The 243793-nt window shown below is 41.8% G+C and overlaps 2 protein-coding genes and 1 long non-coding RNA gene across 3 annotated transcripts; 1 reads left to right on the top strand and 2 right to left on the bottom strand.

Annotated features, from left to right (window-relative positions):
* Window positions 1-20087: 20087 nt before the first annotated feature.
* Window positions 20088-44633, bottom strand: LOC117507962. The gene is made up of 3 exons (XR_004559909.1): window positions 44507-44633; window positions 21444-21455; window positions 20088-20098 (listed from the first exon to the last, which is right to left on the bottom strand). It is a non-coding gene; the product is annotated as an uncharacterized LOC117507962 (long non-coding RNA).
* Window positions 44634-108255: 63622 nt separating this feature from the next.
* Window positions 108256-181680, top strand: vstm2l (V-set and transmembrane domain containing 2 like). Its single transcript, XM_034167024.1, has 4 exons — window positions 108256-108491; window positions 171522-171691; window positions 176920-176964; window positions 181449-181680. The coding sequence occupies exons 1-4, from the start codon at window positions 108374-108376 to the stop codon at window positions 181671-181673; spliced, it is 558 nt and encodes a 185-aa protein (XP_034022915.1). The 5' UTR covers window positions 108256-108373; the 3' UTR covers window positions 181674-181680.
* Window positions 181681-196898: 15218 nt separating this feature from the next.
* tgm2b (transglutaminase 2b) lies at window positions 196899-243420 on the bottom strand. Its single transcript, XM_034167025.1, has 13 exons — window positions 243310-243420; window positions 230434-230613; window positions 225285-225503; window positions 220613-220731; window positions 220088-220216; window positions 217543-217720; window positions 216692-216824; window positions 215627-215730; window positions 215299-215538; window positions 213279-213554; window positions 208624-208784; window positions 198459-198595; window positions 196899-197076 (listed from the first exon to the last, which is right to left on the bottom strand). The coding sequence occupies exons 1-13, from the start codon at window positions 243317-243319 to the stop codon at window positions 196926-196928; spliced, it is 2037 nt and encodes a 678-aa protein (XP_034022916.1). The 5' UTR covers window positions 243320-243420; the 3' UTR covers window positions 196899-196925.
* Between the last annotated feature and the right edge of the window lie 373 nt (window positions 243421-243793).

The raw sequence follows: 243793 nt of genomic DNA on the forward strand, positions 1-243793 counted from the left end.
CCTGTTTGTTCTTGCGGTATTTCGCTTTCAGCAAATGAAAACGCTGTTCAAATGGCTTCAACTCAGGTGATTAACATTGATACTGTCAGTGGCGTGCTGTGGGGTTTCAGTTAGGGCCTTCGGTAGACGTCAACTCTAACCTATGTAAACAAACCACACAATGCAACAACCACGCTTCACACCATGCCATAGACATTCAACAATATGCAAACAATTAAAATATGCCAAGTGAAGCAACAATGCATCCCAATGAGTATATCAATAAATTATTAATCAATATATCAATGCACAATTTGCCAAAATCCACAAGTGCACATAATTGAACAGCCATGAATACAATGCAGCAAAGCTTTTCAGTGCACGCCAGTTAAGCTCAACGTCAATCAATATGCTCAACGAGCACATCTGAACAATTAAAAGAAAAAATGCTCATTATAGCCTATGTGAGAATGTAACAGAAAAGTAACACTCACCCATTACTTGTAAATATGGCCATACAAAAATATGAAATGGAGTGAAATTGGGCCAAATGGGGACTCATAATCCCGAAATGGGGGTAAAATGTAACGAAATGCACTAAATAAGTACTTTTATTTAATGTTTGGCTTTTGTTTTTTGTGAGATGTGCTCAGTACATGTAGTAGGGGCAGGTCTACCATCTGGTGTTCAAGAGATGAAACTTCAGTCAATGGGTCAGTCTGCTCCATTTCGTAATGTTTTACCCCCATTTTCTTATTATCAGTCCCATTTTGCCCCATTTCGCTAAAAAAAATTAAATAAATGTACTTAAATCATATTTGGAGTCAGTCTGCTTCATTTTGTTACGTTTTACCCCCGTTTTGTTATTATCAGTCCCCATTTCGCTCCATTTCGCTTAAAAATAATTAAATAAAAGTACTTAATTGAATCATATTTAATCATATTTGGAGTCAGTCTGGGTCAGTCTGCTCCATTTCATTATATTTTACCCCCCTTTCATGATTATCAGGCTCCATTTTGTCCATTTCGTATTTTAGTATGGTCAAGCTGGCTGAGGAGTTCCTTCTCAATTGACATAGATGCCAAAGAAGATAGTCTTTCTTCTCCAGTTGTGTTCCTTGTTTTTATCCATTTAAGGGATGAAAATGAACACTCCACGGACACAGTAGACACTGGAATGGTCAGGATCAGACATGCAAGAGCACACTGTCATACTGTCCGAAAGGACCGTCCTCTTCAGAAAATCCAGGAGATTGCTGATACTTCTGCCGTGAAAGTTTGACATGTACATGATTCTGAGCTCAGCTTTCAGCCTATTCAGATACAAATGAGGACCATAACTGTCTGTGAAACTTCAGAGCTCTGCCTTGGGAAATGTCTGCTTAATGGCTGCGTTAATCCAAAAATCAGCAAACCTCATTTTATTGTGATCTTCAGATCTGTTCCTGATTTGTGTGAGAATGTTATTTATCACGGCCAAGTGAAGCGGTTTGTAGTGCACCCTCACATCAGGCTTCCCACTGGGCGCACTCAGCACACCTGCGGCTCACGTGATGTCCTCAAAAATGTCGCAGAATGTTGCTTTCTCTCTCTCGGCACTTTGGCAAAATTCATCAGTTCTGGCAAGAATGAACTGCACATGCAAAATTTTGTTTTGTAAAATGCCAACGTGTCTACGATGTCAAAAATCCCAATGAAGGCAAAAAGAAAAAAACAAAACTCAAAACTTTTAACTTTAAGTGTCCTGACACACAGTGAAATCCACAGCGTGTTCGAGGATGTGCTGAAAAAGATCAATGAGCTCTGCTCTCTTATTGTGGACACACCAGCCAGCTGTTGAAGTTCCACCTCACCTGTGCCACGTGCGGCAGCTTTCTTTGGCAAACTCACCCAGTAGTTTAGTGCGTTTTGGAGTGCGTGTAAAGAACGCAGACAATGCACCGAGATTTGCAAAAAATATTTTGCAATCTGTGATCTTTGATGTTCCCTGGGACATGACCAGATTTAAAGTGTCCGCATAACAGTGCAAGAAGAGCGCTTGGGCAAGTGCGTCTTTTACGCGTGCCTGCACTCCATTTAGCCCCGATGCATCACAGCTGCTCCATTGTAACATTGAGCCACTAACTTGGCTTTGCAGTTGTAGTTTTCCAGTAAATCAAGAACGAGTCCTGCTAGATCCTGTGCTCGTTTCTTCTCAGTAACGTCCTCAAACCCGAGAAATCTTTCTTTCACTCCTGTTTCAGTCACATAACTGAGAACATAGGAGAGCTGCACCACATTACTGAAATCAGTCCATCAATCATAGCAGTGACAAACTTTGAACACATCACAGAGGAGATTAAACAGCCACTCAGTACCTCGGCCATTGCACTGATAAGGTCATTCTGGATTTTCCCCAACGTGCCTGTAAAAACAGTGGCTGTGTCAAGATGTCCCAAGCCGCTATCATGGTCTGCCAGCAGTGTCAATAATTCCAAATCATTCCCGCGGTTTAGGGAATCTCTGGATTCATTGTGTCCCCGGAAAGACAGTTCTTGTTGCCCCAAAAACATGACACAGTCAGTAAGACACTTCAAGATGTAGCGGTTCTTCTTGACCTTCTCGTTGTGAACACTGGTCTCCCGTTTCCTCTGCTCATCCAGCTGCAAATCCACTCGATATTCAGCAAATTTTTTCAAATGCACTATACGTGATATGCCGTTCAGTGTTTTGCTGTTTAAGCGCTGCCTTTGTGAAGCTGTTCAAAACTGCTAAAACCAGTGTAGTTCCATGTCCCTCTGTTGGAGCTGAAAAGTAAACACGGCCAGCAGAACAGCTTATTGTGCTCCGTGCTAGCTGTTAGCCACTCGTAGCGCTCGTCTTTAAAATGCCTTACAAAGTTCTTACTGGCCTGTGTTAGCAAATCCAGGTTTGGTGTGGGTTTTCCATTTTAATTATTTCCTTTTTATCCGTGAAAGAACGCCTTGAAGAAGGCAATTTTAGTAGATCAGTTATGAGGTCAACTGAAGTTGCTGAAGCGGATGCGGCTGCCATTTTTTAAAATCAAGTTCACATGCAGCATCCTGGAAAAATACAACGGGGGAAGCTCTTGGCACCCAGCAGGGCCAGGGGGAGGTAGTGTCATTGTATGTCAAATTTTGATTGTCTGATAATTGTGTCATGCCAGCTGTCACTCATATGTGTGGCCTTTCAACAAAAGGGCAGCTGAATCAGTGCAGCAGGTCCTGAGGAGGAACAGCTTGACAGGGGTGTTCAAGGCACTTTTTAAAGTAGGAGATTACAGTTAAACCTCAGCAATACCAATATAAGCAACTCAACTGTAGATTACACAAATAAATTACAAACTAAATAGTTTATTCATAGATTTTACACTTTTTCCTTAGAAGGCCCTGCTGACCCTGCTGGCCCACCACTAGATATTGTGGATCATCCCGCTTCTTACAAATACAAAATACATGTGTGAAACCTTACCGCATTTCGGCATTGCATCACTGTCATATTCAGATGTTGTTACAACATCAGGGACAACAGTGATATCATGTTGATGGATGTCAAAATGTAATATAACCCAAAAACAATTCTGACACAATGTTACTGTGCCCGCTGTGATATGTCATGGTAACACTGAATTACAAAGAATTTGAATTAATTGAATTTAGAATTACTTTTTTTTGCCTCCACAAAGGAAAACACAAGTATGATCATATAAAATGCAGTAAAATATATACAAACATCAAAAATTATATTCAGCACCATTTGGCTATAAGGATTATTACTCAGCAAAAGCTGGACCATAAAACCATTATCATTTAGAATTATCTAGATTTTTCTCTGACTAGATTGTGCATAAGTATCATCCATACTATATAACATATAATCTATATCAGGGATCACCAACCCTGCTCCTGGAGACCACATGCCATGCATGCTTTCCACATTTACCTGCTGCAACAACAGCTGATTAGTAGCTTCCTGATGTTTAGTTGAGGCACATGGACTTCTAGTTTAGCTGGGAAACGCTTCGCCACTCATCTAAGTGGCTTCATAATAACATCCAAATATACTCCTCCAGGGTGGGGTCCTCCATTGTTAGCTGCAAATGTCCATAAGAGTGAACAATGTCCACAGTTTTGCTGGCCACAGCATCATTCAAAAACCACCACGGCACCATTTGATTGGAAGAGACAGATGACTTTACCTAATATATATATATATATATATATATATATATATATATATATATATATATATATATATATATATATATATATATATGAGGTCTGTTAGAAAAGTATCCGACCTTATTATTTTTTTCAAAAACCATATGGATTTGAATCACGTGTGATTACATCAGACATGCTTGAACCCTCGTGGGCATGCGAGAGTTTTTTCATGCCTGTCGGTTACGTCATTCGCCTGTGGGCAGTCTTTGAGTGAGGAGTAGCCCACCCTCTCGTCGATTTTTTCATTGTTTAGGCATGGCTCAGAGACTGCTGCTTTGTTTGATAAAAATTTTTTCAAAAACTGTAAGGCACAACCGAGTGGACACCATTCGATAAATTCAGCTGGTTTTCGTTGAAAATTTTAACGGCTGATGAGAGATTTTGGTCTGGTAGTGTCGCTTTAAGGACGGCCCACGGTGCCTGACGGCGATCTGCGCTCTGAGGCAGCGTCATCTCGCTGTTTCAAGTTGAAAACTTCCACATTTCAGGCTCTGTTCACCCAGTAAGTCGTCAGAGAACAGAGAAGTTTCAGAAGAAGTCGGCATGAGGAGTTTATGCAGAGTCGCATGTCGGGCCGCACCCGACCGCGGGGGGTCGCGACAGGAAAAACACCTCCGTTGGAAACCTTAACGGACAAGTTGGAACATGCCCAAGCTGTTAAACAATTTCTCAGTTACTCACTTGTTGAAAGCCATCAAAAGCCGCCTGAATTTTACAAATGCTTTTCAACACGGAGGTGTTTTTCCTGTCGCGGCACACACAGATTTGCGTCGTCGTCACGGAAACGACTCGGCGAATTTGCGCGCACGTTCTTTCATTAAAAAATGACCTTTAACAGTGGAATGTCTGCATAAACTCCTCATGCTGGCCTCTTCTGAATCTTCTCTGTTCTCTCACGACGTCCTGGGTCAACAGAACCTTAAATTAGGATGATTTCAGCTCGAAACAGCCAGACGACGTCGCCTGGGAGCGCTGTGCGACGTCCCGCTCCGTGGGAAGTCCTTAAAGCGACAGAAACACCCCATAATCTCTCATCAGCCATTAAACTTTTCACCGAGAACCAGCTGAATTTCTCGAATAGTGTCCACTTGGATATCCCTCACAGGTCCCAAAAAAAGTTTGATAAAGCAACGCGCCCTCTCGAGCAGCGTGTGAAACAAAGGAATTCAGCCGAGAGGGCTGGACCAGTGCTCACTCAAAGCCTGCCCACAGGGAAATGACGTCACCGACACGCGTGAAAAAACTCATGCATGCGCACGAGGGTTCAAGCATGATTGGTGTAATCGCATGTCATTCAAATCCATATAGTTTTTTTTTTTTTATAAAACTGCCGGTTAGTTTTATAAGATAGCTCGTATATATATATATACACAAGGTTGGGTAGGATTACTTTGAAATGCAATCCAAAAGTAATCAGATTACAAGTAATCCAAATGTACGAGGTCTATTAGAAAAGAAACCGACCTTTTTATTTTTTTCAAAAACTATATGGATTTGAATCACGTGCGATTACATCAGACAAGCTTGAACCCTCGTGCGCATGCGTGAGTTTTTTCACGCCTGTCGGTTGTGTCATTCGCCAGTGGGCAGGCTTTGAGTGAGGAGTGGTCCACCCCGCCCGTCGGAATTCCTTTGTCTGAAAACTTGCTGAGAGACTGGCGCTTTGCTTTATCAAAGTTTTTTCAGAAACTGTGAGGCAGATCCGAGTGGACACCATTTGAGAAATTCAGCTGGTTTTTGGTGAAAATTTTAAGGGCTGATGAGAGATTATGGAGTGTTACTGTCACTTTAACGACAACCCACGGAGCCGGACAGTGCGCCGAGCTCCGAGCCGCCGTCGTCAACCTGTTTCGAGCTGAAAACTTCCAAATTTAAGCCTCTGTTGACCCAGGACGTTGTGAGAGAACAGAGAAGTTTCAGAAGAGGTCAGGATCAGCAGTTTATCTGGACATTCCACTGTTAAAGGAGATTTTGTAATGAAAGACGTGCGGACGGATTTGCGCGTCGGCACCCAGCCGCTCATGGCCCGGCGCCACAGAGAAACACCTCCGTGTTGATAACCATTCGTAAAATTCAGGCGGCTTTCGATGGTTTTCAGTCGAGTGAGTATCCGAGAAATTGTTTAACAGCTGGGCATGTTCAAACTTGTCCCATAAGGCTTCCAACGGAGGGGTTTCTATGTAGCGCCGGGCCATGAGCGGCTGGGTGCCGATGCTTGAATCCGTCCGCACGTCTTTCATTACAAAATCTCCTTTAACAGTGGAATGTCCGGATAAACTGCTGTTCCCGACCTCTTCTGAAACTTCTCTGTTCTCTCACGACATCCTGGGTCAACAGAGGCTTAAATTTGGAAGTTTTCAGCTCAAAACAGTCTGACAATGGCGGCTCGGAGCGCGGCGCACCGTCCGGCTCCGTGGGTTGTCCTTAAAGCGACAGTAACACTCCATAATCTCTCATCAGCCCTTAAAATATTCAACGAAAACCAGCTGAATTTCTCGAATGGTGTCCACTCGGATGTGCCTTACACTTTCTGAAAAAATTTTGATCAAGCAAAGCACCAGTCTCTCAGCAAGTTTCAGACAAAGGAATTCCAACGGGAGGGATGGACCAGTGCTCACTCAAAGCCTGCCCACAGGCGAATGATGCAACCGACAGGTCTGAAAAAACTCTCGCATGCCCACGAGGGTTCAAGCTTGTCTGATGTAATCGCACGTGATTCAAATTTATATAGTTTTTGAAAAAAATAATAAGGTCAGATACTTTTCTAATAGACCTCGTATGTACATACATACATGTAATCCACATGTATTCTGTCAAAGTAATCCTACCCAACCTTTTATATATATATATATATATATATATATATATATATATATATATATATATATATATATAATGTGCCCATTGAAGGGCACAACAGGGGTTGAGAGGGCGGAGCCCCCCGTAGCTATAAGATTTTATACCTCTAAACCATGAGTGGCATATTTTAACTAATTTTGAGTGGTTTTAGATGCATTGAAACTTGAAAAGCAAGAATCATCGACAAAGGAACTCAAGTGTGTATCCACAAAACTGCATTGACTGGATCCAGGTGGTGGTGCCAGAGTTTCGATATAATCTTTCATATCTTCAGTTTCTGATGTAACCTTTTCAGGATCCAAGCCAAACTGAAGACTTAACTTGCTTGCTGATTACTTCAGTTGTGCTTCTTTCTCTGGGTTTGACATGTAGCTTGATTTGTCAGAAAATACAGAAAAGGCTGCCATGACCTCTGTGTGCTGGAACTTGTCAACTTTTTTCTTAAGTTTTGCAATGTACGACTTTTTAATAGCGGTGTCAAATGTCAGTAATTTGGCTTCTATATCTCCCATTTTAATTCTGATGTCCTTGTTTTTCAAATTGTTGATCATTGCTTTTAAGGTTTCATTGTTTGACAGTTTCTCCATCTTGCTGTCCAGTGCCTTCATCATCATAAGGTACAGTCCCGCAGCAACGATATCCCCTCTTTCTTCACTTTGTTTGGATAGACTAGTCAAGACGCTGGGGAGGATTTTTTTTTTTAATCCCAGCGCACAGTTTCCCAAAGCTAACCATCTGGTAGGACTTGGATTCTGAACTTTTCCCACTGCAGTATCGCCATCTACATCCAAAGATTCAGTGAGATGTTTTTGTACAGCTTTCAGTCCAGACGTTTTGACAGCACTCTTTGAATATAATTGGTGGAGTTTCTGTAATGTTTTCTTAAATCTGACAATAGCTGGGAAAGTGTTACCAGATTGCGAGGCTGCCAGATTTAGTTTGTGGGCCACAAGCTTTCACAATATTGTCATGACCACCTTCAGTTTGTTTCAAAATTTGAGTATCAACTATCTTCTTCATTGCACCATTGTCTTTTCCTGTCATAACTGCTGCCCCGTCTGTACCAAGTCCAACCAAGCCTTCATATGGCAAATTGGTTGCTATATTTTTTGTGACAAGATCATGAATCTTGCTTGCATTTAATGTTAAAGCCATTTCAGTGTCAATGACTTCACCATCTTCATCTTGAAGGGCATCATCAACAGCAAGACAATCTAAAATCTTCAGGAACTTTGTAACTACTTGACCATTGCATCCACATTCCGAGCATGTATGACAATCTGCTCAGTGGTACTAACATCGGTGGTCTCATTAAACAAGAGAGAGTAATATCTATTTTCACACAACTCTTTCAGGATTTCAACCTCAATTACTTCACAGAGGCACATCAGAAATTCTTGCATGGATGTTTCAGACGTGTAGTTAGGAATTGCTCCACTGTAAATTTTCCCTTTAATGTCTGGTCCAAGCTGGGTCAGAAGATCAATCAACTTCTCAAAGTTCGTTGTATTGGGGATGTTATTTTTGGCTAAGAAGTACAGGCACTGGACAGCTTTGGCCATGCTGTCTCTACTGATTTCCTTTGGTTTGGTTAACATTTCACCCACATGTTGAGACGTCTCACATTCCAAATGAAGGCAAACAGAGTCCATGTGTTGAAGCTGCATGATTGGTGATGCTGTCTAACCAAACTCGAACACATCCAGTTTTATTCTATGTGTCATGTCCGAAAGGCAACTTGTTGAAATCCTGGTGATATTTGCAGAACATGGAATCTGATGCACTGTCATAAATTAACTAAAGATGTCCAGTTTTCCATTTTAGATCAAAGTGAGATGCATGCTTCTGATTTTTTTTAGCCTTAGCTCCTGCTGCTGCATTAGCGCGGAAATGTGGTACTGCATCAGATGATTGCGTTGAACACTGCTGAACATCCCCACACATCTTCTTCTCCTCCTCACTTCTTTTCCATTTTGCATTTCCCCCACCAAAGTAGTCCTCAAGCTTCAGTTGTGCCATGATAAAGAACCTGCTGCTCCAGAATGTAAAATCCAAATAAACAAAAGTCCTCCGTTATCCCTCCAGTCCACGAGTCGCTTCGAGAAAGGCTAAAGGCTGCGCTATCCCATAATTTCACATCCAGGTCTCGTAGCAACGCTACGTTTTCAGCACTGAGCAGCCGCAGAGAAGTGCCGTACCAGCTTTTTCCAAGCGTGTTGCAGGCATCCATTTCAAAATGAGCAAATATTTGCACAAAAACAAAAAAGTCTATCAGTTTGAACATTAAATATCTTGTCTTTGTGGTGTATTCAATTGAATATAGGTTGAAGAGGATTTGCAAATCATTGTATTCTGTTTTAATTTACATTTCACACAACGTACCAATTTAATTGGAATTGCGGTTGAATTATATTTTTACACAATTATCCTTTACTGGCTGAGTTTCATTCATGAAGTCAGTGGTGTGGATGCACATCTCTGTGTGAGGCTGTGACTGTAAGTGGTAGAGCACGGGTCATTATAATCTCCGAGCAGTGGCTCGGTTATTCTAAAGTGCAAATTTAAAAAAAATGTTGGTCTTGTCGAACAATTTTAATCAAATTCAAATTTCAAATTTATTAATTTATATCACGCACTATCTCAAGGAGGTCAACTCAAGGCACTTCACAGACATCATTTAAAAAAGTGGAACAAATAAAAGTAAATAATAAATTAAAAGATTAAAAACACAATAAAAAATTAAAAGATAAATACACTCAACAAAAATATAAACGCAACACTTTTGGTTTTGCTCCCATTTTGTATGACATGAACTCAAAGATCTAAAACTTTTTCCACATATACAATATCACCATTTCTCTCAAATATTGTTCACAAACCAGTCTAAATCTGTGATAGTGAGCACTTCTCCTTTGCTGAGATAATCCATCCCACCTCACAGGTGTGCCATACCAAGATGCTGATTAGACACCATGATTAGTGCACAGGTGTGCCTTAGACTGCCCACAATAAAAGGCCACTCTGAAAGGTGCAGTTTTATCACACAGCACAATGCCACAGATGTCGCAAGATTTGAGGGAGCGTGCAGTTGGCATGCTGACAGCAGGAATGTCAACCAGAGCTGTTGCTCGTGTATTGAATGTTCATTTCTCTACCATAAGCCATCTCCAAAGGCGTTTCAGAGAATTTGGCAGTACATCCAACCAGCCTCACAACCGCAGACCACGTGTAACCACACCAGCCCAGGACCTCCACATCCAGCATGTTCACCTCCAAGATCGTCTGAGACCAGCCGCTCGGACAGCTGCTGGAACAATCGGTTTGCATAACCAAAGAATTTTTGCACAAACTGTCAGAAACCGTCTCAGGGAAGCTCATCTGCATGCTCGTCGTCCTCATCGGGGTCTTGACCTGACTCCAGTTCGTCGTCGTAACCGACTTGAGTGGGCAAATGCTCACATTCGCTGGCGTTTGGCACGTTGGAGAGGTGTTCTCTTCACGGATGATGCAAAGGAGATGTGTTGCACTGCATGAGGCAAATGGTGGTCACACCAGATACTGACTGGTATCCCCCCCCAATAAAACAAAACTGCACCTTTCAGAGTGGCCTTTTATTGTGGGCAGTCTAAGGCACACCTGTGCACTAATCATGGTGTCTAATCAGCATCTTGGTATGGCACACCTGTGAGGTGGGATGGATTATCTCAGCAAAGGAGAAGTGCTCACTATCACAGATTTAGACTGGTTTGTGAACAATATTTGAGGGAAATGGTGATATTGTGTATGTGGAAAAAGTTTTAGATCTTTGAGTTCATCTCATACAAAATGGGAGCAAAACCAAAAGTGTTGCGTTTATATTTTTGTTGAGTATAAGTAAAAATAATAAAAGAAGACACACAATAACATAAAATACTAAAATGTGTCTTCAGTCTTGACTTAAAAGTATCCACAGAGTCCGATTGACGGATCTGCACGGGCAGATGGTTCCAGAACTGGGGCACGGTGAGAAAATGCTCTGTAACCCACTGACTTTTTTTTGCCCTAGGGACACATGGTAGACCTGCACCCTGTGAACGCAGGGCCCGAGCTTTAAACTCAACCAGGTCGGCCAGGTAAGGAGGTGCCAGTCCATGAACAATTTTGTAGGCCAATAACAACACCTTAAAGTCCGATCTTAAAGAGACTGGAAGCCAGTGAAGGGATGCCAAAATGGGTGTAATGTGGTCAAACCGTCTGCTTTGTGTCAAAAGTCTGGCAGCAGCATGTTGAACCAGTGAAGACCCCTAATACTGGACTGTGGTAAACCAGAAAACAGAGCATTACAATAGTCCAATCTGGAAGAGATAAAAGCATGAATCAGAGTCCCAGCATCAGCCATAGACAGGATGGACAAATCTTCACTGTATTTCGCAGATGGAAGAAAGCAGTCCTCGTATAATCACTAATGACAAGTATTTTAACTAGACATCGGTCTAGCAGGGGATAATATCAACTAGACATAAGTGAAGAGTTAATGGTCCATGTCCTCGGTTGAAACACCTGTTTATCAGCCAAATGTCATGAACAAAGTGACAAGAATAACCAAAACCACTTACTTATGGAAGGAAATGTCTCCTTTCTTCCTCCGTTTGTGGCATTGCCAACATGCACAGCTTTCTCGCACTTTCCACCCGTTTCTTGATGAGACTAATTGGTGCTCACTAAATTGCTCGGAATTAAAATGGCGACCATGCCTCCTTGCCGGGACACAGGCTCAATGCAACTGCGGCATCTAGTTCTCAATTATAACCTCTTTGGGCAGACAGCAGAAGCACAACACTTTCTTTTTCACTTTCTTTTTCTTCAGTCAAATGGCACTCGTGGGAAATCGGAGCCGCACTCGAACACCTCAAACAGCAGTTGCCATATTCATTCAGGCATGGCACATGCACTCTATATTCATGTGACGCTTGATCCGGAAATCCATTCGAACAGTGGGCATGATGAAGTCACACTCGGCATGTCGTACGCAGCTGCACGAAATCATTGTCCATGTCAAACAATGGCTGAATGACGCAGTCAAGGCAGCCTTCACACCAGCGGCCTAATATCATGGAATGCCAGTGTCGCGGACTGAAGGGTCCCCCCTAAAAATCGGTCCACCCTGCGTTCACTGCACATGCGTCATCAGCCGCGGTTCACGGATTATCACCTCTTTTCTGCTTAAAACTACATCCCAGTCATCACTCAAGTCTCAGCAACAGATATCTGATGCTTTTGTACAGCAATCATTTCCACATAACTTCAGCATTATGTAATCATTAAAGTGAAAGGAGGAAGCGATCAGAGCACCGTGGCTACATGAGCTGAGCTGATGCGCTCACTGGGCATCCGTCATTTCACATCGTCACGGAATATCGCCTCGTTTCTGCTTAAAACTGACTGTTGAATGATTTAAGAGGTTTTACGTACCTTTATCATCTGATGGTTAATTAATCCATTTGATTGCTTTGGGTGAAGAGACTCCGTCTTACATGTGCTGCTGTGGTCCGAAATGATGCATGTGCAGTGGAGGCAGGGCGGACCAATTTTTAGGGGGGACCATTCGGTCTGCAACACCAAATGACCATTCAACCCACTCTCAGCTGGAGTCGGCTGGAGTCCAGGTGCTATCCATGAACATCCAACACCACTCACAGCGCACTTACAAAAGGCGGGCAACACATATGTCATGCAAGCCCCCCCCCGCAACACAGATGTTGGCTGCAGAAGAAGAAGTGGCTGCAGTGCGATCGCTGTCCAGTGCAGAGCGCATCTGGATGGCTGGAATGTCCAGCTGGAACAGCTGACCGCTGTGCAAACGCAACTCTGCTGGACTTCATATGTCGTGCCATCAACAACATGAACAACACGCCACTCAATGCACATGTGTGGGTGGGCTCTCATGCTGTCATCAGTTCCAGCTGCAGCTCAGTGTTAAATTAAAAACATAGAAAACAGAACAATTAAATAAATACATACAATAACTGCATACATAATTACATAACAAATACATAAAATAAATAATCACATAACAAAGGAACAGAGTGAGATCTTTTTTAATTTGAGCTGAGTCCGTTCCGTAAGTAGCGCTGGTACCTTTGCAGAAAGATGAAGGTGCAAGCCATTAGATTCCTGATACTGCACATTCAGGTTTACTGTATGGGTTCTGAGACCAAAATGCAAACCAGTAACCTTATGGATATTTTTGGTACCTGGCCTCTACAGAGAATGTTTCTTTATGGTTGTAATCATGGTAGGTGACAAACTAGATGAGGCATACTTATGCATGATAGGGAGTGGGACACGACAGCCTTGTGGTGTGCTTTCCAGAATGTAAGAGATCCAGAATTCATAATCAATTACTTAATGTCATTTTATGACCGAGTAGTTTATGTTACCACTATAGATGTCCTCTCATCTCACTTTCCAGACCATTTTTCTTCTCACAGAATAGAGAAACACATTTCATGGGTCACTTACATTTAATTAGTCCCATAACAGGCCAGAGAAGTTTAGTCAGATATGCAAGTAAAACATAAACTAAACTATAAACACACTCATAACTGCACAGACCAAAACAAAGCTAAGACTTACAAAAATAACTTTCAGTTCAGATTTGAGCAGATCAGTTATATAATGATAGCAGATGTTGTGTTTTGAACATCATGAACGTCCAAGCTTCATGACACCACTGCAATGATGGTGTCAAATTGAGGTTCCCTGTCAAACCTAATTATGCCGGTGAGTCAGAGTAAAGGTAATTTTGTGCTAACTAATTTAGATTAATGCTGTTCTCTCTGCTGAACATCTGTACACAGTGGACCCCTGCTTTACTGCTTCCAGTCCTCACTTCTTTGCATCTCAATGACGGCCACAGTGCTCACTCAATATTCACCCAACAGCAGTGTGATTGTAACGGCTCACAGGGTCAGTGGGCAGCTCAACTGAATGTGTCGGGGACCATTACTGGATTTTTATCTTGCCAAAACAAAGTTTTGCAAGATATGTTACTCAGTATGTCACAGGTACTGAGTAACAGATACTTTGTTTTTTAATCCGTGCATTTTTCACGTTTAACTCGCTCTGCAGCATACAGTTTACATTACAGACTCTTGCAACTTCACATATAACAGTCCTATGGAGATACCTTTCAGCACACAAAGGATTAAGATCAAGGTCAAAGGTCAAGGTCACAGGAAGGTCAAACACTAAATTGAACAAAACAACTTTCCTGGTCACAATTTTTGAAATTTTGCCTCCAAATTTGGCATGAATATAGCGATTGGCCTTGCTCATAACCGATTACCTGGCATAAGTGATTGACTTTGACCTTCAGGGTTTACCTTGAGGTCGAACATGAAATTTTGCCTCCAAACTTCACAGAATGATAGTAGATTAGACACTGAGCGTCAGCGTCACTTGTGGCAGTGTCACTCCAACAGCGATAGACAGCTCAGAGGCGGTTCATCCAGGCCCGCAGTATCGGCAGAGGTGGTTCATCCAGGCCCGCGGCATTGGCGGAGGTGGTTCATCCAGACCCGTGGCATCGGCGGAGGTGGTTTATCCAGGCCCGCGGCGTTGGTGGGGGTGGTACATCCAGGCCTGCGGTGTCGGCTACATCCGAGGCTAACGGCAGCTACATCCGCGGCTAGCAGCGGCTACATTCAGGCCCGCGGTATCGGCAGAGGTGGTTCATCCAGGCCCGCAGCATCGGCAGAGGCGGTTCATCCAGGCCCGCGGAATTGGCGGAGGTGGTTTATCCAGGCCCGCGGCATCAGTGGAGGCAGTTCATCCAGGCCCGCGGCGTCAGTGGGGGCGATATATCCAGGCCCGCGGCATCGGCTGCATCCGAGGCTAGCAGCAGCTATATCCGCGGCTAGCATCGGCTACATCCAGGGCTGGCGGCGGCGGCGACATCTGAGGCTGGAGGCGATTACATCTGAGGTTGCCTACGGCTACATCCGTGGCTAGCGGTAGCTACGACCGTGGCTGGGGGTGGCTGTGAAAGAGGTTAGCAACGGGGAGGGTTGGTGTGCGGCGACCGGACCTGTGGTGGTGGAGGCTACGGGTGAGAATTGTTTTTGTAATCAATAGTGGCCATACTGAGCCACAATAGTCGGCATGGCACCACCCAGGAAAACAGATAAACTCGAGGAAGATATAGAGGAGATAAAGACCTCATTAAACTGTATATCAAAAGACATGTCTAATTTAGACAAGCTGATGGTGGAGATTAAAGAACTCCAAAATCTGGTTAAAGAGAAGGACAAGATCATTAAGAAACTTGAGCAACGAGTAGATGAACTTGAACAATTCACTAGAAAAGATGATGTTATAATATCTGGACTAGAAACAAAACATCGGACATATGCAAGGGTGGTGGATTCTGGTGGAACTAGTGGGGAGGATGCACCACCTGAAGAACGACAATCATTGGAACAACAGGTTACAAATTTTTTATATCAAAAAGGTGTTGTCATCCATCAAGACACGATATCAGACTGTTATACTATTCCAACTAAAGATAGAAAAAATAAACTATCTAACATTGTTATACGATTTACAAGCAGAAAATATAAAAATGAGTTATTAAGACAGGCAAAGAATTTGAAAGGAACGAGTGTCTATATAAATGAGCATCTAACGAAAAAAAAATGTAGATATTGCTAGGGAAGCAAGACTATTAAGAAAACAGAAACACATTGTTGCTACATGGGTCTGGAATTGTAGGGTGTGGATTAGAGTAAAAGAAGGAACAAACGGTATACAAATCAAAAACATGGAGGACCTTACAAAGTACAGACCTGAATAGACAATCAAATATGACGTCCGTTGGTAATTGGACCAACAAAAAATCAGATCAAACATGGGAACAGATGATAAAATATATGACATAGACACGAATATTGATGAAAGTATATTTGACTTAAAAACAATTGGTTGTGAGTATTATACAGTAGAACAGCTGAATAGTGAAAAAATTGCAGAAGATACCCTGTCACTCATACATATAAACAGCCGAAGCTTGTATTGTAAAATGTCACAAATAAAAGATTATTTAAATCAGTTTAAAAATAGATTTAGTATTGTTGCAATCACTGAATCTTGGCTTAAAGATGATCTCATGGATGAAGTTCAAATGGAAGGATATGAGTTATATTCTGTAAACAGAAGATATAAAAAAAGGCGGTGGTATTGCTCTGTATATAAAAACAGATCTGATGTGTACAATTGTTGAAGAAATGACAATTATGAATGATGTCATAGAAATTATAACAGTGGAACTTGTACATGAAACATCTAAGAATGTTCTAATCAGTTGTGTATACAGAGCACCAGACTCTTGTGTTGTGAAATTTACAGATAAAATAGTAGGATTATTCCATCAAATTAAAAACAAAATGCTTTTTATGTGTGGGGACTTTAACATTAACATAGAAAGCTCCAGTTGCCAAAGATTAAGTGATTTTGTGAACTCAGTGTATAGTTTGGGGTTATTCCCCTTGATAACAAAACCAACCAGAATTACATCGCAAAGTGCAACGGTAATCGACAATATATTTACAAAAAGAACAGATGACATGATCAAGAATGGGATCTTCATGACAGATATTAGCGATCATTTACCTTCTTCTTCTTTGTCTTTCGGCTGTTCCCGTTAGGGGTCGCCACAGCAGATCAATCGTTTCCATCTCACCCTGTCCTCTGTATCTTCCTCTGTCACACCAACCACCTGCATGTCCTCTCTCAGCACATCCATGAACCTCCTCTTTGGTCTCCCTCTTCTCCTCCTGCCTGGTGGCTCCATCCTCAGCATCCTTCTCCCTATATACCATGGGTCCCTCCTCTGCACATGTCCAAACTATCTCAATCTCGCCTCTCTGACTTTATCTCCAAACCGTCCCACCTGAGCTGTCCCTGTTGTGTGGGCTGCTGAAGAGGAGGTACTGCTGGCCCACCACCACCAGATGGCGCCCTGCTTGAAGTGCGGGCTTCAAGCAGGAGAGGGCGTCATTGCAACCGGGAGTGACAGCTGTCACCCGTCATCAGCACCAGCTGTCACTCATTCACATCATACCACCACCACCATAAAGGCCGGACTGCAACTCCACCTCCCCGCCGAGAAATCAGCTACCTTGGAGGTACTTTTTCTGCTGTATTCCACTTTGACAAATAGTCTGAACTCTTTTTGCAGCTGTTTTCCTGTGGTGTTACCTTATCTGGGGAATTGGCGTTTGGTGTGATCAGCGACGGCTTCGCTTCACACCCCAACCAGATAAGTGGTTAGACAGGAGCTGCACGAGTGTGTGATTGGAGGTGAGGTGCTCCCTCCCAAAAGAACACAGACGGTGGAATTACTGAGTGTGCGAACTCACACTCATCTAAACTGTTTCTGTTCTCTGCCAGCAGTACCCGGTCTGACAGCTGGAGACGGTGGCCACCTGGGGCTCCAGGACTTGGCGGCTCCGGTGTTCTTCGGATCCGTTGGCGGTGAGGGCTGTGTGGGATCCGGCTCGGTTCTAGACGGACGTCTCCTATCCTCAAGCCTGCCCACACGTCACTCAACATTTAATTGTCTGTGGTACCAAAACTGTTTGTCTGTGTTCCGTTGTGCACTTCACAACATTAAATTGTTACTGTTTGGCTTATCCATTGTCCGTTCATTTAGCGCCCGCTGTTGTGGGTCCGTGTTCCTACACCTTCACAACAGGATTTCTCGGCCAGCGTCATGGATCCCGAGGGGCGTCAACCATCACTTGAACAGCCAATGGAAGAGCGAGGTGAAAAGGCGTCAGCAGGAGGCGTGTTAGGTGAGCTGCAGCAAATCTTAACCGCTTTCACTGCTCGGCTGAACTTAGTCACCAAGCAGAATGTGATTCTCAAACGGACGATGGAGGCTCTTACCGCCCGGGTGGAAGCGCAGGCTCAGGACGCTGGTGCAGCACCTCCTCCCACTGACCGGAGGCCTGAGACAGACATTCCGCTGGTCATTCAACGAACCCCCCCACCATCCCCTGAAGCTTACATAAGCCCTCCGGAGCCGTACGGAGGCTGTGTCGAGACGTGCGCGGACTTCTTAATGCAGTGCTCGCTCGTCTTTTCACAGCGTCCCGTAATGTACGAGTCAGACGCCAGCCGGGTGGCTTACGCAATAAATTTGCTTCGAGGAGAGGCACGCGCTTGGGCTACGGTGCTCTGGGAGCAGAATTCACGGCTCCTAACGACGTATACTGGGTTTGTGAGGGAGTTCAAGCAGGTTTTTGATCACCCCCATAGAGGCGAATCCGCATCAAACTTGCTGCTATCAATCAGACAGGGGCGTCGGAGTGCAGCGGAGTATGCAGTCGACTTCCGCATCGCGGCTGCGAGGTCCGGCTGGAACAAGGTTGCACTCCGCGTCGCCTTCGTAAATGGACTGTCTCCGGTCCTGAAGGAGCATTTACTGGCTAAGGATGAACCGCGGGATTTCGATGGGCTTGTTGATCTGGTTATACGATTAGATAACCGATTAGAGGAACACCATCGGGAGCTGGGCGGGGGGCGTGGCCGGGCACGAGCCGTCCCTCTTCCTTCCGGGTCCGAAAGGGTGCCGTCTTCCCCACGCTCCACAGCCCGTGACTCACGTGTGGCAACAGCTCCCCCTGCTGACGAAGCTATGGACACGAGCAGGGCTAAAGTCAATACAAAGCTCAGACAACGGAGGTTGGTCCGCGGGGAGTGTTTTTTCTGTGGCTCGAGTGAGCATCTACAGAGGAACTGCCCCAAACGGTTAAACGACAACGCCCGCCCTTAGAAGCTGGGCTAAGGGTGGGCCATAATACGCACGTGGGGAAACCCTGTAAATCTGCATGCATCCCAGTTACGATCCTGAGTGGGGATCTGAACCTTCACGCCCCAGCACTGGTAGACACGGGGTCGGAAGGGAATCTGCTGGACAGCAGACGGGCAAGGGAAGTCGGGCCCCCTCTAGTGGCTCTACCTTCGCCTTTGAAGGTATGGGCACTAGATGGCACCCTTCATCCATTAATCACACACCAGACACCACCAGTGACACTGGTGGTGTCTGGTAATCACAGGGAGGAGATTGTGTTTTATGTAACACCTTCTACCTCCCGTGTGATTTTGGGCTATCCTTGGATGATAAAGCACAATCCCCGGATTGATTGGCTGTCTGAGGTTGTGGCTAAGTGGAGCGAAACCTGCCACCGGGAATGTCTCGGATCCTCGGTTCCGCCTGGTGTGACAGCTAGTGAGGAGGTCAAAGTCCCTCCCAATCTGACGGCAGTGCCAAGTGAGTACCACTATCTTACTGACGTTTTCAGCAAGGATCTGGCGCTCACCCTTCCCCCGCACCGTCCGTACGATTGTGCCATTGATTTGATCCCGGGCGTTGAGTACCCGTCCAGTAGGCTGTACAACCTCTCACGTCCTGAACGCGAATCAATGGAGACCTACATCCGGGACTCATTAGCTGCCGGGCTGATCCGGAACTCCACCTCCCCGATGGGTGCTGGTTTCTTTTTTGTGGGCAAGAAAGACGGTGGACTACGTCCATGCATTGATTACAGGGGGCTGAACGAGATCACGGTTCGCAACCGATACCCTCTGCCCCTGTTAGATTCAGTGTTCATGCCCTTGCATGGAGCCCAAGTATTCACAAAACTGGATCATAGGAATGCGTACCACCTGGTTCGGATCCGGAAGGGAGACGAATGGAAGATAGCATTTAACACCCCGGTAGGTCACTTTGAGTACCTGGTCATGCCGTTCGGCCTCACAAATGCCCCCGCAACGTTCCAAGCATTGGTAAACGATGTCTTGCGGGACTTCCTGCATCAGTTTGTCTTCGTATATCTAGACGATATACTCATCTTTTCCCCGGATCCTGAGACTCATGTTACGCATGTACGTCAGGTCCTGCAGCGGTTGTTGGAGAACCGGCTGTTTGTGAAGGGCGAGAAGTGCGAGTTCCACCGTACTTCTCTGTCCTTCCTGGGGTTCATCATCTCCTCAAACTCCGTTGCACCCGATCCGGCCAAGGTAGCGGCGGTGAGAGACTGGCCCCAACCAACAAACTGTAGGAAACTGCAACAGTTCCTCGGTTTTGCTAATTTTTACCGGAGGTTCATCAAGGGCTATACTCAGGTGGTTAGTCCCCTGACAGCCCTGACCTCCACAAAAGTCCCCTTCACCTGGTTCGATCAGTGCAAAGCCGCGTTTAGGGAGTTGAAATGCCGGTTCTCGACTGCGCCAGTTCTGGTGCAGCCTGATCCAAGTCGCCAGTTTATAGTCGAAGTGGATGCCTCTGACTCAGGGATAGGAGCCGTGCTGTCCCAGAGCAGGGAGTCCGACAAGGTTCTCCACCCTTGTGCCTATTTTTCCCGCAGGTTGACCCCGGCTGAAAGGAACTATGACATCGGCAATCAGGAACTTCTTGTGGTGAAGGAGGCTCTGGAGGAGTGGAGACACCTGTTGGAAGGAGCTTCAGAGCCATTCACAGTTTTCATTGACCATCGGAACCTGGAGTACATCCGGACCGCCAAGCGTCTGAACCCCAGGCAAGCCCGCTGGTCACTGTTCTTCGGGCGTTTTGACTTTCAGATCACATACCACCCCGGGACGAAGAACCAACGGTCTGACGCCCTGTCCCGGGTGCACGAAGAGGAAGTCAGGATAGAGCTGTCAGACCCGACCGAAACCATCATCCCCGAGTCCACTGTCGTGGCCACCCTCACCTGGGACGTGGAGAAGACCGTCCGGGAGGCCCTGACATGGAGCCCGGACCCGGGGAGTGGCCCCAAGAACAGACTGTACGTCCCACCAGAGGCCAGAGCTGCAGTCCTGGACTTCTGTCACCTGGGGCTCCAGGACTTGGCGGCTCCGGTGTTCTTCAGATCCGTTGGCGGTGAGGGCTGTGTGGGATCCGGCTCGGTTCTAGACGGACGTCTCCTATCCTCAAGCCTGCCCACACGTCACTCAACAGTTAATTGTCTGTGGTACCAAAACTGTGTTTGTCTGTATTCCGTTGTGCACTTCACAACATTAAATTGTTACTGTTTGGCTTATCCATTGTCCGTTCATTTGACGCCCCCTGTTGTGGGTCAGTGTTCCTACACCTTCACAACAGTCCCTCTGATATGTTCATTCCTAATCTTGTCCATTCTTGTCACTCCCAAAGAGAATCTCAACATCTTCAGCTCTGCCACTTCCAGCTCTGCCTCCTGTCTTTTTGTTAGTGCCACTGTCTCTAAACCATACAACATAGCTGGTCTCACTATTGTTTTGTAAACTTTCCCCTTCACTCTTGCTGATATTCTTTGGTCACAAATCACTCCTGCCACCTTTCTCCACCCACTCCACCCTGCCTGCACTCTCGCTTTAACCTCTCTACCACACTCTCCATTACTTTGAACAGTTTACCCCAAATATTTAAACTCATCTACTTTCACCACTTCTACTCCTTGTAACTGCACTATTCCACTGGGCTCTCTCTCATTCACACACATGTACTTAGTCTTGCTTCTACTGACTTTCATTCCCCTTCTCTCCAAAGCATATCTCCACCTCTCCAGACTAGACTCAACTTGCTCTCTACTCTCACTACAGATCACAATGTCATCTGCAAACATCATAGTCCATGGGGACTCCTGTCTGATCTCATCTGTCAACCTGTCCATCACCACTGCAAACAAGAAAGGACTCAGAGCTGATCCTTGGTGTAATCCCACCTCCTCCTTGAATGAGTCTGTCATTCCGACTGCGCATCTCACCGCTGTCACACTATTTTTGTACATGTCCTGCACTACCCTAACATACTTCTCTGCCACTCCAGACTTCCTCATACAATGCCACAACTCTTCTCTTGGCACCCTTTCATAAGCTTTTTCTAAGTCCACAAACACACAATGTAACTCTTTCTGTCCTTCTCTGTACTTTTCCAACAGTATTCTCAGAGCAAACATTGCATCTGTAGTGCTCTTTCTCGGCATGAAACCATATTGCTGCTCACAGATCTTCACCTGTTTTCTAAGCCTAGCTTCTACTACTCTTTCCCATAACTTCATGCTGTGGCTGATCAGCTTTATGCCTCTGTAGTTACTGCAGCTCTGCACATCACCCTTGTTCTTGAAAATAGGAACCAGCACACTTCGTCTCCACTCCTCGGGAGTCCTCTCACTTTCCAAGATTTTATTAAACAATCTGGTTAGAAACTCTACTGCCATGTCTCCTAGACATTTCCATGCCTCCACTGGAATGTCATCTGGACCAACTGCTTTTCCACTCTTCATCCTCTTCATAGCAGCCCTCACTTCTTCCTTGCTAATCTCTTTTACTTCCTGATTTACTCTCACCACATCATCCAGCCTTTTCTCTCACTCATTTTCTTTATTCATCAACTCTTCAAAATATTCCCTCCACCTTCTCAGCACACACTCCTCACTTGTCAGCACATTACCATGTGCATCTTTTACCACCCTAACCTGCTGTACATCCTTTCCAGCTCTGTCCCTTTGTCTAGCCAGTCGGTACAAGTCCTTTTCTCCTTCCTTACTATTCAACTTCTTGTACAGCTCGCAATATGCCTTTTCCTTTGCTTTTGCCACTTCTCTTCTCGCCTTACGCCGCATCTCCTTGTACTCCTGTCTACTTTCTTCATCTCTCCGACTATCCCAAAACTTTTTCGCCAACCTCTTTCTCCTTATGCTTTCCTGGACCTCTTCATTCCAACACCAAGTCTCCTTGTCTTCCTTCCACTGTCCAGATGTCATACCCAGTACTGCCCTAGCTGTCTCCCTCACCACATCTGCAGTACTTTTCCAGTTGTCCAAAACTGCTTCCTCTCCAACTAGTGCTTCTCTCACCTGCTCGCTAAATTTCACACAACAGTCTTCCTCCTTCAGCTTCCACCATCTGATCCTTTGTTGAGCTCTCACTCTCTTCTTCTTCTTTACCTCTAAAGTCATCCTACAAACAACCATCCTATGCTGTCTAGTGACACTCTCTCCTGCTACCACCTTACAGTCTGTGATTTCTTTTAGCTTGCATCTCCTATGAAGAATGTAGTCCACCTGTGTGCACCTTCCTCCACTCTTATATGTTACCCTGTGCTCCTCCCTTTTCTTAAAGTAGGTATTCACCACAGCCATTTCCATCCTTTTTGCAAAATCAACTACCATCTGTCCTTCCCCATTCCTATCCTTGATACCATATCTACCCATTCCTTCCTCATCACCTCTGTTCCCTTCACCAACATGCCCATTGAAGTCTGCTCCTATCACCACTCTTTCATGCTTGGGCACACTCTCCACCACCTCATCTAACACACTCCAGAAATCTTCTTTCTCCTTCATCTCACAACCTACCTGTGGGGCATATGCACTGATGATATTCATCATCACCCCTTCAATTTCCAACTTCACACTCATCACCCTGTCAGACACTCGCTTAAACTCCAACACACTTTTAACATACTCTTCCTTTAAAATGACTCCAACACCATTTCTCTTCCTGTCCTCACCATGGTACAACAACTTGTACCCACCGCCGATGCTCCTGCTCTTACTTCCCTTCCACTTGGTCTCTTGCACACACAATATGTCTACCTTTCTCCTCTCCATCATATCAGCCAGCTCTCTCCCTTTACCAGTCATACTACCAACATTCAAAGTCCCCACTCTCATTTCCACCCTTCTAGTTTTCTTCTTCTCCCGCTTTTGTGGCAACATTTTCCTCCTCTTCTTCGTCGTCTTCGCCCAGCAGTAGACCAATTTCCACCGGCACCCTGTTGGGCAATAGCACCGGTGGCGGACGTTGTTAACCCTAAAACAAGATTTAGAACCAAAGTAAAGGAAAGGAGTATTGCAGGAAATGGTGTCAAATTATGAAACAATCTTAATAAAGAAATTAAAGAATTAAGGTTGCTTCAATTATTTTAAAAACATATTAAATTAGATGTATTAAGTAAGTATGAAACTGTGAAATAAGTCAGTGGGCTGCAAGGAAGTAAAAAAAAAAAGGTGATTTGTTAATAATGTTTGGAGTGTTTTGAGTTTGGAATGTAACCTGTCAGAGATGTAATCTATTAATTAATGGCCATAATTATGAAATGGGTCAGTGGTATGTGACAAGTTAAAGAAATGCAATCTGTTAAATAATGTTGACTATGATGCTGGATATTGAAAGATTGTATTGTTAAAAGGGGCAGAAATCATAAGACTTATTCTTCTTTCTGCTCCTTTTCATTCTGGTGTTGTGGTGCTTTGTTTCTGCTTTTCTTTTTCTTTTTTCTTTTAAATGAATGAAATAAATAAAGACAGTTTGCTGCATAAGCCATTACCAGGGATAAGCGATTGACCTTGACCTTCAGGGTTTACCTTGAGTTCAAAGATGACCTAAAAGTATGTCAAATGTAATATTTCAGGAAAGCATTTCGGGTAATACACCAAATTAAAGAGCTTGATGAGAGGATACAGAATATATCATCATTTGGTGATGTCATGATGAAAAAAAACTTATAATATTTAGATTTTTTTTTAAGGGTGTGAAAAAGAGTGCAAATCATCATCACAGTGTTATGTGTGGGACGCGGCTCGAGGAGCGGTCCAGCGTCTGACTGAACCCAGCGCTAAATAATCAGAAGCAGCTCCAAAAGAAACAATTTTATTTTCTAATCACCCATCGGTACTGTACAAGAAATACAAATTAAATAATACTGGTGGGATGAAGAGGCTGCGCGCTCTCTCAGCGCCTCAACGGACCGGAGCCCGAACGTTCTGGACTCAGGTTTTCCGCCGACACCCCCCAGGTGGCTTTTCCCAGAACTGTACTCTGTGGAGGGGGAACAGAGGTGAGATTATTCGATACTATTACCAGAAAGCTATTAAAGGCACACTTATCAGCAACACGTTCAGTTCAGGTTTCAGAGTTAATTCAGATGAACAGCTGCTCACGGCTTGTGTAGGTTTATTATTCCGCACACCACAGCCGCGAGGAGCAAACAAGACAATTTCTTCAATGTTCAAATTTAGCTGTGCAAAAAACACCACATTATATTCACAAATAAGCCTTTAAAGATAATCACCTCTGACGTGTGCTGACAGCTTTTGCCTCTCACCCTAGTCCTCCTTCACAGACGTAACGTCAAACTATGGAGCGGCCCTCAGCGTCCCCAACAGTCGATACAAGGTCGTAACAAGGTTGTATTCTCCGGCAAACAGCCCTCATCACTGCTGGCTTAAATGCAACTCCTCATTTCTTCATTGACGCCAGCTGAGAGTTCTTAGTCTGCACGTGAATGTCACAGGTGTTGCAGATCATCCTGATTAAGAGCCGCACGAGGATGCAACAGGTGCAACCAATCATCACAGAGATGAGAGACTCTTCTGCAGCACAATTTTCCCAGAGGTCAGTCCCAGACCACCTAGGAAGGAAAACAAACACAAACCCAACAAAACAGTGTCCAGCCAAGCCCCCCAACACACAACAGTACCCCCCCCGTTAACGGGAAGCCTCCCGGCGACCGCACAGACCTGACCCGAAAACCGCCCCTCTCGTCGGGGTCCAAACAGGAAACAGGCAGCAACGACGCCCACAGGGTCCACAGCAGGCAACAGGGCCAGGAAACGCGGCCGGAAGGCAGGCTGGCAACAAAACAAAAACACCCCCAAAACCCCCAAAAGAGTCCCAACACAACCCCACATAAAAAACAAAAATACAAAAAAAAAAAAAAACCAGCATCCCCCCCAGAGAACCTCACTAACACAGCCCAGGAAAGCACACCGGGGAAAAACAAAAGAAAAAACATAACACCCACCCCAACACCTCCCCAGGGGACCGTCCGATCAAACCCCGGGGAGAAACGAAAAACATACAACCCCAAAAACCCCAACAAAAACCCCCCAACACATTAGAACACAGGTCAAAAAAAAAAAACAACAACGCCCTCCCACAACATGTGGAGCCCGACTTCCCCCAGGGGACATCATCGTCAACCCCAGGAGCAACAACCACGGCAGGAGCCATCCAGGAATCCCCAGGCATACACGGGAGCCTTAACGTCCCCCAGAGGACCGTTCCATCAAACCCCAGGAGACACCCCCACAACCCAGGAACCCCACCCCAGCCTAACACGGCCAGTCGGTCCCACAGCCAACCTCCCCCCCAGAGGACCGTCCCATCAAACCCCGGGGGGAAACAGGAGGAAACAAAAACCCCAAACCCCCAGGGACTCCCAAAAACCACCCCAGGAGCAAACAAAAACAACAGGAAGCCCCGTTGACCTCCCCAGCACCCCGAAAGACCCCGGAACACCCCCAGAGTCTATCGGCAGACACGTCGTGGCAATCGGCTCAGGACTACTGATCCGGGGAAGACAACAGGAAAAACGCAACCCAGCTCCACCCCAAGGGCAGGGGAAAACAGGCAAGACGGCCAGAGTCGACCCCCCGACTATACTCCAGCCTACCGGGAGGGGTGGGCAGCGGAAAAGGCGTACGGCACTGATCGGCCCCACCGCTCCGACTGGAGTATATCCCCACAGCCCTACACCTCAGTGACGCCAATGGTGAACGGTCAGAGGCTCACTGAGGCTGGAGTGGAACTGGGAATTAACTAAATCCAAAAAAAAGCCCTGGACCCCCCCCAGGTGCAGAGGTCCTCATGGGAATGCCCAGTAACCAACCTGCACCACCCCACAACACTAAAGACGAACGGTCAGAAGTGTGTGAGGTTGGGGTTAGAGGACAGGGAAATAAAAACCAACAAACAAAACAATCCACCCCACTAAAAAAAAAAAAATTAAATACTATAAACAATAAAAAAAAACTCCTACTCACCTGAGTCCAAACGAACTCCGATCAGCCTGTTCACTCCACCAGGACTACATACAAATACTGTGCCCATAAATCAAAATACTGATTTTTCCCCATTTACATCCCAACCCCTCCAAAAAACACCTGGCGCAACATCACTGAGCTGTTTCCTGTCGCTCAGTCGACTGGGGCAATATAACAGTTCTATTCCTTCCAAGTTGCATCGGCTCCTCCACTAGAGGAGCTAGAAGTCCCGTCGGAGGAGTCTCAGTGGCACGAAGAAGAGGCGGTCCGGACTTGTGTCGAGGAGAACCCCGAGACCCAAAACTCTGCTCGGACACTCTCCCTCTCTCCCGTCCACGCTCCTTAATCCAATCGTCCAGACGGATAACCAAGGATATCAACTCATCTAATTCCTTCGGTTCGTCACGGACCGCTAGCTCGTCTTTCAGGAAATCGTTCAACCCGTCTATAAACACCCCCCTCAAAGCAGCAGCGTTCCACCCAGACTGTGCAGAAAAGATTCGAAAATCCACAGAATAGTCTGCTGTGCTATGTCGCCCCTGTCGGAGATTCAGCAATCGCTGAACCGATGTATCTGCCTTCACCGGATGATCAAAAACCAAACGAAATTCACGGGAAAATTCATCGAAGGTTTCCAACAGTGGTGATTTGCTGCTCCACAACGCAGTGGCCCGCGTCAGGGCATCACTCCGCAGCAGATTTATAACGTATGCAACGCGGCTACTCTCAGAAGAAAAAGATGCCGGTCGCTGAGAAAAAACTAAAGAACACTGCATTAAAAACGGAGCACAAGCCTCTACATTTCCCGAATAAGGCTCTGGGTGACAAATAACCGGTTCAACTGCCGAATCTCTAGACGGCGAACTTATCCGCCCCGGGCTTGATGGAACCGGAGCTGCAGCCGCAGGAAGCAAGCTCCGTCACTCGGGTGTCTGTCTGCTTAATTTGGATTGAAAGGTGCTGTACTTGCTCCCAAATCATCTCCAGGTGTTTCTCCTGAAATGGAGCTGCTTCTGCCGCTGGGTCCATACTGGTGTAGCCGGAGAATTCTGTTATGTGTGGGACGCGGCTCAAGGAGTGGTCCAGCGTCTGACTGAACCCAGCGCTAAATAACCAGAAGCAGCTCCAAAAGAAACAATTTTATTTTCTAATCACCCATCGGTACTGTACAAGAAATACAAATTAAATAATACTGGTGGGGTGAAGAGGCTGCGCGCTCTCTCAGCACCTCAATAGACCGGAGCCCGAACGTTCTGGACTCAGGTTTTCCGCCGACACCCCCCAGGTGGCTTTTCCCAGAACTGTACTCTGTGGAGGGGGAACAGAGGTGAGATTATTCGATACTATTACCAGAAAGCTATTAAAGGCACACTTATCAGCAACACGTTCAGTTCAGGTTTCAGAGTTAATTCAGATGAACAGCTGCTCACGGCTTGTGTAGGTTTATTATTCTGCAAACCACAGCCGCGAGGAGCAAACAAGACAATTTCTTCAATGTTCAAATTTAGCTGTGCAAAAAACACCACATTATATTCACAAATAAGCCTTTAAAGATAATCACCTCTGACGTGTGCTGACAGCTTTTGCCTCTCACCCTAGTCCTCCTTCACAGACGTAACGTCAAACTCTGGAGCGGCCCTCAGCGTCCCCAACGGTCGATACAAGGTCGTAACAAGGTTGTATTCTCCGGCAAACAGCCCTCATCATTGCTGGCTTAAATGCAACTCCTCATTTCTTCATTGACGCCAGCTGAGAGTCCTTAGTCTGCATGTGAATGTCACAGGTGTTGCAGATCATCCTGATAAAGAGCAGCACGAGGATGCAACAGGTGCAACCAATCATCACAGAGGTGAGAGACTCTTCTGCAGCACAATTTTCCCAGAGGTCAGTCCCAGACCACCTAGGAAGGTAAACAAACACAAACCCAACAAAACAGTGTCCAGCCAAGCCCCCCAACACACAACACACAGACTCTTGTAAGTTCACATGTAGCAGTCCTATGACAATACCTTTCAGTACACAAAAGGGTCAAGGTCAAAGATCAATGTCACAGGAATGTCAACAACTAAAACCCCCCAAAAACTTTGCTGGTCGCAATTTGTGCTTTTTTTGCCTCCAAATTTGGCATGAATATAGTGAATGGCCTTGCCTCGTCAGTCCCTCTTCACAGTGGTCGTTCCTCATGGTAGTCTCTCTTGTTCATTTTTTTGGCAAGATATCAGTCACCCATAGGGTGGCAGTTTTCATTTTGTGTGTATTTTTATGACTATCATTAAGTTTCACCTGGTGTCATTGAAAGTAATATTAACTTTCTGTTAGCTGTCTTAAAGCATTTAAATACAGCATATTCATACATATTGACGTATTAAAATATGTTGAAACACTTTGTAACATTTTCATACATGTGAAAGGATGAAGTCACTGGGTTAATTCATTTAATTTGATAAAGCCATAAGTCAAACATAAATTATGATTAAACTAGAAATGGCACAGAGGCAGTGCAACACCCTTGCTTTACAGATTTGACACCAATTCACATGAATTTATTTATTCATTTTGAGTCAGTGGTAACCTAATATATGGTTCTGTACAACCTTGATCATTTCAGTCCAAAATGAAACCAATTTATCTGTGACTCACGCGCAGCCTTTCCACTATCTTGGCATGTGGCACGGTGGCTTAGTGGTTAGCACTGATCCATCAGAGTAAGAAAATAATGGGATTGCTTCCGGCCTTTTCTGTGTGGAGTTTTTGCCTGTGTCTGTGTGGGTTTCTTCTGGCACTCTGGTTTCTTCCCATGAAAGAGGTCTGCTCCTGACAAAGGCAGTGTCTCTACATCTGGGGTTGGTCCCTGGATGCTGGACTGTGGCTGCCCACTGTTCCCAATGGCTGGATTGTGTCTAACTGTAATTAGGATGGGTGAAATGCAGAGGACAAATTTTGTTGTATCTTCAGTGACAATAAAGGCCCATTTTCTTCTCATGGTTGGGGGTGGACTGTTTTGCCCTTTTGTATGTTGAGCTGTTCCTGCAGCTGATCTGCTCTGTGTCAGGCTGATCCCGTCAGATCTCAGAAGCTAAGCAGTGTGGGGCCTGGTTAGTACTTGGATGGGAGACCCCTTTGGAACACCAGCGGCTGTGTGTGTTTCTCCAGGTTACACTGGAGTTGCGTCAGGAAGGGCATCCAACGTAAAACTTGTGCCAAATGCCAATGCGGATCTGGCTGTATCCGCTGTGGCGACCCCAAACAAAATGGGAGCAGCCAAATGGACAACAACAGTATGTTGAGCTGTTCCTGTTTGTTGCTTGGTCTTTTGTTTGTTTGTTTTTTAAATAATAATAATAAAAATATATGCTTGAAAAATAAAATTCAGAATGGCTGTTCACATATACAGTGCATCCGGAAAGTATTCACAGCTCCTCACTTTTTCCACATTTAATAAGTCACAGTCATATTTTAAAATGGATGAAATTCATTTTTATCCTCAGAATTCTACACACAACACCACAAAATGACAATGTGATTTTTTTTTTGTTTTGTTTTTTTGTTTTTTTTTTTAGATTTTTGCAAATTTATTGAAAACAAAGAAAACTAGGAAATTACATATACTAAGTATTCACAGCCTTTGTCATGAAGCTCAAAATTGAGATCAGGTGCATCCTGTTTCCACTGATCATCCTTGAGATGTTTCTACAGCTTTGAAGGCAGTGTTGCCAACTCCTCAGTAAGAAAAGTAGCTATTGGCTGTCCTAAAAGTCAAAAGAAGTCGCTAAATGGCGTCATTGCCTAATTTGCATATGATATGCATAATATGATGTCATAACAGATGCTGTAGGAAAAAAATAAGGTGGTGGGAGAGACAAAAAAAAAGTGAGTAAAAACACCATAATAATATTTAGAACTACAAATAAACTTGTTTGTTTGTTTATTTATTTTGTCACTAAAATTGGTCATCACCTCTCACAATAAAATAACTTCTCAAAGCCAGGGCTTCTCAAAGTCATGGAGAATAATTAGGCACCCAGCCTGACCGAGTCTGAGTGAGGTTTGCGATTCAATGATCAGATCATTGCAGCAGCATTTAGGTGAGAAACAAATTTTTTGTTTTAGATCCCTTCTGAAACAGGGCAGCATCAGCTGCGGTGGCATTGCACGTGCATGATTCATTTGCACTTTGAATGCAGAGGAGTGTGTATCTCTGTCTATAGTGTATAGTGACCGATTTTGACTGCTGTGGGGCAGTTAGCCCGACAACCGGCCATGAATTGGGACAGATACTGGCCTCTCTCTCCTAGCCTGTGATTAGTTGGTGACCGAGACACTGACATCAGCCCATGTGTCAGCCTCATGATGATGTGGCGCGAGCGCTGCTCTCCTATTGGTCGTTAAATCCAGCACTGCTCTCCTATCGGTTGTTTAGGAGTGGGAAATCTCACTGCAAAATAGGGGCCAGTATCGGCCCAATTCATAGCCTGGCCAGTTGTCGAGCTATGGGGCGGTGTGGACATGCTGCCACTCAGTGAGAACAGAGACTGACAGATCGCTTTTGAGTCACCAAACAGCCAAAAAGTCTCCAATGATGCCAGGAAAAGTAGCTAGAGTTGTCACTAGTCGCTTTTGAGAACAAAAGTCATTAAGAGGGTTTGGAAAGTGTAAAGAATAAATGAAAATATGTGCTATTTTACTCATAATTAGCTTTGCATGTTAACAATGCTAAAAGTTACCAAACTAAATAAAAGGTTTTGTGTTCATTATTTACAAAAAGTAACAAATGTTTAGAAGTATTTACACCATGCAGGTTTAAATGAACTAGATATTGTATTGAATGAATGAAGTTGAATAGAGTGTATACTTGTGCCATAATGTGTTTAAGGGTTTTATCATGATGTCAAATGAATGAAAATGTGTATGCCTATGCTTTGATAGGTGTTCAACTGATTTCTGATGGTTTTGAAATGATACAATATTATACGGTTTGATTAATGATTGAAATATGTGCTTATGATGAACTGTATTGAACATGTTGAACTGCTGACAGGTGTGTTAACTCTCAAATCAGTAAAGTGTTTTGGTTTAAGGTTTTCATAAATAACATATGCTTAAGTAGGGTGTAACATGTTGGTTTTAAAACATGTCAGACATTGACCATTTTTAATAAAGTCATGACGAATGCCTGACATGATGTTTCATGATATGTTCAAAGGTCATGAGGTCAAGAAGTGTACTGCAAATAATGTTGTTGCCTCTGTTTATAATCAAATGGTTTGTACATTTATGTTTGAACGACTGTATTGTTCAAAATTAATTGCTGCTTCTGCATTCTGTAAAATGTGAGTGATTTCATACTTTGACTATGAAAGAACTTTGCTTCTACAGGGAGAACAATGACTGGGTTATTTGTTATCGGGGAGGCAACCATGAAAGTGTCTGTAGAGACACAATAACGCCACTGAACTGAACACATGGACCTGTTCTCATACGGAGCTGAAAACAAGAAAACAGTGCACAACGTTGGACGATTAAGGATTAACAACAATGCCTGTTTTATTCCATGGAGTTACATGTTTTGTGCTTAGACTGAAGACGTGTGGGACTGGGCGCCCCTGAACTGCAAGCTTAAAAAACTGTTTTGGAAAAGAAGAGTGTTCTTTTTGCTGCACATGTTGTGGGTATCAGTTTTGTGGCATTATTAAAGATGTGTATGCATTCTGAACCCATTTTTGTGCAAAGATGAATGATTTTTGATGACTGATCTGCTCTGCTGTTTTAATAAACCTGGTAGGATTAACTTGAATTCAAATTATTGTTGTCTGTGTATTCTATTCGCACTGCCCACGGACTCACGAGGCAAAACCTGAGATTTTCTATGTTTTGAGTAAAGGTTATTTTTGTAGGGTTTTTCCACCAACAAAAGTCACCAGATTTAGCAAGAAAATTGCCAAGTTGGCAACACTGTTTGAAGGTCCACCTGTTGTGAAAGTGAAATGACACAGACCCACAACAGGGGGCGTAAATGAACAGACAATGGAAATGCCAAAATATAACAATTTAATGTTGTGAAATGTGCACAACAGAATACAGATGCTGCTTTTAGGTAACAGTCAATTATATCACAGATGGTGTGTGGGCAGGCTCGAGGATAGGAGACGCCTGTCCAGAGAAGAGCCGGGCCCCACACGACTTCCACCGCCAACGGAGACCTGCAACACAACGGAGCCACCAAGTCCTGAGTCGCCAGGTGGCCACTGCCTCCAGCTGTCAGATCTGGTACTGCTGGCAGGAAGAGCAAACAGGTTAGGCAGGAAGAGCAAACAGGTTAAGCAGTCAGCAAAAAGTCATAGTTCCTTCCTGAGGGAAAATCCACCAATCCCAGAAACAGGAACACTGAGAACGTGCAGTACCAATAGTATACTTAAATGATCAAGAAAGTGAGGAGTGAGGACATGAGAGGTTGTACAGCCTGCGGGGGCAGCGTGAGTGCCAGATCTTTGCTGAAAACGTCAGCAAGATCGTGGTACTCGGCTGGCACCGCCGCAAGATTGGGGGGGATTTGAACCTCCTCTTTAGCGGTCACACCGGGTGGAACCGAGGATCCTAAACACTCCCGGTGGCAGGTTTCGCTCCACTGAGCCACAACCCCAGATGGCCAATCTATCCAGGGATTGTGCTTAACCATCCATGGAAAGCCCAAAATCACTCAGGAGGTAGAAGGTGTTACAAAAAACACGATCTCCTCCCTGTGAGTCCCAGACACAACCAATGTCACGGGCTGTGTCTGGTGTGTGATTAGTGGAAGAAGGGTGCCATCTAGTGCCCGTACCTTCAATGGTGAAGGGAGGGCCACTAGAGGGAGCCCTACTTCCTTTGCCCATCTGCTGTCCAGCAGATTCCCTTCCGACCCCGTGTCCACCAATGCTGGGGCATGAAGGGTTAGATCCCCACTCAGGATCGTGACTGGGTTGCGTGCGGATTTGCATGGGTTCCCCGCGTGAGTATTGTGACGCACCCTTAGCCCAGTCTCTAAGGGTGAGTGTTGTTGTTTTGACCATTTGGGGCAGTTTTTCTGCGTGTGCTTGGTTGAGCTGCAGTGAAAACACTCCCCACGGGCCAGCCTCCTTTGTCTGTGATCTGACTTTCTTTTGGCTCTGCTCGATTCCATAGCAACGTCAGCAGGGGGAGCTGTTGTCATGTGGCGTGCTCTGGCTGTGGAGCGTGGGGAAGGCGGCGCATTTTCGGACCCGGAAGGAAGAGGGACGGCTTGTACCTGACCATGCCCTTCGTCTCGCTCCCGTCGACGTTCTGCTATTCGGTTGTCTAACCGTATTACCAGGTCGATAAGCCCGTCCAAATCCCACGGCTCGTCCTTTGCCAACAGGTGCTCCTTGAGGACCAGAGACAGTCCATTTACAAAGGCAGCGTGGAGCGCTACAGTATTCCAGCCGGCTCTCGCTGCCACGATGCGGAAGTCGACTGCATACTCGGCTGCGCTCCGGAGGGCTTTTGTATGCTTCAGGGGATGGGGGTGGGGGGGTTTCGTTGAACGACCACTGGAGGTTCTGTATTCTGCAACAGGTCAGCGGGAGGAGGTGCCGCAGCTGCACCCTGTGTGCGCGCTTCCACCTGCGCGGTGAGAGCCTCCATCCTACGATTGAGTATAATGTTCTGCTCGGTCACTAAATCCAACCGAGCAGTGAAGGCGGTTAAGAACTACTGCAGTTCACCCAATACACCTCCTGCTGGCGCCTGTGCACCTTGCGTCTCCATTGATTGTTCAATCGATGGTTTGTGCCCCTCGGGGTCCATGACGTTTGGCTGAGAAATCCTGTTGTGAAAGTGAAATGACACGGACCCACAACAGGGGGCGTAAATAAACGGACAATGGAAATGCCAAAATATAACAATTTAATGTTGTGAAATGTGCACAACGGAATACAGATGCTGCTTTTAGGTAACAGTCAATTATATCACAGATGGCGTGTGGGCAGGCTCGAGGATAGGAGACGCCTGTCCAGAGAAGAGCCGGGCCCCACACGACTTCCACCGCCAACGGAGACCTGCAACACACTGGAGCCGCCAAGTCCTGAGTCCCCAGGTGGCCACTGCCTCCAGCTGTCAGATCTGGTACTGCTGGCAGGAAGAGCAAACAGTTTATGGTGGGTGTGTGAACACCCAGTAAGCAGTCAGCAAAAAGTCACAGTTCCTTCCTGAGGGAAAATCCACCACTCCCAGAAACAGGAACACTGAGAACGTGCAGTACCAACAGTATACTTAAATGATCAAGAAAGTGAGGAGTGGGAAACGCCAACTCCTTCTAACCTCCACAAACCCAGCTCCAAGCTGCGAGCATACAAAGGTTACGACTGCAAAAAAACTCAGTAGCAAGTAATGTGCGACCGGCACAGAAACGGCCGAGAGGTTACCTGTCGGGTAAGCTGATTTCTCGGCAGAGATGTGGTGTCTCCTCCACAGGGCCTGCCCAAGCCTTTATGGGGCCTTAAGCAGAATTTCATTTGGGGGCCCCCCTACCATCACCTCAGCACCAGATGCCTCATTATTCCATAGGCTACACTGTTATGTGTGTAACGTACCCACAATCATTAGCATTATTTGTAATTATCTTACATCATACAGGTGTCATTCTTGTTTTTAACCTTAAAGGGGTAGCAAACTCATAAATATGTTTTAATTAGCTTCTACATACAGCGTGATGTATAAGTATGGCTCATTAATTTAACTATTTGAAAGTAACATCAGCAGGCAGGAGACTGCATTTATAGTAAACACGTTAAATAGTTTAATTTCTTTCAGATGTGCAATGGTGTGCAAAATGTTCAATATCCAAATACAAAATAGAATCAAATGACATTCACATTATCTTACAGAAAAATAAAGTTGTAATAAAAATTAAATATTTAAATAATAAATACAATACTTAAATAATCTCCAAAATGAACATATAAATCCACAACATAACAGCAATGTGTGTGCATAGCAATGCACCAACATTGCACTGGGGGCTATTGCTTTAACTTTGGCCTGCAAACCATTGAGAGCTGAGCTACTTTTCCCCACCTTTTGCACCAAATTAATCTGAGGAGTTGATCTGCCCTGCTGTTTAACTCTAAGTTTTTCTTCGTAAGGAAGACTATCAAATGGCTTCGCCAAAATCCGGTCCACAACATTCAAATTGTCTGCCATTATGTGCAGCTTGCGACCTAGCTAGCTCGCTAGCTGGGACTGGCGCGAGGCTAGTGTGAAGTGTATCCGTCTGTGAGTGCTTTGTGACGGTGGAGGAGCTCAGCAGCACCCGCTGCTCGGTAGGGACAGAAACTGCGATAGAAGTCAGAAAGAGTGATAGAAATCAGTCTCCAAACACAAGCAGCTACAAAAAACCCCCACCAGAAATAGAAGCTCGATTTGTCGCTAGTCGTTTTTAACAAAGAAAATGCCGCTAAGAGGATTAGGAAAGTCTCCGGTTCAACTCAGAACAGAATGAAAATGCTCCCACGGATGTTTACACCAAAAGATTGCTGATTCGCTCATTTCGCTGTTAATCAAAAAGGGATTCAGCCTCAGACAGATCATCCAATCATCATGCAGAATCTGAGCATATTTCTACACAATAATTATACCACTATCAGTCAGACACATTAGTCCATACAATATATGCCTGTTTGTTCAAAGCATTGCATCTGTGACATGTGCAAGATCAAATTCAGTCATCTTGGGGCCCTTGGCCGATATTCTCTGTATAGACAATGGGACAGTGGTTGCAAATGTAGATGTCTCACCTCAACCACAACACACTACAACTCAGTGACACACTCTTCAAACAAACCTCAAAACACAAGGGGGGCTGGAATGTATCCCAGTGGTCATTTGGCAAAAGGTGAGGTACATCGTGGACAAGCCAGTCTATTCCAGGACACTTCAATTTATGATATTGATCATTGATTACGCTGAGATTAAAAAAATAGATCATACTAAAGTTAAAGATGCTGTTTTGAAATATCTGGTTTAGTCTAAACCTTGACATAAATCATAAACTCACCAAAGTATTATGATAGAGGAACTGGACTTGGAGATTTATTTATTTGGAACTGTTTATTAGTCCAAGGGCAATATGGACAGACTTCCATGTGCAAGGTCTTTGAAAGGTGTAATCAACAGTAGCAAATTTCATCATAATCCATTAACTTCTTATATCATCATTGCAAACACTGGTTTTTCAGAAACTCTGCTCTCTGGAGTCCACAGCTAGAAGTGACGCACGTCCAGCACTTGTAAAAAGTCTTAGTGGTGTAACCTTGTGTACAATTTTCACGACATACAAAGTGTTTGTCACTTTAATAGGAGGCTGCAGTCTCGTTTGAACCCCCGTGATATTGCGGGATTTGATCACTTACCGGGACGTCCATTTAATACTCAACAAAAATATAAACGCAACACTTTTGGTTTTGCTCCCATTTTGTATGAGATGAACTCAAAGATCTAAAACTTTTTCCACATACACAATATCACCATTTCCCTCAAATATTGTTCACAAACCAGTCGAAATCTGTGATAGTGAGCACTTCTCCTTTGCTGAGATAATCCATCCCACCTCACAGGTGTGCCATATCAAGATGCTGATTAGACACCATGATTAGTGCACAGGTGTGCCTTAGACTGCCCACAATAAAAGGCCACTCTGAAAGGTGCAGTTTTGTTTTATTGGGGGGGGATACCAGTCAGTATCTGGTGTGACCACCATTTGCCTCATGCAGTGCAACACATCTCCTTCGCATCATCCGTGAAGAGAACACCTCACCAACGTGCCAAATGGCAGCGAATGTGAGCATTTGCCCACTCAAATCGGTTACGACGACGAACTGGAGTCAGGTCGAGACCCCGATGAGGACGGCGAGCATGCAGATGAGCTTTCCTGAGACGGTTTCTGACAGTTTGTGCAGAAATTCTTTGGTTATGCAAACCGATTGTTCCAGCAGCTGTCCGAGTGGCTGGTCTCAGACGATCTTGGAGGTGAACATGCTGGATGTGGAGGTCCTGGGCTGGTGTGGTTACACGTGGTCTGCGGTTGTGAGGCTGGTTGGATGTACTGCCAAATTCTCTGAAACGCCTTTGGAGACGGCTTATGGTAGAGAAATGAACATTCAATACACGAGCAACAGCTCTGGTTGACATTCCTGCTGTCAGCATGCCAATTGCACGCTCCCTCAAATCTTGCGACATCTGTGGCATTGTGCTGTGTGATAAAACTGCATCTTTCAGAGTGGCCTTTTATTGTGGGCAGTCTAAGGCACACTTGTGCACTAATCATGGTGTCTAATCAGCATCTTGATATGGCACACCTGTGAGGTGGGATGGATTATCTCAGCAAAGGAGAAGTGCTCACTATCACAGATTTAGACTGGTTTGTGAACAATATTTGAGAGAAATGGTGATATTGTATATGTGGAAAAAGTTTTAGATCTTTGAGTTCATCTCATACAAAATGGGAGCAAAACCAAAAGTGTTGCGTTTATATTTTTGTTGAGCATAACTTCACAGGGATAAATGGTGTACTGTTTTGTTTTCCGCTGCAATCACAGAAGCAATCGTGAAAAGTTTTTTTTTTTTTTTTTTTTCGGTTCCCAGTGGAAGAAAAGACGAAGTGAGTGGGAGATGTGTCGGTAAGTGTTAGCCTACACAGCTAACCAGAGTAGCTCCATTCTCTCACCTGCAAAACCACCTCAACACGTTTGAGCTCTGGATTATAAACAAACTGCAACACATGTCCATTTTCCCACCGCATCCTCACGTTTTCTTTGCATTGTCACTTTGTTTGCGTGTAATTTGTCCAAAAACCCATTCAAAATGCCATGGTTTGTACCACGGACATAGAGAAATTACGCCATATGCGTCATTTTTTACCCCTTTAGCACCCGCCCTCAAATGAGAGTACGGTCTTCTTTTGCAAACACATCAACCTCACACCACACACAGAAGCAAGCATGAAACAGTTAACCTGCTCTGCCTTCAACAACACAGTTAAAAATAGTTCAACAGACCAATGACTTGTCAAAAGAGTTGGCAATATTTTTGTTTTTTGTTCATAATCTTAAATGATATAATAATGGCTTCAGCTCTACAATCAGTTTTGCATAATGTTGCCAATGACAATCCAGATCTAGTACTGATATGACAACAAGTACACACAGATTGAAGCAAACTATCAGACTCAAAGGTTGTCATAAAATTCACTAAGGCAGCACTGTTCCATCACAAGACAGCATCAGTGACAATCAACTTTAATACCCCCGCCACGAAGTGAAAACTGTTATACTGGAATGGATTCCACTTGCGCTTCTATTCAAATGTTCCTTTTTCATATGTCCATCCATCAACATCATATAGTAGGAAAAACTACAATATAAACTAATGAACTGAATCACAAGAATGATGACTACTGTACATTTAAATGTTTCTAAAGGAGAGAAATCTCATATATGATTTATAAATTGCAGTTTTCAGACTCATCAATGTCTTGTTCTTGGAAGCAAATGTTAATTCTTCACCCAGTTCTTTCTGTAATACTGCCCCTTACAAAGTACAAACTCGAGCTATTCCGCACTTTTAAATCTAATCAAAGTCACAGCAAAAATAATCAGGCCTGGGCCCTGCAAGAATTTCCCTTACAGACAAGATCCGCTCTTACAGAACCCCAGACAATGGATACAAGCAGTCTTTATACAGGATTACATATGCATAACAGATATGGACCTTTTTTTCGCAAAATCCTTCTCTTATTGGCCCCCGTGGGCATTCAAGGGAGGTCCATCCCCCTGCCCCAAGCCCACACAATAACGGCAGACATATGATTTATAATTGTAACTTAACTCTGTTTATCCTAAGGACCCTGTCCCACTGGCGTTTAGGAGGATTTGTGCATGAAATGATGAGATAAAAGCTGAGCGTCCGCAACAAAGGTGGGCGGAAATGACAAATGTCCCGGGGTGGATCAGCGAATACATGAGGAAGAAAAGCGGATATAACAGGGAACAGAAGCGAAGGCGACCGCAGAGGCACCCCCATGAGGGGCACAGCGGCCGTGATGCACTCGCTTCATCCGTGCCCACTCTGTCTGCATGCGCGACATACCATCTGCGACTGTGATGTGGCCGTACTGGGCACGCGTCGTATCTGTTTTGCACGCTGTCCCGGTCTGCCGCCAAGCCGCGCCAACCCGTCAGTTGTGGATATCAGCGGATGACAGGGGATATGCGGCGTGTTGGTTGTGTATGTCCTGCATATGTCTTCAGTATGTGTTCAGGCAGTGATGCGGATCTCATCCACAGCAGGATTTTTGAGCCGCTCAAAAATCCTGCTGCGGACATGCGTGCCTCTGCGGATGATCACGGACGTGTTCGGATGGCGGCCGACTCATACAGGAATGTTACACGGTTATTGCAGTTGTTTGGTGGATGTGGGCCACTTTTGTGCGCATTCCATCCGCAAATCCTCCTAAACGCCAGTGGGACAGGGCCCTAAGTGGTACAAACTTGTTAAATCAAGTTCTACTTGCACATACCAAGAGAGAAGAAAGGAAAGTGAGAATAAGAATGAAACTAAAAGTATAACCCTAAATAAAATAACTACCTTAATACCAAAAGAAGTACAAAAAACAAATAAAGAAAACCATAACTGAACACAAATATATCTAACACAAACAAACCTTCAGATGTTTTTTTCTGTAGGGAGATCATTCCACAAAATAGGGGCATGATAAGAGAAGGCTCTATGGCCTGCAGACTTTTTATTCATCCTAGGGACACAAAGTAGTCCTGCACCCTGAGAACGCAGAGTCCAGGTCGATACGTAGGTTTTAAGTAGGTCAGCTAAGTAGGGAGGTGCCAGTCCGTAATTAATTTTATAAGTTAATAACAGGGCCTTAAAATCCGCCCTCACAGAGACAGGAAAGCAGTGAAGAGATGCTAAAATGGGTGTAATGTGGTCAAACTTTCTGCTTCCTGTCAGTAGTCTGGCAGCAACATTTCAAACTAATTGGAGACCCCTAATGCTGGACCGCAGTAAACCAGAAAACAGAATATTGCAATAGTCCAGTCTAGAAGAGACAAATGCATGGATCAGGGTCTCTGCATCAGTAATGGACAGGATGGGACGAATCTGTGCTATGTTTTGTAGCTGGAAGACAGCAGTCCTCATAATATCTCTAATGTGTAGGTCAAAGGACAGCATAGGATCAAAAATTACCCCAAGGTTCCTCACTTTGTCAGCGTCATGTATGACACATGAGCCTAGGTTAAGTGTTAGCTGGTCAAACTGATGCGGATGTCTCACTGGACCGAGAACCATAATTTCTGTCTTATCAGAGTTTAACAGTAAGAAATTGCTGGACATCCAGGTTTTCACTGATGCAAGGCAATCCTCTAAGGATTTTATGTTTACAAGATTACCAGCATATGTGATATGTGATATGTTTTATCCCAATGGGACTCATATGGATCGTTTCTCATTAACTTTTACAGTCTTTCATTTTTTAAAAGGATGGCGTGCTGGTAGTTTTATATTCAAAGTTTTCATTATTCAGAAGGCGTGTTCACTTGGGTCTGTTTCAGCTATATTTCCTGGGATGTATGAACAGGTGGAAGAGGTGGAAGGTGTTGTTGCTCCTTAAAGCCCCCGAGAGCTGCTTTTTTATCTGAAATGAGGTGATCAGAGGACTGCCTGATGGACTGCTGAGTAGCTGGGAGATATTTTAAGCTCTGCTGAAGATGCTCAAAATCATCTTTTGGATTTGCACTTGCATACAAATAGACCTATCTTATAAGTACGTGTCTTGTTGGTTCACTTTTTCCACACCAAACTGCAATATAAAGACTGCAGGAATGTTTTAGGACAGGGGTAGGCAACCTGTTCCAGAAAGAGCCATGAGGGTGCAGGTTTTCTTTGCAGCCACTGACTCCACCAGGTGATTTCACTGATTAACTGATTCCATCTGCTCAAAGTGATATTAATCAGTAAAATCACCTGGTGGAGTCAGTGGCTGCAAAGAAAACCTGCACCCTCATGGCTCTTTCTGGAACAGGTTGCCTACCCCTGTTTTAGGAACTCAGCTGTAACGGGATTCATTTATTTCTATTTTTTTTTTTTAATCATTCCTTCTGTCACCTGTACTTACAGTAAATATTAGCATATATGAAATTTGTTAGGGTTCTAGTCTAGTCAGGTGGTTTTTGGGTATATGCCTGTTTGGTGTTCCCATGTCTTTTTGATCTGTTCATCTGTCTGTCCTGTCTTGTCTTCTGTCCTTTAGTTTGGCATTGCTGTCATTCTCTATTGGTTAGGCTTCACCTTTAGTTTATGTTGCAGTTACTTGCCTTTTTCACTTACCCTCCAGTCTTGTCTCTCCTCTGGTGTTTGCTTCTGTGTTTTATTCCTGTATTGTCTTAAGTCTCAATAGTGTCTGTGTCCTTCAGGGCTGGTGCTAGCCATTTGGGTGCCCTAAGCCCAAATGCTTTGTGGTGTTCCCCCCCCAAAATGAACAATAATTCAGAATTTGTCGGTGCGGTTGTCTTTATTTCCAAAATAACTTCTCAATACTCAATATTAAATAAATATAGAGTGATTATTTTAATAATCATTTATTAGTGTTTTGAAAACCGCTGCAAATAAATAATTTTGCATTAACAATGGCACCAAGCATGATAAGAAATAATTTTAAAATTTTTAAATAAATAAAATAAATAAATACCACCACTATTATTTAAAAAAAAATGATTTGCGCAACCACAGTAGACTGAACATTGCCCTGAACTTTGTAAACACAGAACAAATTATTCAAGTATTTAGCCTTGTAAAGAAATTTGCATTTATTAATCTCAATCTCAACCTCGCACATCTGTCCAGAACATGGTGGAGAGTCCAGCAGGTGTGATGTTGGCGGGGGGAGCAAAGGGGAGAAGTCAGTGCTTTTTAGTGCTGGGTGTCCACGACAGGGAGAGGAACAGGTGAAAGCGTGCTCACGGTTAAGAGCAACTCCAGGCCACCTTGTTGAACCCCAGTGGGATACCTGGCCGCATGGACAGATGTGTAATCTTGTGCATAATTCAGTGCATAAAGTCTCCAAAATGAATTCTTATGAGGAAATGAACAGGGTTGCAGGTCTATCCTCACGCAGACAGGAGCAGGAGTAGGATTTAGTCCCCACAGGGCAGGGTCAGGCGCATTTGACGGTGAGCTCGCTGCATTGGCTGATGGAGGAAATTGCAACCTGGAGACGGGGGCTCTGCAGGCGCCACACAATGCAAGGCAGCGTGTGGTGAGGTTGATGGCTGGTGAGGCACTGACTTCATCACAATCACATTTACAAACATATTAACCCCACAGAGTAGCCTATTCACCATTGATTGGCAGCAGTTAACGGGCTAAGTTTAAAATCTCATATCAGCATTCTTTACACATACAAACTGTAGCACACAAAAAAGCACATTTAATAAAAAAAACATTATTATGGTCTTACCTTTACTTATAAATGAAGTCCATCCACCGCTCCTTCTGAACAAAAGCATTGATGACTTGTTTGTGGAAGTTTTCCTTATCTTTCTTCAGTTTTAAAAGTCTCTCAGTGGAGATCACTGCCAGGGAAGAAAGTTGTCCTTTATCAGTCCTGTTCCAACTGTATGTTTTCAGCCTTTTTTGTTTTTGAATGTGACCGCTTGTGTTTGATGAGACTTCTTTGCAAATTCTTCAGGTCACAATGTCCCATCTGAGTCAAGTTGAGAAAATAAGGCAGGAAAAGTAGAAAAGTCAGTTTCTTGCTGGATATCAACACAGCCAGACGTTTCATGTGTCCCACTCCATTTGAAAAGAGCGGGTCTTCTGTTGTCTGAAGCAAACCTTTTAGCTTCGGCGTTCGTCTTCCTTAAAGTATTACCTCCTGATTCAATTGAAAGTCCAGTTTAGAAAATTGGTTTGGATATGCAGCCCTCCATTCTGAAACTGAAGGTCAGGCGAGAGGAAAAAATAAATAAAAGGCTGCTCTTGTTTCTTGCTGTCACTTATTCTGCAGCTGAGGAGTTCCTGCAAGAAGAATCCCTGGGATTACTACTGCCCCCTACCATGAGGCTGGAGAACTGTGTGCCTCACTTGGTGCCTTTTTGCACACAAAACATGTTACACACACATCTGTTGACAAAAACACTGTACATTATGTACATCAGCTAAACTATAAAATTTAAGTTCATACAACCAAAGTGTTTGACCATTTTAATAGCGACATACAGTGAGCCAGTCTCACTGCACAGCATGCCAGCAGTCAGCCCAGTGATTGCACAATCCAAGGTGAGGCACGGCTGGCTGCTGCCTCACCGCACATCTCTTCTCAGTATTTGTACGGCAAATGTGAAAATTCAGTGATTTTGAATAAAAAAATAATCTAAACTGGTGAAGTTAAAAGGAAAATAACTTTAGAATTCTCCCCTGACCACACGTCACTGGGTAAGAAAGGCAAGGATGGAGGGGGGATGAGAACAGTTGTGACTGGCTGGCGAACTCAGCTACCTGCGACCCTGGGAGGAGATGACAGACTTTGCACCTGATTTTCTGGACTTCCCCACGATCCTCAGCCGCTGGTTACTGCCTGGCTGCTGCAGTTCTCCGTGTACCCCCCCAACATAATACCAGCCAAAACACAGCGCAATGACATCGCCTCCAAAATTTTTGAAGGGTCCGATCTTCTTTATTTTTTTAAATGTTAAAAGTTTAAGCAGTTTCCTTTAACACAGAGAAAAACATGAAAGTCTCTTCGATTTGTGCAAAAAAAAGAGAGAAGGAAAGAAGTCCAAAGTAGAAGAAACGCAGAGATTGCCACTTTGTGAAAAATAAAAGTTAAACAGGTGCACTGGAAAATGTGTTTACCTCAAATCACACTGACAGATCGAGTCCAGATAAAAAAAAAAAAAAAACTCTACTACTTCTCTGTTTCATTCACAGGAAAGAATGAGACAGGCATACCTTTTTATCCACTCCTCTGATTATGTCGAACCAGGAACTTTTTTTTTTTTGGTGCCCTCGGACACTTTGGTGCCCTACGCACAGTGCGTGATGAGTGTGTGCAGAATGATGGCACTGGTGTTCTGTGTCACTTTGTGTCTGCCCTCATATCATGCTCATGTATGTTCAGTTTCTCTGACACCCCCTGGTATCCTAGTTAATTATTACATCCCTGTGTCGCTTTCTGTTTGTCATCCACATTCATGTATGTTCTGTTTTCTGTTGCCCCTTGGTGTCTTAGTTTAATTATCACATCCCTTCATTTCGGGTTCCCAGCTGTGAGTAATTTACTCATCAGACAATCAGTATTTAGTCTCACCTGTGTTTGTGTTCCTTGGGGGTTCATTACTTGTCTTTGTCTGCTTAGTGGAGGTTCAGTGTTAATGTCTGCTGTCCAGAGCTTATGGTTTATGGCTCAACTTTTTGAAGTACTGGTTTCTCCACTGCCCCACTGTTTGTAAGTAATCCATTCTGTTTTTTGCACTTTCCTGAAGATTGATTGCCTTAGTTTTTCCTTGAAGTGTCACGCCCTGGATTCCCATCTCCCTTGAGTGGAGAAAGACTGTATTATTGTTGTTCCTACCCTTCACCAGTTTCTGTGTCCTGCACTCCTGATGTAAATAAATTCCACAATTTTGAAATCCATCCCATGTTTGGTCTGACCTGTATCTGGGACCCGTTATCACAACACAATGAATTCCCTAGCAAAGTACCCTGCAGGCTGATTTCCTAGTTCAGGCATTCAAGACATTTGGTGAACAATTGACCCACTGACCCTGCTACTGACTGCTTCACCATGGAGCAGCAAACCATCATGTCTGAGAAGGTTGACTGACAGAAGATAGTAAATCCTCAGAACAAGATCTTAGCGACTGTGTTGTGATTTGTGGCAGTAGCTTAGTCAGTTCTAATGATATTAGTGACAGTAGCTTAATCAGTTTTAATGATACCGAGTACAGGTACCCATTCTAAATTCTGTTCCCTGCAGTGCAACAACCTAGATCCATGCTTAGACAAACAGGCCCAAAATAACAGGTGTGATGCTTTTTTAGCTCTCACTGACACCAATCTCAGTCAATATATTGCTGTTCATGATGGAGAACCTAGTGTTCAAACTCACTTGGAATCCAGCTTGGAGCAAAGTAGCTTAGACACAAGTTTACATTTTTCTGTCGAAAAGGGTATGTCAATTTTCGTTTTGATACCCAACATAAGTCCTCCGAATTGTGTTTGTAGCAGTTCTGTTTTGATGCCTGGTGGTCTGTGTATGGATACTGGTGATTGTAATGTACAAGGTTTTTATGGTCAAGATGACACCTCCTTACTTACTTCCTCCAGCCCACCCTCATTCTTGTTTAGAAATCTAAGGTATTTCCTCAGCAGGAGGATTCAAGGTGATGCCTTCCCTTGATTCTGAGTATGCTAGCCCTGGTGTCGGTCCATGTATAACAGACAATAGTGACAATGAACAAAGTACTTGTACTCCTGAAAGTTACGTGTCTCCAAACTCTTTAGAAATAAACAGTCGTTCGTTGACTGCACTGGCAGTCCCCACTGTGGTCCCAGGAGGTTCGCACGGTAGGTGTTTCATCCCCACTATGGTCTTCACTGATGGATTCCTGCCAGCCCAAGAGCTGGCCTCCAGTATCTCCAGTGAACTTTAGCTGGGCTCCTGTATCACTTACCGTCCAGTCTTTCTCTCCTTTGGTGTTTGCTTCTGGGTTTTATTCCTATATTGTCTTAAGTCTCAATAGTGTCCTGTGTCACTTTGTGTCTGCCCTCCATGTCATGTTCATGGATGTCCGGTTTCTCTGCTGCTCCCTGGAGTCCTAGTTAATTATTACATCCCTGTGTCACTTTCTGTTTGTCATCCCCATTCATGTATGTTGTTTTTCTGCTGCCCCCCGGTGTCTTAGTTTATTTATTACATCCCTTCATTTAGTTCCCAGCTTTGAGTAATTTACTAATCAGACAATGATTACTTGTATTTAGTCTCACCTGTGTTTGTGTTCCTTGGGGGTTCATTGCTTGTCCTTGTCTGCTTAGTGGAGGTTCAGTGTTCATGTCTGCTGTCCAGAGCAGTTTGTAAGTAATCCACTCTGGTTTTTGCACTTCCCTGAAGATTGATTGCCTTAGTTTTTCCTTGAAGTCTTATGTCCTGGATTCCCATCTCCCTGAGTGGAGGACAGTTTTCTACAGTTTTGAAATTCATCTCATGCCTGGTCTGACCTGCATCTGGGGTATATCCTTGACCCTTTCCTGTCTCCCATTATCACAACAAAAGTTCTATAAAATTCAGACTCAAGGTATTCATTGATCATCACCTAATCAATAACAGCTGAAAATTCTAATAGGAAACAGTTTGTCACCCATTTAGTTATTAAATCCCGACCAACAGGAAACATGCACATATATTTAAAAATTTCAATTCTAACTCACCTTTCTACTGCTTGTATTTCACCAACTGTGATGCTGCCCTCTCCACCTCACCGCAGCCAGTTAATCACTGTCAGCTGCAGGGGGCTTCTGATGGCAGGATGTGAGATATGTGTACTCCTATGATATGTCTGTGACAGGGAACTCCACCAAAGAATGTTCTACTCATAGTGCTCTATGAATGCTCTAAACGTATTTCTTTTCATTATTACAACGGACGTTCATTTTTACTTGATTGAAATCATTAACTTTATTCTAGCTTTCTGAGTCTCACTGTAGACTACAGAATTATCTCCAAACCACATGGTCTGTATGATTATTAGTTTTATCTAAAATATAAAGCTGAGCCTGTCTATTGCACTGTGCTAAATTGCTCTAGTCAGAGCTACTGAAGCCTATAACGCCTTCAAATTTGTCATTGGAGTCTTGGTGGCTTCCTTCATTAGTATCCTTGTGCAATCATTAAGTTTTGGAGAAGTGCCTACCCCAGGCAGATTTACCATACAGTACCATACTGTTTGTACTTCATATGATTTGTGTAAATGAAGTCCAAAATATATTAATTCACTTGGAAATGTTCTTGTACCCATCCCATGGCTTATCTCAACAAAACTGTCTATAAAGGTGATGAATTGTATTCACAATAAGTGCTGTATGAACTTTGACCAATTACCTATGTCCTCTGAAAATAGATAGAATGTATAAACAAATAATTCATATACAGTGAGGAAAATAAGTATTTGAATACCCTGTGATTTTGCAAGTTCTCCCACTTAGAAATCATGGAGGGGTCTGAAATTTTCATCTTAGGTGCATGTCCACTGTGTGAGACACAATCTAAACAAACAAACAAAAAAAAAAAAATCCGGAAATTTTAAAAAATAATTTATTTGTGTGTTACTGCTGCAAATAAGTATTTCAACACGTGAAAATCAATCTTAATATTTGGTACAGTAGCCTTTGTCTGCAATTACAGAGGTCAAACGTTTCCTGTAGTTTTTCACCAGGTTTGCACACACTGCAGCAGGGATTTTGGTCCACTCCTCCATACAGATCTTCTCCAAATCTTTCAGGTTTGGAGTTTCAGCTCCTTCCAAAGATTTTCTATTGAGTTCAGGTCTGGAGACTGGCCAGGCCACTCCAGGACCTTGAAATGCTTCTTACGGAGCCCCTCCTTAGTTGCCCTGGCTGTGTGTTTGGGGTCATTGTCATGCTGGAAGACCCAGCCATAACCCATCTTCAATGCTCTTACTGTTCTCATCCTCTAAACATGGTAAGTGTAGTTGATTCCAAAAAGCTCTATTCTGGTCTCATCTGACCACATGACCTTCTCCCATGCCTCCTCTGGATCATCCAGATGGTCACTGGTGAACTTCAAACGGGCCTGGACATGTGCTGGCTTGAGCAGGGGGACCTTGCTGCCCTGCGGGATTTTAAACCATGACAGCATCATGTGTTACTAATGTAATCTTTGTGACTGTGGTCCCAGCTCTCCTCAGGTCATTGACCAGGTCCTCCTGTGTAGTTCTGAGCTTTCTCAGAATCATCCTTACCCCACAAGGTGAGATCTTGCATGGAATCCCAGACCGAGGGAGATTGACAGTCATCTTGTGTTTCTTCCACTTTCTAATAAATAATCATAACAGTTGTTGTCTTCTACCAAGCCGCTCACCTGTTGTCCTGTAGTTTATCCCAGCCTTGTGCAGGTCTACAGTTTTGACCCTGGTGTCCTTAGACAGCTCTTTGGTCTTGGCTATGGTGGACAGGTTGGAGTGTGATTGATTGAGTGTGTGAACAGGTGTCTTTTATACAGGTAACAAGTTCAAACAGGTGCAATTAATATAGGTAAAGAGTGCAGAATAAGAGGGCTTCTTAAAGAAAAATTATCAGGTCTGTGTGAGCCAGAATTCTTGCTGGTTGGTAGGTGTTCAAATACTTATTTGCAGCAGTAACATACAAATAAATCATTAAAAACATCATACATTGTGATTTCCAGATTTTTTTTTTTTTTTTTAGATTATGTCTCTCACAGTGGACATGCACCTAAGATGAAAATTTCAGACCCCTCCATGATTTCTAAGTGGGAAAACTTGCAAAACCGCAGGGTGTTCAAATACTTATTTTCCTCACTGTATGTGATCTTTTTGTTAAACCCCTTTTAATAAAGTTGAAAGTTTACACTCCAACCACATCTTGACTGGTTACTTTCAGCAACACTGTGGAGTTATACAGAGCTAAAATTACAAAAATTGTGTCCCTGTCCAAATATTTATTGACCTGATTGTAAGCAACGGCAAAAATTTTGACTGTCGCCTGTGATGTTGACTTTTTATAGAATTTTCTCAAAATCAAATGAATTTGTCCTTGACTAAGTTTGGGTCAAACTGGATCAAAACCCTTTCACCAATTCTGTCTTCACCCAGATGGATGGACACACAAACGACAGGAAACAATATTCCTGCATTCACATGCAAATACCCACTGCTATGACACATAACAATGCCAGTTAATAATAATAACAAAAATTATAATTAATAATGAATGATAATAATAATAATAATAATAATAATAATAATAACTTGCCAAGAAAGGCAGACATGACTGTTAACATAATTTTGTGTTGCAAAAAGATCACAGTGTCCAAAACATAACTCAAGAATTTCTTAAATGTCTCTCTTACCTGCCATTTCTAAAAGTTCACTCTGTATGGGACATTTGTGGTGATAACTGCAGGTCAGCCTGAGACTGAAGTTTGTATCACACACTGTTTCACATGCAGAAGGATGCACCGCACCCTCGCTGAGATAAGACAGTGAGATCCTGAGCCCCTAATCCCTATTGTTCATGGTCACGGCAGCACAAGAATGTGTCCCTCAGAGCACCCAAACGATTAGTGTTTTTCAAACATCTTGTATTCCATGTCACGGACAGACAAGCTCTCCATTTTAATTACACCACGACTCACTGCTTTTCTCACATTTGACAAGTTCTCTGTTGACACCGCTCGTGTCATTGAGCATTTCATTTGCTGATTATCTATTCATTTCGTTTGTGCTCCATCTTCGGCTGCAGGCTGTTGTTCCTTTGATGACAAGAAAAGCAAGATCGTGCAAATCCTTTTTTTTCAAAACAAAAAATGCTTGACAGCACATCCTCAGGAAACAGCTACAGTGTCTATTGTCCTATAGGAACATGAACCTGTTCACACTGAGATGCATTAAGAAGAGCAAGTATTTGCTTTACAGTTCGTCAGACTTGCAAAATGGATGCAGATAGCAAGCACAGGGAGGTTAAGGCCTGGTGGTTGGAGAGTGTTGTGACCCAAGGATTTAATCCCTGTCACACAGAAAAATCACAGTGATGCCCTTGAGCAAGGTCCTTAATCCTCAAGATGCTTCCTGTTTGCAGCTGAGAGCAATGCATGGCACCTTGATGTGTGTGTGTGTGTGTGTGTGTGTGGTATCACTGCAAAGTGCTTTGAGTGTCTGCACTGCATCAGATAGAAAGCACTGTAAAAATGGGATTGATTGAATCAGTCAGTCAATAAGTAACCCTGTAAAATCCACAGCATATTCAACTCTGAAAATCTGAGTTCTCATAGATATCAATCAATCAATCAATTTTTTTTTTTATATAGCGCCAAATCACAGCAAACAGTTGCCCCAAGGCGCTTTATATTGTAAGGCAAGGCCATACAATAATTATGTAAAACCCCAACAGTCAAAACGACCCCCTGTGAGCAAGCACTTGGCTACAGTGGGAAGGAAAAACTCCCTTTTAACAGGAAGAAACCTCCAGCAGAACCAGGCTCAGGGAGGGGCAGTCTTCTGCTGGGACTGGTTGGGGCTGAGGGAGAGAACCAGGAAAAAGACATGCTGTGGAGGGGAGCAAAGATCGATCACTAATGATTAAATGCAGAGTGGTGCATACAGAGCAAAAAGAGAAAGAAACAGTGCATCATGGGAACCCCCCAGCAGTCTACGTCTATAGCAGCATAACTAAGGGATGGTTCAGGGTCACCTGATCCAGCCCTAACTATAAGCTTTAGCAAAAAGGAAAGTTTTAAGCCTAATCTTAAAAGTAGAGAGGGTGTCTGTCTCCCTGATCTGAATTGGGAGCTGGTTCCACAGGAGAGGAGCCTGAAAGCTGAAGGCTCTGCCTCCCATTCTACTCTTACAAACCCTAGGAACTACAAGTAAGCCTGCAGTCTGAGAGCGAAGCGCTCTATTGGGGTGATATGGTACTACAAGGTCCCTAAGATAAGATGGGACCTGATTATTCAAAACCTTATAAGTAAGAAGAAGAATTTTAAATTCTATTCTAGAATTAACAGGAAGCCAATGAACAGAGGCCAATATGGGTGAGATATGCTCTCTCCTTCTAGTCCCCGTTAGTACTCTAGCTGCAGCATTTTGAATTAACTGAAGGCTTTTTAGGGAACTTTTAGGACAACCTGATAATAATGAATTACAGTAGTCCAGCCTAGAGGAAATAAATGCATGAATTAGTTTTTCAGCATCACTCTGAGACAAGACCTTTCTGATTTTAGAGATATTGCGTAAATGCAAAAAAGCAGTCCTACATATTTGTTTAATATGCCCTTTGAATGACATATCCTGATCAAAAATGACTCCAAGATTTCTCACAGTATTACTAGAGGTCAGGGTAATGCCATCCAGAGTAAGGATCTGGTTAGACACCATGTTTCTAAGATTTGTGGGGCCAAGTACAATAACTTCAGTTTTATCTGAGTTTAAAAGCAGGAAATTAGAGGTCATCCATGTCTTTATGTCTGTAAGACAATCCTGCAGTTTAGCTAATTGGTGTGTGTCCTCTGGCTTCATGGATAGATAAAGCTGGGTATCATCTGCGTAACAATGAAAATTTAAGCAACACCGTCTAATAATACTGCCTAAGGGAAGCATGTATAAAGTGAATAAAATTGGTCCTAGCACAGAACCTTGTGGAACTCCATAATTAACTTTAGTCTGTGAAGAAGATTCCCCATTTACATGAACAAATTGTAATCTATTAGACAAATATGATTCAAACCACCGCAGCGCAGTGCCTTTAATACCTATGGCATGCTCTAATCTCTGTAATAAAATTTTATGGTCAACAGTATCAAAAGCAGCACTGAGGTCTAACAGAACAAGCACAGAGATGAGTCCACTGTCCAAGGCCATAAGAAGATCATTTGCAACCTTCACTAATGCTGTTTCTGTACTATGATGAATTCTAAAACCTGACTGAAACTCTTCAAATAGACCATTCCTCTGCAGATGATCAGTTAGCTGTTTTACAACTACCCTTTCAAGAGTTTTTGAGAGAAAAGGAAGGTTGGAGATTGGCCTATAATTAGCTAAGATAGCTGGGTCAAGTGATGGCTTTTTAAGTAATGGTTTAATTACTGCCACCTTAAAAGCCTGTGGTACATAGCCAACTAGCAAAGATAGATTGATCATATTTAAGATCGAAGCATTAAATAATGGTAGGGCTTCTGTTGGGAAAGTGTCAGTACACGGACCCACAACAGGGGGCGCAAATGAACGGACAATGAAGAAAGTCAAATAACAAGGCTTTACTGTTGTGAACACGCACAACAAATACAACAAATCACAATTTCGGTCTCAAGTTAAATTCCAACGGTGTCGTGTGGGCAGGCTCGACGATAGGAGACGTCTGTCCAAGACGAACCGGAACCACCCGATTTCCTCTGCCACCGAACCCCGGGAATACTGGAATCGCCAAGTCCCGAACTCCCAGGTGGTCTCTGCCTCCGCTCGTCGGATCCGGTACTGCTGGCGAGGAACAGACACAGTCAGACGTGGGTGCGGCTGCACCCAACAACACGTGGGGTGGAAAACACCACCTCCACCTCTAATCAGAAAACAACACTGTCTAGTAACTAGGATACTTATCCAATACGTTCCTTTCACAAATGATGAAGGGCTGGCTGAGTTTGTTACCTCCTTGGTAGAGCGATATCTCGGCAAATGAGGTGGAGATGCCGTCCTGCTGATATACCTCCTCAGTGATTGGGATCAGCTGTCTCCAGTGATAGATGACAGCTGTCATCCTGGCTGCTCCCGTAAGGCGGCAGCGCCCTCCGGTGCCTGGAGCCCGCACTCCAGGCAGGGCGCCCTCTAGTGGTGGTGGGCCAGCAGTACCTCCTCTTCAGCGGCCCACACAACAGCTTCCTTGAGCAGCCTGGTAGGAATGGGGTCTAATAAACATGTTGATGGTTTGGATGAAGTAACTAATGAAAATAACTCAGACAGGACAATCGGAGAGAAAGAGTCTAACCAAATACCGGCATCACTGAAAGCAGCCAAAGATAACGATACGTCTTTGGGATGGTTATGAGTAATTTTTTCTCTAATAGTTAAAATTTTGTTAGCAAAGAAAGTCATGAAGTCATTACTAGTTAAAGTTAATGGAATACTCAGCTCAATAGAGCTCTGACTTTGTCAGCCTGGCTACAGTGCTGAAAAGAAACCTGGGGTTGTTCTTATTTTCTTCAATTAGTGATGAGTAGAAAGATGTCCTAGCTTTACGGAGGGCTTTTTTATAGAGCAACAGACTCTTTTTCCAGGCTAAGTGAAGATCTTCTAAATTAGTGAGACGCCATTTCCTCTCCAATTTACGGGTTATCTGCTTTAAGCTACGAGTTTGTGAGTTATACCATGGAGTCAGGCACTTCTGATTTAAAGCTCTCTTTTTCAGAGGAGCTACAGCATCCAAAGTTGTCTTCAATGAGGATGTAAAACTACTGACGAGATACTCTATCTCATTTACAGAGTTTAGGTAGCTACTCTGCACTGTGTTGGTATATGGCATTAGAGAACATAAAGAAGGAATCATATCCTTAAACCTAGTTACAGCGCTTTCTGAAAGACTTCTAGTGTAATGAAACTTATTCCCCACTGCTGGGTAGTCCATCAGAGTAAATGTAAATGTTATTAAGAAATGATCAGACAGAAGGGAGTTTTCAGGGAATACTGTTAAGTCTTCTATTTCCATACCATAAGTCAGAACAAGATCTAAGATATGATTAAAGTGGTGGGTGGACTCATTTACATTTTGAGCAAAGCCAATAGAGTCTAATAATAGATTAAATGCAGTGTTGAGGCTGTCATTCTCAGCATCTGTGTGGATGTTAAAATCGCCCACTATAATTATCTTATCTGAGCTAAGCACTAAGTCAGACAAAAGGTCTGAAAATTCACAGAGAAACTCACAGTAACGACCAGGTGGACGATAGATAATAACAAATAAAACTGATTTTTGGGACTTCCAATTTGGATGGACAAGACTAAGAGTCAAGCTTTCAAATGAATTAAAGCTCTGTCTGGGTTTTTTGATTAATTAATAAGCTGGAATGGAAGATTGCTGCTAATCCTCCGCCTCGGCCCGTGCTACGAGCATTCTGACAGTTAGTGTGACTCGGGGGTGTTGACTCATTTAAACTAACACATTCATCCTGCTGTAACCAGGTTTCTGTTAGGCAGAATAAATCAATATGTTGATCAATTATTATATCATTTACCAACAGGGACTTAAAAGAGAGAGACCTAATGTTTAACAGACCACATTTAACTGTTTTAGTCTAAGGTGGAGTTGAAGGTGCTATATTATTTTTTCTTTTTGAATTTTTATGCTTAAATAGATTTTTGCTGGTTATTGGTGGTCTGGGAGCAGACACCGTCTCTACGGGGATGGGGTAATGAGGGGATGGCAGGGGGAGAGAAGCTGCAGAGAGGTGTGTAAGACTACAACTCTGCTTCTTGGTCCCAACCCTGGATAGTCACGGTTTGGAGGATTTAAGAAAATTGGCCAGATTTCTAGAAATGAGAGCTGCTCCATCCAAAGTGGGATGGATGCCGTCTCTCCTAACAAGACCAGGTTTTCCCCAGAAGCTTTGCCAATTATCTATGAAGCCCACCTCATTTTTTGGACACCACTCAGACAGCCAGTAATTCAAGGAGAACATGCGGCTAAACATGTCACTCCCGGTCCGATTGGGACCAGATAGAACGGATATAAGCGAGGATCCGTGAATCTCCCAGTTTGGGCCACACTGACATCATTTATCATACACAGTGACCAGAATGTACAATTGTAACGGAGGCCTGCAGGTGAGCTGTGCATATGTAGTTAGTAAACCATAATCCCAACAGCTCAAAAGGATTCTCTGGTCACAAGGCCAGAGCCATGGGTTTTAGCCTTCTGGTTAGAGAGTCCAACTCCCAAGCCAGAGATTGTGAGCTTGCGTTGCGAGGGGAGCAAATGGGCGGAATCATAACAACACAACGCAGAGTGCAGCCGCTACACAATGTCAACTAACAGGTCTATCTAGGAGTGTGTCAGAATTTGCTGGCAATCACAGGGTTCTGGTGCCCATTAAAACCGACCTGGTCTAATGGCAAGTCGTGATTCAGCAGCATGAAATATACATTAATCTATGGGTTTGTGATATTGTGACGAAAAGCGCCTCATTTTTGTCATGGCAGCACAAACTCATTTTAATTCATTCCGTGATGGCTGCACGAAATTAAAAGTGAAGCGGCGGGGTGGTGGTGGTGGGGGGGTCGGGGATGGTTATGGTTAGGGTTGGGGGAAGGAGTAGGGTTAGTAATAGTGAGTTTAAAAAAAAAAAAAACCTGGCACGAAAATTTTACTCATTTCGTGACAGGAGCACGAAAAAAACAAACAAACAAACAAAAAAAAACATGAGACTGGGCTGATTAAAACAATGAAAATCTGGTTTTCAAGTCACCTGAAATAATACTCTGGCTTTTTGTAAATGTGACTAAAGGAGGTCACACGACAGAGACTCAGGTTAACTAACAGACTGTGATCACTGGTGAGCTGGCAGCTGTTCGACCCTCATCTGAAAAATTTGCATTCAATCACAATGGAAAGATGACAGCAGACACCTAGCATGTGAGGTGTGCTCATGTGCAAACCTTCTAGGCCAGTAGGTCGCCATGGTCTTCACTGACAACTTTGATGGTCACTGACAGCTTTAGTTGCAGACGTGCTGACATTACGAGACACAGTAAGTCGACTTGGGTCATCGACCAAGGCCAGTTGGCTGACTGGCGACTCAGTGTGTACCCACCTTAAGATAGATGATCTTTTACGATCGAAGCACAAAACCAACTTGCACAAAGTGGTGCAAATACTTTTTGCCAACCTGTCAGAGTCCACTAGCAGACAGCAGCCACCAAAGCTCCCTGAAGCAGTGAAGCAATAAAGTGAAGTTTTCAGTTTTTCAGTGTTTACTTTTTATTGAATGATTATTTTTAAATCACCTTTGTTGCGTATAATACAATAAATACTGTTTCCATGAATGCAGCTGTTGTGCTCTGTGTATGCCTGATCCTATCTGATCTCAGAAGCTTAGCAGAGTAGGTCCTGATCTACGGAAGTACGAGTATATTGCATTCACTGGATTAAAAAAAATACACCCCTGATCTCATAATCATGAGATCTTGATTTCGTAATTATGTGATCAGAAATGTCCTGATCTCGTAATTATGAGATCAGGCTATAGTTCTGTACAATGGGCTTCCATACTTACAGTCCCTCAGTAAAGACAAGCGTGAGAATTCCTGGGTCATAATTGAAAATCAGCCAATTTGTAACCACCAACATATACTGTGATCTCACACAAAGTGTGTATTTTCCCCTAAGGTGTTCCTGGATGAATGAAACTCCTCCAGCAAGGTGGGGCACAGGGCACCCAGACTGACATGTGCCCGGCTGGGAGTCAGCCCCTCCTTGTCCCTCAGTGGTTGGTGGGGTTGTGTGAGTGTGTCTCATTTTGTTGAGATGCCCCGTGCCCCTCCCAGAACATTCATCCAGGGGCACCTTAGCACTTTGTGTCTGATCACAGTGTGCTGCCATTGGTAACTTTAGCCCGCTTCTTTACTGAGGGATTGGAAGTATGGAAGCTATATGAGACATGCTGTGACATGCCCACCTCTTCCACAATTTCTTGGCTAGTCACATGACTGAAAAGCCATCGAAAGCTGTCTGAATCTTCCGAATGGTGGAAGAGGTGGGCATCATTTTTCGGAGTCCAGCATGTCCTGTGAGACTTCAACACGGAGTTGCTTTTGCTCCGTCGGCAGCTTCACGCCGAAGCCATCAGCATGAATTTCGCTGCAACTCTTTTCATGGCCAAATCTTCTGTCACAGTGGAATGTACTGAAAAAGTGCTGATGTCCACCTCTTCCAACGATTTCTCGGATAGTCACACGACGGTCCCGCAACACCACAGCGTTCACTTTGGAAATGATCTGGTCATTTCAGCATGTTGATGGCCAACCGGAGCGTGGCTCGCTCTCCACCATTGTGCGGACGTCTTTAAACCGGTTGTACTGCTCCTTAATCTGTATGATGCCCATAGGATCGTCACCAAAAGCTGTCTGAATCTTCCAAATGGTTTCCACCTGGCTGTCGCCCAGTTTCTGGCAAAATTTGATGCAGTAGCGCTGTTCCAGTCGTTCCACCATTTTCCTTGCAATGAAAATCCGACGAGAGACAACACCTGTCCTCACACAAAGGCTGCTTACCAGCAAATGACCCAATCGACAGGCGTGAAAAAATTCACGCATGCGCACAAAGGTTCAAGGTTGGCTGATGCAAGCACACGTGATTCAAATCCATCAGGTTTTTGCAAAAAATAAAAAGGTCCGGTACTTTTCTAACAGACCTCGTATATAATAAAACAAGGTGTGACCATTCTCCATTATGAATCGATGTCTCTGCTGTGGAGATCGTCAAAGGCACCAAGTTCCTTGGAGTTCACCTGGCGGAAGATCTCACCTGGTCTCTCAACACCAACACCATAACCAAGAAAGTGCCTCTACTTTCTACGAAGGCTGAGGAAGGCACTTCTTCCAATTCTTACCACATTCTACAGAGGAACCATTGAGAGCATCTTGAGCAGCTGCATCACTGCCTGGTTTGGGAACTGCACCGTTTCAAATCATAAGACCCTGCAGCGGGTTAGTGAGGACGGCTGAGAAGATTATCAGCGTCTCTCTCCCCACATCACAGATGTTTACACTACACGTTGTATCCGCAAAGCAACTAGCATTGTGGATGATCACACACACCCCTCATACACACACTCTTCACTCTTCTACCGTCTGGAAAAAGGTACCAAAGTATTCGGCCCTCACATCCAGACCATGTAACAGTTTCTTTCCTCAAGCTATTAGACTCCTCAGTAATCATAGTCTGGTCTGAATAACTGTATACATTATGACTTTTTAGTGATTTTAAATCTGTTTGCGTATGGCAGTTGGTTGTAGTGGTCTTGTGTGCTGGTGTATTTGGTGATTGTACTTGTGTCTGTTGTGGGTTGCCTTGCGTCAGCGTGTATGCTGCTGCAGGCATGCTCTTGTTGGAATTTCTGTTGTTTATGTGGCACCTTGGTCCTGGAGAAATGGTGTTTTACTTCGCTGTGTACTATATATTGCTGTGCATGGTCGACAAATAAACTACTACTACTACTACTACTACTACTACAAATGAGACACCTGATCTCATTTATTTTTTTATCCAGTGAATGCAATACATTCTGTACTGATCGGTACTTGAGTGGGAGACATGTTAAGAAGCCCAGGGGCTTTCTGTTTCTCCAGGTAAAACTGGAGATGTGTCAGGAAGGGCATCTGACATAAAACGTGCTAAGTCTCAATTCTGACCTGCACTGGATCCACTGTGGTGACCCTGACCAGAATGAGTGAAGCCAAAAGACAACAACCATACAGTTGTCCTGCATATTATCATCTTTGTCTGTGATAGACAGTGTTTTTTCATGATGAACAACTTCGTTTCACTTTGCAACTTCACATGATAGACACTGATGCCAAATATGTACATCAGGGAGGTGAACAACTTTGATCACGGCTGCATATCAATCCTGTCATATTATTTATATGTGTTACATGAACAGTGAGTTATATGTGCGCTTCCGAGAGATAGAGAGAGCGAGAGAGATCTTGCACAAATGCAAAAGTGCTGCACTAAAGGTCTGTTGGACTTACATGATTTGAAGAAGGACCTTTATTGTCATTGTACAAACATACAATTAAATATGTCTTCTGCATTTAATCCATCCTAACTATAGTTGGACACAATCCAACCGCTAGGAGCAGTGGGCAGCCACAGTCCAGCGCCTCAGGGACCAACTCCAGATGTAGAGACGCTGCCTTGGTCAGGGGCAGAGAAAGGAGCCGACCCTAAATGAGCAAGATTTTTGGTTGTGGGAGGAAACCGGAGCACCAAAAGGAAACCCACGCTGACACGGGGAGAACATGCAAACTCCACACAGAAAGGACCAGGCATGAAGTGATCACATGACCTTCATGCTGTGAGACAACTGTGTTAACTACTAAGCCACCATCAAATACGTATGTATCAGTTGCACATGCTCAGAATGTCTAAATAATTTTCTTATGTATCTAATTGAGACACATAAAAATGATGTTATTTGGAGATGATGTACTTCTTTCCCTTCCGTTTCATAATACGACCAGTAATATGAGCAGTAATAAAACATCAACATCATTTTACATTTGCCTGAAAATTCTATTTGAGTGGACTTGAAGCAAAACGCTTAGAAATACTGCAGTCTGATGCTTTTGCAGAAGAACGAGATGAACTATATTTTAAAAATAGCCTCTTACTTTCATGGTTAAAGTTGTAGTGCCTTTACAATCTTCACAAAATTAACAAATTGTACTGAGCTGAAATTTGCAGCCGATCTACTCTGTGTCAGGCTGATCCCGTCAGATCTCAGAAGCTATGCAGTGTGGGGCCTGGTTAGTACTTGGATGGGAGACCTCTTTGGAACACCAGCAGCTGTGTGTGTTTCTCCAGGTAACACTGGAGTTGCGTCAGGAAGGGCATCCGGCGTAAAAAAAAAACTTGTGCCAAATACCAATGCTAATCTGGCTGTATCTGTTGTGGCGACCCCAAATGGAACGGGAGCAGCCAAATGGACAACAACAACAATTGAGCTGAAATCTGGTTATGTTAAAGTACCTTTATGTCTGTGGTGTGCACTGTTTCTGTGTAGGCTCTCAGTTGTCCAGGTGGTTTCCATAGTAGAGAAGCTTGAATCTTCGACTGGACTGGGTTGCTTGACGCAAGGACGTTTCGCTTCAAATCGCAGAAGCTTCCTCAGCTAAAATTCTTGCTCTGGTGGTCTGACTTCTGTCTTGACTCTTGTAGAGAAGAATAATCAGAAGTCACAAATGCTGGAGTTTTAAACCTAACCAGACCCCTCCTACCGAGAGAGCAACCCAGTCCAGTCGAAGATTCAAGCTTCTGTACTGTGGTGTGCACTGTTTTATATGTGGTTGAATCAGTCCAGTCTCACATTTTTTTTCATCCACTCATCAAGAAATGATTCAAATTTTCATGACGCAGATGTTTTTTAACTCACTATTAGTAATCATACTCCTACCCCCAACCCTAACCCTAACCATAACCCCCCCAGCGCTGCACTTTTAATTACGTGCAGCCGTCACGGATTGAATTAGAATGAATTTGTGCTTCCATGATGAAAATTTTGCACTTTTCGTGACAATATGACAAACCAATAGATTAATGTATATTTCATGCTGCTGAATCATGTCAATCTGTGAGACTGGAGTGGTTGAATCTTTCTGACCTGCATTAATGGTACCTTCTGCTGGTTGGCTTTAGTATCACATGGTTTCACACTTGTTCTGTATAACCTTTAAAACAACACTTTCCTACATTGTGATGCATCTTTCAATGAGCTGCAGAATTTTCCTCTTATTTGGTGTGTGTTTGCACAAAGCTGTCATTTAACATTGTCTGTACATCTGCCTCTTTCTACCCCCGTCCAGGATCTCATCAATCTCTATTCTGCAGCACAACAGTGCTCAATCCGTTACAAAGCTTTGCCATCTCGTCCTCCAGCCTCGTCACTTCGCCACAGTTCTGTTTGTTCCCTTGAGGAAACCACTTAAAGTGATGCTTTATTACAGCATTCAGCAGGCAGCTGCCTCGCACCTTGTTTCCTGAAGACACTCCTTCCAATAATTGTGTTTACATGGACCCTAATAATCCATTTTTAATAAGAATGATTGAGAATATGAATGGAAATATCGCGTAAACTCTTGAATCAGAATGAAATCAGTCAATCTGATCAGAAATCCAATCAAACTGACGAGGGTGGGTCAATCCTTTGCAAAATATTAGCCATGTAAACACCTAATGAGATGAACAATGAGGCTGAATTGTCTATGTTTCTATTCATGCTTTCCATGCATCAAGGGCAATGACATACTGTGAAGATGAAACATGCAAAAAAAAAGTCCTCAGATATCAAGGACAAGGGAAGCAACTGCATAGATTTTAAAAGAGATTAAAAAAATCTTTGAATTATTTCCATGTCCAGAAACAAACCGAATGAGTTGTTCTGTCATGTGCATGAACCACCATACAGATGTAAAAAGCGAACAACGATGTATGATATTGCTGCAGTCTGAGCAGCAAAAATAGAGCAATGTAGGCCCATTGTGAAATAAAATCACTGTGGCCAACTAGAGCTGCTTTGTACACATGCCAGAACAACCACTCTGATTGTTTTGGGAAATATATACATCTGATTATTTTTACTACGGCCATACAAACAAAACCTGTGGATTTACTGATCAGTTTTATTCCATTCAGATTTAAATCCTTTATATAAATGTAGCTACTAACCGCATGATTGCATGTTTTCTCTTAATGTGGCGGAAAGGATGAAAACAATATTGCTGAAATGGTGCAAACTGAAACTCACATGACTGGAATAATGTTTTTTCATATCTTTTTATTTAACTCTCTTCAGGAAGGTTTGGTTTAATAAACCAACAAAGACAAAGTTTAAAGCACATGTGAGCTTCTTTTATTTGTTACTGTGTATCTGACCATCCTTCTGTCTGTGTGTAAACAAAATACCTCAAGAGTTTTGATCAGATTTAGATTAAATTTCAGTTGGTCAAAGACAAAGGGCCTGATTTACTAACAGTTTTCATGTGTAAAAAAAGTGCAAACACCATAGTTCCAGTAAAGAAAGGTGCATACTGATTAATTGTCAGGGTTTGGGTTTTTGCATTTTGTTCTGTTTCGCCCTGTTCTGTGTAGTTAGTTTTGTTGTTTGATTTTGTTGTATGTGATTTCTCTTGCTGAGCTTTTCCTGTTTGGGCTTTTTCTGTCCCTATCGCTCTTGTCTGTCTCTCTTGGTGTTTGGTGGTGCACTCTGTTTAGCCACACCCTTATTCTGGTGTTTTCCTCACGCCTGTTCCTAATCAGTAGCTCATCACCACAGTGTATATAAGCTTCACTGGTTGCAGTGTTTCCTCACCAGATTGTTGTGCCCTTGCTTCCAGCTCTTTAGCTTGTGTCTCCTCACTGTGCCTGCTTCCTAGTGTTTTTTGACCTACTGCCTGTTTTTTCAACCACGCCTTCTCGCCTGATGTTCCTGATTTGTTTGCTGATTTTTGACCGCCTTTCTGTGTACCAGACCCAGCATATGCCTCAAGTAAACTGTCTTAAAGTTCAGAGCTGTGAGTTTGAGTCTTGCATTTGTGTCCAGATGTCTCTCATTACTAAGCCTGATATTAATAACTGTGCACCCTGAGGACTGCATCTTTCCAGTGTACAAAGTAATGGGTATTATCGATTGAACATGTTTACCTTCATGACTGTGCTCAAAATTGTGAGTGGTGAATATGCAAACAGGTAAAGTTTGCACATGCGATAAAACTTATCAAGATCAAATGGAAATTAAGCAGGTTTGAATTGTCTGTGTATTGGGCATTTGAAACCTGGGTGTTAACTTACTGCACTTGACAGACTGCTGTTTCAGCAGCTCAGACTCCGCTGACTCCTAAGAAATGGAACATAATAATTTGTTAACATTGGGCATAATTAGAGAGATAATTTATGCTGTGCTTGTTTCATGAAGCACCAATGTCACCAGGAGTAACAGGTGGGTCATAGCTTTGTGCTGAGCACCATTTTGTGCAACTCCTGATTACTTTAAAGTTATGTTTGCATGAAGGCTGCAATATATTTCATGAAAACTAGCATAAAACTTTGTTTTTCCAACATGAACTGTGTTATAATCTTGCAGTGCATGGAACAAAAAAGAAACAAGAAAATTACTATTTGTTAAACTGAATCCATGTTACACTTTGTCCACAACACAGAAACACACATCTCAGTCTGTGGAGATGATTGGCTGATTAGAATTACATACTGCATGTTGGTGATCAGAGAATTAAAATAACCAAGAACACTTTCAGCATCATAAATAAAATTCTGATATCTTGAAAAGGTTTCTGTGTGCATAAACTAGATATTATTAGAAGATATCTTTAAAAGGGAACTTCACAATTTTTAAATGTTTGTGGTTTAAAATATTCACTGGGGACAAAAACAATACTGACCTGAGTACACATTTCGTTAAAAAATTATTCTAAATTGTAAGGACAAGCTGGCTTCTTCACATACAGTGAGGAAAATAAGTATTTGAACACCCTGTGGTTTTGCAAGTTCTCCCACTTAGAAATCATGGAGGGGTCTGAAATTTTCATCTTAGGTGCATGTCCGCTGTGAGAGACATAATCTAAAAAAAAAAAAATCCGTAAATCACAATGTATGATTTTTTAATAATTTATTTGTATGTTACTGCTGCAAATAAGTATTTGAACACCTGTGAAAATCAATCTTAATATTTGGTACAGTAGCCTTTGTTTGCAGTTAGAGTTTTTTCTGTAGTTTTTCACCAGGTTTGCACACACTGCAGCAGGGATTTTGGTCCACTCCTCCATTCAGATCTTCTCCAGATCTTTCAGGTTTGGAGTTTCAGCTCCCTCCAAAGATTTTCTATTGAGTTCAGGTCTGGAGACTGGCCAGGCCACTCCAGGACCTTGAAATGATTCTTCTCTCCTTAGTTGCCCTGGTTGTGTTTTTGGGGTGACCTACAGAGAAAATTCCATCTCATTCAATGGAGTAATTTTCTTCCTTTTTTATTTTTTGAAGAGTGACTGTCACCAGACTGAAAGTTTTGTTGTGAGTGGAGAACTTCTTCCCCACAAAATGTGCAACCGCACAAACGTATGGCCATAGACAACTGAAACATTTGCGTCTCAGACTGTCGTTCCCACCCTGTCACATCTCACTTGTTTACTCATTGTTCTTCACACATGTAAGAATTGTTGTTACTTGCTTCCTAGGATGAACACAAAATATTACCCGTAAGTTACTTACTGCCATCAGTCCGCCTAACAAATCAAAACATTTTCCCTGTGCACTTAAACTTTCCAATCTGGGGTGGCCATGTATCAGCACTATTCAATGAGTAGCCACTCCCATCTTTGTCATTTATCCCATGTAAACTGGCTATAAACATTAGACATTCTGTGGAGAAAATTACATTACTGCACCTCCCCATTATCCCCAATATAATATTACACAGTCTGAATAGGGCTTTAAGCAGTGTCAAGGCCTAAACAGCTAAAGGACAAGCTTAATGTAAACAACTTCTTGTCATCACTGAATTGGCAAAAATGTCATTAGGCATGTCTGGTAGCATGGAGAGGATCCCTGTGGAGGCACACGTGTGCATGTTTGTATTAGTAAATATAAAGAAACTTATTAAATTACTGATTATGCAGGTAGCGAATTACCTTAAGCCCCTTTCACATTGGCATATTCGTAGAGCTGCGTATTGCAGCGTTGTGTTTCATTTAAATACGCCCGAAATGTGCGCGTACTCAGCCTTTTTCAGTGTTCATTTCATACTTGCAGCTGCGTGTGTTCGCGTGTACCATGCCGCTATTAAACCAATTCAGTGCTATTTTCTGCTTCTGTGGAAGTGCACTCTGTTCTCTACTGCAGGTGTGGTGCGGCTCAAAAACAGAGTCATTTAACATTATTATTATTATTTTTTTTGTCTTGGTGGATCACTTTCATTGTGTACAGATGCTGTTGAGTCTGGCTGTAGTAAAGGCTGCCCTGAACGAAACGCTGTGACTCGTTAAATTTTTAAACCTCCGGTTGCGCCAGTCAGGTCCGCTGATTTGATCAGACCTGATTGATCAGGTCGTCTGATGATCGCACCGACATGCAGCGAGTGCGCTTTTATTTTAAAGTCACATGTTCGATCAGACACAGAGAGAGAGAGAGAGAGAGGGAGAGACAGAGTGAGAGTGAGGGAGAGCGCGCGCGTGCGAGAGAGAGTGAGCGACCGACCTGTTGTTTCTGGATTTCTGAGTTGAGGTTCGATTCCCTGTTCTGACCACACACAGGTGCTGTGGGCTGTGTGATCATGTTCTCAGCTGATTCCTCTGGATTCACGCACTGGATTCAGCACAGTGTTGCACAGACTTGCATGCAGTAATGCTGTGCTGCGCAGACCTGATTCAAACTGTGTCCAGCGCCCCATGCCAAAGAAAATTAACATGTTTAATTTCTTCCGTCCTATGCGTGTAGCCCTCAACATACTCCTGTGTAGAGAGCAAAAACTCGACGTAGAACTGCTAAAAGTGGGCATAGAGCTGCTCAACTCAGCGTAGACAATACACTGCAATGAGCAGCTCTACAAATACGCCAATGTGAAAGGGGCTTTAGCCTTTTCCCATTTGGTGTTGCTGTTTTCCACTCAGTCCATATAAAATGATTGTCAATGAGGGGCTTCTTCCTGTGGTTAAACAATCAAGTAGAAGTTGTGAAGTCTATTTTCCTGTCGATGAATATTTATCTGATTTTGAATGTATGGGTGAGCCATTTGAATAAAGTACCTCAAAGTGATACTTCAGTGAAAGTACAAGTATCTTACCATGAAATTACTTTGGTAAAAGTTGAAGTCTCCTTTAAAAATATTACTTGAGTAAAAGTCTTAAAGTATTTTACATTTACTGTACTTAAGTATCATAAGTAAATTTCTCATATAAAATGTACTTTAAGTAAAAGTGCGTAAAAGTAAAATCCAAAACGAGTGAAGAGTGAAACAGTGCCACAAAAAGAAAGCCAGTGTGGTGTTTGGAGAAACCAGGAGGGGGCCTCAGCCAATTTTAAAAGGCTGGATCTGCGTCTGACAAAGCAGTTGGTGTCAGGACGAGTGCCATTCTTTTGTGAAGACCCACAGACACTTTTCTGTTAAACACAACAGCCAGGCTCTTGTGAAACAGAACAGCCATTGATAGCTACACAGTTGTGCCAAATATAAGGAAAAAAAAAAAAAAAAACTAGCATCAAGCATCACCACCACTAACCACTGCAAAGCAATCAATGCAGCGCTCTGTGCATTCTCGAATCCAAAAGGTGGCAGCGCTTTTACGCAGGGCTTCTCTGCAAACATTTATAATAAAATGAAACAGACATGCTGGCTCATTTTGTGGGTAGTTTTCCCCTTATGTGTGTGCGTGTTAACTCCGATCGTGCGCTGCAATCCAGTGTATGTGTGTGTGTGCTTTTGGTGTCCAAAGCGTGGATGGTTTTCACTCTCCACAGTCTGCTGTTCCTTAGCGAGGGCACAGATTCAACCTGTCATTTTTTTTTTTTTTTTTTTGCCTTTTAAACATGTTTTATGTCAAACACAGCACTTGCTGCAAGGATAAAAGGTGCTGCGCTCCGGCTTATACTTTCACCTCTGCAAACAGACATTACCTATTCAAATTTCTTCTACTTTTATATTAAAGCGCCTTGGGGCAACTGTTTGTTGTGATTTGGCGCTATATAAAAAATTGATTGATTGATTGATTGATATTGTCGTCATGAGTTAATGAAAATGTTTAAGAGAAATATATCGGAGTAAAAGTATACATTTTACTGAGGAAATGTAGTGGAGTAAAAGTGAAAATGGTCAGAAATGTAAATAACGAAGTAAAGTACAGATACATCATTATCGGATCGGTTGCAACCTTAATATAAATATAAATACCATAAATACTTGTTGACTGGCTGCTACTGGTCCTCTTCTTCCCGTCCTCTGGCTTCCTGTTAGAGGTGGGCGGATCAATCCTAATATTGATACCAATGCTGGTATTGATATTGAATGATCCTCGTGTAAAAAGATCGATACTCAAGCTTTTTTTCTTTCCCACACGCACTGACTGCTGCGCACGCAGATTCATCAAAGTCTACTCTCTGTCTGTAAGAGCAGCGTTGTGCTGTGTCACACAACATGGAGCAGCGCACCCTTGTATTGTGGTTTGTCAGCTCTCTACCTCAGGAGATTTTGTTTTAAGTTGTGTTGAGTGATATTTTTTAAACAAAAATGTTGATTGTGATAATAAAGTATGATGTTGTCATGTACAATAATTGGCGAAATTCTGTCCTAGGTCTTTTGAATCCTTTGGATCTATGAAGCTTAAATATGAAAAAGTATCAGTATCAATATCTGTGATACTGGGCCTGTATTTACTTGGTATTGGATCAATACCAAAATTCCCGGTATCACCCACCTCTACTTCCTGCTACTCCTCCTCCCCCCGAGTGAGGAGTTGTAATGTAATTTTCTCCAATTTTTTTAAAACCTAAATATTCAGATACACTTTACCTCAATGCAAAGGGAAAGACCACCTTTAATATAAACAAGAGATATTTTCCCAGAATTTTGTTATCCATTCTTAGGCTTGCACATTCCATACCATTGTGTACTTTTTTCTGGTTCAAATAAATGTGGACAGTCGCCAAATTCAAATGGATCATCTGTCCATTCAAATTCAGAAAAATATTGGCCAGGAGTTGGTAAAAAGCCTTCACATTTGTTTTGTTGGCAAACAACAGAAGTCAACCCTTCATCAACAATTAACTTGAACGACTTTATAAACAGCAGCATCAAGAAACCAGTTGACAAATGGAAGTCACTGTCCAAATAAGTATTTTAAAAAGTTTTTTTTTTTTTTGCATTTAGTGAGGTAAACATGTGCACACCTCCACAAGGATCCTCTCCATGTGTACCAGACACTTCCAGTGACATTTTCAGATGTTCAGTGGTGTGGCAACCCTAAATGAAAAAAGGGGGAAGCTGAAGGAACTTTTTAGTCGTGTCAAGAAGTGGATGACTCTTTAGTTTGTTCCACAGGCTTCTGTTGTGTAGTTGTTTAACCCTTCATTAAGTTGGCGTTCCAACTCAATACTGGACTGATTATCAACATTGTTGTCCCTAGTGAAAACCTTAACACAAAAACATCAAAAATTAGGGCCCAGGTTGAAAAATCCCAATAGCATACGAGTAAAGAGAAGCATTACAGCCAACACATGACCTCTGATATGTAACAGCTTTGATTCACAGTGTTTTTGTTTAAATCCAAAGGGTCACAACCCTGTGTTTAATCCAAACAGAGGTCTTCTCATGGTCAGGGAGGGAGAGGAGGGTGAACTCTGCCTCTGCTGTGTAATGTATTAGCGGCGGTGGCAGGTTATTACATACCTGAAGCTGTGGCTAATCAGAATGTCAGCCGAGCAGCAGACCTCTCCAAATGATCGCCTCTGTTTTACCTTTCAACACACAACTCTACTAATGGTGTTGTCACAGCGCTGGCATTTTTACGACCAGCTATATAATTTTCTATGCAACTATTGTCAGAGCGTGACCATAATTCAGGAGTTATATAATGTCTGCAGCAAGAAGGCCATAAAATTAAGCATAAGCAAGGAAATGAAGGAGCACATCTTTTGAGAAAAGCATATTTTTGTTACAGCAGGAAAATCACATTTACATATTATAGGGAGCACATTTTTATTAATGCTGCAGTTTAAAGAAAAAGTATTAATTAATTAATTAATTGTGTCCCCGTACCTGTATACACAGCTCTGTCATTAAGTTTGTTCTGACACTCGCTCTCCATAATAAGTGTGAATTTTTACAAGTTTAAACATTCAGACATTATGTTTCTGCACTTTTCACACATTTTATTTTGCCCTTTTCATCTAGGTGTTGCTTTTAAAGGTTTATACTTATTTGTGTGAAGTTTTGCAATGGGTTTTACTTAAAAACGTAACCTAATCTATGTGGAATGATATAAAGTAACATAAAGACTATATACCCAGTCTAGAGCCCATGGATCACCACACGCTAGTTTAACTTGAAATACCTATACATTGTTCTTTGGGGACTGGTGTTTGTGTGTGTGTGTGTGCACTTGTTATGACAATTCAGGACATTTTTTATAACACACCTTCAATATATCAGGACACTGGTAAAAATAAGCACATTTTCCACGTCCTCATTTTTCCGAGCACTCTAAAGCATTCTCGACTCCCTCCCCCCACCAACATGCTCCCAGACCAAAAATCTCAGATGTCCTAAAATATCACAATTTCAGGAAAATAAGTGTGTGTTTATCGTTTTTGCCCATCTTCAATTTAACTGCCAAGTGGCCATTTTGGAAGATAACACACTTGCCACACACTTTCACTGTGATGTTATTATACTCATAAGTCACATTTCAATTTCAATTCAATTTTTTATTTATTTTGATTTATATAGCGCCATATCACAACAGAGTTGCCTCAAGGCACTTCACACAAATAAGGTCTAACCTTACTAACCCCAGAGCAGCAGTGCTAAGGAAAAACTACCTCTGAGGAAGAAACCTCAAGCAGACCAGACTCAAAGGGGTGACCCTCTGCTTGGGCCATGATACAGACACAAATTACAGAACAATAAATGTGACAGTGTCCTCATATGTAGCACACAAATCAGGTTTTACCAACATACAGCCCTAGCCAAACACAATAGCTGTTTGTGGACAAGGTCAAAGTCAAAAATGGCTGGATGGATTTTCTTCAAATTGGGAATATTAGACAATATTACTTAGAGGTGTTTAGGTTTTGGAGTAGTTTGGTCAAAAGTCAAGGAAAACATGGTCTGACAAAACTTTTTTTAGCTTCTTCAGTCCACTGATCTGATGAGCTAATGTGAAGAGAAGCATCCGTCTATCTGTCATCTGTCCAAAATTCATAGAAAGCGGTTCTTCTTCAGTTCTCCATGAATTTTAATTCTGATGGCTTTGTTTGAGAAATCAAAATAAGGGCAGCAGTCTTGTGTAGCCATTCAACACAGTTTTCAAGGCATGCACCTAAAAATGTTTAACCCTTCTCCTGAAAATGTTAACCCTTCAACCTTTCATAATTGTGTTCATCATTATTACAATTCCAGCCAGAAATCTTTTCAACTTTGAACAAATTTCTTTACACAGTCTACATGTACTGTTTGCCTGCAGCTCCCCACTTTATTCCTAAATCAACAATACAAAAACCCACGAGAATTTGAGATAATTAGTCCTTATTTTGTAATTATGTGTATTATGTAAATTTTAAGATACAGCTTTCATTAATTTCACTGCTGTTGTCTGATTCAGTTTGTGTGACAGAGGATTATGGGGAAAATTAAAGCTATTGAGACTTTTTGGTTATGTTTTCGAAACTGTGAATCCTGAGACAGCAGTTGCCTTATGGTATTATAGAAGAGAGACAAATTTTTTTTCGTTTGTGTCTACAAATGAAAATGAAGATAAAGACACACTATTTCTACAGCTTTACTGCTTGAAATTCTGGCCCATGTTCTCCTTCTCTCTCCAGTCCCCACTTAGCACATACTGCACCATTTATTTTCATTATACTCTGAAACAGTGACTAGATCATAAAACCAGCATCTCATCATTTCGGTGCTTTCTTTGTTTAAGGCCCACAAAGCTTTTGTAATTTTATTTCATTCTCCACTTATTTATTGTACAATAGCTTTTTCCTTATTGAAGCTTTCATTCCCAAATTCAGAAAATGACATTTTCTTTCACACCAAGTAAATAAAAGCTTTAGAATGTCAGAGGAACAATAACAGTGACAAAGCTTTAAATGTGAAAATCTTTATTAGTTGCATTTTTTTTCCCTACAGCCAGATAGCAGAGGTAAACAATAAACAAGATCAACTTGCTCTTTCTGCTTCAAAGTTTTAATATGTTGTCATTTCTGATCAGTGTCTGCGTGAAATGAGCCGACTGTCAAACAAATCTTACTTCTCACAATGCATAATTCATATCTCCCTGAGGCGTACATGTAATCCTACGTGTGTGTGATTTCTGGCTCAGTGTGAATGCAGCTTAAGCTTTTCCATAAATGCACTCAGCAGTCTGCTGCTTTCATCATGGAGAGCCCAAATCCACACTACCTCTGAAGGACCAATTACAGGACCACAGATGTGCCAACTGTCGTACTCCTGTCAGGCACCGCGGCCAGATATGGAAAAAGTGTCCTGTGTGGGGTTATTTTATGCCAGTCTGGCGATGACTGTGAGCGTGCCACATGATGTGTGCAAAGACACATCAACACGGTTTCAAACAAAGCCCACTGTTCTCTCATCTCTGCACGCTGCCCAGCTGTTTCTGTGCACTACATGAGCTGAAGAAAGGTGTGATAAAGGTCAGTAGAGAAAATGGGGACACTTCACTGCTCAGAGTTTGATCTATAAATGCATGAATGTTAAAAACTGTAATCTAACAAAATGTAGGAAAATAATTTTGTAAATTCAAGACAAGACAAACCTTGAGAGCAAACCAGTGCTGGCAGCTCAAGAAGCATATTTTCTGAGAGAAAACAAAACTCTATTAAGTTTCAGATTTGGAAAAAAAACAGCTTGGCTGCCAACAACTCTCATACATATTCTGCGTTTTATCATCGCTATAAAGTTGGAACTGCAGTGATGGCCTCTCTGCCCTGGTGTTAAGATTATTTCCCCCCCCCTACAACTTGCCACAACACAACATAAATTCACCACAGGGGTAGTTTGCAGTACATGCCAATTTATTGGGTGAGCTTGGCATCACTGCACATGAAACAGTAATAAAAACCCATCTGCTCGGGGATGATGCCGAGCCAGTGGAACTGAAGCTCGTATACAGGTAAGTGTGTGTATGTGAGGAACTGACTCACAGTATCAACAGCAAGATTTGGAACAGCAGACTACCCCAGTTCTAGGAACTATGCTGTAGTCCCAACTACATACTCCACTTTGTCTCAAGAGGGTCTTCATTAGGGCCCCTTCACACATAACATGATTTAAGACAACTAGCGCACAAAGGAGAAATTGCATGCCATTCGTGGAAAATCGATGCTGCCTCCAACGCCTCGTACAGGTGTCATATAACTATTTGTGCACACCAGTGGCTGAAAGACAGAGAGTGCCCTGTGAGAGTCCACTTCACTCTCGTGGCAGGTGTTGGCCAAATTCCAGGTGACACACATGTACATCCAACACTGCTCACTTGACACTTTCGCGCTGTTAGCACAAAAACAGTGAGAATTATTATTGCTGTTAACAGCTCTCCCTGCATCCCACAACCAAGTTTTATGTCTCTTTTTTTTTCAGGACAACCTGTACTTTCAAAATATATATGCTATAGTTGTGTTTTATAAGTGTAATAAAGGTTTACAATCAGAAATAAGAAAGGAAAAAGTAAAGCAGAAAATAATTTTCCACACACATTTATTCAAAACACACTGCAAACTACAATAAAGTAGTAACACATCACTTCTAAAAACAATCTTTGGTGTGTCACGTGAGGTGAATCTGCCCTACGATTGGATTTTGGAAAACCATGTGATGGTGAACCAATTACGATTGGACACTCACATTGCTCACGTCATCACACAGCTTCTATGAGGAGTACAAAGATGGCTCGAAAGTCCGCGGAGTTAACTTTTCAGTAAAAAAGAAGTAAGTTTCTATCTCATATTATTAAAAAGTTATTTATAATTTAGTAAAGCTTGGTCTCAGCCGTCGTATACAATGCCGTCGGCCCCAGAGGGTTAAATCCTTAGATCTTCAGCAAATGTATTTATAAAGAGAAACTGCATGAACTACACACGTTTTTTTTATTTTCTAATAACAAGTTTATTCAATGAGGAGAAACAAATGCTAAATTATTGTTGTGTAGTAACTTGATTTTTGTTCAGCCTTTGTGACCCGTCTTCATGAAGTTAGATGCAAAAATGTTGAAATTGGAATTGGAATTGGAAGAATCCTTAAAAAATTTACTGGATCTGGCTCATGTTCCAGATCATTGCCAAAATTTAATGACTGCTACGTTAGGCCAAGATACACCCCTGGTAAAAATTTCATTGAAATCTGTTGAGGATTTTTTGAGTAATCCTGCTAACAAACCAACCAACCAACAAACAAACGGACGCGACTGAAAACATAACCTCCTTGGCGGAGGTAATAATTAAAAAATAATGGTCATGTAACAGAAAGTGACACGTTAGTGTGTGTGCTGAACTTACAGGGGGCGTGTCCGCCAACAGCAGCTGCTGTTGAGAACTCTGGTTCTGGACTTTCCAGCTGGACATGAACTTACAACTGTCCACTGTGACGTGCGTGTGTCTGCTTGCTGTCCTCACGTGGACATACATAAAAACATATATTGCTGTTGCGATGGGCTGCAGCAATGGGTTGTTGCGACGGGCTGCAGTGCATGGCACACACATTGACAGGCTGCCCCAGGTGAAACGGACTGTCAGATCATAACATGCAGCGGGCGATCTGAATGTCACATCACCCACATGAGCTGTGTTTCACATGATCCAGTGTCAGGACACGTGTGCCGGGCCAGACACGCGCACGGGACCGGCTGGACACAACGGGCCAGCAGATGTGGACATGATAAGGGTGCACTGCTTCATTCATGTCATTTCATGACTGTACGTCTGTGACCGTGAGTGATCTACAGAGGAAGAGATGGTTCATACTTGTATTGTTCGCTCGATAACAGGGATTCAACACAATGTGGTGTTTTGTTATGGTGTGTGGTTTTAATTTTTTTAATATGTTTATCTCCTTGTTGATTTCAGGCATTTTACGCACCTCTTATAGGACAGCAATGGTAGTGCAGTGGTAAAGTTTCTGTCTGTCAATCAGAGCTTTTGTAAATTGCAGGTTCGAATCCTGCGGGTGGCATGCATTTTTTTTTTCCACAGCAGCTGCATGATGTGGTTACACATACTCCAGCTGCTCACACTGTGTTCCCGCTGCAACAGTTTCGTGCACACTTGTGCACATGCATGAAACATTGCGGCGGGATCGTTCACGCCTGCCCGACCGTGTGTCCCTCCTGACATCGGCTCAGTGTTTTCCTGCGGGCTGTTTCGCCCTGATTCCTACTTATTCGTGCTATGTGTGACGGAGCCCTTAAAGATGTACAATAAAACCCCAAATCAATCAACAAAACCAAAGGTTGGTTTTAGTAATATTGTGTGTCTAGGGGTGTAGGCATCCAAAATTCACAGCTGAGATATTTGACATGTACTAGTTTTATAGCTCCAGTAATAAAACCTTTGCTCACCCTCAAACTCATGAAGCACATAAACTTTATACGGTGCATCCAGAAAGTATTCACAGCGCTTCACTTCTTCCACATTTTATATTACAGCCTTATTCCAAAATGGGGTAAATTCATTTTTTTCCCCTCAAAATTCTACTCACAACACCCCATAATGACAGCATGATTTTTATTTTTGCAAAAGATATTAAAAACAAACAAACTAAGAAATCACATGTACATAAGTATTCACAACCTTTGCTCAATACTTTGGTGATGCACCTTTATTAGCAATTACAGCCTCAGGTCTTCTGGAATATGATGCCAAAGCTTGGTGCACCTATCTTTGGGCAGTTTTGCCCATTCTTCTTTGCAGCACCTCTCAAACTCCATTCGATTGGATGGGAAGCACTGGTGCACAAACCATTTCCAGATCTCTCCAGAGATGTTGAATCAGATTCAGGTCTGGGCTCTGGCTGGACCACTCTGCTGAAAGATGAACCATCGCCCCAGTCTGAGGTCAAGAGCACTCTGGAGCAGATTTTCATCAAGGATGTCTCTTTACACTCCTGCATTCATCTTTCCCTCAATCCTGACTAGTCTCCAGTTCCTGCCACTGAAAAACATCCCCACAGCATGATGTTGCCACCACCATGCTTCACTGTGGGGATGGTGCCTAGTTCCCACCAAACAAGATGCCTGGCATTCGTCTCATCAGACCAGAGAATTTTGTCTGATAGTCCTTTTAGCAAACTCCAGGCGGGTTGCCATGTGGCTTTTACTAAGGAGTGGCTTCTAAATGACCACTCTACCATGCAGGCCTGATGGGTGGATTGCTGCAGAGATGCTTGTCCTTCTGGAAAGTACTAAAACAAAAAGACAGGAGGCAGAGCTGGAGGTGGCAGAGCTGAAAATGTTGCAATTGTCTTTAGGAGTGCCGAGAATGGACAGGATTAGGAATGAACATATCAGAGGGACAGCTCAGGTGGGACAGTTTGGAGACATATTCAGAGAGGTGAGACTGAGATGGTTTGGACATGTGCAGAGGAGAGATGCTGAGCATGGAGCCACCAGGCAGGTGGAGAAGAGGGAGGCCAAAGAGAAGGTTTATGGATGTGCTGAGGGAGGACATGCAGGTGGTTGGTGTGACAGAGGAAGACACAGAGGACAGGGTGAGATGGAAACAATTGATCTGCTGTGGCGACCCCTGACGGAAGCAGCCAAAAGAAGAAAAAGAAGAAGACCACAGTCTGGGATGAGCTGATCAACCTGCACAGTGAGGCCATAGAGAGATGACTTCTTCAACCAGTCCACGCCCCCCACCCTCTCCCTCAATGCAGCCATCTCTCCTTCTTCCATCAGCACACCTCAACCCAGACATTACAGCAGCAGCCCCCTCCTCCTCCTTCTCCTCCCCCACCTTAACATAACCTCCTCCATACATTAAAGTGGACCAGGTCAGAGAACAGCTGAGGAAGCTTCATTCCAGGAAAACAGCAGGCCCGGACAAGGTGTGTGCCCGACAACTGAACTGGGAGAACTGCTACAAAGTATCTGCAACCTTAGCCTTCAGCTAGGGAGAGTGCCCTCCCTCTGGAAGACATCATGCATAGTTCCAATTCCTAAGAAGAATGGCCCAGCGAGCTGAATAATTTCCGACCAGTGGCACTCACTTCACACCTGATGAAGACGTTGAAGCAGCTCTTCCTCAGCCACCGCAAACCCCAGGTGCAACACGCCCGGGACTGTCTGCAGTTGCATACCAGGCAAGTGTTGGTGTGGAGGATGCCATCCTGCTACACTGAGCCCACTTGCATCTGGATAAGGGAAGCGGTGCAGTGAGGATTCCTGGACTTCTCAAGTGCCTTTAACACCATCTAGCCCTTTGTGCTTCAGGACAAACTGAACAGGATGCATGTGGACCCCTGCCTGGTCACTTTGTCTCCAGCAGCACTGGAGCACCCCAGGGCACGGTGGTGGCCCTCTTCACTCTGTACACCTTGGACTTCTGCTACATCTCTGAGCTGTGTCACATCCAGAAATTTGCAGATGACACAGCCAGTGTTTGATGCATCAAGGATGATACAGGAGCCTAGTGAAGGACTTTTGCTGTCTGGTGCCACACAAATCATCTAAAGCTCAACACCTCGAAAACAAAGGAGCTGTTCATTGACTTTGGGTAGTCCAGACAAAGACAACCAGTCTGATCGAGGGAGTTGAGGTGGAGGCTGTGGATGCCTAAAAGTACCCCGGGCTGTGGCTGGGCAGCAAACTGGACTGGACAACCCATACCAGCCACTTGTACAACATCTGCAAGAAGCTCCTGTGGATGTTCTGCCATCATCTGAACTAACCAACTCATCAAGGTTAAAAGTAGTAGAATATACATCTGCAGTAAGATTATTAAAAATGCGAGAGCAAATTACATAACAGACATTCCACATTAAGAGACAAATTTAAAAGAACACAAACATGATCAGAAATAAAAATGTCCTCAGAATAAATAGAGTCAATATTATGACCGAGAGTAAAAACAAGATCTAAAACATGACCTTTAGTGTGTGTGGGGCCAGGCACATGTTGGATCAGATTAAAAGATTCCATCAAACTGATGAACTTCGTTGCACGTTTATCTGAAGTATCACAACACGGAAATTAAAATCACCAACAATTAAAAGCCTTGATGGCTTGAGAGTCATAGACAAAAGATTACTAAGCCCCTTGAGGAAGGAGGTGCATTGATTGGGTGGAGGATATATTAAGACACAATTAAACGGGCTAATTCTTCCAACTTTTAAAATCTGTGATTCAAATGATGGGAAGGCCTCTGAGCTCACCCGTCAGCACACAAAGCTGCTCTTATAAACCACAGCAAGTCCTCTCCCACTTCCTGATGAACTTGTCGAGCTGAGAAATCGATAATTTTTGGGACAGAGTTCAATGAGGAGGTGGAACTCTATTTCCCTCCGCCAGGTTTCAGTCAGAAACAAGAGGTCCAGTTCTTTGGATTGAATATAATCGTTCAAGATAAAAGTCTTATTTTAACAGTGTGTGCATTTAACAGCACCATCCAGAGAGGAGCTGTATCTGAATTCTCCGCAGTGGACTGCTGGGGGACGACACGCAACAGCCGTGGAGACAAACCACTGCGCCCGTAGGGTTCACACACCAGCAGGGGGAGGAGCCATCACAGCCGCGGGAAGGTCAGGAAACACCTGACGGAGACAGCAGGGTGTCATCCCGTGATGGTCCAGTGAGGGAGACGAGCCATACGTCCACACGTGACAAGTTTTGACAAAGTGACAAAGTTTTTTTAATTCGGCACACAAAATATTCAAATAGAAAAAAATGAACAATTCCACAAACAAACACAGATAAAACTAGTGAGTCCGAAAGGGTGTGGGCTGAAGCAAAGCTTATTAGCGCCCACCCCTGCTAGTACAAGTCCAACAATTCTAATCAGTCATATTTACATAAATATAAATTCACTACTACATGTCGACACACAGACATACACATCAATATACTATTCACTTATAATTATATTTATATAGTACCAGATCATAAGAAAGTCGAATCAAGGCACTTTACGCCAGTAAGGACTAACCTTACCAACCCCCAGAGCAAGCACTAGGCAACTGTGGTGAGGAAAAACTCCCTATAAGGAAGAAACCTCAAGCAGACCACGCTCTTGGGGGTGACCCTCTGCTTGGGCTGTGCCACATATATCTATATACATACGTATATACTTTACAAACATAAATATATACATACATATACACAGTCACTTATATACATATATATATACACCTACCCATATCTATATATCTACATACGCATATACATACCCACACATTCAAATATACAATAAGTCCCACTTATAAATTGAACATTCCATATAAATCAAATTATATTTGCTTCTTTATGGTACTTAGACATAATGTTCTTTTTGAGTAGTTTCTTAAATCTCACTAAGGTACTACTCATTCTAACCTCTGTTGAACATTTGTTCCATTTCCTCACCCCAACCACAGACACACAAAAACCCTTTACATTTGTTCTTACTGGTGGTTTCATAAAAATTGCACAACCTCTTAAACTATATCTGGATTCCCTCAATCGGAACAGACTCTGGACATGTCTCGGTAAGGCTTGGCTTTTCGCTCGAAATAAAGTTTGAATTGTAATGTAATCGACCAAATCAATGAATTTAATAAATTTAAAGACACAAATAGAGAATGAGTTGGTTCACGATATTGTTTATTGCAGATGATTCGTATGGCTCGTTTTTGCAAAAGGAATATTGGATTGGTATTTGATTTGTAAGTGTTTCCCCATGACTCAACACAATATGTCATATAAGGTACCATCAGAGAATGATATAAAGTAAGTAACCCTTCTTGCGGCAGTAGGTCTTTGGCTTTATACAAAATGGCTATAGTTTTTGACAATTTTGATTTCACATAATTTATATGTGGTTTCCAGCTAAGTTTATTATCAATTATAACACCTAAAAATTTATTCTCTGTTACTAACTCAATTTCCTTATTGTTTATAGTTAAATTTTTACATTTGGGTGCCTGTTTATTTCCAAATATAATACATTTAGTTTTCCCAAGGTTGAGTGACAACTTATTAGCGTCAAACCAAACCTTAAATTTTTCCAGTTCTTTCTCCACTATGTCCAGAAGCTGTTCAAGATTTTCACCGCTACAGAACATAGTTGTATCATCCGCAAAAAGGACACATCTCAGTGAACTCAACACCCAACTTATATCATTTATATAGATTATAAACAACAAAGGACCCAGCACTGAGCCCTGCGGCACCCCACATGTGACATCCCTGAGTTCAGAATTTGTATTATTGAACTGAACATACTGAAATCTGCCTTGTAAATAACTAGCTATCCATTCATATGCCAGACCTCTGATTCCATATTTCTGCAGTTTACTTAATAGTATTCCATGGTTAATTGTGTCAAACGTTTCTGTAAATAAAAAAAACACCTATTGTGTATTGTTTATTATCAATTGCAGTTGCTATACTTTCCACAAAGTCCATCAAAGCATGTGATGTAGTTCGAGACCTTCTGAATCCATATTGTTCTTCACAAATGATGTTATGCTTCAGTAAATAATCATTTAATCTTTTAGCAAATATTTTTTCCAAAATTTTGGAAAATTGTGGCAGGAGTGATATAGGTCTATAATTAGAAAATGTGTGTTTGTCACCAGTTTTAAACAGAGGAATTACTTTGGCTATTTTCATTTGAGAAGGAAATTTACCAGTACTTAGTGACATATTGCAAATATAATTGAACGGTTTTACTATACAATCAATAACTTTTTTTAATAAAGCCATATCCAAATTATTAAAATCAGTCGATTTCTTACTTTTTGAACCATGAACCAGATCAAGTATTTCCCTTTCATGAGTACCACCAATGAACATTGTAACAGATTTGTTAAACGTTGAATTATTTACCCAGAAGTTATTAGTTGATGAGTCAATCTTACTGGCAAGATTTTTACCCACATTAACGAAGTATTCATTAAAGTGTTCAGCAATAGACTCGTCGTTATCAATCATGATGTAGTTGTTACTCTGAAAAAATGAAGGATAATCTCTAGTTACTCTATTCTTTTTTACTATTTCATTTAATATGTTCCATGTGTTTTTGATGTTATTTCTATTTTTGACAAGTAACTCATTATAATATGTTTTTTTACTGAGTCTCATGATATTGATTAACTTATTCTTATATGTTTTATACTTACTTTCAGCTTCCTTAGTTCGTAGTTTTATGAATTGTTTATATAGTACATTTTTCTTTTTACATGCCCTCTGAAGTCCCTTAGTTATCCATGGTTTGTTGCTCTATTGATTTCTATATATTTTGTCAACAAATGGACAGTGTTTATTATACAAACTGGAAAAAATGGAAATGAAAGCATCATATGACCTGTCAACATCATCAACAAAAACATCTGACCAATTCTGACTTGATAAATCCTCCCTTAAATTATCAATTGTTTCAGGTGTTACTTTTCTACTCATGAATTTGATATTGCTTCAATACTTACAACAACCCTCCAATGCAAAGACTGAGAAAACTGGCAAGTGATCACTGATATCACTGACCAGTAGTCCCCCACTAAGATTACCGGATATAACGTTAGTTAAAATATTGTCAATGAGAGTTGTTGAGTCCATAGTTATTCTGCTAGGATGAATGATGGTTGGAAACAGTCCTAAACAGTACAAGGTGTTTATAAATGAGGTAATTTGTGGATGATTGTGAGGGTTTAAAAAATCTATATTGAAATCTCCACAGACAAATAAATGCTTATTTCTGTTGATTTTGTTGTACATTCCTAACATAATGTCTTCAAGGTGTCAATATTTGTCCCAGGAGCTCTGTAAATGCAACTAACAACTATGTTTTTGGAGTTTATAGATGTAATTTCTATGGTAACACATTCCATGATGTTGTCCACTGTAAATGACATGTTGTTAATGAGTTTACAGTTATAATCTGACCTTACAAACAATGCAACGCCTCCGCCCCTTCTCGTCTGCCTATTAACCAGGAACAATTCATAACCATCAAGATATACCAGATCTTTATTATCCTCATTTAACCATGTTTCTGAAATTGCAATAACTGAAAAACGTTTTTTGGATGTTTTCAAACAATCATTAATAGTGGACAGATTACGAGAAAGACTTCTGCTGTTGAAATGTATAATTGAAAAATTTTCATCATTGATTTTATAATTTTTGAATTGTTCTTCTGTAAAATATTTGCACTGTCTCACAATATTCTCACTGAAAAAGGTATCAGGATCATTTTCAGATTTGAAGGGGTCCGGAGAAAGTAGGTTGATCAAATGGGAATGACGAAGTTTTCCCACAACTCTGCATTTCCAGAACAGCCTCAGCCTCACCTGGACACCAGGTCTTGTCCCCCTCCTCCGTCTGCGTCTGCAGGGGGTCCTGTAACACTAATTGGTGCAAGTGTAACCGGCAAACAGCACAAATGGAGGCCACCAAAAGGGCACATCACCAAATGGCAACACTGGAGCCCCATGATTATCCATAGAAGCTAAGATTTAAGCAGAGTCTGACAATCGTACACCCAGTGAGCAACACGACCATCATAGCCCAGCAGGATGACTAATAAAACACATAAAACAGGTACATGGATGGCAAGGCCAAACACAGGCACCATCTTGCTACTCCAACATTCAAGTGGGAATTAGCGCTATCTTGTGACGGAAATAATGGATTCTGAATTTCAATTTTGAGGGAAATCCATCACATGATGGTAGAGCAGCACCAATGTGTGTGTGTGTGTGTGTGTGTGTGTGTGTGTGTGGTGTGTGTGTGTGTGTGTGTGTGTGTGTGTGTGTGTGTGTGTGTGTGTGTGTGTGTGTGTTGTTCAATGCCCAAAGCATTTGAAAAAGCTGGAATCGTCTCTGCCTCCAGTGACTACCAGGACTCTGAGATTAGCAGCTAGGCCTCACAAGCAAATTGGCAGGTTTGTCTGCCTTTATTTTATTGTGCATGTTAAAAGATGCCAACATGGCCCAGAACAGGACATTCACCCAAGGGCGTAGGTTTGGTCTCAGCTTTGGTAGGGACAATACCACACACCCCACCCGGCCCCCCTGCTCACCACCATCACCCCCTAACCCACTCATACCATTAGCACAAGTACAGCATAATACATAACATATGACGACATAATGCTGAATAATTTAACACTTTATTTACAATATTAAGTGTGTAGGCAAACAAACAAATAGCTTAAATAACAAAATTGCACCCAAAATCACGAATCTATTCTATAGGCCTACACCTGAGAGAACAGACAACAACAAAAAAAATACTTGTGGAGCTAACAAAAAAAAAAAAAAAAAGTTTTTGCAAACAAGATGTATAGTCTATTCTCTTCATCAATAATGCAGTTGTAGGTATCTGGCAACCTAATTTGCCAAAAAAAAAAGGGATTTCCAATGATATATGGTGTATTACGGTAAACGTAAGCCTGTGATGTCATAACACAGAGGAAAAACACGGAAGTTTCACACTAGTGCGCCGCTGATTCTCATTACCGTAAGTTCTCATGTAAGCCCTCACTCTGAAAAATTTCAACACTGACAGCAAGCCAAGAACCCGTGCTTTCCAACAGTGTGCTATATGTTGCATATATTACGGTAAAGTGCGTTCGGTGACTTTTGAAACGAGGGAAAGTATGAAAAAGAGCGCAAAAGTGACAGAAAAGTACAGAGACAGACAGCAAACATAAATGTATTTTTTGAGGAAAAGGCAGGATGTTAGTGTCATTTGTGAAGGTGTGTGTGCGTGTTTGTGTGGGTGTGCAGTTTATTTTAAATGTGGCGCACAGCATTGTTCGCAAGCCCCCCCCGCCCTTCTTGTTTTTCTGCACCGGAGCAGTGTTGCCAGATATGAAATATGAAACTATCGTACCAAAACCTCAAAATTATCGTATTTTGGGAGAAATTATCATACACAAACAAAACGCATACAACGTAGCTATTTTAGCGTTGTTTTTTTAATTTACAAAGAATTTTATGTCACATTTTTAAACAGTAATTATATTAATGGGGAAACTATGGCACAAAAAGAACGCAAATGCACAAGCAAGACTGTGAAGTAACACAAACATGTGTTAATTACCAGACTAGAAAGAGTCGAATTCAACCTCGAGGTCGCTGTCGTCATCCGATGCCATGGCCACTTGTGCAGATTTTGTTGAACACAGAAAAAATGTTGACACCTCCATAAGGAACTTGAACTTTTATTTTTCTTGTATATCTCTTTGCTCTTGTGTTTTGTTCGTTTGTTATTGCATTTGTTGAAATACAGTTTCGAAAAAAAAAAAAAAAAAAAGATGTTGGTTGGGGAATCTTCCTGTCCTGTCCTGCAGAGATTGGATGGGAACTCATTACTTTGTATAGAGAGGGGGCGGGCTTTCAAATGACTTTGTCCCGGCAGCCCAAAGCCAGCAGCAGCCCTGTGTGTGTTGTGTCTTTGATGCCGCCTGAGTGCAACGCCTGCAAAATGATTCTTGGGTGTCAGAGAGAGATGCGTGTTTGGGCAACCAACTGAAATTATCATACATATTTGGGTTTTTTCCCATTATTGATCGTACATCGTACAGAGGGCAAAACTATCGTACAAATACGATAATTATCGTACATCTGGCAACACTGCACCGGAGCCACCCATCCTCTGCGCTCCGGGACCTCCCACTTTACAAATGAAGCACTGCCTGCCACGAGATGCGCTTTGTTTACGTCCATGTGAGAAGAACGTGAGCCAATGAAATTGCAACATGAGTAACCCTGTCATTCTGGCACGTCGAAAACACAAAACGTGACGACTAAAATTATAGTATCGAGTTCGCAAAAAAATAGTGAATGATTTTGTTATATAAACAAAAATGCTAAATATTGGTAGGGACTATTTTGCCATCCCAAAATATTGGTTGTGACTTGTCCCTATGGTCCATATGCAAACCTACGCCCCTGCATTCACCGATCCTCCCCTGTATCTATCAGAACCCAAATACTTTTAATAGAGCTGCTTATGGAAATTTTGAGAAACCACTCACTCATTGTTTGGTCACTGATGATCTCCATTAATCTTTTGCATGCCTGCTAATTACAGGGAAAAGGAACACTCAAGATGCCCCACAGATGAAGCCACATGGTTTATCTAGTAAGAGAACATTTGTAACTTACTTCACTGGCCATTAGCTGAAGTAGACTTGAGAGAGACTCTTCTATACTGATGAAAATTGGTAGAAGATTAAAAAGCAGCTGACTGCAATCTGCGCCCACTGTGTTGAAATGCCAAGGGCTGCTGAGAGCACGAGCACAGAAGATTGCATCACCTCCTGTGCAAAAAGCTTTCTGTAATGAGGGCATATTAACACTGCACAGTTTAATAGCCAGAATAGATCTTATTCGTTCACCCCCTCATTGAATAGTGGGCACTTTGAGCAGTGTCAGCAATTGCAGTAAGTGATTACATTGCACCATTGACTGCTGAGGCATTTTGCTATATAAAGCACTAATCAAACTGAATAACAAGGAAAATTCTTATTAATCTAATCATGATTTGCAAGTCACACAATAACATTTTACAGTAATAATTATATTTCATTATTAATTTCACTAGGATGTTTACCCGTTGGAAATCATGGGTTCAAGATGTGGTTACTGGTACTATATACAGAAGACAGCTGACTTTGGGGTAAAATCTGTTTACAGTTATGCTACATTTTTAAGTATTAGTAGTAAAAAGTTGTTTTGTGAATAATAATATTTATTATTTTACAAATTATCTGTTGTTATGGCTGACAGCTATTATGTTGGGATTTTTCATTTGGTATGTTATTCACAGTACTTGAGGATAACAGCTATTATTATTGAGAAGTATTTGGTATGCTTTTTTTACAGTACTTGAGGATAGACAATGATCTGTATAACTAATGTGTTATCAAAAATGTCTTGGTGTTTTTGAAAGTCTTTATTGAAGGTTTCATCTGTTTTCAGTTGTCATGAATTTTCTAATATGAATTTTTGTGGTCAAGAAGTTTTTTATGAAGCTGCTTAACCAGTACAATATTCTATGTAAAGAAATTGGGAATAACTGAAGGTTTATATTTGCTCTGTGGCAGTGCTCACCTTAGGTCAGTTTTTTTCCCCTCTCTTTTTTAGGCCTGTGTGAGACCAGCCCAATCTCACTTTTTTTTTTTTGTCCTCCCATCACGAAATTATTTAAATTTTTGTGACAGTTTTTTTTAACTCACTATTACTAACCCTACTGCTACCCCCAACCCTAACCTTAACCATAACCTAATCCTACTCCTTCCCTGAACCCTAATCATAACCACCCTGACACCCCCCCCCCCCCCACTGCACTTTAATTATGTGCAGCCCTCACAGAATGAATTAGAATAAATTTGTTCTCCCATGATGAAAATTTTGCAGTTTTCGTGACAATAAGACGAACCAGTACATTAATGTATATTTAGTGCTGCAGAAACACAACAATCCGTGAGACTGGGTTGGTTGAGACACAATTCTGCTGTTTTTGTCTGGAGTGTTACAATGTATAGGGCAGCACAGTCTCATTTGAACCTCTGTGCGATATTGCAGGATTTGACCACATTCCGGGGACAACTGGCACCAACACAGCAGAGACAATCCCAGGTGGAGTGTGGGAGTTTCAGCACAAACCATTCAGCCTGGCTCGGTAAACTTAAAAGCATACTCGCTGTCACCTTGTGGTGTGCCGGTTTAAGACATGCTGGTTTAAAATGGTTTCCACTGAAACCCCCATCCTCCATACAGTTTGTGCTGACACTCCCACACTCTGCCCGGAGATTAGTCTCTCCCCACAAACAGCATCACTTCTAATGGAAAATGGTTTTGTTTTTGGCTGCAATCACCGAAGCAGTTGCAAAAAGTGCAGGGTTTTTTCCCCAGTGGAGAAGAGAAGACGAGGCAAATAGGAGTGGTTGTGTCTATAAGTGTTAGCCTACACAACCAGAGCAGCTGTGTTTTCTTGCCTGCACAACTGCCTCAACACATTTGAGCTCCAGGTGATAAAGAAATCGTAACACATGTCCACTTTCCCCCACATCGTAACTTTTTTTTTTTTTTTTTTTTTTTTTTGTATTTCCTCTTTGTTTGCCGTGTAATTTGCCAAAAAACTCAGCAAAAGAGCTTTGTTTCTGCTGGGGACAGACAAGGGCTGTCCCCGGATGTAGAACAATTGCATCATATTTTACCCCTGTAGTGCCCACCCTCAAACGAGACTGCGCTGCCCAATTCTGGGTTTGGCATCACATGCAGAAAATGTCCAGATTTGAATCAGCTGTCTGCAACCTCACAGGCTTTAATTTTGAAATGCAGGCTCTTATTGTGGAAGTGCAACATAAACAGGCTTGTTTTCAAAAATGACTGATTTCGCAAAAAATAGTGGGCCAATCACGTTGCTGTTTCCACGACTTGAAACCTCATGAATAAATACGTAAGCATGCCCAAAGGTGAAAGTCTGCTCTTTCTGGATTTCAATTGATGCTCCGGCTACACAGACACACAGAGACCACAGAGGCAGATTGAATTCCCTTGATACTATTCAGTAAGCACTCGTGTGATGCCGTAGAACACAGTCATCACTAACACAATTGCTCTTTGTAATTCTTTGCATGTCTCATCAAGCCACATTGACTCCAGGAGGAAGATGGTTAATGTGCCGCACCTGCTGCTACACCTGACATCTCCGCTTCACAGCAGAAGCCAGTTAAAATGGTACCAAAAATGAATAGTAAAGCTTTCCTGAAGTATGACACCATAATGACAAGCAAATGGAGGCAAAGATATCACATAATATGTAATGTTATATCATTTTTCTTCAACAGTCAGTGAGATGATAGGTGGCACCGGAGGAGAGTGCGACATGCACGGCTGAGGAGTGATGAGTTCTATGGCGTGTGAAAACATTTTCCTTCTGTTTAGAACTTGTGTCATGGTTTATTGTTCATGAATGGCCACCTCACATATACCATCACTTTACTTGGTGTTTTACAAAAGATGGGATGACAGTTTCTGGTTTGGAGGCTCAGCAGTTATAAATGAGCTATATACCAGTAGATTACAGAGATACATAAATACCAGGGGCATAATATTACCCAACATGAATCGGAAATCAATCTTACAGTAATACATATGACTACATCAATACATGGACCCCTGAATTTATTTAAATGTACTATGAACTGATCAATACTTCTTGCATGTGATTCTGGCAAACATGTTGTTTTGGTTTTGCTTGATTTAACTCCTGCTTTCGATACAGTGGACCATAACATGTTGTTATCTCAATTATATCAATTAGTGGGCATTGGTGGCATTGCACTTGAATGATTCAGGTCTTACTTGGTAGACAGAACCTTTTCTGTGCATATTCATGGTTTGGAATCATCTGCAGCTACAGTGTTATGTGGAGTCCCACAGGGTTTGATTCTAGGGCCACTGCTTTTTTCATTGTATTTACTGCCTCTGGGTTCCAGCCTTAGACGGCATGTGATTTCATTTCATTGCTATGCTGATGATTGCCAAATTTATCTCCCGTTAGGGCAGAAGGATGTTAGTTCTATAAAACAGCTCTTGGTATACGCAAATTATACAGTATTTTTTGTCTTTCTGATGCCTGATTCTGTTTTTTCTCTGTTTAAGGTGCAGCTCCATCCAGAGATGGGAGTTGTATTTGTGTTGGCGACCCTCCTGTCCTGTGCACCAACAGCAATTCTTGTATATTTGTCAGTGAATTATTCTGTGAATTGTTTCTGTAATTTATGTTTGTAGCATGGCCCAAGCAGAGGGTCACCCCTTTGAGTCTGGTCTGCTTGAGGTTTCTTCCTCAGAGGGAGTTTTTCCTTACCACTGTTGCTCTGGGGGTTGGTAAGGTTAGACCTTACTTGTGTGAAGCACCTTGAGGCAACTCTGTTGTGATTTGGCACTATATAAAAGAAAATAAATTGAAAAAATTGAAAATTGGTATGCCTATTACATTAAAGTTTGGTTGGCCTTGAACTTTTAAAATTTCAGTGAAAAGAAAACAGAGGTGGTGTTTGGATACAGTGGCCCCTGTGAGTCCTCCTTTGTTGCCTTAGGACCTTTGGAGGTTTATTTTAGACCTGTTATTAATGGTCTTGATTTTAAGGTGGACAGTGATTTGAAATTGGACATCCAAATTAAAGCTGTGGTTAAGTCTGGTTTTTATCATCTATAGTGGTTAGCAACTGTGAAATCTTTCTTGTTGAGACAGCACTTTGAGACAGTGATCCATACTTTTATTTAATCTTGGCTGGATTATTGCAATTCACTTTATGTGGGAGTCAATCAGTTGTTACATTCGTGTCTACAGTTGGTTCAAAATGCTGCTGCATGACTTCTGACAGGAACCCAAAAGCAAGATCATGTATCTCCTGTACTGGCCTCACTTCATTGGCTGCCTGTATGTTTTAGGGTACATTTTAAATTCTTAAATTCGTTTTTAAATCTCTTCACAGTATTGCCTCACCTTACTTCTTTGAGCTTCTTCATGTTTATGTACCATGTCGGTCTCTCAGGTCAGCTGACCAGTTGCTCCTAGAAGTACCGAGATCCAGAAGGAAGCTCAGAGGGGACAGGGCCTTCTCTATTGCTGCTCTTAAATTATAGAACAGCTTGCCCTTGTTTGTTAGCCCCTTCACTGCTCATTTTTAAAGTTAATTTTAAAACCTATTTTTTTCTCCTTGGCTTTTGGCCCCAGCAACACTTAGTTTTTAAATTGTACTTTTTATTTTGTACTCATTTATTTAAATGTGTTTTAATGGATGTTTTAGTGTACAGCAGTTTGTCATTTTAATGTGGTTACATACTGTCTGTTTATTCTACAGAGGGTTTGTGTAAGAATGCTTTCTTAAATGTCCTAAATATGAAAGCTTGCTCTTCCTTATCTTCTTGGTTCATAGGCTGATTCTGCTCAGCTAAGCTGTCTCCTCTACTTAATCCCCGTGAGGGACACCTTTTTTTTCAAACTGTCAGCCCTACAGGTCTTCATGAAGAATATTGCAAACATTTGACTTACCGAACAGCGGTGGTTTGAAGGTGATACCTGCATCGTTGACATATTTGGCATAAAACGTGTCGATTTAACATGCAGATCCACCTCAAATTTGCTGTTGGGCGACCCTGAGTGAAAACAAGGGAGCAGCTCGAAGGACTCATTTTGTCTCTTCTCTCATAGCTCCCAGAATCACAGAGAAATTATCTACAGCAACAGCTGCAGGTGGTCTCATGCACGTGGTGTGATGGAGAACACATTTGAACTCTTGTCTCAAAGGTAATTATTTATAATATTTATGTAAGGATTAAACAATGAGAAGCCGTGCATTGTACGGTTTGAATGTCCGACGCAGAGTCTAAAGTATTTGGGACTATTTTATGCCAGTCTCAAGACATTTGACCTCCGATGCGCTTACCGTGTCTGCGGGCTCGGTAAGCGCCGCAGCTGGCCACTCACACCGCCCCCTCTCTGCTTTGTGAAGCTGCGGCCAACTCTGGCACTGCGCCCCCTTCTGGTGTATGGAACTGCTGGCCAACTCTGGCAACAGGGTCCAGAAACTACGCTTACTGTTTTGATGCAGAGCGACTCCGGCAGCCCGCAAGGATAGAACTGTTCTCTTCTTCTTCCCGCTTTCAATCTTGTCCAGTTCGTCCAACGTTAAAACTTTACGCAGTTGCTTTTGCTGTTCTTCTCGTTTGCTGTCCTCCTCTTTCCATTCCTCAAACATTTTATTTTGGTAAAAAATATTCAAATTCACTTGGAAATCCATGTTTTATCGCATTTCTGTCATTCACCTGTGAAAACACAGCTGATCTCCGCCATCTGATTTGCACGTTGCTATGGTGATGACCAGAGCGAAGTGATTATAACAGTGACTTAACTCGCCGAACTACGTGTGCATATACACGAAAATAATGCACGCCAGTTAGACATGGAATTCTCACTGACCATGGTATTAATTGTATTATCTTTTAGTGAAGATTAGGGCTAGTGGCCGGTGATCACCTTAGTATTTCTTCTGTTTTTCTTGTTGATTCATGCTGGCAAATTATACTGTATTTCTTGTCTTTCTGATGCCTGATTCTGTTTTTGCTCTCTGTTTAAGGTGCAGCTCCATCCAGAGATGTATTTGTGCTGGTGATCCTCCTGTCCTGTGCACCAACAGCATTTCCTGTATATTCGTTTTGTGAATTGTTCTGTAATTATGTCTGTAGCATGGCCCAAGCAGAGGGTCACCCATTTGAGTCTGGTCTGCTTGAGGTTTCTTCCTCGAGGGGTTTTTCATTACCACTGTTACTCTTGGGGTAGTAAGGTTAGACCTTACTTGTGTGAAGTGCCTTGATGGCAACTGTTGTGATTTGGCGCTATATAAATGAATCTAAAAAAAAATATTGTAATGACTGGTAGAACAGTTGCATTTCATTCCTTCTTATTAGTTAGATCATATATATCTGTAAAGTTATGTTTATTACAGATGTAACAACTCTTATAATGTAATTCAGGTTCAGATGCCCTGCATGCAGTGACGCGCAGTGTTTTTGAACAATGCGCAATGTTCAGACTAGTTCATAGAATTGGCACAAATTTATGTGCCAGAAATTTTGAACATTTTAATATTTTCGTACGCACTGGCACACAGCCGCACACAGTTCACGCACAGTTACAACAGTTACAAGTTTACTAAATGGCACACAATGATTGCATGCCAGTGCGTGGATCAAATTTGTGTCAAGTGCCTTTACTTTTACTTACATCACTGACATGCTAAAAGAGCTTGGCCACTGCAAAAGGAGGGGGATGAAAGAGGAGATTCCAAAGGTGTGACTTTGGAGCAAATCCCTAAGGATCATGTTAAATTCAAAACAGCCTGAACACACAGAATTGATTGGGCATGCAAGAGACTGTGGCCAAGCCCCTCGCCTTGTGCATGAAAGCAACAGTTATGGGGCTTCTCCAAAGCTTGAGCTCAGTTTCATATTCATGAAGAGCAACACAGCCTAAGAACTCTGTGCACCCAAAAAAGCAAATAAAATAGTTCCCATTTTCACACACATACACACACTTTAGAAATCCTACACACACTGCCCCAGACTCAGAACTCAGACGATCAAGAGCTAATGTAAATTTTTAAAAAGGAAAGCAGGGAAACAGTTTAAGCCCCCCCCCAATACTTTGAAATTCTGAAAGATTTACTAATTTACACTACACTGTATTGGATTAGGGCCATCTAGTGGTGAGGTTGCAGATTGCAATATTCAGTTCAATTTATTTATTTATAGACAATTCACAGGAGTATGGTCTAACCCAGGACTCCAGGGCGTTCAAGAAGGCCGCAAGACAAACTTGATTAGATAAACTGAAACTTCCAGAAATGGATGGAGGGGTTGTAAAAATAGTTGAACAATTTTTTTTTTCAAGCAGAGGAAAACAACCCTTTAATAATTAAGTTGTTATTGTTTGTCTATTAATTGATGTATTTATTCATGGAACCTTTTACTTTACTTTTTACTTCACAGTAGCACCTCAGACCAGGTAAAGTGCCTGTAAAACAGTACTCACCCCCTCTGGCTTTTACACATTTAATTTCTTATGCCATTTCCAGAAAATAAAGGAAATATCAACAATTATCCTTTAAACTAATCAATCTCTCCATATGCCCCTTCATATAAAGCCCCAAGGGATGTGAATAGTTTTATAGGCACTGTAGGTCAGTGGATAAGGACCTGGCCATGTCAATATATAGACATGGGTTTGAATCTCGTTCACTTGGTATTCTGTCTGTGTTCTTGGACAGGACACTTAATCTGCATTGTCTAAGTCAATCCAGCTTTATTGGCCTTGGCTGGGGAAGTAACCTGCATGATCCTATCTGCAACATGTTCATGTTTGTTTTGAGTAAATCCTTGTTCCCACCAAAATGTCACTCCGTTGTGGGGGGGAGGATTTACTCAAACCAAACATGAACATGCTCATGTCACTCAGTTCTGGCAGGGATGGTGGGCAAGCGGTTTAAGGATGCTTGTTTCCAGAGCAGAAGGTTGCTGGTTGAAGGTCACCCCCTGCCCAATCTCCGTGTAATACGGAGTTGCGTCAGGAAGGGCGATCACCTTAAAATGTGCTAAATCAACATGTGGATCCACCTCAGATCTACAGCAGTGACCCCGAGTGAAAACAAGGGAGGACAAGAAGGGACTTAATAATGTCCCTCAGTTCTGACCTCGCTCATCTGGTATTTTATTGCAGTAAAATGTTTAAATTGATCTTGTACATGAACAATACTATGTTTGGTCTTAATATCTGAAATATTTATAGGATACAAGATGTAACCATTGATATTTAATTTAAAATATCCTTCCTTCATATTACTTTTACAGTAATATGATATGCAATAACTTTGCTCAAACACTGGAACATATCCCTCCTATGTTCTGATGAGTAGAAGTTGCTGGTAAAAGAGAAGCTGACTGTGCCAAAGAGAACAGTTTTCATGACAGTTTTGGAAGCTGTCAGCTTTGAAGTTCACTCCCAACTGTGTCACGAGCCACCTGGCGGTTCAATCCCTTCATTTTACTTTCAGCCAGGCAGCGTGCTGTATAACTATCATCTCCATAAACACACACACATACACAACCCACCCACCTCATTTCTGGCTGGGGTGTCTAAAGCAGTAACACTGGAGAGATGTTGAGCTCTGAGCTACCGGGCAGGTGTTGTGTTCGTCTTAGGGCATTGTGTCTGCATAGATCAGCTTCAATTTCAGACTCACTTCTCCTAGCTTGAGCGTACTGTTGACACTCCCAGAAGAGAGTAGACGGGTGCACGAGTCCACAGGAAAATAAACCTGGCAGACACAGAAAAATATATACAGTACGTACAGCTTTGAAAAGATGTACTCATAAGGTTACTGATTTTCTCTTGGATCTGGGAATTGAATTCTGAACTTTTTAGAAGATGCTGTGTAGTCCATTTTTCTTCGTATCTTGAGAAAGTAACCTTTTAGCCATAGATGTGAGATCTCATTTTGTTTCCCTCTCAATCTGAAACATGACAAATCCTAAACACCCAAGTTGCTCCCAGTGTGCAGACTGAGCACTTTATATTTCAGCATGGTGTGTGATTGTGTGTGAATGGGTGAATGTGAGGCATCACTGTAAAACACTGTGAGCGTGTGCATCAGATGGAAAAAACCACTAAAAGAAATACAGTCCATTTACTTAATGTGTAAACCCAAAACAAGTCATGTTCCGTTTTTCAATGGCACCGACAGAAAGTAAGAACAGACGGATGCTGTATGTCCCTCGCACACATAACACATCAGTAATTAACACAGACAACACAACAACACCATAAATAAGATCAAAAATTGCGTTAACAGACCAAAAATGTCTCCTACAGACCCCGAGCAAAGTTTTCATTATTTACAGTTATTAAAGTCAAATGACCACATGATGTGGTCTATAAATATAGTCATTCTTTATTAAAATCTGGCAATATTATTATTGTTTTAGAAAATCTTTTTCTTTTAAAATGTGTACACTACACATCATCCCATAACCCGATCAGTGCTTCATGCAGAACATGGGGCTTGAGCTCAAAAGTTTAACCCCTTCGTTCAGTGAATGAAGGCAGTAGTAAAGTCACTGTGACTTGAGTGTAATATATTACACTCAAACTTTATTGTTTTTGTGCAAATATTTGCTCATTTTGAAATGGATGCCTGCAATATGTTTCAAAAAAGCTGGGACAGTGGTATGTTTAACACTGTGTTACATCACCTTTCCTTCTAACAACACTCAATAAGCATTTGGGAACTGAGTACACTAATTGTTGAAGCTTTGTAGGTGGAATTCTTTCCCATTCTTGACTGATGTACGACTTCAGTTGTTCAACAGTCTGGGGTCTCCGTTGTTGTATTTTGTGCTTCATAATACGCCACATATTTTCAATGGGCAACAGGTCTGGACTGCAGACAGGCCAGTCTAGTACCAGCACTCTTTTACTATGAAGCCGCACTGTTGTAAGATGTGCAGAATGTGGCTTGGCATTGTCTTGCTGAAATAAGTAGGGATGTCCATGAAAAAGATGCTACTTGGATGGCAACATGTGTTGCACCAAAACCTGGATGTATCTTTCAGCATTGATGGTGCCATCACAGATGTGTAAGTTGTCCATGCCATGGGCACTAACACACCCCCATACCATCACAGATGCTGGCTTTGAACTTTGTGCTGGTACAATCTGGATGGTCCCTTTTCCTCTTTTGTCCAAAACACAATTTGAAATGTGGACTCATCAGACCACAGCACACTTTTCACCTTTGCGTCTGGCCATTTTCAAATGAGCTTGGGCCCAGAGAAGGCGGTGGCGTTCTGGAGGTTGCGGATGTATGGCTTTTGCTTTGCCTGGTAGAGTTTAACTTGCACTGTAGATTGTAGCGACTGTGTTACACTGACAATAGTTTCTGAAGTGTCCCTGAGCCCACGCAGTAGATCCTTTCACAATGATGTTGGTTTTAATGCAGCGCCGTCCGAGGGATTGAAGGTCACGGCCATTCAATGTTGGTTTTCGGCCTTCGCCGATTACATGTAGAAAGTTCTCCAGATTCGCTGAATCTTCTGATTATATTATGGGACTGTAGATGATGAAATCCCTAATTCCTTGCAATTGAACGCTGAGAAACATTGTTCTTAAAGTGTTGGACTATTTTTTTATGCAGTTGTTCACAAAGTGGTGATCCTCGCCCCATCATTCCTTGTGAATGGCTGAGCCTTTTGGGGATACTCCTTTTATACCCAATCATGACACTCACCTGTTTCCAATTAAGTGTTTTTGAGCATTCATCAGCTTTCCCAGTCTTTTGTTGCCCCGTCCCAACTGATGTAACACAGTGGTAAACATACCACTGTCCCAGCTTTTTTGAAACGTGTTGCAGGCATCCATTTCAAAATGAGCAAATATTTGTCCAAAAACAATAAAGTTTATCAGTTTGAACATTAAATATCTTGTCTTCATGGTGTATTCAGTTGAATATAGGTTGAAGAGGATTTGCAATCACTTTATCGTTTTATTTACATTTTAACACAACGTCACAACCCTCATTGGAATTGGGGTTGTGTGTTCACACGGATTAGGGATTGGGGTCAAGTACTTCTTTTCTTTTTTTAAACACGTGAGTCTGACCACATGCCAAAACTCGCTGGACTGTTCACATTCTGAATTAGGCATGTCCCCGTGACTCAAGTCAAAATCAAAGTTCTCACTGGAAAAATAAGGCCAATTTTGCCTGTGCTGCTGTCGCTCTGTGACGCTGCCTCACACTGAGACTCAGGCTTCTTACATCAGTCAGTGAGCTGTCTGGATCAACAGAGAAAGCAATAATTCTGTTGCCTGTGGTCCATATATAGATGTTTGTTTTTCTTTTTTGAATACCTGAGCACAATTTTGAATGTCCTGGGAAAATAAATGTCATCTCACTTACACTGAATACATTGATATATTCTATCAGCATGTAGTTTGTGGGATAAGGGGTCAGACTACCAATTGTAGATTCTCCATCAGACTCCCTGTCCAGTGTCCTTCTGGACTAGAGACTTTAACTGCATCATTCCAGTCCACCTGTCAGTTATCTGTAACTCAGTACTGACCTTGGACGCTGCCCCATTAATGTTTAAATTTTCACTTATTGTCCTTTTTTTAACTCCTTCAATAAAGATGAGAAATCTACACTATAAGCACATTTTGATTGTTTTATTTCAACTACCAGTTGTGGCCCATGTATAGATGCTAAATTACAAAACTCCGTGAGACTACTTATGGACCTGGCTATATCATGAAATATCATGTACTTCTATTTCTTCAATGATAAATGCATAAAGACTTGGAAATGCTCATGCACCTATTACCTTACTTGTCTAAAAAAAAAAAAACTGAAAGTGATGCATCTAAGATTATAAATTCATCAGTTACAGTGCCAAATGTAGTATGAAAGCTACATGTTGTCATTGCTGTTCAATAACTTTCTACATTACATTAAACATTTTGATTGAATAAATTATTTCAGTTGCATTTATTTCTGCACATATTTTAAATTGTATGATGAAAATATAGAGTTGCTAATCATTCTGACCAGGACCGTCAATCTATTATTATAAACTATTTCATATTGTATAGCTCACAAAAATCACCAAATTGACAGCTGCTCTTCATGGAATTTTCATGTGATCTGGTTGGATTTGGACCACTGTGAGGTATTTCTTCATATTTCTGTTTCACCAAATCCATGTGATGTATTATTAATGTTTGCTATATCCAAGTGTCCATCAAATTCTCAGCAGCTATCCCAAGAAAACAATTCATTTCAATGCAAAACCCATCTGTGAACATCAGCCAGCTGCAACATGCCTGACAACGGGCCCCGAGATCAAACATCTGGACCATTCACATCAGGGTTGACAGCTGACAGTTATGACCTACAGGACTGGAAACTACTGCATGGAGATCGTCTGACTTTACACACCTAATTGAAATTTTAACGACCATTATATTGCCCACCTACACCACGGGCCATCTGAAGTCATGAAAATGTGGTTGAAAAACTGTGAATATTTGCACTCTTTTCCAACATATATTCCAATGGATGTGAAATACATGTTTCAGATCAGGTCACATCTGGGAAAATACATTGGTGACACACACGCAGCACATAATGGAACTATCCTGTCCTGGATGGCAACCACCCAGGTGGAGAATCAGCCCATCTCCACTGCTCAAAAGTAGCCATCTATGTACCACAACCAGCTGAAACATGTTCGCCCCTGGGCTTTCTTCAATCACTGGGGTCCTCAGTAAAGAGTCACTTGAAAGCTGGGTCGTGCCCAGAGAAAGACAGCAAATGGCTAAAATCAACATTCCTTCACAATGTAAATGGTACTCCTCATATAATTTTCCATCAGTAACCATTAGTGGCCACTAGTAGTATAGCCGCTATAAGCTTTGCAGGCGGCTGTTCAAATCACATTATAATTACATAAATGTTTTAATGGAGACTATATTCTTTGGAGGCCAGGCTGGGCGAATTGGAGACTCGGCTCCGCACCGTGGAAAATTCTACAGCTAGCCAGGCCCCTGTAGTCGGTGCGGACCAAGGTAGCTTAGCCGGCGTTAGTTTCCATCTGGCAGATCCCGAGCAGCCGGGAAAGCAGGCCGACTGGGTGACTGTGAGGAGGAAGCGTAGCCCTAAACAGAAGCCCCGTGTACACCGCCAACCCGTTCACATTTCTAACCGTTTTTCCCCACTCGACGACACACCCGCCGAGGATCAAACTCTGGTTATTGGCGACTCTGTTTTGAGAAATGTGAAGTTAGCGACACCAGCAACCATAGTCAATTGTCTTCCGGGGGCCAGAGCAGGCGACATTGAAGGAAATTTGAAACTGCTGGCTAAGGCTAAGCGTAAATTTGGTAAGATTGTAATTCACGTCGGCAGTAATGACACCCGGTTACGCCAATCGGAGGTCACTAAAATTAACATTGAATCGGTGTGTAACTTTGCAAAAACAATGTCGGACTCTGTAGTTTTCTCTGGGCCCCTCCCCAATCGGACCGGGAGTGACATGTTTAGCCGCATGTTCTCCTTGAATTGCTGGCTGTCTGAGTGGTGTCCAAAAAATGAGGTGGGCTTCATAGATAATTGGCAAAGCTTCTGGGGAAAACCTGGTCTTGTTAGGAGAGACAGCATCCATCCCACTTTGGATGGAGCAGCTCTCATTTCTAGAAATCTGGCCAATTTTATTAAACCCTCCAAACCGTGACTATCCAGGGTTGGGACCAGGAAGCAGAGTTGTAGTCTTACACACCTCTCTGCAGCTTCTCTCCCCCTTCCATCCCCTCATTACCCCATCCCCGTAGAGACGGTGCCTGCTCCCAGACCACCAATAACCAGCAAAAATCTATTTAAGCATAAAATTCAAAAAGAAAAAATAATATAGCACCTTCAACTGCACCACAGACTAAAACAGTTAAATGTGGTCTCTTAAACATTAGGTCTCTCTCTTCTAAGTCCCTGTTAGTAAATGATATAATAACTGATCAACATATTGATTTATTCTGCTTTACAGAAACCTGGTTACAGCAGGATGAATATGTTAATTTAAATGAGTCAACACTCCCGAGTCACACTAACTGCCAGAATGCTCGTAGCACGGGCCGAGGCGGAGGATTAGCAGCAATCTTCCATTCCAGCTTATTAATTAATCAAAAACCCAGACAGAGCTTTAATTCATTTGAAAGCTTGACTCTTAGTCTTGTCCATCCAAATTGGAAGTCCCAAAAAACAGTTTTATTTGTTATTATCTATTGTCCACCTGGTCGTTACTGTGAGTTTCTCTGTGAATTTTCAGACCTTTTTGTTGGGAAAGTGTAGGAACACGGACCCACAACAGGGGGCGCAAATGAACGGACAATGGAGTAAGTCGAATAACAACGCTTTACTGTTGTGAATGTGCACAACGAATACAACCAATCACAGAAATGGACAACAGTCAATTTACAAAAGTGTCGTGTGGGCAGGCTCGAAGATAGGAGACGCCTCTCCAAGGTAAGACCGGTACCACACGGCTTCCTCCGCCACAGGACACCGGGTATACTGGAGCCGCCAAGTCCCGAACTCCCAGGTGGCCACTGCCTCCGCGTGTCGGACCTGGTACTGCTGGCGAGGAACAAAAACACAATTAAAGGTGGGCGCGTTTGCACCCAGTAATCCACACGGCAGGAAAGCTACCTCCACCTCTCGTTGGAAAAAAAGGTCTGTTATCACTCACAAAAGTCACAAAAGGTTACTGTCAAGCAGTCAGCTGAGAATATTACCTTCCAGGTAGAACGATATCTCGGCAATGAGGTGGAGATGCCGTCCTGCTGATATACCCCACTGATGATTGCCGTCAGCTGTCTCAGGTGATGGGTGACAGCTGTCACCGAGGCTGCTCCCGTGAGGCGGCGGCGCCCTCTGGTGCCTGGAGCCCGCACTCCAGGCAGGGCGCCCTCTGGTGGTGGTGGGCCAGCAGTACCTCCTCTTCAGCGGCCCACACAACACTTTTGTCTGATTTAGTGCTTAGCTCAGATAAGATAATTATAGTGGGCGATTTTAACATCAATCAATCAATTCAATCAATTTTATTTATATAGCGCCAAATCACAACAAACAGTTGCCCCAAGGTGCTTTATATTGTAAGGCAAGGCCATACAATAATTACGTAAAAACCCCAACGGTCAAAACGACCCCCTGTGAGCAAGCACTTGGCGACAGTAGGAAGGAAAAACTCCCTTTTAACAGGAAGAAACCTCCAGCAGAACCAGGCTCAGGGAGGGGCAGTCTTCTGCTGGGACTGGTTGGGGCTGAGGGAGAGAACCAGGAAAAAGACATGCTGTGGAGGGGAGCAGAGATCAATCACTAATGATTAAATGCAGAGTGGTGCATACAGAGCAAAAAGAGAAAGAAACACTCAGTGCATCATGGGAACCCCCCAGCAGTCTAAGTCTATAGCAGCATAACTAAGGGATGGTTCAGGGTCACCTGATCCAGCCCTAACTATAAGCTTTAGCAAAAAGGAAACTTTTAAGCCTAATCTTAAAAGTAGAGAGGGTGTCTGTCTCCCTGATCCGAATTGGGAGCTGGATCCAGAGGAGAGGAGCCTGAAAGCTGAAGGCTCTGCCTCCCATTCTACTCTTACAAACCCTAGGAACTACAAGTAAACCTGCAGTCTGAGAGCGAAGCGCTCTATTGGGGTGATATGGTACTATGAGGTCCCTAAGATAAGATGGGACCTGATTATTCAAAACCTTATAAGTAAGAAGAAGAATTTTAAATTCTATTCTAGAATTAACAGGAAGCCAATGAAGAGAGGCCAATATGGGTGAGATATGCTCTCTCCTTCTAGCCCCCGTTAGTACTCTAGCTGCAGCATTTTGAATTAACTGAAGGCTTTTCAGGGAACTTTTAGGACAACCTGATAATAATGAATTACAATAGTCCAGCCTAGAGGAAATAAATGCATGAATTAGTTTTTCAGCATCACTCTGAGACAAGACCTTTCTAATTTTAGAGATATTGCGTAAATGCAAAAAAGCAGTCCTACATATTTGTTTAATATGCGCTTTGAATGACATATCCTGATCAAAAATGACTCCAAGATTTCTCACAGTATTACTAGAGGTCAGGGTAATGCCATCCAGAGTAAGGATCTGGTTAGACACTATGTTTCTAAGATTTGTGGGGCCAAGTACAATAACTTCAGTTTTATCTGAGTTTAAAAGCAGGAAATTAGAGGTCATCCATGTCTTTATGTCTGTAAGACAATCCTGCAGTTTAGCTAATTGGTGTGTGTCCTCTGGCTTCATGGACAGATAAAGCTGGGTATCATCTGCGTAACAATGAAAATTTAAGCAATGCTGTCTAATAATACTGCCTAAGGGAAGCATGTATAAAGTGAATAAAATTGGTCCTAGCACAGAACCTTGTGGAACTCCATAATTAACCTTAGTCTGTGAAGAAGATTCCCCATTTACATTAACAAATTGTAATCTATTAGATAAATATGATTCAAACCACCGCAGCACAGTGCCTTTAATACCTATGGCATGCTCTATCTCTGTAATAAAATTTTATGGTCAACAGTATCAAAAGCAGCACTGAGGTCTAACAGAACAAGCACAGAGATGAGTCCACTGTCTGAGGCCATAAGAAGATCATTTGTAACCTTCACTAATGCTGTTTCTGTACTATGATGAATTCTAAAACCTGACTGAAACTCTTCAAATAGACCATTCCTCTGCAGATGATCAGTTAGCTGTTTTACAACTACCCTTTCAAGAATTTTTGAGAGAAAAGGAAGGTTGGAGATTGGCCTATAATTAGCTAAGATAGCTGGGTCAAGTGCACTAATCATGGTGTCTAATCAGCATCTTGATATGGCACACCTGTGAGGTGGGATGGATTATCTCAGCAAAGGAGAAGTGCTCACTATCATAGATTTAGACTGGTTTGTGAACAATATTTGAGGGAAATGGTGATATTGTGTATGTGGAAAAAGTTTTAGATCTTTGAGTTCATCTCATACAAAATGGGAGCAAAACCAAAAGTGTTGCGTTTATATTTTTGTTGAGTGTAATAAAGACAGATTGATCATATTTAAGATCGAAGCATTAAATAATGGTAGGGCTTCCTTGAGCAGCCTGGTAGGAATGGGGTCTAATAGACATGTTGATGGTTTGGATGAAGTAACTAATGAAAATAACTCAGAACAATCTGAGAGAAAGAGTCAGAAGTGCCTGACTCCGTGGTATAACTCACAAACTCGCAGCTTAAAGCAGATAACACGTAAGTTGGAGAGGAAATGGCGTCTCACTAATTTAGAAGATCTTCACTTAGCCTGGAAAAAGAGTCTGTTGCTCTATAAAAAAGCCCTCCGTAAAGCTAGGACATCTTTCTACTCATCACTAATTGAAGAAAATAAGAACAACCCCAGGCTTCTTTTCAGCACTGTAGCCAGGCTGACAAAGAGTCAGAGCTCTATTGAGCTGAGTATTCCTTTAACTTTAACTAGTAATGACTTCATGACTTTCTTTGCTAATAAAATTTTAACTATTAGAGAAAAAATTACTCATAACCATCCCAAAGACGTATCGTTATCTTTGGCTGCTTTCAGTGATGCCGGTATTTGGTTAGACTCTTTCTCTCAGATTGTTCTGTCTGAGTTATTTTCATTAGTTACTTCATCCAAACCATCAACATGTCTATTAGACCCCATTCCTACCAGGCTGCTCAAGGAAGCCCTACCATTATTTAATGCTTCGATCTTAAATATGATCAGTTTATCTTTATTAGTTGGCTATGTACCACAGGCTTTTAAGGTGGCAGTAATTAAACCATTACTTAAAAAGCCATCACTTGACCCAGCTATCTTAGCTAATTATAGGTCAATCTCCAACCTTCCTTTTCTCTCAGAAATTCTTGAAAGGGTAGTTGTAAAACAGCTAACTGATCATCTGCAGAGGAATGGTCTATTTGAAGAGTTTCAGTCAGGTTTTAGAATTCATCATAGTATAGAAACAGCATTAGTGAAGGTTACAAATGATCTTCTTATGGCCTCAGCCAGTGGACTCATCTCTGTGCTTGTTCTGTTAGACCTCAGTGCTGCTTTTGATACTGTTGACCATAAAATTTTATTACGGAGATTAGAGCATGCCATAGGTATTAAAGGCACTGCGCTGCGGTGGTTTGAATCATATTTATCTAATAGATTACAATTTGTTCATGTAAATGGGGAATCTTCTTCACAGACTAAGGTTAATTATGGAGTTCCACAAGGTTCTGTGCTAGGACCAATTTTATTCACTTTATACATGCTTCCCTTAGGCAGTATTATTAGACGGCATTGCTTAAATTTTCATTGTTACGCAGATGATACCCAGCTTTATCTGTCCATGAAGCCAGAGGACACACACCAATTAGCTAAACTGCAGGATTGTCTTACAGACATAAAGACATGGATGACCTCTAATTTCCTGCTTTTAAACTCAGATAAAACTGAAGTTATTGTACTTGGCCCCACAAATCTTAGAAACATGGTGTCTAACCAGATCCTTACTCTGGATGGCATTACCCTGACCTCTAGTAATACTGTGAGAAATCTTGGAGTCATTTTTGATCAGGATATGTAATTCAAAGCGCATATTAAACAAATATGTAGGACTGCTTTTTTGCATTTACGCAATATCTCTAAAATTAGAAAGGTCTTGTCTCAGAGTGATGCTGAAAAACTAATTCATGCATTTATTTCCTCTAGGCTGGACTATTGTAATTCATTATTATCAGGTTGGCCTAAATGTTCCCTGAAAAGCCTTCAGTTAATTCAAAATGCTGCAGCTAGAGTACTAACGGGGACTAGAAGGAGAGAGCATATCTCACCCATATTGGCCTCTCTTCATTGGCTTCCTGTTAATTCTAGAATAGAATTTAAAATTCTTCTTCTTACTTATAAGGTTTTGAATAATCAGGTCCCATCTTATCTTAGGGACCTCATAGTACCATATCACCCCAATAGAGCGCTTCGCTCTCAGACTGCAGGCTTACTTGTAGTTCTTAGGGTTTTTAAGAGTAGAATGGGAGGCAGAGCCTTCAGCTTTCAGGCTCCTCTCCTGTGGAACCAGCTCCCAATTCGGATCAGGGAGACAGACACCCTCTCTACTTTTAAGATTAGGCTTAAAACTTTCCTTTTTGCTAAAGCTTATAGTTAGGGCTGGATCAGGTGACCCTGAACCATCCTTTAGTTATGCTGCTATAGACTTAGACTGCTGGGGGGTTCCCATGATGCACTGAGTGTTTCTTTCTCTTTTTGCTCTGTATGCACCACTCTGCATTTAATCATTAGTGATTGATCTCTGCTCCCATCCACAGCATGTCTTTTTCCTGGTTCTCTCCCTCAGCCTCAACCAGTCCCAGCAGAAGACTGCCCCTCCCTGAGCCTGGTTCTGCTGGAGGTTTCTTCCTGTTAAAAGGGAGTTTTTCCTTCCCACTGTCGCCAAGTGCTTGCTCACAGGGGGTCGTTTTGACCGTTGGGGTTTTTCCGTAATTATTGTATGGCCTTGCCTAACAATATAAGGCGCCTTGGGGCAACTGTTTGTTGTGATTTGGCGCTATATAAATAAAACTGATTGATTGATTATATTCTATGGTCAGGCCTACAGATTCAATTTAAATATTAATTCTATACCCAGTATCACCAAAAGTGCCATTTTATTTAAATTATTTATTTATTTTTGGATCAGCCAATGGCAGCACAGTAGCGTAGTGGTTCACACCGTTGCCTCATGGTGAAAAGGTCCAGTGTTCACGTCTAACCTGGTCCTTCTGTGTACACTTTGCATGTTCTCTCTGTATTTGCCTTGGCTGCTTCCAGGCGCTATAGTTTACACCCACATCCAAAGATATCAGGTTCGGTAAAATGGTGACGCTAAGGCCGCGTCCACACAGAGATGAGTTTAGGCATATCTGCAAAGTTTTGTATTATATCAGTGTCTCGTCAACACTGTTTTCTGCCAAAAACACTACTTTCTGAATGTAGGTCCCAGAGGGGAGACATCTGAAAACGTTGCCTTTGCGTTTTTGTGTGGACAAGCAATATCGAAGTTTTCTGAAACAATGATGTCATAGCCCCACCTCTCTAACCTCATGTAATAACAAGAAAAAATATTTTAATGAGTTTTCTCACTGAGTGTACCAGTATCTACGGCTCCTATTGGATGATTTGTTGTTGTTAAAAAGGGTAATTTAGCCCTTTTTTTTTGTCTTGGTGAATCCTTAATGGGATTTGTTTTGATCGCTAGCAGAATACTGAAGAGACAATGGTTGGCTGTGGTAAACCCCGGTGTGAATAAAGGAACTGCTGTCACTCTAATAAAATAACTTCAGAAATTACTTTCTGCTTTTTAAAATAAGTTTTTTTTTTCCTTGGTGGCATGACAGTCAGTGGTGTCCTCCAGCTTGGGATGCACCTGGAGCAGAATGCTCGTCTGTCGGGCTCCAGTCCACGAGCATCGATGGCAAAAATTGAGTCAGCAGATCAGATTAAAAGACTTTATCACTTCTGCTGCTATACTGCAACTTTGTAGGTTTGTTTATAGCATGTATGTTTTAGGAGCTTGCTCCATGTCTTTTTCCCTGATTTTTTTTTTTTTTGGGGGGGGGGGGGGCATTACAGCGCCACATACAGGCCTGGGATATGTACTACAGTGTTTTCAGTCATTTTCAGAGGTTTAGTGGAGATGCAGGTATTTCTTGAAACGGTGCTGTTTACAGAACACTTTTTGAAAATGACAAAGAAAAAAATCATATAGGGAAAGTTCAGTTTCCATGTGGACAAGGCCTAAATTGATCGTAGCAGAGAGTCAGCATGTGAATACGTTTGTCTGTTTAAGTTTGTTGGGCCTATGACGGACTGGAGGCCTACACAGAGTGTACTCTACCTCTCTCCCTATGTATTGCCATTGCCATCATTGCCAATCACATCCATACAATGATCATACAGCTCTATAAGTTCATCCCATCTCTCGATCTCAAAGGTCAAGGCCCCACAGACGTCACTGTCACTGCTGAAATAAGTGAATGTCTTTACAAGTCTGACACTTTCACTACACACAGAGAGACGTCTGATGGCTGAGTCCAGGAAGTCAGTGAAAGCTTAGAGGACAGCAATCACAAACCCAGACACTCTGATACCTCACTCAGCTTTTCAAGTGCCGGAATTAGGTGCAGCAGCCATTGACTTTGCAGTGATCAAAGCAATCGTGCATGAGGTGAAGGTCAGCATTTCCTTGCCAACAAAGACACCATAGCCACTGGTTTCCACCACCGTACCCAACACCAAATCCATGATAGCACTGAACAGAGTAGGAACATTTCAGATGAATGAGAGAAATCAGTGAAAAAGACTTTGCCCTGTACTACGCAGTACTCACAGTACATGTGTATAGAATAACTATCCTTTTTTTCCAGTAACTCAAGCAATTAATTACTCTTTCATTCAGTTAAAAGAATGTTTAACTGTAAATTTAATATTAATAACAATAATGACTGAAATCACCAGTTATATTGATGATGAAGTTGCTTGAAATATATCCAGGTCTCCAGCAGAAAAGACTTTAGAATCAAATAATCTGGTCTTTAAAACTGCTAATCACATTCAGTCTGTCCTCTTGTAACCTGCTCTCTGTTAGTATTAGGATGGGAGATCTTATTATTGTATCAGGAAGGAGCAAGAAAAGATTACCCTGTTATCTAGCTTTCTGTCTATTTTGACTGTTTTGCAATGTTTTTGATGTACATGTTATTTACTGTTGAATTAATTGTGATTTAATGTGTTGTGATAATCAAACTGTGAGGGCGAAGAAAAATTTGAAAAGAAGATCCAGCAAGAACATCACTGAAGCTGCAGAAAAGGCATTAAAGTTGCTATGGATCAAAGGGGGTAACCCATGGCCTAGCATGCTACTTGGACACAAGTCAGGGACTGATCACCCTAACTTGGGTCATCTTGATCATCTACAGTAAGTCCTGAAGCATCTTTGTATCATAATTTATGCTTCCAAGTCTAGGTTTCACCACATTTGGTCATATGCAAAAATAATGCCTACACTTTTTCCCCACACATGTTCAGGTATTTGTAAATAAATAAATAAAGGTTTACCATGCATACATATATTTTTCAGATCAGGTCAAACCTGGTATGGTAATGTGGTTTTGAAAAACAAGGTGAGACAAATTTGGAGGATCTGCATCTTGAATTGACAAGTTTTACACCGGATGCCTTTCCTGACACAACTAACTCCACATTACATAGAGAAATGTGGCAGGGGTGGGGTTTGAACCGAGAATTTTCTGCACAGAAACCAAGTGCACTAACCACTTCACCACCACCCCTGCGAAAGTGCTCATTAAGTCAACTCAAATATTTTCATATTTACATAAACGTGTGCTTTCATATCATCCCTCATCATGCCCACCATAGCAATAGAATAGAAATAATAGAATAGAAATAGAAATAAGTGGAATTAATATATAAGTACTTAATTCTTTCATGTTGTGCTTAAGTTATGCTTTGAAGTTTTAATTACTTAATATACAATTAGTTCAGGTCAATAAAAATTCTGAGTTTAATTTCCTACAAAAGCAAGACCATGTTACACAAACGTGAAATATTTAAGTAAGTAGGACATTTTTTTTTTACTTTGAGTTTGTACTACTTAATCTATTTAATTAATTTGAGCATTCGGGTTTACAGTGTATGTTATGTAACCTGTAGGGAATCCTGTGTATTTTCAGGATATTCCAGAGAGTGGATAATCAAATGAATCAAAAATACCTTGCAAAAACCAACAAAATCAATAATAATAATAGTAATAATAATAATAATGAAAACAGTTTATTTGTGCTTGCCTTCAAAGAGTACTTGCAGAACTAAAAAAAACCCCCCAAAAAAAACAATCATTTGTTGACTTCTTGGGTGTGAAGCCATATTGCTCAATCCTTAGTTACACATTATCCTTAATTCTGATTTTACTTTCACATTCTGTTTGTATGCAGACATTGATCTCTATATGCCCACGTGGTGGGCATCGCAATTGTCCCTCACCGACCAATGGTGTCCTGCAAAGAAAGTCTGCACCTTCGTGGCCCTTTCTGGAATGTCTTTGGAGATCACTGGCATAATATATATTCAGCAACCAAACAAGCTACAAGTGAGTTTCAAGTGAGCTGTTTGCAATTTCTGATAATTTACCCAACATCCAATAAACATCCAGCAGGTGGCAGACAAACGAGTCATTACATTGACAAAACAAAGTTGCTTTTTTGATCAAACTCATGCATCAGAGCTCACCAGGTGGAATTGGGTTTGTCCTCGTACGTTCTTTTAGTTCAGTAAGTTCAAAGATGAGGGCGTTTTTTGTTTTTGGGTTATTTTCTGCAGAAGCTGTCTGGGATGAACTAACTCACTCGCTCACTCACTCATTTACATTTTTGCTGCCCAGTCCCTGTGTTGTTACGTTTATTCTCCTTTCCAATTTTACACAAGTAATAGTCCTTATGATGTAGCCTCTTCAGGTGTGAAACTAAACATTAAAAGCATTTTGTAAAGTCTAGAAGTAAATCTCAGCTCAGCGTGCAAAACGACTCCAGTAATTAAAGTGACTGTGAGATCCTTCCGCGTAATTGCTCCTCTGTGACAGCCGCAGCACGCATGGTAACGCGGTCTGCTTCCGCTGGCTGCATGATCTCACGCAGAGCCGAGAGGAGCAACAACGACTCCTCCGCAGCTCAACGTGGACAATTTTTTTTTTAATTTAAAATCAATGTGACACTTCGAAACAACGTCTCCACATCACGGCTGAAGCAATGGGAGCGTTTGGAGGCATAATAAGGATTTTACAATATGCGGGACTTTACATTCAACTTCACGCAGCGTTCAGCGTCGCTGTCGGCGGGGACGTGGACAACCACGTCTCTGGGAATGGTAAGTTTATTTTCGCATTTTTACGTAAAAAAAACAAAACAAAATGTTTTTAACATGTATTCCTGTGGAGGATGTCAGACTGGAGTGTACACTATTGCTATTTTGGAGGTCATTTATTCCAACTTTGGCTTATTTATTTTTATTCATACTGTGATAAATGTATTTTTTGTAGCTTTAGTGCTTCTTCGGTGTTCAGTTCTACCGTACTGAGGAAATACACATTATTTTTTTTTTTGAGGTAATGTTTATGTTATTATGCCACAAGTTGTTGAAGCATTTCTGACTTTTACATTCTAAAAATGAAATGTATTTACTTACCGCTTCCTCAAAACGTCATGGTTTAAACGGGAAACATATTACACAGTTCATTGGAACAATGTTATGTTTTGCTTCGTTGTTTTAAACAACCAAGTTTTCCGGTTCAAACCCCCACCTCTGCCATATTACCCATGTAATGTGGAGTTGCATCAGGAAGGGCATCCAGTGTAAACTTGTGCCAAAATTAAACATGCAGATCCTCATTGGATCTGCTGTGACGATCCTGAGTGGAAAAAAGGGGGGCAGTCAAAGCCATATTATTTTTTTGTGGATTTCTCAATGCTTTTCTGTTGACGAATACACATAATATTTGAATACTTTCCATCACTGAGGTATGAATAAGAAGTAGTTAAGGATGCTAGCAATGGCAATAACAATTTGTTTTATGCAGATTTCTTGCAGACATCAAATTATGTCTTCATATCTTTGTCACAAATACACACACATTGTGGTGTTCGAGCTACTTTTTACCTTTGACAGTTTCAGAGCACAGTTTTGTACCTACTTTACTTTGGCTGTCTTGTTGTAAAATCTGTCAATACCACTGACTTCTCCTTTGCTGTTATCATGTTAACATAAGATCTCAATTCGTCTTTTTGACTTAAAATTTAAACGTAAGTACTTCTGAAGTGGTAAAGTATTGTATGGAACTGCATCACAGCTATGACTCTACCCTCAGTTGTATTACTGTAACATATTTCAAACTGCAGCTGTACGTCTATTTAAAACATTTGCTGTGTGGAAGTGCAACCAAAAGAGGAAAAACAAAACATTTCTCCAGTAACTTGGGTCTTTGAGAGGACATGTTCATGAAATACGTATAATAAAATCAAGCTGCATAACATAAAATAAAAATTTATGTGATGTTGAGTTAGCTTTTTTCTTACGGACGGATTCGCGCGTCGGCAGGCAGCCACTCCATGGCCCGGCGCCACAGAGAAACCACCTCCGTTGGAAGCGTACGGGACAAGTTTGAACATGCCCAGCTGTTAAACAGTTTCTCGGATACTCACTCGGACTGAAAACCATCGAAAGCCGCCTGAATTTTACGAAGGTTATCAAACACGGAGGTATTTCTCTGTGGCGCTGGGCCATGAGCGGTTGCCTGCTGACGGCAAATCCGTCTGCATGTCTTTCATTACAAAATCTCCTTAACAGTGGAATGTCAGGATAAACTGCTGATCCCGACCTCTTCTGAAACTTCTCTGTTCTCTCACGACGTCCTGGGTCAACAGGAGGCTTAAATTTGGAATTTTTCAGCTCGAACAGGGTGGCGACGGCGGCTCGGAGCGTGGCGCGCCCTCCGGCTCCGTGGGTTGTCCTTAAAGTGACAGTTAATACTCCATAATCTCTCATCAGCCTTAAAATTTTCACCGAAAACCAGCTGAATTTCTCGAATGGTGTCCACTCGGATGTGCCTTACAGTTTCTGAAAAAATTTTGATCAAGCAAAGCGGCAGTCTCTGAGCCATTCATAAACAATGAAAAAAATAGACGGGAGGGGTGACCACTCCTCACTCAAAGCCTGCCCACAGGCGAATGACGCAACCGACAGGCATGAAAAAACTCACGCATGCACACGAGGTTCAAGCTTGTTGATGTAAACGCACATGATTCAAATCCATATAGTTTTTGAAAAAAATTAAAAGGTCGGTTTCTTTTCTAATAGACCACGTATGTATACACTGTGTATTTGTGTGTATATGTATCTTTATATATATATATATATATATATATATATATATATATCTAATATATATAGTGAGGAAAATAAGTATTTGAACACCCTGCAATTTTGCAAGTTCTCCCATTTAGAAATCATGGAGGGGTCTGAAATTTTCATCTTAGGTGCATGTACCCTGTGAGAGACATAATCTAAAAAAAAAAAAAAAAAATCTGGAAATCACGATGTATGATTTTTTTTAAATAATTTATTTGTATGTTACTGCTGCAAATAGGTATTTGAACACCTGTGAAAATCAATGTTAATATTTGGTACAGTAGCCTTTGTTTGTAATTACAGAGGTCAAACGTTTCCTGTAGTTTTTCACCAGGTTTGCACACACTGCAGCAGGGATAATGGTCCACTTCTCTATACAGATCTTCTCCAAATCTTTCAGGTTTGGAGTTTCAGCTCCCTCCATAGATTTTCTATTGAGTTCAGGTCTGGAGACTGGCCAGGCCACTCCAGGACCTTGAAATGCTTCTTACGGAGCCCCTCCTTAGTTGTCCTGGCTGTGTGTTTGGGGTCATTGTCATGCTGGAAGACCCAGCCATGACCCATCTTTAATGCTCTTACTGAGGGAAAGAGGTTGTTTGCCAAAATCTCGTAATACATGACCCCATCCATCCTTCCATCAATATGGTGCAGTTGTCCTGTCCCCTTTGCAGAAGAGCACCCCCAGAGTATGATGTTTCCACCCCCATGCTTCACGGTTGGGATGGTTTTCTTGGGGTTGTTCTCATCCTCTAAACATGGTAAGTGGAGTTGATTCCAAAAAGCTCTATTCTGGTCTCATCTGACCACATGACCTTCTCCCATACCATCCAGATGGTCACTGGTGAACTTCAAATGGGCCTGGACATGTGCTGGCTTGAGCAGGGGGACCTTGCTGCCCTGCAGGATTTTAAACCATGACAGCATCATGTGTTACTAATGTAATCATTGTGAATGTGGTCCCAGCTCTCTTCAGGTCATTGACCAGGTCCTCCTGTGTAGTTCTGAGCTTTCTCAGAATCATCCTTACCCCACAAAGTGAGATCTTGCATGGAATCCCAAACCGAGGGAGATTGACAGTCATCTTGTGTTTCTTCTACTTTCTAATAAATAATCATAACAGTTGTTGTCTTCTACCAAGCTGCTTGCCTGTTGTCCTGTCGTCCATCCCAGCCTTGTGCAGGTCTACAGTTTTGTCCCTGGTGTCCTTAGACAGCTCTTTGGTCTTGGCTATGGTGGAAGGGTTGGAGTGTGATTGATTGAGTGTGTGAACAGGTGTCTTTTATACAGGTAACAAGTTCAAACAGGTGCAATTAATACAGGTAAAGAGTGCAGAATAAGAGGGCTTCTTAAAGAAAAATTAACAGGTCTGTGTGAGCCAGAATTCTTGCTGGTTGGTAGGGGATCAAATACTTATTTTGCAGCAGTAACATACAAATAAATTATTTAAAAAAATCATACATTGTGATTTCCAGATTTTTTTTTTTTTTTTTTTTTTTGCTTATACTCACAGTGGACATACACTAAGAGGAAAATTTCAGACCCCTCCATGATTTCTAATGGGAGAACTTGCAAAATCGCAGGGTGTTCAAATACTATTTTCCTCACTGTAATGCCCATGACCTTCAATCCCTCAGGTGGCACTGCATTAAAAATCGACATCATTGTGTAAAGGATCTTACCGCGTGGGCTCAGGAACACTTAGGAAAACTATTGTCAGTTAACATAGTTCGTCACTATGTCTACAAGTGCAAGTTAAAGGGTCCTTGCCACGCTATGACGTTTTTACATATTCTTGAAGAATAAAAAATTTTTTTCCACATGTTGTCTTTGTTTTTTGCCATAAAATTATACTGAATAAGTATTTAAATGTTTCGTTATCCATCTGAGAATTTGAATTTTCCGCCTCTGAGTTGACCTGCTTTTTCGCTGCGACGAATGTGACGTCATTCGAGTAGATGTCTCGCAGCGCGGCTCTGTTTACCAACACGAGACACGGACAGCGAAGGCATAGTGCGCGATTATAACAAAGATTTAAGTGACATATCGATTGTTTTGAAGATGAGGACGTTTCTGATGAAAGGAAGCCACGGTAAAAATAATGGGCGGCTCCAAACCGTGTATGTTCCAGCCGAATGCAACAGAAAGAGGATGAAGCGCAGCTGACAGCAGCAGCACTGAGGAGGACGATATAAGCTGCTGAATGGTTTGTTCACTCACTCACCACTTTCTTATAAACGATCATTTATTCCTGAAACGGTGTGTTTGTGTATGAAAAAAAAATATTTGAGCAGCACAGCATGCTTAAACTCAGGAGTTTGTTCTAAAATCACTGAAAATAAAGTTTCTGTACATTCTGTATATATTACTCATTTATAAGTCAGTTTCTTGTGATTGCTAATTCTTTTTATTCATTGCAAATGATTGCAATCTTTATCTGAAAAGCTATAGACCCACATGGGATGGGGGAAAAAGATTTCTAAAAAAAAAAAAAAAAAAATTACTTCTATATCTGTTGTCAAATTTTATCAGGCATAATATTGTAGAAAACTTTATGCTAAATGGAGACTTTCCTGTCTAAAATACACATACAGAATATCTGTAATCATAAATTGTATCACATCTAATCTACTTTGAATGAACAGAAGTCTGAACAAAAAACAGGCTGTTCAGTTTACATGCATACAGTAGTGTTCGGAATAATAGTAGTAACTAAAAAGATTAATCCAGGTTTTGAGTATATTTCTTATTACATGGGAAACAAGGTACCAGTAGATTCATTAGAGTCTCACAAATCCAACAAGACCAAGAATTCATGATATGCACACTCTTAGGCTATGAAATTGGGCTATTAGTAAAAAAAAAGTAGAAAAGGGGGTGTTCACAATAATAGTAGCATCTGCTGTTGACGCTGCAAACTCAAAACTATTATGTTCAAACTGCTTTTTTAGCAATCCTGTGAATCACTAAACTAGTATTTAGTTGTATAACCAAACCACAGTTTTTCATGATTTCTTCACATCTGCGAGGCATTAATTTTGTTGGTTTGGAACCAAGATTTTGCTCATTTACTAGTGGGCTTGGGGTCATTGTCTTGTTGAAACACCCATTTCAAGGGCATGTCCTCTTCAGCATAAGGCAACATGACCTCTTCAAGTATTTTGACATATCCAAACTGATCCATGATACCTGGTATGCGATATATAGGCCCAACACCATAGTAGGAGTAACATGCCCATATCATGATGCTTGCACCACCATGCTTCACTGTCTTCACTGTGAACTGTGGCTTGAATTCAGAGTTTGGGGGTCGTCTCACAAACTGTCTGCAGCCCTTGGACCCAAAAAAAACAATTTTACTCTCATCAGTCCACAAAATATTACTCCATTTCTCTTGAGGCCAGTTGATGTGTTCTTTGGCAAATTGTAACCTCTTCTGCACGTCTTTTATTTAACAGAGAGACTTTGCGGGGGATTCTTGCAAATAAATTAGCTTAACACAGGTGTCTTCTAACTGTCACAGCACTTACAGGTAACTCCAGACTGTCTTTGATCATTCTGGAGCTGATCAATGGGTGAGCCTCTGCCATTCTGGTTATTCTTCTATTTTCATTTTGATGGTTGTTTTCCATTTTCCACGCATCTCAGTTTTTTTTTTTTGTCCATTTTAAAGCATTGGAGATCATTGTAGATGAACAGCCTATAATGTTTTGCACCTGCATATAAGTTTTCCCTCTCCAATCAACTTTTTAATCAAACTACGCTGTTCTTCTGAACAATGTCTTGAACATCCCATTTTCCTCAGGCTTTCAAAGAGAAACGCATGTTCAACAGGTGCTGGCTTCATCCTTAAATAGGGGACACCTGATTCACACCTGTTTGTTCCACAAAATTGACAAACTCACTGACTGAATGCCACACTACTATTATTGTGAACACCCCCTTTTCTACTTTTTTTTTTTACTAATAGCTCAATTTCATAGCCTTAAGAGTGTGCATATCATGAATGCTTGGTCTTGTTGGATTTGTGAGAATCTACTGGTACCTTGTTTCCCATGTAACAATAAGAAATATACTCAAAACCTGGATTAATCTTTTTAGTCACATAGCACTATTATTCTGAACACTACTGTATGTATATTTGGAAAACACAAAAATGTCAATCTTCTGTTTTTTTTTTCAGGTGCTCATGTGAACACAGTCAGCCGAAGCCACTTGTGATCGAGTCTCCTTCTCATATCAGGGTCAGCTTTGCAGGTAAGTTGTCTCAATAACACCCTAACTTTCAAAGAGCATTTTTTAATGTATATAAGCAATGTTTTTATTAATGTTGTTTTAACTTCTGTTTTAGGACTTTGGTGGCAACCCTTCATTTTAATGAAAATGCAGGGGGACAACAAAAGCAGACAAAGCAAGAGAGACCAAGGTTCAGAATATACTTTCCTTAGTGGAAAAGAGGAGGATTCACAGTGAGAAAGTTAGCCACATATCCAACATGTGGTATGTGGAAAATGGAAAAAAACAAAACAGATTATTTGTATATTTTGATATAGCATGATAAAATGAATAAAAATACAATTTCACATAAGTTTCACATTGTTTCATTCAAATGAGAAGTGTTTTACAATTTGTTAAAAATCATTTTCTTCAGTCTGTATGAGTGACAGCAAAACAGGTTCTTCAGATCTGCAAAACACCAAACCGATCAGAAATCCCCACCAGTGATCCTCCTCCACTGAGCATCCAACGTGAACAGACAAAGCTGAGGCTGATGCTGCCAAGCGGACCAGGTACCACAATGAGCCCAACCCCTCACTCCACGGGAGGAAACTGGAAGCCAGTGTAATCGGATGATGGTGATGGAAAAGTACTCCTTATTTTGAATATAACACAAGCTGGTAGTGGCACCCTTCTGTGCCTTCCCAAGTGTCCCCAGCACAACCGCACAAATTGCCGATATGCGATATGATGATTTCTGCAACAAAAAAAATAGCATGGATTTTATGTTCAAAACAACAGTTCATTCTTTTTGTATTAGAATATTTTTTACTTTTTTCTATAAACCATGTAAATGAAACTTTCTAACTATTTCATGTGCTGACTCGTACTGTGGAGCATCATGTAGGCATAGTGTGCCACTCTGAGGACATCTGCATCCAAACACACAATCGAGAAACTAGCCAGCTGTGTGACACATTGAGGATTTTCGCCACCATGTTGCATCTCCACCAAGACTGCAGAAATTTCCCTGCAACAGTGAGACTTGATCACGAGTGGCATCAGCTGACTGTGTTCACATGAGCACCTGAAAAAAACAGAAGATTGATATTTTTGTGTTTTCCAAATATACATATGCATGTAAACTGAACAGCCTGTTTTTTTGTTCAGACGTCTGTTCATTCAAAGTAGATTAGATGTGATACAATTTATGATTACAGATATTCTGTATGTGTATTTTAGGAAAGTCTCCATTTAGCATAAACATTTTTCTACAGTATTATGCCTGATAAATTTGACAACAGATATAGAAGTAAAATTTTCTTTTATTTAGAAATCTTTTCCCCCCATCCCATGTGGGTCTACAGCTTTTCAGATAAAGATTTGCAATCATTTGCTTGAATAAAAGGTGAAGAATTAGCAATTGACCCTATGTGTCTTTTTGCAAGGAATGTTTTTGCAGTTTTTGCTCTATGGCAAGATGCATTATCATCTTGAAAAATGAGTTCATCATCCCCAAACATCCTTTCAATTGTCCAAAATATCAACATAAACTTGTGCATTTATTGATGATGTAATGACAGCCATCTCCCCAGTGCCTTTACCTGACATGCAGCCCCATATCATCAATGACTGTGGAAATTTACATGTTCTCTTCAGGCAGTCATCTTTATAAATCTCATTGGAAAGGCACCAAACAAAAGTTCCAGCATCATCACCTTGCCCAATGCAGATTCGAGATTCATCACTGAATATGACTTTCATCCAGTCATCCACAGTCCACAATTGCTTTTCCTTAGCCCATTGTAACCTTGTTTTTTTCTGTTTAGGTGTTAATGATGCCTTTTGTTTAGCTTTTCTGTATGTAAATCCCATTTCCTTTAGGCGGTTTCTTACAGTTCGGTCACAGACGTTGACTCCAGTTTCCTCCCATTCGTTCCTCATTTGTTTTGTTGTACATTTTTCGATTTTTGAGACATATTGCTTTAAGTTTTCTGTCTTGACGCTTTGATGTCTTCCTTGGTCTACCAGTATGTTTGCCTTTAACAACCTTCCCATGTTGTTTGTATTTGGTCCAGAGTTTAGACACAGCTGACTGTGAACAACCAACATCTTTTGCAACATTGCGTGATGATTTACTCTCTTTTAAGAGTTTGATAATCCTCTCCTTGTTTCAATTGACATCTCTCGTGTTGGAGCCATGATTCATGTCAGTCCACTTGGTGCAACAGCTCTCCAAGGTGTGTTCACTCCTTTTTAGATGCAGACTAACGAGCAGATCTGATATTATGCAGGTGTTAGTTTTGGGGATGAAAATTTACAGGGTGATTCCATAATTTTTTTCCTCAGAATTGAGTGATTCCATATTTTTTCCTCTGCTTGGTCTAAAAAAAAGTAACCGTTACTGACTGCCACAATCTTTTTTTTTTTTCTGCCAGGAATAAATGATCATTTATAGAAAGTGGTGATGTGAACAAACCTTTCTGTGTCGTCCTCCTCAATGCTGCTGCTGTCAGCTGACAGCTGCGCTTCATCCTCTTTCCGTCGTGTCCGGCTGGAACATACACGGTTTGGAGCCGCCCATTATTTTTACCGTGGCTTCCTTTCATCAGAAACTTCCTCATCTTCTTCAAAAACAATCGATATGTCACTTAAATCTTCTCTATAATCGTGCACTATGCCTTCGCTGTCCGTGTTGGTAAACAGAGCAGCGCTGCGAGACATCTACTCGAATGACGTCACATCCGTCGCAGCGAAAAAGTAGGTCAACTCAGAGGCGGTAAATTCAAATTCTCAGATGAGTAACGAAACATCTAAATACTTGTTCAGTATAATTTATGGTAAAAAACAAAGACAACATGTAGAAAAAGCTTTTTTTATTCTTCAAGAATATGTAAATACATCATAGTGTGGCAGGGATACTTTAAAACTCTACCATGCAAAGCGAAAGCCATACATCAACAACATCCAGAAACGCCTCTGCCTTCTCTAGGCCTGAGCTCATTTTGAAATGGACAGACGCAAAGTGGGGAAGTATGCTGTGGTCTGATGAGTCCATGTTTCAAATTGTTTTTGTAGATCATGGACATTGGGTCCTCCGTACAAAAGAGGAAAAAGACCTTCCAGATTGTTACCAGCGCAAAGTTCCAAAGCCAGCATCTGTGATGGTATGGGGTTGTGTTAGTCTGTGATGGCACCATCAATGCTGAAAAGTACATCCAGGTTTTGGAGCAACACATCCAAGCATCCATCCAAGCAACATCTTTTTCAGGGGCGTCCCTGCTTATTTCAGCAAGACAATGCCAAGCCACATTCTGCATGTGTTACAACAGCGTGGCTTTGTAGTAAAATAGTGCGGGTACTAGATTGGCCTGCCTGCAGTTCAGACCTGTCCTCCATTGAAAATGTGTGGTGCTTGAGCTGCTACCCCCGCGACCCAATGTAGGATAAGCGTAAGAAAATGGATGGATGGATGGATGGATGGATGGAAGCTTCAACAATTAGTGTCCTCACTTCCCAAACGCTTACACTTGAGTGTTGTTAGAAGGAAAGTAGGGGTGAAACGATTAGTTGAGTAACTCGAATAATTCGATTACAAAAAATGTTTGAGGCAAATTCTGTGCCTCGAAGCTTCGTTTAACGTTGCAGTACATATGCCAGGCCTGTATGTGGCGCTGTAACATCCCCAGAAAAACAAACAGAAGAAGACTAGAGCATGTATGACCCATGTAAGCGCTAATCAAATTAGCACAAAAGCTACAGCTTTCCAACGTGACTCAGAGTAAAATAAAGCCCTTTAAGAGAAAACTGGTCCAGGCTGATCATCTGAAATAGTTTACTGCGCATTTAAAATGAAGCAGTGTGTTTGTTTATAAAACAAAACATCGTTTCGTCCGCTGCCTGCTCTCCGCTCTATGTGGGGAGTGCTATACCGGCCTCTCTCTCTGCCCGGTGTGAGCGGCTCAGCTCTGCCCTCACAGCTCCGTCCCGGCCACACTGACAAACATTCTCTGGAAGAATTACACTCTTCCTTCTGTGTTTTGTTCAGACTTGCAGTGAGCGTTTTACTTTTTAATTTTCACTTTTTTGGGCAGCACACAACGCTTCACAAACATGGTAACTCAAATACGAGGTCTGTTGGAAAAGTAGCTGACCAATTTTATTTTTTTCAAAAACCTGATGGATTTGAATCACGCGTGCTTGCATGAACCACAAAGAAAAAAACGACAAGAGACTCCACCCATCCTCACACAAAGGCTGCTTACAAGCAAATGACGCAATCGACAGGCGTGAAAAAACTCACGCATGTGCGCGAAGGTTCAAGGTTGGCTCATGCAAGCACACGTGATTCAAATCCGTCAGGTTTTTGAAAAAATAAAAAGGTCAGATACTTTTCTAACAGACCTTGTAAAATAGTAATAATAATTTTAAAACACTTGACTGCGAGGCTGCATGTTCAACCTCCAGCTGAAATGCATTGACTGAATCACAGAGGAGGGATTAAAAAAAAAAGTCACGCAGGGACCCAGTTCACCAACCTTAAAAAAAAAAAAAAACACTTTAAAATGGTTGAATTTTACAAGTTAGTGTAAACAAAAAACAGAAAGCCACATCCCATCGCCATTTCAGCAAAATGTCAAGACTTTGGCTGAGCTCCTGACTCCAAGAAAGATCCAAAACTTGTAAAGATGTGAAAAAATAAATGATTACCCAAGAAAACAGAAAGGGATACACTAAATTTGACAATCTCCGTGATGACACAGCGACATTGTGCCATTGCTTAGGGAGAGCCCTGGATTGTTGATTTTGTTAAAAACGCAAAAGTACTTTTTATCCGATTACTCGATTAATCGAGAGAATACTCGATTACTAAAATAATCGATAGCTGCAGCCCTAAAGAAAAGGTGATGTAACACAGTGGTAAACATACCACTGTCCCAGCTTTTTTGAAATGTGTTACAGGCATCCATTTCAAAATGAGCAAATATTTGCACAAAAACAATAAAGAATGTGGATAGCAGCAGCAGGAGTGTGTGTGATTAGATGTGTATCGCATGCTTCTGCTACATCCTGAGTGGTGACAGGTAGCGATTTGAAGCCATATTGTTTCCTGGCTCAATCCATTGCATGCTGCATTTCTTGTGTTTATGCATGACAGCAGCTCTATAGTCATACGTGTCTTATTGTCATCCAATAGAGTTAAATTAGTTATAAAACACATTTGAAATCTTATTTACATAATTTGACTTTTAAAGTGGGAAAGTTTGACATTTTAAGTTTATTTCATTTTTGCACAAATGATGTCATCTCATAACACTCACTGTACAGATTTCAACCATTTTACGTAGTGTCGCCCATCTCATTGATGAAATTTTACACTAATTCATATAAAATGTCAACTTTTGGTCATGGAGGTTCTGAACTGCCCTTAGTCTGACCCATCACCTAGGACCTGTTTGCCTTGGGAGACCCTACAGGGAGCACAAAGCCCACAACAACATACCTCCTAGGATCATCCGGGTACGCAAACTCCCCCACCATGATAAGGTGGCAGCTAGAGGGGGAGGGGGTTCAGAACCTCCATGACCAGTAAAAGATCAAGGGCCAAGACGTCGCCCGGTATGGCGGAGCCGGGGTCCCACCCTGGAGCCAGGTCTGGGGTGGTGGTCGGGCCTTAGCCCATGGGGCCCGGCCGGGCTCAGCCCGAAAGAGTGACGTGGGCCCGCCCTCCTGTGGGTTCACCACCTGCAGAGGGGGCCATGGGGGTCGGGTGCAGAGAGGATTGGGTGGCGGTCGAGGGCGGATGGCCGACGACCCGGTCCATGCTCACAGCCCCTGGCTGTTGGGACGTGGAATGTCACCTCGCTAGGGGGGAAGGAGCCTGAGCTTGTGCGGGAGGTTGAGAGATATCGACTAGAGATAGTCGGGCTCACCTCCACGCACAGCTTGGGCTGTGGTACCCAACTCCTGGAGAGGGGCTGGACGCTTCATTTTTCTGGCGTCGCCCACGGGGAGAGGTGGCGAGCCGGGGTCGCATTGTTTATTGTTCCCCAGCTCAGTCACCAAGTGTTGGAGTTCACTCCACTGAACGAGAGGGTCGCGTCCCTACGCCTTCGGGTCGGGGACAGGTCTCTCACCGTTGTCTCGGCCTAAGGGCCGAGCGGCAGTGCAGAGTACCTGACCTTCCTGGAGTCCCTGGGAGGGGTACTAGATAACGCTCCGAATGGGGACTCCATTGTTCTCCTTGGGGATTTCAACGCCCACGTGGGCAGTGACAGTGAGACCTGGAGGGGTGTGATCGGGAAGCATGGCCTCCCCGATCTGAACCCGAGTGGTGTTCAGTTGTTGGACTTCTGTGCTAGTCACAGTTTGTCCATCACGAACACCATGTTCGAGCACAAGGGTGTCCATAAGTGCACATGGCACCAGGACACCCTGAGCCGGAGGTCGATGATTGACTTTGTAGTCGTATCATCTGACCTTCGGCCACATGTCTCGGACACTCGAGTGAAGAGAGGGGCAGAGCTGTCGACTGATCACCACCTGGTGGTGAGTTGGATCCGCTGGGAGGGTAGGAAGCCAGTCAGACCTGGCAGGCCCAAACGTATCGTGAGGGTCTGCTGGGAACGACTGGCGGAACCCTCTGTCAGCGAGGCCTTCAACTCCCACCTCCGGGAGAGCTTCTCCCAGATCCCGGGGGAGGTTGGAGACATGGAGTCCGAGTGGACCATGTTCTCCACCTCCATTGTCGATGCGGCTGCTCATAGCTGTGGTCGCAAGGTCTCTGGTGCCTGTCGCGGTGGCAATCTCCGAACCCGGTGGTGGACACCGGAAGTAAGGGATGCCGTCAAGCTGAAGAAGGAGTCCTACTTATCTTTGTTGGTAGGTGGGACCCCAGAGGCAGCTGACAGGTACTGGCAGACCAAGCGTGCCGCAGCCCGTGCGGTTGCAGAGGCAAAAACACGGGTCTGGGAGGAGTTCGGGGAGGCTATGGAGGAGGACTATCGGTCGGCCTCGAAGAGATTCTGGCAAACCGTCCGACGCCTCAGGAGGCGGAAGCAGCTCTCCACCCGCACTGTTTACGGTGCGGGTGGGGAGCTGTTGACCCTGACTGGGGATGTTGTCAGGCGGTGGAAGGAGTACTTCGAGGATCTCCTCAATCCCATCGTCACGTCTTCCAAAGAGGAAGCAGAGACTTTGGGCTCAGAGGCGGACTCATCCATTACCCAGGCCGAAGTCACCGAGGTGGTTAGAAAGCTCCTCGGTGGCAAGGCCCCTGGGGTGGATGAAATCCATCCTGAGTACCTTAAGTCTCTGGATGTTGTGGGGCTGTCTTGGCTGACACGCCTCTGCAACATCGCGTGGCGATCAGGGACAGTGCCTCTGGATTGGCAGACCGGGGTGGTAGTCCCTCGGTTTAAGAAGGGGAACCGGAGGGTGTGTTCCAACTATAGGGGATCACACTCCTCAGCCTCCCCGGTAAGGTCTATTCCAGAGTACTGGAGAGGAGAATTCAACCGATGGTCGAACCTCAGATTCAGGAGGAGCAGTGTGGTTTTCATCCTGGTCACGGCACACTTGACCAGCTCTACATGCTCCATCGGATGCTCGAGGGTTCACGGGAGTTCGCCCAACCAGTCCACATGTGTTTTGTGGATCTGGAGAAGGCGTTCGACCGTGTCCCTCGGGGTGCCCTGTGGGGAGTGCTCCACGAGTACGGGGTCCGGGGTCCTTTGTTAAGGCCTATCCGGTCCCTGTACGACCGCAGCAGGAGCTTGGTTCGCATTGCCGGTAGTAAGTCAAACCTGTTTCCAGTGCACGTTGTTCTCCGCCAGGGCTGCCCTTTTCACCGGTTCTGTTCATTATTTTTATGGACAGAATTTCTAGGCAGCCAGGGTGTAGAGGGGGTCTGGTTTGGGAACCACAGAATCTCGTCTCTGCTGTTTGCGGACAATGTGGTTCTGTTGGCTTCGTCAAATCAGGACCTTCAGCGTGCACTGGGGCGGTTTGCAGCCAAGTGTGATGCGTCCGGGATGAAAATCAGCACTTCCAAATCCGAGGCCATGGTTCATGACCGGAAAAAGGTGCTTTGCCCTCTTCAGGTCGGTGGAGTGTCCTTGCCTCAAGTGGAGGAGTTTAAGTATCTCGGGGTCTTGTTCACGAGTGAGGGACGGATGGAGCGTGAGATCGATAGACGGATCGGTGCAGCATCTGCAGTGATGCGGTCGCTGTATCGGACCGTCGTGGTGAAGAGAGAGCTGAGTAGGGGGGCAAAGCTCTCAATTTACCGACCGATCTACGTTCAGATCCTCACCTATGGTCATGAGATTTGGCTCATGACCGAAAGAACGAGATCGCGAGTACAAGCGGCCGAGATGAGTTTCCTCTGCAGGGTGGCTGGGCGCTCCCTTAGAGATGGGGTGAGGAGCTCGGTCACTCGGGAGGAGCTCGGAGTCCAGCCGCTGCTCCTCCATCTCGAAAGGATTCAGTTGAAGTGGCTCGCGCATCTTTTCCGGATGCCCCCTGGACGCCTCGCTGGAGAGGTGTTCCGGGCACGTCCCACTGGGAGGAGGCCCCGGGGAAGACCCAGGACACGCTGGAGGGATTACATCTCTCGGCTGGCTTGGGAACGCCTTGGGGTTCCCCCGGAGGAGCTGGGGGAGGTGTGTGTGGTTCGGGAGGTCTGGGCGGCGTTGCTTGAGCTGCTGCCCCCGCGACCCGACTCCGGATAAAGCGGAAGAAAATGGATGGATGGATGGACGTCAACTTTTGTCTTAAGTTGGAGTGGTGGGATGTATGGCATTGAAGGGGTGTTCTGCAAATTCCTGCTGCATTTTGCTGGCATTGTGGGGTTTTGTGCTTTGTTGTTTTTATTCCTTGTCTTTTTTTTTTTTCGTACATTCGTACAGGGCTGTACGAATGTCTGTCCCCTATGAATGCAACTTGAATTCAGTTTGTTTTTCCAATTTGTGTGATTCATATGGCTTTCGTGCTCCAGTCTGACAGGGCCTTACTTATTTCTGGTCAAGATATTGCTGGCACACCTAGGGGAGTGGTCGTTGCTTTGGTGAAGTGCATCCTTCTAATGGTGTTGGATATCAAGTATTTTCTGAAACTCAGATTTAGGCACTCTTGTGTTAAGGATGCGACCGATCAAATCCAGTATCGTGATCGGCTTTCGATACTGACGTAAATCAAGTCTTGAAAAATACCGATACAACCTGCAACGTTTTCAGATACCAGAGAGGACCCACTGTGAAACCTCAACTGCTGCTGCATGCTTTCTGTTTTGTTTACTGCTGAGGAGGGAGTGGGGGGGGGGGGGTTCTGACACTGAGCTGTTTGACAGAACTCTCTTCCGCTGTACGAGGTCTGTTAGAAAAGTATCGGACCTTTTTATTTTTTGCAAAAACCATATGGATTTGAATCACGTGTGATTGCATCAGCCAAGCGTGAACCTTCATGCGCATGCGTGAGTTTTTTTCACGCCTGTCGGTTGCATCATTCGCCTGTGAGCAGGCTTTGTGTGAGCAGTGGTCCACCCCTCTCGTCAGATTTCTATTGCGAATAAATGTCTGAACGATTTGGAGCTTTGCTGCATCAATTTTTTCCAGAAATTGTGAGAGACCTACAGGTGGACACCATTTGGAAAATTCAGATGGCTTTCAGCGACCATTTTATGGGGATTACACAGATTAAGGAGTGCTCCAGCCGGTTTAAAGACCGCCTACAGCGTCTGAGAGCACGCCGAGCTCCGAGCGCCGATTGACAGGCTGAATCAACCAGATCATTTTCAACGTGAAGGCTTTGTTGATCCGGGACATCGTCTGACTTACACAAAAATGGCAGGAGACGTGGACATCAGTACTTTTTTGGCACATTCCACTGTTACAGGAGTTTTTTTCATGGAAAGAAAAGCGGAGGGACGCGCCACTGTGCCACTCATGGCGCTGGACAAAACCACCTCCGTGTTGGTCTCACAGGACGGCTTTCAGATGGCTGTCGGTGGGTTTTCAGTTGTGTGACTAACTGAGAAATTGTGGATGAGCCTGGACATGCCAGAACATGTCCTGTGAGGCTTCATCACGGCATTGCTTTGCGCCATGCGGCTCCACCGCGACACGCGGAATTCCTCCGCACATCTGTCTCAATGTGCCGAAAAAGTGCTGATGTCCACGTCTTCCACAATTTCTGTGCTAGTCAGATGATGTCCCGGATCAACACAGCATCCAGTTTAGAAATGAACAGGGCATTTTACTGTTACCGGAGTTTTTGTCATGGAAAGAGGAGTGGAGGAATTCCGCGCGTCGCGGTGGAGCCGTATGGCGCAAAGCAACGCCGTGATGAAGCCTCACAGGACATGTTCTGGCATGTCCAGCTCATCCACAATTTCTCGGTTTGTCACACGATTGAAAACCCACCGACAGCCGTCTGAAAGCCATCTCAAAGCCGTCCTGTGAGACCAACACGGAGGTGGTTTTGTCCCGCGCCATGAGCGGCACGGTGGCGCATCCATCCGCTTTTCTTTCCATGAAAAAAACTCCTGTAACAGTGGAATGTGCTGAAAAAGTACTGATGTCCACGTCTGCAATCAACTGCCTGTGCAGCAGCTCTGCTTGAAGCTTGAACCAATGAAGCAGTGCTCTGACCTGCTGCTTTGTTGGTTCTCTGTGTCACTGCTTTTCAGAAGCAGCAAATCCACTTCTTAACCCCTCTCAAAGCCATTTAAGGATGTCGATCTTGAGTCACCTTTGCGCAGATTAAAGTCACTAATTGGGACTCCTGTCTTGTTGAGAGCAAGAAATGAAAATCGTCCTCTGTTCTTTTCGCACAGCTCCAAATGCTGCGCCACTCACTGCCAAGTGAAGTTAGAAAGATAGAGTCCGGTTGGAATGAGTAACTTCAAAGTAAATTGCTGTTTTAAATCAAATGACACCTCTTTCCAAACATTATAATACAGACAACAAACTACAACAGATCAAAACATTTTTTTTCCTCCCAAAGTAAGACGTCCTCCGTTCTTTATGAATTGCATTGATGTTGACTTGTCGGCTGTAAGAGCTCAGCCCAGGGGCTATGGGGTTACATTTGTCTCATTAATATCTGAATGGAAATATTTTTGACAAAAACTACAGATTTTATTTCTATTTATGTCCAGAGATCAAGGATCCAGTGACCAGTTTCATATTTATTTACTTTAAGACTTGATAAAATGTTGTTGACATAGAAAACCTGTAAAACCTACTTTTACACAGAAAATTCATAGGCGGTATTGATAAGGGAATCGATAAGGAATTGGATCGATATGCAGAATTGATAATGGCATCGATATCGCTAAAATCTTATCCATACCCATCCCGTGTCTTAACACTTGCTTTGACAATGTAAACATGTCTCCCATGTCAATAAAGCTCCACTGAAATAGAAAAATAAGGAGAGACAGACAGACAGACAGAGCACTGTCTTTAAAAATAAAGCTATAAAAATAAGGCTATAAAAAAATAAAAGTACTTATTTCTTTCACCAAAACATCAAATCTAGGCTTGCATCTTTGATACACCATCTGGCAAATTGCAGCTGAACTTTCAGGTCTTCTTTTTAAGAAAATCCTCATAAAATCAACAATAATAATGATAATAATATTAAAGCAAACAGAGCTCTGGTATTGGAATAGTATTGGGTAAAGAATTGGGTCGATAAGCGGAATCGATAATGGCATCGATATAGATAAAATCTGATCAATACCCATCACTAATCGTATCGCACCAAATCGCTTCGTATCGCATTGTGAGGAATTGAATCGACATCAAATACATATCAAATCACATGGAATTGGGAACAGGGGTGAATGGTATTGCATCATATTGTCGGTATCGTCATGTATCGCAATTTGTATCATATCACTGGTAGTGTACTGAGATGCGTATCGAATCGTCATTGATGAGATTCACATGCCTCTTCCTGAAGCAGTGGTGCAAAACACAGCATAAGGGATTCTTTATGTTATTGTGATAAGTGTAAAGTGATTTGGGTCATTATGAAACTTTTGTGGCAAATTAGATTTGTGGGCCACCACAAACTATGTAGTTCATAGAGCACTGCCTAATTCATTGTTGTATGTGCTTGTAGAGTGCTGTAAACGGGCATTTCTTATAGAATGTTGTTTTCCTGTAGTTTCCCCCTGCACATGCCAAGTGCCTGTTGCTGTAAGTGATTATTCATTGATTTGAACCAGATATGAAATATGAGTAGTCCTTTTAGGCACACACACACACACACACACACGCACGCATAGCCAAAACAGTCATCAGTCTTTGTATAATTATTATGAGTGTGATCAACTTTTTAAAGTAGACCTGCATTGAAATAAATGTGGTCAGATCTCAGAAAGAAATAGCTGATATGTATTTATAAGACCCTTATGAATGCAGTAAAGTAAATCTGCAAGCCCAAATTTGTAATTCAGTGGAGAAATCTTCATTTAAAAATGACAAATTTGCAGCTAAAATTTGGCCCTCAGCGAAAACTGTTTGTACATCCGGGTCATTGCAGTGACGTCCGGCAGAAGACGGAGCGCTCGCGCCTTCAGTCCGATCCCGCATTGAAATTGATTTTATCTGTTAGTAATGTTACTGTTATACACATCCTGGTTTCAGCATCCAAAAGTAAGCTGCAATGAATGTGAGATACAGCTCTGCATGTTCAGATCAGTGGCGACATCGACAGCGGGTGACGTTCTTCCCCGACGCCTCGCGCTCTGCCTCCGCTGCGCTTACTGAGTCTGCAGGCTCAGTAAACGCCGAAACGGGCCACTCACATTGCCCCCGTGTCTGCTGTGCAGCCGGCATCACGTCCCTGTCTACTGAATGGAGGTGCAGCCAACTTGGCAAAGGTCCAGATACTACGCTCGCTGTTTTGATGCAGAGCGGCCGGTGACACCTGTTGCTGCAAGGACAGACTTTCCGCAGCGCCGCACGTCTCGGTAATCGGAGCCGCAGAGCTCCATGGTCACTGAGAGAGGTTTATATCTTTTTAATGACATGGATTCTTTGCGGGTCCCACCTCCGTACCCCGCGACGGTAACACCGGAGGCGAAAGATAGTAGATTGAAAAAGTCCCCCAAAATAATTTTCAAGCACCAATAAAAGAAATGTGTACTCACCAAACGTGCCGCAAGACAATATGAAGTTTTAAAAAAAGTAGATCCTTCCGTATAAGACAAGAAAAAGGTGCAGATACAAACTGACGTAAATCCACAAATTACAGTTGGCGCACGCAATGCATGCTGGGATAGGGTCTTTTCCCTGACGTCTCGGCAGCGTCCCGGATGTGATGACAGTTTTGCAGAGGGCTAAATTTTAGCTGTAAATTTGTAATTTTTAAATTAAGATTTCTCCGTTGAATGACAGATCTGGGCTTGCAGATTTACTTTACTACATTCAGAAGGATCTTATGTGTAAATATGTCATTTTTTGGTCCAAAGATCTGACTGCATTTATTTCAGTGCAGGTCTACTTTAACAGTGCAGTTATTTCTCTGCAAAGCCAAGTGTCATGGTATGCCTTTCACATGCAATAGGCACTGAAGCAGGAGTTAGGAAGCGTGACTTATTGCTGATTAGACTGATGTTAGCTTTTGTCTTCCACTAAGAACTAATGTTTGATGGCACACATTTGTTTGGAATAGAACCTATTACAGTGCTGGTTCATCCGGTTATCCATTGTGGTCCTACCACACAGTGTGGGGACATGTACAAATTCATTAGGTCTCCAGACTGTCTGGGGTCCTCTGCTTGGTGTCATCTTAATGAGGACGACCAGCCCAGGCAGTTTGCATTGGCTTTCCGTTTATTAGAGCTCTAGCTGTGGAAGGGGCAACAGATTTCACAGTCATGCTGTCACAGTGGAGCAGACCAGTGAAGGCTCCATTTGAGAGCAGGACAGTGAAAAAGCACTCACCTCAAGAGAACACAGGAAGAAATTTCAAGTAATTTTTTTATTATCATATTAGAGTCATATTAAAACATTGGCAATCAAACCTCATAGTGCTGTACTCACCTTTGTCGAATGTGTCATAAGTGTGAAAATCCACCATAGAAATCAAGTGCTTAAAATAGCAATGAAATAATGTGGACATTCTTTAACACAAGGACATATGGCCAACTTAGACTGTATTTATATCAACCTGATGTAATCTGCATTGTGTCTGCCCTGCTCACATCATCAGGTATGGGAGGGTGTCCACTCTAACAAGGATGCTAGAACATCTTTCGGTGTCACAGAGTGTAGGTCACTCACTGACTACAGTTCATTCACCTACCACTCTGAGGCCTCACTCCAGTCCACATTGTGGCACCAGTGTATAACCTGCATTGCTCCTGCTTATCATAATGTTGCAAAAATAAACTCTGTAATGCAGGACATGAGCATGCAGAAAAGTAGTTGAGAGAAAGCAATTTCAATCAGTAGTGTATCCAGAAATCAGGATCCACATAAGTGATTAGGGCTGAGCAAACAAAATTCGCTGAGTCGTTTCCGTGACGACTCGGCGAATCTGTGTGCGCCGCGACAGGAAAAACACCTCCGTGTTGAAAACCATTTGTAAAATTCAGGCGGCTTTTGATGGCTTTCAACAAGTGAGTAACTGAGAAATTGTTTAACAGCTTGGGCATGTTCCAACTTGTCCGTTAAGGTTTCCAACGGAGGTGTTTTTCCTGTCGCGACCCCCCGCGGTCGGGTCCGGCCCGACATGCGACTCTGCCCGCACGTTCTTTCATTACAAAATGTCCGTTAACAATGGAATGTCCAAATAAACTCCTCATGCCGACTTCTTCTGAAAGTTCTCTGTTCTCTGACGACTTCCTGGGTCCACAGAGCCTGAAATGTGGAAGTTTTCAACTTGAAACGGCGAGACGCTGCCGCCTCGAAGCGCAGATCGCCGTCAGGCACCGTGGGCCGTCCTTACGGTGACACTACCAGACCAAAATCTGTCATCAGCCGTTAAAATTTTTACCAAAAACCAGCTGAATTTATCAAGGGTTCAAGCGTGTCTGATGTAATCACATGTGATTCAAATCCATATGGTTTTTGAAAAAAATAATAAGGTCGGATACTTTTCTAATAGACCTCGTATATATAAGTAAAATGGTTGAGTGGATCGTTGTCATTTGACTGGTGCTTTGTATGTCATGTGATTATTTTTCCCATTTGGTTGCGTTGCATTTAGAGTGCAATTTAGTTCAATTTAGAGTGCAAATTTGGTTCCATGCGTTTGGTACCATTGCACTCTGCGCGCACACACAAACACACACACACACACACACACACACACACACACACACACACACACACACACACACACACACACACACACACAAAACAAATCCACTGTGCTGTAAGCTGTCTGACATGATTTTTTTCGCTGCACTGACAAAGTACACAGTCTTTTTTTTTTTTTTTTTTTTTTTGGTAGTACACACGTGCACAAGTGCTGTCCGGCCTGTGTGAGTGCGCACCACGCGCATGCTTACACAAGCCGGACGGCGCTTAGCTTTAAAACAAACCAGCTTTCATCTCTTGAAATATTTGTACCATTGAACTCATAAATATTCATTATTCGTATAACATATATTGTCAGAATCAACATGTAGGCCCACCTTCGATCTGCTGTGGCGACCCCGAGTGCAAACAAGGGAGCAGCTGAAGGGACTATATATATATATATATAATATATATATATATATATATATATACAAAACCACCGACAGCTGTCTGAACGCCATCTCAAAGCCGTCCTGTGAGACCAAAATGGAGGTGGTTTTGTCTCACTCCAGAAGCGAATCCATCGTGATGCACGAAGCCTCCGCTCGGCTTTCCATGACAAAATCTCTTGTTAAAAGTGAAATCTGCCAGAAAAAAATGTCCAGCTCTTGTGATAACCAGAGAAATGGCACACGATGGTCACGGATCCAGACAGCCATCCGTTTAGAAATGAAATGGTCGTTCAGCCTGTCGATGGCAGCTTCAGAGTGCGGCGCGCCCCACAGCCGCTGGGGACCGTCCTTAAAGTGACAGTAACACTCCTTATTCTCAAGCTTGTCTGACGCAATCACACGTGATTCAAATCCATATGGTTTTTGAAAAAAATAATAAGGTCAGATACTTTTCTAATAGACCTCGTATATATATATATATATATAGGCCACCGGTCTTACTCCACTGGCCGTCTCTTGGAAGAGAACAGCTCCCAGTCCACTATAACTAGCGTCCACTTCCAAAATAAACGGCTTAGAAAAATCTGCAAAAGCTAGAACGGGCGCAGACACTAGCTTGGAGTTTAGTGCCTGAAACGCCTGCTCACACTGCGGAGTCCATACCGCCTCTAAAGCTTTGCCCAAACCCTTTTTGGACTTTGTACCTGCCAGTTCAGCCACCAACCGGTGTAGAGGGACCACCAACCTGGCAAATCCCTCCACAAACCGGCGGTAGTAGCTGGCAAAGCCCAGGAACGACCGCAGCTCTGACGCTCCCACTGAGACACAGCTTTAATCTTTTCAGGGTCCGTCGACACCCCTTGGTCTGAGATGACATGGCCCAAGTACCCCACCTTACGCTGGAAAAATTAGCACTTTTCAAGCCGCGCCTTCAGGCCTTCTGTGTTAAGCCACCCAAGCACCATCTCCAGATGCTGAAGATGTTGTTCAACAGAGGAGGAGTAGACCACAATATCATCAAGGTACAGCAAAAGAGACTGACCTTGCTGGTCACCAAACATCCTCTGCATCAGCCGCTGGAAGGTGCTTGGGGCATTACACAAGCCAAAAGGCATGCGGTTAAACTCAAAAAGGCCAAAAGGGGTACAAAAGGCCGTTTTAGGACGATCTGCCTCAGTCACAGGAACCTGGTTGTAACCACTGGCTAGATCGAGTGTAGAGAACCAGACAGCACCTGACAGTGAATCCAGTGTCTCCTCAATCCGAGGCAAGGGGAAAGCATCCTTCCGCGTTTTACTATTAAGCAAACGGTAATCCACACAAAGGCGTAGGCCACCATCCTTCTTTCTCACCAATACAATTGGTGAAGCGTACGGACTGCTGCTTTCCCGAATGACTTGAGACTCCAGCAGCTGATTTATATGCACCTTAACTGCCTCATATTCAGAAGGCGGGATACGGCGATACCTCTGGCGAATTGGAACATCATCCACCAGGGGTATATCATGTGATAGGAGAGTCGTACATCCCAAGTCATTTTCATGCTGGACAAAGACTGACTCATAACGTTGCAACAATGACTTCACCTTCTCCTGATCCTGAACTCCTAAAGCAGGTAGTTCCAGAGATGCTATTCTATCAGGCACAGACGGTGAAACAACATGAGAATTTGTAGACGCCAACAGGGTTCTATTCTCAGTCACCCCAGCTGGCAAGCTCACAATCTGCGCCACACCCAAACTACCAAGTGTGGTCTGTGGGTAAAGCAGGACGGCCTTCATCCCCACATTAAACACAGGGATATATGCAGTCCCTTGAACCACTCTCACTAGGCATGGGGAGACAAGTAAGCCCGCGGCTAACCCAGTCTCTGGTGGCTCTAACAAAACACTCTCTCCATCAAACTCCTCTGAACAAGTGCAAGCCACCAACTTCATGGTACCTCCAGGCACCCGCACCTTTACCGTACTAGTCATCAAATCCTCAACTGGACCTGCCTCATGGCATTTCTGTAACGCAATGAGGACCAGTTTAGGGGCCTCTAAAACAGCCGGTGTATCAAAAAGAGATGAGCCAAGTGCAGTAAAAAGCAAACCATAACAACGCTTGATGACATTCATCCCCAAAACATCAGGAACTGAAGAAACAGCACCGGGGGGTCCCTAACCACTAAAATGCCACAATGTGGAATAACCTTACCACACAGCTCAACATCAAGTTCTAAATAGCCAATGTAAGGAATTGCCAGCCCATTTGCTGCTCTAAGCTGAAGCCAATTACAGAAACGGAGGCGGTCCTGACCCCATGCTGCAAAATGCTTCATGAACAACCTTTCTGTAATGGTAGAAACCATAGAACCAGTGTCCACTAAACACGAGACCACAACACCCCTGATTGACACATCTATATTTGGACATTGCGCTGGCGGTATCCAACTGTGAGCCTAAGGGTTCCCCACCTGAGCCCAGATTATCATGCCTGGATTGATGCTGATTAAAGACCCGAGAACGGGTACAGTTCCTAGCATAGTGTCCTGTTTGCCGACACCTACAACAAATTAATGGAACTGAACCTGAGCTACTCTCTAAGGAATAAGGGGCCTGCAATGATACAACAGTTCGAGTAAGTTTATTCAGCTGTTCTTGCTGCTGCTTTAATATGTCCATAAGCTCTCTTAAACCAGGCTCTGGTGGCTCACGCTGCTTATTTGACTGGACACTGCCTTGCACGCCACACTGAAGGCCAAAAGCCGAGGGAACAGAATAACTACGGCCTCTAGCACCACCTAGTAGGCCCTCGCGCTCCCATCTCATCGCCTCAGCCCGGAGCTCCATCAGTCTAATGTCTGGCTGCCTACGAACAAGTTGTTTTAGTTCACGACGCAAGGCACTATCACTCAATCAATCACACTTCAACCTGTCCACCATACCCAAGACCACAGAGCTGTCTAAGGACACCAGGGACAAAACTGTAGACCTGCACAAGGCTGGGATGGACAACAGGACAACAGGCAAGCAGCTTGGTAGAAGACAACTGTTAAGATTATTTATTAGAAAGTGGAATAAACACAAGATGACTGTTAATCTCCCTCGGTCTGGGATTCCATGCAAGATCGCACTTTGTGGGGTAAGGATGATTCTGAGAAAGCTCATAACTACACAGGAGGACCTAATCAATGACCTGAAGAGAGCTGGGACCACAGTCACAAAGATTACATTAGTAACACATGATGCTGTCATGGTTTAAAATCCTGCAGGGCAGCAAGGTCCCCCTGCTCAAGCCACCACACATCCAGGCCCATTTGAAGTTCACCAGTGACCATCTGGATGGTATGGGAGAAGGCCATGTGGTCAGATGAGACCAGAATAAAGCTTTTTGGAATCAACTCCACTTACCATGTTTAGAGGATGAGAACAACTCCAAGAAAACCATCCCAACCGTGAAGCATGGGAGTGGAAACATCATACTCTGGGGGTGCTCTTCTGCAAAGGGGACAGGACGACTGCACCGTATTGAAGGGAGGATGGACGGAGTCATGTATTGCGAGATTTTGGCAAACAACCTCCTTCCCTCAGTAAGAGCATTGAAGATGGGTCATGGCTTGGTCTTCCAGCATGACAATGACCCCAAACACACAGCCAGGGCAACTAAGGAGGGGCTCCGTAAGAAGCATTTCAAGGTCCTGGAGTGGCCTGGCCAGTCTCCAGAACTGAACTCAATAGAAAATCTTTGGAGGGAGCTGAAACTCCAAACCTGAAAGATCTAGAGAAGATCTGTATGGAGGAGTGGACCAAAATCCCTGCTGTAGTGTGTGCAAACCTGGTGAAAAACTACAGGAAATATTTGACCTCTGTAATTGCAAACAAAGGCTACTGTACCAAATATTAACATTGATTTTCACAGGTGTTCAAATACTTATTTGCAGCAGTAACACACAAATAAATTATTTTTAAAAATTTCCGGATTTTTTTTTTTGTTTGTTTAGATTGTGTCTCTCACAGTGGACATGCACCTAAGATGAAAATTTCAGACCCCTCCATGATTTCTAAGTGGGAGAACTTGCAAAATCGCAGGGTGTTCAAATATTTATTTTCCTCACTGTGTGTGTGTGTGTGTGTGTGTGTGTGTGTATATATATATATATATATATATATATGCATATATATATGTATATATATATGCATATATATATGCATATATATATGCATATATATGCATATATATGCATATATGCATATGTATATATGTATTTCTAGAAATCTGGCCAATTTTCTTAAATCCTCCAAACCGTGACTATCCAGGGTTGGGACCAGGAAGCAGAGTTGTAGTCTTACACACCTCTCTGCAGCTTCTCTCCCCCTGCCATCCCCTCATTACCCCATCCCCGTAGAGACGGTGCCTGCTCCCAGACTACCAATAACCAGCAAAAATCTATTTAAGCATAAAAATTCAAAAATGCATATATATATGCATATATATATGTATATATATATGCATATATATATGTATATATATATGCATATATATATGTATATATATATGCATATATATGTATATATATATGCATATATATGTATATATATGCATATATATGTATATATATATGCATATATATGCGTATATATGCATATATATGCATATATGCATATGTATATATGTATTTCTAGAAATCTGGCCAATTTTCTTAAATCCTCCAAACCGTGACTATCCAGGGTTGGGACCAGGAAGCAGAGTTGTAGTCTTACACACCTCTCTGCAGCTTCTCTCCCCCTGCCATCCCCTCATTACCCCATCCCCGTAGAGACGGTGCCTGCTCCCAGACTACCAATAACCAGCAAAAATCTATTTAAGCATAAAAATTCAAAAAGAAAAAATAATATAGCACCTTCAACTGCACCACAGACTAAAACAGTTAAATGTGGTCTATTAAACATTAGGTCTCTCTCTTCTAAGTCCCTGTTGGTAAATTATATAATAATTGATCAACATATTGATTTATTCTGCCTTACAGAAACCTGGTTACAGCAGGATGAATATGTTAGTTTAAATGAGTCAACACCCCCGAGTCACACTAACTGTCAGAATGCTCGTAGCACGGGCCGGGGCGGAGGATTAGCAGCAATCTTCCATTCCAGCTTATTAATTAATCAAAAACCCAGACAGAGCTTTAATTCATTTGAAAACTTGACTCTTAGTCTTGTCCATCCAAATTGGAAGTCCCAAAAACCAGTTTTATTTATTATCTATCGTCCACCTGGTCATTACTGTGTTGTTGTCTGACTTAGTGCTTAGCTCAGATAAGATAATTATAGTGGGCGATTTTAACATCCACACAGATGCTGAGAATGACAGCCTCAACACTGCATTTAATCTATTATTAGACTCTATTGGCTTTGCTCAAAAAGTAAATGAGTCCACCCACCACTTTAATCATATCTTAGATCTTGTTCTGACTTATGGTATGGAAATAGAAGACTTAACAGTATTCCCTGAAAACTCCCTTCTGTCTGATCATTTCTTAATAACATTTACATTTACTCTGATGGACTACCCAGCAGTGGGGAATAAGTTTCATTACACTAGAAGTCTTTCAGAAAGCGCTGTAACTAGGTTTAAGGATATGATTCCTTCTTTATGTTCTCTAATGCCATATACCAACACAGTGCAGAGTAGCTACCTAAACTCTGTAAGTGAGATAGAGTATCTCGTCAGTAGTTTTACATCCTCATTGAAGACAACTTTGGATGCTGTAGCTCCTCTAAAAAAGAGAGCTTTAAATCAGAAGTGCCTGACTCCGTGGTATAACTCACAAACTCGTAGCTTAAAGCAGATAACCCGTAAGTTGGAGAGGAAATGGTGTCTCACTAATTTAGAAGTTCTTCACTTAGCCTGGAAAAAGAGTCTGTTGCTCTATAAAAAAGCCCTCCGTAAAGCTAGGACATCTTTCTACTCATCACTAATTGAAGAAAATAAGAACAACCCCAGGTTTCTTTTCAGCACTGTAGCCAGGCTGACAAAGAGTCAGAGCTCTATTGAGCTGAGTATTCCATTAACTTTAACTAGTAATGACTTCATGACTTTCTTTGCTAACAAAATTTTAACTATTAGAGAAAAAATTACTCATAACCATCCCAAAGACGTATCGTTATCTTTGGCTGCTTTCAGTGATGCCGGTATTTGGTTAGACTCTTTCTCTCCGATTGTTCTGTCTGAGTTATTTTCATTAGTTACTTCATCCAAACCATCAACATGTTTATTAGACCCCATTCCTACCAGGCTGCTCAAGGAAGCTCTACCATTATTTAATGCTTCGATCTTAAATATGATCAATCTATCTTTGTTAGTTGGCTATGTACCACAGGCTTTTAAGGTGGCAGTAATTAAACCATTACTTAAAAAGCCATCACTTGACCCAGCTATCTTAGCTAATTATAGGCCAATCTCCAACCTTCCTTTTCTCTCAAAAATTCTTGAAAGGGTAGTTGTAAAACAGCTAACTGATCATCTGCAGAGGAATGGTCTATTTGAAGAGTTTCAGTCAGGTTTTAGAATTCATCATAGTACAGAAACAGAATTAGTGAAGGTTACAAATGATCTTCTTATGTCCTCGGACAGTGGACTCATCTCTGTGCTTGTTCTGTTAGACCTCAGTGCTGCTTTTGATACAGTTGACCATAAAATTTTATTACAGAGATTAGAGCATGCCATAGGTATTAAAGGCACTGTGCTGCGGTGGTTTGAATCATATTTGTCTAATAGATTACAATTTGTTCATGTAAATGGGGAATCTTCTTCACAGACTAAAGTTAATTATGGAGTTCCACAAGGTTCTGTGCTAGGACCAATTTTATTCACTTTATACATGCTTCCCTTAGGCAGTATTATTAGACGGTATTGCTTAAATTTTCATTGTTACGCAGATGATACCCAGCTTTATCTATCCATGAAGCCAGAGGACACACACCAATTAGCTAAACTGCAGGATTGTCTTACAGACATAAAGACATGGATGACCTCTAATTTCCTGCTTTTAAACTCAGATAAAACTGAAGTTATTGTACTTGGCCCCACAAATCTTAGAAACATGGTGTCTAACCAGATCCTTACTCTGGATGGCATTGCCCTGACCTCTAGTAATACTGTGAGAAATCTTGGAGTCATTTTTGATCAGGATATGTCATTCAAAGCGCATACTAAACAAATATGTAGGACTGCTTTTTTGCATTTACGCAATATCTCTAAAATCAGAAAGGTCTTGTCTCAGAGTGATGCTGAAAAACTAATTCATGCATTTATTTCCTCTAGGCTGGACTATTGTAATTCATTATTATCAGGTTGTCCTAAAAGTTCCCTAAAAAGCCTTCAGTTAATTCAAAATGCTGCAGCTAGAGTACTGACGGGGACTAGAAGGAGAGAGCATATCTCACCCATATTGGCCTCTCTTCATTGGCTTCTTGTTAATTCTAGAATAGAATTTAAAATTCTTCTTCTTACTTATAAGGTTTTGAATAATCAGGTCCCATCTTATCTTAGGGACCTCGTAGTACCATATCACCCCAATAGAGCGCTTCGCTCTCAGACTGCAGGCTTACTTGTAGTTCCTAGGGTTTGTAAGAGTAGAATGGGAGGCAGAGCCTTCAGCTTTCAGGCTCCTCTCCTGTGGAACCAGCTCCCAATTCAGATCAGGGAGACAGACACCCTCTCTACTTTTAAGATTAGGCTTAAAACTTTCCTTTTTGCTAAAGCTTATAGTTAGGGCTGGATCAGGTGACCCTGAACCATCCCTTAGTTATGCTGCTATAGACGTAGACTGCTGGGGGGTTCCCATGATGCACTGTTTCTTTCTCTTTTTGCTCTGTATGCACCACTCTGCATTTAATCATTAGTGATCGATCTCTGCTCCCCTCCACAGCATGTCTTTTTCCTGGTTCTCTCCCTCAGCCCCAACCAGTCCCAGCAGAAGACTGCCCCTCCCTGAGCCTGGTTCTGCTGGAGGTTTCTTCCTGTTAAAAGGGAGTTTTTCCTTCCCACTGTAGCCAAGTGCTTGCTCACAGGGGGTCGTTTTGACCGTTGGGGTTTTACATAATTATTGTATGGCCTTGCCTTACAATATAAAGCGCCTTGGGGCAACTGTTTGTTGTGATTTGGCGCTATATAAAAAAATTGATTGATTGATATATATATATATATATATATATATATATATATATATATATATATATATACATACAGTTATTACCGGCTCAAAGCCATAACAAAAATGGAGACGATGCTGGAGTAGCGTGCTCAAAATAAGAATTTATTTAACAGAAACAAAGATGAGGTGTGAGTGTCAGCATCAGTGGTGAAGGCAGGTGTTTGGATGTATTGTGTGTGTATGTGTGCGAAAATGTATGGTATGTGAAATTAAAAAAACAAACTCAAAAGTGCATGATGAAGGACCCGGAACCCAGCAGCAGCACGTCAGGACCCAAAGCAGCAGAGAGGGAGGAATAAGCGGAAGAACAGGCGGAGTTTTATAGTGCGTCTTCCAGAAATGAGCACCCTGCAGACAAAGAAGAGGGCAGATACAAGCACAACCAAATACCCAGCCCACAAGGCCCAGGGGCAGTAACTATATATATACTCAACAAAAATATAAACGCAACACTTTTGGTTTTGCTCCCATTTTGTATGAGATGAACTCAAAGATCTAAAACTTTTTCCACATACACAATATCACCATTTCCCTCAAATATTGTTCACAAACCAGTCAAAATCTGTGATAATGAGCACTTCTCCTTTGCTGAGATAATCCATCCCACCTCACAGGTGTGCCATATCAGGATGCTGATTAGACACCATGATTAGTGCACAGGTGTGCCTTAGACTGTCCACAATAAAAGGCCACTCTGAAAGGTGCAGTTTTGTTTTATTGGGGGGGGATACCAGTCAGTATCTGGTGTGACCACCATTTGCCTCATGCAGTGCAACACATCTCCTTCGCATCATCCGTGAAGAGAACACCTCTCCAACGTGCCGAACGCCAGCGAATGTGAGCATTTGCCCACTCAAGTCAGTTACGACGACAAACTGGAGTCAGGTCGAGACCCCGATGAGGACGACGAGCATGCAGATGAGCTTCCCTGAGACGGTTTCTGACAGTTTGTGCAAAAATTCTTTGGTTATGCAAAGCGATTGTTCCAGCAGCTGTCGGAGTGGCTGGTCTCAGACGATCTTGGAGGTGAACATGCTGGATGTGGAGGTCCTGGGCTGGTGTGGTTACACGTGGTCTGCGGTTGTGAGGCTGGTTGGATGTACTGCCAAATTCTCTGAAACGACTTTGGAGACGGCTTATGGTAGAGGAATGAACATTCAATACACGAGCAACAGCTCTGGTTGACATTCCTGCTGTCAGCATGCCAATTGCACGCTCCCTCACATCTTGTGACATCTGTGGCATTGTGCTGTGTGATAAAACTGCACCTTTCAGAGTGGCCTTTTATTGTGGGCAGTCTAAGGCACACCTGTGCACTAATCATGGTGTCTAATCAGCATCTTGGTATGGCACACCTGTGAGGTGGGATGGATTATCTCAGCAAGTGCTCACTATCACAGATTTAGACTGGTTTGTGAACAATATTTGAGAGAAATGGTGATATTGTGTATGTGGAAAAAGTTTTAGATCTTTGAGTTCATCTCATACAAAATGGGAGCAAAACCAAAAGTGTTGCGTTTATATTTTTACACACACACACAGTGGTGGGCACAGATAACCAAAAAATTTACTTTGATAACAGATAATCAGATAACTGAAAAGTTATCTTCGATAAAGCTAAAACGATAAACCACCCAAAAATGTATCAGAAGTTACAGATAACCAATGAATTCCAGTATTGTCTCCGGTACACTTGCAACTACTTACAAGCTGATTTTGAGTTTTAACACCACGATCGCTTTTGGAGGCATCAAAACCGACAACAGACCCATACAATAAGTCAGCACTTCTGTCTTTGCCATGATCTACTGGTGCCAGTGCCAGAGTTTTGGCCCTTTTTTGTGCGAGAATTTTTTGGATCGCACCGAGTTTCAGTTTAATCGCACGTCCGGCATTGTTTAGAATACATGGAGTAATGAGCTTTGTTTAACATCTCACGATCACCTCCTGATCGGCGATCGTATGGTCAGATGAAAATCAAACCTGTTTGATATTGTGGTCGGCCGTCGTGAGGGTATCCCACTGCTGAAGGGCTACAAGCTTCCAAACTCTCACACTGTGCCTGTGCAAACACAGCAGACCTGTCTTGTAATGTGTTTTTTGTTTTTTTTTAACTTTGATGTCTCCCATCGAGGGTTTTTGAAAATTAAGTTTGAAAAAAAAGCTTCTGTTTACGTTTTGCTTCTGGAAACACGAGTCCGACATGTGGTGTTTGAACGTAGAATGTGTGTGAGAACATAAATCGTGCACTCTGAACTTTTGCACCGTGCAGTTCTGTGGTACAGTTTGAGCTGGAACCGAGTACATTACTGAAAATACCATAGTGTCTGCCCAGCTTCAGTTTGAATACTGCCATGAACACTACTGGCCAGTAGATGGCAGTAGAGAACTTGAAAACTTGCCAAAACAAAATTCCAGACAATCTGTGTTGCGACTTGTTACGTTTAAGATGTGTGGAATTTAATGAATGCAAACACAATAACAATAACCCAGAGAATATATTCAAGAGAGTTTTAGGCACAAGAGATTAATGCTGTTGTCCGTGGAGCCTGATCAGAGTGTCTCAAATGCATTTCTCATGTCATGAACGTACTGAAATGACCCTATCACCCATAATGCACCTGGACACAGCATGTCCTCACTAAAAAAAATTAAAAATTAGCGCATTACTTTAATACTAAAACATATATATGATATTTTCACTTTATAAAACTTCAGACGTGACGTTAATTTAAATAACTTTTCCGAAATAAGTTTGGTTAAAATTTGAACCATAAGTTAAAAATGTATGCCTCTGGATGACTTGGGTGATATAGGCCATGTATGAGTATGGGGTTAAAAGAAATGAGTTGTGTTTTTTTTTTTGGTACAGTTCTCCTTTGCCTGCAGAGGATAGAGCAGTGTCCTCTAGAAGCAGTTCTCCTCTGCACATCTGTTCGCCTTTGTTTACCACATTAACGGTCTAAAAATTATTGGACAAAAATTTATTGGAAGATAATTAGTCCGATAATGGTTTTCACAGTTATCCCAAAAGATAATCCGATAATGAAAACTTTATCTTCGATAATTGTCGGACATTGATTATCGGAACTGTGCCCACCACTGTATATGTGTGTGTGTGTGTGTGTGTGTATATATATATATATATATATATATATATATATATATATATATATATATATGTATATGTATGTATATGTATGTATATGTATATATGTATATATGTATATATGTATATATGTATATGTATGTATATGTATATATGTATATATATGTATATGTATATGTATGTATATATATGTATGTATATGTATATGTATGTATATATATATGTATGTACGAGGTCTGTTAGAAAAGAATCCGACCTTTTTATTTTTTGCACAAACTATATGGATTTGAATCATGTGTGCTTGCATCAGCCAAGCTTGAACCTTTGTGCGCATGCGTGAGTTTTTTCATGCCTGTCGGTTGCGTCATTCTCCTGTGAGCACGCCTTGTGGGAGGAGTGGTCCAGCCTCCTCGGCGGATTTTCAGCCTGTCGATGGCCGCTCGGAGCGCGGTGCGCCCTCTGCCACTGTGGGCCATCTTTAATCCGGTTGTAATCCTCCTTAATCTATGTGATCCCCATAAGATCTTCACCAAAAGCCATCTGAATTTTCCAAATGGTTTCCACCTGGCTGTCTCTCTCAGTTTCTGAAAAAACTTTGATGCAGTAAAGCGGCAGTCGCTCAGCCAATTTCCTGACAATGAAAATCCGCCGAGGAGGCTGTACCACTCCTCCCACAAGGCGTGCTCACAGGCGAATGACGCAACCGACAGGCGTGAAAAAACTCACGCATGCGCACGAAGGTTCAAGCTTGGCTGATGCAAGCACACATGATTCAAATCCATGTAGTTTTTGCAAAAAATAAAAAGGTCGGATTCTTTTCTAACAGACCTCGTATGTATGTATATGTGTGTGTGTGTGTGTCTTTTTTCTGTGAAACTATGATATATATATGTATATGTATATATACTCAACAAAAATATAAATGCAACACTTTTGGTTTTGCTCCCATTTTGTATGAGATGAACTCAAAGATCTAAAACTTTTTCCACATACACAATATCACCATTTCCCTCAAATATTGTTCACAAACCAGTCGAAATCTGTGATAGTGAGCACTTTTCCTTTGCTGAGATAATCCATCCCACCTCACAGGTGTGCCATACCAAGATGCTGATTAGACACATGATTAGTGCACAGGTGTGCCTTAGACTGCCCACAATAAAAGGCCACTCTGAAAGGTGCAGTTTTGTTTTATTGGGGGGGATACCAGTCAGTATCTGGTGTGACCACCATTTGCCTCATGCAGTGCAACACATCTCCTTCGCATCATCCGCGAAGAGAACACCTCTCCAACGTGCCAAACGCCAGCGAATGTGAGCATTTGCCCACTCAAGTCGGTTACGATGATGAACTGGAGTCAGGTCGAGACCCCGAGGAGGATGACGAGCATGCAGATGAGCTTCCTTGAGACGGTTTCTGACAGTTTGTGCAGAAATTCTTTGGTTATGCTGAAACAATCGGTTTGATTGTTTCAGCAGCTGTCCGAGTGGCTGGTCTCAGACGATCTTGGAGGTGAACATGCTGGATGTGGAGGTCCTGGGCTGGTGTGGTTACATGTGGTCTGCGGTTGTGAGGCTGGTTGGATGTACTGCCAAATTCTCTGAAACGACTTTGGAGACGGCTTATGGTAGAGAAATGAACATTCAATACACGAGCAACAGCTCTGGTTGACATTCCTGCTGTCTGCATGCCAATTGCACGCTCCCTCAAATCTTGCGACATCTGTGGCATTGTGCTGTGTGATAAAACTGCACCTTTCAGAGTGGCCTTTTATTGTGGGCAGTCTAAGGCACACCTGTGCACTAATCATGGTGTCTAATCAGCATCTTGGTATGGCACACCTGTGAGGTGGGATGGATTAACTCAGCAAAGGAGAAGTGCTCACTATCACAGATTTAGACTGGTTTGTGAACAATATTTGAAAGAAATGGTGATATTGTGTATGTGGAAAAAGTTTTAGATCTTTGAGTTCATCTTATACAAAATGGGAGCAAAACCAAAAGTGTTGCGTTTATATTTTTGTTGTGTATATATGTAAGTATGATTTTTCTACTTCTCTAACTCGCATAGCTTTGCATGAATTTATATGTTCAGTTAGCTGTTTTTCAGTTAGCTTTATATACATTTAACTGTTTTCATAGTGATAAATACATTTTTAGATTCATATAGTGTTATTTTAAGTAAATTTTTAGATTGCTAGCTTTATATTCATTTAGCTAGTCACATAGCTTTACATTAACTTATGTTCAGTTAGCTATTTTTCAGTTAGCTTTATATACACTTAACTGTTTTCATAGTAATAAATACATTTTTAGATTGAATTTATATGTTCAGTTAGCTGTTTTTCAGTTAGCTTTATATACATTTAACTGTTTTCATAGTGATAAATACATTTTTAGATTCATATAGTGTTATTTTAAGTAAATTTTTATATTGCTAGCTTTATATTCATTTAGCTAGTCACATAGCTTTACATGAACTTATGTTCAGTTAGCTATTTTTCAGTTAGCTTTATATACACTTAACTGTTTTCATAGTAATAAATACATTTTTAGATTGAATTTATATGTTGTTAGCTGTTTTTCAGTTAGCTTTATATACATTTAACTGTTTTCATAGTGATAAATACATTTTTAGATTCATATAGTGTTATTTTAAGTAAATTTTTAGATTGCTAGCTTTATATTCATTTAGCTAGTCACATAGCTTTGCATGAATTTATGTTCAGTTAGCTGTTTTTCAGTTAGCTTTATATACATTTAACTGTTTTCATAGTAATACATTTTTAGATTCAGATAGTGTTATTTTACGTCAATTTTACAATTTTACTTTGTTAGCTTTATATCCATTTAGCTATTGCTTTGCATGAAATTATGTTCATAGTGATAAATACATTTTTAGATTCAGATAGTGTGATTTTAAGTACATTTTAGATTGCTAGCTTTATATTCATTTAACAGTTTGTATTCATTTATGTTCAGTTACCTGTTTTTCAGTTACTTTCAGATTCAGTTAGCTTTATACACACTTATCTGTTTTCATAGTGATAAAGGTTTCAACTGTGATTGTTTTAAATGCATTTAAATTTGGTTAGCTTTATATTCCCTCAGCCCCAACCAGTCCCAGCAGAAGACTGCCCCTCCCTGAGCCTGGTTCTGCTGGAGGTTTCTTCCTGTTAAAAGGGCATTTTTCCTTCCCACTGTCGCCAAGTGCTTGCTCACAGGGGGGTCATTTTGACCATTGGGGTTTTTCTGTAATTGTTGTATGGCTCTTGCCTTACAATATAAAGCGCCTTGGGGCGACTGTTTGTTGTGACTTGGTGCTATATAAATAAATAAATAAATTTGATTTGATTTGATATTCCGTTTGTTAGCTTACAAGCTATAGTTACGTTGCGCTAGATGAATTGTTTTCGGTTTAGATTGAGTCAGATTTATTTTCAGTCAGTTTTAGATTGTTTCAGGTAGGTTTTCCTGGAGCTGCACTCACTTTGGTTTTGACTAGGTTGGCTTTGTGTTTTTGTTGTTGTTGTTTTACAACACAGATATTGTTTATTCAAGTATGGCGGTGGTAGGTCCATGACCTATACGGGATCTAGGCGCTCCCGCCATCATGAGCCTCCTGGCTGACTGGGTTATAGCAGTGGGTAGATGGGACTCATTAGCCCTATTAAGGCGGTCCACCTAGGGGAAGGAAAACCCTGATGTTAAACCCCCAGCCTGGGTTACTGCCCCCGTGCCTCCGAGGAAGGTTCTTTAGCCAGAGGCTAGGAGAAGGTCACTCTGATGTAAAACCTACAGCCTGGTGTTCGCCACAGCCGTCTCAGCTTGTCTGTGCCACTGTGGAGTGCCACCTTGCCTAAAGAGTGGAATTTGTGTGCGCGAGTTGATCCCCACTTTAAGCAACGAGCGCAGGCAGGAAGGAAAGCCCTGCAGCGATGGGGAGAGGTGAAAACAGCAGGGGCATGATGGCACTGGGAGCTGCAGTCTCGATCCTGCATGCAGGCGGCTCAGGAGCTATGGTCGTTTGATTGCTGACCCGAGACAACAGCATCATCCGGCAGGGCCCTGGGTGACCAAGCAGCCCTGTTTAGGGATAGCCCTGCTTGCGCCACATGGAGACAGACCTAGAAAAGGTGGTCTAAACATGGCTTGTCTCACTAGACCCGGTTGGCTCACCGCTGCCAACGGGCATCACTACACGCGGTGCGAAAAGAAAAACAAAGAACCTGAAAATTGCGTGCTGGAATGTACGCACAATGATGGACTCAGACAATAGCGATCGTCCTCGAAGATGCTCAGCCTTAGTCGCCAAAGAGCTAGCAAGGCTTGACATAGACATTGCTGCACTCAGCGAGGTGCGCTTTGCAGACCAAGGGTCACTCACTGAGGAAGGCACAGGCTACACACTGTTCTGGTCAGGGAAGGCTAAAGAAGATCGTCGACTCTCAGGGGTCTGGTTCATGATTAAGAGCGCCATAGCACATAGGTTACACAGTTTGCCAGTTGGACATTCTGACCGACTCGTCACTCCGGCTCCCCATCAACAACAAGGATTTTGCAACTATTGTTAGTGTGTATGCCCCAACCATGCAGAACGACATCGGAGTTAAGGAGGCTTTCTATAGTGATCTGCACAACCTTCTACAGCGTGTCGACACCCAGGACAAGCTCCTCATCATGGGAGATTTCAGCGCCAGAGTGGGCCGCGACTCTGATGTATGGAAGGACGTGCTAGGGAAATATGGCATAGGCAACTGTAACGACAATGGCCGCCTGCTGCTGGAGTTCTGCTCTGAACATGACTTGACGATCACCAACAGCCTGTTCCAACAGAAAGAAAGATTCAAAGCAACCTGGAAACACCCACGCTCCAAACACTGGCACCTTCTGGACTGCGTTCTGATGCGACAGCGTGATAGAAGAGACGTACTACATACCAGGGTGATGCCTAGCGTGGATTGCTATACGGATCATCGCTTGGTCCGTTCCAAGATTGCTTTCACTTTCAAGCCCCCTCCTAAGAAGAAAGGCCCACAGTTTAAGAAGCTACAAGTCCACAAGCTGCAAGACATAGACACAAAAATGGAGTTCCAGGCCAAACTAGAGGAGAGACTGGGTGGAGAAGAAGGCCTGCCTGACAACCCTGAACAACAGTGGATGAGATTAAAGACCATCCTTCAGGAGACGGCAGCAGAAGTAGTGGGCTTCTCAGCCAGGAAAAATAAAGACTGGTTTGATGAGTCTGATGCACAGATCCAGGAACAGGAAAAGAAACGTGCATGCCACAAGACTCTTTTAGCTAAACCTGATGACCACTCTGCCAAGACAGCTTACAGAAATTCCTGCTCCACACAGCAAAGCAAGCTCCACATACTGCAGAACGACTGGTGGCTAGCTTTTGCGGAGAAGACACAACGACATTCCGATGCCGGAGACATGTGCTCCTTTTATGAAGCCCTTAAGACCATCCATGGGCCAGCACATCAAGTGCAAGCACCCCTGCACTCCTCAGACGGCTCCACCCTTCTGACGGACAAGGAAACCATTATGCAGCGTTGGTCAGAACACTTTGAAAACCTCTTCAGTGACAAGCGCACTGTGCAAGAGTCATCAATCGAGAAGATTCCCCAGGTGGAGGTGAAATGGGAACTTGATGACCCCCAACACTTGAAGAGATCCGAAAGGCCACCACTCAGCTGAATACAGGGAAGTCTCCTGGCATAGATGGCATCCCAGCAGAGGTGTACCAAAATGGAGGTGAGGCAGTGCTTGACAAGCTTCAGATTCTGTTCTCCAGTTGCTGGGAAAAGGAAATGGTTCCACATGACCTGCGGGATGCGGTCATTGTCTCCCTGTACAAGAACAAGGGTGACAAGTCCGACTGTTCTAATTACCGGTGCATCACTGTCCTCTCAATAGTAGGTAAGATTTTGGCTCGAGTGCTGCTCAACAGGCTTACCCCTACCATAGCGCATGAAAATACTCCAGAGAGTCAGTGCAGATTTCAGGCAAACAGGGGAACCACTGACATGATATTCGTCCTGAGACAGATCCAAGAGAAGTGCAGAGAACAGAACTTGGCCCTTTATGCAGCCTTCATAGACCTAACCAAGGCTTTTGACACGGTCAGTCGTGAGGGTTTGTGGAAGATTCTTGCACGCCTTGGCTGCCCTCCAAAGCTCCTCACCATCATCCGCCAGCTGCATGAAGGCCAGATGGGACAAGTGAAGTACAATGGGACTCTGTCCGGCAGCTTCCCCATCTCAAATGGCGTCAAACAAGGTTGCATCCTTGCGCCCACTCTGTTCTCTATCTTCTTCAGCATGATGCATCGTGAGGCCAAAGAAGACTTGACAGACAGCATCTATATCCGCTTCAGAACCGACGGAAGTCTGTTTAACTTGCGGCGCCTTCTGTCCCACACTAAGATCACAGAACAGCTAATCATGGAGCTGCTCTTCGCAGATGACTGCACCCTCGTCGCCCATACGGAGCAAGCCTTGCAGCACATTGTCAACTGTTTTGCTGAAGCAGCAAGAGCCTTCGGCCTCACCATCAGCCTGAGAAAGACAGAAGTGCTATATCAACCGGTCCCCCATACAGCATATACCCCACCCCAAATCAACATTGAGGGTACCAGCCTGAATGCAGTAGAGCACTTCATGTATCTCGGTAGTGTTATCTCAAATGACGCATCTGTTGCCAAGGACCTAGACAGTCGCCTTGCCAAGGCCAGCAGTTCTTTTGGTCGACGAAAGTCGAAAAAGTCTGGCAGAATCATGCACTGCGCCTTTCCACAAAAGTGCAGGTCTACAGAGCCATTGTGGTCCCTACTCTCCTGTATGGAGCTGAAACCTGGGTTCTGTATCGCCAGCAGATCAGATTACTGGAACGCTTTCATCAGCGTTGTCTCCGAAACATCTTCGGGATCAAGTGGCAGGACTACGTCTCAAATGAGGACATCCTTACCAGAGCCAAATTGCCCAGCATGGAGTCTATTATACTCAAACAACAGCTTCGTTGGGCAGGTCACGTAGCCAGGATGGATGATACAGCATGCCGAAATTAATTCTCTTTGGCGAGCTCAAGGAAGGGAGACGAAACCAAGGGGCCCCTAAAAAGCGCTATAAGGACCAGCTGAAGAAACAGCTCTCCCTTGCAGGCATTCAGCATCAGTCATGGCAGCATCTAGCTACAGATAGACTCAGCTGGCGTTCCAGCATCAAATCCGCCAGCCTGAAGTTTGAGGCAGAAAGAAGTGAGGCCTCACGCCAGAAGCGTCAAAGACAGAAAGAGCGGGCAGCAGCACAAGCCCAGCCTACTCAAGTGTTCATTTGCCCCAAGTGTAACAGGTCTTGTGCATCCCGCATCGGACTTTTCAGCCACCAGACGGCTTGTAGAAAATAAACTAAAAAAAAAAAGGCCTTCCCACTATCCTCACAAGCGAGGAAACTGCCAACAATATGTATGTATATATGTGTGTGTGTGTGTGTGTGTGTGTATATATGTATGTACAACCCCAATTCCAATGAAGTTTGGATGTTGTGTCAAATGTAAATAAAGACAGAATACAATGATTTGCAAATCCTCTTCAACCTATATTCAATTAAATACACCACAAAGACAAGGTATTTAATGTTCAAACTGCCAAACCTTTTGTTTTTATGCAAATTTTTGTTCATTTTGAAATGGATGCCTGCAACATGTTTCAAAAAAGATGGGACGGGGCAACAAAAGACTGGGAAAGTTGATGAATGCTCAAAGAACACCTGTTTGGAAACAGGTGAGTGTCGTGATTGGGTATAAAAGGAGCATCCCCAAAAGGCTCAGCCATTGACAAGCAAAGATGGGGTGAGGATCACCACTTTGTGAACAACTGCATGAAAAAAAAAAATAGTCCAACAGTTTAAGGACAATGTTTCTCAACATTCAGTTGCAAGGAATTTAGGGTTTCCATCATCTACAGTCCATAATATAATCAGAAGATTCAGAGAATCTGGAGAACTTTATTCACGTGAGCAGCAAGGCTGAAAGTCAACATTGAATGCCCGTGACCTTCGATACCGGCACTGGTATCGGCAGGCGGCACTGCATTAAAAACCGACATCATTGTGTAAAGGATCTTATCGCGTGGGCTCAGGAACACTTCAGAAAACAACTGTCAGTTAACAGAGTTCGTTACTATATCTACAAGTGCAAGTTAAAACTCTACCATGCAAAGCGAAAGTCATACATCAACAACGTCCAGAAACGTCGCCGCCTTCTCTGGTCCTGAGCTCATTTGAAATGTACAGACACAATGTGGAAAAGTGCGCTGTGGTCTGAGTCCACATTTTAAATTGTTTTTGGAAATCATGGATGTTGTGTCCTCTGGACAAAAGAGAAAAAAGACCATCCAGATTGTTACCAGTGCAAAATTCAAAAGCCAGCATCTGTGATGTATGGGGGTGTGTTAGTGCCCATGGCATGGACAACTTACACATCTGTGATTGCACCATCAATGCTGAAAGGTACATCTAGGTTTTGGAGCAACATATGCTGCCATCCAAGCAACATCTTTTTCAGGGATGTCCCTGCTTATTTCAGCAAGACAATGCCAAGCCACATTTTGCACGTGTTACAACAGCGTGGCTTCAAGTAAAAGAGTGCAGGTACTAGACTGGCCTGCCTGCAGTCCAGACCTGTCGCCCATTGAAAATGTGTGGCGCATTATGAAGCACAAAATACAACAATGGAGACCCCGGACTGTTGAACAACTGATGTCGTACATCAAGCAAGATGGGAAAGAATTCCACCAACAAAGCTTCAACAATTAGTGTCCTCAGTTCCCAAATGCTTATTGAGTTTTGCTAGAAGGAAAGGTGATGTAAAGCAGTGGTAAACATACCACTGTCCCAGCTTTTTTGAAACATGTTTCTGGCATCCATTTCAAAATGAGCAAATACTTGCACAAAAACAACAAAGTTTATCAGTTTGAACATTAAATACGCGTATCTAGTCTTTGTGGTGTATTCAGTTGAATATAGGTTGAAGAGGATTTGCAAATCATTGTATTCTGTTTTTATTTACATTTTACACAATGTCCCAACTTCATTGGAATTGGGGTTGTGTGTGTGTATATACAGTGAGGAAAATAAGTATTTGAACACCCTGTGATTTTGCAAGTTCTCCCACTTAGAAATCATGGAGTGGTGTGAAATTTCCATCTTAGGTGCATGTCCACTGTGAGAGACATAATCTTAAAAAAAAAAAAAAATCCTGAAATTGCAATGTCTGATTTTTTTTTTTTTTTTTTTTTTTTTTATAGTTTATTTGTATGTTACTGCTGCAAATAAGTATTTGAACACCTGTGAAAATCAATGTTAATATTTGGTACAGTAGCCTTTGTTTGCAATTACAGAGGTCAAACATTTCCTGTAGTTTTTCACCAGGTTTGCACACACTGCAGCAGGGATTTTGGTCCACTCCTCCATACAGATCTTCTCTAGGTCTTTCAGGTTTGGAGTTTCAGCTCCCTCCAAAGATTTTCTATTGAGTTCAGGTCTGGAGACTGGCCAGGCCACTCCAGGACCTTGAAATGCTTCTTACGGAGCCCCTCCTTAGTTGCCCTGGCTGTGTGTTTGGGGTCATTGTCATGCTGGAAGACCCAGCCATGACCCATCTTCAATGCTCTTACTGAGGGAAGGAGGTTGTTTGCCAAAATCTCGCAATACATGACTCCACCCATCCTTCCTTCAATACGGTGCAGTCGTCCTGTCCCCTTTGCAGAAGAGCACCCCCAGAGTATGATGTTTCCATCCCCATGCTTCACGGTTTGGATGGTTTTCTTGGGGTTGTTCTCATCCTCTAAACATGGTAAGTGGAGTTGATTCCAAAAAGCTCTATTCTGGTCTCATCTGACCACATGACCTTCTCCCATGCCTTCTCTGGATCATCCAGATTAGGGTGTCCAAAAAAATGCCAACTTTAAAAAATTTCGAGTCTCACCCACCAAAAAGTTTCCTTTTGGTGAGTCATTCTCATATGTAAAATTGTTTGCCAATCAGAAATTATTTAGAGGTGGCTCAAGGTCACCAAACATTGAAAATCTAACCACAACAATCGACATCGGTGCAATAATTGAAATGTCATATCTTTGCCACTTTTAAAACTATTAGATCACTATTTTTCAGATGTGTACAGTTTATTTTGGTAATTTAGAAATTATAGCAGCAGATTGGGTGCTAGATGTTTACTGCAGTGACTATACAGGTCCAAACGTGGCTCCAAACCCAATTTGTGCAGAAGCTGGGCTTCATTAGTCAGCCTATGATATTGGTCAGTTCGACAATTTATTTACATGTTATATTTACAATACTGTGTTTACTTACTTTTTATTTTGCCTTTATGGCTTTGTTTAATATTTTTTGGTACTTTGTTGATAAGTGTCTGCATTCTGCAAGTGCTTACAGAATCATAAATGTTGAAAAAAAAAACACCCTGTTAGGGCCGTTTTTATCATTTCTGTATAATTAATGCAATGAAAATACTTATATGAATACTGAAAATCAGCTGCTGGTTAAAGGTATGTAATATGTTACTGTGATGCTTTCATATGGAATATATCAATGTTTCTAGTGTTTAGAGAGACCAAAACTAGTGAGTGTCCATATAGTGCTATAGTTTTTTCACTTCCTAGTCTTCCAGGTTTCAGATCTGCAAAAAACTGGCAAAACTAGCCAAGTTTGGAATTGTATATTCACTGCAGTAAACATCAGGCACCAAATCTGCTGCTAATTTCTAAATTACCAAAGGAACACAATTGTTGCTCAGAAAAGCAACCGCAGTGACAGATTCCTCTCCATGAGCTGCAGGACTGAGAGGAATAGATGATCATTTGTCCCAGCCGCCATGAGACTGTTTAACGCTTCTTGTTAATGTAGTTTTATTTCCATGTGGTTTTTATACGAGGTCTGTTAGAAAAGTATCCGACCTTATTATTTTTTTTTTCAAAAACCATATGGATTTGAATCACGTGTGATTACATCAGACATGAACCCCGTGGGCATGCGAGAGTTTTTTCACGCCTGTCGGTTACGTCATTCGCCTGTGGGCAATCTTTGAGTGAGGAGTTGCCCACCCTTTCGTCGTTTTTTTCATTGTTTAGGAATGGCTCAGACTGCTGCTTTGTTTGATAAAAATTTTTTCAAAAACTATAAGGCACAACTGAGTGGACACCATTCGATAAATTCAGATTCGATTTTCTGCAAAAAGAGGATCGACAAAATATTGATGTATATTTTTCTGTTGGGATGCCCAAATTTATGCACCTGCCTAATTTTGTTTAAAGAATTATTGCACATTCTGTAAATCCTATAAACTTCATTTTACTTCTCAAATATCAATGTGTTTGTCTGCTATATGATATATTTAACTCGGGCTGCCACAAACGACTATTTTGATAGTCGACTAGTCAACGATTATTTTTGCGATTAGTCGACTAGTCGGATCATACATAATTTCCTAAATTAAGGCATACAACTTTTTCTGAGAAACATCAGGATGAAAACATGAACATTTCCAAATCAGTGACTATTTCTTAGACTTCATTTACATCAATCATTCAGAAATACAAACTTTATGGTAAATCTGTGTCAGGTAGGCAGTTCTCAAAAACTAAATGTCCATGCTGGAAGGAGACAAGTGAGGGAAGCCACCAAGACACAACTCTGGAAGAACTTTTGACATCTGTGAGTAGAGAAACTGGGAATAGTGCATCATTTTTATTTTTATCTTCATTTTACATATAGTCCCAACTTTTTCTGATTTGTGGTTCTGTTGCATTTCTGAAATTACAGAACTGCTATAAAGAAAAGTGTGAACATTTTATTGTGTTTTAAAACTTTGTGGAGCAAATGCAAACACCAAACTCTTATAAAGAAGGAAAAAAATACACAAACGTGCAGATAAACTTTGATATAAACTGAACAGAACAATGCAGGCTGATTTGACTCCCCATATTTTTTGTATAAATAAATCAGAATAAAATAATTGGTAACTCACTTTCAAATGAATAAAACATATAGCTGCAGCTTAGAATAATTTTGAAAAATAACAAAAATCAGCAGCTTGTATTTTTATTCTGACTCCAGTTCGTTTTAGTGTGAAGTCATTTTTTTCTTCTCATCAGTCACGTTTTGTGCTTGAACACTACATTAAGCTTAAGATTGAACAAATATATACCTTTGGAAAATAACAGTTGTTAAAGTTCAGTGTTCTTTGCTTTTTGTGATCTGTGCCTCTGAATATCACTGCAGCTTCTCCACAGCAGGGTTTTTTAACCCATGTATGTGTAATTTTTGCTCAGTTCATTTATATATTCTTATTTTTTAAGGATGTTTGACCATTTATTTCATCTCATGATCTCATAAATTCAGTATACGACGCGCATATGGTGTGAACAGGTTGGTGCCATCAGAAAAACACCGGTAGAGAAAGAGCAGAGAAAAGTAAAGGCAGTTCCACGTTTTTTTTTTTTTAACATGTTCACTCGGGTTAAAATCCCCTCTCTCGCCCGCGCTCGCTGTGTCACATGCACTGATGGTTCTCAGCAGAATGTAATGTCTCGTGCCTCCGTTCAAGAATCTCCCTCCCTCCCTCACAGTCTGCAGCAAGTTGACTCCGTGCGTGCACACACACCAACAGCTCCTCCGGTAAACTGCGCATTTTAGACAGCTTTGACGGAACAAGACGGCCATTGTTTTAATCGGCTGTCTTATCCAAGTTTGAACATTCAAATGACGGCAGGATGGCTCGCTGCCTAAAACTATGAATTGAGAGAAAACCAAAGACTTAAATAAAATAAACGACTCGTCGACTACTAAATTAGTTGTCGACGGTTTCATTAGTCAGCGTTGTCATGACTAGTTGTGGCAGCCCTATATTTAACTGAAACTGCTGATCCAAACAGCAATTGACTTCACTTTCACTTTCACGTTCACTTTATTTGTGTCCCCCATGGGGCAACCAGTTCTGCAGCCTGAGAATACATCAAAAGCACATGACACACAGAACACACACCAGTACCATTACCATGGTGCAGCATCTCAAACAATTACAGTCACACATTTATAAGGGAAACATTTATAAGGGAAAATCATGGAAATCATCAGGCGTGTCCAAACTTTTACATACAACTGTACAGTAGTGTTCAGAATAATAGTAGTGCTATGTGACTAAAAAGATTAATCCAGGATTTGAGTATATTTCTTATTGTTACATGGGAAACAAGGTACCAGTAGATTCAGTAGATTCTCACAAATCCAACAAGACCAAGCATTCATGCACACTCTTAAGGCTATGAAATTGGGCTATTAGTTTAAAAAAGTAGAAAAGGGGGTGTTCACAATAATAGTAGTTTGGCATTCAGTCAGTGAGTTTGTCAGTTTTGTGGAACAAACAGGTGTGAATCAGGTGTCCCCTATTTAAGGATGAAGCCAGCACCTGTTGAACATGCTTTTCTCTTTGAAAGCCTGAGGAAAATGGGACATTCGAGACATTGTTCAGAAGAACAGCATAGTTTGATTTAAAAGCTGATTGGAGAGGGGAAAACTTATACGCAGGTGCAAAAAATTATAGGCTGTTCATCTACAATGATCTCCAGTGCTTTAAAATGGACAAAAAAAAAAACAGAGACCATGGAAGAAAATGGAAAACAACCATCAAAATGGATAGAAGAATAACCAGGATGGCAACGGCTCACCCATTGATCAGCTCCAGGATGATCAAAGACAGTCTGGAGTTACCTGTAAGTGCTGTGACAGTTAGATGCCTGTGTGAAGCTAATTTATTTGCAAGAATCCCCCGCAAAGTCCCTCTGTTAAATAAAAGACGTGCAGAAGAGGTTACAATTTGCCAAAGAACACATCAACTGGCCTAAAGAGAAATGGAGGAATATTTTGTGGACTGATGAGAGTAAAATTGTTCTTTTTGGGTCCAAGGGCTGCAGACAGTTTGTGAGACGACCCCCAAACTCTGAATTCAAGCCACAGTTCACAGTGAAGACAGTGAAGCATGGTGGTGCAAGCATCATGATATGGGCATGTTTCTCCTACTATGGTGTTGGGCCTATATATCGCAGTTTGGATATGTCAAAATAATTGAAGAGGTCATGTTTCCTTATGCTGAAGAGGATATGCCCTTGAAATGGGTGTTTCAACAAGACAATGACCCCAAGCACACTAGTAAACGAGCAAAATCTTGGTTCCAAACCAACAAAATGAATGCCTCGCAGATGTGAAGAAATCATGAAAAACTGTGGTTATACAACTAGATACTTGTTTAGTGATGCACAGGATTGCTAAAAAAGCAGTTTGAACATAATAGTTTTGAGTTTGTAGCATCAACAGCAGATGCTACTATTATTGTGAACACCCCCTTTTCTACTTTTTTTTACGAATAGCCCAGTTTCATAGCCTTCAGAGTGTGCATATCATGAATGCTTGGTCTTGATGGATTTGTGAGAATCTAATGAATCTACTGGTACCTTGTTTCCCATGTAACAATAAGAAATATACTCAAAACCTGGATTAATCTTTTTAGTCACATAGCACTACTATTATTCTGAACACCACTGTATGTATTTGCAAGTTTTACATTTACTACTACCACATCTGAATTAGCATTCTGACCTGGATATAGAACCAGTAAAATTAATTTACATTAAATTATTGAAGGAAAGTATTAAACTTACCCTGACACCCATACATTCCCAAATATTAGTGTTGATACACACATAACACGACTGAGGCCGCCTAGCACACGAAGGAGAAATTGTGTGCCATCTCACCAAAATAAGAAACGGAGTCTCCTCTAACACCTCATACACCTGTCGCTACAACATTCACGCACACACGTATCTGAAAGACAGCGAATGCCCTGCGTGTGCTCATTCGAGCCCACTCTCAGCAGGTGTCAGATAAATTCCAGATGTCATACACGAACATCTAACACGGCTCGCTGCACACTTAGAAAAGGTGGGGCTATTTGTGCACCTTGTATGATAGTACAACCCCAATTCCAATGAAGTTGGGATGTTGTCACAATATCACGAACCAATACATTAATGTATATTTCGTGCTGCTGAATCACGACTTGCCATGAGACTGGGTTGAGTTTAACAGTGTTGTTGTGTTATTGATTTATTGTGTTTTTGTAGTTCACTCGGTTTTTGTCAGTTTAATTAAGTGCTATGCTGCCAATTGCCATGATTGACAAGTGTGCAATTGATGTCTTTTGGCACCATCTCTGTTTGTGGGTGTGTAAAAATAAAAGCATTTGCTGGATGCAGAATGCAGAAAGCTCTGGCTTGGTTTTCGTACCACAACATATTAAAATAAAAGTGGAGTCTGTGTACACATATGCGTGCGTGCATGTGTATAACTTCGATCACTTGCAAACTGGGGAGAGCTAACATTTGCTGTATGGTATGCTTATGTGATATGTGTCAAGAATGAACACCGCCAAAATGGAAGATTGATGGAACTAATATTTTACAGATATTAACTGACAACACTGAACAATGGCCATTCATAATTACATTCTGGACTCATACACCATTGCAGCAGGGGGCGGTAAATCATCTATATATTAAAAACGTGCATGCATTATCTTATTTCAGAAGAATTATAAATTCTTTTGTATAATTGACATTTTGTAACATTTTGTAAAAATCTTTATAATTGTAAATACATTAAAAATACATGATGACACAAGAAAGGGAAATCACTTTTTCCATTGTGGTCCATTTAAAACTGAAATGACAAAACAGAAAAAATAAATAAATAAATAATAACAATAATAATAACAACAATAATCATAATAATAACAATAATAGTGTCAGGGCTCGAAATAGTACGTGCATGTGCTAGCATGTGCTAGTTTGTGCACGTATTTTATACTGCACTTGCACTGGTGCAAGCAACTTTATCCAAGTTTTATCAACTATAAGCACCAGTAAAATGAACCAATGAAGGAATAAATAAGGAAAAAACAATTTCCAGTGTGTTGTCTTCGTCTTCCCTGCGTTTTATGACTCAGACACATGGAGCGAGTTGCTATGCTCTATTTGTTGTGTTCGCGCGCGCACATGTAAACAAAGAAAAGAAAAAAAACTGGCTGGCTCTGGTTTCTCTCTCTCCCCCCCCTCCAACTCTGTCATCATTGTGTTATAAACCAGTCACCATTTGTTTTATTATACATCTCTATAGTTAATAAATAAAATAATCGTCACAGACGATTCGTTCGCATGCACACATGGAAAAAAAAAACTGAGGGGAGAGCAGCAGCGGCAAACTCTCCCCAGAGAGGAAATAAGAGTCTGACACATCAGAGAAGGAGTTTTAAGGTTGATATAAGACTGACTTTTGATTGTGCAACACTTTTTTGGTGCAAGTAATTTTTTGTTACTAGCACCAGTGCAAGTAGGTTAAAAATGTATTTCGACCTCCGCGCGGCTTTCCATGACAAAATCTCTTGTTAAAAGTGAAATCTTCCGGAAAATGGCTGATGTCCAGGTCTTGTGATAACCAGAGAAAGAGCACACGACGGTCTCGTATCCACAGAGCCATCAGCTTAGAAATGATCCAGTGGTTTGTGCCGCATCGTCGCAGCTCGCAGCACGGCGCACCGACCGTCCTTTAAAGGGGTCCTTAAACCTGTAGTTAAAGTCCTTATTCTCTGTGAAGCCCGTAAAATTTTCACTGAAAGCCAGATAAATTTTTCAAATGGTTTCCAGGTGCCAGTCTCTAACAGCTTCTGAAAAAATTCTGATGGAAAGAAAGTCCTTTTCATTCCGCCATTTCCAGACAATGAAAATCCGACGAGGGGGCGGGACCACTCCTTCCACAAGGCATGCTCACAGGCGAATGACGTCACCGACAGGCGTGGAAAAACTCATGCATGCGCACGAGGGTTCAAGCATGTCTGACGTAAAAACATATGAATGAAATCCATATAGTTTTTGAAAAAAATAAAAAGGTACGATACTTTATGGACAGACCTCGTATATGATAACAATAACCTAAACAATTTATAAATACATTACGACAGTAAATTAACCCTCTGGAGTTGTCTGACTCGGAGATGTGTCAAAGTCACATAACCGAATTAAGCAGTCACCCCATCAAATCCACCACACTCTGAGTCTCTCTTTGAATGTGTGTTGAAAGTATGGACTTCAAACTATCTACCAGTTTTTAAATGTTGATAGGGCCAGTAAAAATGGAATCATGATTAATAATTTTCACCATGTTTTTTCCTTAATATTATTATGGTAATGTGTGGAGCACATTTCGTACAGCACCCGTGTGAATGGGAGTTTGTCTGCCTCTTTTTCTCCTCTCCGGCCGGAGCAATTTCAAGGGGAAAAAAACACAAATTTCCCTTTATCATTGGTGGAAAATGCATGACCTAAACCATTCAAAAATGATCACCAACCCACGTATTTGGTTGTGGAGTGGAATTTTGTGCAGGATGCATGCAAACAGGGGTTTGCTTGTCTTCCTCTTTTTCTCCTCTCTGGCCAGAGCAATTACAAGGAACTAAAACATGACTTCCCCATTATCATTGGTGAAAAAACGCACACCCTAAACCAGTGGTGTCCAAAGACTTTCCAGAAAGGGCCAAAAGGGGGTAGGTTTTCTTTGCTGTCACTGCCTCCACCAGGTGATTTCTCTGATTAACAGCACTTTGAGCAGATGGAATGAGTTCATCAGTGAAACCACCTGGTGGAGACAGTGGTTGCAAAGAAAACCTGCACCCTCTTGGCCCTTTTCTGGAATGTCTTTGGATACCACTGGCCTAAACCAATCAAAATCACCAACCCACATGGTTTGGTCACTGAGGAGATCTTGCCATAAGGCCACCAAAGACAGATTAAAGTGTCAGCACAGCATCTAGGTGGACAACAAGGTCAGGACTATGTCCCCTCTGTCTTGTGTTGAACAGGAATTGTTTTTTGAGTGGCACACACAATTTGTGTGGCATTTTATTGTTTTGTAAATAGCTGAACAAAAAACACCTGAAGCATTTCTTGCATTTTAATGTAAACAGTTATATATAACTTTGCTGTTTGCAACATTTGTACGTTTTTGAAATTTACAATTTACATTTGCAGTTATAATAATGTTATAAAAATGGTTTGTTAAACATGTTTGTGGTTTTCACAGTAAAAAACTTTTTCTATTCTGATTCTATGTTTTTGTGTGAATTTAGGTTCATTGTGTTAATACAGTATGTCAGAATGAAAGAAAAACTGTAAACTCATACAGGTGAGGTTGTGCTGAAAAAAGTAACACCAAACAAGGCAAAATAAACTGTTTCTTTAAGGTAAATTATGAAAGTAAAACCAAAAATGGTCACTTATACCCTGGACCCCTGAGGATATACATTAAAAAAATATGTAATTAACAGGAAATTAAAGGGTTGAGTTCTTCCTCTAAAACCTTAAAGCCCCTTTCAGACAAACATAGAGCTGCGTATTGTGGCGTACCATCTATGCCAAGTTGAGCAACTCTACATCCACTTTAAGCAGCTCTGTCGTGTTTTTTCTCCCTACGCAGCAGCATGCTGAGTGCTATGTGCGTAGGATGGAAAAAATTAAACATGTTTCATTTTTTCACCGTAGAGCACTGGAAGCAGAATGTACGCAGTTTTAAGCACGTCCACGCAGCACGGCGTTACTGCATGCAAGTCTGTGCAACCTGTACACATCCAAAAACTGAGTGCGTGCATCCAGAGTGAATCAGCTGGAGAACATAATCTCGCAGCCGCAGCGCCTCTGTGTTCTCAGAACAGCTGATCTAACTGATGGACGTGTGTGTGTGCTCAGAACAGGTAATCGAACCTCAGCTCATAAATTCAGAAACAGAGGGTCAGTCGGTCTCTCTCTCTCTCTCTCTCTCTCTCTCTCTCTCTCTCTCTCTCTCTCTCTCTCTCAAGGAATTCAGTACGTTTAAAGAACAGGTCGACCAGACGTTGTCGTAAAACACGAAAGAACTTTTAGAGCAGAAACAAGCTTTGGAAGAGGCGCAAAAGCGAATAGAAGAACTGGAAGAATTGAGTATTGAGTCAAAATGAGCCCTCTGCTTTGGAAGTGCAACGGGATATGAAAGAGAAGTTAACTGACTTGGAAGGAAGATCAAGGAGAAATAATATCCGAATCTTCGGGGTACCGGAGGGAGCGGAGGGGGACTCAGTCCCCCCTACAATTTACAGTCCCCCCTACAATTCTCATGCTGCGGAGCGAATTGGAGCTACCAGCAGAGACCCGTCTCTCAATTCAACGAGCACACAGGGCAATAGCTGGATGCCCTGGACCTGAAGCAACACCTAAGTCGATCATTGTGACCTTTTTGGAATTTGATACTAAAGAGTCCCTTCTTAAGAAAGCATGGAAGAAAAGAATACAAGTGAACGATAAGCCACTGTTTTTTGACCACGACTACCCCAGCGAGGTAGTTAAAAAAGGTAAAGCATACAGTGGCATCAAAAAGGTATTGAAGACACACGGTATTAAATTCCAAACACCACTGACAAGAATCAGAATCCATTGGCAAGACGGGCCAAAAATCTATGGCAGCCCACAGGAGGCAGCAAAAAAGATGCGGGAGAGAGGGCTTGACGTGGAGATGGGAGAAGAACAAGAGGAGGCATTCAACAACAGGATCAAAGAAGTGTTTCCATGGGAGAGGAACCAGGAGTCATCTGCGAGGAGAGGAGCCAGTCAGAGAGCAAAGGAGAGGCTTCAGGAGTTTCGAAGATGAGGCGAAACAAATAAAGGGAGGTAGTTATAAGCAGACATTGTCAGGACAGGTATCACTGACTAAAAATAAAAATATATTTTTAATATGAGGTTACAGTATAAGTAGAGTTCTATGTTTGGGAGTAAACATTACTATTATTACTCTACATCAATTTTGATTTTTTTTTTCCCTTTTTTTTTCGTCTTTACTTGATAATCATTAACTCCATACAAATTGTCATATGGATAAACAAACCTATTTTTATTTATATTGGATAGATATTTTGGATAAGCTACAACCTACCTCCCTAGCCAAACTGTCGTCTTTAAAGCACAATTTTGGCGAGACTATCGAAAACTGTTGGACTAGTGTAGAATGAAGGGGAGACTCATTCGTGAGTCCATCTCCACCACTACAGAGGGGCCCTCCTTCTCCAGGAGGCTTTACCTCTCCACCACCAACAGGACACTGGGACCAGATAAAGGTCCTCGGATTGACCGGATACAGGTCCACAACTGTTCTTTTCACGTTATAGTTCATATTGATAAATGTGTTCTTCATGGCAATGTGACAAATAAGAATCTTTTTTTGTTAAAGATGCAACTTAATCCTTTGAATATAATATCACTCAACGTAAATGGATTGAATAATCCAATAAAAAGAAAAGAGGCTCTCGGTAAGTTTAAAAAAGAAAAAGCTGATGTAATCTTCTTATAAGAAACACATCTCACAGACAAGGAACATGGAAAATTAAAAACTATGGGCTATAAAAATACTTTTTATAGTTAATTTGAAGGAAGTAGTAAAAGGGGAGTCACAATCCTAATCTCTAATATCAAATTTGAATGTATAAAAGAAGTAAAAGATAAGGAAGGCAGATATATTATGATTAAAGGGAAGTTAGAGGAAGAACTGGTTACATTATTTAACATATATGCCCCCCCAGAGTCAGATAAATCTTTTTATAAATTAGTATTCGATATCATTACCCAGGCGTCAGATGGGATATTAATTAGTGGAGGTGATTTAAATATTGTTTTGAACCACTTTATGGACACTACTAGCAAGACAAGAGGCAGTAAAACCAATATAAATACAACACTACATAAATACAACCTTGAAAGAATTGGGAATAATGGATGTCTGGAGAGAGTCCCATCCCTTGAAAAAGGACTACACATTTTATTCAGCCCCACATTCGACCTACACGAGAATAGACTATTTCTTAATGAATAATGAAGATAGATTCCGAATAGTAGAATGCAAGATAGGCACAGGTGACCTGTCTGACCATTGCTCACTATACCTGACTGTAAATTTAAATAGGAGAATCAAGATTACAAACTGTCGATTGAACATTGGATTGCTAAACGATAAACTAGTGGAAAAAATAAGAAAAGACATTGAAATATATAGAAACAAAAATGACCAGGGAGGAATAGATCCCACAATATTGTGGGATGCTATTAAGGCAGTAATACATGGTAAACTAATATCAATAGCTTCATATAATAAAAAAACAAAAACTGAAGGAGTACCAGGAAACTGCAAAGGAGCTACAAAAACTCGAAGAACTGCATAAGAAGACAAACGACACAAATACATTGTTAAAAATCAAAGTAGTAAGAACTAAGATTGATAATATACTAACAATGGAAGTGGAAAAAAAAAAATCTGATTTCTAAAACAGACTTATTATGAAGGAGGCCTGAAAGCAACTAAATCACTGGCGAGGCAATTAAGAAACAAACAACAGCTCAATACAATTTTAAAAATTAGAGACCCTATATCAAAATCACTAAAGTTTAAACCACAAGAGATTGAGAGGGCATTTGAAGAATACTATACAAATCTATATAAACAACCCAGAGCTGCCGATGACGAGACAATTAAAACATTTCTAAATTCATTAGATCTTCCAAATATAGGAAATTCACAAAATACTAAAATTTGTTCTGAGATTACAGAGAAAGAATTAGAAGATGCAGTTAAAAGAATAAAACCTAATAAGACTCCGGGGACCGACGGATTTCCCATAGAATGGTATAAGACCTTCAAAAAAGAACTTAATCCAATGTTGATAGCATCATTAGTCAGACACTAAAGAATGGAAAACTTCCTCCATCATGGAACAAGGCCATAATCACAGTCATACCCAAGAGAATACTGTGAAAACTATAGACCAATATCAATACTAAATTGCGATTCTAAAATATATTCATCAATCATATCTAATAGATTCCAAACCTTTATATCAGACATAATAGACGAACATCAATCTGGCTTTATTAAAGGGTGGCAGACCCATGACAATATTAGGAGGACCCTACATGTAATTGAAGAAATCCAGAAAAAAGAGGAAAGTGCAATATTAAGTTTAGACGCCGAAAAGGCTTTTGACAGTGTTAGTTGGAGATTTCTGTATCTTTGTCAGGAGAAATTTGGTTTAAATTCACAATCCGTCACATGCATAAAAACACTTTACCAGGATCCTAAGGCAAGAATTAAGATAAACGGTAGGGTTTCGAATTGGTTCAAACTTGAAAGGTCCACAAGACAAGGCTGTTGCCTCTCCCCTACTCTATTCGCAATATTCATTGAATCCTTGGCCCAAGCAATAAGACAGGCCGAGGAAATCGAGGGAGTTAAAATCAGAGAAACTGAACATAAAATTGGGTTATTCGCAGATGATATCTTAATATATTTAAAATGACCAGAAACATGTCTCCCTAAATTGATGAACATTTTAGACTTTTATGGTCACCTGTCAGGGTACAAATTGAATATAATGAAGACTCAAGTTTTGTCTCTTAATTATAGTCCATCAACAGTCATGATTAAACAATACAACTTTAAGTGGGTGAAAGACTCAATCAGCTATCTGGGTATAATGATTACAAGCAACCTAATCAATCTGTATAAAACAAATTACATTCCTCTTAATCAGGAAATATACAAAGATATGGAGAAGTCAGGAATATTACTACTTGATATGAATGCAAGAATCGATATAATTAAGATGAATGTATTACCTAGAATTTTGTATCTGTTTCAGTGTTTGCCAGTGCCAATACCTATCACACAGTTTGTAGAGTGGGATAAAAAAATCTCAAGATTTATTTGGAATGGGAGGAAACCAAGAATCAAATATTCAACACTTCAAATACCCAAGAAAGGAGGAGGACTGGCACTGCCAAACCTACAAAATTATTATTATGCCGCAGTTGAAACCCTTGAGTTGCTGGTGTACCACTGACTGTTCTACTAAATGGAAGGAAATGGAATTGGATACTGAAGGGGGCCGTATAAGAGCCATGATAACCAATAAGAAAATGTTTAAAGAAAATGAGAAAAAATTAGACTCACTTACCAAATTCACATTGGAGACCTGGTTCTAAGTAATTAAAAAATATAAGATGGAGAACGAAATTAAGATCTTTAGTTGGATGGCATATGATACAAACTTCAAACCAGGAATTATGAACTCAAAATTTAAGGAATGGTCAAACAGAGGACTGACTATGTTTAGTAAATTAATCAAAAGAGGCGAAATTAAGACCTTTCAGACTCTACAAAGAGAATTTGACTTGGATAAACAAGATTTTTATATGTATCTTCAGACTCAGGACTATTATCACAAGGAAATAAAACCAGGTCTCACAGGGGAAATAAATACAATTACAGAAGTATTAAGTAACGCATACAAGAATATGTCTGGAAAACTAATTTCAAAATTGTATCAAGGCTTGGTAGGTAACAGCAAAACTTCAACATTATACATCAGAGATCAATGGAAAAAAGAACTAAAGATGGAAATAAGTGATGAAATGTGGTATGACATCTGTGAAATGCAACAGGACACATCGAGTTCTAAAATGTGGAAAATGTTCTGCTGGAAAAATATTGTACGTTTTTTCATTACTCCAAAGATGAAGAGTTTATTGTCTGCACATCAACCTTCCTGGAGATTGTGTGGAGAGCAGGATGTTAATCACACACATATATTTTGGCATTGTATTAAGTTGACAAGCTACTGGAATAATGTTTGGAAAGAATTAAAAGACATACTTGGATATGAGCTACCCAAAACATGTACAGTATTGTACAGGGTCGGACTGGGAACAAATTTCGGCCCTGGCATTTTTCCTCTGGACCAGCCCACTATTGGCCGGACGAATCCATCCCCAAACACGCACACACACCCGTCCATACCGAACCCCCAATGAACAAATACTATACACCTAAACACCATGAACACACACCTAAACACACACTTTCACTGTCATTTCACCTTGATCATAGTACAAAACGCGGACCTGGCGCCACTAGGGGGCGTCCTGATAACATTAAAGGCAGTTACATATTTTGACGAAATTACAAGTTTAAATGACTATATATATATATATATATATATATATATATATAAACATCATGAGGTTTATGTCACAGAAATCCTACTTTACAATCACACTGCAGTCATTGTTAAATTATTTCCTTTTGCATTTATAATAAACATTTGTATTCATTTAGTGTTTGTTTTTCTGGTTGAAATAAGATATAAATAATCTACCAGACTTCAAAAAATATACATGTTTCCATGTTATTTTATTTGTCTAAAAATAAATGTCTGAGGTTCCTTATGTTAAACAAGAAATGATCTAATCTGAAATAACAGGTGGTTTTAATACAGATGAAAGGTTTCTAAAGAACCATTTATTGATTTATTTACCTGTTTTAAAGTGTTCTAAACTTTTTTTTAACAGTAATCAGAAATTTAGGTAACAACAAAAAAACATTTCCAATGATTTTTCTTCAGAAAACTGCTCTGTAAATGAGCAGTCCTGTCACACGTTAATGTTTTGTACAGATCAGTGGTTTCTGCACCAGTCGGATTGGTCCAATCCATTTTGTAGAGATCAGTGGTTTCTGCCACGAGTCTTCCATGTTTTAGCCCGACGCGTCATTCCTATTGGACAATGCGAAGGTACGTCACAGCTCAGAGTGTCGAAAGTTGGCACACCTCATCTCGACAGAACACCGGCTCTGTGTGGTATGTAGGAGATCACTTGACCGAGGGTCTATACGTTCAAATAATAATTTAAAAAAATACTGTCATCACTCTTCACTCTTAGTCAGTCTCTTACAACGGTGCAGCGTAAATACACGAGCTTTCCAGGAGCACACGTCTCCTCCGGTGCGCACTTTTTTTGGGGGGGGGGGGCGGGGGGGCGACCCCGCCCCGTGATATATATATATATATATATATATATATATATATATATATATATATATATATATATATATATATATATATATTTTTTTTTTTTTTTTTTTTCTGGCGCCGGGTCTGACAAAACGGAAGCAAAAGCACACAAGCGGAAAAAAGTTTTTGTGTCTCCAAAGTGTGTGTGAGAGAGAGAGAGAGAGAGAGAGAGAGAGAGGGAGAGAGGTAATGTGTAACCACTGCTAGGATTCACACAGCAGCAAATTAAGGAGCTGAAGTCCGTAGCTGTTGCATTTAAAGATTAACAAAAGTAAAGCACAGTTAATTAAGATAAAAGAAACGATTCCAGCCTTGTATCAGTAGAAGAGCGTAGAGAAGTCCAGGCACCGAGGACTCAATGCATTCACAGGGGCGGGAGCGGCCGCCTGCTCTTCCTGCAGTCTGATTGGTCACCCTCTATGCTTCTCCATTGTCATTGGCTGTTGGTCATGTCAATCATTGTGCTCGATGTAAGTCTCCGTTGTGTGATCAAACGGAAACAAAACTGAAACCTAGAATAAGACTGCACCGTGTATGAAACACTACAGAACTTTTATTTTGACACAAATCCAGGAAGTGGCTCTGCAGCTGCACCGATTAAATGCTGTAGCTTCACCGATCACGGATTTTCCTCGTGTTGACAGCAGCACGCGGTTCGAGAACACTGTATATTTCCATAATCTCTATAAATCTCTATAATAAATCTCTATAAATATGGGACGGCCAGCCCACGCACGTCTAAACGTGCAGCGGCCCACCGGGCAAATGCCAAAAATCACAGATTACCAGTCCGAGCCTGGTATTGTATTTAGGATATTTAACAGACATTGCAATCCCAATTAAAGATCAATACTTGGTGAAGATTCTTTTGGCGGCTATAAAAAAGTAATTACACGAAAGTGGTACAAGGCCACCACTCCCACCTCAGACAATTGGAGAGAAATAGTGGATGACATTTATAATATGGAAACATATCATAAGACTACAGATACCAAAATGTGAAGAGCTGTGGAAAAAATAGAATTCAAACTTCGGAGATGAAATCTACGATCTATGCCTATGTGAATAAGTAATATGTTGTCACATGCCACTTTGTTTTGTTGTGATATTGTTCCTCTAAAATGTGATTTGTTATGTTATAATGAAAAATAAAAACGATGAGTATTAAAAAAAAAAAAAGAAAAAGATTTTAATTGGTTTTAAATAGCGGCAAGGGCTACACGCGACTGTGTGCACATTAAAAAGCAAACATATGCAGCTGCAAGCAAATCTACGAACACAACAAACACGGAAAAAGGTCGAGTACGCACACATTTCGGGCGTACTTAAACGAAACACCATGCCACAATACGCAGCTCTACATTTGTGCCGGTGTGAAAGGGGCTTAAGGTCCTAAAAACATTCTGGACTCACGCACCATTCCAACTCATTATAAAAACTTTGCATAATTGATTACCACCCTTAAAAATGTCAGCTACCTATTTAATAAACACTACCCAATCTCAAGCCTGTGGATCCCCACGGGCAATGCGCTAGTGTACATTTAAAAATACCTGTTTATTCTCATCATTGTTTAATAGCAAGATTTATGTGTAGTGAACTAATGAGTTTACCTCATAAAGGCATTCAGGCTAGATTTACTCGTATTGCTCTTATTTTTTCTGGAACCATAACTGAGAAAATATTTGAGGTGCTTCTTTGAGCTTGGCCAGTATGTATTAATTTGTTTATATATTTATGCTTGCTATCTCATTGCTTTCTTTAGTTTTCTCCCTGTTTTATTTTTAATGAGTCTGCAGTGAAAAGAAAGCAGCTGCTGCTGTGCACTCATGGCATCATTGCTCTCTTAGTGATAGCCTGAAAAATACCAAGGAGGACTATTTTAAAAAATGCATGCACTATGGTTGCATTTTCCAGTCCCATGCCACTCTAAATCACAGTGCCGACATTACTGTCTTGATAAAAATCTGTACTTTGGAAAAGTATTCTGTGACAGAGATATATCTTCAGAAAAGAGACAGTCAGTGGTTCAGATTTCCTATTAAATGTCAGTATTCCCTTCAAAGGTAGATGTTTATATTCTTTTTAGCAGCAAGCTCACAGCCATGAAAATTTGTCAGTAAAGTCAGCTTTTGTGTTGATTTGGCATTCTGTCAGGGTTAGAGGGTTGAATTCTGGTGAAGCAACTGTGATTAAAGTCAGGAAATAGTTGGATGTCTGCTGAGCAGGCTTGTCAGAGCCTGGTGATGGTACAACATTCATTCAGAGATTCATTGTAACTTTAACTTGTGTGTGTTTGTTTGTGTGTGTGTGTGTGTGTGTGTATATATATATATATATATATATACACACACACACGGTGGGCACAGCTAACTAAAAAGTTGGCTTTGATAACCACTAATCCGTTAACTGAAAAGTTAACTTTTATAATGCTAAACCGATAAACTCCTAAAAAAAAAAATTAACAGAAGTTACAGTTAACCGCTAACTTTTACTATTGACTTTGCACACTGTCGACAACTGATAGGTTCAACTTTTAGCACTGCAGAGGCTTCTGAGTAAATTCACTGCAGCACTTGTGTCTTTAAGCATCCTGCCGGCTGCTGCAAAGACATCTCACTTACCTTTCACGGTGGCAGTTTAGATTAAATGCAAGGCACTTTCACTCATATTTTCATTTATAAACAGACGAATTCCGGACAGTTTATCAACACATTAACAGCAACTCTCATTTTTACGAAGTGAAAATATTGCACGAATTCTGAAGGTTTGAGCATTAAACCGTCACAAGCGTCAAAAGGCGTTATGGGAAATCGCATTCATCTGTGAAAAGTGTGAAAAGTGGCCACACTTCACAAACAGAATTTTCAGTTTTGCAAATGCTTTTTTTTAACAAATGGAAAAGATGACTCATTTCCGAAATACACATCTATTAATACACATATCTATTAAAAACCAACACACAAGTTACAAATCAGGTATTAATGAGACAAATTTAACTCCATAAATAAGTGTCTTTTCAATTTGAAAAAGTAAAGGTTTGCATGTGCACACTGTCTTATAAAGCACAGACACTGTCGATCATAATGCATTGCAGCAATGCATTATGGGAGTTCAGGGTTTGTTTTTTATCAGTATTGTAGTACACATTAGTTTAGGGGTTTTGTTGTGTTTTTATAGTTCAAGGACTGTCGTTAGTTTGGTGAAGAGTTATGTTGTGACCATGAGTGAAAACAACATTGCGATTTGCCTCTTCTGCCACTGTCTGAGCTGCTGCATGTTGAAAGTAAATTACTTTTTTTCCAGCTGCACTGGCAGCTGGCCTGCCCACTTCTGTTGGGGGAGGGCGAGGGGCTGAGTTCCTTATGGCAGCCTGGCTGTTACAAAACACCCAACAGGCAGGAATTAATGTTTGGTTTTAGGGTTTACAAATATTTTTGACCATTCGGTCTTACTCACTATGCCAGCAAAGAAATGTTAGTGGAACTAAGGGCCCCATCACACATAGTATGAATAAGTACAAATCAGGGCAAATCACGGCAGAACAGCTTGTATAAGTGAACTACAAAAACATCGAGCCGACGGGTAGGCGTGACCGATTCTGCTGTGACGGTTTCTTGCACGTCAGAACACAGTGCGAGCAGCTGTGGTTACACATCACACAGCAGCTGTGAAAATAACAAAAAAAAAAAATTAAAATACATGCCATCCACGAGATTCAAACCTGCAATTTCCAAAAGCTCTGATTGCCAGCCAGAAACTTTACCACTGAGCTGCCATTGCTGTCCTGTAAAAGGTGTGGGAAAATGGCTGATATCAAGAAGGACATGGACGTATTTTTAAAAAATAAATAAATAAAACCACACACCATATTAAAACACTGTATTTTATTGAATCCTTTTCAAGTGGACAATACAAGTATGAACTGTCTGTTCCTCTGTAGATGACCCATGGTCACAGACGTACAGTCATGAAATGACATGAATGCTGAAGCAGGGTGCTCTTTTCATGTCCACATCTGCTGGCGGCGTGTCTTGTGGATGGCGTGACGCAGGACAGATACCGCGTCATGTGGAACAGAGCTCGCGTGGGTGACGTGACATTCAAATCACCCGCTGCATATTATGATCTGACGGTCCATTTCACCAGGGGTAGCCTGTCAGTGTGCGCCATGCACTCACTTGCTGCAGCCCATTGCAATGACGATATATGTTTTTATGTATGTCCGCATGAGGACAGCAAGCAGACACGCGCATCACAGTGGGCAGTTCATGTTCATGTCCATGTTCATGTAGTTCATGTCCATCCAAACACGGTACATGTTCTCCAGCTTTTCCAGTTTTTCCACATTTTATACTACAGCCTTATTCCAAAATGGATGAAATTATTTTTTTTTCCTCAAAATTCTACACAGAACACCCCATAATGACAATGTACCTCTGTGACACAGTCTGTTCCCGTAGTGTGATACTTCTCCATATGTTCTTTGCAAGCTCAAATTAGTATGTATCTTGCGTATTTCTTTGTGGTTTTGCAGGTGTCTTAAAAAATAATTTTCTTTGACTTGTGTTATAATTAGACCAGTTGTCTGTCTGGGTGGTTAATATGTAGGACCCAGGGCGCTTCTGTGGTGTGGTGACTGCAGTAATGCAAGAAATTAGTACATGCTCCCAGGACTGACGTGACCTTATATTTCAATTTGCTCTTCTTGCAGCCCTCTTTACCGAGGTGCCACATGACATCACAACGCAGAGTGGCGAGGATGTAGAAATGGCTTGTTCCTTCCGTGGGGCAGGTTCATCCTCTTTCTCCTTGGAGATCCAATGGTGGTACATCAAGAACCACATTCACTGGCAGGAGACGTCAGAGCAGACCACTAATCATGTAAGCCATGTGGCAATATGGTGTCTAATTTTGTTTTTATGTTTGTCAAATATATTTCCTTTATTGGTAATATGGTATGGTAATATGTCCCACAGGTAATGCTTTCTGTGTAAAACCCCTGAAACTAAGCATATACTGGAATGTTATCATTATTTTACATGTGCCTACGTCAAACCATGAATGAGAAGGGTTTATAGTCATTTTCATTTCCATTGACCGTCTTCTTTAAATAAGAAGTGTACTTGCATACAAGTGGTGCATTAATGGCGTGAGATGGTAGAAAGCACTTGCACCAAAAAAACTGGGCCCGTATCCTCGGTGCATCTCAAAGCCCTCTCAAAGAGCTCCTAACTTGGCCTAAAATATTCTGGCAAGGACTCCCAGCCTCAGAGAGACCCAAGAGGTGTCTGAGAGCAACTCTGGGTAAGGAGTTGACAGAAACTCCTATCTTAGTGAGGAGGTGGGGTTGACCCCGTTGCTAGGTATGACGTGGTCCTGTAAGAGCTGTGATTGAATGTCACAGAAAGGGAAGGCAAAATAAAATAATAAATGTGCTCTGCGCTCCAACCGATCATATAACCTGAACTGCATAAAGAAATGTGTAATCATGAAAATAATTTAGTGTCATGATGATGTTACTCAGCAAAATTAAATTGGCTTGATCACCGGGCCGGTCGCTAAACCTGTAAATTGTGCTGCAATGCATTATGGGAGCTCTGGGTTTTGGGGTTTTAAATGTTGTCATTGTGATTCATGTTAGTTTAACAGTGCTCTGAGTGTTATTGATTTATTGTGTTTTTGTAGTTCAATTGGTTTAGTGAGTTAAGTGTCACCATGTTGTCACCATAAGTGAAAAGTGTATCGTGTTTGATGCCGTCCCTGTGTTGTTTTATCTGAAAAATAAGAGCGCCTCCTAGCAGCAGAGTGCCAAAAAGACAAAAACTCTTGCTTGTCTTTCATTATTTCACGCAATTCACCACAAAATGAATTGTTAAACAGCTTGAAGCTTGAAGATGTTTGAACATATCTCATTTACATGCCGATTATCTACATAGTAAAAGTGTGCGTGGGTGCGTGAGTTTATTAATAAGTTCAATGTAAGTACATAATGTAATTGTGAATAAGTTAAAATTACATGCATAACACAAGAAAAACACTTACTTCCATTGTGGTCCTTTCAAATCAAATGACAAAATAGAAGTAATAATAAAATAAAATAATATTACTAATACTCATAATAGTAATAAAAATAATGATAATATGTCACAGGCCAGCTCATAGCCCACAACAAGAAAGAGGGGGGATGAAGTTTAGGCCAATCAACAGGATTTTATTGTAAGTAATAATTAACTATAAACAAAGATAAAGGCAATATTGTGTGACGTGTCAATATGTAAGAGGTATGGAATGCATGGATGCGTGAGCATGTATGTGTAAATATGACTGAGTGTAAAACAAAACAACAAGAACTGAACAAAAAAGGTGGTACCTGTAGGAGCCAGCAGAGAGAGAGAATGATGCTGGCGCCCTGCTTTTATAATGAGGCCCAAGTGACTCCAATTAGACATGGCCTGCCTCTGCCTGCAGGAGGAACCGCCCCTGCAGGACAGAGGAGAGGCCATGACAAATATTAATGTGTGAATATGTTAACAACAACCTAAACAATTTATAAATACATTAAGACAGTAAATTACTATAAAATAATTACATAGATCAAGCCAATAGCATGTTTCTGACTCACTGTCATCCTATATACGGAGAATATCTCTGCTTCTTCTGTGTCTTTTCTACCATCTTGTTTGCTTAAAGCTGTGCAAACACTGTACTCGTACTTGGCTCCAGCTCAAACTGTGCGACAAAACCGCAGGGTGTAAAAGTTCAGAGCGTACGATTTATGTTCTCCCACTATACGGCCCAATGCTCTTATGTGATCTCACTACTCACATTGTACGTTCAAAAACCACACATCGGACTTGTGTTTCCAGAAGCAAAACATAAACAGAAGCTTTTTTTTTCTTTTTGTTTTTTCAAACTTTATTTACATTTACATTTATAAAAACTCTCGATGTGAGACATCAAAGTTTTAACAGAAAAAAAAAAAAAAATATATATATATATATATATATATATATATATATATATATATATATATATAAAGACTTTAAATGAGTTGAAGATTAAGGGAGAAAAAAGAAACAGAAACTGCTCTCCCAAAGAGATGATCACTGGTTATGCTCTCTCCGGTGTTTGCACATGCACAGTGCGATAGACACTTGTAGCGCTGCTTCAGCAGAGGGATACCCTCACAACGGCCAACCAGAATATCAAACAGGTTTAATTTTTATCCAACCATATGATTACCGATCAGGAGGTGGTCGTGAGAGGTTAAACGCAGCTCGTTACTCCATGTATATTACACGATGCAGGACGAACGATTCAGCTGAAACTCGGTGCGATGCAAAAAATTCTGGCATGAGTGAAAAATCGGCTGAAAAAGGGCCAAAACTCGCACAGTGTAAGCCCAGCTTAAGACACTCTTAGGGTTCTTAAGTCCTCCTCACTACTCTTAACAGTTTGCCATCTTAGGAGCCCTCTCAAGGCCTAAAATGCTTTGCAGACAACTTTCATCTTACCAGGGGAAAATTCTAAGAGATGTCTAAGAATTTGAGGAATTCTAAGATTTTTCTTAGAATAATATCACTAGGAGCTATTTTTAGCCTTAGGCTGCTTTGTGCTTATGGGCCCTGGTCTAAAGTCAATTACAACTTTTTTCAGTTAAGCTCAATATCCTTAAAATAGCTTTTATTTCCAGAAATACAAATGCATTGGGAACACTGCACATTCTATTCCAAATCAAAACATGAATTAAAATTTTTACGTCAGCCAGGGACGTACTAATACCATCTGCATTTATTTATTTGTTTGTTTGTCTGTCTGTCTGCCTGCCTGCTAGCAAGATTACGTCAAAACTGCTGTACAGATTTTGACGAAATTTTACCACAGATATGTATTAGGCCAAGGAAGACTCCATTAAATTTTGGAGGTGATCCGGATTCTGGATCAAGTTTCACTTTATAGCCTTTAAAGGATTACATCAAAACTACTTCACAGATTCTCACCAAATTTGTACCACAGATACATATTAGGACATGAAAGACTCCACTGAGTTTTGGAGGTGATCCGGATCCAGATTGGTGGATGTCAGTAAAGGGAAAAAAAAGGAATATTAGGCTGATCAAAAATGTTGACTGGAGAGGGAAAACACATAAAGAAGTGCAGAAAATGATAGGCTGCTCAGATAAAATGATCTCTAATGCTTTAAAATGGCAATTGCTCTTTTGGAACAACAGGTCATAGGTTCAAACCCTGGTCAAACACACATCCAGCATGGGTCCCCAGGCTAGAGCCCCCCCCCATGCTACTCCCCCAGCCTACCTTGAAAACATGAGCGAGTGGCAAATGAATAAAGCCATAGCAGCTCAGATGTCAATTGTTGAGCAACCAGGACACTGATGGGAAGTGGGCAAGTTTAACAAGATGTACATGGATAACATGGACTGACAACATGAAACTGATGGAATTACAGCAGACCCAATGAGAGAAGTTACATGCAACACATGTGGGAACTATGGATGAACAGAAAATGAACCTTCACATTGACCAAGAAGCACCTGGTAGCTCAGTGTTCTAACATCAGTTGTGTGAAGCGCCTTGGGCGATATTGTCATGATTTGGCACTTTTATATATTGAATAAATAAATTGAATAAATCAATTGAAGGAAGCTATAAGAAGAAAGCTTCCTTCTAACATCAAAAGAAGGAAGCTACTATTGAAACTGGAGATCAAGCGGATGATACCCAGATACCTCCTATGATATATAATAGATGAATCTACTGAGCTGAGGATGAGGATTCTGGCCAGACTAACTTCAGTGGAGCTAAATAGAAAGCAAAAATGAAAAGTAAACATAAATGTAAAAACCACAAAGCGTTCATAACTTTGCTTTCTGCCATATTTTTGCATGTTATAATCCTCCCTGTGTTCATAGGTAGTGAGCACCAAAGCAGGACTGGCTATAATGTTCATGTGCACTAGGAAGTTGGGAAGTTGGGAGAGTGATCAAGGGAGGAGGAGGTGCTGCAGGAGGGTGCTCAAATGCTTCACCTCAGGGAGCTGTGGTGGACGCCTGCTGCTTCTGTATTTTCACACTTTCAAGCCCTTTCCTCAGCAGTATACCTCTCACTTTGGAGTTTACAGTCTTAACAGCCATGCACCAGTTGCTAGTGCTCCTGTCTCTTAAAAGCAGTGACAACTGACACTCCAGTGGGTTTATTTTATGTTATGCCATGAACAGACCTGTAACTGAGAGGTCAAATGCAACCCGTCTCCACCAGTTCTCCAGCTCTGCATAAATAGCAAAGTGAAGCTGGACATGCCCCAAATGCAGTTGTGCCATGCACTTCAGACCATTGTAAAGATGGGGCCATATTATTTCACCATGTTCCTGTACAGCTATAATTTATATTTTAAAATGTATGAAACAGAATAAAATCATTTTTTTTTTATTTTTTTTTTGTGCTTACTGTTGAATGTATTTGTAGAGAATTGCATTGACTAGACCTAAAGCATACTGTATATGAGAAAAAAGAAAATGTAGAATTTGCCACAGCACAAACCCTCTGGCATGGAAACGAAGGGGTAATTGCTGATTACCATTTGCCAACTCTGAGGGAACGAGTTGACTCTCCCATCACGGGGGAACTCAGGCACCCCTATTGTGCCTCTAGACACTATAATTGGCACTGAGGAAGAAATAGATTTTCAAAATCTGTCAGCTCCATGCATAATTCATACCTATGCCCAACAGACTACCTTGGTGCCTCTTCATGCTCGTTCACACTTTTTTTGCTTTTCAGAGGTGTACCTGCTTGGTAATGTTGAGTGTGTACTCATACAAACCCTCCATATATACACAAATATTGTCCATGCAGCTCAAACACCAGAGAATACAATACCAATACGTCATTATTTTAAGAAATTAGAACAAAGCTATGATGCAGGCGTGTGTGTGTGTGGGGGGGGGGGCTACTGCTGCATGCTGAAGACATCAAACATTTCCACCCACATCGCTGTTTGCAGTCATTGAGATATTTTAGTGATGAGATATTTTTGGATGTACAGACAACATACCGTCCATTGATAATCTGTCATCTATATTTCTGTGCAGGTTGTACCCCCACAGGAGACATCCAAAGAAGGTACCAAAATTAGTGTAAGTTTGATTATCTTTAAGCACAAATCAAAGACATTGACAAAGAAATTTGGGTGTTGTTTTTTTTTTTTTTTGTCTGGGCACTGTATTTACCATCTCTATTTTTTATGGGCTTAACATAGTAATTCCAAAAAACATTTGATTTGTTAATATGAAGATAAAGTGATTACAGTTCAGTGTATCTGGTCATACTCAATTGTGGCATGTACATCACTAATTATTATTTTTGTTTTTTTTACTATTGAGCAGGTTGTCACTCAGGTTTATGATCCAATGCTGCCTCCTAGAGGGGACAGGATAAAATGTCAACAGTACTGCAGTATTATAAGAGGAAATCCTGGTGACTTATCACATTGTGATCACAGGTTACAAATGTGGTAATATGTTTCATGTCACTGACATTAATGAGCAAAGCTCCTCACTATCTCACTATGTCATTTAGGTCCTTCAGAGGTTTTTTTTTTCAGTATATTAGTGTTGTAAAATTAAATGTTAAAAAAAATGATATTGCTGAAGAAGCAAGAAGGTCATATAAGTCCATCAGACTTTTTCTAGTATAATTTAGAGTTAGAAAGCTTAGCTTTAGAATTTTGTTTATGCCTTTGATTTGATTTGAAAATAATAGAAAATTAACAATCACAGCTATGTGGATGATGACAGCTTTTCTTCAATAGATAATGCAAGAGTCATTAATTTTGATTAATCAGGGTTTAGAAATTTATTTTCAAAGATTCAGTTTTTTCTTTTACATGTAAGTTACACGCTAGATAGTCACTGATGGACCTCAAGGGCTATCAAGGTGTGCGCCGCCTCTCAGGTTAGCGCTTCCAGTTTTAGTGTCGACTGTCCACTGAATTTACACGAGATCTCTTCTGTTGTCGCTCCAGGAAGAGTTCAACATTTGGCATCTCCAGTTTCAGTGTTAACTCAACATTTGGAATTTCCAATTTCAGCATTGCTCTACCATAGACAAGCTCATATCAACAATTCTGACATTATTCACGTGTGCAACAGTGGTTTATCACAGATATTGCTGTTAGCACAGATTTGTGTACTACTTCCATTATTACAATGGCTGGGACAGTTTATGCTGTTGTATGTGGAAAACCACCAATTGGGTTTTAAAATAAATTGATCATCCTTTTTATTATATGGACACATTCTTGTGAACACAATAACTCATTAACTATGCACAGTGCATATGCGAAGGTATAGGTGTAAGAATCACACCTACTCCCACTTTAGGAATAGATTATACAACAGAGTTCTTTGGCACATGATATAGTTACAAATGCTGCTTCTTCATTTCTTGATAGATTTTGATTGAGATGAATTTGTTCACTTCATCTAAGTGCTGTTAACAGTTCTTACTTGTGGAATTTTGAACTTTTAAGTTTTAGGGAAAATATGGAGTTTTTGAATGATGAAAACTGTGAAATACACACAAAATGCTTTGCTTTCACTTTACTTATTTGACCTCATTACTCCTTTGCAATGCATTCTAAACACTTGAAATTTACACAGGTACCCTACCATAGATACCCCTAGGGCTGGGATCTCCATGTCTGCTCCTGGAGATCACCTACTCTGCATAGTTTCCATGTCTGCCTGCTACAGTATACAAATAATGAATGTTTATGAGTGTAGTGGTAAAAATATTTGATGAGGTGAAAGATAAAATGTTGCGCCTCATTGAATGGAGCATTTCATCTTTCACTGAATGAAATACGTATTCTTCAAATGAAAAAAAACATTATTTTTTTTATATAACATCTAAAATAGATCCTTGTCATTTGATATTAATTTGTAAACAAGAGAAAAGGGACTTACATTTTGTTGTGCATCACTGGTCATTTGAGGTCAACAGGTTCCAAAAAGTCCATAGTGAACTATAAATAACAATCCTATTCTAAATTGTTCCCAGCCAATTTGCAAAAACAGTCAGATAATTCCAAAACAATCCAACCCAAAATTGTTCATTGTAATACTAAACTCCTCAGTCCAGTGAAAAATTGACAGAAATTTGTCATCTGTCACCAAAACAAACCACGCCATGTTTGTTTTTAAACTAAGCAGTGTCGCCATGTCAAAGGTTGCCAAAGTGCTAGTGTGAGCGCGCGATGGATGCAGAAAAGCAATATGTTGTGTTTTTATGTTAAGGTGGTCATGGCATGCAATGGTGCAAAACGGATGGAATGAAATTGCACGGTAAACAGAGCAAAATTGCAAACTGGACAAATGATCAATATCATGTGACCTACACCAATCAAATGACAAGGATCTGTTTAGGTGTTATATAATCTCAGCTGATATGGTCTTGATAGGCTGAGCATACCTGACTTGATTAATTACCTGTGCAGGGAGGAGTAGGGCAAGTTTGAAAACATCCAGAGCAGATGATCTCCAGGAGCAAGGTTTATGACCCCTGTCCTAGGGAGTAGTAGGTGCAGTGATTATATTTTAGTTAAGGTTGTTTGGTGCAACTATTTGCATGTTAATGTGGATGATGTGCCCCCCGGCCAGCAACAGCCACGACTCATGATTGTTTATGATAGTGTTTGTCTGTGGAATATGCATGTGTTATGCTGACACTGTTAGGATAACGGATACATGTACTAATTATACTAATTACAGATACACATGTACTAATTAGGGTACACATTTGCACAAATTAGTTCAGCAGTTCCCAGACCAGTCAGTGTGACTTAATATTTGAATGTATGTGTGTTGTCTTGACAGTCATATGATCCGATACCATGTTGGCCCAAATATAACACAACCCCAATTATAAGATGCCCCCCTTTCCTGTTTTTTAAGACATTTTTATAAAAATACTTGGTGAAGGCCAGTCATGTTTTGTTGTTGTTGTTTTTTTGTTGTTGTTGTTGTTTTTTTTTTTTTTTGAGAAATGCTTTTATTTGAAAATAATGCCAAAATATACACATTGAGAGACAAAACAAAAGACTGACGAGACTGCATAAAGCAGTAGTGCAGAAAAATATAGTGCAATAAGTGGTGTAAACTGGCCCACTTTGTCTCCTCACATATTCATGTCAGTCAGTTCTCCACAGACAGACCTTTCAGTGCATCCTCACCACATGCGTAATGACAAAAAAAATCAGCATTGTAATTCTGAGGACTTTTTGGATGGGTAAATGTCCAAAAGGTCCCCAGAGAGTCCTGTGAAGGGATGAGGAAAGTGATTATACATATTTTAAAATAGTTTAAAAAAAAATCTTTGTGTTTTGTTAACCCAAAGTAGAGAACAAGGTTTGAAACATGAATGAATCAATCTGTTAGCAGAATCTGGTGAGAAGTGTCTGCCTGCACAGCGTGAGGAAACTAGAGCTCCACTTTTTCCCTGAGATGAACAAAGGAGGAAGTAGAGAGTGCACAGCCAGCTGTGATTCTGCTCATCTCTTTATAAACCTCTCCTGATGCAGTTTGAGCAGTGAACATAATGTGAATCCATTGTTGAACTGAAATTGCGGTGTGAAAATAGGTTATGCTTTGTGCTCATGGGAGTACTTCACTCTGACGCTGGAACAGGACCAGAACAGCACCTGGGAGAACTGAATAATTGTGATTTATTGTGCTATTTGTGAATGTGATATGTTAGTTCTTGTGGTAAGCTTGTTAAAGTTTTGTTAATAAATGTTTGTCAGAATGCAGAGAAGTGCACTTTGGTCCCACGAATGTTAATTGTACCTGACAGAGTAATGTTCACTTCTTGTAGCTGTAAATAAAAAGCAGAGAATCACAGAACCAAAGAGAGCCACATTTGTTTATAAGTCATTGATTTTACTAGTTTAGGAGGTAGTGCAGCTTATACTCCAGTGTGACTTATGTACAGAAAAATACACTCTCACTCACTCATCTTCAACTGCTTATCCGGGATTGGGTCGCGGGGGCAACAACTTCAATAGGGGACCCCAGACTTCCCTTTTCTGGGCCACATTTCCCACCTCTGACTGGGGGATTGCGAGGTGTTCTCAGGCCAGTGTAGAGATACAATCTTTCTACCTAGTCCTGGGTCTTCCCCGGGGTCTCCTCCCAGCTGGACGTGCCTGGAACACCTCCCTATGGAGACACCCAGGAGGCGTCGTTACCAGATGCCCAAATCACCTCAACTGGCTCTACTCTGAATGACTGAGCTTCTTACCCTATCTCTAAGGGAGACTTCAGCCACCCTTTGGCTACAAGCGGCCGAAAGGCCACACATTTGCTAATAATGATTATGACCATTTATAGAGGACTTTTCCAGGATTTAAAGTACATAACAATGGACAAAAATCCCAAATTACAGAGCTGATAGTACATAAAGAAGGAGTGACCTATCCTCCAATGCGATTTATATATGGGTTTTTCCTTTACAAGAAGCATTAAGGTGTTGAATTGCAAACATTTTTTTTTTTAGCAGATTTTTTCAGGTGGCTAAAACATGGCCAGACATATGGCAATCAAAATGCCTCTTGTTTGTTTAGGTGGTGAAAGTGGCTGGCAGCAACATCTCCCATAAGCTCCGCCTGTCTAGCGTGAAGCCATCAGATGAGGGCACGTATGAATGTCGCGTGATCGACTTCAGCGGTACCGTGGCGCAACACCACTGTGTTCACGCCTACCTTCAAGTGAAGGCCAAGAGGAGTCATAGTCCTGAAGATGTCCAGTGGAAACAGCAGGTACCCGATCAGACCGGGCCGAGGGACTGAAGAGGAGATCCACTGACTGCATCGAGAGCTGTGTGCTTTAGAGTGCACATCGTCTGTTTGGATTGCATGTACTTAACTGACACACACATCATAGCACAGTTGAGGCATTGTCTTTAACTGGGCCACTTGTGCTACATCATTCGTTTTTATTTCAAATCTTGCTGTTTGGATGCTGATATAGGGGGCAGTGATGTTGATGATATATCTACAATATGTGTGCGGTTATGTTGTCTTTGTTGCTTTATATGTAGGTTTTTCCATTTGCATTAAGTTTAATGTTACAGCAAGGTTGGACCCACACAATCCATCCAAATCACATAGCAGTAGTAAGTTACTGTCAGAGGCCATTGTGGAGGGAAAAAAGAAAAAAAACCTTCAGTGTTCCAGTGTGAAGCGCTTTATAAGAAATGGAAAATGATGCTTGTTGACTAGTCTATAATTTTTTTATTGTGCTTATGTAATGTCATTTCACCTATTATGAACAAAAACTGCCTATTTAGATTTCTAAAGTGTGACAACAGTGTTCAAACACAAATATGTGTCTTTTATCATATAATGACAATTTCTTGGAATAGTCACTGTTTGCCCTGTGGGCTTTTATTGTGTGATGAAATGTAAGTTTTATTCTGTGCTACTTAACCAAATGAATGAAAACCACAATTAGCGTGGATATTAATCACTGTTTTTTTGTTATTGGCATTGTTGATATTTATTCATTTATTTATTTATTTTAAGCCCCGGTCACACGGCACTAATGGAGGACACCGAAGCCAAAACGAAACAAGAAATTTGGACTTATGTTGACTTTCAGAGGCATCGTTTAACCGTCGTCCAGCTTCATTCCTGCAGCTGGCGCTTCGTTCCTGCAGCTGGCGCTTCGTAGGAATTTTCAAACTGTTAAAAAATGTGAATGAATCCCGAAGACAACCTCAATTCATACGTGTTTCATTTTGCTTTCTGTCTTGACAGTTCCTCATAATTTGCGTAGTTCCAGTAACGTCAGCGTCACTGTCGTCCAACTTCATCCAACCTCCCAAGTCCGAACTAATGCACAAAGGTTGACGATATCTGAATGGATGAAAAACTAAAGCTGCAAGGAGCTGCACCTAACGGCCTTGTATCCAGGGCTGGATTCAGAGTGAAAAATCTGACAGATGCATTTTTGTCCAATGATAAAAAAAAAAAATTGTGCGTGTCTTGTTATTCAATAATCTTCATTCTTTTATTCGTATTTTATTTATGTATCACATGGCTGTGGAACTTCCCTATAATTTAAAAATAATCAAGTTTTTAGAATTTTGCAGAATTTATTTGCTCCAGAAGAAAAGTAGATCTGCAAATTTACAGTGTAGTTTTTAGAATTTTATAGAATTTATTTTTAATATTTATTCACTCCAGAAGGAAAAAAATAGATCTACAAATTTACAGTGTAGTTTTTTGAATTTTACAGAATTTATTTCTAATGGTATTTATTCGCTCCAGAAGAAAAATATAACTACCAATTTACAGTGTATTTAAAATATGAAGAAAGTTCTGTGTGTCAACAATGATTTAATTTCTTTGATTATCGGAAAGTGTCCTATGCCACGTGACCAAATGGGTGCCTTCGTTCAGATACATGTATTTAATAAATAAATAAAATGTTTTCCGATCTGAAAGTTTGTGTGTGGCATAAATACACTTAAACCAGGCATACTTCCATGATGATTTATGGATAAATTAAATACTTTTACAATCAATGCAAACCAGTCTGGATCCGGGCCTGGTATCCCTGATGACTCGTCCATGTGTGGGCCGAAAAGCAACGCTGTCACACAGAAATAATAGTGGCAAGAATGTTTTAGCAACTACTTTAACTATTTACACACATTCCAGCCGTTTGTAGTTGGTCTGCATGTGCACACACGTCAAGACAACCAGATCTCGCACCTGCAGGTACAGCGGACATGACAACAAGACTGGGTGCGCTGTCAGTCACATCATCATGAATGTTTCATTTTGATTTTGTTTAAAGTGTCAAGGCCGACGTTCACTTTGTTATTCTTTTGTTAGGTTTGTTTTTTTGGATTTCGGTTTAGTTTCTTTATGCACTCTTGATTTGCAGGCTTTTCGGTGATGGGAAAAGTGCAGGATCATTCGCCCACCTTTTCTCTACGATTTGTGACTGACTTTTTTTTTCTTCGTTCAATTATCGCCGTGTGACCGGGTCCTTACATTGAAGATCAACATCTGTGGGCTTTTTGACTGTTGCCAGTGCTGCAGTTTTGTTATTCGGTTAAATACATTCATCATACACTAAAATGACTTCAGTTCTTCTTTGGTTGAATATCGTATGAATGTGAGCATGTTTTAGACATTCACTGTGATTTGTGGGTTTTGTGCAAAGGGTCGATTATTTTCGTTCATGAAACCAGATACTCAAATTTATTTAATTTTTAATTTATTTTCATTTATATAGCACCAAATCACAACAAAGTTACCTCAAGGCCTAACCTTACCAACCCCCAGAGCAAGCACACAGGTGACAGTGGTAAGGAAAAATGTCCACTCAGGAAGAAACGTCAAGCAGACCAGACTCAAAGGGGCGACCTTCTGCTTGGGCCATGCTACCGACAAATTACAAAACAATTCACAAAACGAATATACAGGAAATGTCAGTGCACAGGACAGGAGGGTTTCAGAAATAATGAACTCCAGATTTTGTTGGCTTCTGTATTTTCTTCTCTACAAGAATCAAGACAGAAGTCAGACTACCAGAGCAAGAATTTTAGCTGAGGAAGCTTCTGCGATTTGAAGCGAAACGTCCTCGCGTCAAGCAACCCAGTCCAGTCGAAGATTCAAGCTTCTCTACTATGGAAACCACCTGGACAACTGAGAGCCTACACAGAAACATTGCGACCAACTGTGGGCATGAGGCCCTGGCACTGGTACGTAAGCTGGAAAAGACTGCTAAAAAGATAGCTAACTTTAGAAACCACTTAAGATTTAACCTGAGATGCAAACAAAACAATGTTATTCCCAAATGCATGAAGCAAAAGGCACTAGAAGCAGGTCACACAGCAGAAAAGATCCAGCACAGTTACCTTAGGAGGATTTTGGGTCTTAGAAGGCTTCATTTTAAAATATTAGACCTCCAAAATAATCTTGATAGTCTTCACAAAAGGTTAGAAACCTTAGTGGGGGAAGAGGTCCATAATAAGATCACAAAGTTCATAGTTAAAATTCAAATGGCTGAGCATTTAAAAAGTAAGGAGCGGCAAATCAGGAAGTTTCACAACCTTTTAGTGCAGAAAAGGCGTACTTTCAGTGGGAGTAGTTTTAAAGATACACACAGACAAATTAGTGACAACAGGGAAAATTGGGTAAAGAATCTGTCCGACAGGGTTCTTACACAGACAGAAAAGGATGTGCTCACTAAAGGACTAAATTTCTCAGTGACCCCTAAACATATACCGACAGTAGATTGCATCACTGCAGTAGAGTCAGCCGTTAAACATAACAGTTTTCAGAGTCAGAAGCTGGGGACCTCCGACTAAGAGTCACAGCAGTGCTGAACAGTGCTAAGCCTCCTCCGTCCAACATCACAGGAGAAGAACAGAAAGCTTTGTCAGCACTGCAGAAGGACCAAAGCATCCTTATCCTGCCAGCAGATAAAGGCAGATGCACGGTGGTCCTGAACACATTGGACTACGAGGCCAAGATCAACAACTTGCTCAATGACTCCAGTACATACGAATGTCTGAAGAGAGAGCCCACGAGCGGCTATAAGATGAAAATCATTAGCTACCTCCAAAACCTGGAGAACGAGGGACTCATCGACAGGCAGACATACTACAGACTGTACCCTGGGGACGCCACTCCATGCATCTATGGACTGCCCAAAATCCACAAACAGGACGTGCCACTCAGGCCTATTGTATGTAGCACAGATTCCATCACATACAATTTGGCCAAGCACCTCAAGTGGATTTTGGCTCCTTTAGTGGGTAACTCAGACCACCATGTGGAGAACACACAAGATTTTGTGAACAAGATCAAGGACCTGCAGCTGGAGGCAGATGAAACTATGGTGTCATTTGATGTGACATCGTTGTTCACCTGCATCCCCACTGCTGAGGCCATCTCAGCTGTGAGGCAGAGACTGCTGGAGGATGTGTCTCTACTTGAAAGGACCAAACTCACACCAGACCACATCTGCCAACTCTTGGAGATTTGTCTTAACACCACATATTTCCTGTTTAGGGGGAATTACTACAGGCAGATCCATGGTTGTACGATGGGGTCTCCAGTATCCCCCATTGTGGCCAATCTGTACATGGAGTGAGTGGAGAAGACAGCCTTGACGTCTTTCACGGGCATCTCTCCCAGTCACTGGTTCAGATATGTCGATGACACATGGGTTAAAATCAAGCAACAGGAGGATGCCAGAAACAACCATTTAGCCTTTTTGGACTGTGATGTTACGATTGGAGAGAACAGGCAGCTCCAGACAGGGGTTTACAGAAAACCCACTCACACTGACCAATATCTGCTCTTTGGCTCAAACCACCCCCTTGAACACAAGCTCGGGATGATCAGGACTCTTCAACACAGAGCCCTACAGGTGCCCACAACTGCAGAGGGAAGGGCTAAAGAACAACAAATTGTACGGAAAGCCCTCACAGTATGTGGGTACCCACGATGGTCCCTGGACAAAGTGCAGAAGTCCCAGAAAACAAAGAGACCAGATAGACAGGAGACGGAGACAAGAAGAAGAGGACTGTCTCTCCCTTATTTAGCAGGAGTAGAGGAAAAGCTACAGAGGATCTTCAGACAGCACAAAATCCCAGTTTACTTTAAACCGGTTAACACCTTAAGACAGAAATTAGTTCACCCTAAGGACAGGATCCCTAGTTACAAACAGAGCAATGTAGTGTATTCTATCAGATGTCAGGAAAACTTTAATGAACACTACATAGGTGAGACTAAGCAACCTTTACACAAAAGGCTATACCAGCACCGCAGAGGGTGCAAATGGACCTCAGTCTGCAGTTCATCTCCACCTGAAAGACACTAACCACACGTTTGAGGACAAGGAAGTTAAAATATTAGCCAGAGAGAAGAAATGGTTTGAGAGAGGTGTCAAGGAAGCATTCTTTGTGAAACAGTTGAAACCCAGCCTTAACCGGGGAGGGGGTCTGAGACACGCTTTGTCCCCTGTTTACAATGGGATACTCAGGTCAAAGCAGTTTCAGTCTTTTGTTCATGGTAATGAGTCATTCACGTCATCAGGAGAGTCGTCAAGCGAGTCATCAGGAGAGGCTTCCGTCCTATCATTAGGAGGGACAGCTGCCCTGGCATTAGGAGGGGCTAACTAGAGCACAATAGGTGCTAATTAGAGCTATTGTTTAGTCACTAGCCTATAGCAGTCAGCCTCTTGGTAGGAGGGGTCTGGTTAGGTTTAAAAAACTCCAGCTTTTGTTGGCTTCTGTATTTTCTTCTCTACAAGAGTCAAGACAGAAGTCAGACTACCAGAGCAAGAATTTTAGCTGAGGAAGCTTCTGCAATTTGAAGCGAAACGTCCTCGCGTCAAGCAACCCAGTCCAGGCGAAGATTCAAGTTTCTCTACTATTTCAGAAATAATGGACACCACACCCATCTCTGGATGGAGCCGCACCTCAAACAGAGGAAAAAAAACAGAATCAGGCATCTGAAAGACAACAAATACAGTATAATTTTTCAGGATTAAGCAACAAGAAAAACGAAATACTAAGGTGATCGCTGGGCACTAGCCCTAAGCGAACAAATGCATCATTTTTACATGTTGCCACACGGTGAGCGGAAATAACATTTACCTGCTGAGGAGACAGATTAAAGCACCGTGATGGAATTTTCAACTGCATTGTTGAGGTCTCAAATTGCAAACAAACCAGTAACAGCCTTGCCCCCTCTTTCCAATTTTGCACTGTTGTGCGAGCTCACACTCATGTTGTGGCTTGCGCTCTTGTGGTTATGAAAAATCTGAAACTGAGACAGGACACACTGTTGACTAGAGCACTGACTGCCATCATAAATACAGATGAGGTAACTGAAGTTTTACGGGTGTGCTGTTACGGTGATTAGTAAACTTTTTCAGGCTTTGAAACATCAGGGTTAGCCAGCCAGCCCGTTTGCTGTCACCGCCTAGCTTTCACAGACGTTCATTGATGTCTGCAGAGCTGACGCTATTGTATAACGCAGATACATTTAGTGAAGCAGACATCACTAATCCTAATAAAGTGTTTATTCTGAATAATATAATAGAGGTGCCATGAGAATTCCAAGTCGTTATCTGCACAAAACTCACTGGTTCTGCTGTACATGGAAGAGTACTCATGCAGCCTACTTGTATGTAAAGCCTGATATTTTCCAGTATAAACTGACCCACATCCTTTTCAAAAACAGTATTATAGGATGATGGTGCAATCTGAAGGCTTAGGGTACTATCTCACTAAGCAAATTCATGCGACATTCACAGGGTGTCTCTATATCCCCACGCTTGAGTCGCAGGATCGTCAGTGTTTCCATTCTTTCTATTCACAGCAGTCATAGTGAGGCAGGGCATGCCCTGGACAGGATGCCAGTTTGTCACAGGGCATAACATGTTGCTTTCTATTATTTTTATTGAATGAATTCTATTTCAGAGAAAGTTTATTCAAACAATGTTAAATATTTGGAGTAAGCGGGTATAGAAAATAGATGGATGGATGTTGTGTCAATGTTGTAGCATCTGCAGATAAATAAAATTGAACAAATGCATCCAGTTGCTCAGCAAATCAAATAATTTCAGATTTAGGATGCTCAAAAATTCTGTTTATATAGTTTTGAGATTATTATGAACATAGAAAAATAAGAATTCATCAAAGTTGAATTTTGAGTAATCATGGACCATACTTTTAGGCCTGACTGTAGACAAGCTCTATATATATAAAACAACTCTACATCAACTAACACTTAATTGAATTAACTGGTAGGGTTAGACCTTACTTGTGTGAAGTGCCTTGAGACAGCTTTGTTGGGATTTGGAGCTATACAAATAAAAAATTGAATTGAACTGCTGTAGAGTTTTCACAGTATCATTTCTCTTGGATATATGAGGACATATTTGGGTGATTCTTTAACTACGGGCACCATTGGCCTTGTAAATGTAATTTCCACCACACCATTGCCTTACAATATAAAGCGCCTTGGGGCAACTGTTTGTTGTGATTTGGCGCTATATACATGTGCTCTGATGTCACTGTTTATCTCCATAGAAACTACTCAAACAATCTTTCATACAAACTGTTTAAAGGGACATTACAGTGTTGTGGTGGAAATTACGGCAATAGTGTGGGACAACTACATTTTGTTTAAAAAAAATCACAACAGTTGTATGACATTGAATACCCCAATTATGTTTTGATTATTTTACTGATATTTTATTCAGAGATATTTTAAAACATTAGAAAAAACGTTTTTTTACCATTCATTTTTATCATTGAAGATCAAAAGTCTGGGTGTGGGACAAGCACAAAACGGCAATATTTGCATATAATGATGCTGAAAAAAGGTGAAAAAGTCATCATAGACTACTAGAACAAATTTCTTAAAACACTTTCATTGTAAAGATAACTATAAAAGTGTGAAATTTCCCCTTTTTTCTGTTTTTCATACAATATGATCAAAGGACATAAGTGCCCGAAGTCTAAGAATCACCCATTTATTACAGTGAAAACTGACCATATTTCAAATTTACATATCAATTAATTTTACGTAGGGATTCCCCGCTCCTTTGCTTTGGATGGTTCACCTGTTTTAAAATTTCTCAATTACATCTGTTTTATTGGATACAACAAACAAAAGAGTATCATCTTTTGTCACTGGGTTGTCGCTACCACTCAGGGTTGCCAAACGTTTGACATGGCACTTTGGTCACCAATCTGGGGAACTGAAAACTATGATAGCTATCCCATCCATGAATGATTACACAGTATACAAAATTTTAAAATGCACCAGTCATATTGAGAAGCATACCTCTTTAGGAAACATGGTGACAAGGGTCAATTTCTGTTTGTACATGCGTCTAAAGTTAATGTTTTTCCACTTGTGGTAAAAAGCCATGGTTGAATTAATAAGACTAATAAATGGAACAGTTTTGACTGTGTTGAATGCTTGGTCTCCAAACAGGATCAACAGCCAATGTGACATACAGTTGTATGCAAATGTTTGGGCACCCCGGATCATTTTCATGATTTTCCTTTATATATCATTGGTTGTCTGGATGAGAAATTTCAGTTATCATATAGCAGACGAACACACTGATATTTGACAAGTGAAATAAAGTTTCTAGTATTTACAGAAAGTGTGCAATAATTATTTTAAGGTGCGTTTACACATAACCAAGACGCGTTATGAATGTCATTTTTCTGTCATTCGTGACACATTCCTGACATTCTTAATGTGACTTAACGCATCTGAATAGGCTTCTTAATAGTGCGTGTTGGTGTGTGATATTCTTGATATTCGTGGAGCATGTTTTTGCCTGTCAAAAAAATCTTCCACGAATGACACACACCACCCTCATTTCGTCTCACGTCGTGGAGGTCGCAACTGAGTGTATTGATCCATCTTGATGAGTAGTGATCCTTAATAGAACGTGACAACGTTCGTAGTGGTTCCTGTGATGGTTCTTGGAGCCCAAACTATCATGCGTTATTACGAAGTGACACGGAAACTGTCAAGTTTTGACACGACTTGTAACGCGGCGTCACATTTCACTGCACGCCACGACAAATCATTTTTCTGTCACGTGTGCACAATTAAACTCGGCTCCAAGTGTTGTTCCACAGTTCCTGCTGAAGCTCCTCAGGACGCTCCTGCAGGTGTTCCACCTGCTGTTGTAACCGATGAGCGGGAGAATGAGTCTAAGCAACCAGAGGAGCGAGAGGAGACTCACGTGCAGCCAGACACCTCTGCACCTCCTCCAGTCCAGCGGAGGAAGAAGCGCGCACACAATTAAACCCTGCTGCACCTCATTCAGTTTGATTGCTGACACCAAGTCGGCTAAAAGTCTAATTTCAGTGCTCTTCAGCGCGCTCCTGCAGGTGTTCCACCTGCTGCATGTGCCTGATGTTTGGGAAAATGGGCGAGACGAGAGCCGCATGAAGCCACACATCTGGCTCTGTCCGTCTCCTCCTCCTCCTCTCTGCACCACTCCATGGCACAGAGCCCAACTACGCATGCAGTCACAAAGTTCTGAAAAACTGGAGCGATCTGAATTCGGTTGGATGAATATGGGTGTGTGTGTGTGGAGACAATTCACCTCGTTCACAACGTGACAGAACTTAACGCAATAGCGCGCAACAACACGGAACACTATTCTTGACCGTGCGTAATGGTTCCTGATAATTCTCCAGCAACACGTGCCATTAATCGTAACGTGTGGTAACAGGTTGCAGCAGTTCCTGAGGACACCTGATGCCTCTGCCCCGAATCATCACATTCATGATCAGCGGCCAAGAATGTGTACTTCGTGGCATTCGTGACTTGTCGTCGTTATGTGTAAACGCAGCATTAACAAAATTAGGCAGGTGCATAAATTTGGGCACCCTTGTCATTTTATTGATTTGAATACATTTAGTACTAATTATTGGAACACAAAATTGGTTTGGTAAACTCACTGACCCTTGACCTCCTTACACAGGTGAATCTAGTCAGGAGAAAGGGTATTTAAGGTGGCCATTTGCAAATTGTTTCCTCTCTTTGCATCTCTTTTAATGAGTGGCAACATGCCTCTAAACACCTCTCAAATGACCTGAAAACAAAGATTGTTCAACATCATGGTTTAGGGCAGGCGTAGGCAACCTGTTCCAGAAAGAGCCATGAGGGTGCAGGTTTTCTTTGCAGCCACTGACTCCACCAGGTGATTTTACTGATTAATATCACTTTGAGCAGATGGAATCAGTTAATGGTTTAGGGGAAGAATACAAAAAGCTATCTCAGAGATTTCAGCTGTCAGTTTCCACTGTAAGGAACATAATGAGGAAATGGAAGACTGCAGGCACAATATTAGTTAAGGCCCGAAGTGGCAGGCTGAGAAAAATGTCAGATAAGCTGAAGTGAAGGATGGTGAGAACTGTGTCAACCCACAGACCTGCTCCGAACACCTGCAACATCATCTTGCTGCAGATAATGTCTCTGTGCATCGTTCAATAATACAGCGCACTTTGCACAAAGAGATGCTGTAATGCAGAGGAAGCCTTTTCTGCGTACCCACCACAAACAGAGTCGCTTGAGGTATGCTACATTTGGACAAGCCGGCTTCATTTTGGAATAAGGTGCTGTGGACTGATGAAACTAAATTTGACTTATTTGGATATAACATTCTGTGGAGACTTTCAAGTCCAGACTTAAGACGCACTTATTTTCCCTTTCGTATGGCTAGCATACTGGCATAGTATACTTCTACGCTTTTTACTCTTTTAATTCATTTGATTAGGAAACGGAGCATGACGCTGCCTCAACTTTACCTAAATTCTGGGTCTTTTAGTGAAGCATAGGGCGAGTGGCCAGCGATCACCTTAGTTTTTCTTGTTTAATGCTGACAAATTATACTGTATTTCTTGTCTTTCTGATGCCTGATTCTGTTTATTTCTCTCTAAGGTGCAGCTCCATCCAGAGATGGGTGTGGCATTTGTGCTGGAGACCCTCCTGTCCTGTGCACCAACAGCATTTCCTGTATATTTGTTTTGTGAATTGTTCTGTAATTTATGTCTGTAGCATGGCCCAAGCAGAGGGTCACCCCTTTGAGTCTGGTCTGCTTGAGGTTTCTTCCTCAGAGGGAGTTTTTCCTTACCACTGCTGCTCTGGAGGTTGGTAAGGTTAGACCTTACTTGTGTGAAGTGCCTTGAGGCAACTCTTGTTGTGATTTGGCACTATAATAAATGAAAAAAGTAAGTAAGTCCCTTCGGCTGCTCCCTTGTTTTGTACTCGGGGTCGCCACAGCAAATCCAAGGTGGATCTGCATGTTGAATTGGCACAAGTTTTACGCCAGATGCCCTTCCTGACGCAACTCCACATTACATGGAGAAATGTGGTAGGGGTGGTAACCTGATAATTACACAGTGCAAATGAATCCTTTTTAGAAACCTCTAAGACACAGTGTCTGTGGTCAGGCTGCCTATGAGAGCAGCCTGAGCAACTGAATTGAAAGCCTTGCAAAAATTAACGGTCAGTATAAAAACGCTAAGCACGCTGCATGCAGGCCTCTCACTTGCGGCTAGCTCCAGATATTTTTGCAGAGAAGCTCCAGTATGCCTCCTAAAAGAAAACTGGCAGCGGCAATGACTTCCCAAGAGGTCTGGTTCAGAAGCAGAGGAGAGGCCTGTAGTGGAGACGAGCAACACATTGAGGAGGGGAAAAGGAGAGGAAAAGAAAAGGCTGAGGATGAGCTCCCTCCCCCTGCAGTGACAGCTGCTTCAGCCTATTATACTCTGGGGGCGGTGCCTATATGCAAAAGTTCCTGGAGTAACGAAGGATTTGCCTGGATAAATCCAGCGGTATACAGGGCATTATCAGCGGCAGCAGAAGAAGGCCGTTCTCACGCGCGTCTTAACCTGCGATTGTAAAGGATAGAACTGGGTATTAACCCCCGTTGTCTGACGTGTGCCGGATGCTACGGCGTCAAAACGCAGCTTTATTCTGCGGATTTAGCGGCGTTTTATCCGCGTATTTGCAGCTAGTACGGCGCTCAAAACTCCAGCGAAATGCGCCGCCCCTTTCCACCGCGAAAACAGCTGGAACTACCGCGAACTTCGGTCTATGTACTACCCACCGACAAAACCATCTATGTGTAACCTGAGCTTAAAGGATAAAATGTCTAACCCTATCTATCCAAATTCATATACTTCAAAATTATTGGGCATTACAAAAATGGAATTTTCTTAACGGCCTCCAACTCAACGTTTCGCCTTCCATTTGAGATGACTGCCGCTGTGACCTGAGCATCACCTCAGAAGGATTGTTCAGCAGGACAGTGAAAACATTTCACAAGTGCAGGACTGTTGATTTATTGGCTCTGTGCTCCAGAGGAGTCATGCAGTTAAATAAATAAGATATAAACAGTGCATGGCTGTTACAACAGCTGCTTTTATTTCAGTGTTTCTTTTTAATTTCAATTTTATTTATTCATGTATTTATTGTTGAATCTTTATGAATAATGTATCAATTATTTCAGGTGGAAGGGCAGAAAAACTAAAACACTGCATCTGATGTGTAGAAGACATGCTCACGGCCCTGGGAAATGCTGATGAAAAGGGTTCTGGGGTCAACAGGGTCAGGATTAGAGCATCCAAGCAACAGAGGGAAAAATGGGTCACTGTGGGTCAACTAGCAAACAAAAGGTATCTCACCTGTTAAAATGTGTTTTAATACCTACAAGAAATACATCACTTATTTAACTTTAAATTAGTATGTAAAAATTCCTGGATTAACAATGAGCTGCATCGGCATGACACTTCTCTGCTTTTTTAGATACAGTGATTGTGTAATGTTACACTTAATTTTTTTAATTTTATTTATTTCTTTATTTATTTGCATAAATAAGCATGGTCATATGACACAACACGGTGCCAAAAAAAAAAAAAAATTACAAAAACATTTCAGTATTTACTAGCAAAGTACCCGCCCTTCAGACGGTGAAAAAAAAAGAGTGTACCAATCGTGAGTCACTGACCCGGAAAGTGTGCAGCAGTATACTGAGACAACGTGTTAGCTTCCAAAAGAAAGCTTTTAAAGCATTTTGAAGTAGCAGCTATAACAGACACACTGAGCCCTTATTTAAGGTTAAACGTCATCTGTTTTTAAAGTCCTAAGAATTATGAAATGACTGACTCTGTAGTGTAATGAAAATAAATGTAACTTTTAATTTTTTTCTGATTTTGTTATGAAGTTGTCAATAAAATTTAACTATCACAACACCAGGTGGCAGTAAAAGACATTTGCAGCAGTAACAGCGCCACCTAGCGTATACTGAAGTATGATAGGAATGACAGATTATAATAAATTATGAGAATGCATGAAATTCAAGGCAAAACTGGAAAGAAAGTGTAATACAAACAATGCTGACAATTGTTTGCAATAATTAAGAAGCATTTGCTTTCACAAAACTATACTGTTTTTATACTACTATTACTTACTATTACTATTACTACTGTTCCTATTACTTATAGTTAGGGCTGGATCAGGTGACCCTGAACCATCCCTTAGTTATGCTGCTATAGACGTAGACTGCTGGGGGGTTCCCATGATGCACTGTTTCTTTCTCTTTTTGCTCTGTATGCACCACTCTGCATTTAATCATTAGTGATTGATCTCTGCTCCCCTCCACAGCATGTCTTTTCCTGGTTCTCTCCCTCAGCCCCAACCAGTCCCAGCAGAAGACTGCCCCTCCCTGAGCCTGGTTCTGCTGGAGGTTTCTTCCTGTTAAAAGGGAGTTTTTCCTTCCCACTGTAGCCAAGTGCTTGTTCACAGGGGGTCGTTTTGACCGTTGGGGTTTTACATAATTATTGTATGGCCTTGCCTTACAATATAAAGCGCCTTGGGGCAACTGTTTGTTGTGATTTGGCGCTATATAAAAAAAATTGATTGATTGATTGATTGATTTTTATGCATGGGGGGGGGGGGGGGGTCCAGCCCGATTGCTGTTTTCGGCATCAAAACAGGGCCCATAGCACCCAAACCATAATAGCTGGTGCAAATGTGATGGCAGATTTGGAATCTGTGGATGTTTTTGCCCTAGAAAACATCTTCAGATAATATTCAATGGCCAACCTTCATGAAATACGGATGAAATAAAAGCAGTGCTCAGTGACAATGCACTATGGGTGCAAGCAACTAAAATTTTTTTGAGTGAACATTTTCTGTGAGTGGATGGCAAGCGACGAAGGCGTGAGGTCCCCTTGGGGGGTCTTGGGGCATGCCACCATGGAAAGTTTCGGAAAAAAAAATGTGCACTTTGGTCCATTCTGACAACACTTTGGCCAGTTTTTCTTGGTTTAAAACACAGTGGTATTTGACTATTTCTGGAACAAAATATGGCTCAAGTCTAGATTTCATTAAAATTTATTCACTATCTTGTATGCATTGTTTGTAATAAGTTTCCACAAATGGACCAACTGTCTGCATTAACTGGCTTTAATTCTGCTTTCATTGTTCTAATTCTACATTTATCAAAGTCTAAGTGTGTCTTATAAAACAAATCAATAATTGCACCCTTTCGGCTTTTAGTAAATAACACACCTTTTTGCCACTTGTAAGTAATTTAAAACTGATGCGATAGTTAAAAAAGACCATCACCAGATCAAGACCACATATTAATGCCAAAGCCCACCACCACCCTGAATTGAATTTTAAATAAAGTGTTGTGAAATGCCGTCACCAGAATGCAGCACTTTCATATGTCACCAGTTATAATATAAATAACAAAAATCATAACCAATGAATATTCCTGTACAGTATTTAGCACAATTCAATTTTACCTCAAAATATTTTATTTTACAAAATATATCTAGTCATTATTAATCTATTAAAGAGTTAAAACTGAAAGAAATCAATTCTAAGGCCTGAAAGAAGTTTCTGTAGGAAGTATTTTAGCCATAAGGTCAAGTGAGAGGGGGAAGTGTTGGCTTTTTAAATACCTGAAAGACGCTTGACTCGAGAGGATTTAGTACTGCTACAACGGACGGATGCAGCAGGTGGCAGCAGTAACAACAATAAGGATGCCAGACATGATGTGCATCTGCAACTATAGAGGATATGCAAAGATCGAGAGCGTAGAGATGATGTGTGAGGTGAGCAGATCCAGAGAACATTGAGGACAAAAAAAAAAATAGGACCTCCACGTGTAGGATAGTATATAGATTCTGTATTTTGAATTTGCAAGTGTTATGAGTTATAGTACAAATGTAAAATAATTTTTACATTAGAGGCTGTTTCAATTTTAGCGTATAAACTCTATAAAAGTAGCACACACTGGAATTTGGAAAAATTTCACATGTGCACATCTGTTTTGATACTACAGTATTATATGTTACACATTAAAGTTTTTGCGAATCAGATACAACAAAGCATGCAATGTTTTAAACATAATGTAAAATGTTAAAAAAAAAAGAGTAAACATTTCTGAATGCAAAATGTAAACTTAAAAACGCCTCTTTCTTATTCTGCCATCATCCAATGTACTGTGTAAATGTTCTACTTTCCAATAATAACATTTCTGTAGCCTTTAACGTGGCACAGTCTGTCACTGTCGAAGTCGACCAACAGCTTTCTGAGCCCAGAATGAGACGGTGTGAAGTAAATTTTCACTTTGGCATCTTCCCCTGGTCCCACTGTGGAGTTCAACCTGTGGAGTATTTAAATATTACATTAGTGACACGTCCACTGGGGACTTATTAACTTCACGTATTGCAGTAATATAGGGTAAATTAAATATAATTCAGGCCAGTTCTGCCTACAGTGCTTTGAAAAAGTTTGTGATCCCCTTGAGATGTTATACATTTTCATTTCTTTATGATATCAATAAAAAAAACAATGTTTCATTGTATTAAAATTCAGTACCTTACCTAACATGAACACTCATAATGAATGAATTCTAAACAGAGTCGTTTTCATTAGTTGTTGGTTAATGTTTGGTTGTTGGCGAATAACAATTAAAATGTATTTAAGGTTTTTTTCATGCCCAAAACACTAAAATGGAATGGGAGTCAGCCTTCCAACCCTTGTGATTGATATATAAACATCGACTGGGTTGGTTCATCCAGATGACAGAATCCCTTGAATGAAATTCTGATTTCATCTGACATCATGCTGCACCACCCAGAGGAAAAGAAAATTAAAAACAAGCTCTCAAAAATATTTCACTTAGTTCTTCTCAACAGCTATGAACCCAAAATGAGACTATGGCTTGTATTTCTCCCCTCTTTCAGTTTTTGTCTCCACAACAGAAAGCTACACAATAACTCAAATCAGACTACTTTAAAGTTTCAGAAGACATCTCATCAAGCTCAAAAATAATGATCAGAGACAAAATAAGAAACTAAAACTAAAATGAGGCTCTCTTGAGCTGTAAAAAAGCAAACTTTCCCCTGTGTAGTTGCTACATCATCAACATTATTGATCTTATGGTACAGTATATTCCTTTCATGCACACACCAACACCACCAAAATATCCCAAGCACTGAGACCTTGAGCAGATGTTGCTACATGGGAAAAAATGGTGACTGTAATTGCAAAACTGGGGGAGGGGGTATGGAACAAGAGACAGGACAAGAGCCAGTGTCACAGTGTATATAGATGGTGCTTCAATTCTCATTCACATCCGACTCACTGTACCAATAGCACTGTCTCTATTCTGCAAAATTAGCCAGTAAAATTATTTAATGTTATTTTTCACCTCAGTGAAGCTGCGTACCTTTTATACAACACCTGTGTAATTGGCTTCCTGTAATTGGTCCAGAAGTCTGAATCATTGGAAAAAAAATATGACTTCATGCTGTAAATGACCTGGATCATGGTACAATTTGTTCTGGACCTCTTAGTAGGACCAAAAGTTAGGTTTTTGTTGGTATAGTAGGATGATAATATTGTGCACATTTGTCAAACATTTAGTAGCATGTAAATGTATTTCTTTCAGTAACTCCAACCAATAAACATGTAATATTGTATCATGGTTGATGTTAAAGGTGTGAGTGAGGAACAATGATTGGGTAGGTAATGAGGTCCAACCTTTCAGTGATGACGTGTCCTCCCGTGAGGTTGGCCCCCTCGATGCTGAAGCAGCAGCCCTGCAGCGGCTCTGGCAGAGGATTGCGCACAGTGATCTCTGCAGCCAGCTTACTTTTCACCTTTGGTTCTCCAAGGATCTGCAGAGCACAAACTGAATGAATTTCTCCTGTAGATCGCAGTATCAGATTTAGACCAAACTAAGGCTGACCACAATAAAATTTATATGGGCTTTTTTTTGCCTCCAGGATATTTCAGTGTTTCCTCTGACATTGTCTTATTCATCTGGTGGTCACAACTACAGAATCCTTGATCCATCCTCACATGATTAAATAAAAACAATGACACCTGTAAAATATCAAACTAAGCCATTTCAGAGATTTAATATATTATGCAATATTGTTTGAAATAATTTAAATAATAATTATTTAAATGATGTGAAAATAAAAGGTATAATATTATATTTATTAGGGGTGTCGAAAAAAATCAATTCACGTCCAAATCGCGATTCTTATTTATTACGATTCTGAATCGATCCAAAATGTCCAAGAATCAATTTTTAAAAAGCATTTTTTAAACATTTTCTTGGTTACTTGCTGCGTGTACGGTTTGTCATTCAACGGCTTCCGTACTGCAGTGTCCCCGTGAGGGGGAGTGGTCCGGCGTGCTTCAAACACTCGTGAGCTGCAGAGTTCAGTGTCTGTAGCTTAGCATAGCGGACAAAGAGCTAATTCAGCCAGCACCGTCTTTGCTGAAGGCAAATGTTTGGGCACATTTTGGATTTTATTATTTGCTGCGTAAGAAGGAGCTTGACATGACTTATGCAGTGTGCAAAATCTGCAAAATGAAAGTCATGTACTTCGGAAACACTTCAAATCCGCAAGCCCGCATGCTACGCCATGACCCGGAGCTAAACGGAGCGGAGCAGCGGTCTCTGCCGACTACTGACCAGCACGTCGCTAAACTGCCAGCCAACTCCAAACGAGCAAAGCAGATAAGTAAATTTACATCTAGAATCACTTGATTAACCTTGTAAAGCTGCATTTTCTTAAACATAAACATTTTTTAAGTAATATAACTATTTCTCAGAGCTCTTTGAATCAAAAATCGAATCACCACCCCAAGAATCGGAATCGAATTGAATCGTGAGTTGTTGAACGATTCACATCCCTAATATTTATATATTTCCCAGCTGAACCTCCTGTCAGGGCCTGACGGTTTATCTGGTCAGTTACAGGGTTTTTGGTTTGTTTTTATTCTCTGTTTGCTTTTGTATTATTTTTCTGTTCGTGTAGGATTTTGGTGTTGGGGTCTGTCATATACGGTAACAGATGTGCCTGCACATATACTGTGTCATATACGGTAATGGGAGGACACGGGAGGGAGAGCGTGTGGTTGTGCTGTTAAGATGTGGAGTGACGGGGAGTAAAAGCCATAAAGACAAATAGCCTCTGGAGCAATCATTTACATGGTGTCAGAAGTGCAAACCGGTGAGACATGGCGAAGTTCAACCCCCCGATAAACTTCACATTTGACAAACCTGCTGAGTGGCCCGACTGGAAGCAACGTTTTGTGAGATTCAGAACTGCTACCAAACTTAGCACTGAAGATGGCGCCGTGCAGGTGAGCAGCCTGATATACGCAATGGGAAGCCAGGCTGAGAATGTGTTTCGTTCGTTCACGTTTGGGGAAAATGAAGATGACGAAGACTTCAATTGCGTGCTGGCCAAGTTTGACGAGTACTTTGTGCCGCGCAGGAATGTAATACACGAGCGGGCCTGTTTCCACCAACGCGTTCAAAGACCTGGGGAAAAAGCAGAGACTTTTATAAGGGCTTTGTACGAACTGGCAGAACACTGTGATTTCGGCGCGAGCAGGGAAGAGAACATTCGCGACCGAATTGTTGTTGGTATACTGGACAAGGACGTCTCAAAACAGCTCCAGCTAAAGCAGCAACTGACCCTGGCGGTGGCGATAGAAACTGTTAGGCAGTCCGAGGAGATCGCCTCACATGTTAGCATGCAAGGAGCAGAAACTGGGCTCGTGCATGAAGTGAATAATAAACCTAACAACAACGTAAAATTCCGAAGACAAAAGAAAAAGGGGAATAGCGGACATAACGGAGATGGCAAATGCGGAAAGTGCGGGAAAATGCGTCATAGCAGAGACGAGAACTGCCCTGCGCGGGAATCCACATGCAATTCGTGCAACAAAGTGGGGCATTGGAGCAGGGTGTGCAAGAGTAGGAGGGCTGTATGCGAGGTCATGGAGCAGCAGCAGCAGCAACTGTCATATTTCCTTGGGGCAGTGAGCAAAGCAGTTGCGGAAGCATCAGAGCAATGGACAGTCAAATTGCGCATAGGCTCCACTCCAGCTGAGTTCAAGATCGACACGGGAGCCGACGTGAACATCATCTGTGAAGAAACCTATCACTCACTCAGACTCAAAACACCACTCGAGCCTGCAGACATCCAACTGGATAGCCCAGGAGGGGAGTTACAGTGCATTGGACAGTTCCAGAGCACTGTGGCTTACAAAGGAAAGAGACACCCACTCACAGCATACGTCGTCCGGGGCCACACAGTCAGCAACCTCCTCAGCAGATCACTGTCTGTGAAGCTGAACCTGGTGAAGAGAGTGGAGGAAGCGGTGTGTAACACAGGACACCTGCAAGCATTTGGCGAGCATGGAACTCTTAAGACTGAACCTGTAAGAATACAGCTGAAAGACAATGCTCAACCGTACGCTGTCCACGCAGCTAGGCGCGTGCCAATTCCCATGCTCCAGAAAGTCAAAGAGGAACTTGAGCGTATGGAGAGGAACGGCATCATAGAAAGGGTGACGCAGCCTACCGACTGGTGTGCATCCATGGTGCCAGTCTTAAAGAAAAACACTGGTAAAGCACGTATCTGTGTGGATCTAAAAAGACTGAACAAAGCAGTTAAGAGAGAACAGTACATCTTACCTACCACAGACGAAATTATAGCTAAGTTGAGTGGTGCCACGGTCTTCACGACGCTCGATGCAGCCAGTGGGTTCTTCCAAATCCCACTACACCCAGACAGCTGCAAACTCACGACCTTTATCACCCCGTTCGGCAGATTCCACTTTAAGAGGCTGCCGTTCGGAATAACCAGCGCTCCCGAGATTTTCCAAAGGAAAATGATGGAGACAATGGAGGGGCTGGAAGGAGTGGAGATCTTCATGGACGATGTGCTCATCTATGGGACCACAGTGAGTGAACACGACCAGCGTCTGGAAAAGGTCATGCAGCGCATCGAGATAGCTGGGTTGAAGCTCAACCGCGACAAGTGTTCCATCAGACAACACCAGCTGCGCTTCCTCGGGCATCTCATTGACAAGGATGGGATTCGGCCCGACCCAGACAAAGTCGAGGCTATACAACAGCTGCCACCACCAACGAACGTGCCAGAACTGAAGAGGATCCTGGGCATGGTAAACTACCTCGGAAGGTACATTCCCAACCTGTCCACAGTGGCACAGCCGCTGTACGAACTCCTGAAGGGCAAAAACGCATGGACATGGGGTCTTGTACAACAAACAGCTTTTGAACACACCAAACAGCTACTGACAACGGCACCAGTTCTTGCCTACTACGATGTCAGCAAACCTACGGCCGTGTCAGCCAACGCTAGCAGCTATGGACTGGGAGGAGTTCTCCTCCAGCTTCATGGGCAGCAATGGAAACCTGTCGCATACTGTTCCAGGCGACTCACCGACGCAGAGACACGCTACGCCCAGATTGAAAAGGAATGTCTGGCCGGCGTGTGGGCGTGCGAGAAGTTCGACAGGTACCTCACTGGCATTGAATCATTCAAACTAGTAACTGACCACAAGCCACTTGTGCCGCTCATAAACAGCTGCAACTTGGACTACGTACCTTTGCGGTGTCAGCGTCTCCTAATGAGACTGATGAGATTCAGTCCCGTGGCAGAGTATGCTCCTGGGAAAACTCTGATAGTCGCAGACACTCTCTCACGTAGCCCGCTGTCCACATGTACCGAGCCGGACACTCAGAGTGATGTGGCGTGTTATGTTGCTAGCATAGTGGGGGTAATCCCTGCTAGCCAGAATAAGATGGAAGAGATAAAGATGGCAACTGCAGAGGATGCTGAACTGCAGTCACTCATAAAGTTCATACGGACAGGATGGCCAGAACACAGCTGCAAGGTGCCTGTGGGTATAAGACAGTTCATGCAGGTCAAAGCAGAACTGTCAGAGCACGATGGCCTGGTCCTCAGGGGAAGCAGGATCGTGGTCCCGCAGCTGATGAGAAAAGAGATTCTCCAGAAGATTCATGAGGGACACCAAGGACTGACTAAATGTAGGGAAAGAGCCTACTCATCAGTGTGGTGGCCCGGTCTCGCTACAGAGATAAGCGGCCTAGTGTCATCTTGCCAAGTGTGCTTTGAACTGAAAAGAACACAACAAAAGGAGCCACTCATCTCTACACCACTTCCAGATCGTCCGTGGAAGAGAATCGCAATGGATTTATGCGAGTACAATCATCAGAACTATCTCAGACTATTACTCTAGATTCATAGAAATACTGCACATGCCATCCACAACCAGTACACATGCAATACGTAAGTTGAAGGCAGTCTTTGCCAGGTTTGGCATCCCAGACGAAGTAGTGACGGATAATGGGTTGCAGTTTTTTAGTGCTGAGTTTCAGGAGTTCGCGAAGCAATTCGACTTCAGACACTGCACGTCCAGCCCACACCACCCACAGGGCAATGGGCATGCAGAGAGGGCCGTGCAAACAGCTAAAGTTCATACGGACAGGATGGCCAGAACACAGCTGCAAGGTGCCTGTGGGTATAAGACAGTTCATGCAGGTCAAAGCAGAACTGTCAGAGCACGATGGCCTGGTCCTCAGGGGAAGCAGGATCGTGGTCCCGCAGCTGATGAGAAAAGAGATTCTCCAGAAGATTCATGAGGGACACCAAGGACTGACTAAATGTAGGGAAAGAGCCTACTCATCAGTGTGGTGGCCCGGTCTCGCTACAGAGATAAGCGGCCTAGTGTCATCTTGCCAAGTGTGCTTTGAACTGAAAAGAACACAACAAAAGGAGCCACTCATCTCTACACCACTTCCAGATCGTCCGTGGAAGAGAATCGCAATGGATTTATGTGAGTACAATCATCAGAACTATCTCAGACTATTACTCTAGATTCATAGAAATACTGCACATGCCATCCACAACCAGTACACATGCAATACGTAAGTTGAAGGCAGTCTTTGCCAGGTTTGGCATCCCAGACGAAGTAGTGACGGATAATGGGTTGCAGTTTTCTAGTGCTGAGTTTCAGGAGTTCGCGAAGCAATTCGACTTCAGACACTGCACGTCCAGCCCACACCACCCACAGGGCAATGGGCATGCAGAGAGGGCCGTGCAAACAGCTAAGAAGATCCTCAAACAAGCGGATCCAGTGCTGGCCTTGATGATCTACAGGTCCACTCCGTGCTCCTCGACCGGCTTCAGCCCTGCAGAGCTGTTAATGGGGAGAAAGATCAGGACAACGCTCCCTACCCTGGAGAAGAATCTTCGATCACGGTGGCCGAGCAGAGCAGCGGTGAAGGAAAAGGACGACCGAGAAAAGGCCAAGCAGGCCTACTACTACAATCGCCGCCATGGAGCCCGATCTTTACCTGTCCTACAGCCGGGCGATGTGGTAAGGTCCAAGTTAGACCATGAGAAATCGTGGTCACGGTCAGCAGTGGTTTCAGGAGAAAGCACCACTCCGAGATCACTCGTCATAAAGACACAGCAGGGGGCTGAGCTTCGGCGGAATCGCCGCCACCTTCGACCTGAACCGGTTTCCCAGTCTTCCCTACCAGCGATCAGCGATAATACTGAGACAGACACTCACTCTGCCGTGTCAGAAACGGTTCCCTCCAGTCAGAGTGTGACTCCACCTGTAAGCCTTATACCCGGTCAGACTGTGACAAGATCTGGACGGGTGTGCAAACCAGTCAACAGGCTTGACCTGTAGATGGTACCTATGGCCTTTTGGGGGGGGGGGGGGGGGTTATGTAAAAAAAAAAAAAGAAAAGGGGGAAACGTAGAGATGGAATGTGAACAGAAAAGAGAACGTTTGTATTGAAATGGCATTATTGTTGTGAATGCTGATCCAAGTTCTTGCGGAGTTGAATCTGTAATAGAAGTTACATAAATGGGTTAATATTGATTTGAGATAGTTCACAGTAAATGTAAGGAGATTGGTTCCAAATATAAGTAAGCAACGGGTTGTTTGTTTTAAGGGGAATAATCCATTTTGAAGGGGGAGATGTCATATACGGTAACAGATGTGCCTGCACATATACTGTGTCATATACGGTAATGGGAGGACACGGGAGGGAGAGCGTGTGGTTGTGCTGTTAAGATGTGGAGTGACGGGGAGTAAAAGCCATAAAGACAAATAGCCTCTGGAGCAATCATTTACAGGGTCTGTCTGTGTTCTCTTTCTCTCTCTCCCTCTGGCCACGCCCCACTTCTGGGTCTTGCTTTGCACACCTGTCTGTCATCTGCTGATTGCCACCTGGGGCTTTATTAGCTCACAGGTTGTGTTGAAGGTTTGCCAGTTTGTTGCGCCTTGTGCCATCATTCCAGCTCTTGTTCTTGTATTTTCCAGGTTTGCCTGCGTCTGTGTGTACTCGACCTCCTGCCCGTTTCTACTGACTCCCACTAGCCTGATGATCCGGGTACTTATGCTGTGTTTACTGGACTACCTTTCTGTGTACCGACCATTGCTTGCCCTCACATTAAAGCCTGTTTGCAACCGGAGCTTGGACTTTGAGCCTTGCATTTGTCTCCAACCTCACCAGCCTGTCACCTCCAGGAAGTGTTAAGGCTGATCTAGACTCCTAGTCTGTCTCTACATTGCACCTCTTTGTCAGATATTGCAAAGCTGCTGATGACACTCAACCTTTCATGCCAATAATGCAGATAATCTCACCCACACTAGGACTTTAGAGGACTTCCTGGTTTCATTGAAAAACTGGATGTCAAACAATTTCTGACAAGACCAAGATGATTGTCATTAGTCCTGTGAGACACAGACCTCAGTTTGTTCAGCTGCCTTGGATCACATTCATCACAGTAAATAAGTTCCATCGCCTTCCCCCTTTTTCTACTCAGGGTCACCACAGCAGATCTTGGATGGATTATGTTGATTTGGCAAAGGTTTTACGCTGAATGTCCTTTGTGACACAACTCCACATTATAAGAACCTTCCACTCTTGAAACAAGTGCACTAACTACTTGGCCACCACATAAAACATGAACAAAATCTTGGGGTGATTTTTCATCCCATACTGTCCTTTGACCTACACATTTGAGTTGAATCTTTGCAATATTACGGAGGTGGTAGAAAGCAGTCTGAGTGATTTCTCCAGTCCAGCATATCACTCAGACTGCTTTCTATCACCACTGTGATATTGCAAAGATTTGACCTATTTTGCCTCTGGCTGATGCAGCAACATTGGTTCATGCCTTTGTCTTTTCTGGACTGGATTACTGCAACATCCTGTTTTCTTGCTCAGATGTCTACAAATGGTTCAGAATGCTGCTGCTCGAGTTCTGACTAGGAAAAGAAAGTTTGATCATAATTCCCCAAGTTTGGTCTCCCTTCACTGGCTTCCTATCTCTGTCAGGTCAGATTTTAAGGTTTTGTTATTAATATACAGAATCCTTCATGGACTAGCACCTCCCTGTCTGGTTGATCTAATTAAACCTTATGTACCGGCCTGTGTCCTGAGTTCTCAGGATGCAGGATTACTGTGTTCCAAATGTTAAAAAGAAATCAGCAGGCCACAGAGCTTCTTATCATGCACCTATCTATTCTGTGGAACAATTTGCCTGCTAGGGCAGCACAGTGGATTAGTGGTTAGCACTGTTGCCTCACAGCGAGAAGGTTGTGGGTTCAATTCCCGTGGCCTTTCTGTGCGGAGTTTGCATGTTCTCCCCGTGTTTGCGTGGGTTTCCTCCGGGTGCTCCGGTTTCCTCCCACATCCAAAGACATGCAGGTTAGGTGGATTGGAATGTTTACAATTGTCCTTAGGTGTGTGTGTGGGTGTGTCTGTGTTTGTTTGTGGCCCTGTGACAGACTGGCGTCCTGTCCTGGGTGTACCCCGCCTCACGCCTTATGACTGCTGGGATAGGCTCCAGCCCCCTGCGACCCTTAACTGGACTAAGCGGTAGAAGATGAATGAATGAATGAATTTGCCTGGTAAGATAAGACAGTCTAATACTGTGGAGTCTTTCAAATCCAGCTGAAAGACCCATCTGCTCTACCTTTTGCATGATTAACATATACTGTAATTGTTGTACTGAACTATTTTTTCCTCCATCTTAAATGATGTTATGTCAGAATTCATGACATGGAACAAACACAATGCGGGGCACAAGGGCAGACTCACATACACAGGATTTGGAGTAATCAAAAGTCTATCTTGTAAACAGGCAAAGGTTCGGTACACAGGTTGACAATCAGCGATGCAAAGGTGACAGGCAGATGTGAGGGAGAGGCGTGGTCAAAAACAAGCAATGGACAGAATTATCGTAGTCAAAGTAGAAGAGGCTGTGGCAAAAGAAGGGTCAAACACAGCTGAACTGATGATCAAAGACAAACAACAGCAAAGCAACAGGCTGGAACGAGGGCTGTGGCATGAGCCATGAGCGCAACCAACTGGCGGTGAAGGACAAAACACACAAGGCTTAAATAACCCAGGTGTTGATTAATGAAAATGACACACAGGCATGTGAGAATGTTCAGGAAGGGGCGTGGCAGAAAGAGACAAAGATGAGGGAAGGCTGGTGCAACAGAGTGCAGTTAAACACAAAGCAGACAGAGTCAGAATGAAGATAAGGGATAAGCCCAAAACTGACAGTGATAAAAATAGAATACTCAAAACACACACACACACACACACATACACTCTCATCTTCAACAGCTTAGTCCAATGAAGGGTTGTGGGGGGCTGGAGCCTATCCCAGCAGTCAGAGTGCAAGGCAGGGTACACCCTGGACAGGACACCAGTCTGTCACAGGGCCACATATAGACAAACAAACACATTCACACCCACACCTACGGACAATTTAAAGTTTCTAATCCACCTAACCGATGTCAGTGGATGTGGGAGGAAGCTGGAGCACAGGTAGGAATCAAACCCATAATCTTCTCACTGTGAGGCAACAGTGCTAACACTAAGCCACCGTGCTGCCCTACCCAAAACAAAGACGAACAAAAACCAAAGGCCGAATAAAATACTAAAATGAAAAGAACAAAGAATCACACTAGGAAACAAATGAAAAAACTGCAAAGCGATCAGCAAGAAAAAAGACACTAAACAAGAACTGAACTCACCCCGTGGCTAAAACATAAACAGATAAATTCAACCAGTGACTAAAGAAACACGAACAGGAAATCAAAGACAGTGGATCAAAGCACGAAGAGGACACAGACAAGAGACAAAACCATGATACAGACAAGAGACAAAACCATGATAAAGACCCAGACATGGGGCAGATCACGACGTGTGAAGCAAAGTGCCAGCTGCCAACCATCACATTTGCATACTATCTATTACTTTATTGCTGACGATTAGGGTTCTGAGTTGTTTGTTCTGGCTGATTGATTTGTGATCTGTCTCTCTGTTTTGAGGTGCTATCGATGAAGTCTTCACAAATGGCAGTTTCTGGACTGAAGTCACCGGACACTGGAACTTTATCATGGTGACTTTACTGCAGGGATGCTTATTTCTGTTTTGCCTGGTTGACAGTTCTGTGTTGTATTTTGTTCACTTGATTTTTGTCATTGTCAGTATGACCAAAGCAGTTGTTCACCCCTCTCAGTCTGGTCTGCTTGAGGTTTCTTCCTCAAAAACACCCTAGGGAGTTTCCCTTACCACTGTTGCTAAGGGGATTGGCAAGGCTAGACCTTACCCTTGTGAAGTGCCTTGGGATGACTTATGTTGTGTTTTAATGCAATATAAACCAACATAACTGAATTCATATCAGACTAAAATTTTTAATCAACATTGAAGGCCTCTTTCTTTAGGCCTGATTTAAATTTTGGATAATATTACAATAGCCAACATGGCTAATCTGTTTTTGCATTTGGTTTTGTAGCTTATCATACTTACTCTGACTTTGATTTCAGGGTTCTCCAGAACAATGTTCCTCAGAGCCAGCATTGCATCTCCAGTGTTGTAATCAATCAGCAGACTGGTAAGACAGATTAAGTCGTCTTCAGTGAGCTGGTCACCGTACTTAGAGTAGTTCAGCCTCAGTGGAACTCGCCTTTCTGAAAGAACAATTAGGGACAAAAGTCTGAATTTAACTCTCACTGTCTTGTATCAGTCTTGTATCTTTGAAGTCGCTTCATGCAACTTGTAACTTGTTGCATAAAAGTTTCACAGTCTAAAGCCCACTTTAGGGTAACGCCCTGCAACATACTCAACTCCACACCACACAACTTGGGGATTACGGACCTCTCTCAAGGACATTTGAGTTAAGGTACTGAGAAACAAAAGTGCCCTTCTTTCACTTTCCCTACAGACATTTTCCTTTCCGGTCAGGGGATTGAAAATATGAACCTTGGTTCAAAAGCCTGTTTATCACACACATTTTCTAAGTGCCACACGAGCAGTGTTAGATGTTCGTGTGTGTCACTGGGCTCACACAGCGCACACTCTGTCTTTCAGCCGCTGGTGTGCGCAAATAGATGTAGCAACAGGTGTACGAGGCAGTTGCGATTTTACACGTTTTGCACACAATTCCTGCTTCATGCCCACCTTATGCGCAAATCGACCAAATTCGCACTATGTGTGAAGGGGCCCTAAGCAAAGCTTGTACAATGAGTTGGAATGGCGTGTGAGTCCAGAATATCTTTAGAACCTTAGACCTCAACTATTTTTAGAAAAGGAACTCAACCCTTTTATTTCCTGTTAATTACATCATTTTTAAAATGTTAATTTACTGTCTTAATGTATTTAGAAATTGTTTAGGTTCTTGTTATTATATACACACTATTATTATTGTTATTATTATCTTTATTATTATTATTATTGTTTTTTGTTTGTTTATTCCAAGTCAACATAATATATAAACAATATAAACAAATAGTACAGTTTTATGTACACACTTGACACTGTTCATAAAATGGTGAAAAGAAAAAAGAAAATGAATAAAGACAAAAAAAAGGCATAAATGAATTAACATAACACAAACAGAATCAACTTGGAAAGGAGTGGGATGAAGGCAAGCTTATTTACTCCCACCCCCAATTCCATCCTCAATTAAATGACACGGTTGCTGTCATTTTGAGCTTAATATTTCATATATAATATATAAAGCATATAAATAATACAATTATATATGTATATGAACATACACCCACACACATGAACACACACATACATACCCATATATACACACACCCATACATATATACACATACTATATATATATATATATATATATATATATATATATATATATACATATAAATATAAACGTAACATAATACAATACCATAGTAATATAACACGAGTGAATAACAATTACACACTGGACAGTATAGACAAAATAACACACAACAGAGGACCAGAAAAGACACACAAGGAACACATATTGTTGGATTTATTATGATGATTATTATTACTGATCTTGTTTACCCTGCTTAGTTTGAGGGGCTTGAGATAAGTGCATTAAAACCACAGGTCCTCCCCAAGGACCTTACTTCTGTTTTGTCATTTGATTTTTAAATGGACCACAATGGAAATAAGTGTTTTCACTTTCTTGTGTTATCCATGTATTTTAATGTATTTACAATTATCTTATGTACTTACATTGAACTTAATAAAATCTCTCTCTCACTCACTCACACACACACATGCTTGTAATATAAAGATGGAATGGTGTGTTAGTCCAGAATGTAATTAGCAACGTTAGCTAATATCCATAGTTTCTCCAAAAATATTTGTCCTATCAACATTCCATTTTGGCACCATTCATCCTTGACCCAAAATACGTAAGCATACCACCACAGTTGACCGCATGCAGAGGTTATTGTTTTTTCTGCATTCTGCTACAAGCAGGTGCTTTTAATATTTACACATGCACAAACAGAGACGGTGGCGGAAGACATCAAAAGCAATTCTCTTTTCACTCATAGTAATGACAACATGACACTTAACTAAACTGACTAAATGTCAGCTCACCACAGTTTCTGCATGATCGAAGCCATACACACGCATGCATGCACATACTCATGCACGCATGCACAGAGAGGCCACTTGGCTATTATAATATAGATACCTCCTTTTTAGTTAGAGGTTCACAGATTTTGAATACACCGCCCTCAACAATAAAAAACCTAATTGATTTTAAAATGTTCAGTACAAAAGTAAATTTACAGTTCAAAGAAGAATAAATTTGTGGACATAGGGAGAACTTCTATAAAGTTTTTTCTCTTTCCCTTCTTATTGTCTTAAATGATGTATTTTGTGATTGCTCTTAATTATCATTTTTAGTCATTGCTGTCAAAAGGGGTGGTGGCCAAGTGGTTTGCAGAGTCGTCCCGTTCGAGACCATGCCTACGAGATCCCCATTTAATATGCAATTGTATCAGGAGGGATATCTGGTGTACAACTTGTGCCAAATCAACACGTGAATCTGCAGTAATGACCCCTCATGAAACAAGGGAGAAGCCAGAGGGACTTAGTTTAGTCATTGCCAGTGGTGGGCACAGTTCTGCTAATCTGGTAACTGGTAATTAGCAAAGCTAACTTTTTTGTTAGCTAATTAGCTTTTCAGCTAACTTTGAAAGCCATCAGCGGACCACTTAACTTCTGCTAAATTTAGTTCTGATAACTTTTAGACTGCTAATATATTTTTGCGGGCATAGTGAATAAAGCTTAACAGTTAAAAACATTTATAAAGTCTGAAATCATACATTTTAGTTCCTGCCTGTTGCATGTTTTGTAGCAGACAGACAGCTATGAGAGGTAGAGCTCAATCCTCTGCCAGCAGAGGAGACCTGGCTACCAGAGAAAGAGGAAGAGAAGAAAAAAGATTAGGCACTTTGAAAACTAAAAATTCTGTTTAAGTGTGATTCAGCATGTATAGCAAATGTGTGGCAATTGGTATTCACGCTGCCTTGAACACCGCCATCTATTGGATGGGAGCGTGAATACCAGTTGCCACAGATTTGCTATATGTGCTGAATCACACTTAAACAGAATTTTCAGTTTTCAAATTGCCTTTTTTTTACAAATAAAAAAAATTACAAATACGCTACAGTAACTTGTGTGTTGGTTTTTACATATAAATAAACCGACCAACCATTGATGACAGGAAGTTCATTTTGCCATAATGCCTTTTGGCATGTATGTCTGTAACCGCTCAACCCTTCAAAATTAGTGCATTACTTTAAAACTAAAACATATAGCTGATATTTTCACTTTGTAAAAACGATAGAGGTGACATTAATTTCGATAACCTGTCTTGAAATAGTTTGTCTAAAATTTTAACCATAAGTCAAAACTGCCTTGCTGTGCATGTCTCCTGTGACAGGTCTGCAAGACTGTATGGCTGTGAAAATAAATCCCCCATTCCTTTCGCTCTGGTCACCAGGTATCTTTCGCTGAGCGAAGGATGATTGTAGACAGAAGCGCTGGCTCATTGTTGTTTGTGATTGCCTTTGAATTTACTCAGAAGTATCAGTAGCTGCCAGTGTACTGGAGCCAGTACTAAAAGTTATCAGTTTAGCTGTAACTTCTGTTAAATTTTATTAGGGGTTTATCGGTTTAGCTTTATAAAAGTTAACTTTTCAGTTAGTGGATTAACAGTTATCAAAGCTAACTTTTTGGTTAGCTGTGCCCACTACTGGTCATTGCTGGCAAAGTTATTGATTCATGTTGACTATTTTCAGTCACTGTTGTCTTAACCACACATTTTACTGTTGTTTTGTTTGTTTTATTGCTTTATCATTACTATCAAAATGTTTGCATTTTTTTTTTTATTTGTTTTTGCGTTCAGTCCTTGTCTGAGTTACATATAGTGGTTGTTTATTTATGTCTACTATTTTTTTCATGTTTGTATTCAAACACCATTTATCATTTAAAAAGCCTAAATAGTGACAAGGACTGTAAATTAGCAGTGTGGGTAGACATGTATATATTACATCAGTTGCAGCTTTTAGTTAAATACAAAAATGATTAAATGTAACACCCTTGTCAAATCAATCAATCAAATCAATGAATAGAAAAAACCTACTGTAACATTCTGTGCTTACATTTTTCATCAACAACAGAATTTAAACTCTTGACATTACTGGAAGTTACATAGATACTGAAATATTCTGGCTACTAATATAAGCAACAGTTTGGTTATCTTTGACGTGTCCTGCAGTAGCCTATACTCAAGGTTGTTGAAATGAAGCAACAAATCCATCTGGTGGGCATTTACTATTAATGCAGGTACAACAGTTTTGCCAACATCTCTAGTTCCGTATATTCAGCTACGATCTGCCTCTCACTGTAATCTTTACTGAAACTCAAACCAGTTCCAACTTATACTCCACCCTAACCAAACAACAAACCTTTACAAACAACAAACATTCAAAATTGATAACAGCTGTCCTCCTGGGTAATTTTTGGGTCCAACAATTGACAGAGACCTAAAACCAGCTGAGGTTAGTGTCCTACAAACACCATCATTCCCCAATATTTAATTTATAGGCACATGCTAGTATTGAACACCTCTGAATGAGAACTTGTTGAAATAACTGTCTTACCTGCACCCGGTGAGAGTTCCACATTGAGTAGATCTTTAAAACTACAGTTCCCTCCCAGAACCCCATTATAGGATATGGCACAGGATCTGAACACCAAGCGGCATTTCTTCTCAATGGCGGTGTTGTTGGTAACAACAGCAAACACATCAAAGTCACAGCCTTTCTTCATCTCTGATGAAACCTTAATCGTGAGGTGTAGTCCCGGGTTCTCCTTCTGCAGGACCAGCTTGTTTTGGTGGTTGGCCTTACTATAAGTCTGCCTCTCCTCTTCAGAGCCTGAAAATAATGATAGTAATATATTCAGTCATATACCACTTTTCAAGCAAAGAGGACAAACTCAAATAAGGGCCCCTTCACACATAACATGATTGAAGCCGACTAGCGCACGAAGGAGGAACTGCATGCCATTTGTGAAAAATTGGAGCTGCCTCCAATGTCTCATACACCTGTTGCTACAATTATTCACGCACACCAGTGGCTGATAGACAGACAGTGCCCTGTGAGAGCGCATTCGATCCCTCTTGCGGCAGGTGTCGGCCAAATTCCAGGTGACACATGTGAACATCCAACACCACTCGCCTGACACTTAGAAAATTGTAGTCATTCGCGCTGCCAGCACGAAAACAGTCAGCAGACGATCACTTTCGAGCTGTGGGCCTACTACACATGTGGTGTGCATTTGTATTGCACATGTACATGTCGCCCTCCCCACCTCCACATGTGCTGTGCATGTTTCGCGCCCCTCCCCCCTGCTCTCCCCCCACCCATGTGGTGTGGATGACATGCTGATATGTATTTACAGACATGATCATATGGGGACCAGACAGCCATGTCTGAGCGCACACAGCTGGGCTGCAGCGGCCGCACACAGTGCACCTCGGCAAACTGCTGCATGTGAAACGGACCCATCAGATCACACAACAGGCAATCTGAATATCACGCGTCAGGCCCGATATGCGTGTCCGGCAGAACACGCGTGCCGCAGGACTACGACAATATGACAAGCCAACAGTGCCACAATTACACCAATTTTAGTCACGTATCACCCAAAATACACCGTAACAAACGCTGTTTTGTCAGTTATTACAGCGCTTTTTTCTCTTTTTTTTTAAATACATTTATCTCCTTGTTGATTTTAGGCATTTTACACTCCTGTTATAAGACAGTGATTGTAGTGCAGTGGTAAAGTTTCCATCTGTTAATCTGATCTTTTGTAAATTGCGGGTTCAAATCCCGTGAGTGGCATATGTTTTTTATTTAACCGCGGGGTTCTGTATTGCATCCCCTTTAATTTATTATTGATATCAACCCAGTGATTTTCACTAATTATCCAGCTGGTTTTTATTTTATTTTTCTCCACATCAGCAGTGCGATGTGGTGCAACACGTTCCAGCTGCTCACACTGTGTTTGTGCATACGCATGAGTGTGCACAAAACCATTGCCGATGTGTCATATATGCCTGTGCAATCGTGTGTGCCCTCAGTCCTGTCAGGTCTCACACATTCATACATGTTTTCATGCTCTCACACTAATGCATGACCTTCTTCCACACTGAACCAATTTGACCTGCAAGAACAAATTTGAGGGGAAATTAATAAAACCTATGAAAGTAAATGATGCTGCGATCCTCTAGTCAAGATGGAATGTCTATGCAACGATCATGTCAATCACAACGGAATCACATGTCAGGCTTCGCTCGACAGCAGTCTCACTCTAAGAGCGTATCTCAACTTGGGAGCTCTGCGCCCTCCACTGCTGAAACTGGAGGTGCATTTTTGTTTTTGTCAAAAAAAAAAAGAACAAAAAACAAAAGACTTAATCAGTTTGCTCTCTGGGTTTTACAGGGACACAAAGACTGCATATTGGCAATAATGTAATTGTTTCATGATGTATTGAATAAGTGTTTTCAATATAAATAACTTTTTAAAACTTCCTGAAAAATGGCTGCTTTGTTTTATATTGCAGATATTTCTCATGATTTATGTTTGCATCTATGAATGCTGTGAGTGAATTTTGTACCTTCAGGGTACTTATAGAGATGAGTGATGTCATCTCTGGCATCACTGCCAACACTCTTGGTGCTGATCTTCTGACCCACCAGTGTGGTGGACACCACTTTCTTTGTGCTCCCGTTTTTTTTCTTCATGAAACTGTGGACATCGGCGTTGACCTCAGCAAAGACAAATGGGGCATCGTACTTGAATGTAAGCTCGCCTTCCTTGATGGCCCTGACAGGAACGGGACCACAGCAGTACACCCCTGAGAATCCCCAAACAAAAAAGTGAACGTTTAATCATGGTGAAGTTTAAAAATAACTTTGTGACATCATTGGTGGAAGACGTTTTACCTTCACTTTTCTCCTGTGGTGTGGGGTCACTGGCCTGCCAGCCGTTAAACTCACATGTGAGGTCAGGCCTGCTCATCCAGCTCTCCACCCAACAGTGATAGTTCCTGCACATATCATCAGCTGCGGTCATGTCCATAAGTCATTAGAGCTTCATTTGGACTACACAAAAGAAAGTATTCTCATACAAGAAAACCAATGAAATCAAGGCTGGTGCCCCTCATAGGCCTTCGGGCAAACTGTAGCTGAAATTTATTGTTCAGGAAATCTTTCCCTGTTCTACTCCACCATGAAGGTGTATAACTGTGGATGCAAAATACAAAACATGCACTCTGCACAATTTCTCCAGTCCCACCCACAGAAGCCTGTATCTTCTTCTGGGTTGTCTGGGTGTCTTGGTGGTTTTCCTCAGTCTTCTCCTTCTTGCACAATCACTCTGTTCTGGAGAATGCCTGTTCCAGACAGATTTACCATACAATACCATCCTGCTGGTGTTTCTGGTGGCCAAGTATTTAGTGCGCTTTAGTATTTAGTATTTAGTGCAGAAGGTTTCTGGTTCAAACCCCATTCCTGCCCATTTCTCTATGTAATGTGGAGATGCCTCAAGAAGGGAATCCAGTGTAATATTGTGCCAAATCAACATGCAGATCTGCTTCAGATTTGCTGTGGCGACTCCGAGAGAAAAAAAAAAAAATTGGGAGCAGCCGAAGGAACTTACTTTTTAAAATGAAGCCAAAGGCTTCCAACCATCCACCCATTTTCTGAACTCGGTTATTCCAGATACGGGTCACAGTTAAAGAATAAGCACTGGCTCATATTTTTCATGCACATGAAATTCATTTTTTTATGTTAATTTAGAGCAGAGGTGGCCAAGTTCGGTCCTCGAGAGCCACATTCCTGACACTCTTAGTTGTCTCCCTGCTCCAACACACCTGAATCCAATAAAAGGCTGTCAGGAATGTGGCTCTCGAGGACCGAACTTGGCCACCCCTGATTTAGAGTATTACCATGGCACATTTATGTAGTGTTGTGTAAGATTAGGTAAATATAAATTATATGAGAACAAACCAGATCATTTCTTGATCTTTAGTGGAGAGTCCATCTTCATCAATGTAATGTTCAATCACCAGGTTGCTGTTGGAGTCATGGGCTGAGTTGTAGTTGGTGACAACTCGACAGGGGATACCAAGTGCTCTGGAGACTAAAACAAAAGTAACTTCAATTAGAACAGATATCTAGAACGTTTAACACTTGCAACTTATATATCTGATACCGATTCATGTACACACTTTCTTTTATTCAATGATATATCGTAATATGCGTTTCTGTATGGTCTTGCCATTTGATCAGTTCTGTCCAAAATTGAATGTCTTGACTAATGCACAACGCTTCCACTGTTTAATCAACATTGTTGCCAAACTGTTTCAGTTAAGTAATTATGACCTTCAGTTTGACCTTCCAGTGTCACCCAAGGTATGTCATGTAACCATTAGAAAGTTGATACATCACTTCATATTAGTGTTTAATAGTAAAAAAAGATGCCTCTTTCACAAATTCAGATTCTTTTTCCCCACACTAAATACAATATCCCCTCTACACAAAGAAACACTGGACCAAATCTTTGGCCTGTGAGCTTCACTTTTAACTGACTTTTGTCCATATCAAATCACTTGCTCCTTGTCTGACACTCAAACATTCCACCAAGTTTGGATCAAATCAGATCAAACTCTTGGAGACAAAGGACCAAAAACAGTACTCCTACATGTGTGATAACTGCGCACAAGTGTAATGACTGCTGGAATGCAAGAGCAAAACTAATGTCTGAACTGAGTGTAAAATTGTTGAACTGTGCCCATCTGAGCCAAAGCAAACACGTTTCTTGATGACAGGCAGACATGTCTCAGACTGTCATGTCTTACCTGAGCAGGCGACTGCAGCAAACACCCAGCACTGCCCGTATCGAACAGGCACACAGGCATTTCTGTCCCAGCTGTGCAGGATCTCCATGCTGCCCCTCCAAAACATGGGGGAAAGACCTCCATCATAGTTACCTGACCAGTTTCCCATTAGCACACCTTTGTCGTCATTACAGTTCACCTAACAGGACAAGGACAATACAACATTAAAGGTGTTTTGCATGTCAAATTCATGACTGTTTTATGTTTATTTCTTTGAGAAACTAAAGGTATCTGAAAAGAAAGATAGAATGCAATGCTAAAATATCTATGCTAAAATGTGCATTGTATTCTTTATAATTTGCAGCAAAGTATGTATATATATATATATAAACCCAACGCTTAACCACTAGACCATCAACCCCCTATATACAGGGTTCTAGCCACAGTGGGCAGCCCCGCCTGGTACACCTGGCTCTCAGGGTCGAATTGGCTGTGCCCCCAGCACAGAATTTCTGAAAAATGTACCAATTCAATCGTTTTTCAAGCTTATAGAGTCATAGTTTTGCAATTTTAAACCAATAATTAAAGTAATAAGAAATATATTTCTCATTTTCTTCATATCAAATCGCAAACAGCAGAGAGTCAGCTCATTCTGTGGCCACAGAGCTGTGAACGGGAGCAGCTGGAAACAGTGTCTCTGCTCTGATCTGAAGAAAAAAAATCCCCCATGAAAAACCACCATTAATCCAGGGGTTCTTCTGTATCTATATCTGAAGATACATTCAGAAATTTTATTTTACAGCTGAAAGGCTTTGTGTTTCCAAAAAGCTCAGAGTTTGAAAAACAGCAGATGTGAGTAAGAGAGAGGGAGGGAGAGGGAGAGAGAGCAGAGGAGGAGCTCTTGGGGCACAGCGTCAGTTAGCCTGACAACTGGTCCTGTGATTGGTTGGTAGCTGAGACGCTGATATCAGCCCATTCGTCAGCCTCACATTGAAGTGGCGCGAGTGCTGCTCTCCTGCTGGTCATTTAGGAGTGGGAAATCTCACGCCAAAATGGAGGCCAGTATCCGGCCCAATTCATAGCCCGGCTGGTTGTCGGGCTAAGCGCCAGTGGTAATGTAAATGGATAGGTAAATGGATCAGACGCTCAAAGCGCTTTACAATTATGCGGTCACATTCACCCCGATGTGAGGCTGCTGCCCATACAAGGTGCTCACTACACACTGGTTTGACAAATCAGTCCAGGTTCAGCTTTTGTTCAAACAAGGCAATTAAGTGTTATGTTGTTTAAAAAGAAAAAGTAATGCAATCCCACTGAAATTGATGAAGAAAACCCCAAATTGTCAGGATGACAGAAAAACTGCCTGCTTCACTGGATTAAAAACTACTGTGTGTCATTTTTGAAGAAGAGACCAAATGTCATGTCCATTTAAATGTTTGTCCATTGTGTTTAACATTTTCAATGTTATTTAATTTATTAACTTAGACTTTGACAGAAACATGCAAAACATAACTTTGATCTTACATATATTACAACATAAATATAATGTTTTGTTTATTATTCTTGTGTTCAATGCATCTAAAACCATCGAAAATGAGTTAAAATAAAGCTTGCCAAGAATGTTTTAGTGGTATTAAACCATATAGCTTCAGGGGGCCAAGGATCCAGGGGCCTGTGGCCCCCTGAAGCTATGAGCCACTATCACATAATTTACCCGGCACTAAAATGGTCCTAGCTAGAACCCTGTATGTATCATTTATTGTTATTTACATTAATTATTAAAATCCTATTTGGGGAGGTGATGGTCTAGTGATTAAGCGTTGGGCTTGAGACCAGAGGATCCTCAGATCAAATCCCAGCTTGACCGGAAAATCACTAAGGGCCCTTGGGCAAGAGCATTAATCCCTTCGTTACTCCCGCTGTGTAGTGGGCGCCTTGCATGGCAGCAGCCTGACACTGGGGTGAATGTGAGGCGTTGATGTGTAAAGCGCTTTGAATGTCTGATGCAGCTGGAAAAGCGCTATATGAATGCAGTCCATTTACCATTTATTGTCTTACGTACAACTGGTACATGTTCAATACAGCCCCTTTATCAATCAATCAATCAATAAATAAACAATATTTACATTTTAAAAGCATCTGCAGGAGGGCAAGCGTGTGTGCATACATGAGCTTTTGACAAGGCGGAAGTTAGCTTTGAGTTAGTGGAAGTTAGCGTGCATGCTGACGTCCGCAGAATGCCTTGTACATCACTTCAGAGGTGTTATAAGGTTAGAAAAACAGCGTTTTCAGCTTTAGAAGTGTTTATTTCTCACTAGATTTTACAGACAAATGAAATGGAGTTTGCAGCTAACAACACGGTGCCACTTTACTCTGACTGGCTGTCATCTCTACCCCTCAAAAAAAAAAAAACTGAATAGAATGAAACAGAATGTAGCTTTGTAACCTCTTAAAATAAGTCAAGGTTGTCCAAGGTCTGTGTCTCAAGAATGTTCCCTGTGAATTTAGTCTGCAACAGCATACAACAGAAAAGTGCATCAAAAGGTCAAAAAGGAGTATGACATACCATTTCACTAAGCACTCTCGTCACATAGATGGGGTTTCCTCTCTTTGAGCAGTCTTTACCAGGATCACGCAGACATTTGCGACTCATATCAAGAATCCGCAGTGAGGCATCCAAGATTCCACTTTCAAACTGGACAGAAAACAAGCACTTTTTTTCCCCAGTTCTTGTTGACTGGCCATAAAATAAAGGACTTCAAAACAGAAACAGCTGTAAAACAGTAAATGCTGTTTTTATAATGCTGTAAAACACAGGCTCTGTGTGAGCAGTATACTCATCGTACCGTCTATCATCCTGTAACACACACATATATTAAAGAAAAGGAATTCTATCTTTTCAAATGTCAGATTCGAATGTTAAGAAATAAAGTAGCTCTGCCTCATGTTATGCAACATTCCACAAATCACATAATCAGTGGACGTAGTTTTATTTATTTATTTTACTACAATAAGAGCTAAATATTTCTTTAGTACTACAGCATGAAGCTAGAATGTTTGTGTCGAACAGTGTCATTGTTGGTGTTGGTACCTGTCCAAAGTTCCACGGTGTTGGTATGGGATATTTGGAACTGCCTCGGAAGATGATTCCATCCTGAGCCAAAACATACTCTGCCAGATTTTGCTGACTGTCCATGTATACTGCATCCCCTGTTGCCAGAAAATACATCTTGTAAATGATCTTGTAAAATGATCAGGAAACAGGAAATGCACGGCATCCATGAGGAAGTTCATGCAGTTCGGCACGAGGTTTGCAGCCATTCACCATCCCCCTGCTTCGGTCGAGGGCCGGAGCCCACGCGTCACTTGATTTTTGAACAAACCAAAAAAAAAAAAAAAAAAACTGCAGTGAACTCCCTTGCCAAATCGTCAGGTAGGCACTTTGTACCCTCTGTGGCTCAGAATGTGCGATTGGAGAGGAACAGCACTTCTGGAAGTGACCGAACACTCCAGCAGCCTCGAGCCAGGCTGCTCTGCAGACAGCCAGCACTCAGCCAGCACGCGCACGCTCGTGAGCAAGCTGCATCTCCTGTCCTGCCGCAGATGAGCTGCACAGACTGGGTTTATTGTGTTTATTTATTTATATATTTATTTTTCTGAGGAAAGAAATGGAAATTAAGTTTAATGCTACTGGTCAGCAAACACCCACCATGCACATGTGCTGGACTGGATGCACGAGTTGCATGGACCACATTCATTGTGTTTACCTCTTATATGAACTTCTGAGGACAGAAGTGCATATAAGTTTAATGCACCTGCTCATCGCACAACCCATGTGCCCCTATGGGCTGGACACATCCTGTCCGACCATGGACATTGGGCAGGGACACTGGTCATGGACCTGCATTATTGTTTGTTTGTTTATTTATTTATTCATTTATTACTCTGAGGACAGAAGTGGATTTACATTTATGCTGTACATACGTGCACATCATGCTAAATGGATGATGTCAGCACTCTGGCTTCATTGTTTTATTTTATTTTTATCAGAGTGGTTCCAAAGGATCACGGTGCCTTTGTGTCCTGTCCTGCCACAGATGAGCTATGCCACCTTATGGAACTCAGTTTTATGTGTGGCCCAGCTGTACAGGCAAATCAAGCACTGAACAAGTTGTGCCCGGCCACAGAGGAGTGCAAGAACTGGATTTTCTCTTTTTAGTTATTTATTTTTTCTGAGGATCGCAGTCTAATGCTGCCAGCCAGTGGCAGGGACAGCGGACTTCACCTGTTTGGGGAATGTAAACAAGGCATGTCTGTCAGGGCGTAAATCGAACTTGAGAGACGCAGCACAGTGGATATCATTCTGTAAGGCCGTGAATGGATGTTCATACTTTTCTTTATATATATATATATATATATATATATATATATGTACACACACACGAGGTCTGTTAGAAAAGTATCCGACCTTTTAATTTTTTGCAAAAACCATATGGATTTGAATCACATGTGAAGCTTGAACCTTCGTGTGCATGCATGACTTTTTTCACGCCTGTCGGTTGCGTCATTCGCCTGTGAGCAGGCTTTGTGTGAGCAGTGGTCCACCCCTCTCGTCGGATTTTTATTGCAAATAAATGTCTGAACGATTTGGAGCTTTGCTGCATCAAATTTTTCCAGAAACTGTGAGAGACCTCCAGGTGGACACCATTCGGAAAATTCATATGGCTTTCAGCGACAATTTTATGGGGATTACACAGATTAAGGAGTGCTCCAGCCGGTTTAAAGACCGCCCACAGCGTGTGAGAGCGCGGCGCACTCCGAACGCCGATCGACAGGCTGACACCCCGCTGAAACAACCAGATCATTTCCAACGTGAAGGCTTTGTTGATCCGGGACATCGTCTGACTTCCACAAGAAAAGGCAGAAGGCGTGGACATCAGCGCTTTTTCGGCACATTCCACTGTTACAGGAGTTTTTTTCATGGAAAGAGGAGTGGAGGGATGCGCCACCGTGCCGCTCATGGCGCGGTACAAAACCACCTCCGTGTTGATCTCACAGGACGGCTTTCAGATGGCTCAGATGGTTTTCAGTGGCTTTTCAGTCGTGTGACTATCCGAGAAATTGTGCATGAGCTGGACATGCCCTAACATGTCCTGTGAGGCTTCATCACGGCGTTGCTTGCTCCAGAAGTGCAGGATTACTGTGTTCCAAATGTTAAAAAGAAATCAGCAGGCCACAGAGCTTCTTATCATGCGCCTATCTATTCTGTGGAACAATTTGCCTGCTAGGGCAGCACGGTGGATTAGTGGTTAGCACTGTTGCCTCACAGCGAGAAAGTTGTGGGTTCATTTCCCATGGCCTTTCTGTGTGGAGTTTGCATGTTCTCCCCATGTTTGCGTGGGTTTCCTCCGGGTGCGCCGGTTTCCTCTCACATCCAAAGACACGCAGGTTAGGTGGTTTGGAATCTTTAAAATTGTCCTTGGGTGTGTGTGTGGGTGTGTCTGTGTTTGTTTGTTTGTTGCCCTGTGACAGACTGGCGTCCTGTCCTGGGTGTACCCCGCCTCGCGCCCTATGACTGCTGGGATAGGCTCCAGCCCCCTGCGACCCTTAATTGGACTAAGCGGTAGAAGATGAATGAATGAATGGTATGAATATTTCATGAGAAGAAAGATGGAATGTTCCATTCAACGAGGCTTCGCCAATTAGCTCCTTTAAATCGTCGTCCATCAACAAAACAAACTCCGACATATGAGTGATGCACACCAAAATGTAAGTCCCTTTTTGTTGTATATAAATTAATAAAATATCAAATGACAAGGATCTATTTTAGCCATTATATACGAGGTCTGTCCATAAAGTATTGTACCTTTTTATTTATTTTTTTAAACTATATAGATTTGATTCATATGTTTTCACGTCAGACAAGCTTGAATCCTTGTGCGCATGCGTGCGTTTTTCCACGCCTGTCGGTGACGTCATTCGCCTGTGAGCACGCCTTGTGGAAGGAGTGGTCCCGCCCCGTCATCGGATTTTCATTGTCTGGAAATGGCGGAATGTTTTGGGGTTTTTTTCCATCAGAATTTTTTCAGAAGCTGTTAGAGACTGGCACCTGGAAACCATTTGAAAAATTTATCTGGCTTTCGGTGAAAATTTTACGGGCTTCACAGAGAATAAGGTCTGTTAGTACAGCTTTATGGACCCCTTTAAGGACGCTCAGCGCGCCGCGCTCCAACTGCGACGACACGGCACAAGCCACCGGACCATTTCTAAGCTGATGGCTCTGTGGATAAGCGAGACAAAGGAACACCTCCATTTTGGCATGTCAGAGAACAAGTTTGGACATGTCCAGCTCTCCACAATTTCACTGATACTTACTGGACTGGTAAGCATTGAAAGCCAAGATAGACATGTCCAAACTTGTCCTCTGACACGCCGAAACGGAGGTGTTCCTTTGTCTCGCTTCCAAAGCGAATTGGTCATGACACGCGAAGCCTCCGCGCGGCTTTCCATGACAAAATCTCTTGTTAAAAGTGAAATCTGCCGGAAAATGGCTGATGTCCAGCTCTTGCGATAACCAGAGAAAGAGCACACGACGGTCTTGTATCCACAGAGCCATCCGTTTAGAAATGGTCCGGTGGCTTGTGCCGCGTCATCGCAGCTCGAAGCGCGGCGCGCTGAGCGTCCTTAAAGGGGTCCTTAAAGCTGTACTAACAGAGCTTATTCTCTGTGAAGCCCGTAACATTTTCACTGAAAGCCAGATAAATTTTTCGAATGGTTTCCAGGTGCCAGTCTCTAACAGCTTCTGAAAAAATTCTGATGGAAAAAACCCCAAATCATTCCGCCATTTCCAGACAATGAAAATCCGACGACGGGGCGGGACCACTCCTTCCACAAGGTGTGCTCACAGGCGAATGACGTCACCGACAGGCGTGGAAAAAATCACGCATGCGCACAAGGGTTCAAGCATGTCTGACGTGAAAACATATGAATCAAATCCATATAGTTTAAAAAAAAATAAAAAGGTACGATACTTTATGGACAGACCTCGTAAAACAAATAATGTATGTTTTTTCATTCTTTCAATGGAACAAATACTTCATTCAGTGAAAGATGGAACATACTATTGAACGAGGCGCATTGAACTCAAACACACACACATATATATATATATATAATTTGTTTTTTATTATTTTCAGTATTTTTTTCTGCCTAATGTCAAAGCCTCTTTCACATAATAACAATGTCATAGTCCACAGCCATGCTGAGCACTGTGTATGCAAGCATGTCGTCATTTCAGTCATGCCAGTGGCGCTCAACATCCGTGAGAGTGCCGCCTGGTATTCATGCACAAATCCTTGTGCCTGCAAAGACCGCACCAGCGCTGCTCAGCTTTTGCGTGTGTGCTGCATGCTACGTCAGTGGCTCTCGCGTGGTATGTATGTGGACTGGTTGAGATTTGTGGCCATAATTTTCACTGCCACTCCGGATGGCATTCAGCAGACAGTCCAAGGGCTCTTAGTGATTTTCCAGCCAGACAGGGGTTTGAATTGAGGATCCTCTTTTCTGAAGCCCACTGCTTTGTAATCAGAAGCAATAAAACAAAGTCAATAACGATTAAAGGTTTGGGTGGTCCACAGAAGATCTTCAGATTTCACAAAGGGCCACAGCATTCTTGAGTTTGGGAATAGCTAAAACTCATAAAAAAAAAAATAAAAAAAAAACATGCATTGCCAGACAACAGGATCGATGTCTCTTGTCCTCACCTGGACACCAGGGGTTAAAGAGCAGGACAAACTCAACACGCCCTGATTGCCCCAGTGTTAGGGTGTAGCGGCCGATGGGTGCGTCAGAGGGAGAACAGATGCACAGGGCTACCATGTTTCCAGGGGCGCTGCTGACTGAAGCACTCCAGCATGAAACATCAACGCTGGCATTCAGACCAAAAAAGGCCCTGGTGCCACCCTGTTCAGACGGTTGAGGACCTGTAATGTGACAGCAGACACAGTTAGAACCATGCGGCTCAATCTGGAAAGAAGCCAGCAGACATCAATGAGGCGTTCGGGTCACTTTGTGGAAAAAGGAATGAAACACATTTCCCAGTAATCCCTAAATTTAGACCAAACATCTCTGGAATCCTTTCAGCGAGACTGTTTAAATTAATTAGGATCAAATTGACTGGGAGTCAAAACTCTCACAGGGACAATTCATGTAATGTACAGGACTGGAGTTTCATTTGTGTGCTGTTCAGACGAGTTCATTCTTCCAGTCACCAAAGCAAAACAAACAAACAAACAAACAAAAAAAAAACAATTAAACAGGTTCTCTTCTCACTGGGTGGGATTAAAGGTCCCACTCTTGTCTATTCAACATTCTTGACCTTGAACACATCATAATGTTATCTGTGACTACACACATGTCCTCCTGTTGGTTTTCCTGTTTAAACAGTCCAGTTTGATGGCAGGCTGCTGCTGACTATTAACACATGACATGAGAGGGGAATCCAGATATTGTTTGAAAGCGCCCTGGAAATAAATGTGTCTGTACTCATTAAAACTCTGGCGTTCCCAATAATAACAGAGGAGTGGATTTCCCCCTGAGCACAGAGAGATGACCTGAGGATAACATTGGAAAAAGAATATTTCACAGCTTCCACAACTGTGTTCTGTTTAAAAGTCCAAGTCTAACTGTGAGTGAGAAAACTTCCTTTTCCCTTCCATCATTGCTACTGTTGTGTTATTCTAATAGTCACATCTACAGCAGGAAAACACAATAGTCATTGAGGGTTCCAATATGCCAATACCCTCTGCAGAGACAGTACACAATGATTTCCTTCACTCTGTACTCATTTGATATTGTAAAAGAGTCATTCATTTATTTTTCTAATTACTTTTTTTATGTGGCCAGCTTTTTTATGTTGCTTAGCGGTTAGTACTGTTGCCTCACAGCATAAAGGTCATGTGTTTGAGTCCCACCTGTGGTCTTTCTGTGTGTGGGCCCCAAAAATTGAGATTACTGTATATTTTTGGTCAACCTCATTAACTCACAGTTTGTGGACCCCAACTTCCGTGAGTTAGGGCCCCTTCACACATAACACAATTGAAGCCGACTAGTGCACGAAGGAGGAATTGCTTGCCATTTGTGACAAATCGGAGCCGCCTCAAATGCCTCGTACACCTATTGCTACAATTATTCGCGCACACCACTGGCCGAAAGACAGTGAATGCCCTGCGCGTGCTCATTCGATCCCTCTCGCGCCAGGTGCCGGCCAAATGCCAGGTGACGAACACAAACATCTAACACCGCTCGCTACACAATTAAGCCCCTTTCACACTGGCATAGTCGTAGAGCTGCGTATTGCGGCGTTGTGTTTCATTCAAGTACGCCCAAAATGCGTGCATACTCAGCCTTTGTCTGTGTTCGTAGATCTGCTTGCAGCTGTGTGTGTGTTCGCATTTTAATGTGTGCACAAAGTCGCATGTAGACTTGCTGCTATTTAAAACCAGTTCACTCCTGCCGGCTGTGCAGAACACGTCGCTGCACTTGGAAAACAGTGGACTGTATCATGAGGTTTTTACAGTTGCATACTGCCACGTATGTAGCCAAAGCTGCTATTTTCTGCCTCTGTGTAAGTGCGCTCTGTTCTCTACTGCACGGTGTGGTGCAGCACAGAAACAGTCATTTAACATTATTATTATTAATCATTATTGTATATTTTTTTATCTTGGTGGATCACTTTCATTGTGTAGAGATGCTGCTGAGTCTGGCTGTGGTAAATGCTGCCGTGAATGAAGCGCTGTGACTCTAAACTTTTAAAGCTCCGGTTGCTCCAATGAGGTCCGCTGATTTGATCAGACCTGATGGATCAGGTCGTCTGAGGAGCGCACCGACATGCAGCGATGGCGCTTTTATTTTGAAGAGTCACAGCGCTTATTCAGGTTTGATCAGACACAGAGAAAGAGAGAGAGCACGACCGACCTTTTTCTGTTGTGTTTCTGGATTTATGAGTTGAGGTTCGATTCCCTGTTTTGAGCACACACATATCCGTCAGTTACATCAGCTGTTCTGAGCACACAGAGGCGCTGTGGCTGCATGATCATATTCTCCAGCTGAATCATTCTGCATGCATGCACTGAGTTCTCGGATGTGTACAGGAGCGCCGTGTTACGCGACTTGCATGCAGTAACGCTGTGCTGCGCAGACCTGCTTAAAACTGCGGATTTTATGTGTCCAGCGCTCTACGCCGAAGAATATTAAACATGTTTAATTTCTTCCATCCTACGCACGTAGCCCTCAACATACTGCTGCGTAGGGAGCAAAAACTCGACGTAGAGCTGCTAAAAGTGGGCATAGAGCTGATCAACTCGGCATAGACGGTACACCACAATACGCAGCTCTACGAATATGCCAGTGTGAAAGGGGCTTTAGAAAAGGTGAGGCTATTCGCGCTCCTGGTATGATAGCAGAGAGCAGGCGACTATATTCGACCTGTCTGTGAAAATTGTCTAAGTGCCACACAAAAGGGGCCTAACCTAGCAACCCATGGGTGTAACTGTGCTGACCCCCCACCACACACACAAATGGCATGTGGAGTGTGTCGTTGTCGTCCGCTCCTCCCAACACAAATGGCTTGTGGAGTGCGCCAACAACACACACACACACACCATGAACTACATTGTCAGCTGTGGCTGAAGGTCCTGGAGTCCGGTGCCAGACCAGCTGACCGCTGTGTCCTGCACATCAGCCGGAGAACATGCAGTGCACATGTGTGCGGGCACTCACACCCTCATGAGGACCGGCCAGCATTTGAGCACGTGGCACAGTGTGAGCTGCCCAGTTGACTGATGTCAGTTCCACCACGTAAATTATACTTTGCATGACAGACAGAAGGAGCAGAAATTACATAAAACACATAAGGGTGAAGGCGTGAACTCATGCATGTCTGATCGCTTTGCTCATATGCTTTGCTGTGGACACAGGGCCTGTCAGCTGACCGCCGACTGACTGACAGCTGGACGTGACCGTGCACGCAAGGTGTTACATTACAACACAGACATCAGACAGATGTAGGTCACACACATAATAATACATGCATGCAATTAAAATCACAGAACAAAGCAACAGAAGGTGAGCCTTTTTTCTGTGACCTGCCGAGGTCCGCTGACAGACGTGGGCATGTCTCCCTGCAACATGCAACTGTTCAAATATCTCTGCTCACAACTCACAGCTGTGGAACACCTGTAGTGGCATGTAGGATATGAAGTTCTATAACTATAGCGCGAAGCACAGACGTCGGCATGCTGTCCTCACATGAGAATAAATTCAAACATATTGCTTCAGATGACCGTCGCATCAGCGCACCACAAAGCTGCTGAATATCATGCCATGCAGGAAATCACCGACTCTTCATGAGACGAGTGCATCAGGTAATTCATGTAAAACATAAAAAAAAGAACAGCAGTCCACGACATTTCATTACTTCCTGATGTATGTCTAGGCTGAGGCTAAATCCGCTCTTTATAAAAGGAATTATGTTTTATAAACTGTGGTGTTTTAAATTTATTTTCCTCCGCTGTTGTGTGCATGACTTTCCACATGCTTTCACTGCATTTGTGTGCGTGAACACGAGTGTGCACGGAACCATTGCTCAGCGGAAGCTATAGGAAGCGTTTAGAGGCTGTCATTTCTACAAAATCTCAACAAAAGGATCTACTAAATATTGATGTATTTTTTTCTGTTGGGGTGCCCAAATTTATGCACCTGCTTAATTTTGTTTAAAGAATTATTGCACACTTTCTGTAAATCCTATAAACTTCATTTCAATTCTTAAATATCTCTGTGTTTGTCTGCTATATGATATATTTAACTGAAATTGTTGATCTAAACAACCAATGATTTATAAAGGAAAATCATGGAAATCATCAGGGGTGCCCAAACTTTTACATACAACTGTGGGTGTATATATATACATATACATATATATATATATATATATACATATACATACATACATATATACATACATACATACATATATATACATACATACATATATACATACATACATACATATATACATACATATATATATACATACATATATATATACATACATACATATATACATACATACATATACATACATACATACATATATACATACATATATATATACATACATACATACATACATATATATATACATACATACATACATATATACATACATACATATATACATACATACATACATACATACATACATACATACATACATACATATATACATACATACATATATATATACATACATACATACATACATATATATATACATACATATATATATACATACATATATATATACATACTATATATATACATATATATATATATATATATATATATATATATACATACACACACATAAAATATTACAAAACAAAATCATAAAGTTAAAAAAAAAATGCTTGATGGCTGATAACGAGTTCATTCTTCCTTTGACAATGAAGAATGAAGGAGGGTGGCAAGACACCCAGCGGTGTCTTGCCACCCTCCTCATTAACATAAGCACTGGTGGGGAAGCCGGTTTACATGCCACCTACTACACATCCACATGTTGTACTGGGTTACAGTGTTGCCAGTAGCAGGTTCAATGCTGACACTGACCTGATCTAAAAAAAAATGAGACCTGAGAAAGTACTTTGCAATAAGTAAAATTGAGAACTGCAGCATCTCATTTTAGACTTTTGTGAATGTCACGCCATTTAACGTAACACATTCTTAGACAGCTGAAAATACTTCTGTACATGCATGTGTGTGCCAGCCACCATATACATTTAGCTACACACTGAAATATGTTGTAAACAGTATTATTGTTGCTTGCTGACAAGTAGGAGTAAAAATGCGTCGCACCTGTTTCAACAATGCAGTCCAGACAGGAGAGTCCTGGTTGGTAGCCTCCAGAGCGAAGGTAAAGGCTGATTGTGAACGGTTGTCCCCTCCTCACAATCAGACGATCGGCACCGTTTAGATCTGTATGGTGATCTTTGTTGTTGAACTCACACTCCAGATTCCAGTTTTCAATGTCCAGAGCTTCAGAAAGAGCATAGCAAGATTAGAGCTGACATACAGCATACCAATCTTAAATACAACATATGGATCAGTGATGGCCACAGCTAACCAAAAAGTTAGCTTCACTAAACCACCAATCTGTATATTATACTGGATTGCTCGTTGGCCAGTATTTTTGAAGAAAATCGGCCGCCATATTACCACTTGTATGTGCCGCTCCTGAACGTTCTTTTCTACCGATCTTTAATCAGGTGCATGCAACTTTATTCTTTGTGATTTTGTAAAAAATAAAAAAAATTAAAAAAATTCCTTAATGTGCAGCTATAAATTGCGCAACTCGGCAGATCAGAGGCTGTGGACAAACATTTCACCTGTGAGTATGATTGAAATGGAAAGTAATGAACAATAATTTGAAGAGTTCTATCCCTTATTCCACCATATAGGCATAGATAATAATAGCTGGCTTGGCTTGTGTGTAGCCTCATGTTGAGTTTTGTGTTGGACAAACTATTTTAAGACATTTATCAGGTCTACTCGTGCATAGTTTTGGAGATTTAGGCGATGTTGCAACGAGCTTCATTGCTAATATTAGGCTGTAGCTTATATAGAGCTATGCGTAGTAAATATTGTCATTGCAGGGGACTAACTCTCCTATAGCCAGTTAAGTGGTGTTTTATTATTTCAGTGCAACTATTTAAAAAATCCACTATTGCTATATTATCCATTATGACTTTTTTTTTAATCCACTTTTGTTCTTGTTCATATGACAAATTCAGTGGAACGCAGGGCTTTTTAATATATCTTAACATTGGCTAAAAAAGTAGCTCTATTTATGTCTCAAAAATATGCAAAAAAGTTGGTGATACAACAACTATTTTTTCCTGTAACAAATATACATGCTGGAAAGATGGCAACCATCCATTTTACTGCCGTGTGTGTGTGTGTGCATGCAATGCTATAGAAATCTTCTGTTTGGATCCTATCAGTATCAAATTTTTTGTCCTGATGGTTTGGGTCTTTGTGCTCAGCATATTTAATACATGTTTCATTGTGCATTTAGGAGAATATTCACATTGTCACTTTAGATGGGTCGGTGTGGGGGCTGGGTGTATATCGCAAATATCTACACCTGATTATCCAACCAATCGTGCCTGTGTGAAATAAACCCAAAAAGTGTTTGTTTCTATATTTTCATGTTGTGAAAAATATTGTGGCCTCTGTTTGCTTAAAGTCAGGAAGTCTGTTTCCTAATTCCCACAAGCTCATGATGACTTATTGTGGCTTCACTTTCCAGACTTTACATGAACATAACATAACCACTGTTCAGGTTGACAGTTGCTACAGTTGACTGGACTGTCTGTGTTGAGTTACCAAGACAGTGTACAAACACAGTGTCACTCTTTTTCTTCAGTGTGACTAAAAGATTCCCACCCTAGGATTTCCTGTTTGTTGTAAAACTTACAGGTCCTCCTATAGCACCGCCCTGGTCCTGAGCTTCTCATGGACATGTCAGGAGGTTAACCTCTCCCATATGTTATAACACCCTCGACCTCTGTGACAAGGTTGAGGCAGCAGTGTTAAAGCAGGGCCAGGCTTGCCTAAAGTCTCTATGCAAAAAATTCCTGCTGTTTTACGTGACATCCGTGGGAGAACTCGCCAAATTTCTCAACACTCTGATGTTTTACTGATGTACATCTTGGCTGTGTTCCCATGGTTAGTACACCTAATTGGGGGAAATGCCTTAAACATGATAACATTGCAGATACTGGCATATAATCAGGAGATTATGGGAATTTACTTTCACCCTGGGCATGCAATCCAAATGTTTGACTTGTGCAAATATTAAATACATATGAATAGTGCAATGGAAAAAAAAAAAAAAAATCACACTTTATTAAGAACCATCTGGAGACAGACGTGCTGCACATCAGTCCAAGAAGTTATTACTTTACGTATTTTTACTCACATTTTAAGGAATCGGTCCAATAAAACAGATCTTTAGCTCACAGATGGGAAAACATTCACAAAGATTACTAAAATATGACCAAAAACATTCCACAATAGAGGATATATGATCGTATGGGTGCAACAGCAGAAACTCTCCCTGCAGGGTATACAACATGGCTTCATTCTGGTTACGTAATAGTCATCAACTACAACTTTTGTTCGACTCTCATACTCCAGTTCAGGGATATATCATTTGATGTTAAGCATCAGTGGCATGGATGATTTTCATGTGGTGTGATGCCAAACCGAATGCATCTATCTATTGGCGTGGACTTCATCAAGTGACCTAACCAGGCCAGTTCTCTAAAATAAGATGCACGTATGAATAGCTTCCATTATGCTGATGCTGTCTTCTTCATTGAGCTTTAAAAACTTGCAAGCATTTATCTCAGCTGCCAGCCGTGACCCCTCACATCAGTGAGCAGAGCTGTGGCCAAATAAGGAAACAAAAACTAAATCTAGATGGGCTCAACTGGGCACCAGCTCAAATAAACCAACTCCCATTGTGATGATAATGTTCAGTCAGAGCACTTCAATGAACATTATTACATGGAACTGAGAGCTTAGTGTAGAACACAATGCAAAAAAACAACAAAAAAACTGCCAGTGTCATTATTGCAAAGTTCATTTAGTAAGAATGACATTTTTCTTGACATTATTGATTATCTACACCATAATGACTTTAACATGCTGACATTATGAAGAAAAAACAGCCATAACTTCAGATCAATTATACAGTGTTAAAATCTCCAAGTTAAGTATTTCATGAGTCTCAAAGTGTTATTTTAACACTCTGTGTCTCAAATCATGCAGTGTTGCAGTAAATTCTCAGAGCTGATCATGTTACTGCCGAGCTATCTTGAATTTACTGTGGTGGCACTATGACAGTGCTATCACCTCATTTCCACAAGGTTGTGGATTCAAACCCAAAGCCTTCAGCTGTGAATATTTATATCTAAATTATAGCTTTAAATCTGTACAGTGTTAAAAATACACTTCCCTCCACTGATGAGCCATAACATTCCACCACCATCTACTGGTGTTTGGTTCTCACTGCAGTATTGTATCACTTCCTGTTCCGGAGCACAGCGGTGCTTTGCTGTATCTGTTAGCTGTTTAATCTGCGTAGTTAGATTGATCTAGATAACGATTTGTTTCACAGTGCAATCTTCACATGCCTTAACTAAAGCACTCCCTCTGCTGAATCACCTCTAAATTATTTACACATTATTCACTTTGTGTGTTTTTAGGAATCCGCTAGCTTAGCGCAGCTACTAGGTCTTAGCCGGTTTAGCATGGCGGCTTCTCCTGTCTCTCCCGCACTTTTCTGCTCTGGGTGTGAAATGTTTAGTTATTCCTTCACCTCCTTTAGCAGTAACGGTACTTGTAATAAGTGTAGCTTATTCGTAGCTTTGGAGGCCAGGCTGGGCGAATTGGAGACTCGGCTCCACACCTTGGAAAATCCTACAGCTAGCCAGGCCCCTGTAGTTGGTGCGGACCAAGGTAGCTTAGCCGCCGTTAGCTGTCCCCCAGCAGATCCCGAGCAGCCGGGAAAGCAGGCCGGCTGTGTGACTGTGAGGAGGAAGCGTAGTCCTAAACAGAAGCCCCCTGTACACCACCAACTCGTTCGCATTTCTAACCGTTTTTCCCCACTCGGCGACACACGCGCCGAGGAACATACTCTGGTTATTGGCGACTCTGTTTTGAGAAATGTGAAGTTAGCGACACCAGCAACCATAGTCAGTTGTCTTCCGGGGGCCAGAGCAGGAGACATTGAAGGAAATTTGAAACTCCTGGCTAAGGCTAAGCGTAAATTTGGTAAGATTGTAATTCACGTCGGCAGTAATGACACCCGGTTACGCCAATCGGAGGTCACTAAAATTAACATTGAATCGGTGTGTAACTTTGCAAAAACAATGTCGGACTCTGTAGTTTTCTCTGGGCCCCTCCCCAATCGGACCGGGAGTGACATGTTTAGCCGCATGTTCTCCTTGAATTGCTGGCTGTCTGAGTGGTGTCCAAAAAATGAGGTGGGCTTCATAGATAATTGGCAAAGCTTCTGGGGAAAACCTGGTCTTGTTAGGAGAGACGGCATCCATCCCACTTTGGATGGAGCAGCTCTCATTTCTAGAAATCTGGCCAATTTTATTAAACCCTCCAAACCGTGACTATCCAGGGTTGGGACCAGGAAGCAGAGTTGTAGTCTTACACACCTCTCTGCAGCTTCTCTCCCCCTGCCATCCCCCATCCCCGTAGAGACGGTGCCTGCTCCCAGACCACCAACAAGCAGTAAAAATCTATTTAAGCATAAAAATTCAAAAAGAAAAAATAATATAGCACCTTCAACTGCACCACAGACTAAAACAGTTAAATGTGGTTTATTAAACATTAGGTCTCTCTCTTCTAAGTCCCTGTTAGTAAATGATATAATAATTGATCAACATATTGATTTATTCTGCCTTACAGAAACCTGGTTACAGCAGGATGAATATGTTAGTTTAAATGAGTCAACACCCCCGAGTCACACTAACTGTCAGAATGATCGTAGCACGGGTCGAGGAGGAGGATGAGCAGCAATCTTCCACTCCAGCTTATTAATTAATCAAAAACCCAGACAAAGCTTTAATTCATTTGAAAGCTTGACTCTTAGTCTTGTCCACATAGATGCTGAGAATGACAGCCTCAACACTGCATTTAATCTATTATTAGACTCAATTGGCTTCGCTCAAAATGTAAATGAGTCCACCCACCACTTTAACCATACTTTAGATCTTGTTCTGACTTATGGTATGGAAAGTGAAGACTTAACAGTATTCCCTGAAAACCCCCTTCTGTCTGATCATTTCTTAATAACATTTACATTTACTTTAATGGACTACCCAGCAGTGGGGAATAAGTTTCATTACAGTAGAAGTCTTTCGGAAAGCACTGTAACTAGGTTTAATCAATCAATCAATTTTTTTTTTTATATAGCGCCAAATCACAACAAACAGTTGCCCCAAGGCGCTTTATATTGTAAGGCAAGGCCATACAATAATTATGTAAAACCCCAACGGTCAAAACGACCCCCTGTGAGCAAGCACTTGGCTACAGTGGGAACTCCCTTTTAACAGGAAGAAACCTCCAGCAGAACCAGGCTCAGGGAGGGGCAGTCTTCTGCTGGGACTGGTTGGGGCTGAGGGAGAGAACCAGGAAAAAGACATGCTGTGGAGGGGAGCAGAGATCGATCACTAATGATTAAATGCAGAGTGGTGCATACAGAGCAAAAAGAGAAAGAAACAGTGCATCATGGGAACCCCCCAGCAGTCTATGTCTATAGCAGCATAACTAAGGGATGGTTCAGGGTCACCTGATCCAGCCCTAACTATAAGCTTTAGCAAAAAGGAAAGTTTTAAGCCTAATCTTAAAAGTAGAGAGGGTGTCTGTCTCCCTGATCTGAATTGGGAGCTGGTTCCACAGGAGAGGAGCCTGAAAGCTGAAGGCTCTGCCTCCCATTCTACTCTTACAAACCCTAGGAACTACAAGTAAGCCTGCAGTCTGAGAGCGAAGCGCTCTATTGGGGTGATATGGTACTACGAGGTCCCTAAGATAAGATGGGACCTGATTATTCAAAACCTTATAAGTAAGAAGAAGAATTTTAAATTCTATTCTAGAATTAACAGGAAGCCAATGAAGAGAGGCCAATATGGGTGAGATATGCTCTCTCCTTCTAGTCCCCGTCAGTACTCTAGCTGCAGCATTTTTGAATTAACTGAAGGCTTTTTAGGGAACTTTTAGGACAACCTGATAATAATGAATTACAATAGTCCAGCCTAGAGGAAATAAATGCATGAATTAGTTTTTCAGCATCACTCTGAGACAAGACCTTTCTGATTTTAGAGATATTGCGTAAATGCAAAAAAGCAGTCCTACATATTTGTTTAATATGCGCTTTGAATGACATATCCTGATCAAAAATGACTCCAAGATTTCTCACAGTATTACTAGAGGTCAGGGTAATGCCATCCAGAGTAAGGATCTGGTTAGACACCATGTTTCTAAGATTTGTGGGGCCAAGTACAATAACTTCAGTTTTATCTGAGTTTAAAAGCAGGAAATTAGAGGTCATCCATGTCTTTATGTCTGTAAGACAATCCTGCAGTTTAGCTAATTGGTGTGTGTCCTCTGGCTTCATGGATAGATAAAGCTGGGTATCATCTGCGTAACAATGAAAATTTAAGCAATACCGTCTAATAATACTGCCTAAGGGAAGCATGTATAAAGTGAATAAAATTGGTCCTAGCACAGAACCTTGTGAAACTCCACAATTAACTTTAGTCTGTGAAGAAGATTCCCCATTTACATGAACAAATTGTAATCTATTAGACAAATATGATTCAAACCACCGCAGCGCAGTGCCTTTAATACCTATGGCATGCTCTAATCTCTGTAATAAAATTTTATGGTCAACAGTATCAAAAGCAGCACTGAGGTCTAACAGAACAAGCACAGAGATGAGTCCACTGTCCAAGGCCATAAGAAGATCATTTGTAACCTTCACTAATGCTGTTTCTGTACTATGATGAATTCTAAAACCTGACTGAAACTCTTCAAATAGACCATTCCTCTGCAGATCAGTTAGCTGTTTTACAACTACCCTTTCAAGAATTTTTGAGAGAAAAGGAAGGTTGGAGATTGGCCTATAATTAGCTAAGATAGCTGGGTCAAGTGATGGCTTTTTAAGTAATGGTTTAATTACTGCCACCTTAAAAGCCTGTGGTACATAGCCAACTAACAAAGATAGATTGATCATATTTAAGATCGAAGCATTAAATAATGGTAGGGCTTCCTTGAGCAGCCTGGTAGGAATGGGGTCTAATAAACATGTTGATGGTTTGGATGAAGTAACTAATGAAAATAACTCAGACAGAACAATCGGAGAGAAAGAGTCTAACCAAATACCGGCATCACTGAAAGCAGCCAAAGATAACGATACATCTTTGGGATGGTTATGAGTAATTTTTTCTCTAATAGTTAAAATTTTGTTAGCAAAGAAAGTCATGAAGTCATTACTAGTTAAAGTTAATGGAATACTCAGCTCAATAGAGCTCTGACTCTTTGTCAGCCTGGCTACAGTGCTGAAAAGAAACCTGGGGTTGTTCTTATTTTCTTCAATTAGTGATGAGTAGAAAGATGTCCTAGCTTTAAGGATATGATTCCTTCTTTGTTATGTTCTCCAATGCCATATACCAACACGGTGCAGAGTAGCTACCTAAACTCTGTGAGCGAGATAGAGTATTTCATCAGTAGTTTTACATCCTCATTGAGCACAACTTTGGATGCTGTAGCTCCTCTGAAAAAGAGAGCCTTAACTCAGAATTGCCTAACTCCGTGGTATAACTCACAAACTCGCAGCTTAAAGCAGATAACCTGTAAGTTGGAGAGGAAATGGCGTCTCACTAATTTAGAAGATCTTCACTTAGCCTGGAAAAAGAGTCTGTTGCTCTATAAAAAAGCCCTCCGTAAAGCTAGGAAATCTTACTATTCATCACTAATTGAAGAAAATAAGAACAACCCCAGGTTTCTTTTCAGCACTGTAGCCAGGCTGACAGAGTCAGAGCTCTATTGAGCTGAGTATTCCTTTAACTTTAACTAGTAATGACTTCATGATTTCTTTGCTAATAAAATTTTAAATATTAGAGAAAAAAATTACTCATAACCATCCCAAAGACATATCCTTATCTTTGGCTGCTTTCATTAATGCTGGTATTTGGTTAGACTCTTTCTCTCCGATTGCTCTGTCTGAGTTATTTTCATTAGTTACTTCCTCCAAACCATCAACATGTATGTTATTCCCCATTCCTTCCAGGCTGCTCAAGGAAGCCCTACCATTAATTAATGCTTCGATCTTAAATATGATCAATTTATCTTTGTTAGTTGGTTTACAAATGATCTTCTTATGGCCTCAGACAGTGGACTCATCTCTGTGCTTGTCTTGTTAGACCTCAGTGCTGCTTTTGATACTGTTGACCATAAAATTTTATTACAGAGATTAGAGCATGCCATGGGTATTAAAGGCACTGCAGTGGTTTGAATCATATTTATCTAATAGATTACAATTTGTTCATGTAAATGGGGAGTCTTCTTCACAGACTAAGGTTAATTATGGAGTTCCACAAGGTTCTGTGCTAGGACCAATTTTATTCACTTTATACATGCTTCCCTTAGGCAGTATTATTAGAAAGCATTGCTTAAATTTTCATTGTTACGCAGATGACACCCAGCTTTATCTATCCATGAAGCCAGAGGACACACACCAATTAGCTAAACTGCAAGATTATTATCAGGTTGTCCTAAAACTTCCCTGAAAAGCCTTCAGTTAATTCAAAATGCTGCAGCTAGAGTACTGACAGGGACTAGAAGGAGAGAGCATATCTCACCCATATTGGCCTCTCTTCATTGGCTTCCTGTTAATTCTAGAATAGAATTTAAAATTCTTCTTCTTACTTATAAGGTTTTGAATAATTAGGTCCCATCTTATCTTAGGGACCTCATAGTAGCATATCACCCCAATAGAGCGCTTCGCTCTCAGACTGCAGGCTTACTTGTACTTCCTAGGGTTTGTAAGAGTAGAATGGGAGGCAGAGCCTTCAGCTTTCAGGCTCCTCTCCTGTGGAACCAGCTCCCAATTCAGATCAGGGAGATAGACACCCTCTCTACTTTTAAGATTAGGCTTAAAACTTTCCTTTTTGCTAAAGCTTATAGTTATGGCTGGATCAGGTGACTCTGAACCATCCCTTAGCTGCTATAGACTTAGTCTGCTGGGGGGTTCCCATGATGAGTGTTTCTTTCTCTTTTTGCTCTGTATGCACCACTCTGCATTTAATCATTAGTGATTGACCTCTGCTCTCTTCCACAGCATGTCTTTTTCCTGATTCTCTCCCCTCAGCCCCAACCAGTCCCAGCAGAAGACTGCCCCTCCCTGAGCCTGGTTCTGCTGGAGGTTTCTTCCTGTTAAAAGGGAGTTTTTCCTTCCCACTGTCGCCAAGTGCTTGCTCACAGGGGGTCGTTTTGACCGTTGGGGTTTTTCTGTAATTATTGTATGGCTTTTGCCTTACAATATAAAGTGCCTTGGGGCAACTGTTTGTTGTGATTTGGTGCTATATAAATAAAACTGATTTGATTTGATCATTGTGACCACTCAGAGGTAAACTGAATAACATTGATTGTCTTGTTACAATGGCACCTGTATGTGGGTGGGATATATTAGGCAGCAAGTTGACTGTGACAAGGGCCAGTGATGGCTACACAACTGGGCTACACCATCTCCAAAAACTGCAGGTCTTGTGTGATGTTCCTATTCTGTAGTTGTCAGTACAAACAAAAGCAGTTCAAAGAAGGAAAACCTGTGAACTGGTGACAGGGTTATGGATGACAAATGGTCATTGATGTGTGTGGGGAGCAAATGTGTTGGATGTGGTTTAGTGGAGTCCATGCATAAATGGGTCAGGGCTGTTTTGTTGGTAAAAGTGGGACCTACCCAGTACTAGTCAGATGGTCACAATGATATGACTGACTGTTGTATGTCTTAGGGCTCTATCTTTATGTTGGACGCAAAAATAATTTGGCATATAAGCACAAATCCATCTGGAACATGCCACAGGGCATATTGTTATAGCAGTAAAAAAGCAGTGCAAATGAGGTTGCAGAGTGCACAAGGACTAGTTTAATGCTCCACATTATGCAGCCGATATAACGGTTGGCCAATAATGGAGGATTTGAGCCTTTCAAGAACATATCAGTATCTGCATTATTTTTGCAATGTGAAAACTGTTAATTTTCCAAATAAACAATGTAGAAAAACACTTTAGCTGTTGGAAATTGTGTCATTGCAGAACTTGTCCAGCAGAAGGAACTTCAACTGCATTGTTTACGATGCTGTCAGGCATCGCTGGGACCCCAATCACACCTTAGTTATGTAAGATACAAGCAACAGAGGCAAAGCGAAAAGCTGCCATTCATTTTCAGTCAGTAATGACAAATGGGGCTGAGATAGACAAGAAGTCTATTTTATGCAAATGCTGAGTGATGCAACTCAGCAAATAACAATCCAAGTGAAGGCAGTGCCGTGTACCTTGGTTGGTTGTTGGTTATATTTATAGTTATTTGTAATGAAGTTCATGGTTAAACTGTAAAATATCAAGCCTCAATTACCTTTCTTTGTCATGAGTTTGAAAGTGAAATATTAGAAGTCATTGTCATATATATATATATATATATATATATATATATACATACATACATACATGAGGTCTGTCCAAAAAGTAACAGACCTTTTTATTTTTTTCAAAAACTATATGGATTTGAATCATGTGTGATTGCATCAGCCAAGCTTGAACCTTCGTGCGCATGCGTGAGTTTTTTCACGCCTGTTGGTTGCGTCATTCGCCTGTGGGCAGGCTTTGAGTGAGCACTGGTCCACCCCCCTCGTCAGATTTTTATTGTCAGGGAAATAGCAGAGCGACTGCCGCTTTGCTCCATGAAATTTTTTTCAGAAACTGTTAGAGACAGCCAGTTGGAAACCATTCAAAAGATTCAGATGGCTTTCGGTGAAGATTCTGTCGGCGTCACGCGGATTATGGACTGTTAAAACCTTTTTAAAGATGGCCCACAGCGGCGGAGGGCGCGCAGCGCACCAAGCGGCCATCAACAGGCTGGAACGACCAGATCTTTTCTAAACTGAACGCTGTGTTGATCCGGGACATCGTGTGACTACCACAGAAATGGCAAGAGAGCTAGACATAGCACTTTTGCGGCACATTCCACTGTTACAGGAGATTTTGTAATGAAAGACATGCGGAGGATTTCGCGCATCGGCACGGAGCTGCTCACGGGGCACAACAAAAAAAAACACCTCCGTGTTGGAAGTCTCACAGGACATGTTGTGGCATGTCCAGCTGTTACACAATTTCTCGGATACTCACTCAACTGAAAAGCCATCGAAAGCCGTCTGAATCTTCCGAATGGTTTCCAACACGGAGGTGTTTTTTTGTTGTGCGCCATGAGTGGCTCCGTCCCGATGCGTGAAATCCTCCACACGCCTTTCATTACAAAATCTCCTGTAACAGTGGAATGTGCCGCAAAAGTGCTATGTCTAGCTCTCTTGCCATTTCTGTGGTATTCACACGATGTCCCGGATCAACACAGCATTCAGTTTGGAAATGATCTGGTCTGATCATGTGTCGATGGCCGCGCGGTGCGCCGCGCGCCCTCCGCCGCTGTGGGCCGTCTTTAAAAAGGTTTTAACACTCCTTAATCCGTGTGACGCCGACAGAATCTTCACCGAAAGCCATCTGAATGTTTCGAATGGTTTCCAACTGCCTGTCTCTAACAGTTTCTGAAAAAAAAATTCATGGAGCAAAGCGGCAGTCTCTCAACAAGTTCTCTGACAAAAAAAATCAGACGAAGGGGGTGGACCAGTGCTCACTCAAAGCCTGCCCACAGGCGAATGACGCAACCGACAGGCGTGAAAAAACTCACGCATGCGCACTAAGGTTCAAGCTTGGCTGATACAATCACACATGATTCAAATCCATATAGTTTTTGAAAAAATAAAACGGTCCGTTACTTTTTGGACAGACCTCATATATATATATATATATATATATATATATATATATATATCTATCAGGATCCTAAAATTTTTTTACTGCCTAACCTTTGTTTTGGTATAACCCCCCTCCATATAGTAACATCATCCAATTGCATAGCCATCTGTCTCCCCTGTCATTGACTGAGATGTGCCGCCTGAACCTGGTTTCTGGTATTTGGAAATTGAGAAATAATTTGATTACTACTGTGTGTGAGGTGAATTAACAATGAGGAGTTTGCCAGATTTTCTTGTAGACTTGCATGTTTTATCACATGTCAGTGCTTAGTAGAGAAGCTTGAATCTTCGACTGGACTGGGTTGCTTGACGCGAGGACGTTTTGCTTCAAATTGCAGAAGCTTCCTCAGCTAAGATTCTTGCTCTTTTAGCTGAGGAAGCTTCTGCGATTTGAAGCGAAACGTCCTCGCGTCAAGCAACCCAGTCTAGTCGAAGATTCAAGCTTCCCTACTATGGAAACCACCTGGACAACTGAGAGCCTACACAGAAACATGTCAGTGCTAGAAATTCAAGAGCCTGCAACAGCCAGAGGGTGGCTTTGCTAAAATATTTGTGGATGACACAGGCTGACCTTTGGAAGTGTTTCAGGGCAAAGGTGAAAGTTTGACTGTTTTTGTGTGTGGAAGTGAGTTCACAGAGTCTTTAAGGAAACTATTTCTCAGCAGTGCTGGTTTGAGTTGATGGCTCTCAGCTGCTATAATTGTTTTAGTCCCAGAACAAAATCTGTTCCAACATGAGAGTGTAAACTATTTGACATGACCTCAGCATGCTGAGTGCCTACACCTAAGTTAATAAAGTCATAAGCACTTTAAGCTTCTGATGCAGATGGAAGGCACTATATAAATGCAGTCTGTTTCCTGTTCACTCACTGAATTTCAAAAACAGAATTCAATTCTGATGAGTCTGAATAATATTCTCAGCTACAATAGATCCAAACTAATTTGTGAGGAAATGCATGAGTCTGAATTCAGCCTCATGTAGGCATTTTTCAAGAAATGTTCATTTAGTATTCAAAAGCACATGTACTTTGTTCAAAACTCAAAATAAGTGGCAGTCAAACCTACCTTGTGCCATGATGACTTCGGTGTCCACTGAATAAAGGGCAATCCACAGCACAGGCACAAATAAGTGTCTGTTATCTTGCTGTTATTTGTAGTCCTCCTCGTGCCTGCGTCATTATGACACTCCCCTTAAATAAAGCAGGCCCCGCTGCTTCCTTACACACACACACACAATTTGTAGTGTTCTCAGCTGTTATTGCCGTCTTCATCACAGAGCTGCAACTGTCTACGCTGCATCACTTTATCATCAGGCGTGTTCTATGAGAGGAGGCTGTGGCTCATCATTACCAGCACCTGCATCATTTAACTGTGACTTAACGTGTGTTGCAAAACTTGATTTCTTTGAGAGTAAATATATATATATGTGTGTGTGTATAATAAAATTAAAAACCCACATGTAGAAGACTGCTACAGTGTTAAATCTAAATATGCATTGTTGCTGAATTTTTTTTTAACAACCTGTCTTCTCTTAGAGCTGTACAAAAAA

This window comes from Thalassophryne amazonica, chromosome 3 (genome assembly GCF_902500255.1).
Source record: "Thalassophryne amazonica chromosome 3, fThaAma1.1, whole genome shotgun sequence".
Lineage (NCBI taxonomy): Eukaryota > Metazoa > Chordata > Actinopteri > Batrachoidiformes > Batrachoididae > Thalassophryne > Thalassophryne amazonica.

Coding starts and splice junctions, on each gene's coding strand:
- vstm2l (XM_034167024.1), top strand. CDS start 108,374: ATGGGAGCGTTTGGAGGCATAATAAGGATTTTACAATATGCGGGACTT. Junction 108,492..171,521: donor CAACCACGTCTCTGGGAATG/GTAAGTTTATTT, acceptor CTCTTCTTGCAG/CCCTCTTTACCGAGGTGCCA. Junction 171,692..176,919: donor CAGAGCAGACCACTAATCAT/GTAAGCCATGTG, acceptor ATTTCTGTGCAG/GTTGTACCCCCACAGGAGAC.
- tgm2b (XM_034167025.1), bottom strand. Junction 225,504..230,433: donor GGACTGCATTGTTGAAACAG/GTGCGACGCATT, acceptor GTCACATTACAG/GTCCTCAACCGTCTGAACAG. Junction 215,731..216,691: donor AAAGATCAAGAAATGATCTG/GTTTGTTCTCAT, acceptor TGATATGTGCAG/GAACTATCACTGTTGGGTGG.